The sequence below is a fragment of the Lepidochelys kempii genome, chromosome 10 (genome assembly GCF_965140285.1).
Source record: "Lepidochelys kempii isolate rLepKem1 chromosome 10, rLepKem1.hap1, whole genome shotgun sequence".
NCBI classification, from domain to species: domain Eukaryota; kingdom Metazoa; phylum Chordata; order Testudines; family Cheloniidae; genus Lepidochelys; species Lepidochelys kempii.
Genome location: NC_136389.1, coordinates 15,044,566 through 15,332,923, shown reverse-complemented (window position 1 = coordinate 15,332,923; position 288,358 = coordinate 15,044,566). Strand labels below are relative to the sequence as shown.

At 41.6% G+C, this 288,358-nt stretch overlaps 2 protein-coding genes across 22 annotated transcripts; one reads left to right on the top strand and one right to left on the bottom strand.

The window, feature by feature from the left end:
* Positions 1 to 64,802: 64,802 nt before the first annotated feature.
* Positions 64,803 to 87,784, bottom strand: TMEM130 (transmembrane protein 130). Of its 2 annotated transcripts, none has more exons than XM_073362126.2 (8): positions 85,633 to 87,776; positions 81,718 to 82,020; positions 78,497 to 78,668; positions 77,402 to 77,571; positions 75,867 to 75,951; positions 70,702 to 70,904; positions 68,919 to 69,031; positions 64,803 to 68,350 (listed from the first exon to the last, which is right to left on the bottom strand). In XM_073362126.2, the coding sequence occupies exons 1-8, from the start codon at positions 85,712 to 85,714 to the stop codon at positions 68,162 to 68,164; spliced, it is 1,317 nt and encodes a 438-aa protein (XP_073218227.1). In that variant the 5' UTR covers positions 85,715 to 87,776; the 3' UTR covers positions 64,803 to 68,161. The 2 variants fall into 2 exon arrangements, 1 of the variants encoding a protein (XP_073218227.1); XR_012161122.2 differs by having other exon boundaries at positions 68,263 to 68,350; positions 68,783 to 69,031; positions 85,633 to 87,784.
* TRRAP (transformation/transcription domain associated protein) lies at positions 87,391 to 242,091 on the top strand. Of its 20 annotated transcripts, none has more exons than XM_078854548.1 (74): positions 87,391 to 87,522; positions 88,515 to 88,611; positions 89,476 to 89,641; positions 90,008 to 90,057; positions 92,994 to 93,104; positions 93,761 to 93,865; positions 94,695 to 94,778; positions 95,891 to 95,947; positions 102,314 to 102,439; positions 103,625 to 103,702; positions 103,899 to 103,987; positions 105,618 to 105,714; positions 106,142 to 106,280; positions 107,978 to 108,056; positions 109,654 to 109,888; positions 111,597 to 111,918; positions 111,998 to 112,128; positions 112,785 to 112,979; positions 113,894 to 114,085; positions 115,512 to 115,677; positions 117,900 to 118,156; positions 119,124 to 119,324; positions 122,957 to 123,108; positions 125,967 to 126,166; positions 127,048 to 127,265; positions 127,403 to 127,600; positions 128,271 to 128,531; positions 130,553 to 130,714; positions 133,440 to 133,536; positions 135,226 to 135,347; positions 137,180 to 137,350; positions 138,937 to 139,005; positions 141,828 to 141,881; positions 142,021 to 142,041; positions 143,162 to 143,281; positions 143,605 to 143,724; positions 144,020 to 144,184; positions 145,719 to 145,900; positions 146,182 to 146,380; positions 147,042 to 147,170; positions 147,998 to 148,264; positions 149,058 to 149,264; positions 150,336 to 150,494; positions 150,575 to 150,709; positions 150,915 to 151,025; positions 151,927 to 152,073; positions 156,338 to 156,551; positions 157,204 to 157,329; positions 159,470 to 159,616; positions 162,217 to 162,419; positions 164,444 to 164,565; positions 166,116 to 166,329; positions 167,972 to 168,151; positions 168,608 to 168,754; positions 170,731 to 170,850; positions 171,160 to 171,447; positions 171,979 to 172,116; positions 172,585 to 172,697; positions 173,176 to 173,311; positions 181,546 to 181,737; positions 196,377 to 196,605; positions 196,891 to 197,156; positions 197,700 to 197,800; positions 201,540 to 201,741; positions 205,090 to 205,254; positions 207,930 to 208,020; positions 209,816 to 210,015; positions 211,089 to 211,350; positions 221,729 to 221,954; positions 222,690 to 222,907; positions 226,048 to 226,232; positions 228,621 to 228,824; positions 229,999 to 230,193; positions 240,700 to 242,091. In XM_078854548.1, exons 3-74 carry the CDS (start codon positions 89,542 to 89,544, stop codon positions 240,982 to 240,984), a joined length of 11,649 nt encoding a protein of 3,882 aa, XP_078710674.1. In that variant the 5' UTR covers positions 87,391 to 87,522; positions 88,515 to 88,611; positions 89,476 to 89,541; the 3' UTR covers positions 240,985 to 242,091. The 20 variants fall into 20 exon arrangements, with proteins under 20 accessions (XP_078710674.1, XP_078710673.1, XP_073218209.1 ...); XM_078854547.1 differs by having other exon boundaries at positions 87,391 to 87,532; XM_078854549.1 differs by lacking the exon at positions 87,391 to 87,522 and adding an exon at positions 87,802 to 87,970.
* The last annotated feature ends 46,267 nt before the right edge of the window (positions 242,092 to 288,358 follow it).

Here is a 288,358-nt window from a genome sequence, read left to right as displayed (position 1 = left end):
CATCTCCCTAGACACCTTTGAGGAACAGTGAGCACTGTCTGGGGTTTTCTGCTTGGTGTCTCCCTCAAGTTTCATGCTTATGACCCTGTGACCCTCACACCTGTTCCTAGGGTTGCCAATTTTGATTGGATGTATTCCTGGAGATTTCATCACATGACATAATCTTTAATTAAAGATTAATCTTTAATTCCTGAAGACTCCACACCAATCCTGGAGGGTTGGCAACCCTATCTGTTCCTGGTTTATCATTTGTTGTCCCCCCCAATTCATTTGAGCCCTGGGTTTAGTGGCTCCCCTCCTTAGGCTGGGGTACGGGCCTTCAGACGTGGGTGGGCTTGTGCCTGCTTGCTTCCCCAGAACTCAATAGGTGTTGCTTCTCAGTACTCTGTCAGAGGCCTGTATATACACCAACTACTACTGCAACTTTAGGACTGTCACAGTAGCATAGTACCTGTCTATTTGTGTGTTGTGGTCAGTGGACCTGTGCAGCTGCTGATCTTCTGGCCAGGTCCTTGGCTTCCTCTCTAATTATCACCTCTCACAGTGCCAGGTGGACAGGCCCCCTAGGGGAGTGCCAAGATAATGGGGTACCCCCTCTGTAGTCTTTTCTGGTCTAGTATAGCAACCTGGAAGAAGAGAATAATTTCAAGGAGGCACCAGGAAATCAGTGTGTGTGGATTGCTAGGAAGGCTGAGCTGCATTTGGGGCATCTCTATAAATTGGTGCATTAGTAAAGAGCCCACTTAGTTTAATAACAATGGATTCCTCCTGTGCTATTACCCAGTATGTGATCCATCAAGCATCTTGCACCACCCTGCAGAGTACCTGTGTATTTTGGGCTTGCTGTAATTGTAACCCTTCCTCAGGCTGGGCTGGAGGATTTGGTGCTGAGTAAGGATTCTAAGATTTGGCCCAGTAGAAATCAGCATGACTGCAAAAATGTGAGCCGTCATGCATCTGACTGACTACTGTTGAGCTGGACTGTGGCTTTGGGTAGAAAAGTTTTAGCTGAAGAGAGGCAGCACTAAACACACCTTTGCTGATATTTAATGCTTATACGGTGCCCTGTGCTGTTGCAAAATAGTAGTTAAGCAGGTGACTTAACCCAGGGCTGAAAGACAACAGGCCTTTTTCTGAAAGCACAAGGTGCCATCTGTTACTGGCCCCATCAGATAAATAATAAATGAAAAGTTAAAAGGTGATGCATAATTGCAGAAATATGGCTCCTAAAAGTCAGAGGTGAAAGGGATGACACATGAAGTGTTTGCTCACGTTGAAAGGAGCATGAATTGACGTGTGTAGCCCTGAGTAATACAGTAGCTCTTTCATGATTCTAGTGCACCCCTCCACTTTGTCAGAGTTTATATAGCTTGGAATCAATCCTTTCTCCACTCATCAAACACTCTGTGCTGATTTTAATAGGTAAGATGAAACGGAAGACGGCTCAGTATGGGTTGTAGATTGAGTCATGGTTATTGAATTTGTCCAGGGTACAAAGGTTCTGTTAGTAGCAAAATGAAATAAGTGACTTTAAAAAAACCAACCCTGCAAGAACAAAGAGATCGGAGAGTAACATTTGTCACACTCTCTGCAACCTTTTGCTTGTCTTGATGCTTCTGATGAGAAATGTATACAACATAAACCAAGGAAAGTTTAAAAACTACCCTGCAAACCTCCAAAAACTAAGTACAAGAATTGACTTGAAAATGAAGTTAAAAAAAACCCCCAAACTCAGCCACAACTTTATTTTTGCTTTACTAACAAATGTAAGGAGAGGCCGTCTTGTCCAATGGTTAGGTTACTGGCCTGTGATGTGGGAGACCCAGGTTCAATTCTTTCCTTTGCCATAAGTTTCCTGTGTGACTGTAAGCAAGTCACTTAGTGTCTCTGTGCCTCAGTTCTCCATGCGAAATGGGGATAATAGCACTTCCTTACTTCAGAAGGTAATATGAGAATAAATGCACCCATTAGGAGTTAAGAAAAAGGCAGCTCTTCATGCTCCAATCCTGCAGTACTACATATGAGCTTAATTTCAGGTCCCTGGATAATCCCATTAAGTGGGTTACATATGTGTCTGTAGGATCAGGGCCTAACGCCCCAATACAGTAAGGTCTTTTAGGTACATGAGTAGTCCCCCCTGAAGTCAATGGGATGCGTGCTTAAGTACCATGCTGAATGGGCACCCCTTCAGTTAAGCAACATTGCTATATGCATCTGCAAGTATATTTTTAATACCCCATTATTCTCTCATTATATTAACATTGGTTCCCCACCCCCAATGGAAGGGTTTAGAGGAAAGCTAGCAAAAGACAGGACAATTTGAGTGAGGGATGAGAGAGAAGCTCTGAATGAATAAAATATTAATTTTCAATTATACCCATAGACCTTGAACAAAATGAGCCTCCTTATGCCTATTTGCAGTGAGTGATGACAGCTGATGTGCTCCGTGCCTGTCTGGCCTCTTCTCTAATTGAAACGGAATTAATCTTTTTTTTTTTTTATGTTGTTGCATAAGACTTTTCTTCTTTTTGTTAATAATGGTGGCAACCTTAGGACCAATCCTGCAAAATGCTGAGCACCCTCAATTCCCATAGCACGGAGGGATTCCCCCAGGAAGTTATTGCAGCCAAGGCTAGCTTCTGCAGAGATTACCTACAGGGTTGGTAGAAAGTAGAAATTTATAATATACAAGCTAGCTCTCAGACCAATGATCCCTACGCATTTTGACTGAGGTGGCCCTCAACTGAGGGATTCTAGTGCTTCAGGTACAGCCCAGGACTCAGAAGACCTGCGTTCAAGTCCCCGCTCTACCACAGGCTTCCTGTATGACTGTGGGTAAGTCACTTAGTGTCTCTATGCCTCAGTTTGCCATCTGTAAAATAGCATTTCCCTACCTCATGAGGCTAAACCCATTAAAGCCTGAGAGTCTCAAATACTATGGTAATGGGAGGGGGCATATAAGTATTTTAAACAGATATGCAGCTCTCCTCTTGGGGTATGTCTACACTGCAATTAAAAACCCACTGCTGACCCATGCCGTCTGAGGTGAACTGCAGCCCCAGCCCAGAAGTCTATAGGGTGATGAAGCGGCTCTGCATCCCAAATCAGATGGTATGGGCCTGCCCCATAGGGGTGAAAGTGAGAGAAAATACCTAGCGGTAGGTGGGCCTGGCCCCAGGCCCCCAGAAGGGGCGGGACCTCAGGCAGAAGGGGCGGGGCTGGAGTCAGCCTCCCTCTGCCAGCCCTTCCAAGCTGCCTGGACCACACCACCTGGGGTGATTTAAAGGGCCACCAGAGCAGTCCCTAGCCATTTTGGCGCCTTAGGCACCCGCACCCACCCCCACGTGGGGGGGGCTGTGTGGGGCCCCGGGCCTCCGCGGGGGGGGGAAGCACTTGCTCCTCCCTCCCCCACCCTAGGGTCTGGGCTGCGCTCAAGGCCTGCGGGGGCTGGGAGGCAGGAGCTGGGGGGGGCGCTTTGGTGGGCTCCACAGGCCCGGGGGATTAGCGGGAAGGTTGGGGCCGGGCTGCTCCGCTGGTGAGTACGGCGCCGCTGGGGGAAGAGGTGAAATGGGGGCGGGCCGGGGGCGGAGCAGGGGGGAAGGGTAAGAGGTGGGGTGGAGGGAGTTGTCCTAGCCCCCCCATGGCCCTGCCCCTCACAGCTGCCTAGGGCACCATGACATTTGAGGCAATAGGCAGCTGCGTATTCTGTGTATGCCCTGGGACGGCCCTGCGGTCCACTTTCACTTCTGCCACCACAGGTTTTTAATTGCAGTGTAGACATACCCTTAGTGACCCAGACCACAATTTGTCCCTATGTTGCCTAATCTGTTGTTTTTTATCCCTCTTCACCTTTAATAAAAAGAAAAGGAGTACTTGTGGCACCTTAGAGACTAGCCAATTTATTTGAGCATAAGCTTTCGTGAGCTACAGCTCACTTCATCGGATGCATACTGTGGAAAGTATGCATCCACAGTATCCTTTCCACAGTATGCATCCGATGAAGTGAGCTGTAGCTCACGAAAGCTTATGCTCAAATAAATTGGTTAGTCTCTAAGGTGCCACAAGTACTCCTTTTCTTTTTGCGAATACAGACTAATATGGCTGTTACTCTGAAATCTTTAATAAAGTTTGTTTTCTTTTAATGACAGAAATCACACAAGAAGTACTTGGAGCTGAGGCAGATCTCTCAGCTTCAACTTAATATCTTTGTCCCCCTTTCTGTTTACAAATGTATAATAGGATAGTGTTACCAGTTAACTTTCCATGTCTTAGCTTTCCTTAGTTTGCTTCACAAAAGAAATCATACCTAATCGTATTTATTTGTTCCCTGTCTAATGACACACCATAGGAAAGAAGCTTTTGGGCAGGAATGTGTACTCCATAGTCAAGGTAATGTCTCAAAGTGACTCTTGAGTTTGTATTCCTCATGCATTGTGTCCCATAAATATGTGAGCCTGACAGTTATGTAGATTTCTCCTTTTGTTTCAATTGCTTCAACAAATCAACAGAAATGAATAAACTTTATCAGGAAGGCGTAGTAAAGAGAAAAGCCAGATGGAGCGAGATAAACTCTTTACCTCCTCTGTATCAACTCCTCAATGTGAAGCATTGTCGTCTTCCATTAAAGCACAGGCTGCCAGAGTGCCCTGTTGTTCCCAAACTCTGTTGCCAAGGACACAGAATCAGATCCTCTGGCTCTGACTAACAGAGCATGATTTGCGGTTTTCTCATAATTTAGAATAGGTTTGGTTCTCATTCCAGACACCTCAGTGGAATCCTAATCTTATCTAATCTTGCCATTTTCTCTGTATTTGACTGATCTTTTCTCACCTTAAATTGCCAACCTGCAGACACAGTAAACAGGCAGGTTTGTTCTTCATCTCCAGGTTCACTCAAGACTGGACTGGGCTCAGATTTTTCCTCAGTTGAGCGTCCTTGGCCAAAGAGCTTCCTCCTAAGGGGGGGTGGGGGTGATGCCATCTCTTGACAGTTGTTATTGGTAATGCTGAAATTTTGATTTTCGGTTGGCCCGCTGTTGGCCATTCATAGGCTCCCTCTTACTCATTTGATTTTGTATCTGTTACAGAGCTCACTTTCTTGATTCTTCCAGCTAGTTGAATACTGATCCTTTTTGGTGAAGTGCTAGCCTACACACACAGACATTTAACTCATTTTAATTCATACCTTTTGTTATTTCTGTATAAGTCTCTATGTGGACACTTATGTTGGAAGTGAAGTGTCCTATATTAATTTAGCTTAAGTAATTTTTTGACCAACTTAAGCTAAGGCCAGGTCTAGACAACAAAGTTTTGCCGGCATAGCTGTGTCTGTCAAAGGTGTGAAAAATTCCATACCCCTGACTGATTTAGCTACACTGGCAAACTTCCCCGCCCCGTGGATACAACTAAAACAGGAGACTCCTTTTGCTGGTATAGCTTCTGTTGTTTGGGGAGGTGGTTTAACTGTACCAGTACAAGATCCCCTTTTCCTGTGTAAGTGTCATCTCCTTTCTAGTGTAGACTAGCCATAAACAATTTTTCTCTAGCTTAAGCTGAACCAAAAGGGACACTTATTTCAAAATAAATGTCCACACACAAACTTGCAGCAAAATAACAAAAGGTGTGAATTAAGCCAATGGAGTTATTTCAGTTCAAGTTTGTGTGTAAACCAGCTTTACCTGTGTTGTATCTGGCTAGTCATATTGTCTTTAAATTTTCAGTATTACGTGTTTGGGGACGTAATACTGGTGTTACGTCAGATCTTCAGCTGGTGTTAATTGTCAGAGTTCCATTGATCCATTTAGACTTAACTCTATGGGACTCAATGAAAATTCTATAATTGCAACACTTGTTGTGTGTAGTCTTCTCTGTCCAGGAAATGCTTCTTACATGAGGGGGCCATTTTGCAATTGCTGTTTGCTGGTGAAACAGAATCAATGAAACAGTCCCAGTGTACATTGCCTGAGCTGTTGCTACCTAATGCAAATCAAAACTTGAAAAATGTAGGTAGTGTGTGTCTGCTGTTTGCATACACTTCTTAGACAAACCCCTCAAGAACAGCAAGTCAGGTCACAGTTGCAACGTATACTGCTGAAGCCTATCATTGTCCCCTGATAGGGGTCATGTGGGGTCCAGCTTTCTATGCCTTCATAGTCCTCATCATGCCGATATTGTAAACAAAAATGCAAAATTTTACCTCTAAACTTCATAAGACTGTTCTCCAGATCAGACTCTAAACTGGGGTTCCTAAGTACCACAAGTATAACTAGCAGGGATATCTCAGCTCACATGTACTAACTGAATTTTGAAGGGAAGAATAAGGATGGCGGGGGGGGGTGGGGGAAAGTGTAACATGATCATTCCTCCTCTTTCTCAGGTTACATAATGAACTCTTATGTTCTGTTCCCAGCACTGCCACTGACCACCTGTGTAGCCTTGGGAAAATCACTTAGTTTCTCTATCTCAGTTTTCTCTTCTGTAAACTAGGACAATGAAGAAAAAGGCACACATTTTAATATGTTCCTCAGACAGTCAGTATGTCAGCCCAGAGGCCTATAGTTACTAGTGGTGTAAGGCACTTTTAAATGAGAAACCCATAATCAGATGTTGAAACTGGTATTTCCCCTACTGGACAAAGAGATGATTGGGTCAAATTAACTGAGGGATAAGAAGTTATCTGTACAAAAAGTTTCCTCAATAAAATATGTGAATGAGTTGTGGTAAATATGAAATGAAAATACATTTTTGCAGCTCACGACTGAGACGCAGTATTTCTCTTGAGGTTTGGTAACTCTCTTGCTGTGGCTAGTTGGGGAGTGGATTTTTTATGGCTGTATTATGAAGTTAGTACGTCTATTACTCTTCAAAGATTTAATTTGCCATCTGGAACCATATTTCAGATTTGTGTGTATGTAATTACTTCTCAAAACAAATGAAGTTCCTAAGCAGCTTGAGTCTGAGCAACTTGTAACTCAGCTGGCAGCTTTCAAGACATTGACTTGCTGATGTGTGGAAATGTTTACCTACAACAGAAGCACTTTTTTTTCTGGAATACCAAGCTGTGAATTTCTGGAGGAGATTTACACGTTAGCAACTATTAGTAATAGTGTAAATTACTCTCCAGAGCTTTGTGTTTTTCTCACTCTTAATAATTAAAAAAAAGTATTGGGATCAAGTGGGTTTCATGGTATCCATTCCTTGTAAGATAAAAATCAGAAATAATGTCTCTTCCATGGAAACTTACTAGAAATCATCAATATAAATAAGATAAACTCCAGTTGTTTTTCAACATTTATTTGTTCTGAAGATAAAACTCTTTGCTCAAATTACCCTTTCAATGGATCTTATTTTATTACAGCTATAATTTTCTACATAGGGGAAACGGGCAGTTTTAGGTTCTGATACTGCAAACACTTACACACATGAGTAACTTTACACATATGAGAAGCCTCATGACTTCTTATGTGCATAAAATTACTCATCAATGTGTTGGCAGGACTGGGGTCTTAAGGTACATTTGGTGTTTCTATTATAAACTACTCCTAATATAACCATGCTAAACCACTCCTTGCTAACCCACTAACTCTATAATAGATACAATTGTTTGCATTTCACTTCTAAGCCATAACTTCATAGCAGACGCTCCCACAAAATCCTCCCTCCCCACCTCAGCGTTGATGTGGGGTGAATGTGGTTTGACAGTGAAGTATGATGGAGCGTATGCTCTGGCAGATCTTACCAATCCGAGAAGGTGTTGAGTTAGCATCCACGGTAGTAGGGAGCCTGACCATACCTCTATTACTCTAGGGCAACCTGGCCAAAGTGGAGGGGGTACCACAGCTACAGGGCCCAAGGGCTGGCATCCTGAATGCACTGCTGCAAAATTCTTCTGCCAAACAAGCCACACAAAGCAGAATAAACCAGGAAACTGAGCATAGACCATGCGTCGGCCTGACCAACACTCACAACCCAGGGTATCACAGGATGAAAAACGGAAAATGGCTAAAAGAACAGTGGAACTATTCATGCAAGTCACAAAACAAGAACATTATCATCTGATCTGTATGTCGATACTTACATTGAAGTCACAAAATCAATAAAAGCCAATGTCATCAGGATACGCACAACAAGAGGAACAAAACACCTCATTGCACAATGGAAAAGCGGAGAGCAAGTATTCCTAGGAAGACACTCTAGTGAAGTGTCCTACATTAAGATTTAATACAACATATAATACGATATATTGACTAGTATAATAGGAAGTATTATCATATTGTAAATAATTAAAGAAACCATAAACTGCAGTTGACAAATGAACAAAATGTTTTTGATGGGTTTTTTAATTGTGACTGTTTACTTATTAAACTTTTAATATTGGCAGGTAATTAGCAGTGGATCTCCCAAGCGTTAGGTGAATTAGTGAGGATCTGTTGTAATTAAGTTGTTTGTTTAAAATCACTTACAAAGTAGGAAGTGGGAAGGAGCACAAGCCAGAATAGAGAATGAACAATTAAATAATATTTAGACAAGTTTGATGTATTGAAGTCGGCAGGGCCTCATGGAATTTATCTTAGGGTACTTAAGGCACTAGCTGAAGCAGTCTTGGAACTATTAGCAATTATCTTTGAAAACTCATGAAGGATGGGTGAGGTCCCAGAGGACTGGAGAAGGGCAAACATATGACCTGTTTTTTAAAAGGGAAACAGCGAGGACCCAGGGAATTATAGATCAGTCAGCCTAACTTTGATACCTGGAAAGATACTGGAACAAATTATTAATCAAATTGGAAGCACTTAGAGGATAATAGGGTGATTAATAGATAACATAGATTCCTCAAGAATAAATAGATAACATAGATTTGCCAAACCAACATAATTTCCTTCTTTGGTGGGGTTACTGGCCTAGTGGATAGGAGGAAGCAGTAGATATGATGCATCTTGATTTTACTGAGGCTTTTGACACAACAAAAGTCCCACACAACAGTCTCATAAGCAAACAAGGGAAACATGGTCTTGGTGAAATTACTGTAAGGTACGTGTGTAACTGGATGAAAAACTGTACTCAAAGAGTAGTTATCAATGGTTTGCTAAGTTGGTCAGGCTTCGGCTTGAGCCCCAGATGGCTGGGTTCGGGGCCCTGGGCTTCAGCCCCACACAGTGGAGCTTCAGCTTGTTTCACTGGGCCCCAACAACACTAATATTGGCCCTGCTTGGCAGACCCTCTGAAACCTGCACGCAGCTCCCCAGGGGGCCCAGGTCCCCTGGTTGAGAACCACTGCTCCAGGCGGTATCCTTCTGGCTGCAACAGGTCTCTCCTCACTGGTAGAAGGATTTTGGTCTTTTGTCCCATCAGTGTCTGCACTGGACTGTTTTGGCACCCTGCGATGGGGTATGCTTGTGTGCCAAAAATGCTAAGAAGGTGTCTGAACCAGAAGAAACAGCCTTGTGTAGCAGTCTCTTTACCCATTTTCACAGCTGATTCCACCCTAGCATTACTCTGTGGATATTCTGGGGAGGAACTGTGGTGGCCAAACTCCCATTTGCGTGCAAATTCCTTATAGTCTTGTGAGGCAAATTGGGGTCTATTGTCGATTTAATACAGTGTCTGGAAAGTCATAGCTCACAAACTAGGCCTTCAGTTTGCCACTCACTGACTTGCCCTTTGTATCAGGCAATGACCTCTCAAAAATTTGAACAATAGTCCACTGTAATCAAATATTGCTTTTCACTGAAGGTAAATAAGTCGGTTCCCACCTTTTTCTTTGGTCACTTGGGCAGCTCATGTGGTCACAAAGTCTTTTTCTGCTGGTGGTTATCACATGACTGGCAGCTGTCACACCCTTCTATCAAGAAGTGGAGATATGTATTTATTCCTGGCCAGTAAACACACACTCAAGCCTGGCTAAGACAGCTGTCCATGCCGAGGTGTGGTTTTTTTGCATGACATCCCTGTGTAATAAGATGGGGTCAACCGCTCTGTCTTTGAAATATAATTCCATCCTGCACACTGAGCTCATTTTTAGTTTGAAAATATGGTTCTGCTCCTACTGCTGCTTGGCTTTTATCTTCTGGCCACCCTGCTATTATCCTTCTCTTGGCTGCCTGTAATCAGATGTCTTTTTCTGTAGTGTCTCTGTTTTCTATCAGCTTCGCTGTTGAAACTGGGAGATGGTGCAGCATGTTAATGGATTCAGTGTCATGATCCCCTTGCCCGCAACTCTCTGGGCAGATGTGCCCTGCTCAGGGTGACAGCATGCACCAGTAACCATTCTCGACAATATCTGAGTTCCACCTGGTAGTGCTGGATTTGCATCAACATGCCCTGCAATCTCTCTGGAGCACTGAGAAGGGGCTTTGCAGGATTGTCTCCAAAGGGTTGTGGTCTGATTGCACTAAACAGCCAGCACCATACAATTAGCCCTGCCTGCTGCCCCTGGGATGGTGTGTGGGGTTTAATTATTAGAACTAGTTGGGGATGGAGGAGCTGATTATCCTAGAAAGAGCAGCAGAACAAGAGAAGGCAGAGTACACAGTCTGCTGGGAAGGAGTAGGCTCCAGCAAGGAACCCTGAGCTTTCAGGGAAAAGGGCCTGGGCAAGCCTCAACAGGAAGATTGGGAGCATGGACTTGATGGGGATTTGAGCACTTATTTTGAATATTTTGTTACGTTAATAAATCCAGCCACAGTGCAGGTTGTTGCAAGGTACAGAGTTTAATAGACCTTGCACTCAGCTGCACTCTTTGCAAATGAAACTAGGTGGCAGGATCTAAGCAGAGAGTTCTCTGAAGTGCAGAGTTGGCAGCGTGGGCCATGGAACTTGGTCTGATGCTCCCCAGAGCTTTGGATTTTGCAGACACGTACCTAGCCCAGGGAAGGAGCAGGTGGAAGAAGGAATTCAAGCTGTTCGGATCTGGCCCTGCAGGAGGATGACAACAGCAGGAAAGTACAACTATTAGTTTACCTTATTGGTAAAGATCCCATTCTGTCAGGTCAGGGATTTTGTGACTGTTACGGACCTCCGCGACTTCTTTGGCTGACTCAGCCTGCTGCAGCAGCGAGGCTGGAGCAGCTGGCAGCCCCCGCCCAGGAGCAGTGTTGAGGCTGGAGTAGTGGCCCAGGGCTTGAGCAGTGGCAGCGGTCAGTCTCCACTGCCGGAACAACTGCTGGGTCCAGGTCAGCTCCTGGGCAGAGTGGCAGCCGCTGCCACAGGAACAGTGGCCCCTGGGGCTGGAGCATGAGCAACGGCCGGGGCTAGGTCAGCCTCCAAGGCTGGAACAGGGGCCATTGGAACAAGAGCTGTGGCCACCAGGACCAGAGCAGCGCCCTGGTAGAGTTACCACCTAGCCGGTATTTGACAGGGCTGTCTGTTTTTTGAATGGATTTGGCCAGTTGCCAGAAAAATAATTTAATCTGCCAGTTTTTCTTTTTATGTGGCATTTGCATTATTATCACAATACACTGGGATATCTAATGCAAAACGTTTTTGTGTCCCGCTAAAGATTCTGCAGTTTTCCCACTTCTGTAGTTTAAGCGATAACAGATCAAAACAGTTGAAAATACAGCAGCTGTGGGCCCACCAACATGCAATCGCACCGCGCGTGTGTGAGAGAGTGTCTGAGTCACATGAGAGTGAGGAGACGTGTGAGGCATATTAAAGAATGGAAGATCAGTGATCCTACTACACCCCCCTAAAAACTTGCATCAGAAACTGCACATTCAGTGACAACTGGCTAAATGAAACAGATTACAAAGACTGGCTGGCAAAGTGTGCTGATAAAACAAATGCTCATTTGTTGTCAATGATGTTATCAATCTTATGTGAATGTGTTATCTCTCTAGATACTATAAGTGGCTGTTGGGGGGAGGTTGCAGAGTTGCCTTGTGGTTGGGGTTTGAGGTTGCAGTGGGCTTGCCTTGTGGGGGAGGGATGGGAGCCTTCCCCACCCCCCCAAGAGGTGGTAACCCTAGCCCCCGGGGCTGGAGCCATGGCCACTGGGGCTGGCAGTCAGCCCCCAGGGCTTCTACAGCAGTACCTCTGGCCCCCTAGGGCTGGAGATCGAGCTGCGGTCTCCCCGGGGCTGGAGCAACAGCCAGGCTGAGTAGGCCCTTGGAAGGGCTCTGACTGTTAGCCTCCCCCGCACCCGCCCCCCCGCCCCAGGGGATTTTTAATAAAAGTCAAGGACAGGTTGTAAGCTTCTGTGATTTTTTGTTTATTGCCCGCATCATGCCCTTGACTTTTAATAAAAATATCTCTGACAAAATCTTCACCTTACTGATCGGAGAACAAGGCCGAGATGTTACCTGCAAAAATTTAGGGCACCCCGCCTATACTCTATCGAGGACTCAAGGCGTGACCCAATCAATGTCGGCACCCCTTCCCTTTCCTTTCTGAGGGCTCAGGGTGTAAGGCACCTACTTTTACCCATGGTTCAATGTTTTAAAAAATTTAAAATAAAATTGACAATTTCAAAATGAAAAGTTGATTTTGAATAAAAAAAATGAAGTTTCATTTCAGATTTTTTTTTTTTACCCAAATTGGTAAACCAACATGAGATTGCTGTATGTGTCAACGTGGCTGACTCTGCATTTTTTTACCCAAACAAACGCCACAAAAAACAGCTTTGGCCAAAGAATTTCACCCAGCTCTCCCCTGGGTTATACCTCCCTGGTTGCCAGCTATGACAGTGAGCCAGTTCCAGGGGCTTGGCTCCTGCAAGAGTGTCTCTTTGGGAGCTGGTGAACAGTAACAGTGTGCAGTGACATAGAAGCAGCTTCTTTAAAATAAAATATAGTTGATCTTTCTCGAAAGGTGCACAGCATTTGAGGAAATAGATTTCTGTTACTTTAAATCCATGTGCGTACTCTTTTTACCTACACTTGACCCTCCCCTCCAATCTCTAGGTAGATATGACCTAGCCTTGGTGCTTCCTGTTTTCTTGGGGTCTAAGTTACAATCTGCTAGCTACAGACCCCGACTCTGTCAGCCTATGTTATCCTGCAGCCCCTGACAACTCCCCCACCGCCCTCTAGCCCTCTACGTAGAGTATTTAAAAAATAACTGACTTTTGATCTCCAGATTCTGAGCCTTGGCAAACAGCATCATCACCAGGCTTGGGGCTGAGGAGACCCTCCTCAAGGCTATAAATCTGGCTATTCTGTTTGAAAGGATGTTCCTTATCTAGGCTATCATTCTACCTTTCCTGCCTGGTTTCTTTAACAATCCCTTTTGTTGCATTCAGACAGGGCACTATCACACAGATACACCAACACATTGATATGATATTTATTTAAAAAATACAAATATTTTCCAGTGCTCCACAGACTGACTTCAAAGATCCTTTGTTGTATGCAGTGATGCTGTAGCCATGTTGGTTCCAGGATATTAGAGACAAAAGGTGGGTGAGGTAATATCTTTTATGGGACCAACTTCTGTTGGTGAGAGAGACAATGGTCCCATAAAAGATATTACCTCACCCACCTTGTCTCTGAAATTATCTCTTTGCTTGATTTGACTCTGAGAATGAGGCCCAAATTAGCTCAAGTCGGTCATCCAAAATCACGGTTTGTGATAACATTGGGCACACCATCTCTGTGTTTCTGTAAATATGGACGATGCCTTCCTTTATAAAGTACTTTTAAACCCATTGATGAAAAGTGCTAAGTGGTGGTGGTGGTGTAGCAGTAACAAGCGCACTATATAAACCACAGTAGCAGTTCAATGCAATATCGGTGAGGGGTTGGGGTGGGATGACAGGGAGAGCAGAGGTTCCTTTACACAGCTGATCGAAGGACTCATGAATAATATTGGTTGTGAGTTATAGCATTCCAATAAGCATTTGTGAATAGAATGAATGTTTCCATTGGTTGGCCAGCTCTATTCCTTTTCTTGCACCAGATAGCTGTCAAATATGGTACAAATAAAATAAAAGTGAAGAGTTAGCAGTCAAGTTAGCAAAAGAGCAACTACAAAGGAGATTATATTTGTTTTCTCTCCTTTTTTCTGAAGGGAGAGCACCATAGCTTACAAAGAAGTATATTAAAGTAGAACGGTGAGCATTTAAAACATTTCTGTACAAGTTCTGAGTTTGCTAACCTCTAAGTTTAATCAATGGGAGAAATATTGAAAGGGATGGGGGAGTGCTCAAATTTTGATTCTGGACTCACCATCTCTCATCCTGATTGCTGTGATTCTCAGAGAAAACAAAACACCCAATGGCTTAACTACAGCTAGGTTTTGGCCTTTGGTGTCCAGTTACCAATAGATAAACTAAGAACTTTTGGTATTACTTTCTTTTGAATGGCTTGGATTGCAAGGTTGATCAGAATTCCCATTTCTGGTCACTGGTTCATTGCAGGCCCCTTTAATGCTAATTATATTACTGCAGAATGTACATTAAATTAATTCCTTATCTCTTTGTAAAGAGAAGAACCACATTGACATAGTATGGACCAGATCAGAAAGTTGACTAGAGATATATGACGGGAGAGGGGTTATTTTCTTAAGTGCCAGAATTCCCCAAACAGTGTGGCACCTTTAACAGGAGACTTACACTTTTTACCTCATGTTGTTAGCAGTCTTTCCTTTTCCTTTTTTGCCCAGCAGGATTCTCCATCAAAGATGAAAGGGTCTTTGGAGGTTGGCATGAAATGTTTTCCTTAGCTCTGTGGATGCTAATATTTTAATTAGGCAATTCATTGTGGTGTTAACTAGCTTTCCAATCAGCCGTTTTTATAAGTTTGCTCACCTTTGCTAATTATATTACTGTAATTCCTTATTGAAGAAATAAATCTCAACAGACAAGAATCCTTTTACAAAAAATCATTTAGCTTTCATGACATAATGGTGATTTCTTCCCCCTCAATTTTAGGCCTCTTAGCACTCTACAGAGAATCTGACCAGAAAGACAGCAAGTCACTGAGATGAAACATCAAGAATCAAGTTGCCCCTGAGCAGGGAACAGGAAACTGCCTAGATTTTTACTTGAGAGTTTCTAGCTGATTATTCTGTTAAGGGGAGTGGAACAAGAAAGAGGGTTCTGCAGCTGCACTGAGTTCAATCTACTTTTCATGGAAGATCATCAAAAAATAAAGTGAAGCACAGAAGTGAGCCCAAACAGCCAAATTCATTCCTGATCACTGGAGTCAAACATAAGGTAAAACTGGCCAAAGGGGATCCCCTGAAGATTATTTTCAGTTACACTTTATATTAAGTTTCCATTTGTAAATGGTTTATAAAGGGTTAATAAATAATGAATACACAATGATTACAACATGGGTAGTATGTGTTATTGGTGGTTATAAGTACAGCAGTAGTTGTAGGAGGATATAAGCCCTGGTTATAAGAAACCTGTTGGACACTCTAACTGATTTAACCATTTATTAAAACATCTATTAATCATTTAGTAATGTTGTATAAGCAGAACTTACATAAATCATATAATCTGTAACTCTTCCAGTTATGTCAAAGTAAACCTTTCTGGCTACATTGCTTCACTATAAATGTAAGAGTGTTAACTATTTTTTTTAAATGAAACTGAAGAACTTTTGTGTGGTTTCCTTTGATTCTGACCATTAAAGATATTTATGGAAATCTCAGCAGAAATTCAGTTAAAATCAGTTTTTCCCTTCCAGTTGTTGTTGTATTTAAGAAATTGTCCATTGGTGAGAAAAATCTCATAAAACAGACTGATGAATGATTGATTGTATTTCAATCAGTGTTTCAGATAGATAGAAGTGTAGAGATAATTTTAATAATTTTAGGGCCATATATATCCCTAGATCCATGGCTCTAACTCCCATTGATAGTAATTGGAGTCCAATTAATTCACTCCTCTCTCATTTTAATCTTGGGTTTCAAGTACCTTTTTAAAATGATGAAAAATGTAGCTCATGCATTAGATTAGTCTTCATGGGAAGACTGAGTGGCCCAGGGAGTTTATAATTGGATACAGAGAACTAGAGCTTGTTGAAAGTTTTTTTGACTAAACTGTTTTCCATAAGAAAATGCAGTTTCATCAAAACTGAAACATTTTGTAGAAATGCATTGATTTGGACAAAATTTTTGACAGGAAAACGTCAAAATGAATAGTTATGACTTTCTTGGTTCAATTAATTTCATTTAAATTTTTGTTCTGTATATCTAATATAGCATACTTAGTAGTTCATATTGTTTTGACATTGTGGAAACAGTTTGTTCAATGCTTTTGATTTTAAAAGTTTTTCAAATTTTTGTTCAGTGTGAAATTTTGAAATTACTGTTTTTGTTCTGATTTCAGAACAAAAGGAAATTTTGAAATATCATTGTGATAGGTGCATAGACCACACGTTAGCATTCACAAAATGGTTAATAGATGGAATAATCACCTTTCAGCTGTTACTAAGTGGCTGGTTGGTGACAGCTGGGATAAAAGGCTTACAGCCTAGGCAGAGAGGGAGGCTTGGAGTTACCTTGGAGAAACTTGAGAGAGAGATAATAAATACAGCTTGTGAAAGATGCCTGCAAGCAGGCAAGAGATAGGAAGTAGCCTGGGGAAGTAGAAGGGATCTTAAGAAGCAATTTTTAGTATGCAGAGTGGCTGGATTGGAACCAGAGGAGATGGTAGACCTGCATTCCCCTACAAGCCAGCACAGCAGGGGAGGTGCAAACTCCTGAGTGCACAGTAGAAAGGACATTTGGTTCCATTTGAGCTTCTTTGGTATCCTGGAGGGGGCAAGACTATGAGCAACCTGGCTAGCAGAATGAATCTCAAGAAGGGATAGAGTGTTGTGGGGCCTGGACTGCGTGTTGGCAGGAGGTGCCTGATGCAGAGGGAATGCCATGCTGTGCTCAGCCACAAGAGGGCACACTCACCAGTGAGTGGCCCTGCAAAAGTCAGAATGTCCTGTGGAGCAGAAATTCTGGTTCCCGATCAGCTCAACAAGAAACCTTCCACTTCTCATTGTTCAAATTAAATAATGACTGATAAGGTGTATGACCTATCAGTCACTATGTGATATGCATTAAAAGTGTTAGTATAGTCCCTAAGGGACTGGTCTCTGTATCACAAAAAATCTCTATTGCAATTGTTACTAATCAGGGGTGCGGGTGGAGACTCTCTCCATGAGATGGTCAAGTATATTTTATGTGAAACAATAAAGAGCAGGTAATAAGATGCTAACTTACAGGATGGGGGAATCTCTCTCTCTCTCTTTTTCTCTCTCGTATATGTTCAATGGGTTTCTAGAAAAGTGAATCTAAAGCAAGTCTATAACCATATCCCGATGTCGGAGACGGAATACAAACACTCCACCAATGGAAACTCAGGTGATGACTGTAAAATTAGAAAAAGGGGGCTCTGCCACCTCATTTATTATGGACAAGCCCTTTAGCCTAGAAGTGACTGGACCACATTCTCTTTCCGGAAGGGAAGTCTTTGTCTAATGCTACAATAAAATCAAAGTTCTAGGCTAAAATTAATTCAGCCAACCAGCTATCATTTCAGAAATTCTCTGTAGATTTCCAGTGATACAAGCTCATGTGGTCAGTGATGGAGAAAGCAATGTTACATATCTTCCACTAGGTAATAGGCTGCCCAAAGGTAGGAGTAAATCTAGCATACAAGACATGAAGGCAAGAGGATGTCTGAAATGGTGTCTGCGTGCACTACTTTCAGAACAGAAGACTTCCTCCTGATAACTCCTAGGCAGTGAGAGAATATACTTAAGAGGGTGACTTGAGTAATGCTGTGGATTCTCAAGATCCATTAACTACCCTTGGGGAGCATAAATGCTGACTCAGGCTGGCAATATAAGCTGATAGGTTGACTCAGCAGAAACAAAATAGACCCTCACCAGAAATCAAGACATGCTAATATTTGGAACCCCCTACTCACAAAAAAGAAGTAATGGAAACTCCCCCATCCCAGTGCAAACACACAAGGATCCCAATCCTTAAAAACCTTTGAGAACAGGTTAGAAAAACACCTGTCAAGGATGGTCTAGGTATACTTAATCCTGCCTCAGCACAGGGGATAGACTAGATGACCTATTTAGTTCCCTTCCAGATCTATATTTCTATGATTCTCAGGGGCAATCCCTGCCCCAAAGAGCTTACATTATAATTAGACAAGATGGAGAGGTGAAGTGACCAAGGTCACACAGCAAGTCAGAGGCAGAATCGGGAATAGACTCCGTCTCTCTTTAATCCCAGTGTAGTGCCCTATGTACGAGACTGGACTGCCATCTGGATCAGGAGCCTACCCTTCTACAAAAAGAAAAAGGAGTACTTGTGGCACGTTAGAAGCTAACAAATTTATTTGAGCATAAGCTTTCGCCACAAGTACTCCTTTTTCTTTTTGTGAATACAGACTAACACGGCTGCTACTCTGAAACATACCCTTCTACAGACAGTCTTCCCTTCCTTTATTTCAAACGACCAGTGTCTTTCCTTTGAGTGCTTGTACAAAGGGAAATTCTGATAAAATTAATCCCTGGCCTTTGGCCTGCATAGAATTATGTCTTTATCGTGTGAGGTGTCTAGATATCAGGAAACATTTTTTCCACCTTGTGCACAGCACTGTTTTGGTCGAGCTGTGTTGTGTCAGACTATATGAGGTTGTCTCCTAGTGACGAGGATTTTACTCAGAAGTACTATGGTATATGAGCATCTGGGGGTTCTGATAAAATGTTAAAATACATTTGAGGCCATCTCTTAGCTCTGAAAAGAGAAGATGCATATCTGTGCGAAATACATGAAGGGTAAACATCTCTAAAGAATGGGTGCGTGTCCCCAAACTGGTTCTTCAGGCTTTTGTAATCAATTCTCAAGGCTTCTCCCTACTTTAATGATGATAGCTCATGGAATATTGACTGTACCCAGTGCAGCTGAGGTTTGTAGCAACAGGAACCCAGTACTCATGGACAAAAGCATGGTAACATACTCCCTGAGCCATTTGCAAGTTTGAAAATGGCCCCACTGAAACGTGGGCCAGACTCTGATCTTGCTGTATGTAACTCTGGAGTAACTGTACTAGATTCAGTACAATCTTCATACCTGATTCTTCTCTCGGTCCATGGAGTTGCCCTTGGGTAGAGAGAGTGCTTATTAACATGGGGGAGTTGACTGGTGTGGCTAAAGAATAATAAACTATTTCTCTGTAGCAATTCCAGAGTAATATATTATGCTGTCTCTGTGCCGGTCAGTTCCCTGTGTAGACACGCCCTACGTCAGATCACAGAATCAGATCTTTAGTTTTTAAATGAACTTCCTTAGAAAAAGATTAGCCCTTTTTTGACCCAGACCTGTGTTGGGGGCAGCGTGGAGAGGTACCACAGGCATATGACCTCTCTGTACTGTAAGAACACACAAGCTGCTCTGCTCCTTTAAGTGATGCTGCATACTCTACCTTGGGTGGCCAGCTATGGGGGTGAGATTGAGCCATGGTTAGGACTCCATCCCACCTCACATGGGGCACTGTGAGGTAGTAGCCCTGTATGCCTCTGAATGCAGTGCCTGGAGTTCTGCACAGCACTTATTCCATCTGAAGAGAGGTGTGGGGAAAAAGAGGAGAGAGGAAACTCTGTTCTCCCTCAGAGAACACCGTCAGAAAGCAGTGGGTGCTCTGTTGTATTTTAAACAATCCTGTTGGTACCTGGTAGATTTCTGTAGCTCTGTTCTGACATGGAACTGGGGAGGGGGAGGGATGGCTGCTTGGTGCATGCATAAAGATGTAATGGCTATGAGAGAGTTACCATATATCACCACTGTATATAACCTGCAACACTGAAACATGATGGTGGCTATTTCCCTCTTATACAGTGATAACATTCCTATAATAGTTCTTTTCCTATCAACCTCTCATTTACAGTATATAAAAAAGAGAGTCATACACCAGGCTTTCCAAAGCAGAGCTGATGTACTGCAGTTTTGTCCAGGGGTATGTCTCCCGTAGCAGGTTTCTATTGCATATGGAAGAGATGATGATCTGTCAGTGACTCACGGAATTCTTTTCATTTTATCATGGTGAATAATCACAAAAAAATATCTACAGCTTAATGTCATAGGAGCTTCTGATTTAAAAAATAAGGAGCTTAGTACGTGCAGGGTCAGAGCACAGCAGCAAGAGCAGTAGGTTAGATACTCTTTCTGTTGTTGAAAAGGAGCATTGGGTAACCACACTTTAGGAGGGATTTATTATAGTAAAAGAACATCACCATTCCCTTCTACACCTCTTCTTTTTCCCCAAAAAGACTGATTGGAAACAAAGATGACACAAAGCTCCAACTTGAAAAGAAGCTGAGCCTTAGACGTCCGTGCTGTGTACAAATGGATGATTCACCTGAATCCATCTTTGTGGTTTTTAAGCTTGATTTCTGTTTGAACTATAAAGACATCAGACTTTGTACATATTACAGGTTCGGGTTCTATGCTAATCCCTGCTTTTATCAGGTAAAATGTCATGTGATGGCATGGAAGGGGCTGCCGGGATAAATGCTCCTCTCTGTGAGTAGTAGAGAAATAACCGCTGAATTCTCTCTCTTGCCACCTCCATAGATGGTTAAACTGGGCACTTTAGCTGAATCCATATAGGCATTTAACTGGGCCCTCTGCCCCAGAGCTGTGGTGGGGTGTGACCTATGTGCTCTTCTGATCCTGAACACACCCTGTGCTGATCTGGTTGTCTAACCTCGCCTAGAGCAGAGGTTCTCAAACTGTGGTCCGCGGACCACCAGTGGTCTGTAGCTCCATTGAGGTGGTCCATGGACAGTTCCCTCTAAGGTGCACGCCTGGGCAGCCGCACACAAGAGAATGAAGGGCCACCCACCGAATTAGTGGAGACAGGCAGGCGCGGCTCCACAAATTAGGTGCCTGGACCCTGGAGAAGACGCACATGTGAGGTGAGGTGGTGGCCTTGGGGAGATTAGGGGGTAGGTGGGAGGGGACGAGGAGGTGGGGGGAATTTGGGATGTGCACACCTACGGCGGCCAGAGAAAGAGGCGGCTGTCCCCAGCTCCAGGGCTGTGACTGCTGGGGAGAGACGGCCTTCCTTCCCTGCTGCCAACAATGCTAAGGGACTGATACCTCACCAGGGAGCATTGGGACATAAGGAAACCCCAGTCACCCCAGTCTATGCCAGCAGCATGGGAGAATAGAGTAGCAAGGAGCCTATATACAGGCCTTACACCAGAAGATCTTCCACCTCTAGCTACAGGTGGCTATGCCATCTTTAGGGATGAAGTTGGTGGAGCTTTACTGATTTTTGGCAGCTGATTACCTGGACCTAGATGTGCATGCACTGAGCGAGCCACATTCAATCACTATGTATTATATGGGCCAAGTTCATGTGTGGTGTAACTCCATTGATATTGCTGAAGTCAAATCAGGGAAGTAGTAGGAATGTACCCAGAGCTGGACGCCAGCCTACAAACTGAATACAAATAAAAGTTTGGGGGGCCTGTAAAGAGTGTGTGGTGCAAGCAAAACTGGAAGTCCTAAAAGCTGAAATAGAAGTGCTGCAAGACATCTACAACATCAGTACTGTGCATTTCTATAGTGCCTTGCTGCTGAAGGGAAAATATTAATTAAGCTTCACAACAGAGGGCTAAACTCAGGCACAGAGTTTAGCCCTCTAATTCTCCAGTGGGATTACATCACTAGTGTAAAACTGATGTGAGAGTAGAGACAGGGCTACAGGTGGAGTGTCGCTTGGCCCACTGGATAACGTACTGGCTCAGAACTTGGCTGTAGCCTTGACTCCGCCTTTGAACTATGTGACCATGGTCAAGTCACTCCCTGCCTCAATTTCCTCTACCACCTTTCCCCCTGTCTTCTTTCTATTTTGATTGTAAGCTTTATGGGGCAGGAACCATCTCTCCCTATAGGTATATAGAGTGCCTAGCAGAATGGGGCCCCAGTCCTAGTTGGTGCTAGTGTAATAAAAATGTCCATAAATCTGGAATAGCTTGATTCCTCTGCCATGGAGTTACTCTGGATTTACCCCAGTGTGAGCGAGAGCAGAATCTGGTTTTTCATATGCATAACTCCTCCTCTTGTTCCCATTTAGCCCTAACCTTGTGCTCATTCCAAAAGCATGACCTTGTACCTCTACTGAAGCAGCAACAAATCACATAGGCTTGCTTTCTGCAAAGTTTGCTAAGCAGCATCAGTGGGAAGTTGAGGGTAAATGGAGTGTACCCACTTCTCATTTGGGGAATATGGAGGTTAGGTTAGTTTACCTCCTTCTCCTCCCCTCCCCCGAAAGTGTGCCCTGTGGTGTTGTGAGTCTTCATTTCATTCATATTTGTGAGTTGTTAGCATGCTATATGTAGCCTGTCATTCTTTTGTACCATGTTTCCCTTTCAGCACTTTTTTTTTTTTTTTTTTATTACTGGCAAATAGAAAAAATGCTCCCAGCTCCTCAGCTAAAATCTTTTGCGGTCAGATGCCCTAGTACAAAGTTGCCCTGTCCTGGAGACTGAATAGTCCAAGGCCTGCAGCATCTGTCTCAAACTTGCGAAGTGTTATGTCTGATGTTGTTTGGACTCTTTCATCTTCAACACCAAAAATGCAGCATGTCTTTGTTTAAAGGGATTGAGAGTTAAAAAGAAAAACCCAAGGCACCAAACCCCATACACAGTGAATGCTCTGCCTCGTGCCTTCTGGGCTTAAAAACAAAAATAAAAACAAACAGCGACCAGGTGGGTGAGTTAATATCTCTCATTGGACCAACTTCTGTTGGTGAAAGAAGCAAGCCTTTGAGCTTACACAGAGCTACAAAAACACTGCAAAAAACAAACAAGCAAGCAAACAAAAAAATAGTGTGTGAGATTCTCATCTCATGACCTTGATTCTGAGACCATGATGCCCCTTACATTGATCTGCAGGGCAAAGTATGCTGCAAAAATAATTAAAAAATAAAATATAAATGACATTCTAGGAGACAGGTATCACCCAAAACCGCGCAGCAGAATGTTGCCCTAGCATAAACAATTTCAGACTGACTGGATTTTAGCTCAACCAAAAGTTGCCAGAAGCATTTCAGTATTTTTCCCTTTCTGCCAAAGCAAAAATGGCAAACTAGAGACACGGTATGGTCTCCTTGGGACTCATTAGCATGACACAGCTGTAGCTTCAGCAAGTGATAGAGTCAGCCACAGGGGAAAGTATCACACATGCAGCTAATGGCAACCTCCATGCAGGAACAAATCTATGAAGCAAAACTGGGGAGGGAGGGAGAGGAGGAGAGAATCATAGTTAATAATATGCAAATCGATGTAGCAGTTCACAAAGATTTGATTTGGGTTTCGAGGCAGCTGCTAAAAATGTTGTTTTAACCCCTCTTGGGATCATAAATGTATCCCATAGACATGGAGTAGGTAGAGGGTGATTAGGTTTTTTAATAATGTTAATTTTACAAGGCAGAGCAGTCCAAAGCAGTCATGTCTTTAATCCTTGGGCTCAATTTGCCAGGAAGACGTCTCTGTATAGGATACACGTATCAGTGTTAATATGATAGAACCATACCAGTCTGCGCCAAAAATGGCACTCTCTTAGAAATACACTGCAGCAGTTTTATTTATTTATTAATTACCCAGCTCTTATATAATGCTTTTTATCAGTTGATCTTAATGCACTTTACAACGGAGGTCGGCATCATTTAGTATTCCATGAAGTATTGCTGTGAATAATTAAACCTGCTATATAATGCACATATGTGATGCCTTCGCTTTTCTTTATTATTGTTTCAACACTGATGGTCCAATACTGTGTGGTGCTGAATGGGCTTAATGCCGGAGGTGTTGCAGACTGCTTGTTGCCTTGCTGGATCACGCCCTTTGCTTACTAATCTGCAAAATTCAGTTGCACAATGGCTCTCCTATTCCCTCGTGGAAACAAACTACTGGGGGTTTACTGCTACTCTGAAACCTGCATCTGTTAATGAGATCTCACACTTTCAGACATCAGGAATGGAAAGTCACTAGAGTTACATATGACAGAGGGCAGAATCTGGTTTAGTGGGGTTGCTTCATTGTGACACAGACATAAGAGAGAGCAATATTGTGGCCCAGTGTCTGTGCCGAGGAGAGAGCTGCTTTGTGACTAACTGGGTGCTTGGCAGGACTATGGGAGATCTATACTCAGAGACCTGAGCCCGAACTGCTGTGAAATTAATAAATTATCAGTACTCTCCATTTGTAGGAGTAGTTAGGAAGGATGTTGTTTCTGTAGTCTCCTACTATGCTAAGTAATTATTCAGAAACCAGAACGTTTGTTGGGCATGATCAGGCCATGTTTGTTTTGTTCTCTGGTATTCAGATGAACTGCTTATAGTCTCCTTCAGGAGATCACGTAGATAGCTGCACAGAATTATAATTCCTGTTTTTCACCTTTTTAATGTTATGTTATTTTCTTTGTATTGTGGTAGTGCCTAGAAGCCCCAGGAATGAACCAGGACCCCTTGGGGCAAGGTACTGCATAAACACAAAATAAAACCCCACAACGAGCCCACTCCAGATCTCTAGTTTGGTTGGAAGGACAGCTGTGGTCTCAACTAGAATGATGACACAAGAAGTAATTCTTCTGCTCTACTCTGTGCTGAATAGGCCTCAACTGGGGTATTGTGTCCAGTTCTGGCTGCCACATTTCAGGAAAGATGTGGACAAATTGGAGAAAGTCCAGAGGAGAGCAACCAAAATGATTCAAGGTCTAGAAAACATGACCTGTGAGGAAAGATTGAAAAAACTGGGTTTGTTTAGTTTGAAGAAGAGAAGTCTGAGAGGGGCTATGATAACAGTTCTCAAGTACATAAAAAGTTGTTTCAATGAGGAAGGAGAAAAATTGTTCTCATTAACCTCTGAGGATAGGACAAGAAGCAATGGGCTTAAACTGCAGTAAGGGAGGTTTAGTTTGGACATGAGGAAAAGCTTCCCAACTGTCAGGGTGGTTAAGCACTGGAATAAATTGCCTAGGGAGGTTGTGGAATCTCTGTCATTGGAGGTTTTTAAGAGCAGGTTAAACAAGCACCTGTCAGGGGTATACTTAGTTCTGCCATGAGTGTTGGGGACTGGACTCGAAGACCTCTCGGAGTCCCTTCCAGTCCTACAATTCTGTGATGTTGGGGCATTTTATCACACCGCAATAATCTCCTTGATGATAAACCTCTGACAGTGTGGGACTGGTCCAAGGCTTCAGTATAATTCAGGGACTCGGTTAACACACAGTGGATGTTAGGCAGGTGATGCAATGAAAATTCATAAAGTTAAGGCCAGATGGGACCATTAAATCATCTAGACTGACCTCATGTATCTCACAGGCCTTTAAATTTCACCTAGAAACCTCTACATTGAGACCAACAGCTTGAGTTTGCTTACAGCATGTCTTCCAGAAAGACATCCAGTCTTGATTTGAAGACAAAATGAGACAAAAAATCTACTATTGCCCTTAGTAATTTATTCCAGTGGTTAATCAACCTCACTGGTAAATATGTGTGCCTTATTTCTAATTTGCATTTGTTTGGCTTCAGCTTCCAGCCGTTCTTGTTATGCCTTTCTCTGCTAGACTACAGAGTCTTTTAGCACCGAGTATTTTCTCCCTGTCGAAGGTACTAAGACACTGTAATCATGTCACCGTCCAGTCTTTTTGGTAAAATACACGGATTGAGCTCTTTAAGTCTCTCATTGTAAGGGATTTTCTCCAGCCCTCAAATAATATTAGAAGATCTTTTTTGCACCCTATCCAATTTTTCAATATGCTTTTAAAATAGAGGACACCCGAACTGGATGCAGTATTCCAGTATCAGTTTCACCAAATCCATATACACAGGTAAAATCACCTCCCTGCTCCTCCTCATTACTCCCCTGTGTATATATCCCAAGATCGCATTAGCTCCTTTTTGCCACAGCATCACACTGGGAATTCTGTTGAGTTGCTTGTCCATTCTGACCCATAAACCTTTTCAGAGTCACTTCTTTCCAGGATAGAGTCCCCAATTTGTAGGCATGGCCCACATTTCTAGTTCCTAGATGTAGAACTTTGCATATGGCTGTCTTAAACTCGATGAAAATGAATGAAAGAATTTCCATGGTATACCAAGATCTATTAAAAATTAGCATCAGCAGGCCAGAGACCCTCTTGGTTAGCTCTTTCAGAACTCTTGGGTGCAAGTTATGTGGACCTTCTAAATTAAAAATGTTTATCCCTATTAGATGACATTTAATATCCTCCATCATCTTTATGTGATACAAGCTCATCATCCTGCTTCTTTCCAAATACAGAACAAAAATATTAACTGAACGCTTCTGCCTGTTCTGCATCATTAATAATTGTATCCTCTCCATTTAATAGTGGATCGCTAGGATTATTTTTGTTCCTAATATACTTAAATTCCTTCTTACTGTCCTGGGCCCTGCCAGCCATGAATTTTTCCCTTATGTCTTTAGCTTTTTTCTACACTTCATAACTTCTAATTGATATAAGTTACTGTCTATTTCCCCCTTTTCCCATTTGTCACATATTGTTTTTTTTGCTTTCACTTCACCACAGAACCAGGATGGGCTTTTAGCCAAAGTTTTCCTCTTTCTTGTTTGTGGAATTGTGGTTTTTTTGGGCATGAATAAACTCTTCTTAAAGAACTCCCAATTTTCATTCACATTTTTCTGTCTAAATTTTTCCTCCCAGTCCATTTTGCTCATTATTTTCCTCAGCTTTGGGAAATTAGCCATTTTGAATCACCAAGTGTATACTACTATAGGACTACTGCTTTATATCTATATCTAACATGTTCGTCTTGCTTTTCCCTTGTTCTCCCCATTCTGTTCTTATTTGTAGGGTTTTTCTGTTCAGCTTGTTGCATCTTATAATACTAGCCTGTGAACTGTTGTGCAGGGTCAGTCTTCTTTTCGTGTTTGACCAGCACGTAGAACAACAGGGCCCTGATCCTTCATTGTGGCCTTTAGGTGCTAACGTGATCCAAATAATCCGAACCTTCTGTCCCGAGGCACCCTCAGAAACGTTTCCCATGGTACACACAGCAGAACCATTCTCACTTTAACTTAGGATAGCATCTATGCATATGCTTCTTTTACCTTACACTGGGCACAACCCTAGGCAAAAGCCCGTCATGTCTGCCCTACTTCCGCCCCAGGGGTCCCCACTGGCCCTCTCCTGGACAGCTCCCCCATGCAGGTGCTCACTGCAGCTTGCGGTATTTGTAGCAGGTCTTGAGGCTGTCACTGAGTGAGTTCTGGGGGCAGAGCAGAAGGGACACAGGCTGTTGGGATTGGGGCAAAGCTGGGCAGGGCCCCGAGGGAGGGGAGCTCTGGTACAGTAGCCAGCCCCATAACACTGATGGGGAGCGGTGCTGTCCACCTCACTGCCCATTCAGGTTTGACCCTGCAAGCCAAAACTGAGTGAGTAGCATTGCAACCTGGTTTAGCCCTACAAACCCTCCATCATAATGCCAGGTCACACCACCACTTACACAATTTTGGCCTCATCCTCCCATCATGGCAGAGGGCTTGTGTGGTCAAACCTGAGTGGTACTGTGATCCCCGTGTGCCAGGTCGCAATACCATTCACTCAGTTTTGGCTCCCCCACCTCCTGTCATGATGCAGGGCCGTGGGGCCAAACCTGAGGGGCGGGGGCAGCCAGCGCTGCTGCTCCTTGCCACTGCTGTTGTGTGAGCATCTGTACGAGTACCTAAAGCAGACCAGCTGGAGCTCAGGTTGGGTGCTCCCACTAAATCTTCCCTAGGCACGTGCCTGGGCTGTCGATGCCTTAATCCAGCCTGCCAATGTGTCTAGAACACACGCAGGTGGTGCTGTTGTATCCCGTCTACTCTGCATGATAGCGCCCTGTTATAACCACCATGTCAGGAGATGACAACACTGAGCACGGTCCTCCCACACCAGGAATATGTTCTTGCAGTGTATCAGATGGGTAGCCGTGTTAGTCTGTATCCACAGAAACAATGAGTCTGGTGGCACCTTACAGACTAACAGATTTATTTGGGCATAAGCTTTCGTGGGTAAAAAACCCTCTTCTGCATCTGAAGAAGTGGGTTTTTGACCCACGAAAACTTATGCCCAAATAAATGTTAGTCTTTAAGGTGCCACCGGACTCCTCATTGTTCTGGCAGTGGTGACTCGGTAAGGGCTAACGGGGCCTCAAATAAATAGCTCCAAAACTGGAGGCTGCTGGTTTGGAATGGTGGCTTAAGAGACCTGCTGCTGTGAGAGACTAACAGAGTGGACGTAAAAGCAGTACATAGTGCAATGCCCATGTGCAGAGACACAGCTGTACCAATTGTTATGAAATAACCTCCTCCTGCTGTGACAGAAACTTTGGTTTGTATGTCTGAAGGTTGCTATTATATTACTGTGTGTCTGTCCAGTGAGCTATGCAAGGCTAAAGATCCAGTGTTTCGCAGGAACATAACTACGGTGCACTTTGCCCTCCTCATCAATCATTCTTTGAACCACCTCTCTGGCATGTCTAGATGATGGCTCTGAGTCCTCGACACTTAATTGATAATAGAAACATTGTTTTGTACAAACGTGTCTGGCAGCGTTCAGGAGGTCTGCTGCGTGATACCTAACCCCAGGTGGCAAACAGAGAACAAGCCTCATTTCAAATGGTTCAAGAGACATACAAACCTACTTTATTAAGTCCCACTGAGCTCAAGATACTGTGTGGGAGCTAGGTTGAGACAAGCCAAGCGCACGTGTGCAAGTGGGAGAAAAGGGTGCACTGGAGTTGAGCACAATACGAATGGGCAGAACTGGCATTAGCACCCAGAATGGGGCCCATGGCCCTGCATACCCTCCAGGCTTGACAGCGGCCCAGCCTGAGCACTCAGGGGATTGCATACTGCACGCTCAAGTGGTTGTAGAGTTTCTACTTCTTCATGGCCTCGATCTGAGCCTCGGGAGGGATTCTGACTGCATGAGGAAGCATTCCTGCTAGGGTTCTGCTATTCTCCTCTCCTTCCTTCCTACCCCACTGGTGAAGGCTAGGGCTTAAAGGGCAGTATCTGGCTCTAAGTGTCTTGCTGGTGCTGTCTTCTAATTGGCACTTGTGCAATGCCTTCTCTCCCTTCCTCCCTCTCTGATATGCGTCCCCAGATACCTAAACACATCCTACTGAGACTGTCTAGTGAGCACAGAGCATGCTGACTGCAAGCTGCTGAATTCAGCTGACAATCAGCTCCTAATGCCAGCAGCTATTTCTGTTTTTTATACTCTTCTTCCTTCAATCTGATGTCAACAGGGCCAAGTCCAGAAACTTTTAACAAAAGTTATTTTCTGGTTAACAGGCAACAAGATGAGCAACAGCTCCTGTTTTTATGTACACCAGTTACTGCTGTAAATACTTTTCTCTGTTGTCAGCTTTGTCTTCTAACGGCCTGGTAGTTCTGGAATGGTCAACACTGTCACACCCTGCAGGTCTATCTGCAAACGTTACTTATTTCTGTGTATTTGTCATGGTTCTGTTGCTATTTCAGTTGCACTCTGGGCCATATTCTATCATTAGATCCAGCTCCTCTGAGCTGCCTGAGGCTAGTGGGTGGGGGGGAAATGGGTTCAGAGGGGGCTAGGAATCAATTGTAACTGGCCTATGGAAAGCTCCCTTGTTGGAGTGGAGCTGGTGAAGGTGCGTTGGTTTCAGGCTCTGCATCTCAGACACCATACCTAGGGTTGCCAATTTTGGTTGGACATATTCCTGGAGGTTTCATCTCATGACATAATCTTTAATTCCTGGAGACTCCAGGGCAATCCGGGAGGGTTGGCAACAGACATGCCAAACCCATGGGAAAAACATAGAAATTGGGCTTGTTTCCAGCTTAATTGGCTTGTGAGTTGCTTGTTGGCTAGTTTTTGGCTTGTAGCTTGTTGATTCTTTTTTTTTTTTTTTTTTTTTGATTGGCTCCTGACAAGCAGTGGCAGGGGGTGGCAAGGAGGGGCAAGGGGGGAGAGAATCAGGGGTGCACAGCGGGCCCACCACAGTCTCAGACTGCACGCCAGAGGGATCTAGTCACATAGAGTGTTGGGGTTCTTAGGGACTGGCTTGTTTTGGCCTTGTTTTGAAATGGGATTAGCTTGATTTTTGGTTTATTGTGAAAGTCAGGGTGCTTATTTACCGTGTGAAAGTTGGCAACTGTGGTTGGCAACCCTACCCATATCCCTTATTTAGGAGTGTTTTGGGGGATCCTCCAGCTGTCCTGCACTGCCTCAAGATCCATTAAAATCCATTAAGGACCCAAAGCCAGTTGCACATCTGAAAGATATCTGACTTAGTAGCTGTACATTATGCAGGTGTATACTGAAAATGTGCACCATCCAGTACTTAAGATGTGTGTGTATGAAATCATAACCAGTACTAAGTACGATGCTTCATCACTGTGCTGACTTTGGATATTTTAATTTAATTAACACTATTGCCTATAATTTTAATGATTATGTGCCTTGATGTAGGGAGGGGTGTGTGTAAATACTCTGATATATAATAATGACATTTGTATCTTGTGTCTTGATGCATGTGGAATCTGACAACCTGATCCCAATCCCACTGAAGTCAACAGGAGTCTTTCCACTGTTGTCAGTGGGCTTTTGGATCAAGCCCTCAATGAAGAGTGGGTCTGGCTTTTGGGATCTGTAATGTTCATCTCTTTCTGTGGACTGTGCATGCCTGTAAAGAAGGCCTTGGTTGGCACTATTGTTTCATGATTGTACTGAAAGATGAGGCATTCTAGTTTCTGCTGTCATTGATGTGATGAAACTGTTTGTTATGGATAAATAAGGAAGCAACCAAACTTGCTGTTCTTTCTGAGGCATTGCTAAGGGTGCAGAGTTAAGACTTCTTAATGGAAAGTAATTTTAGTCTCATCCTTATAGCAGCATTTTGTATGCATTGGAATGAATAAGCACCATCAGCCGCACCAGAATGTCCCATTAATACTGGCCACTTATTATTACTTATGATATTTAGCTCTTAATATATAATTATTATTAGATACTGAACACAGTCTTGCACTAGAAAATCTGTCCTCTCTGTTTCTGCTGATGGTACAGAATTATTGTGATTTATACTCTTCATATTAGAAGCAATATGATTATTCAGTTAATCTATTATTCATTTCACTCATGATCTATTCTTTTCACATCCTTGCTCTGAGTCAATTTTCCCCTCCCTGCTATTTTAATAGAGTAGCATTTTAAATTGTGAGAACACCACATTAAACATGTATAAGATTTTATCTAATCTAAAATGCTTTCTTCTAGCAGGATATGCCTAATAAGCATAAAAACAATAATGCTCACAATGCTATGGCATATTAACATGACATAGTGTGAAGGATGCATTTTTCAAATAAAGCTAAGCACTAATTAATGAATATGTTAAAACTTTCTTGTATTTCCCCGAAGCTGCAGCATGATAGACACTGAAGAATTCTTTTGACAGAGTAGCACTGCATATAAGCTGCTTTGAAGTTTACAAACGCTGTTACTTGCTGTCTAATCTGACCTCTCTAAAATAACATGGATGTTCAGAGATGATCTGTCCCATTATTAATGTTAGGTTGATGCTGATGTATTGGTCAACAATTAATTTTGTAATTCAGCTGGCACTGGATGAGTATATGTAACCTACCGGTGAAGGTACGTTGTAAGTCCCTCTCCACCTACGCAGCCTGGTTTTTTATCTCAAGTTGTAGCAGCTCTTGCCTCTAGCTCTGGAGATCCCCAGTTCAGTCCCTGATGCATTGGTCAAGATGGTGCCATCACATATGCAATGCGGTAGTAAAAAGTTAAAGCCTGCAAAGACTTACATACGTGTTTAAAGTTAAGCCTGTGAGTTGTCCTACTGAGCTCAGTGATAGTACTCATGTGCTTAAAGTTAAGTGTTTAAATCTTTGCAGGACTGGGACCTAATTCTCCACCTTCTGTTAATTAGCACCATTACTAATTAGCATACATTGCTGTCCACTTAGTTTTAGATTTTCAGGAAATTCAGACAAGCAGTGGGAGTCCAATTTGTGCATGCAATTTCTTTGATTACTCATACATCGCAGGCAATTCCAAGCGCAAGTGGTCAAAATTAGCCATTCCCTGCCATAATTAGCCGGTTTTGTGTGCATAATCGCAATAACTGCACGCCATTGCACATCCACACGGTCTGAAAATCTGGGCTGAAATGGTGTACGAAGAAATTCAGATGGTCAGATAAAGAGCTCAGAAACTGCCATGTGTTTCTTTTCTAGACCATTTAGAAAAGTGACCGAGTATATCCACACTGCAAAAAAACCCATGCAGCAGCGAGCCTCAGAACCTGGGTCAACTGACTTGTGCTTCCGCTCCAGGGCTAAAAATAGCTTCCCCTCCTCACTGGTTTCAGAGTCCAAGTACCATCCTGAGCAGGGAGGTCTACACTGCTATTTTTAGCCCTGGAGTGTGAGTCCTGCAAGCCTGAGTCAGCTGACCTAGGCTCTGAGACTCATTGCCGCAGTGTATTTTTAGCTATGTAGACATACCCAGAAGTTCCAAATTACAAAATAAAATCTCTCATGAGGTCAAAGCATGTATTTTAAATGTGTCATTCCTTACGCAGGAATGACAAGGATTTGTGTTGGAGTAAGGAATTATGGTTATATTCAGCAAAGGACTTAAGCGTATGCTTGACCCCATAAAAGTCAATGCTTTTGGTTAGTTGTGGTAGTATTTTTATTCTCATTTTGGTAGAGCTTAGCAGCCTTGGATCAGGACACCATTATGCTAGGTGCTGTACAAACTCAGGAAAAAATACTGTCCCTCCACCAAACAGCTTAATAAGGATGGAGTTAAGCATTTGTTTTGCTTCACTGGAGATCGTATGAGGTAAACGTTAACAGGAAAACAGATGGGTTCTTGAACTTTTTTTAAAAAAGTTTTAGTAGAGTAAACGTATGTACAAGGTATTTTTTTTTAACCTAGAGGGTAATCTCCCTTTGAAATTCCCTGTCCCAGAAGAAATTTGCAGAATCCATATTGCAGGGATTCAAGAAACTCACCAATCAGTTTCTGGAGTGCTGATGATCTCTCAGGGTATCAAAGAGACGAGATCAGCACTGAGGTGATTCTTGCTGACATGTACAGACAGGGTTGAAATGATCGCCAGATTCAGACGTGAGAAGGAATTTTCTCCCAGGGAATATTGTCAGGGACTGGGAGTTACTCTTCCTTCCCCCATTACTCCCATCATTGCTGCACATGGTCAGTTTCCTGTGGATACAGGAGAGTGGCATGGCTGCACGGCTGGCTTAGGGGCAGGTGATCAGAGTGGCTGCCCAAGGTGCCAAATCCCCAGCGTTTCTTTGCTTGTGTCTTTTGGGTTGGAAGTGGCAACAAAAACATTTTCCACCTGGGTGACAAAACACCTATGGCTAGTCCTGCAAAGCTGGACCTCAGTGCTTCTGTTGTCTGCTGCTATATTTCAAGGCTATTTTGTGATTACATCCCTGCCTTTGTGACAGCGTGGATTATGGCAAGGTTGGATCATGGCAATGTGCTCTGCTTGGTACTACACTGGAAAACCATTCAAAGACTTCAGCTGGAGCAGTATGCCATTGCCTGGCTGCACAGAGAAACTTGTTACACAGAACCCATCACACCTGTGTAGCACTTACCTATGGTGCAACTAAAGGTGGTAGTTCTGATCTAGAAATTTCTAACTGTTTTGGGTCCTCAGCCCCAGATGTCTCAAGTTGGACAAGCAAACTCACTGGCTACTTTGTGCCTGCGGTCACACAAACAAGACATAACTTTCTGCACCTATCCAAGTGGTGATACTGTTTTTGTGAAGACTTATTTTGGTTTCAGCCTTCAGGAAATAACAGAGGAAAAAATGTCTTTGACAAATTTTGAAAGCTTAACTGAAAAAAGTTCTAGCTGGCTGCTATTTTTTCTGTGGGTATTTGGAAAAATCCTTGGAATGATTTTCAGTTGCCTGGTGAGATGAATATTACTATGGTAACAGATACAGAAATGTAACATAAAAGTTTCTCAATAGGTTTTTTTTTTAAAAATTCTGCCATAAAATCATATGACCACGTTACTGAGAAACTGGGTCAGACATGTCATAATTCTATCTTATGGGGTGGTTAGAAAAAAAGAAACAAACAAACAAACATGTTGAAATCTTAGTGTTCTGGATCCAAGTGTAGCCGCAGAAAGAAAAACTGAAGTAAATTAAGAAATAGGAAAAAGAATCCCAGCAAATAAAACACAAGAATCTTTTTTTATTTCAGTGATTTTTTTTTTATTACTTGTGGCACCTTAGAGACTAACCGTAGCTCACGAAAGCTTATGCTCAAATAAATTGGTTAGTCTCTAAGGTGCCACAAGTCCTCCTTTTCTTTTTGCGAATACAACTAACATGGCTGTTACTCTGAAACCTTTTTTATTACTGATGTTCCATCGATTGATGTGTCTGCATTCTCTAGAGCTCTCAATCTGCTATTTAATCACTGCGTAGTTGCTATTTGATCAGTCTGGCCCTCTGAAGTGCTAGCATTTCTCCAAAAGCACTGGCTACTGCAGTACAAGCTTCCCTGCACTATCAGCATCCCTCAGCCCTGCTTGAGAGGGATAACCTTGTGTAAATGAGATAGCAATTAAGAAAGGACCTGCCGAGAACAAAACTGCATTGGGAGGACAGAGACCTAGAAAGTCATCCAGTCCAGTGCTATTCAAAGTGGCGGTCCAGTCCGCGAGCCATCGGCTGCCGGTCTGCGCACACATTGGGGGGAAAAAAATTGCCAGTCCCCCACATCAGATAGCTTGAGCAGCACTGATCTAGTCCACTTTCTTCTCCGCTATTATCAATTAGTCAAATCCTGCAGTCCTTAGTCAGACAATACTTCCATCACTGGGAATCTTGACAGAATAAAGACTTGTGGCTTGACTTATTCCGCGTCTGAAATGTGGTCATGAGAGGAACCCTCCTGAAGTTCATTTGAACTTGATAAGAACAAAACTATTCCAGAATGTTGTGTAAAGGCACATTGGTCCATGCAAAATCCAGACCCACATAGGGATGGAGGCAGTAGTAGTCATGAATGGAAGGTCTGGAGGAAATGCTAGGCATAGATGGAAGGCCTGGAGACTGTGAAGACAATGTTCAATTTCTGCATTTTTATTTCCCTAAGTGGGTTAAGGAGAGATTCCACATGGACTCAGTTATCAGAACAATTTAAGAAATATGTGGGTGGTTTTTCCACACAAGGTCTTTCTTACTGGCTTGGTGATAGCAGAAGAATTTGGCGGATAAAAGAGCATTACACTGTGTGTGTCATCAAGACTCTCTAGCTGTTTACATGTGTAATTACACAGAACTCTAAAGTAAAGGTCAAACCTAAATCAAGGCCAGGAGTTCTCTCCAATGCTGCATTCATTGCTACAAATACTCATGAGAAAACAAAGAGTCCTGTTCATATTCCCTCCTCCCTCCAGGTCACTTGCAATAATTGTACATCAATGCTGTTGCTGGTACTTAGGCTTATACCTAAGCCCTTCATCTAAAAAGGTCTAGTGTGGGGATTTGGAAGCCAAATCTGGATGCAGATCCATGTGTTGCAGTTGGCCCCTGTCTTTGTAATGGACCCATCCAACCCCCCAGATTCAAGCACCCCCAGAGTTTGAAGGGTTCAAAATCTGGATAAAAGTTTTGCAGTTCAAGCCTACCTCTAGACTATATGTTGTTCCTACTAAGGCTGACTGTGCATTGAAGACAATTTGCCCTTCTGGTGTTCTCGCATTTCTCCATAATAATTATATATAGTTCAGCAGTTTTTTTCTTTATCTTTTTATGTTAATTATTTCCTTTTGTGCCTGAATGCCTGGAGGCAATATTAAATCCGAGAAACGAAAGGATAGGAGGAGGGAGAGGAAGGTAATCAAAGGCCTAATAGTCTTTTTTTTTTTAAAAAAAAGATGGAATGCAGCTATTACTCCTGCATTAACATTGACAGGATCCGAGCAATTACACAGCAGGCTGGGAGAGAGAATTCAGGAAAAACGGTGTGGTTTAGCAGACCACACTTCAGGTCCGAAACACGTATAGCTCCCATTTTGGCAGGGTTGATGCAGCCTTTCATATTTCCAACATAGACGCAGTGAGTTCCTTGCAATATACCCTGGAAGTAAGGGCCTGATCCTGAAGGCATTGGTGCAACAAGAGACCAGACAAGCTGATGAGAAGTTGTCATTTGATTGCCCTGTGGATCTGGGACCAACATTTTCATTCAACTTATTGGTCCAAATTGTCCACTCAATTTCTCTGGTCCAATTCTGTTGAAGTCATTTAAGTCTTCACTAGAGCAGTGGTTCTCAGCCAGGGGTACGTGTACCTCTAGGGGTACTCAGAGGATTTCCAGGGGGTACTCAACTCATATAGATCAGTGTTTCTCAACCTGCAGGTCGCAGCTCCCAGAGGGGTCACGAGACAGGTTCGGGGGTGGGGGGTGGTCGCAAGTGCAGGGCCAGCATTAGGGGTGGCAAGCAGGGCAACTGCCAGGGATTCCATACCACAGAAGACCTGGCAAAACTAAGTTGCATGCTTCAGCCCTGCCGCTTGCGGCTCGGGCTTCAGACAAGGCTCACAAATGCAAAACAGACTCAAGTAAAATATTTATATTTCAATTGATTTATTTTATAAGTATATCATAGAATCATAGAATATCACGGCTGTAAGGGACCTCATGAGGTCATCTAGTCCAACCCCCTGCTCAAAGCAGGACTGATCCTCAATTAAATGGTAAAAATGACAAAGTAAGCAATTTTTCAGTAGTAGTGTGCTGGGACTCCTCTGTATTTTTATGTCTAATTGTGTAAGCAAGTAGTTTTTAAATGAGGTGAAACTTGAGGTATGCAAGACAAATCAGACTCCTGAAAGGGGTACAGTAGTCTGGAAAGGTTGAGAACCACTGCAGAGGTGTAACAGGGAAGAGAATTTGGCCCAGTACTTTCATACATGAGTTCTTAATTTGAGGATTGGACCCCCCAGGTGGACTGTGGCAGGTCCAGGGGAGATCACTCTCATCCACCCTTTCTTTATGGATAGATGGGAGGAGGTTCCTGAAACTATGGTGATGTCTACACTACAAAATTAGGTCAAATTTATAGACGTTGGTTTTGTAGAAAGCGTCTTTATACAGTCAATTGTGTGTGTCCCCACACAAATGCTCTAAGTGCATTTAGTCGGCATTTAGTCAGCGGAGTGCGTCCACAATACCGAGGCAACCGTCAACTTCCGGAGTGTTGCACTGTGGGTAACTATCCCACAGTTCCCGCAGTCTCCGCTGCCCATTTGAATTCTGGGTAGAAATCCCAATGCCTGATGGGGTAAAAACATTGTCGTGAGTGGTTCTAGGTACATATCGTCAGGCACCCCCTTTCCTCCATTCCTCCCTCCCCCCCCATGAAAGCAACGGCAGACAATCGTTTCGCTCCTTTTTTCCTGGGTTACCCGTGTAGACACCATACGACGGCAAGCCTGGGGCCAGCTCAGCTCATCGTCACCATGTGTCTCCTGGGTGCTGGCAGACGCGGTACTGCATTGCTGTACAGCGGCAGCTCATTGCCTTTTGGCAGCAGACAGTGCAGTATGGCTGGTAGCCATTGTTGCCGTACTCCAGGGTGCTCTTTTAGCTGACCTCGGTGAGGTCAGTCAGGGGCGCCTGACTCAGCCAGGTCATTTGGGATTGACTCAGCCAGGTCATTTCCCTTTTAAATTTCGCCTCATAGCGATTCAGTCCTGCCAGCAGTCCTACTGCACCATCTTCTGCCAAGCACCCAGGAGATGATGATGGCCAGCAGTCGTACTGCACCGTCTGCTGCCAGCAAGATGTATAAAGATAGATGAAGTGGATCAAAACAAAAAATAGACCAGATTTGTTTTGTATTCATTTTCTCCTCCCTTCCTCCCTCCCTCCGTGAAATCAATGGCCTGCTAAACCCAGGGTTTTGAGTTCTATCCTGGAGGAGGCCATTCTGTTTCTTCTTGATGCAAAGCCACCCACTTTGTTGATTTTAATTCCCTGTAAGCCAGCCCTGTAAGCCATGTTGTCAGTCACCCCTCCCTCCGTCAGAGCAACGGCAGACAATCATTTCGTGCCTTTTTTCAGCGCAGTCGCCATAGCACTGGGAACATGGAGCCCGCTCAGATCACTGCAGTAATTATGAGCACTATAAACATCGCACACGTTTTGGGAGTACATCCAGGAGAGCTTTATGGAGATGTCCCTGGAGGATTTCCACTCCAACGCCAGACATGTTAACAGACTTTCCAGTAGCTGTACTGGCCGTGAATGCTAGGGCAAATTAATCATTAAACACACTTGCTTTTAAACCATGTATATTATTTAAAAAGGTACACTCACCAGAGGTCCCTTCTCTGCCTTCAGGGTCTGGGAGCCCACCTTGGGTGGGTTCAGGGGGTACTGGGTCCAGGTCCAGGGTGATAAACAGATCCTGGCTGTTGGGGAAACCAGTTTCTCCACTTCCTTGCTGTGATCTATCTACAACCTCCTTCTCATCATCATCTTCCTCACCCCCAAAACCCGCTTCCATGTTACCTCCCACTCCTTAGACGGAGTCAAAGCACAGGGTTGGGGTAGTGGTGGCTGCACCCCCTAGAATGGCATGCAGCTCATCATAGAAGCGGCATGTCTGGAGCTCTGAACGGGAGCGGCCGTTTGCCTCTCTGGTTTTTTGGTAGGCTTGCCTGAGTTCCTTAATTTTCACGTGGCATTGCTGCGGGTCCCTGTTATAGCCTCTGTTCTTCATGCCATTGGAGATGTTTTTTCAAATATTTTGGCATTTCGCCTTTTCGAACAGAGTTCTGCCAACATGGATTCGTCTCCCCATACAGCGATAGCTCCCGTACCTCCCGTTTGGTCCATGCTGGAGCTCTTCGGCGATTCTGGGACTGCATGGTCTCCTGTGATGATGAGCTCTGCCTGGTGAACTGTGCAGGTGAGCTCACCACGCTGGCCAAACAGGAAATGAGATTCAAAAGTTCGCGGGCCTTTTCCTGTCTACCTGGCCAGTGCATCGGAATTGAGAGCGCTGTCCAGAGCGGTCACAACTGAGCACTCTGGGATAGCTCCCAGAGGCCAATACCGTCGAATTGCATCCACAGTACTCCAAATTCGACCCGGCAAGGCCGATTTCAGCGCTAATCGCCTCGTTGGGGGTGGAGTAAAGAAATCGATTTTAAGAGCCCTTTAAGTCGAAAAAAGGGCTTTGTCTTGTGGACAGGTGCAGAGTTAAATCGAGATAACGCTGCTAAATTCAACCTAAACTTGTAGTGTAGACCAAGCCTATGAGAGTGGGCTTCTACAAACTCTTTTCTGCTCTAACACAGGGTCACAGTAGGGAAAAAGCTTAGAACTGCTGATAGTTCAGCTTCTATAGGCAGGGTCTAGAGCCTGATCCCCAGCAAGCATTTTTATGTCTTTTCAAAACTATAAAATCTCTTTTAATATGCCTTTGGAAACTAGCCTCTAAGTGGAGAGCCCATCATAGGAGCTACATGCCACTTAACTTTATTCTGAAATGTGTCATTTTAGGACTATTTTATTCAAAAGGACCCAGCAAGCAAATAGCAAACCATTGGATGCTGCTGTAATAGTAATCAATCATCATAATTAATAATGTAATGGAATTATATATTGGGTCCCTGGTCTTCCTGCAGTAACAGTAATGTTCTGGGTGTTGGTATGGAGATGGTTGGTTGGGGAGCAGAAGAGACAGTGATTCTAGCCACTGCTAATTTAGAAAAGGATTGAGGAGTGTTACACATGGAAAGTGAAAACCTGTGTAACCACGTAGGCAAAGGGAGACGGGAGCAGGGGTTGTAGTTGACTTAGGTGAGCTACACGTCATGTGGCTTGTATGTCAGCCTCTTCCACAGCTACACCTCAGCAAGCGCAACTGAAACACAATCCTGCTCTGAAGAGCATGTTGTGGCTATAACTGTTTCTCCAGATGGAGTTTTATATTTGTTCTGCAGTTATGAGGAAGTAGGTGCTCACACTGTGCTCAGCACCGCAGGAGCTAAGAACCTACATAGGACAGAATAGAAGTAGATGTGCAAGCTTGGGAAATGGATAGGAGGAAGATGAGCCTGGTTTGAACAGTAAGGCTCCACTCCTGCATGGTGCTGAGTACGCTCCCACTGTTTCTGGTGGGAGAGGAGTATGCTCGCTGGGGCAGAGTCACAGCTGGTGTAAATTGGCAATCATTCCACTGAAGCCAATGGAGCTCTGTTGATTTGCAGCAGCTGAGCATCTGGCCCACTTCCCAACAAGAACGAATGCTCGGCACCTTGCACAGTAGACCCTTAAAAGAGCTTATTACAATTTCAGTTCTCCTGGAGCAGCAGAGTCTGATCTAGATGCCAGGGCACGTACTGAATATTAAGAGTTAGTTTGAAGTGCTGCCTTTTCCATTGTACCTGAGAGAGACCATCAAATCAACCTTGAGGAAGTGGCACTGGAGCTTTCATTTTACATATTGGGCCTGATTCTGGTCTCACTTACACCACTGAATATCAGTATTAATTCCACTGAAGTCAGTGCTGCCATCCCTTGGGAAAAACAGATGAGGAGGTCAGAAACAAGCACTGTACTTTATGTATGTATGTGACCAACCCGAGCAGGAAGCAACTCAAGAGAAAAGCTGGAAAAGATCAGCTTTAACTGCATTTTTATACTTATTATTATTATTTTACTATACTTCATATCAATCCCGGACCTTAAAACCAAAGTAAAAGATCACATGCAGGGCTTTCATACATAATTTACTTACAGCTGACACCAGTCAAGAAGCCATAAAGCTGAAAGAGCGCTGTGTGTCTTTCAGGAGCTAACGCTGAATTTAAAACAAAAATACTGCTGCACTTTTTTCTCTGAGGTTGGATGAGGCTCAGGAGTTCTGAAAGATCTGGCTCAGGCCCCAGCCCATCAAATACCATTGGTGGTGCCTGGAAATGTACTCTCTGTTCATTCTCACCCTCCCACAGGAATAAATAGGCTGAGGGAAAGAATGATCTAGTGTTAATTCACCGGACTTTGACTCCTGAGATCTGGGTTTGATACCCTGCTTTAACACTGACTTCCTGAGTGATCTTGGCAAGTCACTTACTCTACCTGCGATAGATTTTTTTCAAGGGTTCATTTCCCATTTAGGCACCTAAATAAAGGCCAGATTTTCAAAACTGCTCGGTATCCCAGAGCTTCCATTGTGACAATTCTGGCCACATTTTACAAAGAGCATCCAATGTGCTTGCCTTTTTTTGAAAATATGGCCCTTACTCAAGGGCCTAAATGTGTGCTGAGTGCTTCTGAAAACCTGGCCCCCATTATGGGCGGTGAAGACATTTTGAATATTTGGCCCTCTTTATTCAGGTCCCCATCTGAAAAATGTCCTTTGTCTTGTCTATTTAGGTTGTAAGCTCTTTGGTGGAGCTGGCCAAAATTTTCCATCTGAAAAACTTTCCTTTTGAAAAATGCGCTTTTGTGGAAAACAATTTGTGCATGGGAAAATGTCACTTTGGATAATTATTTCATTTTAAATTGATATTTTTGTTCTTGTTGATTTTTCCCAATCAAGCAAATAAATAAATTTTTCATTTTTCTCCTTTTTGTGACTGAATGCAGTAGAGTGAATGTTGAAGTATTTTTCTCTGACTCCCCACAATTTGTTCTTTGCCAACTGGAACTGTTTAAAACGTATCCAACTTTGGAGATAGACTTTGAGAAGTCTTGAAAAGTTATACAGTAGCAGAAGAAAAAATGGGGAAAACTGAAAAAGTGAGGGGGGAGGAAAGAAAGAAAAGCCTGCACATTAGTCATCCATTTTATTGCACGTGGGGGTAAAAAAGAAAAAGGAGAAAGGAGAAAACTTAAATTCTGAACATTCAAAATTTAGAAATCTTGAGAATTTAAAATAAGAAACATGAAAAACTTGTATTTTTTTCCATTTCACATCATGGGAAAAGGAAACAACATCACATTTTCTAAATTTCTCACAAAACTGTTGTTCCATTTTTTTTTGCTGAGTTCTACTCTTCGAGGTAGGAGCGGTCTCTTGGTATGTGTTTGCACAGCACTTTGCACAGTGGGTCTTGGCTGAGGTCTCTAGGTACTACTGTAGTACAAAGAATTAATAATAGGCAAAGCCTGAAAGTTTGACTCTAAAGTTATCAGGTTCATCTCCTACCAAAGTAGCGGAGGTTGGGAGCAAATGTTGCAGAGAAGGGATGGAGAGAGAGGAAAATGCCAAAGAAAACAAGGTGAAAAATGGAATAGTGAGAAGGCAGAATGGAATAGAATTAGGAAGACACTGAGCAGAAGGAATAGAGAAAAAAAGTTTAATGGGGAAAATTAAATGTCCTATACCAGAGGGGGCCAAGCATCAGCATTTGGATCTGGTGCTGAACTACTTCACCAACTTGGCAATGCTTTGTACAGGCCAATATAAAGAGTGAAGCTTCGAAGCCTGGGTCTGAACTTGCCCAAAGCTTGAGACTGTTTGAGTCTAGCTCTTAGGGCACTTTACAAACCTCCGTCTTTGGGGAGAGTCCGGCTATTTGTAGTGTATAGCCCAGACTTCCCCTTCACTAGTCATACATGTGGCTGGATTATGGTTTTGTTTGTGGGTTGGTTTTTAATTGACATGCCTTGTTTTAAAACATGGATTTGAAGACCATGAACAAACATTCATAAGGAATGAATTGTTTCATTCCACGGAAGGAATGAAACAGATTTGCGGATGATACTAAACTGGGAGGAGTGGTAGATACGCTGGAGGGGAGGGATAGGATACAGAAGGACCTAGACCAATTGGAAGATTGGGCCAAAAGGAATCTGATGAGGTTCAATAAGGATAAGTGCAGGGTCCTGCACTTAGGACGGAAGAACCCAATGCACAGCTACAGACTAGGGACCGAATGGCTAGGCAGCAGTTCTGCAGAAAAGGACCTAGGGGTGACAGTGGACGAGAAGCTGGATATGAGTCAGCAGTGTGCCCTTGTTGCCAAGAAGGCCAATGGCATTTTGGGATGTATAAGTAGGGGCATAGCGAGCAGATCGAGGGACGTGATCGTTCCCCTCTATTCGACATTGGTGAGGCCTCATCTGGAGTACTGTGTCCAGTTTTGGGCCCCACACTTCAAGAAGGATGTGGATAAATTGGAGAGAGTCCAGCGAAGGGCAACAAAAATGATTAGGGGACTGGAACACATGAGTTATGAGGAGAGGCTGAGGGAGCTGGGATTGTTTAGCCTGCAGAAGAGAAGAATGAGGGGGGATTTGATAGCTGCTTTCAACTACCTGAAAGGGGGTTCCAAAGAGGATGGCTCTAGACTGTTCTCAAGGGTAGCAGATGACAGAACGAGGAGTAATGGTCTCAAGTTGCAGTGGGGGAGGTTTAGATTGGATATTAGGAAAAACTTTTTCACTAAGAGGGTGGTGAAACACTGGAATGCGTTACCTAGGGAGGTGGTAGAATCTCCTTCCTTAGAGGTTTTTAAGGTCAGGCTTGACAAAGCCCTGGCTGGGATGATTTAACTGGGAATTGGTCCTGCTTTGAGCAGGGGGTTGGACTAGATGACCTTCTGGGGTCCCTTCCAACCCTGATATTCTATGATTCTATGATTCTAAGTCTGAGTTAGTTATTTGAGTCCAAAAACTAGTGCACAATGTTCTCCAAACCTTTGACTCCACAATGAGGAAAATGGTTAGGGCACAAGCCTGGGACTTGGAAGTTGTGGGTGCCATCCCCTGTTCCTTCACAGACTTCCTGTGTGATCTTGGGCAAATCAGTCAGACAGGCAAGCTGGGCCTCAGTTCCCCATCTGTAAAACAGGCATAACAGCATTGCCCTGCCTCACATGGGTGCGGTGAGGTGCTGAGATACTATCGTGCTGGGGCTGTGTACGTGTATAGACAGAATGATATGCATCCCCCAAAAGTTCACAGCAAATATTTTTGAATGAGTGTTTTGCAAGTGTTTTCTCTCAGTAGACCATGTTACTGCTCCATCTTGCCCAAAGTTAGTTCTGGATCGTGCAGCAAATCTCCTAAAAGTTTCCTTCACTTAACAGAGGGAAAAAATAATTCTGCCAATGGCCTGGCGTCTGTACGTGCTTAGCACACAGCACAAGCTCTTTATAATTCATCAAAAAGGCCACACAGATAATGAGACAAGGTTTCTTACTGTAGCTGGATGTTCTTTCTGATGCCTCTTAAACATTAAAAGTAATGAAAACCTTGTTATGCTGGCAATTCACAATGAGTCACAGCGAGTTAGTAGTATGGAGAGGCATGCCTGTGCCTGTGGGCATTCATCATCCTACTTCAATGAGGTTCCAAACCAAACCATGAGCCTTCCCTTAGTGAATTTGCTGGCACTGAACATGGGTTGAAATGGCCAACTTTATGCTAAACTAGCTTCAAAGGCTCTCAGAGGTGCCTTTGTAGCCATAGAGGTTCCACTGCTGCCCCCTGCTGTCATTTTGCTCTCATTCTACGCGGGGACACCTTGTAGTGCAGTCAGACTTTATGCACTCAACCAGAGAACATGGCCATAAGAGAGAGAGAACATTATGGCCTTGAGCTTTTTTGTTTTGTTTTAGAACACACAGAAAACTGAAACTTCTTGAGGCCCTAGAGAAAGAAGGCCACGCCCAGGAAACCACTCCACCTTTTGGCACCAGCTCCAGGAGGAGTCAGTAAAGATTTCACCAAGCTTCCTTCCTGATGATCTACACTTTAGCCTTAAAAATGTAAAAAGGCACTTTCCTTCAGAGCTCTATGAAGCATGGCAGGGAGGGCTGCTCCTACAATTAGCTGTAACGAGTGCTATAAGGCTGCTCACAAGCACCAAACATACAAGACCAGCCAAGTGCACATCGGTGTTCACTGATATATCTTTTTGCACACACAGTGGGTTCAATTCTGCTCTCATATATGCAATTCCCTTTGACTTCAGTGGGAATTCCAGGGGTTTCTGTAAATTTGGAGTTGTCTCGCCATATCTATACAGTAAAATTCTCTGCATGCAGGCTAACTCCCTTTGCTCACTGTTAGTTATCCCTTCATCTCCCTTTAAATTCAAACCACAAACACTTTGACAAAGTAACTGAAAAGGGAAGCAGGTTTACTGTACTCTATTGAAAAGCTGTTTGGTAACTTCCTAGTCCTACATTAATCCTCTACAGTGAATCACAGCCAGTAATAATCATGGCATTGCAGAGAGAGGGGATTTTGCACGATGCAGCCTGAACGTGGGTAATGTTGTGAGCCGTGCTTCTATGCCAAGGGCTGGCTTCCTGCATGCTCCAGGGTGCATTTGGGCTCTACTAAAGAGATGGGATTTTGTGTGCTCCTATGTGTATATTTACAAAGTTTAAGGTTTACATGTTTGTTTTATTTCCTTCCTAATCCTAGAAGCAGCGTGAAAATTATTTCAAAGGAAAAAATGATTTTGTTTCACTCTGAATCTGTCAAAAGTAAGCAAGGGAAACTTGGAAAATATGAAATCCTCTCTATCCTCGCAGGATGTGAATCCAAAACTAAAAGTCCATGTAAAGCCAAAACCCAACATAGAAACGTCTCCAACCCCCATCTCTGTTACGAGTAGGTCCTGTATTTTGTATTGCAGATCGAAGTATGAGAGGTGACATTAGGAATTTCCCTGGAAATGGGCCAGGAGGGTTCATTAATAAGTATAATCAGAGGTCTCACTTCCTCCTCCCCCAAGATGACGTTTGAGTCATGTCCTAGATAAACTGCACATGATTGCCCTGACTACTCAACATATGTTTCTATGTCTTTTACGATCAACAGATCATGGTAATTCAACCAGGATCAACAGAGGTGACTAGTCATGACAATACCTGCATGTGATTCCAAAATGAAGTAAGCAACTAAGTTTAACTATCTATCCTCTAGGAATAGGAATTATTGTGGCAATAACCTGTTGAGTTGCTGGTTTTTATTGTACAATTATTTACGTTCAAATCTGATGGTGAAATAAAGTACAATGCTGAAGCACTGCAGAAAAAGACAATTTAATGCATAGAATACATGTCCACAAAGAGGAAATCCCTGCTGACTAAAATCTACAGCTTTTTTCCTACAGCTCTAGTTCATACATTTCTAAAAAAGATGGGTGAACCCCCACAGGTTCAGAGTTTGCATTCAATTCAGAAGAGTTTCCCAAAAGTTCAGCTACTTATCCAAAGCTTATGTCCTCTATCAGAATGTCATGAGTCTGCAAAGCTGGACTGGAAATCCAATGAGGATAAGCTGCTTTGTAATATTTCAGCATTTCCGGTTCCCACGGGAGCACAGAAGTGCAAAGGCATACAAACCTGAACCAATTCTGAACCTAAAAAAAAAAAGTCAGTTGACTACTAGAAATAGGCAAAAGTTCACGGCTCGAGAAGAGTCTGCCAACATTGGCTTTAAACAATAGAAAATTCATGTACCTCTGACTGGGGAGGTGTCTGCCAAATTGGGTCAGTATCTTGCAACCTGTAGACACACAATACTGTGTCATATTGCCACACCCTCATGAAAATATTATCCTGGGCAGGAGAGTGAGTTTGTGTGTGTATGGGGGTGGGGGGGATGTGAGAAAACCTTGATCTATGCAGGAAATAGCCCGACTTGATTATGTAAAGAGTTGTCACTTTGGATGGGCTAGCACCAGCAGGAGAGTGAATTTGTGTGGGGGGGTGGAGGGTGAGAAAACCTGGATTTGTGCTGGAAATGTCCCACCTGTTGATCACTTTAGATAAGCTATTACCAGCAGGACAGTGGGGTGGGAGGAGGTATTGTTTCATGATTTCTGTGTGTATATAAAGTCTGCTGCAGTTTCCACGGTAAACATCTGATGAAGTGAGCTGTAGCTCACGAAAGCTCATGCTCAAATAAATTGGTTAGTCTCTAAGGTGCCACAAGTACTCCTTTTCTTTTTGCGAATACAGACTAACACGGCTGTTCCTCTGAAACATGCTAATACAGTGTGGCTCTTTGTCCTCCTCCTGGTGGCTAAACTGCATATAAAGGTTTAAATCTGCTACTGCCTCCAAGCTGATGGACCCCATCCTTTAGTTCAAGCAGTCCCCCCCAAAGGTCTCAGCCACCAATGTAATTACTCTGAGAGGAGGCAGTAGACTTGACCAGTGGATATAATTTCAGCTGAAACTTTCTGTTCTTTAAAAACAAAACAACAAAACATCCCCCAGACCAACCAAACCCCTTGTTTTTCCCAGACAGTACAGTTAAGAAGGCTAGCCCCTATTCAACTTTGAGATATATTTTCTAGAGGTTGGCTCCTCTTCCCTTTGAAGTTAATGGGAGTTTTACAAATGACATCCATGGGAACACTGTGGAGCTCTAGCGCTTGTCTTTCTCACCAAGAGAAGTTGGTCCAGTAAAAGATATTGCCCCATCCCCCTTATCTCTCTAATATCCTGGGCCTGACACGGCTACAGCAACACTGCATACATCAGTGGGCAGAGCCGTCCCATCCATAGGATGGACCAGGGCAATTTGGGGGGCTCTGCGCTTCAGGACGCAAGGTCCAAGGCGGCCTGGGCGTTAGCAGAGGGCCTGGCACCAGCAATGAGCAACCCGGGCCCAGCCTGCCCCTGGCCCCTGGCATCACCTGGGGGAGGGGGCAGAAGCCAGAAAGAGATGGGGCGGGGACAGGAGCTTGGGGGAAGGGGTGGAATGGGGGTGGGGAGGGGTGAGCAGGGGCAGGAAGAGGCAGGGCAGAGGCTTGAGGGAAGTGGTGGAGTGGGGGCAGGGACTGGGCCGGAGCGGGGGGTGTCCCGGGACCCACACCCTCCTAGGGACAGCCCTGTCAGTGGGACTGTTATTTGGCCTCAGATATACATATCATTTATAGATAATGACCAGGATGGTTCAGGAGTGCAGAGTGCCTGTTCGGTGCCTAGAATCAATGTAAATTTTTTGGAGAAGGGTGGAAATTCTCTACTTGGAGAAAGAAGGAAAAAAGTTTTGTGCTTGGTGTTTTTAAAACAATGGTGATTGATTGAGGCTACTCAATGGTTTTGGAATATTAGAATCCAACCTGGAGAAGTAGAGCCTGGTGCATATGAGGTGGTCAGAGGTGTGTGATAAATGCAGTTCATCACATGGTTCCACAATTGTCATATGGGTATCATCACCAGGGGTGTGTGTTTATAGAGCTGATCAAACTAGCGGCTATGGAGTTTACCCTGCTTGCCTCTGAGCTTGTGATTCACCTGGAGTACAAGGAATATCTGAAAAGATTTGGTGTTCCAGAGTACCCTAGTGACCCCATTGGGTAGGGCTAATTTCAACAGAATTAATATTAAAGCCCCAACCAATCCCAGAGTTGGATAAACTGTACTGACATAGCTGAGAGCCTGGGTTATGTTCTGTATAAAAGCCATACTGATAAGCCAGAAATCACAGGGGAGATTCTCAAAGGCAAAAACAGGGGTGAAGCATCCAACTTTGAGATTCAGACATATCAATGCCCTTTTTACCTTTGAAAACTCCCCTGTGTGGACTACTGGCACACATTAGTGAGTAAAGACTATGTGCTTTCCTGCAATGTGAAAGTGTACTTTTTTCCCGGCTCACTAAAATAAAACCACATAGTTATTTTCCAATCAAATCACTGGCATGATGGCCCTTGTACAAGTGCTGACAATGAAAGGCATGTGGCATTAAACTCTGTACTGAGAAATTCAGTCAAGGCAGATATTGGAAAATTTAGCTATGGAAGCTTTAGCTTTAGAGGATGTTTTTGTTGTTTTGTTTTGAAGTCACATTGTGAAAATGTTTACAGGCAACTGTGCATTCGCTTAGCTGTTTAAACAGCAGGCTATTGATTCCTCCCGCACCCTCCCCGGCCCCTTCTCTCCAGAATCCAGGGAACAAAGTTCCTCCTTTTTGAACATAAAGCAAGAAAACTAAATAGCTGTAAGTAAACCTGGGCAGCTCTTTAATGCTGAATCCTTGCTATACTTTTGAAGGTTTTTGGATTGTAGTGTTTCCTCTCAGATGTAACATGATCCACTCTGTAGCATACTAAAACCACTCCATAGTTTACTCTCTCTGTCTCTGAAAGTAGGAAGCAGTTTAGAAACAAACCCTAACATAGCACATATATTTGGAGCATGTATAGAGTAGGAAAATAAGTCATGGTTAAAAATGTTTTGGCTAATATGGGTCTCCCCCCACACACCATAATGTGGAATTTCATTCCCCAAAGTACTCAGGCCCAATGTCCATGGCTTGCAAGATTCAGTCCTGGCCCAGTAAAATATCTCGATGGATAAAATGTCGCACTGCATGTTACTGGAGAAAAGATTCCTAGCTGCCCCCTCAGACTGAGTAGCCCATTTGTAGCCATGGAAAGGCCAGAGTTAGCAGACTTTAAAACTGTGGCATTTGCAGGCAAATAAAAGCTATGTTAGGTCATTTGTAGAGGTTTTTATGTTTCCGTCTGAGGCCTGCATAATTAGATGGATGGTAACTATTTGGCTTTACTCATGGAAGGATATGAAAAACCGTCCCAATTAAGAGAAAAAATAAAGGAAATCCTCTAAACATTCCTCGAACAGTTTCTCAACCTATGTAGTATGTACAGAATAGGATAACCTGCATGACCTCCTTATGCTATCCACCCACTCCATGTAATACATCCATTCCAAACTTACACTGATAAAATGTGTGTAGCACCCCATCATATATTTCCAGTTGACAGAAAGAGCGAGAGAGAGAGAGAGAGAGAGCGAGAGAGCGATCCAGCTGCTGTGAATTCATGCTACCTTTAAGGCATATATTAGGTGGAAGTTTTCCAGGTTTTTATTTTAAAACTTGAGGTGCTCAAGAGCATTGGCGCTAAATAGGCTCCATCTGTCTTAAAAATGTGCCCAGTACTGGCAACAAGCTCCAAGGACTCACTGGAAATTGGAAATCTTGGATAGGACACAGCAGTGCACCAGGTGAATTCTAAAGTAATGGGAGGATTTCCAAAAACTGTTCTTGTACCTCTCTTCTCAGTGCCACCGGGTGGATGCACTCAGCAGAAACAAGGGCTGCATGTCTGTGTGTAATGAACTAGACCTGAATGATGATGTTTTTCTAATGAAAGGGTTTCATTACAAACTTGAATCTGGCCCAAGTTAGCTGAAAGGTTCACAAACTCTTCCTTTTTACTTAAAAAAAAAGGGGGGGGAGGGGGTGGCACGATCTTGACCTAAATATAACCCCAGCCCTCAATCTATTGAATAATACCCAGGTCTGGAACCAAGATGCCCCATCCTGAAGTACTGGTACATAGGATTCAGAGTAACAGCCATGTTAGTCTGTATTCGCAAAAAGAAAAGGAGTACTTGTGGCACCTTAGAGACTAACCAATTTATTTGAGCATGAGCTTTCGTGAGCTACAGCTCAGAGCTGTAGCTCACGAAAGCTCATGCTCAAATAAATTGGTACATAGGAGGTACATAGGAGGTACCAGTGCTCAATGCTGTGCAGATGAGTTTGGTGCTGTCCAGATTGGGTCCTTGGTATCTTCCAGACTGTCCTGTAAAGGGCAGAAAAAGGACACCTCTTCCTGTAGGGTGATAGTACTGTCTCGCATTTGCTGACTGGCTCTTAACTGGTCACTTGTGTTTTTCCTTCTCAAGTTTTCCTCCTGTCTGACAAAACATCATGATATTGTAAAAAAAAATAAAAAAAAAAATTACCAAACAATCGGGGCAGGAGGCCACACATCTCCAGGGTTTGCAGATGACTGATGTATGCTCGGGCATGCACTGAAATGGTTCCATTTTGCCATACTCAGATCTGGATTTCTGCCAGTTTCAAGTTAGTGCTGCTCTGGGGACAGAAGGAAGAATGGAGGGAGCTTAACTTGTCTCAATGCAGTGATTAGTCTACTGCTCGTCACTGCCAATGAATTACTAAACCCTCTGTCTCCGATAGCTCCCTGTGATCTTGTGAATGTGCTTTGATTCCCATTGTCTTTTTCCTTGGCTCTCAAGAATGCATCTGAAGGAAGCAGCAGATGTTGCTCAGAGAATTCCAAAACCAAATGATCTTCCCCTAATCATGCATTCATGCTTCATTTTTTGACTGTTCCCTGAAGAGAGAATTCTTTCCACTCTGTTTTTTGCAGACAGTGCTTGTCTTTACAATATCCTTATATTGGTACTATTGTTTATTGACATGTTTATTGCTGAGTGGTTTCTCTTTCTGATAGTCCCTCTTAAAATGGTCTTGTTTATTTTAATACTTTCCAAGTATGTATTGTGCCAGGGTCAGGCCAGATGGCTATAGGAGAGTAATAGAAGGCAGATATATTAGCCCCAGGTTAAGTAGGTCCCTTTTCCCTAGGGAAGGTTCCAGAACAATCAGAAACCTTCTGGAGACAATTAAGACAGACAGGCTGATTAGAACACCTACAGCCGATCAAAAAGCTGCTAGAATCAATTAAGGCAGGCTAAGCAGGGGACCTGGGTTTAAAAAGGAGCTCACTTCAGTTTGTGGTGCGCGTGTGAGGAGCTGGGAGCAAGAGGTACTAGGAGCTGAGAGTGAGAACGCTGGAGGACTGAGGAGTACAAGCATTATCTGACACCAGGAGGAAGGCCTATGGTGAGAATAAAGAAGGTGTTGGGAGGAGGCCATGGGGAAGTAGCCCAGGGAGTTGTAGCAGTCGCACCACTGTTCCAGGAAGCACCCTGGGCTGGAACCCGGAGTAGAGGGCGGGCCCGGATTCCCCCCAAACCTCCCAACTCCTGGTCAGACACAGGAGGAGTTGACCTGGACTGTGGGTTCATGAAAACGGCCAAACTGAGGGCTACCGTGAAGCTCCAAGGCAAGCATATCCGCCAATAAGCACAAGACCCACCAAGGTAGAGGAGGAACTTTGTCACAGTATTCTTTCTGTTGTGTAAAAATCAGCTGGACCACAACTGTTAACAATAACAATGCGTCTCTGTAATCATCTCAACCTCTCAGAATATAGAGGAGATGAAGAATTCATGACCTCACGGGAACTCATATTCTTAAGCGCATGATGGGCAAACTACTACTTGATTGCTGTCACAGGGTGGACTGGGCCTTTAAGAGGGAACTGCTCCAGCCTACCTCTGCGTGTTAACAGCATTGACGGGGTCCAATGGAGGTCAGGTGTTTCCCAATCAAGACCAGAGAGGAACAAGAAACAGGGAAAGATGCTTCAGAAACTTCAGGGCATGGGAAGGAACTGGGCGAGAAAGAGAGTTCCAAATACTGTGGACTGTGATGTTCTCAAGGTGCCCTGAAGGGGTGAAAACAGAGGCAGGGTGCTGCAGAATGACCTCTGGCCATGAGGGGCTCTCAAGAAATAGTCAACTCTGTTTAAGTCATTTATTGTGCCTTTAATAAGCATTTTACAGGCTGGCAAATTCTGGGCATGGAGAACAGTTTCTTGTCACCCATCACTGAAGTGCAGCTACCTCTGAGATGGAGCCTGGCAACTTTTAAATAGTTCTGAATGGTTCTGAAAGAGGATCTTGAAAGTATGGCAGGGTTAGTTCCTGGACGCATTATGGAGGACATTTTACCTGTCGTTGAACAAAGAGGTTCATAATATGGGGATGCTCTTGGCTGTGAACCATTGGTTAAATCGCAGGTAACATCAGTGGCTCAGACCATTTTCTGGTGGGGGATTTGTAATCTTTCTTTTTGGATAAGGATCTCACTATTGCATTTGATGCCTTTTGTGACATCAGGGCTCGATTATTGCAAAGCACTCTACAGGAGCTACAGTTAAATCCACCTTCCATTTTGAGAGAGATCACCAGTCCCAATGACATTTCCCATTTTAAGCATAGGCAATATCTCAGACATCTTTAAAAAAGGGGTAGATGGAACATTACCTTTCAAAGCACTCATTGTTTTGGAACTTAGGACTTGCCATGCTGGATAGATGTCAGAAGAGCTGGTTGAAACTTAGCAAATTTTGAGATCTCAGAGAAAAAATTGAAGTTTGTAATTTAATTTTAAAATAGGGAATATTTTCCACAAAATCTCTGTAGTTTTTTCCTCTGTTTTTCAATCACTCATAGAGCTAGTTGAAATTCTTGCAATGATTTTTTTTTCCACTTTGGACCTCTACCTGCTCATTACTTCATCTTCTGTAGTCTTGCCTCTTCTAGAGGCACGTTTATTACAGCAATGGATCAAGTGGAAATTCTGTCAGTATTTCAATGTAAACCCTGATTTTCATGGTTAAATTAAATCAGATCATGCTGAGACTTCGGGAGTTGCAGTTATCAGCTCCAGACATTTTATATAATTTTAAAAAGTTCAAAGCTATTTTAGAGTTCCCGAGTGAATATCTTTCTAGCTAATTCTTCACCAAAATAGTTTTAATGATTTTTTTTTTTAGGAAACTAGAAGCTCTCTGGTGAGTTGCAAACATTTTATTATTGACCATACATTATAGTTAATTTTTTTTAAAATACAAACAAGCTTTTTACAATAAGGGCTGCAGAAACCTTGTGGTGAAATAGGACACATTTAGGGCCCCAATCATGAAAAACATAAACACTTAATAGTTCCATTAAGTCCAATGGGACTACTCACATGTGCAAAATTACTTTTGTGCCTAAGAGTTTGCTGACTCAAGGTCTTAACAAGTAATATTTTAGTTATATTAAAAGTAATATAGCCACTAGTTTGTGGGAAAATTAAGGCAACCTCTATTGCAAAGGTCACAAAACAGAATACACAGAGCACAAATCTTTACGTATAGGCATCCTGCTGGCAGCAATTGAGGTGTAGTAGCCTGTTGTTATCTCTCAGTTGTATGTGTCATTTGATCCCTAGGGTTGCATGTCATGGATGGCGTTTGCCTTCTGAGATCCCTGTACCTTTCCTCCTGTACTTTATTAGTAATGGCTGAGGGTCCTCCTGCCCATTAAAAAATGGACGCACTACTTACCTGATTTTTCTCATATTTTCCTTATGAAAAAGGACATGGCTCCTGAAGAATTTAAGTGAGTGCTCTTATGTTTCATTACAAGGGGCTCCTCTTGTGAATAGATTTCCCCCCTTGCTTCTCACCTGAGTGCAACCCAAAGGAGAGTAGAGACCTAGCTGGAGAAAAGGGAATGCAAAGAGAGAATTGTATGATCTAAGCCCTCTTCCCTTTAAATATCCCTCTCCATTTTCATGTGCCTGTTGCACTTTAAGAACATAAGAACGGCCATACTGGGTCAGACCAAAGGTCCATCCAGCCCAGCATCCTGTTCTCTGACGGTGGCCAACGCCAGGTATCCCCGGAGGGAACAAACAGAACAGGTAATCATCAAGTGATCTATACCCTGTGGGCCATTTCCAGCTTCTGGCAAATAGAGGCTAGGGACACCATCCCTGCCCATCCTGGCTAATAGCCATTGATGGACCTATCCTCCATTAACTTATCTAGTTCTTTTTTTGAACCCTGTTATAGTCTTGGCCTTCACAACGTCCTCTGGCGAGGAATTCCACAGGTTGACTGTGCATTTGTGTGAAAAAATACTTCCTTTTGTTTGTTTTAAACCTGCTGCCTATTAATTTAATTTGGTGACCCCTAGTTCTTGTGTTATGAGAAGGAGTAAATAACACTTCCTTATTTACTTTCTCCACACCGGTCATGATTTTACAGACCTGTATCATATCCCCCCTTAGCTGTCTCTTTTCCAAGCTGAAAAGTCCCAATCTTATTAATCTCTCCTCATATGGAAGCCATTCCATACCCCTCATCATTTTTGTTGCCCTTTTCTGAGCCTTTTACAGTTCCAATATATCTTTTTTTGAGATGGGGCGACCGCATGGGTATGCAAGACATGGGTGTACTATGGATTTATATAGAGGCAATATGATATCTTCTGTTTTATTATCTTTCCGTTTCTTAATGATTCCCAACATTCTGTTTACTTTTTTGACTGCCACTGCACATTGGGTGAATGTTTTCAGAGAATTATCCACGGTGACTCCAAGATCTCTTTCTTGAGTGGTAACAGCTAATTTACACCCCATCGGTTTATAAGTATAGTTGGGATTATGTTTTCCAATGTGCATTACTTTGCATTTATCAACATTGAATTTTATCTGCCATTTTGTTGCCCAGTCACCCAGTTTTGAGAGATCCTTTTGGAGCTCTTCGCAGACTGCTTGGGACTTAACTATCTTGAGTAGTTTTGTATCATCTGCAAATTTTGCCACCTCACTGTTTACCCCCTTTTCCAGATAATTTATGAATATATTGAATAGGATTGGTACCAGTATAGACCCCTGGTGGACACCACTATTTACTTCTCTCCATTCTGAAAACTGACCATTTATTCCTACCTTTTCCCCCCTATCTTTTAATCAGTTACCAGTTCATGAAAGGACCTTCCCTTTTATCCCATGACAGCTTACTTTGCTTAAGAGTCTTTGGTGAGGGACCTTATCAAAGGTTTTCTGAAAATCTAAGTACACTAGATCCACTGGATCCCCCTTGTCCAAATGCTTGTTGACCCACTCAGAGAATTATAATAGATTGGTGAGGCATGATTTCCCTTTTACAAAAAACCATGGTGACTTCCCCAACAAATTATGTTTATCTATGTGTCTGACAATTTTGTTCTTTACTATAGTTTCAACCAGTTTGCCCGGTACTGAAGTCAGGCTTACTGGCCTGTAATTGCCAAGATCGCCTCTGGAGCTCTTTTAAAAATTGGTGTCACAATAACTATTCTCCAGTCATTTTGTTCAGAAGCCTTTTTAAATGATCAGTTACAAACTAAAATAAGTAGTCCTGCAATTTCACATTTGAGTTCCTTCAGAACTCTTGGGTGAATACCATCTGGTCCTGGTGACTTATTACTGTTTAGTTTATCCATTTGTTCCAAAACCTCCTCTACCTCTGCCAAAACCTTCTTTGTTTCATTTGCAGTTCTAGATGCTCAATCCTGGGAGATGATGAGCACTTTCAACTCCCACTTAAGTCACTGGGGCAAATCTTCATCAGGACAATTTACATGCACTGAGGCTTTGCCTCAGTTGGACTACTCTTATGCTTATGCCCACACTTAAGTGCTTTGCTGGATTAGTGCCAAAATGTCTAGCTTTAGTGCTAGACTATTTTTATTGAATTAAGTGTGTTGTTTTCCCTGGGCATTGGGGTAAATCCTTTAGATTCAATACAGTTAACGTAGTGCTGGAAAATTGTCATAAATCATACATGTACAGGTGACTGCTCATGTACTGAAGTCATGCATCTTGTGTTATTTTGGAGACTTTGTTATATAATTTAAGATTAAAGAGTGCAAAAATTATATTATGCAGTTAGTAAGCTTGCCAGCTTTGTTAAATTTTAGTAAAAAATTATTTCTGTGTAATGTACATTTGGCTTTCACAAAAAAAATTAAAAGGATTCACATGTAATGAAAGAAAAATAGGTTAAGAAGAGTATATCGGAATAAGAATAACTTTAAAAACCCACAGCATAATTTTTACAGCACCACTAAATATGTGGTTTCAGAGTAGCAGCCGTGTTAGTCTGTATCCGTAAAAAGAAAAGGAATACTTGTGACACCCCAGACTAACAAATTTATTTATGCTCTAATAAATTAGTTAGTCTCTAAGGTGCCACAAGTGTTCCTTTTCTTTTTACTAAATATGTGCTATAGCTCTGCTAAAGAGGACATTGTGAGTCATGTTCACATTCTGTACTTAATTTCTAGATTAAAAAAAGAAAAAGAAAGAATAGCCCTAGAAGACTAAATGTAATAGATTTATATAACCAGGAAAGACACAGATGGTGCATCTGTGAAACTGTGGTATGAATATTTCTGATTTCTGTACTTCTACATTTCTAAGGGCTCTGCCCATTGAAGTCAATAGTGGTTCTTTGGCTGATTTTGACAGGCACTGAGTCCAGCCATTTTGTTCTCAGAGTGCTGCAGCATGTTAGAGGGGCCATATGATACTGCTGTCTCATGAGACTTCACTTGGGTTCTTTCTTGTTTTCCTTATTTTAAATTAAGTCATTTTAGACTGAAAGTAGACAGTTGCTCTTGTGTATGGAAAAACATAACACCTTAATTCAAAATAACAGGCTTACCCATGCAAACTTTCCTCACATAGCTTGTCTCACTGATTGTCTGCATGAGTAAGGGATTACAGGCCTGAACCCCATGGTTGTATTTAAATATATTTTGTAACCCAGAGCTCAGAAGCTTAGAGGGATGGAACTCTCTGGTCCCTCCAGAGGGAAAAGCCAACCCTGGCCACTCTCATTTACACAAATGGTAACGTTGCTGTTCCACGGTTCCCCATACTGTGTTTTGTTTTATTTGGAATCTATGTTCTAATTGTACAAATGATAATAGATTGTTAATGTAACTGTACTTAAGAAAGGGAATAGGAATTGTGCAAGATATGCACCCCTTCTTTAATATACACGGCACACGTCCTGGGAAAATGCACATTCCTTTTATAGTTTAACCTTCATAACATTATAATAGCCATATTAATTTTACACAAGGTGTAACTGCCTCCCCTGGGCCCACAGAGTTTTCATGCACCCCACCAAAGCGACAGTCCATCCCCAGAGGCACCCCAAGGCTCAATGTTCCCATTATTATTCCCTTTTTCCTGTGCGCGCACACAAAATTCTCTTTTGCCTAACATCCCTTGCACTGCGATTACTCTCTTTTTACACAACTGTACCCCGATTATACTCTCATCTTGTACAACCAGAGACAGCCAGGGGCAGCCAAGTTAAGTTTTAATAGAAACCCCTTACATTTCTTTAGTGATTTTGATTACATTACCCAATAGTCAAACAATTTTGATCAGATTCTCTCTCCGCCTGCTGGCTGCAGCAGTCCCTTATAGACCATTTTTGTGGGGAAAAGGGCCCATTTCCCCTTAGAATAGCTGTAAAAGCTTCTGGGGACAGAAGCATAGTGGTGGTAGTAGCCACTCTACCTGACCCCCTTGGATAATTTAATTACCAAGCTTCCATCCAATGTGACAGCACAGACTTGCAAATACAGTTACATTTATATAGCTGGGTTTTATCATTAAACCAAAATCTTCCTTTTTGTAACACTACAACTGTTACTCTTTAACATCTTTACAACTGTTACCTTTTACCATTTTACAACTTCCAAATGTTTACTTTTCTTCAAATGCTGTATTATTAATTTTTGCAAAAGCTATTTGTAACTTTTTACTTTTTAAAAATTACTTACTGCTACATATAGTTCTTTAAGGTAGTGCAATTTGTCTGTAACAACTTAGCCACCAAGTACAAATATTGCCACACAGCTGCCTTAACCTGTGTCTTTACCTTGAGACTGTCCAAAAAGGCAGTAAAACATTTGTCTTCATAGTTGCCCACAGATCTTTTACTTCAAAAAATTCCAGTGGAATACAGCAAACCTGCGTTATACTTTGTTCAAAATAACCATAAACATTTTATGTAAGTATCCAAGGTACCCTTCATTAAAACTTCAGAAAAACAAAATTGTGGAAAGGCAGGGAGGAGTGGAGGGGGAAGAGGTGGAAAGAAACCAATTAAGCCTGTTAGGTCAGTTCAAAGTACAGGCTACCAGCAACAAATTAAGTAAACTGAGAAAAGGAAGAAGGAAAAGAAGAAAAGGATATAGTTAGCTTTGAGCCAAGAGTAGGCTCCCTGTGTTGAAACAGTTGGGAATCCTTACCCCCCAGGCCCCAGGTTTTTATCCTGGCTCTGAGAGAAGAGAGGAGGTCATTACCTGCTCCTGCAAACCCTGCCATTTTTTACTTTGAAACTTTTTTTCTTCACTTCCCCAGGACCAAGTCCCAGCTCCTGTCTCTAAAGGTAGTCTGTTAACTCTGCTTTTGACTGTAAACCCTGTTGTGCCAAATTGTTTTTAACCACCCCTAACTAATTTACATCCTTTCAGCAGCACCAAACTTGAAAGATTCCTGACAGTTTCCCATAATGCTGTCCTTACTTCAAACCTCTCACAAGTGGACTGAAGTGCCTCCTTTCCCTGGAAGGCATTCAGTCCCAATGGTCAGGGATCTTCTTCCACTACCCATATACCAAAGGCGGGTGGGCTTCTCAGCCACCTCCCATCCCTCTGGCTTCCGTAACACTCCATTTCTTTTTTAATCTCATCCCAGGTTGACCCCTGCACCTGGTATGGTCCCTGGTTCTTCCTTATTCATTTATTCAAAATTTATTTTACCCCGGCTTGCCAGAACCCACAACTACCATCACAAGAGTTTGCTATACCCACTCCAAGCAGCTGCTCTGACTTTTGGGGAGGGGGACTTACAGGCTGCCAAGCACCTATCTGATGCGATGCATCCGAGTCATGGTGCCAAGATGTTAGAGGGCTTATTCCTTCACTCGCTTACTTCCTTGGTCCTTTTTGCATGAACAGAGAGCAACAATACCCAAAGTCTGCAGGTGCAAACAATTTGATGTTTATTGGGGTGAACTTCCAGCAAGCAATAATTTCAGTTTTCTTCCTTAGTGTCCCCCTTCCCAGCTCTTTGCCTGTGTCCCTGTTCCCATTTCCCCCCCTTAGCAAAACATGATTTCAATTCACCACCCTCATTCCCTGTTCCCATTCCCCCCCCTTACTTTCTGATTGACTGCAGACTATATCGTAAAACTTGAGTTCTGCTTAGCTATACCTTAACCAATTATTTTACTGAAATTTAACTAACCAATTCTAACATATTGTAACATGATTATTTAACCAATTATATCCCGCTACCTTAATTGGTTTACACCCAACAAAATTAATTATACAGCAGACAAAAACAGTCACAAAACCAGACAGAGATTATACAGAAAAACAATAGGGAAATTGAGACTATAGTGATAAAACAACAAAGAAATAAGAATTTCACATCCCAGCTATTGATAAGTAAGTTCTTGCAGACAGCATGCTATTAAACTAAGTTTTCTTTTACGTCTTCTAGACTCTTCCCTTTCTCTGGAGGTGATAGGCATTATCAGGACAGGATTGTATTCCTGACAGCCCAATAGCAGCTTATTTCAGTGTGACTAGTTTTAAAATGTAAGGATGTGACCATACACTTCCCAGCTTATGGCTGCCTCTGCTGCTTAGCCAGAGGCCTTAGCCTAAGACTAGGGCCTCAGACTGTCACAGTAAGAGAAGGCCCTTACGCCAGCAGACAGTAATTTTAATTCTTTCTTTTATACCTCTGTAATTAGCTAAGTGACAAGAATACACCTAAATTCTTAAAGTATAGGCCTTTGCAAACAGACCTAAAAAACTATATCCTAACAATATGACCTGGAGTAAGTGTGTCACCCTGAGGTTACTGGTAGTGGACTCTGGTTTGGGAACTGATTCAAGTTCAATAAGAGAAGGTAGAGGCGTTCTGCCATAGAGATCCAGGAACAAGAACTCTGTCTTGCTCTGGGTTCCCCACCTGGATATTCTGAACCATGTGTGGAATGATTCTATGGGACTAGACAGGAGCAGGCTGAACCCGTGATGGTGCAGAGCTGACCTCACAGCAAGACCCAACTGGACTGGCTGTGTAGAGATGACTTAATAGGTAGGCCCAGCAGCATATGGAGTGAGGGCTAGCTCAGTGGTTTGAGCATTGGCCTGCTAAACCCAGGGTTGTGAGTTCAATCCTTGATGGGGTCATTTAGAGATCTGGGGCAAAAATTGGGCATTGGTCCTGCTTTGAGCAAGGGGTTGGACTAGATGACCTCCTGAGGTCCTTTCCAACCCTGATATTCTATGATTCTATAATAGAGCTGATGGCCCAGAACTGGAGCAGGTAGCCGCACACTGCAGTGGGACCACATGGTGTGCACATCTCTAGACTGGAACAGACAGGTGGATGAGAGCCACCAGCTTATGTCCCCTGACTACGACTGGAGCTAACTGGACCTGTGGCAAGGATTGTTCTGTGACTAAATCTGGACCAGATCATTAATATCTGGAGCTATAGGGTTGGCCATAATCCTGATACACTGACTGGGTTTTATACATTTATTGTATTTAATTATGTAAGTGGTGTTAGGGTTCTGTTTGTTTGCCTTCCTTGGACCACCTATTCCTGTTCTGCTGCTGAGTAAGGGAGTCTAAAAGGTTGCAGTTCTCATGCCAAAGAGCTGGAACAAGGTGTAAATTAAAGTAGCCTTCATTCTATTTTAACATGCACCTTCTGACACCTTTCTTTAGTGCCTCGGCAGTAGTAGGTTACACCAACTTAAACTTCCATACACATCACTAGATTAATGGTTAGTTGCTCCAAGGGAATCTAACTACATGTAGGAGGGTCGACATACACTACCTGATACATCAGCTCTGAATGTGATTGCCTCCCTCTGCCTGTCATGGAGTCCCCAGGGGTGCTTCTGCTGAGAGCCCTTGGATGTGCAGGCTGGAGGTGAGGTGTTTCCCATGGAGTGTTCTTAGCTGTGAAACTTGCTCTGCCTGCTCATCCCCCATAGCCTGGGTTTACTACCTTTCAGAATGACGCACAAGGCACACCTCTTTTGAGTCAAGCACTTGTTTGGCTAGTGACTGTCAGAGTTATTTATCGTAATTGGTTGGGATGGTGCAGAAGCCGGGGCTGTTTGTACTGCGTATGGTGAGCATTTAAAATGGAATCTGGTGTTATATTTAGTTTAGATGCCATAGTGATGCATGCATAAACATAAATAGATCAATACTGGTCTGATAGCAACTCATGTCTTCTACCAGCTCAACTTGCTGGGGTAGATTCAGTGCAAACATTCTTATGCTTAGGGAGACATCTGCTGTGCAAACTGCTAACTACAAGCAGGATTTTCTTACAGCACACCACACATTCCCTCTAGGTCCTGCTCACAAGCTGGTGGATCCCCCCAAATCCATGTGGATCTCATGCTGCTGCCACGGGTGCAGAAACATCTCTATGGAGGCCCTGTGTTGCTGCAGCATCTCTGGGTTCCCTGCAGCTCTGCCCCATTCCCTGGCAGCGCATCTTCATCCAGACCTATTCTAAGGAAAGTATAATATAGCAAGAGGCTGCATTAACCATTCCACCCCCACCATGGTAATACTCTGCTGCTCAGTCCATGTGCTCTTTGTTGCTTTCCCACTTGAAGAAAGCTTGCTGGGTGCCCTTCGCTGCATCTGAGGGATGTGGAGAATGCTACTGTGGAGGCAATTGACTGCCCCTTTACACATGGATAGGAGAGCCCCCTCCATACGTAGGGATCACAAGCACACAAATTGGCCCCATTATCCTCTACCATCCTGGTTGGAAGACAAAACCAGGGAAAACAGGAAGGTGATTTATAACACTTGTTGATTTATGAGCAGGTGCAAACCACTCTCTGTTGGTTCATGAGACTGTGATATTGGAAAGGTCTTGGCCAATTTCCAGCTAACATGGACTTCACTTCATTTTCAAGCTGCAACCTTATTGGCTCTGAAAGCTGCAGAAATTATTTGGGGTTTGTTTTTGCTATCTTGGACTTCAAAAAAGTCTTATAAAATAGGCTTTAGATCCCTTCCTGGCTAGCAGTAGTACCAGCTGGGTGGGTTTCCTTTTATAATCACAGAGGTTGGGACTCAGCAGACAATAGAAAGTCCCTTAAATGGTTACACTTCTACATGGGGAAATGTGGTAGGGAAAGATGCTTAAGATGTTATCCCTGCTGTATTTATTCACATGTCAAACACTATGGCCTAGATACCTTTCAGACTTGTATTCAAAGAAGGTTGGCCCAGTGATTAGGACAACTCAGGTTCAGGCTCCACCATAAACTTCCTTCTCTCTGTGCCTCAGTTCATTATCTGTAAATTAGGGATGATACCACTGCACTATGTCACAGGAGTATGGTGAGGCTAAAGGGAGGTGCTCAGAGACTGTGGTGAGCTCTTTGGATGGAGCTGTGTGAGCACAATTTTCTCACCTGAAGAAGACTTCTGTGTACGCTCGAAAGCTCGTCTCTTTCATCAGCAAAAGTTGGTCCAGTAAAAGCTATTACCTCACCCACCTTGTCTCTGAAATATCCTGGGACCAACAGGGCTACAAATATCATTTTCTCACACAGTTCTGTCAGTTGTTTGTATATGCAATTACCATGGTTGCACATACACTCATTGTTTATGTGCATGAACTCAGTATTTCTGCTATCGGGTATTGTAATTATACATACCAGTGATATGCACATTTTACCGTTATGAAAATGGGGCCCTAGAAGATTCTGAAGCCCCTGGAATCCCCCAGTTGGTACTTTAAAAATCAGACCTTGTAGCGCTCAGTTAGTTGTCACAACTGAAATGTGCAGAATTTTAACAATTCAGCTGAATGTGCAGGGCCCACTTCGGTTTCCATGGAAACTGACATCGGCTCACCAAACTCAAGGCAAAGTGTTGGCTGATTATCTGATGATAGAGCTGAGAATTTAAATATACAGTGATTATTCTGAAGCCCTTCACCTTCCTCTTGCTGAACCAATTTCCAGTCTTATCGCATTCAGCAAAGTAGATAAAACTCTGGAAGTTTTGAGTTGGGGCCTCAGTCTGCTATCCAGTCAGGTCTCCAGAAGTGAAAGACAGATTAGTGTCTTGGCCCTTATATTGTGCTAAGAAAATGGGGTAACTGTTCCAAAATCTAGCAAGTAGTAACTGGGTTAATTGAATATGGTACAAACCTGAGGATAATGATTTATTTGCTTTTTAAAATTCAAAAATTTTGGATCTGAATATCTTTGTTTGTAACCCATCCTTATAAATTCTAGGGCCAGATTCTGCTCTTGGTACATTGGTGTAATTTTGGAGTAACTCCACTTTTACCTAGCTTTATAGTGGTATAACTGAGAGAAGAGTTTGGTCCATAGAGTGCTCTGGGGAAAAAAAGCTAAACAGTTAGGGAGGGAGGTTTAGAACATGGCTTTAACCCGGCTTGATATCAAAGGCTTGGTCAACGCTGCAGAGTTGGGGGGCAGTGACCAGTGTTGCAGTAGGACTGGGCCAGCTCCATCAGGGGTGCTGGAGCAGCTGATCAATGGATACTCACAATCTCTGAAAATCCAGCTGTTATCTTTCAGTTAATGTATAGGATGCAGAATTTAAACCCTCATTGTTTAATTTGATCAAAAGCAGCTTATTGACATATGCCATGGATGTGGAAGAAAAATGCAAGAAATATTTAGTTTTGGCTGCTCCTTTTTTTTGATCCGTTTTAACCAGCTCTGGCCCTGAATTTCATCTGAAGTGTGTTTAAACATAGTCTCAAACTGAGATAAATGGTCAGTGGTTAGAGACATGTCTTGAGAATGGATTCCACTCTTTCCAAACAGGTACCGAGTATTCCTTGAGAACTGAATGAATACAAGTGACAATATTGAGTTGAATTGTGGGTGTCCTACACCAGCACTTAAACTCTAATAAAATACATGATCCATCTCGATCCCTCCTGGATGCTGGAGTAGCATGGGGAGGTGCATCGGAAATTAAAATGGCTACTACCTTATGAATTACCAGGTATAACCAACATGACAATCCACTAGATCAGTGGTTCTCCAACTCTTCGATAGTGTGAGCCCATGTTACAACAGAAAAAAACACTATGAGACCCCCTCCCCTTTAACCAAAAAGGAGGGGAAGTGGTTGTCACCCACCTGGACCTGACCAGGGCCCCTAGGTTGAGAACTCATGCAGTAGACTAGAGGAAGTGACACACTCAGGAAATAAAAGAAGAAAATCTTAATGTATAACGGAAGCAGTTACATTTTTACACCTGGGTTTATTCAGTGTATTAGCTGTGTTCCAGTTTGTGATGCTGTTTGCTTGATATCCAGGATGCTGTGCCATGCAATTTGATATAATGTCCTTTCAATGTGTTTCTTTCGTTATTCTTGTTTTATTAAAAAAAACAAGTTCCCTCAGTTGCATAAACTTCTTATCTGTGTATACTCTTGCTTATCATCTGACCTTAACTGCTCTCCTGCTTTCCACGCTCTGCTCTCGGTTTTGGATCAGTGAATTTCATCATTTTGCTGAACACTTTTTTTCACCAGGTCACTGATTTAAAAGGTTAACAAAATGAGTCCTGCTGATTCTTGCTACGTTGCACTACTTGCCTCACTCTGTCCTGAACTGCTCAATTACCCTTTGTCTTCAATTTCCAGGGCATTTACTGAACCCATAAATTAGCTTTTTTGTGCAGGAAGTGGTCTCATACCATGTCCAAAAATGTATCAATGGGTGTATTCCTTTTATTTATAGCCCAGTTTGTTAGGGTTATTCAAATCTTCTATTACTGATTTGCCTTTTGACAAGCCCTTTTCGATTTCTGCAAACAATCATCCTGGTGCTACAAAAGCACAGCCAGTATATTTGGATTTCCTGCCACCAATTTACTCCCTTAATTATCTGTACTTTCAAGTAATAATGATAGTTCCCTACCCAAACTTCCTGCAAGAGCTATCTCTGTTACTCCCAAACCTTCCATTCTCTTCAATTTGTCCTAAGCGATTAGCATTTCCCAATATTTTTCAGCATTGACTTTCACTTTCCTACCCTTTGTGTTTAAGCTCTGAAATTATTTGGCTTCTTTGTCACCCTTCTTGTATTGTTCTAAAGAAAATGAGAACAGATTATTTCCTGGGGTTTGCCTTCTTTTTTGCAATTCTTTTTTCTTGATACCATTTTTTATTTCTCTCAGTAATTGATCTCTTTCATGCATAGGCCAGTCCTTCACCCTATCCATTTACTTATTCCTTTTCAACTCAGAGTAGCCCAGTTCCCACTTTTCTTTACATGATGGATTCCACACCCCAACCAGTGCTTGGTCTGATCACTTTCGTGGGGCTCAGTCATACCACTGTAGAGGCTGTGGTGTACTGGGGACAGTGAGGAGGTGCACAGCTGAAGCAGTGGTGCTAGCAGGCATATATCCCCAGAGTTGTTTGGGGGTGGATGGAGTATATCACAGGTGTACATAGTTCTACCCCAGCAAAGTCCTGCCTATACCTTCCCCCCATGTCCCTTTCTCTAGGGCATCTAGTGCTGCCAATCCTTCCTCCCCTATTACCTGCAGGCAAATTCTGGCCAACTCCAGTGGAAGTGTGATGGGGTAGGGGGAAGAGAGAGGCTCCCTATATCCACTCTCCCCCACTCACCGTGCCTGGGTTAGCATGCCCCACAATGTATTATGTAGGAAATAAATGAATATCAAACATCATCAGCTATCTTCATGATCTGAACTTCCCTCCTCACATAGCAATTGCTGAGGGCAGCACTGTTCTCTGAGGCCACCATGGAGCAGCTCAGTCATGCAAACCAAATGCCTCCTTTCCAAGGAACTGTGCAACCTTTTGTGGGGTATGTTAACAGCCAGGAACTAGTCCTGTACCTTCTGGCAATTTTCCAAATTGATATTATCTCAGGAATAAGCAGTATTATTCTTGCTTATAATTAGAACAAAATAAGTAGAGCCACCTTGTTAAGACTGACTGAAGATAAGATTTTGGCATTAGCACACCTAACAGGAACACAAAGGACACCTTTTGTAATTCAAAGGTTCCACAGTTCACTTGTAAATACACCATCAAAGCCTTTCTTTTAAAAAAACAAACAAACACAAACAAACAAACAAAAAAACGGGGGTGGGGTGGGGGGGTGAAAGTACCTGCTAAGAGAACTTGCATTGACTAGATCACTTTTAAGGGTCCTTGTCCTCACCTTAGAGGATCCCAACTCCCTTTATCAATATTAATTCAGTTAGCATCACAGCCCACCTGCTCTGAGTTAGGTATGAGCCCATGTACCGGTGGAGGCACTGAAGATCAGAGAGGTGAACTGACTTGCCTAAGGAAACGCTGCAAATTGGTGTCAGAAACAAGAAGAGAACCCAGGAATCCTAATTCTGGATCCCCTCCCCTTCAGCCATTACACAATATTTCCCATACTCCAGGTATAACAAAGTGCTTATGAAAAGAGTGAGCAAAGCAGCAGGTGAGAAGATGGAGAACAGAGGGAAAGAAATGGAACAGAATTTGATTTTATGTAAATCTTTCAAAGTACTTAAGGGCTCTAGTACAGTAGTAAGTTAAATGCTAGTAGTGCAGTGAATTGGAAGGCGGCAAAGACAGCAGCGAGTATGCACTAAGCAGTGAGTTTGCTTTGAGCTTTGAACGGCAGAACCTGCTCTGAGGGGCACTGACAGCCAGCCCTGGTTTTAGCCTATTCTTTACTTTGTCTCTGAAGAATGCCAGTGGAAACTTCGCTGACTATCTAGGAAGAAATTAAAAATGGGCAAAAAGGACCTTATTTTAATGCCTCATCTGAAAGATGGCACCTCTCCTGGACTAGAAGACGTTAGTACTGTACTGCGCCATCAACAATGTGTCGGGAACATAGCACCTGTTAAGTCATGTAATGTCCTCACACAGTACCTTGTATCTGTTGTTAGTATCTGCAGGTTTCCACCAGTGCAACATCAGCTATTATGTTCCTGGTGAATACTGTTTGCTAAAATTGAGGTCCTTTTAATGTAGCAACGTAATAATTATGGAGTCTGGTTCACTGAGCAGGGTATTGGAGTAAGAATGTTTCCAATCTGTTGAACAAATAGGTTTTCTTTTAAGTACTAATATGCATTAGAGTAACAGCATTTCACCTGGTTCAGTCTCCTGGTAAACTGAATGCTGTACAGCTGTGAAAAAAGAGAAAAGCACTTTTTTGTCTTGAGCATTTCCATCTTTGAAACAAACAGCATTGAGATGGGAGTGAAAGCCAGACAAATTACAAAGGAGAGTGGATTTGGCAAACATCTGCACATAAAATAATCCCTCATAGGAATAACATACTGCATTTAAATGATTTGGCAATGCTCTCTACTGTAAGATATACACTCGTGTAATTCAAATATGCGAAGCCACTTTTATTGTGGATCAGGCTCTTTCCTTTTAAATTACACTATGAAGTACTCTTTAGCATTGGGCCAAATAAGTAGTTAATCTCTCTATTACCAGCAAAAATAAACCATTCATGCAGCACTTGGCTTTTAACTCATCATAAGAGAAAAGTTAAGGTCAGCAGTTAACGTAACCAAATGAAGCTGTGTTCTTCACACTGTGTAAGTTTTGACTGGCTTGTACAAAGGATGGAGGAGTCTGTGGCTCTCCCTGACGGTCTCCCAATATTCTTGAGGTGGCTGAAGGAAACAGGACCTGCAGCATATTCGACCGCAACTTGACTCAGAATCAGGAGGAGAGGGATTTTTGTCAGACAGAGGAGAAAAATCAAAGTCAGCTACCTGGAAAGAACATCAAAGAAGGGAGGTCACTTCCAAATCTAGGACTACTCTAGCAAGTGAAAAATCAGAAATGGAGCCAGAGTCAGTTTCTCTCTTAACAGGCCTATTATTTATATTGTGGTACTGTCCAAAATGTTAGTTGCTTTCTAAATATCTAGGAATGGACCTAGCAGTCCCCTCTCTCAGCACAAGAAAATATTGGACAATATTAATGGAAATTCAATTTTAAATGGATTTCCTACTAGAATTTGCACTGCAGCCTGAATCAAATAAGGACAAAGAGCCATGCCATGTGACTTAAATGACCGCTTACAAAGATCAAATTTCTAATAGTGAATTCATGCAACAAACTGCTGTGGAATGAACTACAGACCGAGAATAATTTGGTGAAACTATTCAGTGAATAATTTCAAATATAGCTGAGAAAATCACCTTCTGTTTGTGGGCAATCTGCAACCAGGAAAAAGAGAAACAACAACAAAAAAAGTGGTGGTGGGGGGGAATAGAAATTCATCCAGTGACTTGTTCTGAATTATTTGCCCAGCGCAAAGCAACACGACCCCTGTACCTCCACAAGATCCTTCTGTTGTGAGCTGCTTCGGAAGGTCGTGTATATAACAAATCCCAGCATCACTGAAATCAGGGCAATACATGGCAGGGCGAAGAAAGCCGGGTGAATACCTGGGGAAAGAGCACAAGGGAATGTGTCCAGTATAATATAATGCACTGAGATCAGGCCATTCTAGGTGAAGAAACTTCAAGACTGTGTAGAATGAAAGAGCAACATGCCCTTGGGCACAGCTTATTCTTCCCAAAACACTATTTTTTTAAAAAGCAAATTGCACAGCTGTATCTGAATAGTTTGGTGTATGCTAGATTGTTTTCAATTCTTTGAAACCAGCCTTCACTTTGCCAAATATACTTCCTCTTCCTCCCTCTGCAACCATGTAGCATTTTAAGCATACTTGTGACTACACAGGGGATACAAAGAGTCCTTGAAGCTGCTCTAAAGTAGGCATCTGAAGACTTCCCAAGCTCTTCCCTGAACCTGCCCTAAGTTACGCCAAGAGTTGAATCAGTCCTTTGCTGACCGAAAAAGTGCAGAAACAGGAGACAGAAAAGTGAAATAAAGTTTCCCTGGGTCTCTCCTCACCTCCAGGTGTGCAGAGCATTGAGCCCAGAGAAGTGGAGGAAAAGAGAATACACAGGCTAATCAGAAAATCCATATGCTAAGGCAGGGAGAGATTCCACCGAGTAAGCCTGCTTTGTAAATATATTCTACCTATTCTGTCCCCTAGTGCATGAAGTAAAGCAGATGATATCAGAACAAACCTCACATGTGGCTGGTAAATCTTCTTAACGTGGTTGCCTGGATTCTGAACAGACCATGGGATTCTGCACCTTTAACCTCTAGGCCCCTGGTTCAAATCCAGCCTAAATTTTGTAGCAACCAAAAGTAATTCCCATCTGCTAGCTGTCCGGCAGCTTCAGTGAAATGAGGCGGTGGTCTAAGTCACAGGTCTATTCGACAGGTGCTCGCATCATTACAGCTGGCACTTTTGCTGGCTAGCTCAGGCCAGTGACTGAGGACCAGAATGGGGCCAGCCCTTATGAGAGAACAGGGTGGTGGCGTGGGAGGTTGTAAAGGTCCTTTTCTTCTCCCCTTGCATGGTCTGCACAAAGGCCAGGTGCATAGACAGCTCCTCAGTGTTTGTGTGTATGTTCTTGAGGTGAGCAGGAAAGAGGTGTGGCCAGGGCCCCTTTCACAAGCTTGGGGGATGGGTTGGCTTTGCAGCCCCCAGTGTGAGTCAGTGTCTTAAGGGCGATGGAAATTGAACTACCCTCTTACCCCTTCTCCTGAGAATTTTTAGGCATTCTCTCATCATTGCTCCAGCAGGCTGTCCTGGCCATGCTCTCTTCCCCACAGGGCACTGATCATTTGCTCAGTGCTGACCCCTTACAGATCTCTGAAAACTGGTTTCAGTTCTGGTTGCCCTGTCGCAAAAAGTGTATAACAGAGATTGAATGCATTTTGTACACAAGTCAGTTATCCTATGGAACTCACAAGGTACCACTGAGACTTAGTAGAATTTTAAAAAGGAGTTGAACATCAGTGTTCTGAGAGGAGATTTAAACACAAAAAAAGAACATATAACCTCCATGCTTCAGGGCATAAGCCAACTTCTAGGGCATAAACCAATTTAGGAAGAAACCATCTCTGGGCTGGTTATTCCATAATTGTCCACTAAGAAGCTTTTTGCACTGTCCTCTGAAGTTTTTGCTAGTGGCTACTGTCAAAGGCACATCTAATCTGAGCCAATACGGCAGTTCCTCTGTATCTCGAGTCTCACCTGTTGGCCACACTTTAATCGCATGGTACGTCTGCAACATGTTCACATCATTCTCCACTCTCACGCTGAGACAGTATTGTCCTGCATTACGAAAGATATGGCTCAAATTGTAGGAGGAGCCATTAATCACCACTAGATGGCACTTTTCCCCTTCAAGTGGAATACATTCAGCCTTTATGAGCCAACATAAGGTGAGTGGAGGGCTGAAATGACAAGGACAAAATTCAGCAGAGGCTTGTAAAAATTATTTGAAATAGGAATGCATGAATCATATAGATTAAATAGCACAGGAACTTTGAAAACATTGACGGTTGGTGTAAGTAGTAATATTACACTGAACTAATGCTATGACTAAGTAACTGTACACACATTTATCTACTGAACACTTAACATTTACATAGCCATGGATATTTTATATAGATCTGACCGCCAAATGCCTGACAGGCTAGTGGGGCAGACAGCTTTGTGTACACAACATGAATGACAGTTTCTGATTGCCTAGGCAAGAGCAGCAGGACTCACACACATCGCATCACAATTCAGCACTTACAATTGTAATGGCTCAGCCTACCTTTTGTTGGGAATAATGGACCAAAGTCTCAAGAGGCACAAATCAGTGTTCCTCCCTCGACTTCAGTGGAAAGATACTGATTTACACCATTTGAAAATGTCCTATTACTCACAATGACTTTTTCCCAGTTCTGTTAATACATTAACGAATCCTCATTTCTGCAATAACATGAATTATTCTTATGCCAAAACGTTGCGGGGAGTGGGGGGTGGGGATGAGGGAACGGGGGATGAACAGGGGCTGATGGAATAATTTTCAGCCTATGGGTTTTTGGCAAACATTGACTATTTGTCTTTTGTGCTGTGACACTGATCACCCAAATCATGTGGTATTGTTTTTGTGATGCTGGTAGACCAGGTGCCAGTTTTTGCCAAGTCTGTAGGCATCAGCTGAGCACTGACAGATTCAGAGCTGGAGACCAGACGTAGCTCACCTGTATGTTAGTGTTGTTGAAGACAGGTGTTAGACTTGTAAGGATGGGTTTAGTGTTTAGATTCTATAAAATGCTTGTAAGTTACTGCATGCATTAATGCAACTTGCAGTGTCTGCATCCCATGCTATAAAGGTAATCTATAAGTTTTGCTTTATAATTGTAAAGATGCCAGCTCTGAACTTGTAAACTCAGACAGGAGGAGTGATTCCCCTCCCACTCATGAAGGAGAACTATCAAGACTAAGGCTGTGAAAAAACACCCCCCTGAGCAACAAAAGTTTTAGTGCTGAAAAGCACCAGTATAGACAGCGTGATAAAGCTACCACTTCATTTGGGGTAGTAAAAATCAGAGATCTCCAAGGTCAACCTGGTTTAGCCCTAACAGACATTCAGTGGACAGATTACTACATCTCTGTCATCTTTGGAAACCACAGACTGTAACTCATTTATGTCTACATGTTGCCTGCTTTAACCTGTAAATAACTCATTTCTTTTTCTTACTTAATAAATCCTTAGTTAGTTTACTATAGGATTGGCTACAAATGTTGTCTTTGGTGTGAGCTCTGAGGTAGAAATTGACCTGGGGTAAGTGATTGATCACTTGCAACTGGGAGCAACTTGAATATTTTGTGACCTTTGGTGTAAGTGACCATTTATCCCTAAGTCCAGCTTGCCTGGGTGGCAAGATAGACTGGAGTGCCCAAGGGGCCTGCCTGTGTCTTCATGGTAAGACTGGTATAGTACTTCAGGAGTTCACATTTGTTACTAGATTGGTGAAATCTAATTATAGAACATACCACAAGTTTGGGGTGTCTGCCCTGCTTTTTGACAGTCTGCCCTGAGGCTGGCACTCATGATTGTGAATCATTCCACACAGAGTGACAGTTTTTGCTTGGTTGACTGTAAATTTTGAGACCGGATAATAAGTAAACTTCTGTTACTATTTTTTTGGATGAATAATCATTTGGGCTAAAATCTGTGAATTCACAAATGTTTTCCTGAATACCGGGTAGCTGTCTGAATGGACATGAATAATATGATACTATTATTAATAGAAAACTAAACTTTGATTCCTTTATTTCTTTATGAAAATTTGTTATGATCAGGTTGTTTTGTTTGTTTGTAAGTCAGTTCCACTTACCATTATGAAATGCTGTAAACATCTAAGAAATGTATTTTAAAAATTGAAAACCATTAGGACTCCTAAAGTATTTGGTGTTGGCCACATTCAGAGATGGGATACTGGACTAGAGTGACCTTGGGTGTGATCCAGTCTGGAAATTCCTATGTTCCTAACTTTTAGTCATAATTCAACCCTAGCAATGAGGTCAGAGAATAGAATTCATATGTAAACATCCTGCACACAAACAGAAGTGGATGTCTATTATCATTTTCATCACTTTCATGGTATGCTACATAATTAGCCTTTCCTTGATCATCATCATCATCACATTCCACAGCCAAGACTGAAAAGGAATCCCCTCTAGATACTGGAGGGGAAAAACTTGTTCCACAGCCTGAAGATATACCTTGGGGTCCATTCCTGCATTCCTTCTTATCCAAAACACCCATTCATTTTGGAAGCTTTGGGTCCTTTGGCCTGTTTGGTTTTATCGGAGCTTACAAACTAAGCAGGACCCAGAAGCACTCTGATAGGAAACCTTCAAAGGAAACCCAAGATGCTGCAAGAAGTGGTGCTGGCGATGCATAATAGGTGCATGTCTCCTTGAACAATGCGCCGGGGTACTGCCTTTTGGATTAAATGCGAAACTGAGGTCCTAACTGTCTGTGGCGATTAACGATCTCATGTGGTTTTTAACAAAAGTAGGAGTATTAATCGTAGAGCCCAGGCCAAATTGCACCTTGCTGGATTGCATTCTGCATACCTAGATGCTCCTGCAGTTTTATCTAGACAGAAACTGTCTTCATGTCACATAGGAAGTGAAAACTCTTACTGTCTCCAGATAAAACTGCAGGAGCAGCTAGGTATATAGAATGTAATCAGGTTCCAATCCTTTGTGCTCCAATCCTTTGAGGTGCTGAGTGCCCTCAACCACCACTGACTTGCACGGGATGGTTAGCACCTCACAGGATTAGGTCCTTTAACACCTGCTTCATTCCACCCCTCATGTATCTGGATTTCAGGGGCAAGTGAAAGGATCTTCACAAGGGTACATAGGAACTTTAGGAATAGTTGGCATGAAAGGTGCTGGAAAGGTAAAACGGTATTATAAAAAATGTGTGTCTCTATTTTTCATCCCTTCCTCAACTAAGGCAAGCAGAAATGGACTTCATTCCCAGAGGTCAGAAAATGTTATTTTTCTTGTTCCATGGACAATAAGAGAGGTCAATGTCTGTGATTCTGTGACACACCCAGGGTTTTCATGTGTGTTCTCTGCTCATAAAAAGACCATACAAGAGCAACAGATGAGCTCAACACAACTATTTGGATTAAAGGCTTGGCAAAGGTAATAAAGCTTGTAAATCACAGCATCGTCTTAAAGCAATGTCAGAAAGCTCTTTATTTGCTAGAAATACATCAACGTACACCACCATTTCCACAATGTTTTGGCCATACAGCTTTTTGCTGTGTTTTGCTTGTGCTCTTTATTTACATTTTTCAGACCTTTGCGCTACATGGTTCTGCAGAGGCTCATCTGCTGCTCTCTGGACTTCAATTCTGATGATAAACTTAGCCTTTCTTGATCCTTTTTATCAACATCCACTCCTCCAACCCTGCAGCACATTCATTGCTGAGTGAAGAAGTCAGTTTGTGCGTGGCTCACTTTGAATTCTGCTTCTGTCATAAAAATCCCATCCCTCAGGCCAGATTTTAACTAGACCAGTTTATTTATCATTCAGTGCTGCTTTATATCACCCATATTCTTTTGAACATGTTGGTGCTATTTCTTCCACTAGAGTTTAAAGTTTGATTGGGTTGTTCATTCTAAAACCCGGTTTCAGGGGTCTAAAATTCACCTACCAAACAATTTTTACAATTTATGTTAATTTACACGCAATGTAGGCCCTGCACCTGAAAATGTGTAAGCCCATGAATAGCTCAAGAGCAGTCCTGCTTGATTCAACAGAGGATGACTTATGTGCAGGCAAATTACCAGTGATGTCCTGGTGTCACAAAGTTTGGGCACCTGGCAGGAGCCTTACATACACCTGTACTCGTGCTACTGTCCTCCATTTGCAATGCACACAGCAAGGCTGTATCAACCCAGCCAGCTCTCACAGGCAGGCCTGGCAAGCCTCACTCACTGGGAGGAAGACTTATTGCTGTGGGATAAATTTTAAGCCAGCGTTTGTTCAGTATCTCTCTCTGCTGATGAAGGATTTTGTTACGTGTTTCAACAAGACATTTCAAAACTCCTTCCCTATCTGAAAAGACCTTCTTCACTCAGACTGTCACACAGCTTGACAGAGCATCTGCAAGGCTAAACTTGTGTGTGCCACTCTCGTGTTCCTATAGCCTTGAACCTTTAGTCCCAATGCACCACTAAATGCACCAAAGTGGTGCATTGGGAAGAGGGCCGAGACCAACCTCTGCACTGTAATCTTTCTCTCCCCCCCAGAACCAGCTGTCTTTGGCTAACTTCTTCACTACTATCCAGTACTTTCGCATGCAGATGACATTTTCACTCCTCCCCTTCTGGGTCTACTGCCGCTCAGACTCTTCTTGCCTGCTGCTGTTACCTGGCTGAAACAGCATCCTAAACTTACCACCCCCTAGTGTCAGCCCTGGTATGTCTATTGGTTAGTGTGCCCTACATGCGGTGTGCAGGTTTCTTAGTGATAGGGATCAACGAGAAAGAAAAGTCCAGAGCACAGTTTAAAAAGCCCCTTATTTTCCTTCCTTTTTTCTGCTCTCTGTTTCTCTTCTTATTGTCCTCTTTGATCTTCATTAACATTTGTGTTGTGTGTAAAGCACTTGGGGATTCGCTGCAGAGAAGTGCAGTTTATTAATATTCTACATTCCTGCAACCTATTGCAGTATGAGAGATTTTTAGAGTCACGAACAAGTAATGTGCAGTAATAACTTGTTCATAGAAAATATATCTTTCTAGGGATCAGTTCTGTAGCATGCACCCTGGGGAAATCAGAAGGAAAAAAACAACAATTTTTTTATAGCAAGGGATATTTGTGTGTTACTTACCTGCCATTGATATGTAGAGATAAACTTAAGTTTTCCATTACACGAGTCTCTCTGGAGCCTATGACATTTATACTTTTAACACCATCTGGAACGAACAGTGTGACAAAGTCATGAAACTGTGGCTTTAAAATCAAAAACAATTTCTTGTTTTACCATGAAAGTTTAATTTTTATGCACTTTTCTATGCTTTCTTATTTTAGTCACATCAGAGATATTTATTTATTATTATTATTTCTTTTGCTAATAAATAGAATAGCTTCAGGTCAACTGGTATGTTTTGTCAGTTATCTTTAAAAATTACAATTGATCATTTTTATTTTTAGGCTTGGAAAGATTAGATTTCTATCAGTAAATGTTGATTATACCATATACACATAAACCGACAGAAAATTTCCATCAATGATAATTAAAATTTACAGATAGGCAAAGTAAGAAAAGTGCTGCCTGAAAAAATATTAGAGTTTGATTTTAGGATATTTACTTTGTATATTTAGACAATGTGATGTTGACAATTTGTGTTTTAACCGTTACAAGCATTAGGTTTTTGAATCTCAACATCTACTGTCATTAAATAATTATGGTCCGACCCCACCATTGTCTGTACCTCCCCCCAATAATTTCCTGCATCTGTGAAAATGTAAATCTTTGAAATCTAAAAAAAATGCTTAACAATAAACATTGATATTATCTGCTGAAATTATCAAAAAATAAAAATAGAATTCTGCCAAGCCTAATTTCATGCATTTATGAATTGCCCTTTGCTATGGCCTCTGGGTGCCAAAGCAAACATAAACTAGCCTCATGTAGAGCTAATCAATATAATTAATGTAAATAGAGCCATTACACAATTTTTAAAATAATGATTACAAATACAAATTATTTTTGTAAGGTTTAAATTTTGCATATTTTTTTTAGCACAAAACGTATTTGAAAATTTTCATTTACTAAAAACCAGGTTTTTGATACATGAAAATCTTTAATAATGGTTATGATTAAAAATTGCAGATTAGAAACCTTATAAATAATTTAATTAAAAATGAAAGATTTAGAAAATGACAAGTTTTTCACTGAGTGTTTTCTTTTAAAAAGGGCTGTTTTGATAATAATAAAACTGGTCATTTGAAGAAAAACCTGAAAAGCTCTGTTAATAAACTATAGGTCTGATACAATGCTTTATAAAAGATCTCCATATTCTGTTTAATTATCATGCTCAATTTATGGTCTAGACTAGGGATCGGTTTGCCATCCCCGGCCAATAGGGGCTGCGGGAAGTGGCTGCCAGCACATCCCTTGGCCCGTGCCGCTTCCTGCAGCCCCTATTGACTGGGGACGGTGAACTGCGGCCAGTCGGAGCTGTGATCGGCCGAACCTGCGGACGCTGCAGGTAAACAAACCGTCCCGGCCCGCCAGTGGATTTCCCTGACGGGCCGCATGCCAAAGGTTGCCGATCCCTGGTCTAGACACTACATTATACTACAGCTTGTGCAACAATACAGGAAGTTCTATTTTGTGCATCCAACACCATTTATAATTACCCAGCAACTCCAACTCGGTGATGAAATCTCCCATTTTCTGCACAATCTTTCTTTCATGTGTAGCACTCTCAATTTGCTCCCATTCAGCTACAACTTTGAGATGTACCTTGCAATTCCCTGCCGTAGAATAATTATAGTAGACAAAGGGTTCTTCAGTTACCAGCTGAGTTCTATGGGTAGCATGAAAAGATTTAGAATCAGCATCACCTCTGTTTAGAAACTGTTTGCATCAGACATTTTAGATACATGAAGGTCTGAGTCTTTGTTACACTAATAAAAATCAGGACTAACTCCCCAGAAGTTCATGGAGTTATACTTATGTCAAACTGGTGAAAGTGATATCAGAATTAGGTCCACCAGTATGTTTTTCTTACTTTGTTTAAGTTTTTCAAGGAAAACAATGGCACAATCATCCCTAAATATCATTAATGGGTCAGAATTTGAAAGGGTGATAATGATCTAATATTTCTTTTATTACAGTCATTAAAGCAGGGGTGCCACCAGAAAACTAAATTTTTTAGTAAAAGAATATGGGCCACTATTTACAAAAATCAAACCTGAAATGTACGCTCACACACATTCATGCCAGAAGTGCTTATGCACTCATCCAATCAGAGAATAGAAACAGTACCATGTGACTATCTAAGGTATTTATAGATGACCAGTCATTGTCATATCTAGTTACTGTTCAATAACAACCAAGGAAAAGAATACAATTGAATGTTCAAATTTATTTAAAATGAGAAAATTTCAATCTGCTCATGGAGATTCTGTAAGCAGAAAAATATGCTCAAGTCATTAACTATATTATTTACTATGAATTATTCGTTCAGCTCTATGTATTTGCACTAGCATACCCTCTCTAACTAAACATGGACTTTAACCTAAAAACACCCCTGCGTTTTGGGGAAGCTCAGCATACATGAGCACCTGAGCATCACAATGAAACTTGGAGACAGATCCTCGGCCAAAGCTTATTTTTAACTGTTTGTGAGCTTCTAGACTCTCTGAAGATTGTGAGTGTAGGAGTGTGTTACACATCCTTACCAGAAGCATCCGGAGCCTTTGCATAAATAAACAAACAACTGGACATACCCATCTCCGAAATCCCAGTTGTAGATGAATGATGCTGACTTGAAATAATTACTCGGATCATGCAGAAAGAAAGAAATCAGGGTCAGAGTGTCTGTGGCAGAACTCGAACCTTGTTTGACAAATGTTCTGTTGTCTTCTATTTGTGCAATGGTAAGATTCCCTACTATAAACTCTGCAGGAGAAGATGATAAAGGAAGAACAATGAGACTATATTTCACTTTCATAGCATTACTTACAAATCTCAAAGCCCTGTTTAAACATTAATTATTTTAATCTCTCAACATCCCTGTGAGGGTGGGTAAGCATTTTTATATCTATTTCACAGATTGGTAAATTTAGGTAAAGAGATTACATGATTTACGCAAGGTCACACAGCCTGCAATACAATCCAAGGGGGAAAATCTTGGCCCCATATAAGTCCAGAAAAGTTTTGCCATTGACTTTAATGGGACAATGATTTCACTACAGAAGTCCTGACTCCCTGTCTCTTGACCTAACCAATACACACTCTCTCTAAAACAAAGTATAGGAAAAGAAAATTTTAACTATTGTGAATGACTGACATGCTATACACAATCCCATAATGATTTAAAATACAGTTATACAATGTCAAGTGATTCCGTGCAAACAGCATAGTGAAGTTCGAAATATCATGTCTCTCAGTGCTAATATCCTCATATTTGCTTGGTTTATAGGCTGAAAGATGTTCTAGGGCTATTTATACTGCATTTAAAAACCTGCCGCTGGCCTGTGCAAGCTGACTCATGCTGATAGGGCTCAGATTTGCGAAGCTGTTTAATTTCAGTGTAGACATTCGGGCTCGGACAGTGGCCTGAGCTCTGGGACCCTCCTAGGGTTGCCAATTTTGGTTGGATGTATTCATCACATGACATAATCTTTAATGAAAGATTAATCTTTATATCCTGGAGACTCCCGGCCAATCCTGGAGGGTTGGCAACCCTACTCCCACCTCACAGGGTCCTAGAGCTTGGCTCCCGCCTGAGCCCACATGTCTGCACTGCCATTAAGCAGTCCTGTGAACCTGAGTCATCTGGCATGGGCCAGCCACGGGTTTTTAACTGCAGTGCAACCTGTGATATAAGAAATTGGGCTGGAATCTCTCTAGATCATGCATAATCATGATGATCATATTCCAAGGGATAAGCTCATGATAGATAACGAGACAGATTAGACAGATCACCTGTAACATATTTTGCTATCCAGTGGCAGATTAGCCATTGGGACAATCGGGCAGTGTCCAGGGGCCCCGGCCAATTGGGGCGCTCCTAGGCTCCATGAACCCAGCGCTCTGAGAGGGGTTGGTATGTAGGGGCTTGCCCTGCTACCCCCACCCGCCTGGCACTCCTGTCAGGGAGCGGGGTTTGGGCCCCCACTTGCTCTGGCCCTAATCTGCCTCTGCTGCTATCTTGTTAACAATTCTCTTGATCGGCAAACAAAGTTAGAATGAAACTCACTCTTCCAGACTGGGACTGACTCTGCAGAACTAACCGGAGACAAAACTAATACAGACTTATTTTTTATTCTGGAGCTTTTCCTTGGGCTCTACAAAGCCAGTGCCTGAGGGCCTGCTTGCTTGGGGAAACTAGCAAGGTAAAGGCGAATCTTAGCTTTCATAGGTAAAAAAGTTTCTCCTCCTTTTCCTTGTGAAGATAGCCTTGAAAACATAAGCCAATGGAACCTGAGGACCGAGGTTGAAAGGAATAAGCAGATGGGCTCTGCTTTGGCAGTAAGAGAAAGGAGAGGACCGAAAGATCCTGTGCACGCATTCCAACGCATCGTGTAAGATGGCTTGGTTAAGTTTGAGGTATTTCTCAAAGAATGATCTCACTAACCCTCCCCAAAATGTTGTTCCCTGTGGCTAGTACTATGATCCTGATGGATGAGAATCGGTTATGTTTAGGGATGATGGAGAAAATCCTTTCACAGGCCCACCCAACAATCCTGAGGAGGGGTCCACTGGACAGTAAAATCAGATCATGTGACTCTAAATAGACACATGATCAGGTCTGTTGAGCGTGTAAGCTCTTTAGGGCAGGGACGTCGTCTGTTCTGTTTGTACGCTGCCTTGCATAATGGTCCATGACTGAGCTCTTGGGTGCTATGATAATCAGGGGTGAAAGTGGGCCAGTACGGTGTACCGGTAAAAAGTGGCTGCCGGTACTGGCCTGTACACAGCCGACGTTAAAGCTTAAGGACCCTGCTTAAAGCGCTGCTGCCTCAGCGCTTTAACATCGTTGCCCCTCCCCTCTCACCCCCGGGCTGCTGATGGTGGGGGCCAAAAGGAGCAGCTGCTGCGGGGCTGGCGATTTAAAAGGGCCCGGGGCTCTGGCTGCCGCTGCTGTAGCCCCAGGCCCTTAAAATCGCCGCTGGAACCCTGGGCGGTGTGGGCCAGACAGCGCGGAAGGGCTGGCTGGGGGACGCTGACCCGGGCCCCGCTCCTTCCGCCCGAGGCCCCGCCCCTTCCAGGGGCCTGGAGCCAGCCCCCATACCGGTAAGTGTTGAATGTTACTTTCACCCCTGACGATAATACAAATAATAACAGAAGTGATATTTTACATAGTCTCACTTGAGACTGTAGCCACGCCTTCAACTGTGATCCAGTGATAGTTATTCAAAATACTTTTATACAAAGTATAATAGCTCAACCACGCCAATGGCCTCATGTTATTCCTGCTTCAATCATGACTTGTGCATAACTTGGATGTGACTGATAAAAGGGGAAACTTGTAGATTGCTGCTGCTGGAGGTCAGCTGAAGTTTGGAACTAGATATGCTGAGCCAGTGTCACAGCAACAATCTGAATCTTCAGGAATCTAGATTTCACAGAATAAAAATGGCCGATCCATACCGGGCTCACTCTAGCTTTTGTGAGCTACAACTAGCAGAAACATGTGAAGTACAACTGCTCAAACATGAGGTTTCTAGCATGGTTTCCTTGAGCAGTGGGCACAGGGATTTTTTTTGTAAGGGAGCATGTTACTGATTTTCTGTCTTAGGTAGTATACAGCATGGTCTGGTGACCACAGCTCATGGCAAAAAATCTCTCTGTCCACCAGTCAAAGAAACTGTTCTAGAGCCCTGCTAGTAGAAGCCATGTTAAACATGGGTGTAGCTAGCACCATTCTGAATCCCAGAATACACAGCGCCTATCTCAGTGGAATGTGTGAAGACTTGAACAAACTGTTCTAAAGATATTTTACCTGTAATGTGAAGCATTGTGACGCTTTTGGCGATGGGCTGACATAACCAACAGTGTGTCTCAGTTGCCCAGACAGAAATGGGAAAGTCTCCAGAAAATTCACCAGTCACTGTAATCGTAGAGTTAAATCGCTGCTCTGATTTCTCAATCAAAGTCAGAGGGGTGAAAATCCAGTTAAAATGATAGGACTTTAGGTCACTAATGAATGCAACATCATCAGTCTTCATACTCAAGCTGGCCTGAATTGTAGCTTGAGCTCCCGTTGTGATGGGACCATTGTTGTTGATTTTCAGAACATACTGCACTGTAAAATCAGAAAACAAAAGTCGTTGTGTTTTTTATATATATATTCTCCCTCTGATCAAACATGTGAAAAAAGTATTAACATGCTGTAATTATGTGGTTCTAGTGCCCGATGGCACTAAACACAGTCAGGTCTCTGACCAGGCTCTGCACCTTGGTATTTAAAAATATATGTATAAACATGATTCTCCTCTCTCGCTCCATGACTAGTTACATGTTATTTAGAATTAAAATAATTAGCAATGAAAAACAAAAATTTTCATAGGAATGGGTCCTGGAAATGTTAAAAAATAGAGAGGGGCCCAAACCAAACTGCTAGATCAGAATACTCACAAAACTTTGGGGAAGTTTAGATCCAGATTTGGACCTTGCAGTTGGTTAAATAAAAGTGTATACACAGAAAAGGGGCCAAACGTATCTGTGAAGTAATAAAGCCTCCCCGGCTTTGTTTGACTTCTGAGATGTTAAAACAAATCCTTCCTGATAAGGGTCTGTTCCAAGATGTGCAAACTCCTTCCATTTTAGGATTATTTCTCTCTTTCTATGTCACCATGTACAAGCCTGAACACACTTTTTACACCAACTTTGTATGGTGGGGAGAAATAAACCTTTGTGTAGTTAAGAAAAAGATTCTGTGCAGAGGAAAATGCAGGCTTCAGAGATCAGCTGGGCCAAGCTCCCTTAAAGTAGTTTGTAATTTTAAAATATAGGGGCAAATTTAGTCCTGGTGGAAGCAGGCACAAACTTGGTCCAGATTTTTAAAGGTACTTGGGCGCCTAAAAATGCAGATAGGTGCCTAGAAGGAGTTTCAAAAGTGCCTACGTGGCTGACTCCCGCTGAAATCAATTGGAATTAGGCACCTAGGTGATTAGGAAAATTCCACTAGTTGCCTAAGTACCTCTGTACCTGCATTATAATTGTTGGTGTTTCAGCTTCTTATCACCAGGGCAGAATTTGTCTTATGGAAATGGGTGTGATGATTTGGTCTGGGGAAGTAATTACAGAGCCAGTCTCTGAATTTGAAACAAGACCAGTTTTACTTTAAGCCTATAAAAATAACAAGCATTATTCCATTGTGGCTTTTTCCGTGCAAGCCAAAAACTGAAGCATGCATGTTATATGGACATGCCAACTCTCACAAGTTTATTGTGAGAGAGGCGATCGCTACGTCAAATGAAGCCTCGCTCATGACCTTGTGATAGAACTCTCAAATCTCAGGATTGTTTTTCTACCCTGGCTGGGTGGGGCTCATTTTCAGCCTTGGGTGGCTGTTCCCCTAGCATTCTGGAAAGTGGGAGAGGGGACCCTACTGCAGCCCCCAGAGGCCTGGGAAGGGGGAAGAGGAGCAGAGGTGAGACTAGGAGGGCTACTATGGCCAGAGGGCAGCAGGAGGGCTGAAGTGAGGGGTGGTACGGTGGAGGTCTGTATTGATGGTAGGTTCTGAGCATATGGGGTGAGTGCTGGGAGGCTGAACTGAGGGTGCTGGGGGTCAATGGGGAAGGGGGCTGAACTGATGGGGTGGTGATAATGAGGACTGGGGAAGTGAACTGAGGGGGACTGAATTGTGGGGGTTGGGTGGGGAGAGAACCGATGGAGGACTGGGGGCGGGATTAAGTACTGGGTAGGTGATGGGCAGATGTGGGGGTGAGAGCTCCTGCAATAGGGGCCAAAATCACCTTATCCAGCACAGGTGGGAGAGTGGGCAATTGTTAAATGCACACACCCTGGGGATGGGCAAGGGGAGTTCAAAAACCAAGAGACTGACCTAAACAACACAATACCATCTTCTTTAAAATGTCACAATTTTGGTGGCCAATCTCATGATTTTTGAGGGTCCAACTCATAATTTTTTGTGTTTTGCAATTTGGCAATACTGTACAAGTTAATATCATAGTACTTCGCTCAGAGAATCCCTTTCCCCACCTGTATTCACTCTTCCTGCTAGTGTTGGGTCAGGCTTTTGTAGCCACAACTCCATTTCCTCCAACCACCTGCTTCATTTAAAAAAATAATAAATAAAAAGACCACAACTCCAATGCAAAGAATAAATTTTGTGTGAGCGGATCTGATGCTGTTCTGCAGACCTCATTTTTATAAATAGAGTCATTGCTAGCTACACCCTTCCCTTAATCAGTGTTTTCCTGAGCACAGTTTTGGCTTGAAGATGTGTCCATAAAACCAGGTACGTGTTACAGGTTTAATCCCCTTATTTCCTTATTAAACCCAAGAAAAATACAAGTTTTTCCTTTAGTCTTATGTGTATGAAGGAGAACATACTTTTTTGTTTTTGGTCCTCCATTACTAACCTTTCCTCTCTCTACTTCTCCCAGCCTGGGAAAGAACCAGTCTAGGGCCCTAATGTAAAGGAAACATCCACAACCTAAATTGCATACGCTAGTGAAGGTTGGCCCTGTATTCCAGGGCAATGAGAAAGTGGGGGGGGGGAAGGGAAACCCAAGCCCTTGTGGAATGGCTGGGAGTAGAAAGAAACGTGGTGGTGCAAAACTGGAAAAACTGAACTCCTTCCTGATGCAGGTGACCTTTTAAAAGCCTAAATGGAGAGATGTCTCCTATTTCTCTATGAAAATTAGACTTAGCTCACTGTCCATTTTGCTGAAGCACAAATGGAGGAAAATAGCAGAAATCAGGGGAGGATATCAAAAAGACACTGGGGAGGGATCTTATTGAAGTATGATAACTGAGCGAGAGGGGGGTTAAATGACCAGCTCAAGGTCATACAGTGCATAAGTGGCAGAGTGGAGTATTTAACCCCGCTCTCCCGACTCACTTCTCCTCATACCATTTGATGTAAGATGCAACACATCAATGTTAGGAAGGAGCAAAGGGAGAGGCAGGCTATCTTAGTCATTTGTGACTCACTGGGTGCAATAGCAGTGAGGGAGCAGAGATGCTTTACTGCATCCCAATTAGGAAGGAAATCTAGAAGGGGGCTGACAGACTCATTCTTGTCTGAGATCCCTTCCTCCCAGATTTGCCAAGCCGCACCCTGAAGAGGAGGTGGGAGCTGAATGAGGTTTATGGCTTAAAAAGGGCAGTAGTAGCTGCACCTCCCTCCCCCCTTCTGATCCGTGAGAGAACTTGCTCATTATTGCCAGCCCCACGGGGAAGGTGTCCCTTGTGGGTACAGCTCCCTTCACACCTGCTCCAGCCATTCAAGCAGGATGAATGATTACACAATCCACTGCAGAACAGGAAAACAAAAAGTCTTCCTTATAAATAACCAGTGTTCAAGCTAGGAGGTTTAAACACATCTCCTTCAGTTTCAGAGTAGGGTTTTATCACTCTTCAGGGAAACAGAAACCTAGCACTGCAGAAATTAGCAATGGGAAAAAGATCTCTCATCTAATCTGTTCCCCTGCAAATGCAGGACTGTTTCCGTATGTAGGATAAATATGACACTGCAAACCTTGCTGCAAATGCAGGTAGAGTATTTGTTTTCATGCAAACGCTAGGAATGCTAAGTTGCTTGGAGCTTGCCTGGAAATAAATGCTCATTCTGTGTTTACAGCAGCATAAGATTGCTTGTCAGGACTGCTTCTAATGACCCCTGGCTCATTAGCCCTGTATTGAGAAAGGAGCAGATCTACCTTACCTGCTGCTGACTTGAAATGGAAAAGGAACAGCACCATGCAAGTCACTTGGAGGATGCTCGAGGTGAAAAATGCCAGGGCCATTTGTAGTCAGTGTGCCAAGAGAAAGCTGCTGCTGTCTGTTCAGCTCCGATAGCCAGACTTCATCTTCCAAGTGGGCTCCAATTTGTCTTTATGCTGGGGAGGAGATGGGGAGCAAGCAGCCACTGCTGCTGTCCCCTAGAGGCAATGTAGGCGTACTGCATTGTCTAGTATTTTTTTTTTTTTTTTTTTTATTTTCTCTGTACATTGTTTACTTGGCAAATCCTGGCTACACCTAACCAATTTAGAAAAATTTTTATTAGGTTTTGTTACGGGCATTTGTTATTAGACACCTGTTTCAACCAACAGATTAGAAAAACGAGGCAGAGAAAATCCCTATCTGGGGTGCTAACGAAAAGCTCCTAGAGCTGCAAGAATTTTGAAAACAAAAATCAGTTTTCTGGTAATAGAATAAATGTATTGGTATGTTTGGCCATGTGTATCTTGCAGAATTTTGTATAAAACACTGTATAAAAATCTACAATAGACTGAAGCTGTGCAAGGCTTAATATCCCATTAGAAAACAGGTGAAGTACTCTGCCCATCTACTGTATCATATTCTTGATGGTAGAGGGAAAAAATGCCACCTTAAAAAATCTTCCCAAAACAGATGAGTGATGATTTTTTCTGAGTCATACAGCTAATAATACAATACAAAGCAATAACATTTCAGGACCCATTCCTGCAAGCCCATAACTCTTTGAATGTAAGTAGACTCATTGAACAGACTGGGACTACTCCCATGCATCGTTACAAACACATGGGCGTTTGCAGGATAGTACCTTATTTTGTATTAGCTCTTTCATACAAACTGGGTGACAATAGGGTTTTGGAGAATCATGGGAGGCTGGGTAAGATGAGTTACTTTTAATAAAAGATATTTTATTGTAAAATAGTCCAAAGCATAGATTGAGAGAGATGAGCTCAGTACAAAATATGATATCCCGTTTAGTATTAACTGATTGCTCCCTGCAGTACAGTTTGTTGCAAATCGAGTTTCTGAACTTGACTACTGCCTGGGAAATCTTCTCCGGCAACCCACCTTCCAATGTTTATACTCTATTCCCTTGTATTTTCTATTCTATACCCTGCTCATCACCATAGTAATCAAGAGCCACTGAATCAGCATAGCTGACTTTTCAAAAGAAACCATTGGGCAGAAACAAGTTTTGCCTCCTTAGCTAGGGTAGTTGCTGAAGATTTTGCTTTCATTCAAATCCAGTTATTTGGTCCAGTCCAGTTCTGTGGAAGACTATATACAGGTACCTCGCCTGTGGATCTCCAAGCACTTCACAGAAGGAGTGGGGTGGGATAAAACGTATTACCCACATTATAGACCAACAGGGTTTCACAGTAGTTGAGTTTCTGCGTGCTTAATTCAGCAGCAGGCTGTCAGCTTATCTACCATCTCCTTTCTGCTCACGTTTTTAGGGGGAAAGCGTATTGTTTCCGATCCTTTGAAGCATCTTTCTTCTACATGTAAGGGATTTAGAGCCGGGGAGAACACAGCGCCTTTCGTTTTTAACCTCCCCACTGTCCCCCTCTGTCACACAGTCTTGAGTCTGATGAAGTGGGTTTTAGCCCAGGAAAGCTTATGCCCAAATACAGGTGTTGGTCTCGAAGGTGCCACCAGGCCTCCTCGGCTGTTTTTGCGGATACAGACCAACAGGGCGACCGCTCCGGAGCCCGTCTTTGCTGGCAGAAGCTGTGGCTTTAACAGCAGGGCGGCTCCGCAGCGGGAGGGGCGGCTCTGGCCGGGAGGTCACGGTGGGCCTGCTGCTGGGAACTGACGGGCTCCGCAGCTTCCGAGGGTAAACGCCGGTGCGTGGGTAACCCACAAGCCCGGGCCCGAGCTGGAGGGGCTGCGGATGCCATCGGCCGCGCCGCCGCCACCAGCTTGTGGCCGGAGGGGCTGGGCTGGGCTGGGAGCCCTGCGCCGGGTTCTCGCCCGTCGCGCGGGGGTTGGGAGGCCGGAGCTCTTGGTGCCTGGCCGGGGGCATTGGGGCTGGGCAGCCCCGGGCCCCCCGCTGGCTGACTGGTTCGGGCGGGGCGGGGCCGGGTGGGGGGTGCTGGAGAGAGGCTGGGCAGCGATGCGCAGGGGGCGGCGGGGAGCGAAGCCGTTTGCAGGCGGCGGCGGCCGGAACTGAACTTCGGCAGCTTCCGTCGTGCGCTGGGTGCCCATGCGCCGCGCCCGGCTGCGGGCTCAGGCTGGAGGCGACAAAGGAGGGACTCGCGCGAGCCGGGGGCCGGGGCGGGCAGGTCGGGGCGGGGGCGGGCCGCGGCGGCGGCAGCAGCAGCCCGGGGGACAGACCAGACGCGGGGGAGGTAGGGCTCGGCCGGGGACTAGGCCCGGGGGGGGCGTGGTGCCGGGGTAGAGCCTGGGGCCGAGCAGTCACGTCCCGCAGAGGCCCTGTCGTGAGGGGGGTGGGGAGGCCCGGCCCGGCCGGCCTGTGTGAGGGGGAGGGGATCTGGCGCGGAGGGGAGACGACACCCTGCCCTAATGGTAGGGGGCAGGGGTCTGTCGCGGGGGGGAGAGTCCCTGCCTTGCTGGGGGGCAGGGATCTGGCAGTGGGGAGGCCCTACCCTGGTGGGGGGCAGGGATCTGAGGAGTGGGCGGTCCTAGCCCTGGTGGGGCTGTGGGATCTGAGGGAGGGTCAGGAGCTCAGGCCTGAAGGGTTAGGCAGATGGCACAGATGTCAAGGACTTGGACCTGAGAGGAAATGGGGCTTGGTAGAAGGAGCTGGATGCAATATCGCCTTTGTGCATGTTTTTAAAATCCGTAACAGGATTCACACAATTACAGGGCCAGAGCACTGGCTGGCATGGGGTCAGCATAGATGGAGTCCGATCAAAGAGAAAGTGCCCCCCTCAGTCAGGAGAGAGCCACCGAGACAGAGAAGGTAAGGGTAGAGAGAGGAGCTGAGACTTCTAGGTTGTATTTCCAGTGCTGTCATGAGCTTCCTCCCCCTTTGGGCAAATCAGAGAGCCTCTCTCTTCCCCTGGGGGCTCCCTTATCTGTAAAATGGGTAGACCAATTGTCACAAAACTTTACAGGAGTTTTGTGACATTTAATCAATATTTGCAAATATATTAAGATGAAAGACGCTGTAAAAGTGAGGTGTATTTTTATTGAAATGTAGATTGATCTGAAAGCTAAACCAAATTAAGATGTCAGATGTGACAGAAAGTAAGCATGGATTGTGAAATGAGTTCAGCAGTAAAGCTCTGTGACAGACAATGAAAACTAAAACCAACTGAAACTACTGCTTTCAAGTTTTATTACATATTGGAAACTCAGATCATGTTTGTGGAAAAGCTTGCTTCAGGTACTCTGAAACCTTGTTGAGAGATACTTAAAAGGACATTATCAACTTGAAATCTAGTCACGTTAAAGAATGCTGTTAAAAGAAGTTTATGTTGTGCTCCCACCTCTGAGTTCCCTTGCTAGTTTTTGTCTTTTCCACTGTATTTTCCTAATCTTTTAAAATGTTTCTCTCCCCTGTTGCCATTTGATAGATCCACACAAACAAGAGGGAAAACTGACTATATGCAATTCTGTAAAAGACTCAGTAACAATTTTTATCTGATTTTTTTTTCAGTTAGTTAGATGTTATGAGTTGTGGTTATAGGCTTAAATACATGTAAACAAATATGATTTTTAAATTAATGGTGCTCCTTTAAAATCATATGTCATAGGAATAAATCTGGATGAAGGTGTATCCACCAATAAGTAGTCCTACTTACAATGTTTTTTGTTTTTGTAGGTGGGCTGATTCCCCTCCTCCCCGCCCCCAGTTTTTTAATAAACTCTAATCTGGTCCAGAAGAAAAATGGCCTTTGTTTCGACACAAGGGCCCACTGTGGTTGACCAAACCACTTTGATGAAGAAATACCTGCAGTTTGTGGCTGCTCTAACAGATATTAATACACGTAAGTTTATTTTCCATTTATTAAGGAAATGTAATTCTTCTTTACTCATTTGCTTCAAGGAGTTCTGTAATATTGTCTACTGAGTTGGTTGGTAAACTTGCAGGGGGTTCGCTTTGCATTTTCTTTGATCCTTGATGTTTGAAGAAGCAAAATGATGAGCATTATTTACTTGAGCCTTAGAGAGAAGTGTGTGAGTGTGAAGTGTGAGTATGAAATTGTGTGATTGTGAGAAATGAGTACCTTACAACTGGGCAATGATAGCTAAACTGATAAGATCTGATTGCTTCTTTCACCTGTGAATGTTAATGGTATTTGTCTGGCTTTTTTTGCATATTTAATTATTCACTTGAATTTGCGATTTTTCAGCTGATGAAACAAAATTGAAAATGATGCAAGAAGTCAGTGAGAATTTTGAGGTAATTATAAAATTAGCGTACTTCTTGAATGATTTAAATGCAATATTTCTTGTTCTTGGTGTGTATGCAATCTGGATTTCTGGTCTTGTTTTGTTTGTTGTTTACTTAGATTCAAACATATACTAATTATTAACAGCCATTACTCATTGGTTTTGTGTTTAAGAAAAACCTTATTTCATTTTTAGAATGCATTACATGTCTCACTTGAAATTTATTAGCAGAGTTATTAGAGAATTGTAGGTTGTGTCCCTCCTGGGGTCCCCCCCCAAATAATTGTTTAAATAGAAAATCTTTGTTCAGTAAGTAAGTTTGATTAGTTTCTTTATTCAAAAATGTATTTGAATTTTACCTCTCCAGTGTTCACTGCGTAACCTGATAACTTTGTCTGTGGAATTGTTTCTTTAACTGAGTTCAGGTGTACATTTAGCTCTTTTGAAGTTTCGGGCTGTGTGGCTTTTTTGTATTGAGATATGCAATAGTTTAGAGGTGAGGATGAGTTGTCAAGTGGGGATTCCTTCCTTGAGGATTGCAATGAAGTGGAGGTGACAGCATTGACCCTTTTCAATTCCTGGAGGGCCACAGGATTCAGCTGGGCAGGAGAAAATAGTTTAGACATATTATTAAGAGGTACCAGGTAGAAATATTAGATGCTAGGTTTTGGGGGAGGGATAGCTCAGTGGTTTGAGCATTGGCCTGGTAAACCCAGGGTTGTGAGTTTTATCCTTGAGGGGGCCATTTAGGGATCTGGGGCAAGAATTGGGGATTGGTCCTGCTTTGAGCAGGGGGTTGGACAAGATGATTTCCTGAGGTCCCTTCCAACCCTGATATTCTATGATTGTTTGTTCAAGAAATGACACCATTACATTACACTAAAATCTGAATGGAATTCCCCCATTCTTATGTGTTGGGTTTTATTTAGAAGTACTGAATTCTAGGTACATTAGCCAAATAGAATTTAATCTGGGGCATTCGGGCAAGAATATCCACATTAATGAAAAATGCCACATGATGTTTAATGACCAGTGCTGAGGACCTCTGTTCTATGTCTTACACAAAGGTACATCCTACAGAATGGTAATCTCTGACATTGCTGTTGAATGAACTGCTGCACCACTTCCTGTTGCCCCGGGTTATCCATGGAGATCTCTCATCCAAGTACTGATGTGACCTAACGCTGCTTAAACTAGGGGCACACAACTCAAGCTAATATAGCTCCACCATAGAGAAGATAGTGTTAAATACAAAGTCAAATATTGAAAGAATGTAGGCAATACTTCTTTACCTGAATACATATATTTTTTTTTGCCTACGCAACTCTGTTGACATCTGTGGCAGTCTTTCATATCAGTCCCCATCCTCTGTTTTTGAGCCTGTCTCTCCTGAGTTGCTCCAGTGTCTGCCTCTGCTGCTACTCATCTCTTTTTGTGCAGTAGTGGGAGTCTGACATTGACTAGATTCTTGACAGCTTTGCCCTAAAAGGCCCTGAAGAGCAATTCTGAAATTGACCAGAGTCCTGTTAATTTCACTTTTCTGCTTCTTAGTGAAGATAGGTGGGAAGAAGTCTTTATAAAGCAGGAGCGAGACCTGTGGCTGTGTGGTAGCTTTTGCTTCTTGCACTGGTTGGTGCGGGCCAGAAAGCATCATGGATTTCATGCCTGTTAGAGGTGTTGAAGGGTGTCTTCTCTTCTCTGATCTCTTCAGTGTGCTGGGGGGAGCAGGGTTAGCCTGCACTCTCCCAGTTCTTCTGTAGGGCTGGGGAGTGAGAAACATAACCAGAAGGAGAGTTTGGTCAAAAAGGGAGAGACCGTAGGACAGAGGAGAAGAAGAGGTACCGGATGGGCAACTCCTTTCTTGGTTTTGGAAGGGAGCAGGGATAGGCCTGCAGTTCCTGCTTCTGCTGCTGAGTCTTGGCTGATAAGTGCCCTTTTAATTTTAACAAGTTTTAAACTGTTTCTCTGCAGTCCTCCTATTGTATCTACCTGCAGTCTTACACTTGCATTGTAAGCTCTTTGGGGCAGAGACTGTCTTTACACATATTGGGATCTTCCTGGTTTATGACTGGGGTCTCTAAGCTCTACCACAAATCAAATAATAAAATTGGTTGTATAACTTGCGCTCTCTCTCTCTCTCTCTCTCTCTCTGTGTGTGTGTGTGTGTGTGTGTGTAAAGGAGGGATGTGAATAAACAATTGACTTATTTAACTATAATAAAATATTGCATTCTTATTCATGCCTAACCTAAATATTTGTGTTAGAGGCATTCTGGTGTACTTTTGAAGTTTACCTAATACTATTGTTTTGTTGAATATAGCTAAGAGTTTCCAAGTAACTATTAGGATGGGTAAACTAGGCTTCTGAATTAAGTGCAGCACTTATAAATGGAGGCAGCTTGCTCCTCTGATACTGTTCCCAACTTCATAGCAAACAAAACAGAAGCATGAGATCAGTCCTCACAATAAAAAGAAGTAGAAATGTTTAATTCTAACTTTTGTGGTACATATGCCTGTATAAATAACTGTAATCTTTACTTAGTTGTGGGTGAGAAGGCTTGAATGTCATTGAACAAGTGAGTTCACTACATCCAGGAATTTAGTCAGCCCTTTCATTTGAAATGGTAACATTTACAGTATTTGAGCAGTTTTTCTAAATGTGAGTAAGGTGTTAGCCTTCCCTTTCTGGGGTATTTTTTCCTGTGTTCAATTTTATTCATTTTTAATGTCAGTTTTAACTTCCTTTCTGTCAGAGGATGGTTGATTGCTAATACTTTAAAGATTTGGGCTTTTTTTAAAAAAAAAAAAAAAAAGCTTTTTCAGTGGTTCTATATTTTGATGGCAGTCTGTGTAGCATGTGTATTACAAGTAACTTGGTTAAATTACACTTGAAATGAGAATATTCCTCCTCTGCTCAAAGAAAGTATTTTTTTCTTTTAATAACTAGAATGTAACATCATCCCCTCAGTATTCTACATTCCTGGAACACATCATCCCTCGATTTCTCACCTTTCTGCAGGATGGAGAGGTGCAGTTTCTTCAGGAAAAACCAGCACAGGTACTCTGTACAAAGCAACAGTTATCTTTTTGTGCAGTTTGAATTTACCAATTCAGAAATGTGTGAGATTAGAGAGAGTGCTGAGTGAGCAAATCTGTTTTTGAATATGTTTTTTATATATGTACACAAAGAGGCAGAATTGAAAAAGTCTGTGCTCCTCTCAGTAAGATACTTGTTAAATAAAGTTGGCTATTCTGTTTTTCAAACATGTACTTTAATACCCTCTCTTCTATCACTTAAAAGTAGTGTACATGTTACAGTTGGCTCTATTACTGAGAGGTGATCACAACTAAGTTTGCATTTCAGAGTTAAAGGCAAAAGTTGAAGCTTTACTGTCAAATAGTTACCAGAATATTTTTATCATTCTTTTAATTTAAATTGCAGCTTAAGAATGCAAATTAAATTTGTGCCATGCTTTATAGCCAAATAGTTGAACATTAGAAGAAATTACTATGTATACTTATATAGGCATTTAATCTATTTGAAGAAAAAAGTTTGTTTTTTTAAAAAAGCATGTTATTTGTCATTTTAGTGAATTAACACATTAAATATTTGACTTGAACAAGAAATCTTTTTTTTAAATGATTAAGGATTGTCCTTTCAAAGTTTTGCTTATTTAAGTTCTAATGGATATCTTTGTTCATTTTGTTTTCCAGCAATTGCGTAAACTAGTTCTTGAAATAATTCATAGAATACCAACAAATGAACATCTTCGTCCGCATACCAAAAATGTCTTGTCTGTGATGTTTAGATTTCTAGAGGTATTTTTATTTATTTCACTTTGTTAAAACTATGCTTCAGATTTGGAGAAAGATTTCTCTTTCTCCTCCTCCCCAAAAATATTAGGGTAGAATTCTGACTACACTGATGCTTGGGGTTAGATAATCTTTAGAGTCACTTTGGGATGGTGTTGTTCTATTGTTGCATTGTTTGAGCTGCTGGGACAGGAGGGGAGGGGCAGTTGATTAGTCTTCACTGTATGATGTTGGTTTGAGATGTAACATATCTGGGTTCTATTTTACCCTTATGTAGACTCTTGAAATGTTTGTTAGGATTTTACTGAGACACAGAACTGTTCTTGATAGCTTACTCAAGGTAAGATGTCATGAAAGAACATTTTTTCTAGACTAGCTCATTACATAAGTAAAGAGGAGAGGGCCAGTGGCCCATTTTAAATCCTTCAGATTCTTTCTTGCATAGAATTTAAATTATTGATAAGTGAGGCCCAGTGTAACCTGCTCTGTGTGAAAGGATCACTGTTCCTGTAAGGAGCCCTACTGACTTTGGTTAATCAATGGGGCTTTGCAAAGGGATCTGCTGAAGTAGAGCAGGTTGCAGGATTGAGGCCTGATCTTGCCAAATATACAGACTCAGTATTTCCATTGACATTTTAATGGGATAACCATAGACACAGATTGCAAGACTGGGCTCTGATAAGTAACCTGTCAAAAATGAGATGTTTTCCTTGTGGCAGTTTATCTTAGGCAGAAACTTTCTAGGTTGCCAAGATTAAATTAGAGCTATATAATATATATTTAATGAAGTTGTTTAAGAATACAACAATGGGCTAATTAAACAAATGTTTTCCAGACAGAGAATGAAGAAAATGTACTTATTTGTTTGAGAATAATTATTGAACTACACAAACAGTTCCGGCCACCAATCACCCAAGAAGTGAGTTGTATTTTATTATGTGATGTTGAAGAGTTACTCTACTTGATCTATTTCTGGCATATTTAATTGATGAATATGCCAGAAATATTCGTGCACTGCGCTCAGTGTTTTATAGGCATTAATATGCTGTGGGTATCCTGCATTTTAAAAATTCTCCTGAGAGTTAATGCTGTAGACAAGGATTGATCCAGGGTTTACAGGCTCAATGGTTTTACTCTGGAGCAGCATCAGTTTTGCTCCTTATGAGCCATCTGCCTAGATTTATTGCAGTGGAGTAACAACCTGCTGTTCTAACCAAATATGCAACTGACTAGCTGTGTCAGTTTCACTCTGATGATATTATTTCTGCTAGAATTCTGTGTGCGGAAACTGTGGTACCAGCATGACCTTGGGGAAAAGTCAGAAGGAAAATAAATACATAGAAAGGAGGTGGCAGTCCAAAACATTCCATATGAAAGATAAGGATTGAAAGGCAGAACAACATGGGATGGGGGACCAGAAGATTCTGGATGAGTGGGGGAAGGTGGAGGACCAACATTTCAGGATATGGAGGTGGACCACCAAAAAGAGGGAATCCATGAGAGGAGAAGAAAAATTGGGGGTATTTTGTTCTGAGAGAGGGGAAGAAAACCAGAATAGGAGCAAGAAGAAAGTCTGCAATCTATGTAAGTTCTTATACTGTACTCTGTTACTAGGGTTATGAGTATCTTACAAGAACTAGAAAACCAAAACTGTAGTATCTCTTCTTCCCGCATCCCACTATTGAGAGGATTTAATGGTTTTGGAATAATGTACTGGTGGTGTATCTGTGTTTGAATTATTATTGTGAGTGTCTTTCTACTGCTTTTCAAGTTTAATGTTGACAGTAAACTGGCTTAGTAGTCAAAAGAAACTCTCCAAAAGTATCTCCTCTATCCATTTTAAATTTTTGAGGATTCACCCGCATACTTAAGTGAAATTTAATCTGTTGACAGTAAGTAATTTGACAAAAGATTCTTGAGTACATTTTCCCCCCACACCCCAGTATTGATACAAGGATCTTAAAGTAATGAAATTGATTCCCCCTTCTTCTGCCTCATTCTCTAGTAAACTTAATGTTCTTTTCTTCCTAGATTCATCATTTTTTGGACTTTGTGAAACAGATTTACAAGGAACTTCCAAAAGTAGTGGTAAGTCTTATTCCCTGTGATTACACTGTGTCTGAAAGTGGTACTTCTTGTTTTAATTTGTGCTAATTATAAAATGACTTTTTTAAATTTAGTGACATGTAACTAATGCTGTTTAAAGAAAATAAACTATATAACAAATATTACATTTTAAAAAGGGAGAAATTAGCAGACTTCTATTGAGTTCTTACATTCTGATTAACCTCCATTTTAGAACACAATCTAACTAGCGTTAGAAAGTGAAGTCACTATTAGTTTGGTCAGGGATTCTTCATTTTTTTGACTTAGAGCCTAATTCTAGACTCAAACACACAAAGTATATTTTGAAGAAATCAGCTGCTATGCCTCGGACAATACCTAGTGTTTGGAGGCATGCATTTGTAAGTGCGCCCTGACTCAAATATCTGATTTGAGCCTTTTCTTAACTGCTTAATAACTAGAGTTGAACGTAGACAGACTACTATTTCAATCAATAGTGAGTAAAATGAGAGTATTAGTACTCTGTAGTTTAATCTTATGTTCAAGACTTAGTGTGATAAACACTTTGCTAGTAATAGGAAGTGTGAAACCTGTTTTTGGCATGTTCAATCACACAGTATTTTGATATTTGCCATCATGAAATAGATTGGTTTTTGTCGCTTTCAGTGTGTTGTAAGTCAGCCTTTCCACTAACATAGGAAGAGAGCAGCATCCGTGATGTGGGGTCTTAGAGATACTGCAGCTCAGGCATGGACTCCACAGATGCAGTTGCAGTAATGCTAGGCCCTATAACCCTATTAGTGGCCCTGTGTTTTAATAACATTGTTTAATCTACAGAATTTCAGCTTCTTTAAGTCTATGTCCACAAAGATCCCACTGTAGGTGTGAGTGCTTCGTGTGCGTGAGACTGGAATCTTCTAGACATCTGTTTCGTTCGGAGCTGCCCATGTGTCCTGTACGCTCTTATGCCACCTACAATAAGGGTATAAAAATGGAGCAACCCCATCCATCACTCGCTTACTGGCCAAGGTACTGAGTTGATGCACAATGTCTTTCTGCTTCCCTATAGCTCTTGGGGATAGGATTAGGGTTTTATAGTTAGTTTTGTGCCCCACCCCCTGCAGCCCCTGTAACTTTTTTCTTGTTTCATTTAAGCTGGTTGACTAACTCCTCTACCTCCTCCGAAAGACTCCTTGTTTTCTTTCCAAGTCTCAGGTCTGATAGCTGAGATCTGCCCTGCCTGCGAGACAGCTATGCCAATGAATGATACACATATAAAGTGCCTTTTTTGTTTAGGGGAATCTCCTACCTCAAACAACTATATTATTTATAACCCTCTTTTTGAAAACACACAAGGAACGTGATGACTGCTTGGTGCTGTTTTTGCTGGAAAAGATAAGATTTTGACTGTGAGATTCCTGCCCGAGAGCAGTCTGCTTCTGCTTATGAACTTGTTTCAGCTTGTGCTTTGGCTACAAAAGATGCAACTTGGGGGGCTAAGAGGTCTTTTGATTCTGGGAGTCCCTGAAACATTGAGCCTTCTATTTGCTCTTAAGTAAAAGAGAAATGATGTGAACAGGATTTCAGGCTTTTTGAAGAATCACAGTACCAATGTGACTTTGAAAAAGCAGAGATCTCTGGAGGCAGCTTGGCACCAATCTGTATCGCTGGTACTGGCCAAGAGGAAGGGTAAAAGTCTGCCTCTGAGTTGCCTAAGGCTATTCCTTCAAACTCGCATTGGTGCCATGATTCTGTGAAACCCTATTCTTTTGATGCAGGGTTGCAGCATATGTCTTTATTGATCAGGACTGTTTCTTAAGTACATTTGGCATTGGTGTACTGTATGCCACCAAATCACTGCATTGTGATAAGAAGATATCTGCCGAGGCAGCTGCACTGGAACCATTGGTCACAGTATCATTGACATCGGTACTACCTCCTCTTTCTTCCCAGGCTATTTTTAAATCTTCTGCAGATCTAGCTATCACCCTGGAACTGGAATCCCCTTTGCTGAATCTCTCTCTTTATCTGTGATATCTAAACCTCTGCTTGGAGTCCAGAGTACCGAAGATGAACCTGTCTGCATTGATCATCTATGGTAGTAGTGTCTACCTTTCATACCAAGGGGTTCTGAGTTTGTTTCTACACTGTTAAATATCTGCACCTCCTTTAGAAGGATTCTGCTTATCTTCATAAGGCAGAAGATGTTGGCAGCAGATGTTGTTCTCCTAGGAGATCTTCTCATTTCTCAGAGTGGTTCCTGAGAGAAACCTTTAAAAGGAGTCACGGATCTCATGCTTCTGTCATGTTCCTTGGTTCCCATCTCTTTGGCACCATATGCCTTTACCTTCTGGGACGCAGTGGCCTTAATGTTCTGTGTGGAGTCCTCAGCCATTCCCTGCTCTGTGCCATATACAGCTGCATCAAGATCTAGAATAAGGTTGTCGTCTTCCTAAAAAGCCACCCCTCCACAACAAAACAACCCCAAACAAACCCACACCCCATCTCAGTCATTGCTCCAAGAGCTTCTTCGTGGTTCTAAACAGAAACTGTATAGTGATGAGGAAGACCTTCTCAAGGAATATGAGGACCAATCTGGTCATATCGGCTTTGTTGCCTGATGAAGGTGTGACACCATCTACTATGTCAAAAATAGACCATTTTAAGGCCATGCAAGATAGAGATGTAAATATCTGTAAAAAGTTAATTGTTTAAATGATTAAAATTGTTTAATCGGTTAACTGATTAAAGGGAGAGGAGCCCAGGGCTGGGGGTCAGCCAGTCGGCCGGCCCGGGGCTGTGGATTAATGGTTAGGGTTGGTTAACCAGTAACACTAATACTTACCAGTTAACGGTTTAGTATTTTACATCACTAGTTCAAGATCTCCTTAGAAGAGTAGTGGACACTTGAGAGTTTCTGCTTGAGATCATTTTAAGAGAGCTCTCCTAAATTATTTGACATTTCCCAGGGTTGCTTAGCCGTCTCTATTAATAAAGACATTCTCAAGATAGCCAAGGGTCTGTGGCAGCCTGCACTTTCTAAAACAGCCACATCCAAGAGGGCTGACATAGATGCCCTGCTAGATAATCATCGAGATCAGGAGATGCATCACACCAGGTCACTAGGGATGTTCACACAGTTCTACAGTTGTTTTCCAGACAAGGCCTTAACATCAGTTGAGACATGTTTGATTTCACCCCTACTGAATCCACAACATTTATATGGGTGGTGCTGGACTTCACATTGGCAATAGCATACATTCCTAAACAAAGACTTCTTTTCACGAGTCACCTCATTTCATACCTTCGATCTCATCTGAGAACGTCAGTAAGATTCTGCCTCAGTTTACTGGGTCATATGGCAGCTTTACTTATGTGACTCCATAAGTCCTCTAGTCTTTTCAGAGTTGGTTAAGAACAGTTTATGAGCCAGTCAGATACAACATGGACTTGCCTCTAGGAGTGCGACCAAAAGTGCTAACATCTCTGCTTTGGTGGATAGACCCTTAAAAATCTGCCAGGGAATTATGTTTCATACACCACCCCCTTAAACTCTTGTGATGGATGCATTCAAACGATGCTGGGGTGCGCATGTGGACTTCCTCCGAATACAAGGCAAGTGATCCTAAGCAGAGCCTGTTACACATAAATGTACTGGAGCTGAGGGCCATTCATCTAGCCTGGAAGGCATTTCTGCTTCTCCTTCTGGGCACCACCACTCAAAGCTGTTGCATTGTCCATCAAGATATTTGTTGTATGAAGAGTCCAGCGGGAGTGAGATCATGCCACTTCTGTCAGGAAGTGATACATCTATGAGAATGCTGCATCCTACATAAGATCATCCTAGTAGCTCTCCGTCTGTCAGGTACCCAGAAGTATTTGGCAGATCATCTAAGCAGAAAGAGCTCTGTCACGATTCACATGTGAGTGGGAGCTGAAAGACTGTTCTAAATCAAGTGTTGCTAAATAGAGAGTTCCCTGTTTGTTGGACCTGTTTGCTACCAGTGTGAACACAAAGTCTTCAATGTTCTCTTCCCAAAGAGGAGTGAGTTCAGGATCTATGGTAGTTGTATTTCTGATTTGGTGGGAGAAGAACCTGCTAAAGTGTTTCTCTATTTCATTAATTCCCAAAGTCCTTAGATATATCAGGACAAAGCCCAGGTGGGAATGATAGCTCCAGCCTGGGTGGATCAGTTCTGGTATTCTGACATGATACATCTATCAATCGGGCCACTTCTGCTACTAAACCTCCCAGATGTCATTCTGCAGAAACAAGGCCTGGTGCTGCACACCGACCTGGCGTCTCTACATGTGACCAGCTGACTAAGGTCTTTAGATAGTGGCTGTACAAGAGCTTTTGATCCAGAGCAAAAAGGCCTCTGAGAAGTGTGTTTCAAGCTAAAAAGTTGTTTCTTGTTGTGGTCCATTGAGACACATTCAGCCCTTCTATTCCAGCTCTTTTGGACTATTTGCCTTTGAAACACTTGGGACTGTAGATTAACTCTGAGTCATGCGACCACTTTATCAGCATATCACCCATCTGTTGAGGGTCATTAAAAAGTGGTTTCAGATTTTCGTATAAAGTAGTTTATACACTTAACTGTAGTTTTTCCTAAATACCCTGTACAGGAAAGTCAGGAGAACCTCCACACACTTATAACTCTGTAGTATAGACCAGGTCTGCCTACCGAAGTTGCCTTACATCTACCTAATTATGTCAGTGTCTACGCTACAGCCTTGCTCCGCCGATGTAAGTGCCATACTACAGCGACATAACTCCACCTTCACGAGAGGCTTAAGTTGGTGGTGTTAGGGCGACGCAGTGTCTGTGTAGACACTGCATTACATACATGGGCTGTTGGCTGTCTTGTCAGTTTCATGGTAGGAGAGCTGGGTGGCTGTACCCCATTCCTGGCTGGGAACCTTGGCTGTCTTGTAAATTTCAGGGCTCCTTCCTGGAGCCCTGAAATGGACAAGGCTGCCTGGCTCCTGGCAGGGAGTGGGCTGGGAGGAGAAGCTGGGTCAGCTGGACCCTGCTCCCCAGGGGTGAGGAGCCCCAGGCGGCTTCCCCACCACTCCGGGCGGGGAATGGGGAGCAGACAGGGGAGGCAGCCAGCTGGGGCTCAGTTCCCCACACTACCGCTCCTAGATCAGTGCAAGCGTTCCTAGTGTAAGTCAATATAATATAGGTCAGCTTCGTTTCTAGTGTAGACGTACCATTAGATAGTCTTAGGGCTGTGTCCTTTTATCTTTCCAGAACAAAGCCATTTCTGAAATCATCCAGACTTTTTGTGGCTTTTGGTGATAAGTCTACAGTGCAGGTTGTTTTCTCTGAAAGACTCTTAAGTGGGTTACAGTCTGCATTTAGATTTCCTATACATTAAACAAACAACCTCTTTCTTCTCAAGGTAGAAGTGCTCCACTAGTTCTCAGTCAACTTCTGTTTCTTGTTTCAGGGGAGACTATTTCTGAGATTTATAAGATTGCTAAATGTATGCACAGAACTCCAATTAGCTGTCATTGCTCCTTTGTGGCAGTTTCAAGATCAGATGCTCAGTTTGGTAGGGCTCTCCTACAGTCACTTTTAGGTAGGGCTCCTCTCACCCACCTCCTTAAGAGGTAACTGCTACTTAATCACCTGTTGTGGGATCTGTATGGACAAATGCATGAAGAAAAAAGAGAGGTTACTTGCCTCACAATAACTGGAGTCTTTGAAGATGGTTTTTGTCCACATGGATCTCATCATCTTTCCTCCTTCCCACTCATGTGGAGTCCTTACCTGCTTATTCTGTATTAGTGAAAGAACTTAGTGGGGCTGCTCCATTATTTATATTCTTTGGGGAATGCAAAGGTGTATCCAGCAAATGTTCAGTCCCAGTGGACACTGGTGGTTCAGAGTTTGTGGGCTCACAGCTACAATGGGATCCATATGCACAAAAGCACCCCGAAGAACTCCAGAAACGAAAGTAAGCTCTTTTCTGAAGAATTTAGTAGTATTACAAAATACTTTCCTCATGGACAACCTACCTAATTCTCAATTACTGAGGGACAATATCCACTCATTATATTTTGCTTTCCACAACCAAATCTCTGTACAGCTTTTCATGAGTGATGTACCCGAGTATTCGGATTCTAATATCTAAACTGTATTGTTAAATCTATTCACCTAAATTTGGGTTATTGCTGATTATGTACTCTATGTATCATATAACTTTAAAAACAAACCTGTATTTGTGGATAGTCTAAGCACTATACCCAGATGTACAGACACTTTTCTCAACCTAAGTATTATATCATTTTGTTAACATTAGCTTTAATACATTTTTTAAATCTGTTTTTCTTCTTTAAAATTTCTGCCTTGTGTGTGTGTGTGTATGTGTGTGTGTGTAGAATCGATACTTTGAGAATCCTCAGGTGATCCCAGAGAATACTGTTCCTTCCCCAGAAATGGTTGGTATGATCACAACAATTGCGGTGAAAGTAAATCCTGAACGGGATGACAGTGAAACAAGAACAGTGAGTATTTTGACCAGGTGACCTCAAAAACTGAGTACCTGTAAAATTGTCTATATGTTAAAGATAAAATCTTACTGAAAACAACTAAACAGATAAAATGCATTCAAACTTATTAGTCATAGAGGTAGGAACAGAAGATACTCCTTTTACAATGGGCACATTGCATAATTTGCCTGCAGCCAACTCCCAATGAAGTTAACAGAAAAACTCCTATTGACTTGATGTGGAGTTGGATCAGGCCCTGTGTAAGTTGTGACCTCACATGATGGAGAAAATTAAAAAAAAAAAAAAAAAAGCCTATTAGCGCATATAGTCTCTCTGTGGTAGGGTGTACCTGGTCTGGCTTTGGACCCTGCTGCTACCCTAAGTTTCCCTTTCCTCCCCAGTCAGTCATACTTCACACTGTTAGTGTTTTCTCAAAAATTCTCCCCTTGTGGGAGAATTTTATTACCACAAAGTTCAAAACAGCCCACACCTTTCACCCAGCCTACATAGCTGGCTCTTGCTCCTAACAGGCTTCTTTACTGGGCCTTCTACATGGAGTTCTAGAGAGTTACTCAGTCTCTGCCACCTCACTGACCCTTTCCAGATAGTGCTCTCTGTTCTTTGATGGAGTGGTTCCTCCAGAGTTTGTTCTCCCTGAATGGTCACCAGCTGCTCTTATGTTTCCTAGCAGGCCTGATTCTTAGTCACATGCTCTGTCACATGACTATTGTATTCACTCCCTCCACCCCGGAGATTGGCTAAGCCTAGCCCAGGTGCAATTGAGCTCCAACCCTCTTAAAGGGATAGTTCGCAGGTGGCACCATCTCTAATGGCTATGATTCTATGTCTTGAATTACCCAAAAGTAGCAGGTATATTGAAAAATATTCTGTTAAAAATGTGTGTGTGACTCATTCTTCTTGCTGTTGGGAGTTGTACTTATCAAAGCTGCATTTAAAATGCAAATGTAGTTGCAGATCAAGAAAAGTCTGCATAGAATTTTTGTTTGGCCAAAGAATAAAGCTTCCATATAATATCATGCTCTCTGAAATTAAATATTGTTTAACCCTGAATGTTTAATTATTAAAAGGAATGATAAATAATGTGCATGTTTTTATGAAGGGATTAATTATCAGGTTTTTTTGGTACTTTTTTCTTTTGAAAAGGAATGAAAATTTTAAAAATATTTTTACCTCTTTCAGCATTCTATAATTCCCAGAGGGTCTCTCTCCTTGAAAGTGTTGGCTGAGCTTCCCATTATTGTTGTTCTAATGTATCAGGTTAGTACAATATCTTGCATGTGAATATTTTATTATTGCTTATTCAGATTGTTAGTTAAAATGGATGTAAGATCTTGTGGCAAAAGCCACCATGATGATGATGATCCATTCTGATGTGCTCTCAAATAATTTGCTGAGCACAAATGTGAAAAATGTAGGTATTTGATTTTGTTTTCAAGTTGTTATTTCTTTTTAGCTCTACAAACTGAACATTCATAATGTGGTGGCTGAATTTGTGCCCTTGATCATGAACACTATTATAATACAGGTATCCTCGCAAGCAAGGTAAGACTATCTTAACAAACAATTTCAGTTGAATCTGGGTCATATTGGTGATAGATCTAAGTATGACTCATGCTCTGTAGTGTAGTGCGGTGTGTGTGTGGGGGGATTCTTTTCTTCCTTGACTTAGAAGTAACACAAGAACCAGAGGTAACCCAATGAAATAAATAGGCAGCAGGTTTAAAGCAAACTTAAAGTACTTTTTTCACACCATGCACAGTCAACCTGTGGAACTCATTGCCAGAGGCTGCTGAGAAGGCCAAAAGTTTAACTGCGTTCAAAAAAGAATTGGCCCTATCCTTCAGAACTTTTCTATCAGTGGCTATTGGCCAAGATGGTCAGGGATGTAACCCTATGCTCTCGGCTTTCCTAAACCTGACTGCCGGAAGCTGGGACTGAACAATAGGTAATAGTTCACTTGATAAATTGCCCTGTTCTGTTCATTGCCTCTGAAGCGTCTGGACCAGCCACTGTAAGAAGACAGGATACTGGGCTAGCTGGACCATTGGTCTGATCCAGTATGGCCATTCTTATGTTCGTAGTTTACTAATAGCTAAATTTGCCATTTAAAAATGATCCAAAATCTTAAAAGGTAAATTTCTCTCAAAGCACATCTGCTTGCGTTTGGTTGCTTGCAACTACAATAAATGTCGGCTACTTTTGATTTAAAACTGTTCTATAATAAAATTATCCTGGCTCTCAGGAAATTAAGAGTCTTGGAATATTTCCATTCCAGGTCACTGGCCTGAATCTGTCCCAGGTCACTAGTGACCTAGACTGTCATCAGAACTGTCTCAGTTTGTTTTTAAGTGGACATCTAACAACATCACAATAATTGCTATTGCAGTGGGCAGTGTTTGCCAGGCCCCATATTTACACTCATGGAATCTCTGTCCTGCCACAAAACTAGTATTCTTGCTCTTCTTGGACCCATGAGAGCCTCCTGTCTCGGCAGAGCATTGAGATTCTGCCTATTGGTTACTACTGTCTGCTTTAGAGAGACAGAGTGCCTGATAAGCAGCCAGTGGTTCTCTAAGGGGAAGGTGGAAGAGGCAGTCTATCCCAATCTTCCCAATTCTTTGAAGTGAGAGATTGCTTGAATGGCAAAAAGGTAGGGAGAGCATTCTTGACCTGAGGGAAAGTGGAGGTGACCCCTGGAGGAGGAGGTACGGAGTCATGTATTCCATGTTGGTGTACCATCTTGGAATTCTGTAGAAAGTCAAACTGCCTGGTGGGCTGAAACGCATTAGAAAGCGCTCATATGCTGAGGGCTTTTTCAATATTAATTGCTCATTTTAATAAGTTAAAACCTTCAAATGCCTATCAACCTATTACAGAATTTCCGGTGTGCCACAGTGTATGCAGGGCCCTGATTATTTAACCCCTTTCTGCCTGAGGCTAAGCATCGAATGGGCAAGGAGCTGGAAATGTTAATGGTGGGTCTTCCCCTACTAGGTTTAGGCCCCTTTAGGGCAAAGAAGGGAAGGTTTGAGAGCCCAAGTATGCTCTACATTGGGTAAATTAACCATACAGCAAACTGAAGACCTTTCTGGCACTATTCATGAGCTCTAAACTCATTTCAAAAAGAGAGGAAGAACAAAATAAGCATAATACTTGTTCAATTCAATTTCAGGCAACACAAACTTTACAATAAGGAGCTGTATGCTGACTTTATTGCTGCCCAGATTAAAACATTATCCTTTTTGGCCTACATTATAAGAATATACCAGGTAGGTTATGCTAAAGATTATCCCTGTTATAGGTAATGTGAGTTCTGTTGCAGGGAAGCAGCCAGAGGAGAAGGAGTGGCACAGCATGCATCTGGGACTAGGGAGGGAGGAGACTTGTGCAGCAAATTTGGAGTTACAGGTTTCTTCTATTAGTGAGAGGTGTTTAGTTGTTTGTTTATTTTTTTTAAATACAGAGGATCAGGTTCAAGTTTGCAGACAAACCTTCCAGCTGAAGAAAAGGTGTATAGAACAGTTGCCTACTGAACTTCATTTTAATTTTTTTACAGGCAGAATTTTTAAAGAAAAAAAGTAGTGAATTTCTGCCAGATGGGACTATAGATAACTACGAATACAGAAAACTGAAAACAAAACAATTGTTTAAAACAACCTACATTGCAAATATAACTTGAGCATATTTACTTTACAGGATTTGGTGGCTAAGTATTCTCAGCAAATGGTAAAAGGAATGTTGCAGTTACTGTCCAATTGTCCAGCTGAAACGGCACATCTCCGAAAGGAGCTTCTGATAGCTGCTAAGCACATTCTTACCACAGACTTGAGGAGCCGTATGTTTTTTTTTTTTTTTTAACGTGTGTAGAAACTGTAAATATCTCAAATCCATTCTGTTTGCTTGATACTTTGGGTTTCCTTTTTTTAAACCATTCGTAGTGATTTTAAAATTGCTTAAATTGGGCTGTATTGGATTGAGTTCTTTGGGTGGGGGTTACTGGGACAATTGTGAACAAAGTTGTTCCTTGACATCTTTCTTTTGTCCCAGGCAAGGGAGCTTGTCCTATGTCCTAGAGTGGGACGGAGAACTGAGCAGGGTGCCCTGACAGCTCGTTCTTTTTTTTTTTTTTTTTTTAAACCTGTGCATTGCCAAGTTGCTACTATACAGTGATACACACCTAAACCCTAATCCTGCAACCACTGATGCATGCTTGACAAAAAGCACATGAGTAATTCAGTGACATCAGTGGGAATAGTCACTCACCTAAAAAGTGATCTTGCTTGGCTAATTGGGCTCGGTTCTTTTCTCCAGACAGAAGACCTCTTTCAGTCTGAACTAATGTAGGTTCTTTGGTAGATTTGTTCTTCATTCTTTTCTTTTGGCAGGATTGTCAAGTTTTAGACTTCTCAGAGTTTCAACTTTTATTTTTCCATCTTTGCTGTCTTGTTGGGAGGAGAAGAAAAAAAAAAAACAGTCCGTGCGGATGGGTGGATTAGCTCACTGTGTGTGCTAACAAGGGTCTGCTGGTTCAGGTGCTAGAGCTGGGCTAGGGAGGTACAGAGGAATTACAGAATGTTTTCCTTAGGTTGTCCAAGCTTTTGAGTTCAGTATTGTAGTCATACATAAAACTGTTTTATTTTGGATGCCACATGTTTGCGAGGGATTCCTTATGCTTAAAATGGGGCCTAACGTGGGAACCAGTAATATATCTGAGTGGAAGAAATTTTCAAAGTGTAACCCCTACGCTGATTGACAGATCATATAGTACTTGTCATTATGGTTCTTCCCCCCCTTTCCGGCCCCCCCCTTTTTTTTTTTTTTGGAGCTCAGTCTTCTGAGGGGTGGGCAGGGGAGAGAAAAGATGTCCTCAGCCAGCCTGGCACCTGGTCCTCCCTCTCGATGCAAGAGCTGAACTTCTCTGCTCTGCTGCTTGTCTTATAGAGGGCCCTTCTGGCCCCAGATTGGCTGCTCCATCAGCCTCCCAATTGGCCGCTCCTCTGTAGCCACCCTAGGCTGCCCGGAGGACCTCGCTCTGCTCTATTCTGGGGCAGGGTAATGCAGGGCCACGAGGCTGCCAGCAGGGGGCCTCCAGACCTAGTCCACCCGGTCACAAATAGGTTTTAGGAAAACTTAGTAAGAGCTTTTGGCCTTAATATAAGTTGATAGCATCTCTTATATATATTACAAAATTATTTTTGAGGGATTCACCCCTCACGCTTAAGGTTACTTTATTTTTTTGTTATATAGAACTGGATTTTTTTTTTTTAATTTATACCAATTTTGTGGCTTTGAGTACATGCTAAAGTATACCATCTAGGGAGAAAATTAGTGCAAAATTCTTAAAGTTAAGTAAACAGACCTTTTTTCATTATGATATTGCTTTTTGTGTGCTTGAAAAATGACTTGCACAATAAATTCACTGTAGTCTGGCAGTGGTTAAGTACATTTGTTACTTGATGCAATGCTTAATTAGTTTTTGATTTGTTTACTTATTTTCTTGGTGATATATGTCGTGGTTTTTTTGTATTATAGAATTTATTCCATGCATGGACAAGCTATTTGACGAATCTATTCTAATTGGCTCTGGATACACAGCTCGAGAGACACTGAGGTATGAGATTAAATTTGTGGTATCTGTCTGATTGCTTGTCACTGGTGGGTTTTAGTGGTATTTCTTTAGTGTTTTCTGAATATACAAAGTTCTAAATCATTCACTCCATTATACTTGGGTATTGCGTGTGCTTAAGAAAAGACTTGTAAGTGTATTTAATACTGTGTGGTATCTAAACATAACTGGATGAGTTAAAGGCAAAATGGGAGCTTTTGGTGAGAATTGTCTTACTGTTTGGACTTGCTGTCCTAATACTGTTTAAATCAGGGCTTTACAGATGCACTAGTTGTGAGATGGAAACTTTGTGATGAGTGGAGGGGGATCTTCTCTACAAGTTTTTACAGAATATATGTACAGTATCTGAAACTGCAGAGAATCTGAAACAATAAAGAGCAACAAACTGCATAAACTCCAAATCCTGGCCTCAGTACAAAGTTTAAGATTTTAAATCACCAGCTGAACATGTGAGCTTAAAATTCTCAATAAGTAACTGTAAAAATAAATGGAATGTGTGTAGCTACTAGGATCTCAGATGAGAGACATGTCTGGTTTTTAGGACTTCTTACTGGACAATCAGAGAGCTGGATTTTAGGTTCTGTTAAGTAAGCAAGAAGAATTAACTTTAAAATATTGTTTTTAAATTCAGTTATTAAGATGGACACGTTTCTTCAATGACTTAAGCTCATAAACAGTTTTTAAATGATTTTAAAAGCATTTCATTTTTCTAAAATGTATCAGATTTTTTAGTCATCCAAGTTTTTAATTTTTTTTATAAGTTAGTGTATTAGTATTAGTACTTTAATCTGAGTAAATCTTTCTGCATATGTACAGTAGGATACACAGAGAGTCCAATTGCCAGATGACGAGCATGATTTTTCAAATGGGGCTGCAACCCCTGCTTTTATTAAAATTCAAGCTTATATTTGCATATTTAATGGCATTTTGCATGTACAAATGGAGATTTTATTGCCACAGCAGATGTTTGGTAAATTTTTCCTAGCATGGTCATTGTGTGCTGCCTTAAATGTGTCCCCACGTGCTAATGGTGTATAGAATAAAAATATGCATTTTCTTAAAATTTTTGAGCCCATGAATTACAAAAGTTTCTGAAACAGCTAACCAGGAACACTTTAAAAGTTATATTCTGTTACCTTAAAACAAGCTAACATTAAACCAAGCTATTTGTTGTGGAAGAGGGCATGTGCTTAGGACATCCTGGGAGAGGAGGAAGAAAAACTGGGGAGGGAATATTAGGGTTTAACAAGTTGTGTTGGCCTATTAGTGCTCCTATATTGAGGTACAAAGGAAATGTATAATCATTTATATACAGGAAAGAATCAAATACATCATTATGCTGAGAGCTAAATGTGAATGCACAAATAAAGCTATTACAATTTGAATTTTAATATTTAATAGTTATTAATGTAGTAACAATGAATGATATCCGAGGAGCAACATACTATAACTGTATAATCAATAAGAAAAGGAGTATTTGTGGCACCTTAGAGACTAACCAATTTATTTGAGCATAAGCTTTCGTGAGCTACAGCTCACTTCATCGAATGTGATGTCTTTTTATTCCTTTTTTTATCCATAGGCCACTTGCATATAGTACACTGGCAGATCTGGTACATCATGTCCGTCAGCATTTACCACTCAATGATCTCTCCCTTGCTGTCCAGTTATTTGCCAAGAACATTGATGATGAGTCATTACCTAGCAGTATCCAGACTATGTCTTGCAAGCTTCTTCTAAACTTGGTAGACTGTATCCGTTCCAAAAGTGAACAAGAAAATGGAAATGGCAGAGATATTCTTATGAGGATGTTAGAGGTATTGATTTGGATGAGAAGTTTAATATTGGAATGATATATAAATGATCATCCAATCTCTTAATCTTTATTAATATATTGACAAATGCTTCTTGATACTCTCTCACATCCACCCCCCTGGGAAGGAGAACATACAGGAGTAGCAGGACTGATATACACCACCTAGTCTTTATTGCGTTGAGCAGTGTACAGTTCCAGATAATTCAGAGGAAGGATTTTAAAACTTGTGCAGTATCTTAACCTGAAGGGACATTCCTTTTTGTCAGCTTATGTTTGACAGCTGGAAAATTGAATTGCGATTTAGTTGGAGGTCCTCCGCATCCCTTTTTAGAATACTGGGTGTGTCCCCATTCCTTTCTGTTTAATAAATACCTTCTTTAGGTTCCCTTGTTATAATGCCCATCTTTCCAGCTGAATATTGGATGGGAGTTCCTAAAGAACCTGTCTTCACAACTCCTTTATATACTGGGAGTTTTGCTGTGCTAAATTGAGCATCCATTACCTTTCAAGGGTGAAGCATACTTCCTCTGTAGAACCTTGTTTACATTGAGGTTTGTGTGGCTATCTCCCACTGCTGTGTTAGTGTCCGTGAAGCTCTAACTGCTAGTTGCAGTCAGGGTGTTAAAGTAGAAAGGCCTCCAGTGCTTCTACCGGCATATGATCTGGACGTTCTCTGAGCAATATTTTATACAACATGGTTAGTTTAACAGCTGGAGACTTTTACAAAGACCTCCAGGTGAACATGGCCTTGGTCTTGAGGTATGAGAGCAGCCCTGGGAATCAAAGGCAGGTCAGTCTCATAGCAGTTCAAGGCTGTGGCATCATAGTCTTTGTCTCCTGGGCAGGCAGGCCCAGAGATATTGTGATCCCCGGAGATTTTGGTTTTTCTCCCTTCCCTGTCTTCTCTCTAATCTGTTTATAATGACAGCTTATATCATGGCTCAAGCTGCCTGGGGAGGGAGGGGGGTGATGAAGGGTGGGGTGGGGGCTGGGTTGTGGACATGGCTGCTTTGAAATTTAGTCAGCACCACTCCTGAACTATGTCATAGCAGAGTAACAGGAATTACTGCTTAGGCTAGGCTTGGCTAGGTTTTTAGTCTACAGTTGGCAGTTTTTCATGGATTGTAAGGCATGCTTTCACTCAAAACACAAAGTAGATCTGACCCTATATATGAAGATTCTTTAATATTAGATGGTATTGAGTAGTGTAGTGGACTGGCAGTGTCTGTGTTCCAGTTATCTATGATTTTGCCCATTTATCAAACTGGAAGTTAAAATTTAGAAAAATAATCAATTAATTAAATAGTGAAAGCTAGGAGCTCTACAGGTATTACTCTAGGATTATGTATGACTGTTCTAATTTTTGTTTGAAAAATATTGTTCTCTGATGTCAGACAGATCAGGCAAATAACCATAATGAGCTCAGATCTCAGTTGGGGGACTTAATTAGTCTTCAAGTATTATTACTTTTGGAATGTGTTAAGGTAAATCAAATATCATCAATCCATTTTTAGAAGAGAATTTGAACAGTGATCACTTGAATTATTATGAGGCTATTTGATATTTCTGAGATCTTGAGTATAATTTTTATTAACCCAGCAGTCTTGGTCTGAAGCGGTTTAACCCTAACGTTGATATACTAGAAACAATCTTCAAAATTAATTCATTCCCTCCCCCCCCCCCTTTTTTTTTCTTCTTTCCTGCCGCAGGTTTTTGTTCTGAAATTTCATACTATAGCACGGTACCAGCTTTCTGTCATTTTTAAAAAGTGTAAGCCACAGTCTGAACTTGGTGCAGCTGAAGCAGCTTTACCTGGAGTACCGACAGGAGCAAATGCAGCTCCTGTTCCATCCCTTGCCCCTGCCACTCCTGTGGCCCCAGCACCAGCACCTGTGTTTGAAAAACAAGGGGAAAAAGAGAAAGAAGATAAGCAGACGTTCCAGGTCACAGATTGCAGAAGCTTGGTAAAAACTTTGGTCTGTGGTGTCAAGACAATTACATGGGGCATAACATCATGCAAAGCACCTGGTGGTAATACTACACAATATTTAATTACATCCACTTTTAATTTTGCACTTTATAACATAAAATCAAACTATCTTTGTAATAGAGATAAACTTTGCTTATTCTTTCCTTCATCCAGAAGCACAGTTCATCCCTAACAAACAATTGCAGCCAAAGGAGACACAGATCTATATAAAGTTGGTGAAATATGCAATGCAAGCTTTGGATATTTATCAGGTATGTAGTCTGGCCAGGGCATAATTGTCACGTTTATATACAAAAGCTCTGTATACTGTGTTTTTAATGCAGAATATTTTTGATCCATGTATGAAAATGAAGTCCATGGGGCTATATTTATTTACCTACGTTTTGGGGTTTTTTGTTTTTGTAGGTGTGGAATTTATGATGTTTGAAATGCTTCTGCTATAGAATTTCATTAATTTAAAGACTCACAAAGTGCTTGGTGGTCTGTGAGGAAAAATGTGTATTTTGTCAAGAAATATTCTATGGTCCGTGTTATGTTGGAGGTCACTGTAGAATCTATGAAATAAATACAATCCTCCCTTCAAAAATTCATGAAGGGATTCACTTACCATATGTCTAACTGAAATCTGTAGTTTAAAGGCAGACTTAGTATGAAATTATGTAATTGCCCAAATATAATGTGATGTTATCTTTGTCTCCTCCCCATTCCACTCTTGACTTGGTGATTTTTAATTTTATAATTGTGCTTAAAGTATTTTCTGAAAGCTTCCCAGGGCTGGGGCATTGTTGTCTTGCATGTAAGGCACTGTGTACCAACTGGCTTTCTATATAGATATTTTGAGAATAATAGGGAAATTGTTCATGTTGTGACAGCATTACTTAACTATGTGCTAACTTTGCTGCATTAGGTCCAAATAGCAGGAAATGGCCAGACGTATATTCGAGTTGCGAATTGTCAGACAGTCAGGATGAAAGAGGAAAAGGAGGTCCTGGAACATTTTGCTGGTGTCTTCACAATGATGAATCCTTTAACTTTTAAAGAAATCTTTCAAACTACTGTTCCTTATCTGGTGGAAAGAATCTCAAAAAACTATGCCCTTCAGGTAAATGGCTTTACTTTATACAACGGTGAGGCATAGCCGTTTTTGCTCTAAATCAGACTTCATTTTTGGTTTTAATTCAGATCATTGAAATTAACTTTTAAGGTATTTCTACAATTGAAGAAACAATATAAATATTCTGCAAAGATGGATTTTATTTTCTACAGTTATTGCTGTGTAGGTAAAATTTAAACCATGTAACTTAAATTTAAGCATTTCAAGTTAACAGTGAAAGTATCAGTGGACTGTATTATTCAAGTGCTGAATGTAGTGGGTTTTTGAGTTGTGCAGAAAGTAGTAACCTAGAGCAGTGGTTCTCAACCAGGGGCCCACCAAGCAGGGTCAGCATTAGACTTGCTGGGCCCAGGGCAGAAAGCCGAAGCCCCACCGCGTAGGTCTGAAGCCCATGACCCTGAGCCCCACCACATGAGGCTGAAGCCTGAGCAATGGAGCTTCGCGGGGGGGTCCTGTGGCATAGGGCCCTGGGCATTGCCCTGCTTGCTGCCTCCTAACTCTGGCCCTGGCTTTTATGTGCCAAAAACCAGTTGTTGTGGCATAGGTAGACTGTGGAGTTTTTATAGCATGGAGGGGGGGCCTCAGAAACAACAAGGTTGAGAACCCCTAACCTAGAGCTCTCATCTACTGTCCTTCAGTATTAATTCCCTTAGACTGCAATGTGATATTAACACTTGTGCCATAACTATTGGAGCTGGGCCAGTTAAGTGAAAAGTTTGCTGTGTTGCACAGGGAACAGGATAACTTATCCTTTGTGGATAATGTAAACTGAGTCACTGGTGGTGGAACAGCAACAGCAGGGACTACTTGTGTTTTTTTTTTTTTTAAATGGGAGCAAGTTGACTTTCCCTATGTTGCTTTCATAATGCAATTACTATTGCCCTATTTGCTGCTTTTGACAGATTGTTGCTAATTCCTTTTTGGCAAACCTTACCACCTCTGCCCTTTTTGCTACAATTCTGGTGGAGTATCTTCTAGATCGGCTGCCAGAAATGGGCTCGAATGTGGAGCTGTCCAATCTGTATCTCAAGCTGTTCAAGCTGGTCTTTGGCTCCGTTTCACTATTTGCAGCTGAAAATGAGCAAATGCTGAAGGTAAAGTTCATTTTGACCAAGGGAGGGAAAATATTCCAATTTGTGTTTGCATTTTTCTAAACTGTTTTTAGCAATAAAATGCCTTTCCTGAAATGACCATTTTAACATTTGAAAAATGTTCTATGTTTTCAACTCCCCCTCCCCCCAGCAACAAAAAACCCTTCCATTAATGACAGTTTGCGGGATCACTATAAAAGGACTGGTTGAGTGCTGTCTAGATAGAGCAGTTTAGTCTTACTTATGGATTACTAATTTTACTTGCTTCTTTGTAAGGCAACAGTAATCCGAAACAATATGCATGTAATGTGCTATGTTTCCCCTCACCTGTCATCAAAATCAAGGTCACTTAGATTTTATAAACTGCAAATCCAATTTAAATGGTATGATTTACTGCCTTCACAGTTCCATGCTTCTGTTATATTTTTGTTTCAACAGAATTGATGATGTGGCCTTGAGTAGACAATTTAATTGAATGATGAAAGCTATTCACAGCAGTTGTGTAGCAGAGTACAGGGCTTTCAGATGTTAATAAAACCTATAATTATTTCACTATTCATACCTGGGATGAGACAGTCCTGATATCTCCTTGCAATTTTTAACAAGTTTCCACAAGCTATTAGTGCCCTACATTCTAAGACGACCGTAACCAGAATTGCAATTTTCTAATTGCAGAGAGATTAAAAAAAATATGGATTGCTTTTAAAAAATTAGTGAATGCAGTGCTCATGAAAGTGAAGGCTTTAATGATAGAGCTAGACCTAGAGCAAGAGGATGCTGTAGAAGTTCTCTGCTAATTTACCTTTGATATTTCTGCTAGTCCATCCTTAAGGTTCTTTGGAGCACAGACTGCCAATTATGTCAGATTTAGTGTTTTGTTTTGTGCTTAGTAGCAGGATAAGTGAGCAAACTCTCTCTTTCATTTGTGACTAATGTGAACCCATGTTTCCAGTGGTTGAGAATGATACATTTCTTAACTCTAATTCAGATAATCTCTTTCTATATTTTTAATGTTTAACCTTTAGCAGCCTCTCTGTTAAGCTTGTGTTTCTGCTGCTCACCTATATCAAAAGTATTTGGGGTAATCAATGAAGGTTATTTCATTTAGAACAGTGGTTCTTGAACTTTTGTAGTGGTGACCCCTTTCATACAGCAAGCCTCTGAGTATGACCCCTCCCCCCCCCTTATAAATTAAAAACACCTTTTTTATTTTTAACACTACTATAAATGCAGGAGGCAAAGCAGGGTTTGGGGTGGAGGCTGACAGCTCGCAACCCTCCCACGTAATAACCTCATGATCCCCTGAGGGGTCACGACCCCTAATCTTACTATCTAGAAGATTGACAAGCAAATAACTTTGTATCCTGTTGAACTTTTAAACAGTGGTGATGAAATGGATGCTTTAATCTTGAAGCTTTTCTTTTTATAGCCGCATTTGCACAAGATAGTGAACAGCTCTATGGAACTTGCACAGACTGCCAAGGAGCCATACAACTATTTCCTTCTACTTCGAGCACTGTTCAGATCTATTGGAGGAGGCAGTCATGATCTCCTGTATCAAGAGTTCTTGCCACTGTTACCAAACTTATTGCAAGGTCAGAACAAATACCTTTCCCTATTTCCAAATAGGTGTTGAAAATACATTTCTATTACTGGGTAAAAGTGTTTTATAGATATCACACATAGTGACTCTTGGCAGTTGACATGTTTTTTAAATATCTGAGGCCTGGTCTACACTGGGGGCAGGGGAGATTGATGTAAGTTAAGCAACTTCAGCTATGTGAATAACGTAGTCGAAGTCAATGTACTTAGATCTACTCACTGCGGTGTCTTTACTGAGGTGTGTCGACTGCTGACGCTCCCCTGTTGACTCTGCCTGGAGTACCGGAGTCAATGGGAGAGCGCTTGAGGGTCTATTTATCTCCTCTAGACTAGACACGATAAATCGACTCCTGCTGGATCAATCGCTGCCCGCCAATCCGACAGGTAGTATAGGTATACCCTGAATCTACCTTATTTCCTCTTGCTATTCACTACCTCCATCTCCAGGGTTCTGGCTACCTTAGCTCCTGATATTCATTCTTTCTGCCTCCTGTTGTGAATTCTGCTATGCTTGTTCTTGTTAGCATGTAGTACTGAGGAATAAGAGTGGGGTAGGAGAAGCAATGTGTCCAGAACCAATGCAATTTGGGTAGATGGCTGCAAAGAAAAACTGCCTTTTCTCAGATTTAAAAAAATAATGGTGACGGTGTCTTAAGACAAACTAATTTAATAAAATTAGATTGGCTAAAAGGGTCTGCATGACTGAAAAGATAGCAGCCAGAAGTATTAATGCTGAGCAGGGGAGCAAGCAGAACCACTGAGATTTGGAAAGAGGTAATCAACATCAGGAAAGTGAAATCCTGTGATACCCATTTTCATCTAGGAAATGTTATTTTCCATTTAGTTAACAAATATATGTAAGCTACATATAACCAGTCTGTACATAAAGTGCATTGGGGAAAATATATATATCCAAATAGAGTTACTACTTGGGGCTTATGGAATATATGCCAGAAAAGTGGGGTTTGGTTTTTTTGGTTGTTGTTGTTGTAGAGGGAGGAGCTAGAGGTAGGGCTCGTGTACATATTTATTTTGTGGACACAACAGAAGTTCTTGAAAATATTTACTGTATTTTTTAGTTTATCTTTACTGGCAGCCCAAACTCTTAAATTAAACCACTCAGGTTAGCATGTGCTCCTTTTATATTTAAAAAAACAAAAAAAACACCTTACTGAACATATGAATTCTTCCAGCATCCTCATTGTCCGAAGGCTAGAATTAATCAAATTAGGCCAGTGTACTAAAAGGTTATTTCATTATGTTAAATGTGCATTTTACTGTGTTTGCGTACACAATGTACACTCTTTTCATAGTATTTGCAGTCTGTTTTCTATTACATAATAGTTACCTTTGGACCTTCATATGTATAGGAATAACAGACTTATAGTTAGGGAATAGATTTGGAGAAGCAGCTGTACCAAATGTATTAAATGTAGAAACCTTAAGGCACACTGAATGTGATTTGAAAAATACTGGTTGTTTTAGACCGGGGTGGGCAAACTTTTTGGCCCAAGGGCCACATCTGGGTATGGAAATTATATGGCGGGCCATGAATGCTCCCAAAATTGAGGGTTGGGGTGCAGGAGGGGGTGAGGGCTTGCTGGGGGTGCAGACTCTATGGTGGGGCTGGGGATGAAGGGTTGGGGGTGCAGGAGGGTGCTCTGGACTGGGACCAAAGGTTATGGAGGGCAGGAGGGGGATCAGGGCTGGGGTTGGGATGCGGGAGCGGGGCAGAGGTGCAGGCTCCAGGTGGTGCTTACCTCAAGCAGCTCCCAGAAGCAGCGGCATGTGCCCTCTCCAGCTCCTACGCAGAGGCGTGGGCAGGCAGCTCTGCGTGCTGCCCCGTCTGCAGACGCTGCCCCTGGAGCTCCCATTGGCTGCGGTTCCTGACCAATGGGAGTTGCGGGGGCAGTGCTTGGTGCAGCGGCAGCATGCAGAGACCCCTGACCGCCCCATGCGTAGGAACCAGAGTGGGAACATGCAGCTGCTTCCAGGAGCCATGTAGAGCGGGACAAGCCCCTGACCCCACTTCCCGACTGGAGCGCCAGAGCAGGGCAAGCTCCAGACCCCGCTCCCTGGCGGGAACTCGAGAGTCAGATTAAAACTTCTGGAGGGTCAGATGTAGTCCCTGGGCCATAGTTTGCCCACTCCTGTTTTAGACCATATTATTATAGTGTCTGTTTTTGAAAACATGTAACTTCCTACTATTTTTCAGGACTTAATATGTTGCAAAGTGGCCTGCACAAGCAGCATATGAAAGATCTGTTTGTAGAACTCTGTCTCACTGTACCAGTTCGATTGAGCTCCCTCCTTCCTTATCTGCCAATGTTGATGGATCCTTTGGTGTCAGCTCTAAATGGATCTCAGACCCTGGTTAGCCAAGGTTTGAGAACTCTTGAATTGTGTGTGGATAATTTACAGCCAGACTTCCTGTATGATCATATTCAGCCAGTTAGAGCGGAGCTTATGCAGGTAAATATGTAGTTTTTACTAAAACCACAAGGGGTCATTGATCACTTAAATATCCCTAAACCTTTGCTTTGAAATTTAGGATTGCTGAATCTCAGGGTGGTCTGTGTTTTTGAGAACCATTCCCATTAGGTACAAAGTAGAGGCAGAGGGTGATGCTTTACATTAAACTAGGCCAGGACATAATATTTTGGTAGGTCTTCCCCCTATATTTGTTCTTAGAAAAAACATTTGAAAGCTAAGAATTCAGATTTGGTATCAAGGTGGCAAGTACAATAAGATAATAGATACAGAAGATGATGAAGTTTAGGTAATTGACTGGAAAATAACTCATTACTTTTGTGTTATCTGCTCTTTTTAAACCATGTGGTATGTAGATTTGAGCCATGATTTATTTCTTAAAGGGGGTTTGGATGATGTCAGGGTTTTCATATTTTTAGATGGAGGATTATCTTGAAATGCTACATTATGTTTAAACTTGGCCATTTCCTCTAAAATGCGATGTTCTTCATCACATGCAGAAAAAGCTGAATATACCTTGCATTCCAAACATAGCATTTACTTTTCAAGCCCTGTGTATATGGCACTTCCTTATTAAGTAGCACATTAATTTAAATTTACTTCAGCATCTGTGAGTCCTTATATTTTGTATATCATGCTTCCTTTCCAGTGTTAGCCATGAAATCTAAATTGTAATTGAGCACTGTACCGTTTCTTTGTTATATTGAGAAAAGCTAATACTGCTTTTCAGAACCAGAAGTAAAAGACCAGCTGCTTAAATACAACATAATGGAAACATTTGATTTTTCAAAAAGAGGAAATTCTTGTAATGTCTGGTAAGCTATTGGAGGGAGAGAGAGAGAGAGAGAAATAAATTTATCTTATATAGAAATGTGCAGGTTTAATTATTAATATTTTGAAGCAACACTTCTCTAAATATAGCACACTTAAACATTTAAATTATCTGTAGGCTTTATGGCGTACATTACGCAATCCTGCTGACAGCATTTCTCATGTGGCTTATCGTGTCCTTGGTAAATTTGGTGGAAGTAACAGGAAGATGTTAAAGGAATCCCAGAAACTACAATACATAGTTACGGAAATTCAAGGACCCAGTATTACAGTAGAGTTTTCAGACTGTAAAGCCTCTATTCAGCTTCCAATGGAAAAGGTAAGCTGACACTTTTTTCCTCGTCAGTTTCCTTCCAGTAAAGTTTCTGCACTGTTAATATTTGCTTATGAAAGATCCTCATTAAAACTCCTAGTACATAGGACATCAGTGATGAATTGCTGATGTCCTTAAACACATTTTTATTGAATTTATTATATAAGTGGCATAATGGATTCCTGATGCATTTAGCAGGGTTTATATTTTTTTCAAACGCAAGGAAAACAATGAAAGGATTATTTTAATTTATACCATTGTATCTGGCCAAAGAGTTCATACTTAAATTATTATTTCTTGGCCCATAAATCAGTTCTTCATTAGCAAATAAAAATCAATTCAGGTGTTTTTGGGACACTTCCTGACTTTCATTGCCTTCTGATACATAAAATTGCACAGGGAAAAAAAAGCCAATAAGTAATAAGTTTGCAATAAGTAATTAAGAGAGAGAGCTGTTGGTATTTTGCCTAAGATTCACTGGAATTCCCTTACAATTGGGGGTGATCCAGCGTTGCTGGAGTTGGACAATTTGTTGAACTTCTTGTACCATTCTTTTGGCATGCAAAACTAGTTCAAGTTTGGCAACTGTTTTTTAGTTCCCTTCTAATTTTGAACCCTATTTTACCCCAAAGGAGAGTCAAAAAAACCAAACAACTTGTTAGTATAAGTCTGTATTAGATTTTGAAGACAGGAAAATGCCCGAAGCTTGGTTGGCACAAGTGGGGTGCCCTCTCTATGTGTATACTGTGCGGTTTTTTCCTTATTATTTTTCTCTCCCAATTCTCATAGTTTTGTATGGTTGGCTCAGGAGCTGAGAACTGGAACCTTCTGGTTTCTTTTCCTGCTGTTTTTTTAAATAGTAGAACCACACTAATATTAATGTAACTGCTTGAGATTTGAATGTGTACCAACCTCACTAATGCTGATTTCTGTCTGGCTTTCTAGAAAGCTGAATTTGCATGGTATCTAAAGGCTTTCATGTTTCACAGCTGTTTCTTCAATTACATGGAGCACTGGTCAACTTCTTAGAGTTGACCAGGAAACAAAACCATTTACAGTACGCTTAACTGGTGCTGAAAGTTAATGCCGAATTTTAGAAAATTTTGGAATGAGCTGAAAACATAAGAAATCCATCTTTCCTTTTAGTGCCCTGATGAGAAAAGTTCCACTTCAGTGGTCTGTGATAACTCATTGTTCTTTTGATTGAGACCTTGATAAGATTGCTTAAAAGATGACAGAGCAGCTAGTTAAATTCAGTAGATGAAAAGATGATTTTCCTTAGAAAGAATCAAAATATCCCTTTGTATGTAGCAAAAGGTCTCCAAAGGTCATTTTTATCTACCTAATCTCATATTAACTGTTTAAGCATGGATGATTAGGTTTCATTTTACAATCAGTTAAGCAATGAAATTTCTTATTTCATGCCCCCCAAATGAATTTTCCACATAGGTCACATTTGATGCATGTCTGTCTTATATTTGGGTGTGCTTTTCCATTTCAGGGGAGGATGTAATGTAATGTATGTGCACTTGTAAAGATTTAACTATAAAATATATAAGGCCTGGTCTTAAGAGACAACTTCAAGTATCCTCAAATGTCTTGTGTACAGTTCTTCTTTTGGCGGAAGACAGATCGCCATTAAATAAATAGTGTTTGGATCTGTTAGCAGTTGCTTAATGCAGGTTTTATAATGTATGATGTAAAAACTTTTTGTATTGGGTGGAAAAAGGAACAAATCCTCTATGAAGAGAGACACATCACCTTCATATTAGTGTACATAACAAAATTCATGTGGTGGGGGTGGGGCTTAGGTGTTCGGAGTGTGGGAGGGGACAGAGGGTTGGGTGCAGGGGTTTGAGGGCTCCAGTTGGGGGTGTGGGCTCTGGGGTGAGGCTGGGGATGAGGGGCTCAGGTTTGGGGCGTAGGGGTGTGAGGGGCTCCGGGGTGGGGCCAGGGATGAGGGGTTTGGGGTGCAGGAAGGTGCTCTGGGGCTACGGCGGGGAGAGAGGACCCCCACCAGCCCTCTCTCCCCGCAGCAGCACCTGGGCTGAGGGGGAGAGGCACCTCTCCCTGCTGCGGGATCTCTGGGGCTGCAGGATAGCCGCCCCTCCCCCAGCCGGTGGGGAGATCTGCCCCAGCTGCTCCTGGGGCTGGGCCAAGGTTGGGCCGGGCTGCGCCTGGGGCTGGGGCTGCCCCGGCTGTGGCGGGATCCAGGCTGATCTGGCTGCAGCTGAGTCCAGGTTGCTTGGGCTGCGTGCCCTCCCCCACAAGCAGGTACAGGGTTGGGGTGCAGGGGTCTGAGGGCTCCAGCTGGGGGTGCAGGCTCCCGTGTGGGATCGTGGATGGAGGGGCTGGGGGTGTGGACTCTGGGGTGGGGCAGGGGATGTGGTGCAGGAGGGTGCTCTGGGACTATGGTGGGGAGAGAGGACTCCCCGCAGCAGCACCTGGGCTGGGGGGAGAGGCACCACTCCCTGCCACGGGATCTCTGGGGCTGCAGGATAGCTGCCCCAGCCCCAGCAGGTGGGGAGATCTGTCCCATTTGAGCCTGGGTACAGGCCAGTCTGGCTGGGCGTGGGGCTTGGCCAGCGTCGGGCCGGGCTACGCTGACCCAGGCCACAATGCCCAGACACAGCGGGATCCAGGCTGATGTGGCTGGGGCTGGGTCGCTCGGGCTGAGCCCCTCCCGGCAGGTGTGGGCCGCAGGTGAGTTGGGTCTAGGGGTGGGGTACCCAGACCGCGGCAGGTTGGGAGTCTGGAGAGGGGTGCCCCTCCCTTGGCCGCGGCAGGTCCCTGGGCGGGTTCCCTGAGTGCCTGCGCTGCAGTGAATAGGCTGCTGCGCAGCCATGCAGCTTATAGGGAATTATCACGCACATTCACACTCACTCACACTGTATATCCAGCATATGTGGGAATTATGTGCAGTAAGTACGGCTGGAGGGAAGAGACAAAGTGTTTACATGGGGGAGTTGGGGAAGGAAGGAATAAATCTTGCATGAGTTTGGCCATGGTGTAGAGCCCTGCAAATCTGTGCATATCTGCATCTGTGGATGTGGTTGTATTAATAGACTCACAGAAGATTAGGGTTGAAAGAGACCTCAGGAGGTCATCTAGTACAACCCCCTGCTCAAAGTAGGACCAACGCCAACTAAATCATCCCACCCAGGGCTTTGTGAAGCTGGGCCTTAAAAACCTCTAAGGATGGAGATTCCAGCACCTTCCTAGGTAACCATCTTTTTACCACCTTGCATATCAGGTGCAGATCCAAATTTTTACATTTGCACAGGGATCTAACAGTAAGATAGGCTGTTGGTGCAGGTGCACATGCCGATTCTATATAGTAGGTGGAATGCAGATCGCAGGTAATTGTTGTGGTTGTGGATTACATGTTTGTATCCGTGCAGAGCTCTACCACGATGTACTCAGAGCTTCCCATTCACATGAAACCAGGATAAACATAACAATTTCAAGTTCAGTCAAGCCTATGTACATTATGCAAAATTTGACATTTGTAATGTGAAGAGGTTTAAAGAGAAGCAGAAGTAGTATTTAAATGACTTAGGTACCCTTACAAGCTTATTTATTATAAGGCAACATGATTAACCAGTGCTCAGTTGATGATGTCTTATTTTTCGTTGCAGGCAATTGAGACTGCTCTGGACTGCTTGAAGAGTGCTAACACAGAGCCATATTATCGGAGGCAGGCTTGGGAAGTGATCAAGTGTTTCTTGGTAGCCATGATGAGCCTGGATGATAATAAACATGCTTTATACCAGCTCCTTGCACATCCCAAGTATGATGATCCTTTAAAGCATTTATATTTATGTAAAATGTGAACTGTCCGTAGAATAGTGTAATTTTGAGGCAAAAATTAATTGAGTCTATACAATACATGTCCACTGTGGGATTGTTACCTGCAGTTTGCTTTCTGATACTTAATCCTGTTATTGTTTTAAATGTCCAAAGCCAGGGGCCTACCTTCTCTTGAGGGACAGTTCTAGAATTTTGCTTTATTTACCATAGATGATGGATGTTAGTTTCTTGACACTTCTTCCTTACCCAAAGCCAAAGCCCCCCCCCCAAAAAAAAAAGGCAGGGTGGGGGGGAGACTGGAGGATCAGTTTAGTAAGTTAGGAGATGATTTAAGACAATACATGTGTCCTATCGGTGAATTGTTGGTTGGAATATTCCAGAATTTTGAGATTCAGAATTCTAGATAATGGTCAAAGCACTATAGAGAATTTATCTGTTCCTTCTAATATCCTTTCTTAGTGATTAAGCATTTTAAAGTGATTTTCGTACAATAATATCTTAAACTGTCAACACTTTGCCACACAGAAGAGTTATTCTTTTCAGAAAGCTGGGTAAATTTTTGGTGCTATGTAAATTCTTTAATATGGAAACAGATTTTTGTTCTGGTTTCAATATAACAGGTCTTTCTGGCAGTCCAGAAACCTCTCTTCTTGCACCTTGCCTAATCTCTGCCTCCATGTGGCAGCTTGCATGCTCATACCCTTCTCCCTTCCCTCTCCTCCCCACTCTTCTCCTCCCACATCCAATTTCTGTCCAAGATAGCCATGTACTTGGAACCCAGAACAGAGATGGCTGATTCTGAGTTCATGTTTAAGGTAGAGGAGGATACTAGAGGTTGACATAGATCTGTCTACACCTGTAATAGTATGTAGGGTACCTGTAACTACACACCACAATGAGGGGCAGGCTGCGTCCACTCTCACTGTGGTGTGTAGATACATGTGGCAGTGAAAGTCTGGCAGGCATGGGAGGAAGTTGGTGGGAAGGCTCCGGCAGGGGGGAGCTGCCAAAGCCTTTCCCTGCTGCCTTCCTTCTCCCAGAGACTTTCACTATGACGAGGAAAGGCTGTGCTGGTGGGGAGGTGCAGGAGCCTTTTCTCAGTGAAGTAAAAAGCTCCAGCAGCTGCCCTCTAGCAAAGCCTTCGCTCACCTCGGTGAAAGGCTCTAGGAGGAGGGAGGCAGCAGGACACTACACTGCTAAAAATAGCAGAGTAGGCATGGGAGTTATAGCTCTCTATATGCCCAAGCCATGTAGGGTGTATGTACTCTAAGGCAGTGGTTCTCAAACTAGGGCTGCCGCCTGTTCAGGGAAAGCCCCTGGCGGGCCGGGCCGGTTTGTTTACCTTCCGCGTCCGCAGATTCGGCCGATCGCGGCTCCCACTGGCTGTGGTTTGCCGCTCCAGGCCAATGGGGGCTGCAGGAAGGGTGGCTAGCACATCCCTCGGCCCGTGCCGCTTCCCGCAGCCCCCATTGGCCTGGAGTGGTGAACCGCGGCCAGTGGGAGCTGCGATTGGCCGAACCTGCAGACGCGGCAGGTAAACAAACCGGCCCGGCCTGCCAGGGGCTTTCTCTGAACAAGCAGCGGCCCGAGTTTGAGAACAACTGCTCTGAGGTTCAGGTGTGAAGGTCACTCTGCTTTACTCTTTGTGTCTAAGTTCTGCCTCAGCATCTACACTGCTGTTTATATCCATCCTGGCCTGGTGCTGTTTCTGTACTCCACGTGCGGCTGCAAATGTAGACATACCAACGGGGTAGATGATGGAAGGTGAATCAGATGATAGCTAGGAATGGGGCCAGAGTCCTCAAACAATCTCCTACCTAGTAATCTGTATGCTAAGACAATCCCTTCCCCATTATGTGTGCCCACTTTCTGCACCTCCTGGGAAAAGTTTCCTCCTAGCTGCGTCAGATTTGCCCTTCTTCTTTCTTCTCCATAGTTGCCAAACAAAACCCTGATGTTTGCTTTCTTTTCTCTTCCCTTAGGAGTCCTAATGGAAGGTTTCCTATTAGGGGGCTGCTTAACTCTTATTTAATATTTTTCTATGCAATTTAAAAATAAAACGGTTTTTGTCCTGGACACAAGCCTGAGTGGAAAAAGCAGTGTAGTTAGACATTCAATCAGTGTGTTCCATGGAAATATAAAACCTTTTTAAAGTTGATCTTGGAAAATACTAGGTATTTGCCTGAGCTAGGATTTGTTAAATTAAGCAGTTGCTTTTCTAGGTTTTAAACCTAAACTACTTTAACTAATCATGGATAATAAAATCGTTGCATTAAAGTTACTTTTGCCATCTGTGTGCATATTGTATATGTTACATTGATTCCCTCAGCAAATAATAAGTAGCTAAAAACCACGATTTTTTATTTTTATAATGATGTAATACATTCATGTCAAATCTAAAATATAACTTTTAAAAAGTCTATTTGGACTTTGAAGCAAATAGGTTTTATTGGGCAGTGAATTAATAGATAAATAACATTTCAGACCTTAAAGATCAAAATCAAATGTCATCTTACTTAATAAAATAAGTGAAAATATCAGAAATGCCATTCTGTAATTGAATTCCAGTATGATGCCTGTATACATATTATTTGGAATGCGTGTGGCCTCTTCTCAACCACTGGCTTTAAATGTTCATGATGAAATTGAGCCATCCATCATGTTGCCAGTGGTTGCCAAAATTAAAATGGATTAAATAAACTGATCTAGCTTTATCAGAATGGTGGAGTGGGGGTTATAAGTCAGAAACAAACTGTAAATGAAGTCCTTGATGGTCATGGTTGAACTGTTGGTATGGTAGTTTAGGGTTATAATATAGATATAATTTTGTCTTTTCAGCTTTACTGAGAAGTCCATACCCAATGTAATTATTTCACATCGGTACAAAGCACAGGATACTCCTGCCCGTAAAACATTTGAACAGGCATTGACAGGTGCATTCATGTCAGCAGTCATCAAAGATCTGCGACCTAGTGCTCTGCCTTTTGTAGCCAGCCTGATTCGCCATTACACAATGGTGGCAGTAGCTCAGCAATGTGGTGAGTAAATACAGAATAGAAATTGCATGAACTGCCAGGGGATAGGACAAGAAGGTTTTTAGTCTTTTGCAATAAATTATTGCATAAAAAAGGCATAAAATTGAAGTTTGGTACATTAAGTTCTTAGTTTGGTTTCTTAATTATATTATTGTTACAACACCTATTTGAATATGCTTACTCTTTCTCTTCTGTTACTTAACTGTTTCAGTTTTTAAAAAATAGTTTTGTAAGCCATACTTACAAAGTTGTACCTTAATTATATTTTTAAAATCAAACACTGTGAAATGTGCACAAGTTATAACTAAACAGACCACTTTTGAAAACTATGAGCTATATATATCTCTGATATCAACGGATGTAGAATGCATTTATAACCTTAAATGCAAAATTTTTGTTATAGGCTTTCCACCTCCTCCCTCCCCCCATGTTGGGATTTGGGAACATTTTCTTTTGTTTTCTTTTAATTTTTGAAGGACCAGAAAAGGAATTGTGTAAATAACGAAGAGTAATTTTTCACTTATAAAATGTAACTTAATAATCTTGGTTTGTGCTTTTTTATATAGTTCAAGTGATTGGAAAAAAAAATTCTGTAAGCATATATCTCTTCAAGATACTTAAATGTAATTTTATTTTAATATTCTTAGTTTTAGTTTACTTTCATAGTGAAGTACATAGTCAATTAAAGGCAAGAGAACATTTCAATTTTTTTCTTTTAAAAACTAAAAAAAACTGACAATCCATTTACATGCAAATAGCCAGAATTTTCACTAGTTTTGCGATGCACTGATCAGAGAAGATAGGAAGATCTAATTTAAAGACTGTTAATGCTGACGGATCCATTTCTCTCCTTCTCTACCACCCTTCCCCCCCATAAATTGTAGGCCCTTTTTTGCTGCAGTGCTATCAGGTTGGAAGCCAGCCCAGCACAGCCATGTTTCACAGTGAAGAAAACGGATCAAAAGGAATGGATCCTTTGGTACTTATTGATGCCATAGCCATCTGTATGGCATATGAGGAGAAGGAGCTCTGCAAGATAGGGGAAGTGGCTCTGGCTGTGATATTCGATGTTGCAAGCATTATTCTGGGTTCAAAGGAAAGGGTAATATAATCTTTAATTGTTTAGTTTTAGCCCGTTTAATAGTGCTATTGAACTCTTTAAAATTGGGAATAGGATGTGTTGATTGAATTAAATAATAAATCATTGACAGGTCTCTCTTTTTTTATTATTATTTTTAGGCTTGTCAGCTTCCTTTGTTTTCATACATTGTGGAGCGTTTATGTGCTTGCTGTTACGAACAAGCTTGGTATGCTAAACTAGGTGGTGTGGTGTCAATTAAATTCCTCATGGAACGATTGCCTCTCATTTGGGTCCTCCAGAACCAGCAGACTTTCCTCAAGGCACTGCTATTTGTCATGATGGACCTAACTGGAGAGGTATTTAATGTATGGATGATTTCAATGAGTGTTTGGGAAATTGTGGAACTTCATATATTAAATTTATACAAACTAAACTCTTGCTAATCTGAGTTTTATTACTTCACAGTTTAGTATACCTGTAACAGTTGTTGAGAATGTGTTCGTCTTTTTATTTGAACCTAGTGAAGATCTCAAGCACATTGGGTCAAATTTAGCCCTGGTTTTATTGGTTACAACTCCACTGAAGTTGTTGGAATTGCACCTCCTTACCTCTGAGTTAAATTTGACCTATAGACTTTTAATCAACAAAATAAATTAAATATGCTGTGGACAAACATTATTTTTCTTTATTTTAAACTCTACTTCTGGTAAAATGTGTATCTTGCTACCGATCAGTTTTAATGTAGTTCTTGTTTAGTAGTAGATGCTTAGAGAATAGAGTTCTTGACCCTTTTTGAAACCTAAATTGTTCACTAGCCAAGCTATCAGGGTGTTCTTGCTTTAGGATTTCATTTATGAAATTGCATAGCACTCTACTTTGCTATCTTTGGATGAAAGGTGGAAAAGGTTAAAAAGGTGTGTTAACTTTTTAAATTTCTAGCAGAACAGCCATTCATAACTGAACATAGTGTTTGTAAAGGTCTCTAATCTGCATAACAGCAGCACTAACAAATCCATGACTTCTTAGGTTTCCAATGGAGCTGTTGCTATGGCAAAGACCACACTAGAACAGCTTTTGATTAGATGTGCCACTCCTTTAAAAGATGAAGAAAAAACAGAAGAAATCCTAGCAGCACAGGAAAAGTCTTTCCATCATGTGACACATGACCTGGTTCGAGAAGTAACCTCTCCAAACTCCACTGTAAGAAAGCAAGCCATGCATTCATTGCAAGTGCTTGCACAGGTCACTGGGAAAAGCGTTACTGTGATTATGGAGCCACATAAAGAGGTGAGGTTATCACTAAGGGGATTCATTGAGACACCAGAGTATGTTAAAATAACTTAAGGTTTTTGTTTTGCAAAATGTTTTTTAGAAGGGTTTTCACACTATTAAAACAAGCTCTAAAGTACTATTAATTCTGGATGTTTTTCATAAGGCTTTCACAGTAACAGTCCAGGGTAATAGCTTTCCACCTACTAATGTTTCAGTGGTGCAATGAGTCATTGAAGCTAACTTTCACTGAAGCCTACTTTTCAGGCTGTTTTTTTCCCCAGCTTATCTTCTGACATATCTTATGCAAGGAGGTGAGTTTTTAAGGGGTTGTCACTCCCCATAGGAAGGTGATAGCTGGTTTGCACAGTGTTTTGTGGTCTAATTTACAGTTCTAAAACTTCATGATTAAACTGAATATTTTAGTGCATTTTAAAAGCCTTTAATGCTGATCTGTGGTAACCAAAGAGGCAACCAGGCTGTGTAGGCTCACTGCTTGCGCCTACTTGGGGCTTGGCATAGCATGGCAGCTTGCTCTCTGCTGGGGTTTGCTGCTGCTGGCTGCCCCACTCTCTGGTGACTTGCTTCTTCCTCTGACTTAGCCTGCCGGCCAGGGTCACTTCAAATTCTCTCCCCTTTCAGGGTAGTCCATAAACAAAAAGCAAGGGGAATTAACACAAATAAACTGAGTTAGTAAGAGAGAGCAGGGAACAACTCCCTCTTAGGGTGTACCAGGATCAGGCAGTCTCTTTCCTCAGTGAGGGTTCTTCAAGCAGTGGTTGTTGGAAGTTCTTGCTGTCAATTGCCCTTTCCTGTTTTCTTCCCTGCTCTGCTGGTCTGCCCCCAAGTAGGCTGTTCTGCTTCTCTTTTAACTCCTCCAGCCTGTGCATGTGTGGAAGGGTGGAACTGGTTGAGCCCAGAGCAGGTCCTTAACCCTTTGTTCTCCAGTGTGGTTTGTATAGCCCATCACACAAGCCCAACCTAGCTTTGTTAGGTTTTATTGGTCTAAGCACATTTCAGAGTTGGACTGTTACTTGCATTTGTGTATATATAGTGTCTGGCTGTTAAGGCAGAATCAGTGAAATATATTTTACTCTGGATAATTTAGTTCCTGAAATTGTAGCATAGACCTTGTCTCATCCTTCTGGTACAAGTTGAAGACTGGATCTCATGTTACCCTCCCCACATATTCCAAACAGACTTTGCTGTACCTTTCCCTATCCACCCTCTCAGTGTTAAATTCTACAAAGTTTACATGCAGGCACAAATCACCTTTTTTGCCACTTAGCAGATAATGACATAGGATCCCTCAAAAATCTTGTAAAGTGGGCTTTCGATAGGCCAAAAGGATCTGCACAGGATCTCCTCTTACAACAAGAGACGTTCATATTGTAATTCAGACATGTAACTGGTACGACATTTAATAATGGCAATTTGTCAGAATTTCACAGGTAGATGGGGGTAGATAAGTGAGAATAAGAGGTTGATGTAATAATCCACCAGTAAATGAGTATTTCTATACTTTAACATTTTAGGATCTGACAGTATTGTATTTTGCGTGACCTAAAACATGTTTTATCCTTAAATCTTTGAGTTTTCTGTGACTTTCAGACATCTTTTTTTAAATATCTTCAGGGTTCTAGTAATGTTTTAAAAGAAAATAGTGATCCATTTACAGCCTTTACTATCTTGACAGTTTTTTGTCTAGGGTTGCGTTTTTAATGTTTACAGTTTTGTGTAGATCTTTTGTCTTTTCATATGAAACATGTAACAGTTACTGTTACTCATTTGGTCAGAAATAGTCATGATGACAAAAAGCTAATCGTTCCATAAAAAACAAGAAAATATTAGTTAAAAATAGGACTATGTAATGGCATGTTAAGCAAATTATTATGAATGACATTGGCTCAAGGAAATCTTTTTCAACTCAGTGATTTCTAAACAGGTATTGTGAGAGAGCCATAATGAGATGGATATCCTCTTAATAGACTATTTATATAATCATGTATGCCTATAATCAAGACACTGTTATTTTGCAGGTTCTCCAAGACATGGTTCCTCCTAAAAAGCACTTACTTAGGCATCAGCCTGCAAATGCCCAGATTGGGCTCATGGAGGGGAACACATTTTGCACAACTCTGCAGCCCCGACTGTTTACAATGGATCTAAATGTTGTGGAACACAAGGTTTTCTACACAGAGGTACTTCCCTTTTTGTACATTCTGATATTTCAAACAGAAGGCATTTATATTATATCCTATAGCAATGATCTAAGCACTGACCATATAAGTAGGGACAATGGAAATAAACGTTCAGCATCTCTGTGTGTGCTGTATGTTGAGGCTAACCCTGCCATTTGTGGGTATCAGTATTTTCTGCTGAATTTAAGATTTCATTAAAAAAAACAAAAAACTTTTTGGTTCTCAATGAGAATATAACCTTTGAAATGTGAACTGGTGAAGGGCTGTCCGCCTGCATCTGCAAATTAAAACAATAGCTTTGAGAAGTGTGGAGTGTTCTTAATGTCAGTGAGGTAGCAGTTTAACTGTCTCAGGCCTTGTTTACACACACTGTTCACATTGATTAACAAAATTGGTGCAACCCTCTAGCATATATGCAGTTATATTAATTTTAAAGTGTTTATTGGTTTAGTTTATATTGGTAACTGCTTTAACTGAATTGGTTATACATTTGTGTGTAGATCAGCCTTCAGTACTGCTTTCTGCTTTAGAAACATCCGGCTAATTTGCTTAGAGTGTAGCTGGATATTTTTTAAAAGGATGTTCCACTGAAATAAATTTGCAAGTTTAAAAATAAAGATAACTGAATGTTCTTGCGGAACTATGAGACCGTCCAGAAAACTGGGGACTTTCTCAATATCTCAGGACTTACCTTAGTTTCAATATAATTGTCTAGCTGCCTGGTGATCCATTTCTTGCTCTGCAATGCCCCAATACACTTCTTGCTTGTGAAAGGTCCCCAACACCAAACTTGCACCACCAGCCTGCCTCTGTATTGTGTGTCTAGACAGATGTGGCCCATATTTCCTCTTTACGATAGGGAGGAGAATTCAGGGCCTCTCTGCAGTGGAATAGAGGAGGCTAAAAAGCCAAGTATAGTAAGTGGCACCCTTTTCCTCCTCTAGGTATTAAGTACTATCCTCTCACCTCCTTAGACCCTGCTTCGCTCAAGGACAAAACCCTCAGCCACCAAAAATATTTTCTGCTTTCTGAGTTTAACCTCTTTCCTCAGTCTGCAAAAACTCACTTGCATCTCCACAGTGGATTTTTTTTTTTTTTTCCTTTGGCTTGAAGGACTTTTTGGAGACCATTAACCTACCTTGCTTTAGAGGTTGTTTCAGGTCATTGTGATTATCTACCTCTATAACCAGGGCTTATAGACAAACTCAGCAGTACACCTCTACCCTGATATAACACGGTCCTCAGGAGACAAAAAAAAATCTCACCGCGTTATAGGTGAGACCGCGTTATATTGAACTTGCTTTGGCCTCCCCCCCGGTTCCTTGTTCCCTGACCACCCCCTCCAGAGACCCCCAGAACCCCACCCGCTACCCAACCCCCCTGCTTCCTGTCCCCTGACTGCTCCGGCCCCTATCCACACACCCTGCCCCTTGACAGGCACTCACCGGCAGCGGCAGGAAGTGGTGCGACGCGGCCCCAGCCTGCTCCATTCCGCCACCTCCGAGCTGCGGCGCTCCACTTCCTGCCGCCGGTGAATGTGGGGAGGTTGGGGAAGGGACGCCCTCCACGCTCACTGGTGGCGGGAAGCGGAGCGATGCGGCCCCAGCCCGCTCCGCTTTCCTTGCCCCGGCCCCATCCGTGTCGCTCGGGGGGCCTGGGGAAAGGTCCCGCACTCATCTGTGGTGGCAAGTGGAGCGCCGCGGCTGGGAGCTGGTGGAATGGAGTGGGCTGGGGCTGGGCTGCTCCGCTTCTGCTGGTGAGTGCAGGGGAGATCCCCTCCCCCGAGCGATACGGCTGGGGCCGGGGCGAGGGAAGCGGAGTGGGCTGCTCCCAGCCCCCCGCTAATCCCCTGGGCCACTCTGGGACTGCGGGGCCCCCAAAAGTGCCCCCCCACAGCTACTGCCTCCCAGACCCTGGGGAGTGGGGGAGGGAGCCCCTGACCGCCCCCGAGACTCTCTGCCCCTTATCCAACCCCTCGTTCCCGGCCCGGCACCCTTAACACGCTGCTCAGAGCAGCATGTCAGAGCTTTACCACGTTGTATGTGAACCCACGTTATATCGGGTCGCCTTATATCGGGGTAGAGGTGTATCTCTACATCCTCCTGGTTTTGAGCATGAGACTCAGTCTAGGGAATGGAACATGATCTATTGATAAAGGTTGTCTCCTGGGAAAGAGCTAGGTAATGACCTAGTTCTTGTTCCTAGTTGAAAAAAATGATGCAGAGAGCAGGTCATATAAACCAGGTAGAGGAGTCATCATAATAATACCTAGCTGTTATATAGTGCTTTTCATCAGTAGAGCTCAAAGCATTTACAAAGGTTGTTAGTATCATTTATCACCATTTTACAGATAAGAAAACTGAGGCACAAAGTGGCGAAGCAGCTTGCTCACGATCACCTCAACAAGAGAGCCAGAAATAAAGCCCAAGTCTTCTGAATCCCAGTCCAGTAAACTAGTAAATTTAAAGCACTGAACCTATCCAGGGTTCTTAGAAATTGTGCAGGCTGACACTTTCAAGTATGGAATTGTGTACATCTTGTATTTTCACCCTCTTGTATGAAACTAATTGTTTGTCTGAAAATAACTTAAAGTAGCTAATGGCGAGAGCAGAGCTGTGTAGAGAGAATTATTGTCATGCTGAAAATGTGACTGGAAAGATTATTTCACAATAATCACTGGGCTAACCTCTCTTCCTTTTTTTTTTTTTTTTTTTTAAACTTTCAGCTGTTGAATTTGTGTGAGGCTGAAGATGCTGCCTTAATGAAATTACCCTGTTACAAAAGTCTTCCATCACTAGTACCTCTTCGAATTGCAGCCTTAAGTAAGTTAAAGCATGAAAATTTAGCTTGTGGTAGACAGACACTCTCCTTAAATAGCAGCAGGTGCTTTTGTAGATAATCTCAGCAGACTGAAGCCCTTGGAAGTTGTTCTTTCCAGATCATAGTTTGGGAGATAATGGTGGGGACAGCACATGGGAGCTCGTATTTCCATTGCTGTACCTGCTCTCTGGATGAACAGGGTTTAGTTTTCAAAGCTGTGAATCAGATAATTGTCACAAGTAGGGTTGCCGATTGTCTAATCACACAAAAGCAAAGACCCTTGCTATGCCCCTTCCTCAAGGTTCCGTCCCTTCCCCACCCCTTCTCCAAGGCCCTGCTCCCCCCCCTCCTCTCTGCATTGCTAGCTCTCTCCAACTCTCACTCAGTTTCACCGGACTGGAGAAGAGGTTTGGGGTGTGGGAGGGGATGTGGGCTCTGGGTTGGGGCCGAGGAGTTCAGAATGTGGGAGGGGGCTCCGGGCTGAGCCTGGGGCGGGGGGTTGGGGTGCAGGAGGGGTTGTGGGGAGCAGGCTCTGGAAGGGAGTTTGGGTGCAGGATGGGGCTCAGGGATGGCTCAAGGGGTTGAGGCATGGGAGGGGGTTTGGGGTGCTGGCTGCAGCCGGGCAGCGCTTACCTCAGGCGGCTCCCGGTCAGTGGTGCAGTGGGGCTAAGGCAGGCTCCCTACCTGCCCTGGCTCTGTGCTGCTCTTGAAAGTGGCCGGTATGTCCCTGTGGCCTCTGGGTGGAGGTTGGGGAGGCTCCATGTGCTGCTTTTGCCTGCAGGCACCGACCCCTCAGCTCCCATTGGCTGCAGTTCCTGGCCAATGGGAGCTTCAAAGTCCATGCTCGGGGCGGAGGCAGCGTGCGGAAACCCTCTGTCCGCCACCTCCTCCCCTCCCGCCCCCTCCAAGGGCTGCAGGGACCTGCTGGCCGCTTTTGAGAGGGGCATGGAGCGAGGGCAGGTAGGGAGCCTGCCTTACCTCAGTTGCACCACTGGATTTTTAGTAGCTTAAAATCTCCTGTTTTGGCTTCAGTAGCCTCCTGGAGATGGAGCCCGATTCTAGGAGACTCCCGGCTAAACCGGGAGGGTTGGCAACCCTAGTCACAAGCAATAAATGACATACATTCCAATGAGAGAGAGAACATGAAAATATGAAGCAAGCCAGGAGCTTCTATAGGCAGTAATGATCTCGAAAGTCTTTAATTCATGTGTGGCTTTATTGCCAGAATTAAAAGAGAGAAAATATACAAATGATCTGAAAATGAGGAACTATATGTTATATCCAACAATGTTACATTCTCACTCTGGATTAAAAAGAAATTATTAACAAGAAAGGAAAATACTGCTCTCTGTTAACATACTTATAACCTTATTGAAGTCAGTGTGATTGCATGTGTTGGAGAGCAAAAGTTGGCTGACCGCTTATTCCAGTGACAATATTCCTCAGTTCAGTTAATTACAGTAATGATTTTTAGTTCCTAAGGATTAGAATGACTTCCTTGAATAGCACTCAGAAAATTTAAAATACTGTTAATAGTAACACCAGTCTTTTGTTCTTCTTGCAATGTCTGTTGCTTGTGGCAAAAATGTTAAAGCTGTAGCTGTCAGTAATTTCAGAATAAATAAAACAAATGGCCTTTCCTTTTGTATTTCAAGTTAACAAGAAACACAAAAATATTTTGATTTTTGCAGATGCTTTAGCTGCCTGTAATTACTTACCTCAGTCTAGAGAGAAAATCATTGCTGCACTTTTCAAGGCACTTAACTCAACAAATAATGAACTGCAGGAGGCGGGAGAGGCGTGTATGAGAAAGGTTAGTGATATTAAAACAATGCTGCTTTGTGTGGGTAATTCTTTATGCTTTTCCCAAGAAGCAGTGTAACAAGGAAGCATTATTTCTAGTGGGATTAATGGCTGCTTGGTTTTTGTTAGGGCGGCAGCACTATAATTAAGTTACTTTCATTGTTTCTATGAAGTATTTTTGGGGAGGATTTGAACTTGCCCATAAAAATTTCCTCTGGTGGAAACCAGGCATACAGGCTCTTAGCCAGGAAGCATATTTTTCTTTTGGACTAAATATATTCAGCTTGGTTATTTCAAAGTTTTATGGATGAGTCAAACTGCTCCCAATCAAAAAAATCAGCATTATGCTTCCCTTGTGCTGATATATTTCTAACATAGCTTTAATTAATAAAAAGATATGTAATTATTAATATTTAGTAAGTGTTTACTATTCATAGTCCGTATCTACTTCATAATGAGGAGCAGGCATTCGTAGCATATTGCACAAGATAAATATTCACACCAATAATGTCAATGATCCACAGATTTGTAGGTTATGTGTATACTATGGATCAGATTCCTTCCTATGACAGTCTTTCTGTGGTGATGCCAGAGTTGGTTAAATATAGCTCCCTGATTGTGAGGGCTGGCCTGGCAACAGTTAGAGCAGCTAAGAGGCTTAAATAACTTTTGCCATTGGTAGAGGATCATCTCCTCACCTGTTCTAAAGCCCTTTCTCTCTTCCCCTGTGGCGGGAGTGTGGCAGGAGTGTGGGGGTAGTTGGTGCAGGAGCTGCCTTCACCAGCTTCATGCTAGCAAGGTTTTCAGTTACACCAAAGGAAAGCTCTACTAGCCAACTGTGGCCAGATTCCAAGCCCTTTTCACTGTTGGGGAAGTGCAAAATGACCTTGGGATTTCAGCAGAGAATCTGGCCCTACAGCTTTAACTGAGTTTTTAACCAGTTACTGATATGGCTGGCTCTAAATATAGGTTCTTCACAGTCCTTTCTTCAGTGGACTATGGCAGCTTGCAGTATTTTGCCCTTGCCTGTGGCATAAGAGAGCACACAGCTGTCTTCCTGTAAACTGTTGTGCATACCATTTTTTAATATAGGCAAAACCTCCAAACAGTGCTTGTGGATCTGATTTGGATGATTTTTTCCATCCTCAAGTTCCCTTTGCAGTAGGATATCCTAAAGAGTACTTCTGGTGCCCCTCTGTGTATCTTTTCTCTTATTGCTATCACCTGCTAAGGCCTTATAGATTTGCAGCCCAAATTTTCCTGTAAAGCTCCTTTGAAATGCAGTTAGGCAACATGGATAGGTGGAGACACACACTGATGCTTGGTTTGTTGTGAAAAAAGCTGCTGTGTGTAAAAAAAACTTAGCTGTGTTTATTATGACCAGGGTCCCAAACATGGGATTTTGCTTGTAACATAGTGCCTGCATGTCTCTTACCTCTCAGTTAAGATCTTTTTCTTTTGCATTTTTAAAACTGCTGGTTAAATGAGAAGGAAATTAAATGATTATATACTTCTTCCCCAGTCAGAATTTTATAACTCCACAGTTAACAGTAGTATTCTAGGAATAAAATCCTGTTAACTGAATCTCTTGTTTGCAGCACATTCCGTAAACTGAGCAATGTATCCGGATTAAACATTTTCTTCACGAGTCTCCATCCTGCCACCAAAAGCATTTTTTAAAACCAAACATTTGTTGAACCATTTGTTATTGTACAGCCATTTTATTGTGAACTTTAAAAATATGAAACCAGTTCTGCAGAGTTACTTTTTGTAAGTGTCTGTACAGAAGTAACTGAATTTTCTTTTATTTCTGTTGTGATTCCATGCTTTATTTCTTTGCAGTTCTTGGAAGGAGCTACAATAGAAGTAGATCAAATTCACACGCACATGAGACCATTGCTCATGATGTTGGGAGATTATCGAAGCTTGACATTGAATGTTGTGAACCGCCTGACTTCTGTCACTAGACTTTTTCCAAACTCCTTTAATGACAAGTTCTGTGATCAGATGATGGTAAGCCCAATCCTTTTATTTTTTTTTAAACCTTCCTAGAAGAACTCTCCTTTTAACTGACATCCATAAAAATTGAAGATTAAAAGAGCAGTTTAATAGTCATTTAATGAATAGATTTGTACAAAAGGTTTCCATGCTTTACAATTCATGTATATTAATTTGTGTTTTGAAACGTTTGCATGATTAGAATTTGATGAAAACCATCATTTCGAAAGAGGCTTAGTTAAGTGAAAAGGAAAACAACAAACAACTCTTTTTCTTCTAATGAAGTCAAACTTAATTATACTGAAATCTCCTTGGACAGCTTTCTCTCTAAACGAGGGGTTGCCAGGATACTATGGTAAACATTGTCTTGGAAACTTGCTTTTTCCTTTTCAGTGGATAACATTTTGTGGGCAGGCTGGCCAAATGCTTTGAATGCTAAAATGATGGTGGTCTTGCCTTTATCTTCTGTATTTCGATTTCTAAAAAATTTGCCTCTATCCTTCTGCCAGGGGCTCTAATACTCAGGAGGTGAGTGATCATACTTGGTCATTGGTTTATATGATTTGTACATTTGACCAAATATGAACACCCATTCCCCTTTGCCTATCAGACTTAATAAATATCTTCCCCTTCAACCAACATACACACTTTCATATTCATCCCTTTTTTGAAAATTGGGGAAAACGTACCTTGCAGAAGGCCTTAACGGTCAGTCGATTGGGGCTCTGTTGGATGAAGTGGTGACGGTAGTTCCAGAGTTGGGGGCTTTTAACACTCTCAGGTGACCTCAGCTGCTGGGATACCAGATGAGGAATGAAATGGCAGCCGTTAGATTTTGCTGTGCCTGTGTAATCCACTCCCTGTGGAAAGAACCTCTAAGAAAGGAGACCTGCTGCATTTTTCACTAGCTAAAATTCCCTAATGGACTTCAGATGTAGCCCCTTGTAGGGTGTATTAGTACTCCAATCTAGAAGTGACAAAGGTATGGGTAATTGTGGTAAGGTTAAAAGATAAGCTTCCAACCTTCCAATCACGCACAGGTTTAAAAGCTCTCTTGGCCTCTGTAAGTACCTGGGCAGTTTAGAAGCAGGTGAATGTCTTCCAAGACCGGTAGGTTGCAAACCAGTGGGTCGCAAACAGCAAGCGAACGTCTCCAATCAAGGGAGCTGAACTAAGTACTTGCAGCTGTTTTGTTTGATTCCCTCAAAAATCAGGCTGTACGTCCACTTTATTTCGTATAAAATCTTGATGTGGCTTTCATAACTGGAACTGTAAAATTAGAGTAATCCTACTGATGTTTCAGAGTAGCAGCTGTGTTAGTCTGTATCCGCAAAAAGAACAGGAGGACTTGTGGCACCTTAGAGACTAACCAATTTATTTGAGCATAAGCTTTCGTGGGCTAAAACCCACTTCATCGGATGCATGCAGTGGAAAATACAGTAGGAAGATATATATACACACAGAGAACATGAAACAATGGGTGTTATACACACTATAAGGAGAGTGATCAGTTAAGGTGAGCTATACCAGCAGGAGGGGGGGAACAAACAAACAAAAAAAACCTTTCGTAGTGATGATCAAGATGTTGGATTTCCCCACAGCAACACCTGCGTAAATGGATGGAAGTGGTAGTAATTACACACAAAGGAGGACAGAGGAGTGATGGAAATGTAAGTTAATGGTTCCTTTTATGGGGGAGGGAGAAGCAGAAGTAAACAATATAAACTTTTATAAAATACAGAAATCATACAACCATAAATGTTACCATAACTGGGTATCCACTGTAGTTTGTTTTTACAAGGCTGTGTAAAATTACTTTTTTGAAATATTTGTGACAAATCTTAATACGGAAAGCTTTTGCGTCGCATTTTAAATTTGTATTTACAGTGACTGAAATTCACCTGGCAAAGATAGTGCCTGTACAAGTGTCTCAGCACTTTTGCTCTGAAGTTGAAATGGTGTGGAGGATCTTTGGTGGGATCCTGTGTAGTGAGGTGAATTTCATCCAGTGTGCGCAGTTTCCTAGTCCCTAATCCTGCATTGAGGTCTGTATGGGCAGAAGGACTTCAGAGGGATCTGCCTATATGGTCCAGATTACATGATCAGTGCCATAATTTCTCAATAGTCCGTTTTTTAAAATAATTCAGCTTGGTTTTATAGTTTAGTTTTTAGTTAATATGCTGGATGTTCATGTCATATTTTGTCAGCAAATTTATACTACATATAACATTCCCCCTTCCATCTTAAATATGATTTTTGAAAGCTACATTTTAAAATTTTCCTTAATAATTAAGGTCAGTTTGTTGGTTTATTGTGGGAAGTGATAGTTTGTTGAAATGTGGGAATTAAGTTTTCCTTGCAAACTGGAAATTGCATCGTTTAAAGGCAAAGTGTGTTCTATAATATTATACTTGTAGGAATAATGATCACATTCAGTGCTATAGTTTGTATTGTGTTTGCAGTTCTATTAGGAACTATACCAGTAATTTCTACTAGGGGTAAAGATTTATCACTGTCTCAAAACTTCTAAACTAGGAAGGAATCTGTTTTGTTTTTTGTTTTGTTTCAGATTAGAACTAAATTGGGCTGTCTGTTTTTGTTTCAAGAAATCAGTAGATTGAAATGATTTTGTTAACTACGTTTTCCCATCCCATCAAAAAGCTAACTTCAAATCTAAATTGGTCAACGCTTCTGAAGTGACGTTAGATATTTTGTAATTAGATTGGGTTAATTTCTTCTTTGCATTCAGACTTAAAAGTAGGCTACTGTGCATGCATGTTTGCCAAAATACTAATATTTATTAATTCCAGTGCACTGCTATGGCTTTCTATAGACTTCTTTTTGGATCCATTTTTTCCCACTCCCAATGATTATAGATATAATTGAGTCTTTCATAGTAGTCTTTCAGTCCACAGTGGGGCACCACTGTAACAGTTTTGTCTCGTTCTCCCTACATATTAGACCTATTTCACTCAGCTGTGAGTTCTTTTGCTTTTAATGTTTTCTGTCACAATCTTTTGTCTATGTATTTTTTGTGTTTTAAATACCCCTCCCCCCAACAAAAAAATTTGTGGTGGAGAAAAAGCTATTTCAAACAAAGTTGTGAATGTTTGACACATGTTCAACATTTTCAAATAGTGTTTTTCTGACACTTAAATTAAAAAAGATTTGATTTAAAAAAAGATAATTCAGTCTTAAATTTTACTCTTTTATTAGATGTTCATCTCAAAAGACTCCTTAATACTACAAATATTAGTAAATTGAAGCAAATGAACTTTGACACTGATCTTCACACAGTTTAGACAGCAGATGTTATTCATGCATCCATATATGAGATGTCTTTGTAACTTCATCTCCTAAGAGAGAGAAACGGGGGCGAGGTTAAGTAGTCAGGGGGATTAATTGTAGTTGGCATTAATACTTGTTTTTTCTTGGGGTTTGTGGACTCCAAAATTTCACTGGTTCACATTAAAAGCAAATTTCTGAGTGTGAAGTGCCATGTATTATACAAACTGATTGTGAATGCTAGCTTCAGGAGGAGATCATAACTTCAGTGGAGATTTACAGGCTGAGAAAAAGAAGCACATCTGCTGCTAGGTGAGAGGATACAAGGGTGGTATGAGGAACTATACCTTTAAAAAAAAAAAAAAAAAAAAGACCTTCAGCAATTTTTATCCTTCTCTCTCCATCAATAAATTGGGATGAGGTGGTGAATAGGACTCCATGCTCTTTTTGAGCATGCTTGTTTTGATACCCAGGTTGTCATGCAGTTCTCAGAATTCTGAACACTCTGATTAGCTGACAAGACATTAATCATTTTGCCTCCTAATAAAGTATTTCACTGCAAAATTCCACAAGGCCTGCATTTTTCAAGGAAAACAAATGACACTTGTAAACTAAAAAGGCTGAAAATCTCAGTTAAAAACTGATTTATAATGATGTAAGGTCTGTCAAGGTAAACTTCAGGTATAAAGTAAGGGAGCCAGAATTATTCAGCTTTTTTGATCATTCATCCTTGCCACTTAAAACAGCCCTTTTGTAGCCTAATATAGCCCTGATTATGTGTGACTTGCTGTAAAAAATTGCATTCCAAGTGGAAATGAATTTTTAATTAATGGATCTGAGGTTTAAAAGCTTCATTAAAAAAGCTAGTCTTTCCTTACTGCATATGAAATATATAAAGTAACTTTTCTGATCAAGCAGGTTGCAACAAATTTTTCCCCCTTCATCAACAATGCTGCTTAAGTGAAAATTTGATTTTTTGTTTTGGGGGAGGGCTGAAGTCCATTTAAAAGGACTTGTTTGTTTGATATTTTAAGCATTGAAGGTTTTTGTTGTCTCCGTGGGCAATACTTGTCTCTGAAGATATCTGAATATTGTTTCCACTGTCTTGTTCATCCCTAATATTTTTATTGTGCACAAGTATATGGGAAATTATATGTAAATGATGTACAAATAGAAAAAAAAAGATGCTTTTCCTCCCCATCCTCAGGAGAGCATTTCAGAGTGCGGGAGATGTTCGTTGTCTCCATTCTGTCAGTTTGAGGTGAGAACATAACCCTATTAAAGTCAGTTTCTGACTGCAATCTGAAGAATAGCATATACTTTTTTTACATTTTTGTGTTTCTTTTTTTTTCTTTTTCTTTTTTTTTTTTTTTCATGCTGTAATTTTTGTTTTGGTTCAGCCTGCCGTGGAAGGGGTAGAGGTGAGAAATTCAGTGGAGGCCCCAGGAGGTTCTTTGTTGTTGTGTTTTGGTTTTTGCTGTGATATGTTAGCTGTATTGTAATGTAATGGGCAGAGTGCATTGTGCCTTTGAGTGCAGTGCTGTGACTTGTCCTATGTTTGTCTGTGGCAGAGTTGTTTTAGTAACAGTGCTGTGAAGGATGTTCAGCATGTTTTGTACTAGGAAGTTTGGAGCAGAACTTTTAAGTGCTTTCCAAGGGATCTAATATTTCAATGATTTTATAAATTTAAGCCCCAGTCTGGCAGCGTGCTCTGTCTGGGCAGCCGCAAGGACCTCCTTGTGCCGATCAGATCACAGGATTGGGGCCTTAATGCTTTGTATTTAATTTCAGTTTAAAAAACACCAATAATATCCCACTATAAACAGGGTGCATAGTGTCTGTTAGAAATGGATTTTCCCCCCCCCCCCCCCCTTCATGTGGTTCCTTGAATACTATTCATTAAGTAATGCTCCCACTCTGAATAGAAAGCACAGTTCAATGCCCTAGGAAAATATAAAACAAATTTAAACTACACAATTTTAAAAAGAAATCCTGAAATTTGGTCAGACATTTAGAAGAATAAATATTTGATGGGAGAGCAAAGCTGTTTTTAAAAATAGCCAGCCATATGCAACATGCATTGAACAGTGATGGGAGGGTTCTTTTCTTTCATTCCTATTCTGCTGTTGTAGAATGCATATGGGAAGTTGTTTTGAGCTGCTAGTTTGGGTTTTTGAAGTGTGAACTACTCAGTATAGTGCCGCGATGAGTCCTCATAGCTCCCCTCATCACCATTCTCATTACACACAGTTTAGCTTTAATATTAAAATATCACTAAAGAGACAAAGTAAATAAATAAAATATGCCTACAAAAACATGATACCAAAATGGGGAAAAAAAAAATATTTCCCCAGGACAGATTCCTTCCATGTACTGGGGTAAGTAGTTGCTGCTTATATGTTAACTCCTTGCTTTTGTTTGCCAGCTGTGCTAATATATAGATAGAGAAATGTAGTCATGGTAAGATCTGTGGTAATATATGTTTGTATGTTTAGTTAGGAAGTGTTAGTTTATTTTGATAATGTTTATTTTTATCTGTAGGAAATGAAGATTTGTTCAGCAATCATAAACCTATTTCATCTGATCCCAGCTGCTCCTCAGACTCTGGTTAAACCTTTGCTGGAAGTTGTGATGAAAACAGAACGGGCTATGTTGATAGAGGTAAAAGTGGAGTTTAATTTTGCTAATTGCATCTTTTATTGCTTTTATAATATTCCCATTTTAAGTGGTTTTTTTTAATTGTTCCAGCCACCTGCGTAGGATTATTTGGTATAAAAATTGATTTGTAACAAATTATCTCCTCTTTTAAGAATGATAATACTTGATTGTTTTAAGGCCTTGGGGCGGTTGTGGTTGCTAACAAATCCATTTTACATCAGTACACATGCTAAGTTCAGTGCCCTATTCTTTGCCAGATAATATGAGAGGAATGGATAAATTGAATAAAGGGAAATAATTTAATTAAAACATTATGAATGTTTCAGGCGGGCAGTCCATTCAGAGAACCACTGATAAAGTTTCTGACACGTCATCCATCCCAGACTGTTGAGCTGTTCATGATGGAAGCGACTTTAAATGATCCACAGTGGAGCAGAATGTTCATGGTAATCTCTGCGAACAATAGTCCAATTTTGATAAATTGGAAGTTATTCATGTACCTTTTTACCATTATTCTTACTGTATAGTATCTGCTGTGTCAGATAAAATAACAGACTTCAGTCCTGAGGACAGATGATTTGGCACTTTTTTATAAGTATTAAATTCAGGCACAAAATTAAAATGCATTAAGGCTGAGTGGTATAGGTAAACTAAACGTTTGTATACAACTGTATGATGATACAACCTGCGGTATGTTTTCTTTAAAATTTATTCCTATAATGGTTGGTTGCCCTTCTCCAGAGTTTTTTAAAACACAAAGATGCGAAGCCTTTACGAGATGTCCTGGCAGCTAATCCAAATCGATTTATCACTTTACTGTTACCTGGTGGCACCCAAGCTGCTGTTAGGCCTGGATCACCAAGCACCAGCACAATGCGTCTTGATCTTCAGTTTCAGGCTATCAAGGTATTTATTTGCTGTTTTTTCAAACGTTGTCATGGATAGTTCATATCTGTTTAGAGGGACACTCGCTATAGATACATTGAGTAATGTCACATACATATTGGTAGATTCGTAAAAAAAAAAAAAAAAAGTTTTTTAAAAAATTGAATTTCTCTTTCACCTGCCAGTTTACTTGTTGCATTTTACGTGTCTTAAAGCAAATAGACAGTCAGTTTGACTCTTCTGTTTCTCATTTACTAGCATAACACTGCCAATGCTGAATAGGAATGTTTTTAAAAAAATTTAAATATATCTGTCATTGGAGTTAAAAAGAAAATGAATTAATAATTAATGAATTGTTTCTATGGACAATTTTTGTAGAACCATATTTAGTCCTAAATCAATCTGAAATGTGTCCCTGTATATCAAGATTGCTATTATGGAGTGTTGCTGTAGCTGTGTTAGTCCCAGGATATTAGAGAGACAGTATGGGTGAGGTAATATCTTTTATTGGACTAACCTTTGTTGATGAGAGAGACAAGCTTTTGAGCTTACACAGAGCTCTCCTTCAGGTCTAGGAAGCATACTCCGTGTCACAGCTAAATGCAAAGTGGAGCAGATTGTTTAGCATAAGTAGTTAACACGTATTTCATATTTTTAGTGTCTAGCAAAGTTATAAATTTAAGATCCAAGGCACCTTCAAGCTTGGGAGCTTAAATGCATAACTTTTGCTAAACACTAAAAATCATGGACTTAATAGAGGCACTGGATTTATGGCTTATTACAACAACCTATAACGCACTAAACCTCCCCACAGTTTTCCCCTACCCCACCCCCTTTTTCCCACCCCACTCCCGGTGATTGGAGAGGTGGTAATGGGCCACTTCACCTTTAGTGGTCCCTTGAAATATATGTGAACCACTTGTGCTAAACAGTCTGTTCCACCTTGTATTCGAGAGACAAGGTGAGTGAGGTAATATCTTTTACTGGACCATCTTCTGTTGGTGAGACAGATAAGCTTTCAAGTTACATAGAGCTCTTCCTCTGGTCTGGGAAAGGTACGAAGAGTGTCAGTTAAAAACAAGGTCAACAAATAGCATATGTGCTAACTACTTATGCTAAGCTAAGGCAGAGGTTCTAAACTGGGGGGCTGGGGGCACAGAATGTATCCGGGGGGGAGCATGAGAAGTTGGTCTGCCTTCAGAGCTGGGCGCCTGGCCAGCAGCTGCTGCTCTCCATGCTGCCTTCAGAGCTGGGTGGTGGTTTATGTACTTGAGGGGAAGGGAGCGTAAAGGGCTACAGATAAAAAGAAGGTGGGGTGGAGGGCACAATCAAATAAATTTGACAACCACTGTTCTAAGGGACCATTCAAGGTGAAGTGGCCCGTTAACACCTTGTTTCCCAGACTAGAAGAAGTGCTCTGCGTAAGTTTGAAACAGTGTCTTTCACCAACAGAAGTTGGTCTAATAAAATATATTAACTAACCCACCTTGTCTCTCTGATTGCTGCTATTAGATATAGGTCTAATAGATGTATTTGTCTTGTTTGTTTTTGGCAGATCATAAGTATTATAGTTAAGAATGATGAATGTTGGTTGGCAAATCAACATTCCTTAGTGAGTCAGTTAAGACGTGTGTGGGTAAGCGAAGCTTTTCAAGAAAGACATCGTAAGGAGAATATGGCTGCAACAAACTGGAAAGAACCTAAACTACTGGCATACTGCTTATTGAATTACTGCAAGTATGTAGAACTATTTATTGATCAAATCAGTTTTTTTTCCATTTGTGTATATTTTTTCTGTACTTTCAAAATAAAACTGCTACATAATGCTGTGTGGAAGAAAAGGCTGAAAGTTGCTCCTTAGTGCTGCCGTTGGAGCCAAAACCAAGGCTACTTTCAATGACTCCTGGGATTTTTTAACTGTGCATGTTTAAAAGCAATGATGACTCCTCCCCCAAGTTATCAAACAAAATAGTCTGATACTAGTTTCTCACAAGAGATTTTAATTGTTTCCTTTCCAGAAGGAATTATGGTGATATAGAGTTGCTCTTCCAGCTGCTTCGAGCTTTTACAGGCCGTTTTCTCTGCAATATGACTTTCTTAAAGGAGTACATGGAAGAAGAAATCCCAAAAAACTATAGTATTTCCCAAAAACGGGCTCTGTTCTTCCGGTTTGTAGACTTCAATGACCCAAACTTTGGAGATGAGCTGAAAGCCAAGGTAAGTAAAGCAATTAAATCAAAATAGGCTGATATTTAGGTTTAATTCTCATCTTGGGAACTAGGGCAACAAACCTTGCTTGCTTAAATGTCAAAAAGAGTTCAGTAATTGGCAGAGCCAATTATGTGAAATACCATATACGTGGAAGACCAATAATACATGGAGTCAGCAATTCCTCTGACTTTCAAAGTTGAGCATTTCTTAGGTTATGCCTATGTGGCCCTGCAGTTTGGACTATGGGGTGTAAATTACAGAGTGCACTTGCGTGCTGTGCTCTAACTCCCATGTGTGGTACACAGCTGGTGTGAACTAAAAGGTAGATACAGCACAGCATGCTAGTGCATTCTGTAGTCCATACCCAAAGTCCAGACGCAGGCTGTGTAGACAAATCCTTAATCTGCCCTTTCTAGGAAACCAATTTTTGTGTTGTGTGTGTTTTTTCTCTCCTCCTCCTCCACCCCACCCCCCAATTATCTGTCTGTTCAGGCTTTTTTACATGGGATCTCTCTAAGTTTGAAAGAGAGAACGTCAAGAGGTTCTGAAGCTGCAGTGCATTGGTTTGGTCAGTAATCGGGAATAATCCATATAGCTTTTTTAAGTAATTGTTTTATTTAGAGAACTTAATAGCATAGTATTAACTTCTTCCATTTCTGGTTTGTAGGTTCTGCAGCATATCTTGAATCCTGCATTCTTATATAGTTTTGAAAAGGCAGAAGGAGAACAACTTCTGGGACCACCCAACCCAGAAGGAGATAATCCAGAAAGTATCACCAGTGTTTTTATAACAAAGGTATCAATCCCTGCTAGCTTTAAAGAATTGAAAAGCGAAAAATAAAATAAATGTACCTGAGTTGATTGACATTTCAATCCTGATCTGAATTATTCTTGCTACTTCTGGCCAGGGCCTTCTCTAAACATAAGTGATCAATTATACTGCCTCATATAATAATTTTGAATTGTGGAGAAATATCCACCAGGAGCTAGAATGAGATTACAAATACTCAAGTTACTTGTGACTTGACTAGGATTTCAACATATTTTTTACAAATGAAGGCTTGCTGTGGCAACCCCCTGTATCACCTATCTCTTGGTAAGAAGAGTCTCTACAGACTCCTAGAAATGACTTGTGCCTCATTATTATACCGGTCGGCAAAGATAAGATAGTCACTGTTGAAGATATTTTAAAGGCCAGATCTTCAGAAGTGCTCAGCTCCCCTTTTTATAAAAATGTGCTCACTTCATTTAGTTGCCAGAGTGGGAGCTGATCTCTTATGAAAATCTGGCGTCCGTTGTGTGTGCTGAAGACTTTTGAAAACCTGGCCCTAAATGTAGATGTATGTGCATACAGTGTAATCAAAGATCATTTGGGCAATAGAGGAGAAATGGACAGTAGCCCATTTCTTTGGAGAGTGCTGATAGCTGGTGATAAAATTACATTGTTCTAAAAGTCATCTCATCTGTTGCTGTAGATTCCAACCTGTAAAAGTATGTGTTTTTTTTATAGACTTAGTGAACTATATTTGTCTTTGTAGTTGGTAATGTGTGTGTAGAGCTTACAAAGATATTTCTTTTTTTCTCTCTCTTCTCATCTTGCTACCCCTCCACTCTTGGGTATAGGTACTTGACCCAGAAAAGCAGGCAGACATGCTGGATTCACTCAGAATTTATCTCTTGCAATTTGCAACACTTCTTGTGGAACATGCCCCACATCACATTCATGACAATAACAAGAATCGGAACAGCAAACTACGACGCCTGATGACCTTTGCCTGGCCCTGTCTCTTGTCTAAGGCATGCGTGGACCCAGCGTGCAAGTACAGTGGACATTTGCTTTTAGCACACATCATTGCAAAATTTGCCATACATAAGAAGATAGTGTTGCAGGTAGTGTTTACAAATTTGCACTAATATGCTAAAAGGATGCTGATAAGTACTGTTTCTGGTGTACGCTTTCTTTAATCCATTATTTTGTTCTGTAATGGAGGGCCTGTCATGGAGGATGAAGATGTAGTTTTGAATAATTATTATACATGTGATAACTAAAACCGCAAGAGCAGATAAAATCACACAGGGAGCAAGTATAGAAGGAGCAGGCCAAAGACCAGCACCTTGTGGAGTATCTACAAGAAGGGAACTAGTGAAGGTAGTAGGTGAGAGAGGAGAGTCACCTGGGAAGCTCAGCAGGAAGAGGGGCTTGTTCCTGGTAAAGATGGCAGCAAAAAGATCATGAAAAATGAGAATTGGACTTAATGTGGAGAAGATCATTGGTAACTTTAGGGAAGTTTTAGAATATGGAGAAGGTAAAAGGTAACTGACAGGTATAAAGGAGAGGGATGAAGGCACTTCAAGATCGTGGGCGTAGATGACACTTTCAAAGAGCTTAGAGATGGGGGAATAAGGGAGATGAGGCAGTGAAGAAGCAGATAATATTTAGAGGTCTTTTAAAATCAGGGCATTAGTGGTATCATTTGAAAGAAAGGTGTTTGAGAAAGAGGTCAAGGGATTCATGGGGGAGAGAATATAAGAAAACAGCATCAGACACTGGGGAAAAACAGGATAGCAGGTAGGACAAGGGAGTGAAACTACCGTTTATTCAAGGAAAAAGCTCTTAAAGAGCTGTATTATTCTTTAGAAGAAGAGGTTTGTATCATGTTTAAGAGGATCACTCCTTTTTTAGGTTTTTCACAGTCTTCTAAAAGCTCATGCAATGGAGGCTCGAGCAATTGTCAGGCAGGCAATGGCTATTCTAACTCCAGCTGTGCCTGCTCGAATGGAGGATGGACATCAGATGCTGACTCACTGGACACGAAAAATCATTGTAGAAGAGGGCCATACAGTTCCACAACTGGTCCATATTTTGCATTTAATAGTACAACATTTCAAGGTATGTATACAGTGACCAGCCGAACAATTGGACAAATTATCCTAGATGCCTAGGAGATATAATACAGATTAAATAAAAATTAGTGAGATTCAAATTATACAGCAGAGAACAAATATTTAAAGGAGATAGTTCTCTACGCACATGTGCGTACTACAGACATTTAAAGCTGAAAATGTCTGCTGTTAATGTACCAATATATCTGGCCAATTCTGAAATGCCTCTGTCTCTTTGAACTTTTGCTTTTACATTGTTTCATCTTTCCCTTTTCTACTAACATGTCCTCTGTATTTTTTGTTTGTTAAAGCCTCCTCCACCCATATATGGTCATTTAAAGAGTCATGTTCCCAAAAGCGCACAAATGCCTGAAATACCAATTTAACTTAAACAAAGGGTCAGTTTGGTCTTGGTCCATAAGCACTTTTAAAATTAGCTTGCACACGGTATGAAATAGCGTAAATAGGGAGCCAACTGAAGAGCTAGTAAAACATTTGAAAGCAACAATGAAAGTGAAGTTTGGAGTGGTTTGTTTCCAAAATGAAACACTAGATAGGTATGATTCTTAGGCTATGTCTGTATTGCAGCTTATGTCGGCATAACTTATGTCAGTCAGGGGGGTGAATAAAATACACCCCTGAGTGACATAAGTTACACTGACATAAGCACTGGTGTGGACAGCGCTATGTTGGCAGGGGAGCTTCTCCCACTGACGTAGCTACCGCTGCTTGCGAGAGAGGAGTAGTTAAGCTGACGGGAGAACTCTCTCCTGTTGGCTTGAGCAGCTACATTAGAGCTTAGAGCAGCTACATTAGCAGCTGTACTGCTGTACGCTCTCTCTAGTGTAGCCATAGCCTTAGTCTGGTTTACCTGTGGGTCAGGGAAAATCTGGTCAGAAATGTCTGTTTTACCAAAGAACCAGCTTCTTGTCTTAATTCTAGAGGGATGAGCATGGTACAGATATAACCAACTCTGGGCTTAAATGCAATTAATTTACCATCCTGTTTTCTGTGTAGTAGGGAATATGTAGAATATAATTAGTTTACATGTAACATATTTATGAATCCATTTCTACAGGTTTATTACCCTGTAAGACACCATTTGGTGCAACATATGGTTAGTGCCATGCAGAGGTTGGGTTTCACTCCTAGTGTTACAATTGAACAAAGAAAACTGGCTGTGGACCTTGCTGAAGTAGTCATCAAATGGGAATTGCAGAGAATTAAAGATCAACAGGTAGGAATAGTAACAGTCTTGATGAACCTCAAAATGTTGTCATGAATTTTTTTTAAATGTGTGTATCGCTGATATTTCAGCCAGATTCAGATATGGATCCAAGTACAAGTGGAGAAGGAGCAAGTTCTGCCTCATCTTCTGTTAAAAGAGGATTGTCTCTTGATTCTGGTCAAGAGGTGAAACGATTCAGGACAGCTACTGGGGCAATAAGTGCAGTAAGAAATATTCAGTTTCCTTTTGTTCTTATAACCAGCAGTTTTAAGATTAAGTAACCTTTATGTTCATTTTCCTTCATAATTTTGTAGCCTGCTCACTGTTAAACTACGATTAATTCATAGTTGTGCTTTATATTATTATTTAAGCACAATTTATTATGTACCATTACCCCTCTTTTTTATTGAACAAAAATTGTGTGCACAGGTATTTGGACGTACTCAGTCGTTGCCAGGAGCTGATGCACTTCTTTCCAAGCCAATCGACAAGCAGCATACAGATACTGTGGTCAACTTCCTCATTAGAATTGCTTGCCAGGTACTGTGTGATTCTGAAATGCATGTACCAATGCTTCATTAGTGTTCAAAAATGCAAATAACCTTTTATTATACACTCTGGGATAAAAGTATAAACTTCAACGATGGCTGTCGTCTTCTGAAAAGTTTGGAAATTGGTATGAAAAGTTCATATGAAAAACATAGGGTTGTGCTGATTTTTATGTAAATTTTTATTAAAAGTATTCATGTTCCATATCTTTGTAGTTATACTCCGAGATGTCTGGATAGCTGATGAGACATTTAGATGTAAAGAACTTTAAGACATTGACTTGTTTCTGAGATACAAAAATATATTTTGGAACAAAACTAGAGCAGTTATTACTTAGGTTTCTACATGCCGAAATCACATGATCAGTGGGTGAGAAAACTATGTCCTACTGACTTGCACTGAGATGTAGTCTCTTAAGTGCCTAAGTAACATTGGAAAATGTGGCTTAGACTCCTAAGCCACTGAGATGCTTTTGAAAATTTTACCCACAGAATAATTTTAAATGTGAATAAATTAAAGAACTTTAAACTGCTCATTGGCAAATTGTGAGCATGAACAATTAAATTAGTCAAAATAGTTCCTGTGAATTGTTTGCTCAGCTGTATTCTTCGCATAATACATTTTAAAATATTGTTGCAACCTGACATTCCTTTGAGAATTTTTTCAGAGACTAGGTAAATCCGTTAACATTTTAAAAACAGTTTGTATATAAACACAATACTAGCCTTTTGTGTAATACAGTATCGTGACTGTGTTGGTATAGTTACTTTAGCTAAGCCTTTCCAAAACTAGACAATGATATGCATATGTAGGATGTATAAAAAATTAATGAGTTATAAAGATCGTGGTTATAAATGGTTGTCATTCTGCAGTAATTTTGATTAATTGCTAGGTAAATGACAACTCAAACACTGCTGGATCTCCTGGAGAATTGCTGTCTCGACGCTGCGTTAACCTTTTGAAGACAGCTTTACGACCAGATATGTGGCCAAAATCAGAACTCAAACTGCAGTGGTTTGATAAACTGCTAATGACTGTGGTAAGTTACATTCCAGCCCTATAGAGCTTTAAGATTCAGTAACACAGGACATAATTGAGTACTGGCTTAATAAGATATTGAAGGTCTTTAACAATTTACCTATTTCTTGATAAGTCAGTATCCAAGAGATCTATTTTATTTATAATATGCAGATCTTAGGTTTAGACTATATATTGAAGATAGTAGCACAACATTGATGTAGAGAATTTTAAATTAAATGTTGTCCATTTAATTACTAGTTTAATCACTGTCATTACTAGAACTAATGAAATTGATTTATAGGTTTTTTGAGTAATTATTCTTGTCATTTTTCTTGACAAGAGGATTTAGGTAAAAGTCAACATTTGGGAATGGAAGTGCACGTTAATAAATGTTAGAATCTTTCTGTCAAGCATTTGTAGCAATGCTAGTATTGTTAAATAATTTTAGTTTCTTTGTAGAGTCATTAAAACTGATTTTTGGTCTAACATGTAATGTAAATACTACATATAAAATCGATAGAAACAAAATAAAGGAAACAAATAAGCTTATGGATCTGTTTGCACATGCTCAGCAGAGACTTATAAAAGTTTGGCAAGTAAAGTCGCTGAAGATTCTATCCGTGCTGGACATGCTCCAGCCTAGGGCGGCAGGACTGTCTCTACAATTGCCCCTCTTGGCAGCTGGGAACCGCTGAGACACCCGGCACCAGAATTAAGAGCATGGAGGCAGTTCCTTCATTGTTCTCAGTGCTTCCTTTGCTGATGCCCAAGCAGGATGAAGGAGAAGGGAGGAGGCTGTCTGACTGGAATGCAGAGTGTTGAGGAATCGGGTCTGGGGATGGCGAGTAGGGAAACTGGGACAAAGGTTGGTGGAGAAATGACTGGTGCAAGGAGTTGGTGGTGGTACAGACCTGAAGAAGAGCTCTTTGTAGCGCAAAAGCTTGTCTCTCTCACCAACAGAAGTTGATCTAATAAAAGATAACACCTACCTTGTCTTAGTGAAAGGTTGGCATTCTATACTTAACAGTGAAGTTTTTAATTATGGCATAGTTAAAGCATGCTATTAACGTAAAACAAATTAACTGGGTTAAAAAAAAAAGTCGTGATAAATTGCAGTTTTAATTACACTATTAAATAATAATAGAATACCAATTTAAATTTATGATTAATATGTAGAACACTTAAATGTATTTTTGTTTTGTTTTTGAGTGTTATATGAAAAAAAAATATGTAAAACTTTAGAGCCTACAAGTACAAGCATGAAAAGGCATACAAATGTTTAGCATATCTGGCATGTAAATTTCTTGCAGGGCTGGCTACAACAGTGCCATTCGAATGCCTGTTCTCACTTTCAGGTGACATAAATAAGAAGCAGGCAGGTAAATGTAAACAAACTCATTTGTCTTAACGATTGGCTCAACAAGAAGTAGGACTGAGTGGACTTGTAGGCTCTGAAGTTCTACATTATTTTGTTTTTGAGTGCAGTTATGTTAAAAGAAATTCTGCATTTGTAAGTTGCACTTTCAAGATAAAGCAATTGCACTACAGTACTTGTATGAGATGAATTGAAACATACTATTTATTTATCTCTCTTTGTAATATATAGTAGATAGATATAATATATTTGTAATAAAAATAATATAAAGTGAGCACTTTACACTTTTCAGTTACAACACAGAATACAATCAATATATCTGAAAATGTAGAAAAACTACCAAAATATTTATAGTCAATTTAAATTGGTATTGTATTGTTGTTTAACAGTGCCATTAAAACAGCAATTAATCGTGACAGTTTTTTAAATCTTGTGATTAATTGATCTTTTTTAGTCATTTGATATCCCTATTTTTAATACATTACATGACAGTATGCCATATAATATGCCATTACAATACTATAAACTAAGTTATTTGTACCATACTACTACTATAAGTAGTATGAACTTTCTTATTGTGGTAAATATGTTGGGATCACTTTTTGGTTTCCCACTGTGGAATAAAGCAGTGGCAAAGCCTACTTCGCTGCAATAGTAAATGAATTTAAGATTTTTAAAGAGTACTTTTACCATGATTCCTTTTTCCAAATGTTTAGAAACTGTACATTACTGGTGTGAAGATAGTTGCTTTTGTAATCTTATTTTTAAAAGGTAGTCACTTAATAATTTTTTCCTCCTACCATTGGGGCTGGTTTAGTTCACCTCTGTTTAAAGGTGGTGAATGCTGTTATTTTTATATACCCTTGTACATTTGGCTTTCAACCTCTGTAGTTGATGATGCTTCATCATTATTCATTACTCAAAACTCTACGTATGCTTCTCAAAAATACTGTACAACTTAACTAATGAGAACTCCCATTAACATTCAGCACTTCAGGAGCAAATGTTATCCACGCTGAATACATGCACAATTACTTAACCGCAATTCAGCACATCATTTTCTCTTCAGTCCTACAAATTAAACACTGTACCTATTCAGCTTTTTGTCAGAATTATCTCCCACCCACCTTTCTTGGTCTCAGTAATGCCAATGCAAATATATTATCTGAGTGCAGGCCTTACAAGGTATTGGTGGCTGAGCAGAAATAACAGGACTTGGGTAAAACAAGACCGCACTTGAATATTTCTGTGAATAGAAGATGCAGGGGCTTGTACTTAGGAATAAAGCTGGGCCAAGTTTTATAGCTGTAACTTTTTTCACTGAAAAATGCAATTTTGGGACAATTTTAGTGAATTGTTTGTTGAAACAAATAAAAAAGAACGTTCAGAAATCTCTGAACAAAGTTTAACATTGATGATGCGTCTTGTTTCAATTTTTCAGGCTATATTCACAAGGGGGATTTTAAGCACAAAAACTGGAGGAGGAGCAAGAGAAATAGGTGATGGTAGTGGTGGTGCCCCCTTATAACATTTAGGCTGGTGGTTAGGTCACTCACCTGGGATGTGGGAGGTCCAGATTTGAATTGCTGTTCCGGAGCAGGAACCTTGAACCACTGTTCCTCCCCTCTTCCCCATGTGAGTGCCTAACCTCCAGGGTATTCTGGGGATGGGGCTCTCTTAATTTCTCCTGTTGTTGAAGCTGTTCCATTTTTTACAAAATACTTAAATATTCAGTGAAGTAGACCTAGGAACCAAGTATGTCCTCCTCCCAGATGAGGTAAGTCCTCTGAACACTGGGCTATAGAATCATCCTCTGTTTCTGGCCCAATGATTGCTCAAGTATTTTATACGAAGATTCATCAGGAAAGGTGAGACCCCCGTCTCAGAATATCCTATAGCCTGGCAGTTAGGGTACTCACTGGCAGCGGGGCGACCTGCATTCAAGTCCTTGCTCAGGAGTGGAGTCCTGGAGATTGTTACCCTTTTCCAGATAAATATAAGAACATAGAGTAATGGTGAGGATGGCAAATTTACTTGCATGAGCAATTGAGAGAACCAGGTTGTCTGGGACTTCCAGTTGTTGAACTGTAGTCTGTCCTAACTCCCTCCAGTGCTCTGGAGAAGAAGTCTTCCAGTTTGTCATCTCTTGCAAATCTTCTACTTTCTTATTGTGGTCCTGTAGGCATCACAGAGTTGGAAAAGGCAGAGCTCGCTGCATCCAGCAGCTAGTAGGCCAAAAAAAACAACAAAAAAAACAGGCAGGAAGGTGGGTGGCCCTAGTGCTTATATAACATTTAAATGGTAAGCTAGCATTAGGGCTCCTAGGCACTACAGTAATCCAAATAATGAATAATATCCTTCTGCTTTCTGTTAGGTGAAGTCATACAGCCTAATTCAGTGTAACAGTGGTTATATTTTAGGATGGGAGACAGACAAGGCTAGCAAAATCTTTTAGTTTCCACTCATTCAGTTGGTTTAGTTTCAAACATCCTGTTTCTTGGCTTGAAGCACCCATTTCTCATAAGCGCTTCTTTTAAAGGTCCATCAGAATAAGCTGTTTTATACCTGCTTTTCAATATCTTTTTCTTTAAGGTATTTCCACAGGCAAATATAGTGCAGCCCATTGTTCCAAGCAGTGTCTAGCTAGCCATTTTCTTTGCTTCTTTCACCACTCCTGTAATGTTAAAACGATGCAAATAGGTAAATTTCTGCTATGCAGTTAGTGGCTTCCAGTATCTCATATTTTGCAGATCTGGAAAACATGGCTGTTTATAAGAAAATGGAATTGAAACTCTTGTAATATGGAAGCCTGGAATCATATTGTTGTAGATTTTACACAGGTTTATGTGAGCTAACAAGTCTAATACTCTTTTGTTTGTTGTTTTTTCCCGTATATGTGTTCTTCTAGGAACAGCCCAATCAGGCCAACTTTGCCAACATTTGCACTGGGCTAGAGGTCCTAAGTTTCCTATTAACTGTACTGCAGTCTCCAGCTATCCTTAGCAGCTTCAAACCTCTGCAACGAGGAGTAGCAGCTTGTATGACATGTGGAAACACCAAGGTTTTGAGGGCTGTCCACAGTCTACTCTCTCGCTTAATGAGTATATTCCCTACAGAACCAAGTATGTGGTATTTTCCTCCTCCTTTTTCTTTTATCACTGCATAACTTAAGTGGTTTGGGGGAGGGGGGGCAGGGAGAGATTTCTGAATATGCTAATCTTCTGTTTTATGTGTTCTGCATTTTATGATCCATTTTAGCTTGCACTTTCAACCTCTGTTAAAAAAAAAAAAAAGTTGCAATAAGTAATCATGTGGAATACATCATTATCCATTGACATAAAAACTTAATAACCTGTGGCAGTCATTACTTTGACTCAAGAAATGCCTGCTATAAATTTAATGTCTTTTGCAATTACCATTTTTCTGCTTTGAAAAATGCTGTTTTTCAGTAGTTGAACATCACTGTTTTACTAAGACAAGAAAGAGAAATTGGGTGTAAAGAGAGGCTTTAGGTAACATGGAACACTTGACAAGGATAAGCACTACTTAGTCATAGCACTACTAAATTAATCGAGACCATCTTATTACTAGGAAAATTTTAGTGAGCATACTGGGGAAGTGATACCCAACACAGAGGCCACAGTGGTTGTATAATAGATACAGGGTTTTTTTTACATGCAAGTATGGAAGGTTCAGAGAGAGCCCCTTGTACTGTTTTAATAACTGTAATATTATAAAACTTATTTGGTTTTTATGTTGTCAACTCTGTCTCAGGTACTTCAAGTGTAGCATCAAAATACGAAGAGCTGGAATGCCTATATGCTGCAGTCGGAAAGGTTATCTATGAAGGACTTACTAATTATGAAAAAGCCACTAATGCTAATCCTTCCCAACTCTTTGGTGAGTTTCTCGTTCTTCTCGGACATGTCTATAAATTGGCTCGCTAATTAGTGTGTTCTCTGTCATTAGGTTTTATTTTATTTTCTGTAAGGGGGTTGATAGCCATGTAGATAGTGTTGTGTGCCGCCCTGGGAAATCTGGATGTAGACATGACCTTGGGAAGAAGGCTGACAGCCTTGAGGAATAAGACTACAGGGCTCATTGCATTCTATCATTCCCAAGCAGCTGGCTTGAAGATAAGTGTTGAAAATGGATACTGATGGCTGGATAGGTGCCTTAGTTACTAAGGGCACATAGGAAGGAGAAAAGGCATTTAAACTAACAATGATGTAAAGTAAAAGCTATTGGAAATTTCAGCTGGAGCAGCCAAAATCCTCCAGTTACTATTTTTTGGGGCATAAGATCATGGGTATTTTAAAAAATGAAGTAAATACACATAAATGTTTTTTGTCCAGTATTTTTCATTTGAATACAAGCACCAGTTTGTTGAAAGCATCAAATGTTAGCTGATTTAAATCACATAAGAGTCTTCTTTAGAACTTGGATTCTGAATAAGTGAAGAATCCCAGATACAGTACACTCTCTTTTCAAAAGGTAACATTTCTGAATGTATTTTTATTAAGCACATTTTTGAAAAGCTGAAACACATTCCTAGTTCACTATTTATTTACACTGATTAAACTACCAGGGAACTAATCTCCCTTTAGTTCTTGTCTGAATGCTTGACTACAACTGAGATATGTTGGAATGATTAGACAGTTTGGCTGGTCATAGCAAGTTTGGCACAGAATTGGTTCTGTCAATAATGCAAACTTGAAATTGCACGAGTTAGAAAAGCTTGCTGCTTTAAATGGCAAATGTCCTTCAGTATCCTAGTTTGTGATCTGTGTAGACAGGTGTAATTTCACTTAGGGAATTGCCTATTTGTCAGGTGTCAGGATGTGCTATACAACACACTAACCAAGAAAGAGACTTTTTATCATTTGTCCAAAGCACACTCCAAGGTTAGATTCTACTGTTTTCCCTGAGTCAGTCTATATCTTATCGATTATAAAAAAGCGGTCCAGACTCTTAACAGAAGATACCAGAGTATTTGTGAGGGGTGGAAAAGGAGGGACAAAATAAAGTAAAGCAGTCATTCTGTCTGTTAATAAAACACTTAAACTCTAAATATTGTTTTGGGTTATTTGATGAATTATGAAGTTGCAGAAAAGTAGGAAATGGTTGTTACTGCCAGAATAGGGTTTCTAGTCTATCTGTATACTGTGTGAGGACAGGTGTTGCTATATATCTTGTAAAATCAGCTGCCATACGTGAACACCAACATACTTCAGAGGAGCATCAATCTCTACATTTATATCCAATATATGTGCACAGGCATTGTTAACAAATATACAGTTTGAGGGGGAAAATACATATTTGTTCTAATACAGACACTTAGGAAGCGTCTTTAATACTAAATGACAGCTCCTGCATAGCTCGAGTATGTACCCTTTTAATTATGATGATTTCTTACCTACTTAGTAACTGATATATGAAACTAATTAATTACATTCTGGGAGGATTACATCTGTATCCAACAAGTATGATGCTTTATTTTCATATTATGGGATTTAAGAACTGACATGTTCCAAGGCATGAAAAAAGCCATTTAACAAGGCAAGAGTCAACTATTAGATATATTTGGGGTATTTCTATTGCAAAACTGAGCTTTTGACTGAGTAGAAAGGAATGCTTTGAGAGAGATAAATAGCGAAATATTGCCATTAATCTTGGTTTGCTAACCTTTTCCATCATGCATCTGCATAGATTTCCTGTCTTTGTAACAGGGATAGCTGCATATCCAAGGTAGGACACAACTGTCCAAAAGTAGAGCACTGCGCCTGTCCTTTCATAGGACGAGTACAGAATTATTTAGTTTACTCAAAACAGGGCATGGTGTCCCTAGCCTCTGTTTGCCAGAAGCTGGGAATGGGCAACACGGGATGGATCACTTGATGATGACCTGTTCGGAAGACAGGATACTGGGATAGATGGACCTTTGTTCTGACCCAGTATGGCCATTCTTATGTTCATCTGGTTACCCAAATTATGAATGATGATTTTAGTTGTCTTTAAAGAATTTTTATTTATATCTTAGGTACTTTAATGATTTTGAAGTCTGCATGCAGTAACAATCCAAGCTACATAGACAGACTGATTTCAGTCTTCATGCGATCCCTACAGAAAATGGTCAGGGAACATTTGAATCCACAGGCTGCATCAGGAACAGCAGAAGCAACCACAGGTAATAATGCAGGTTAATAAAGATTTTAAGTAATGTAGTGCATCCCATCATAATGCAGAGATTTAGAGTGGTTTTAGCTGCTTGTGTATTTAAGGTTGTGAATTCCATAGTGCGTTGAATGATTTGAAAATAATCCAGTAAAAAGTGAGAAATCTTGTTGAAAGTATCGACTGGAAAAAAGTAACATTTTGTGTGTTCTTAATACCTGCTGAACAAAACTCTAACATAATATTGAGTCAAACATCACTTGGTTAGTAAATGTTTGAAATGCAGTATATTTAAAAATTATTGGATTCTTCAGGAGTGTAGATTGACAGTTCTCTGCTTTCAGGGACTCTTAAAATAAGAGGTGTAAGCTAATAGTAGTGAAGCAGTTGTTTGTGAAATCCGTTTGCTCCGAGTTGGTGCCCTTGTTATCTTCTTACAATGGTGACTTTATCAGTAGATGGAGTTTTGTCTGTCATCAAATGACCCAAATCATGTGTCAATAAAAAATGTTGCTAAAGAAATACAGTGATATTAAAGAACAAAATATTTCAATTAATGGTGAATTTGCTGAGGAAAATAGTTTGGAAGAAGTACTTCCAATATTAGATTTCTAACTCGCATTCTAATTACACAAAAAAAGAACCTTGTGAATTGAGACTAATCCGTGAGTAACTCATTGCAAATTATTAAATTTGGCAGATAAGCAAGTCAGGAAATTAACAGAATAAGAATACTGCCTCACAAAATATTGTTTTCATTTTGACAAGTTTAGCTTCAATTATTTATACCTCATGATTTATTGGTATACTGTAATATTTGTCAAAGTATTATTAAAATGAGGCCTCACCATACCTTTCCAACTGAATTATTTTCACATGGACATGACCAAAGGGGAAGGCTCTCCTGAAGAGCACTGTGGGCCATTGTTTTGGGTATGGTACATAGACAGACTGTTTTCAAAGTGATTATAAGGATTTGTATCCATGGTAACATTTTCTGTTAATTTGTTGTTATTTTAATAGTTTTCCCTAGAATTTTCCATAAAGTTGCACCCATAAAGAGTCCTTTAACCATGTTATCCTTAATTGCAGGATGGATTGATTTAAATCAAGGCAATTTAAATCACCACATGGAAAGCCTCCATTTAAATAATTGATTTAATCAACTTTTCCACTTGTATTTCAGTTATTTTCTGAAGAATTCTCATTGGTTGATATAACTAGTAAAACATGTTGATTTACAACTAAATAGAACCTTTATTCTAGATTTGGTAAATCTTTTTGCTACCTAGCAAACTATATACATTTATTTAAGCAATTATATAGCTTAGTATTTTCTGATGCTTATTAATTGTACATTTTCAGTAGGTTAGAAAATGTTGAATGATATATTTACTAGAAAATTAAGTTTTTTATTCATGATTTGTCATGCTGCATTAGGATGGTAACTGGAATTTAATTAAACACAAAACCACATATAACATTTATTTTTATTAAGCAAAACCTGAAATGTTTTGGATATATAAACTTCTCTTATCAAAACATGTTTCACGTTGACAACTAAATTATAATTAGGCCTTAACATATTTTGTGTTACGTTTATTTTTAAAAATAAACCTTTTCAAATGAAAGCTATTATAGTTTAAATAATAAATAAAAAACCCTATTTTTAATTTTTTTATTTAAAAAAATCATTGATTACCCACCCTGCTTAACTGGGTAGGTGGTAGTACTGCTGAAAAGGATCTGGGGGTTATAGTGGATCACAAATTGAATATAATTCAACAATGTGATGAAGTTGCAAAAAAAAAAGCTAATATTCTGGGTGTATTAATTTGAATGTTATATATAAGACACTGCAGGCAATTGTCCTGCTCTCCTCAGCACTGGTGAGGTCTTAGCTGGGTACTGTGTCCATTTCTGGATGCCACAACTTTGGAAAGATGTGGACAACTTGGGGAAAGTCCAGAGAGATCAACAAAAATGATAAAAGGTTTAGAGAACCTGACCTATGAGGAAAGGTTAAAAAAACTAGACATGTTCAGTCTGGAGAAAAGAAAACTGAGGGGGAACCTGATGAGTCTTCAAATATGTTAAGGGCTGTTACAAAGAGGAGTGTGATCAATTGTTCTCCATGTTCACTGGAAGTAGGACAAAAAGTAATCCACTAAAGCTGCAGCAAGGGAGATTTAGGTTACATATTAGGAAAATCTTTCTAACTAATAAGGATAGTTAAGTACTGGAGCAGACTTCCAAGGGAGGTTCTGAAATCCCTGTCATTGGAAGTTTTTAAAGAACAGGTTGGACAAATACCTGTGAGCGATGGTCTAGGTTTACGTGGTCCTACCTCAGCTCAGGGGACTGGACTAGATTAGATTACCTTTTGAGATCATTTCCAGCCCTGTATTTCTGTGATTCTGTGTTTCTTGTGTAATGTGTTCATTAGCTTACCTATCTGTTGCCTGAGAGAAGGGGTGATATTTAGCAGTTATCAGCTTCACAGATTGTTAGCAAAGTTAGAACTCAAAGGTTCTACTGTGCAGTTCACACTGAAACCATTTTTTCTGGCATATGAAATGACTGATTTATAAAATTATGCACTTCTATCCATAGCAGGTACAAGTGAACTGGTAATGCTGAGCTTGGATCTTGTGAAAACTCGTCTTGCTGTGATGAGCATGGAGATGAGGAAAAATTTTATCCAAGCTATTCTAACATCTCTGATTGAAAAATCTTCTGATGCTAAAATTCTTCGTGCAGTGGTAAAAATAGTGGAAGAGTGGGTGAAAAACAATTCTCCAATGGCAGCCAATCAGGTAAATTGAAAAGTTAAATCAGGTGAAAATCCTTATTCCAGTCAAAAACTAATGAAAACCTCTAACTTGCATTTTCTGTTCAGTGTTTGACAAAGGGTTCTGTAAGGACCTAAGTCTGCATATTTTTAAGTGCGATCTATAAGTTGTGAACACTCTGGGCTCCCAAGGAAGAAATGGAGTTAAGAATACTCAGTACATTGTAAGCTACATTTTCCCTTTCATGTGAAATAGTGCTTTGGTAAGAGAACTTTTTTTTTTAAAGCCAAAGGTTCAAGTGTCCAAAAGCCAGTATTATAGAGCCATGTAAAGTTGCTTCAGTTAAAGTAAGATGACCGAATATTTGTAGGTGAAGCTCTATCTTACCAATTATATCACTTTCCATAACATCATGCAGTATCCTTACCTACATCTTATTTCTGAAAGAATTTGGCAGTGAATAAGGTCCAAAATGTTGCGAGTTCAAGCTAAGATCCTGATTCAAGTTTTTAAATTTACAGACTGAAAATTTTAGACTATTGAAAATCTTCTTTCTTTGGTGTGATGAGTACATATTTTTATGCCTGTGGGTGTGTGTGTATTGTGGGGCTGTGCTGCTTTGACTTGGTGTGCCCTGGTGTGTAGGGAGCTTGCTTCTGATGATGAGCTTGGAGAGGTTGCGACGTAGTTTGATGGCCAGAAGTAGGAGTTCAGGAAAGATTTGTTTCAGGATGGGGTCCCCATCAAGTATGCGTTGTACGTGTTTGATATCCCATATGGATTCCAGTGTCGGGTGGTTAGGTGACAACTAGGGGTGTGTGGACAGAGCGTTTTATTTTTGGATTGAAGCATATTATCTTGGGGTATTTGGATGGCCCTTACAATATGTGCTAACTACTTATGTTAAATAGTCTCTTCCACATTGCATGTTGCTGTGATGCTGGGAGTACCTTTCCCAGACCTGAAGAAGAGCTCTGTGTGGCTTGAAAGCTGATCTCTCCCACCAACAGAAGTTGGTCCAACAAACAATATTGCCTCACCCACCATGTGTCTCTAGTATGGTTCAATGGCAGTGTAGCCAAAAATTTTTTTTACACCTTTCTGGACCACTGGTTGGTCACAGTATTTATAGTCACAAGAATGTCCATACGAGGTCAGACCAGTGGTCCATCTAACCTAGTATCTTGTCTTCCAATAGTGGCTGGTCTCAGATGCTTCAGAAAAAATGAGCAGAACAGGGCAATTTATTGAATGTTCCATGCCCTGTCATCCATTTACAGCTTCTGGTAGTCAGAGGTTTAGGGATACCCAGAGTATATGGTTGCATCCCTGACCATTTTGGCTAATAGCCATTGGTGGACCTTTCCTCCATGAACATATAATTCTTTTTTGAACCCAGTTTCCACAGGTTGACTGCTGGAGTGTTAGTAAGTATTTCCTTATGTTTGATGTAAACCTGTCATTGGGTGACCCCTGGTTCTTGTGTTAGATGAAGGGGTAAGATACGCTTATTCACTTTCTCTACACCATTCATGATTTAGACCTCCATCATATCCCCCCTTAGTCATCTCTTTATTTCCTAATATGAACTGTCCCAGCCTTTTTAATCTCTCCTCATGTGGGAGCTGTTCCAAACCCCTAATCATTTTTGTTGCCCTTCTTCCAATTCTAATATGTTTTTGAGATGGGGTGACCAGAACTGCATGCAGTATTCAAGGTGTGGGTGTACCATAGATTTATATAGTGGCACTAGCTATTAAACAATTAAACTTTTATCTTTTTTAATGATTTTAAGCATCCATAGCTTTATTTATTTATCCATAGCATCCATTTATATTTCCAGCATAGTATCTATTCTAGAACTATAAATACTTTAGAGTTTTTGGGTTTTATACTTTTAGAAAGCATGACCTTGTGTAAAGCCATTTTTCAGTAGCGTAGGAGTGAAAAAAATGGTGTAGAGGATGGCTAAATTGTACTTTGAACATGCCATTTCTCCTTGTGTTTTAAGATGAATTGAGAAAATTAATCATGTCTCATTTTAACAGACACCTACTCTCCGGGAGAAGTCCATTTTGCTAGTGAAAATGATGACCTACATTGAAAAGCGTTTTCCAGAAGACCTTGAATTAAATGCCCAGTTCTTAGACCTTGTTAACTATGTCTATAGGTAATTATAGCAATTAATCAAGTATTACAGCTTATTGGTTCATAATTTGTACCATACATGACCTTTATAACATGCTATCCATCTTTTAGGGCTATAGTAGATTTGTTGTAAAATGCACAATCAGTTTATTTCACTGAGACTGGAGTGAACATATTTACATATTCACATTAGATCTTCAGATACAAAATCTTTTTGCAGCCCTTGCTCCAAGCAAAAAGAAAAGGGGCTGTGGCATCTTCATAGTTGATCATGTTGCAGAGATAGAATTGACTGCTAGTGCAGTGTCCCTCCTTTCCCCTTTGTATGAAGCTTTTCTCCTGGAAACTTATTGTAATGCATATTTTTCTAGTTACTAAGGGCTTGGCTACACTTACATTTTATAGCGCTCTGTATGAAAAATCACCCCCCTGAGTGCACCAAGTCAGAGTGCTTTAAAGTACTTGTGTAAACAGGCTCCGAGAGGTGAATTACCAGGAGCACTGGGAGAGCTCTCGCACGACCACACTTGCACTTCAAAGCACTGCCACGGGAGCACTTTGAAGTTTCCAGTGTAGCCATGCTCTTAGATAGCCACACTTGAGTCTTCTAGCCCTGTATAGAAAAACATTTTACAGTAATTGCCTCACCACAAGATCGTGTGTGCACTTCTAGTAAGTTATAATGGCCACTAAGGAATTTTGTACTTTAAACATATGCCTTGTTTTCAGCCATTCATAGCCAGCTAGCAGAGTAGCAACAATGGTGCAAACCCTTAGTTGTAGACAAAGCAAGCCTCAGTTTGCATCAGTGGAGCTTACCTGGGTATTTCAAGCAGAAATAACCTCCACCAGTGCAAATCAAAGATTGCCTTATCCAAAATAGAAGTGTGCACTTATGCGGCTATGCTCATGACTGAAATCAGGGCTACTTCCCAGTAAAGACAAAGCTTGACACTTAACCAGGAATTTTCTGCGGATTGCAGGGGAGTTTTGTGTCATGTACTAATATATTCTTAAATGTTCTTCTCAAACGTCTGCCCCTGCATGTATGGCACCTGGCTAACAATTATTGTCTATAGTGATTAGCATTGTATACACATGAACTTCTAGTTTGAGTGTGAGATGTTCTAAAAGCAGTTTGCATAACTGCGTGGTGCAGGGGTGATTCCACCACCCAAAATTCCAGCTTGCCCAATCTGGACAATGGACTCATATTGAAACCACTGAAACATTGCATTACTAATTTGAGCCCTATAACATTAAGCTTGTAGGAAGGTTTGTTGGAGAGCTAATCCAGAGAGATAAATAGTGACTTCCATTGGACATGGTGGGTCTCTTGGCCATTGTGGTATTTGTTCTTGTGATCTGACTCCATGTGAGATGTTCTGAAGGGACTTTTTGATATGTCACAGAAACTTATGCTTTTTTTGGCAGTAGATAAAGCCACACTTGACTCTAGATATTAACATCTTCCAGAAATTGGAAGAACAAAAGAAAATATCCTCCGGCTAAATAAATAGGTTACGCTTTCACAGGCCTGTGTATTATCAATTGCTTATGTTTTCTTCCTAGGGATGAGAATCTTTCTGGAAGCGAGCTCACTGCTAAACTTGAACCTGCATTCCTTTCGGGGCTGCGTTGTGCTCAGCCGCTCATCCGAGCCAAATTTTTTGAGGTCTTTGACAATTCTATGAAGCGTCGTGTCTATGAACGCCTACTTTATGTAACTTGTTCTCAAAACTGGGAAGCAATGGGAAACCACTTTTGGATTAAGCAATGCATTGAGGTAGGAAAACCATTTTTTATGAGAACCGTGAATGTAATTTTATAAATGATATTTGCTCCTCCTTTCCCTTATGAATGTGTAGCTGTATTGTGTATCTTGAAAAGTGATATAGCCCTGTAAAACTCCGCATATCAAGGGTGCCATTTTAGAGGCTCAGAACATTTTAAAATAAGTACTAAGCTTTTAAATATTGGAAAGCTGATGTCTGGGAAATCTCTGCAACCATGTTCTTGAATCCAGTTGACAGTGACTCCAGTGACTTTTAAAGCTTTAAGGCTTCAGTTTATCTGAGAAAAGCCTAGTCAGTGCTCAGATTTTCTTTAAGCAAAAAATGACTTGCAAACAAAAAATGACTGGAGGAGGAATCTTTTTGGCAGATTGAATCCGAAAAGACAGATCAGAATGGAGTGTCAGAACTGTTGCTGAGAGAGATTTTAAAGGGGGATCGCTGTGGTGTGAAACCTGGTTTCTGATCACTTTATCTAAAACAAAACATAACTAAATCACCAATTTCTTTGAAATGACCTGTATTTCAAAATTTGAGTATAAAATAACCAAGCACAAAGCAGTCATTTTATTAACTTCTTCATCATCTGAGAAAAATCAGAGCAGCTTTCAGTGTGACAAGGAACAGGAGGAATCTTCTACATCTCTATTTAGGTAAGCCATGTATTTTAGTGGAAAATTGTATATATTATGTAGATTTAGACACTAATTAAAAAAAATTCCATGAAAATATGATGCTTAAATGCAGAAGACTCCTGTTCCCTATGTGTCCTTATGGGGTCTCTAATCTTACTGTCCTAACGTATGGCAATACATTTTCTGTTGGAGCTATAATCAAATGGCAACCCCAAAGGCACAATGACCTACCACATATCAGTGACAGAAGGTGATTAGCTGAAGATGGAAGTACACTTTGTTCTCTGAATATGTGTGGCATGAACAGCAGGACTTCAAGCTTCTCCCCTATTGATAAACCTCAGCTCTGACCAAAAGGGGAACATCTAGCAAAGACAAGATACTCCATGCCCATTCAATCTTTGGCCCTTCTGATACTGCCAGCAGAGGTGCAGATTAATGGCCAAATGTCCATGTCCTAGACTCTCACTATCCAGTTTTCTCCAACTGCTCGGCAACTTCAGTTGCCATCTTAACTTCCTTATTGACCCTTTTGTGCTTGAACATATACAGCAGAGAATGTAATTGCATTTCCTTTCTGTTGTTCTGTTCAGTCTAAATCTTTGTTCTTTTAAGATGTGTTTGAATTTGTGCCTATTTCAGAAACACAGGGAGAGTGAGGGATATGTCAAACACAACAATGGTTTTTAATAAAAAAAAATTAAGAAACTAGTTGGTCCTTGGCTTCTGCGCATGAACCAGTTGGTAGAAATAATTGCTCTGATGAAAAGTAGATAAAATTCTGACTCATTCAGGCCAGCCTGACATCCAAACTCAATTACTAAAGGGAAGTTCAAGCTGCTGAACGTTGTCCTCCCGCCATTCACGGTGGATTTGAGAAGGACAGAGTCCTCTTATGTCTAGGAAAAAAGGTGTAATAAAAAATAAATCAAGGGCATGTGTGCTTAAATACATCACACACACTGGGTTAAAATCTTTGCCTTGTTTTTTAATTTCTTAGCTCCTGTTGGCAGTGTGTGAAAGAAATACTACAATTGGCACAAGCTGTCAGGGAGCCATGCTTCCATCTATCACTAATGTAATCAACCTTGCTGACAGTCACGATCGGGCAGCATTTGCTATGGTAACCCATGTCAAACAAGAGCCTCGAGAAAGAGAAAACAGCGAATCCAAAGAAGAGGTAACATTTTATTTTTATTTTACAGGAGATGATGATGTCTCACCAAGCACAGTTTATGGGACACATCCTCATGCTAGTCTGAATTGCTATACACGTGTGTAAAGTAATGTGCAGTGACACCTAGTGTAAACGAATAATGAAGTTAAGTAGATGTAGTTGTAATTAAATTTGAAACAATGGTTTACTACCATTGGACTTACTAGCTCTGTGAACCCATGTTAATTCATCTTTTTTTTTTTTAATCTTCCGTCTATTCTAGATGACTGTTTGGCCCTTTCTTTCTCCCTTAACAGTGGGAATTAAATTTTCAAATCCTAAAAAAAATGACAATAATAGGTAACAAGGGCTGAAATAATGAGTAGAACACTTTTTTTTTTTATATTTGTACAGAAATGGAGCGGTGATAATTACTTACTTGAAAGTATCAGCATTCTAATTGGCCTTACTTTTGTGTAGGATGTGGAGATTGACATTGAATTGGCTCCAGGAGATCAGACGAGTACGCCTAAAACCAAAGAACTTTCTGAGAAAGACATAGGCAACCAACTGCACATGTTGACCAACAGGCATGACAAGTTCCTTGACTCTCTTCGAGAAGTGAAGGTTGGTATAAGTTATCGGTCGTATAGCATGAAAACCATTGCTGCAGTATTGAAATCCCCAAACTGTGATGCGCACAAATGAATTCTTTTTTGTTTCTTTGGTTCCACTGTTCATTTTATTTTATGCTAATACTGTATATTTCATAAGTCTTTTGAAAACTAGAGCCTACTAACTTTTACATTTGGCTTTCTCCTGGTCCTCTCCCCCAGCATCTAACTCCATTCTATACCTATGCCATCATATTTCTCTCCTCCATTTGGAAGAAAAAGCATAGTCTTCACTTTGCCCAAGTTCTGAAAACAATAGGGCTCAGAGATTCAAGAGGTGTAATCTCTGCAGCCTGTTTTACCTGGTCCTGTCCCGCCGCTAATACACCTCTACCCCGATGTAACGCGGTCCTCTGGAACCAAAAAATCTTACCATCTTATAGGTGAGACCACGTTATATCAGGGTAGGGAGAGGAATCACTCCTCGCCCCAGCTTACCTCCGCTCTGCCTCCGCCTCTCCCCCTGAGCGTGCCGCTGCCACTCTGCTCCCCCCCAACCCCCTCAGCTGATTGGCGCTGGAAGGAAGGAAGGAAGTGGAGGTCGCTCAGGGGAGGAGGCGGAGCGAAGGTGAGTTGGGGAAGGGAGCGGTTCTTCTGCGCCCCCGGTTACTTGCTGCGGCCCTCACTGCGCCCCCGCCGCCCCAGCTTACCTCCGCCTCCTCCCCTGAGTGCTCCACCACCGCTCCACTTCTCCACCCTCCCTGTCTCCCTCCCAGGCTTGCCGTGCCAAACAGCTGACTCGTGGCAAGCCTGGGAGGGAGGGGGGAGAAGCGGAGCAACGGCACGCTCGTGGAAGGAGGCAGAGGTGAGCTGGGGCGGGGGAGGGGCTCAGCAAGTGGGCGGGGGGCGTAGAGGAACTGCTTGTGGTAACATGAATTCGGATATAATGAGGTAAAGCAGCCTTGCTCCCCGGAGCGCTGCTTTACCGCATTATATCCAGATTCACGTTATATTGGGGTAGAGGTGTATATTTTATGTCACTTTCCTGGCTGCCACTGCTGCTCCTGTGGTACTTGTGGTGCTGATTGCTTTGGCCACCTCAACAGTCTTGAGCTTTTGCAAGCAATAATAAGGGCCTAATTTATCTCCAAAACCTTGAGGTTAAGCAAGCTTGAGTGAGTGTCTTCATTAAGGAATAAAGTGAGAACTGCTTAGTTCTACTGACAATTTGAAAAGTTGCTAATTGTATTTCCAGTTACTTTTGTTAGTGGAAATTATGTACTATCATGCTGGTACTCAGTCTGAAGGGCCACATGTGGGTAAACAGGGCATCTGGAAAACCCTGCCTTTGAGTGGGTGAAATCAGGTGATTTGGGCTCCTAACCTCAGTACACATCAATAAAGGTTTTGCCAGATACACCTATTGCATTTAGAATTGAACAAAATATCTGTTGCATTTAGATAAGAAAACTAGTGCCATGAAAACACAAGAAAGGATTAAATCAATTAGTAAAGCGTGGTAACAGATTATAAACAGCACTGTCTTTTAATAATTCATAAGAAGCTAATTGTTAGATGACCGCTATTTTGTGGTACTCTGATCATATCAGTAGATCTAGCCAATTAGCCCGCTTGTTTTGTCTTACCACCAAATAGAGAGCAACCCCATTGGTCACCCTTTTCTCTTCTCTTCCATGAGAGCTTCTTGCTTTTTTATTTGTAGCTGTTATAGTCATGAGTTGTTGTTTTAATAAACATTGGAATATGATTACATTTATTTCACAATAGTTTTCTCTTTCCACCAAAGGGAAATTTTGAAAAATTGTATTGGTTATGGAACACTTGGTAAAGCAAGTAATGTAACTGCTTGCACACATCTTGGGGAAGCTTAGCTGCTGGACTGTATTATACAGTAACTCTTTCATGGTGCAAATTCATTGAAAGGTCTTTTTTTTTCTTTTGCATCCCTAATTGTTTCTCTATTTCTAGACTGGAGCGTTATTAAGTGCCTTTGTTCAGTTGTGTCATATCTCTACACCATTAGCAGAGAAGACTTGGATCCAGCTTTTCTCCCGATTGTGGAAAATTTTATCTGATAGACAGCAGCATGTGAGAATCATTTTTGTGTCTTTTTGGTAGTAGCTGGTGTTTCAGTAGATTGTAATTTTCTGCCATAATTACTTGTTCCCTCACTTTAAAAAAATCCATTTCTAGTGTTTCCTCCAGCTATATGTCTTAATACTGGTTGCTTTTGAAAGAAATTGGTCTCTTCAGATTTCAAAGGGAATTAATCTTTTCATGTTTTAACTACTATATGAAAATTCCCTGATCTGTATATCATTAGTAAGACTTTAAATATGTCCTAAGTGTTGGAATCGTCTGAATGAAATAGTCACTGTTTCTGTTGTTTAATTCCAGGCTCTTGCAGGTGAAATAAGCCCTTTCTTATGCAGTGGTAGCCACCAAGTGCAGCGAGACTGCCAACCGAGTGCACTAAATTGTTTTGTGGAAGCAATGTCACAGTGTGTTCCTCCCATTCCCATCAGGCCCTGTGTGCTTAAGTACTTGGGTAAAACTCACAACCTATGGTTCCGTTCCACATTGATGCTGGAACATCAAGCCTTTGAAAAAGGATTGAGTCTTCAGATTAAACCTAAGCAGACAACAGAATTTTATGAGCAGGAAAGCATAACCCCTCCTCAACAGGTAAGGAATAACATTAATTCACTTATGATAGCCTACTAAAAGCAGAGAAGACCTAGGGTGACCATAACCAGCTGACATAAAAAGTTAAACATGAAAGTATCTGTCCAAACTGAGTGCTAAAGTGTGTAGCTATCATGTTAATTACCATAAAAAGACCTAATATGACAAGCCAGGTCAACAGGTGAGCAAGTTTTGAGAGCAGTTGAATTATAATATGGTGCATTGTTAATTTTTTATATATCAGGTGATAACAGACCACTTACTTCCTGGGTTTTTAAAGAGTGATTATACAGTGGAGAGCTATACATAAAATTAAAAAATATCATATTTAGAACTTAATTGTTGTTTTCACGTCTTTCTTTCTTACAGTATGTTGTGTGGTGTTTTTATCATACACTTTACTTTAAAATACGCCAACTAACATACTTTAATGTGTAAGGCATTTACTTAATAAAAAAATTGATCACAAAAATCCAGCAACGTTTTGACCTTAGAAGAATGTGCTTGGTTATTTGCTGTGGTTTTTTTTAGGAAATACTGGATTCCCTAGCTGAGCTGTACTCTCTGTTACAAGAGGAGGATATGTGGGCTGGACTATGGCAAAAGCGCTGTAAATTTCCAGAGACAGCAACTGCTATTGCTTATGAACAACATGGCTTTTTTGAACAGGTAGTATTTGCACAATACAAGTACATTGTTAAACTTTGCTTTATATAGATTAACTATCAGGTATAAGCATACTAAAAGCCCACAAAATGTGTACTTTATTATTAATAAGAACAAATAGAAAATTCATTTGAGTTGAGGATAATGTCTCAAATAAAACTTCTTCTGTTTGAAGTATTAGTTTAAGACTCCATGGTACCTTGATAAGAGATGTTTGAATATAGCTAAAATTAGTTTCTTGCAGTACATCATTAATTTGACTAAGAAGCATAAAATTGTAAATAGGAAAATAAGTTAATGCTCCTAATCTCCTAATTTATTATAGGACCTGATAATAGAGGTATTTAAAGAGCGTTTTTAAATCATGTATGTGTCTTCAAAAAACATCTTAATGACATGCAATCAGATATATGTTTAGAGCAGATACAAAACTAAAATGAAGTGCCTTTTATTTTATTTTATTTTTTTAAGGCACAAGAAACATACGAAAAAGCAATGGAAAAAGCCAAAAAGGAACATGAACGAAATAATGCCTCCCCTGCTATCTTCCCTGAGTATCAACTCTGGGAAGACCATTGGATTCGGTAAGATTTTAAAATTGGAGCAAAACGATGTTACAAAGCAATACAAAAGACTTATTCTAGTAGTTTAAAACATCGGTTACTAAAGTAAACTAAGCCCAGCACATTTAAGATACAGAGAAATTTAGGGGAATAAAATATTATATTGCTACTCCTTTAACAGACTTCAGAACTGCTATACATAAATCATTGCAAAAGTATTAATTTGCTGTTTGTGGAAACAGACTTCACATGGAATTTATTTTTCCATTTAATATTGAGGTCTGGGTCACATGAAAGTGCAGTTTCCCCCTCTTCATACACTTCTATATTATGGTTGGTTTTGTTGCTGTTTGTTTTTAATCCTGCAGTCTATTTACAGCCATTGCAATGCCTTCTAAGCATTTTTCAAACATACACGAATGCAGATGGTCTCCTGATATGAAATGCTTAAAGTCACTTTTAAGTAAGTCTTGCTAACACCGTGTTTTCATTTTCGTAGCTGCTCAAAAGAGTTGAACCAGTGGGAACCTTTGACAGAGTATGGCCAGTCAAAGGGCCATATAAATCCCTATCTGGTACTCGAATGTGCATGGAGAGTCTCAAACTGGACTGCTATGAAGGAGGCACTGGTGCAGGTGAATATTTTTCTTTGAGAATGTGCAGAGAGAATGTGTTATTTCATTGTTCATTGTGCTGATTTGTGTTTCTTCAAAGTCAGCATTACAACTCATTTCACAGAAGCAGTAAACCCCTCTTAGGGGATTTTCTTCTATGTAGTACATAGCTGGGTATTTTAGCAACCAGAGCATATTGTTTCAACAGAGCAACTTGGGTCTCTCTTTTTACTTTTTCCCCATCTTTGCTACCCTGTTATGAAATATCAATTCTGAATCATAAGGAAGCTTTGTAATCACCAGAGTGCGTGAAGGTTGGGACATGGTGTCAAAATATTAAAAAGCACCTAGTGGCTAAATGGTGAACATGCTGGTGCTAGTAGTGATTTATAGGGAAGCTTGCAGAAGCATTTACAGTGCTGCATAAAAAACATATCTGGGGGGGGGGGGGGAAATCCTAAACATCAAACCAAAACTTGTGGGTTTGTGTGGTATGGGGATAAATTAAACCTAAAAATAGGTGTAAGATGGTAGGGGCAAGATAGGGATGGGGAAAATAGATTTTGTTTATCTCTTTATGGTTGGTTGTTCCAGGAAACAAGGGATGGTGATGTGAAAATCAAACTGTTGTACCTTCTGTGGATGGATAGATTGTAACTAAACTCCCAGTTTTTAAATGGAAAAGCCCTCTGTCTGCAGTGTTAATGTAAATTTAGATGCTATGATTTTCATAGAATCATAGAATATCAGGGTTGGAAGGGACCTCAGGAGGTCATCTAGTCCAACCCCCTTCTCAAAGCAGGACCAATCACCAATTAAATCATCCCAGCCAGGGCTTTGTCAAGCCTGACCTTAAAAACTTCTAAGGAAGAAGATTCTACCACCTCCCTAGGTAATGCATTCCAGTGTTTCACCACCCTCCTAGTGAAAAAGTTTTTCCTAATATCCAATCTAAACCTCCCCCACTGCAACTTGAGACCATTACTCCTTGTCCTGTTCTCTTCTACCACTGAGAATAGTCTAGAACCATCCTCTCTGGAACCACCTCTCAGGTAGTTGAAAGCAGCTATCAAATCCCCCCTCATTCTTCTCTTCTGCAGACTAAACAATCCCAGTTCCCTCAGCCTCTCCTCATAAGTCCTGTATTCCAGACCCCTAATCATTTTTGTTGCCCTTCGCCAGACTCTCTCCAATTTATCCACATCCTTCTTGTAGTGTGGGGCCCAAAACTGGACACAGTACTCCAGATGAGGCCTCACCAATGTCAAATAGAGGGGGACGATCACGTCCCTCGATCTGCTGGCTATGCCCCTACTTATACATCCCAAAATGCCATTGGCCTTCTTGGCAACAAGGGCACACTGCTGACTCATATCCAGCTTCTCGTCCACTGTCACCCCTAGGTCCTTTTCCGCAGAACAGAATTTAACAGAATTTTAAGTGATAGAGGATGAGAACACATTGCCCTTTCCTTCAGAGTCTTATAATAAACATTACTGCTTCCACAACCATCTACTGTGTATAGTTTTGCAAGGCTGTTAGGGTGTGCAAAGGCCGAGATTGATATCTACATAGGAAAACCTGCATACACCAGGAAACTGTCTGGATAAATTTTGGTTTCCCTTAATTGACCCTTTGTAGGGAGGGGGATGCTTGTTTCCATTTGTTCTGATATTCCAAGATTGCAAGAGACATAGTTAAATTCCAGGATATCCAGAGAGGGCTGGAGTTTTTTTCATAGAAGTCCAGTGCCTGCCTTCATTCTGCTAAAATATGAGATTGTGGAAGGGAAAATGAGATCATGGAAAGTAAGCATCCCCTGGTTTTACCTGGACTTGTTTCCTTCCCACAGCTGTGGCGCTCGAGCCCTGTGGAATTGTGGTGCAAGGTTTTTGGGTGATTTGGGGAAATGGGGTGCATGCCACAGAACTGCAGTATTTTTTCCCTCACCCAGATCCACCCTGTTAAGCTTGCAGCAGTAGAATTGAAAAGCAACCTCAGGGCATAATGCTGAAAACCTAAAACTTGATCTATTTTAATGTAGACCACATTATTTCAAATAAAACTACATTAATTATTAGTAATGCACAAGCTACTTCAACAAAAGAAACATCCCTCTGCCTCCGTTTGTCATTAATATGCTGATAGGTAGGATTGGCAGACTAGTGCTAGGTCTATGAAAGAGAGAATGGAGTAAGCCACACATGAAATTTTATTTGCTAGGTTTAAATACAGAATGCCTGAGATTTGGAGTGTACTTGCTGTTGTCATAGCTCTTGATAATGCCAGCAGATATTATTTTAGTGAAACAAATATTGCAAACTGGGGCTGCAGGCTGTTTATATGCTGTGACTGACACATGGCAATTACATGCTTGGCAAATACCTGTTCTAATTTTTCTTCAATTTTATTGCTCTGCTCTGCAATGCCATAATAGTATATTTGTTTTGCTTTCAGAAGGGATATTTATACTGTGTGACCTATTGGAGGAGGACTGTTTCCCACGTTAATATTCTTCCACTTTCTGTTTAAATTATAAAAGACCTCTGAAGTAACTGTTGGGTTTCGCCTTTTTTTGTGTCTACTTAATTTTATTTCAAAATGAGTCTCAAATAACAGCAAATCCACTCAACTTTAAACTTTAAAACTACATTTTAAATAACCATATTATTGGCAGGGCTGCTAGCACCACCTATTATTAAGGTTGCCCGACACTTCCCATTATAAGACCCTGTTTTCAGTTGTTTATTACTTTGCCAATCTTTAACCATTTAGGGTATAATTTTCCATGCTGGGTGTCTGCCTCAAGGTGATTTTTAATTTCCTCCTAAAAAGGTTCAGCTGTTTCTGAGACCAGGGCTAGGGGAAAAAAAAGAAATATTGTTTTGCCTGTGTTGAACTTTTGAGACATCTTCTTTGAAATGCTCTAGTATCCCCATACTTCAGAACAGGGACTTCAGATTTGATGGGGGGGGGGGGGTGCCCTTTGTGTCAGGGATGTGCCTTTTTTCAGCCTTGTAAAAATCCCTCCAAATGTGGCCAAGTTATATTACAGTTTGCATGTGCTTCGTAGAGACTTGCTAGTGCATTACAGTTAAAATATCTGAAGATTCCACGCTCACTGAATATGCCCCAACCTCTCCCAGCTCCTAGCACTGGCCAGACTGCACATGTGCCGTGCCCAGATGGTGACTAAGCTACTTCAGCCCAGGGCTCCAGGAATGAAGATGATTGTCCCTCTAATGCAGTGATACCCAGACTGAGGCTCGCAAGCTGCAAGTGGCTCTTAAATGGGTCTTCTGCAGCTCTGTGCAGCACATATTAAGAGTGTGTGATTTAATTATTAATTAATCAGGAAGCGTTTACTATGTTAACCAGTTGTAGTTGATAAAATTATTATTTATTATTTTATTTTTATATATAAGACTTTTTTGGGTAATGTTGATTGCTAATTTGGCTCCTGAACCAGTGAGGTCTGAATATCGCTGCTCTCATCTACTCCGGGCTGGAGTGGGGTTGGGCACTGGAACTGAGACCAGGGAGCCTATCCTGTGCTCTCAGTGAACCCCCTGCTGGCACCCAGACAGCATGAAGGAGAAAGCCATCTGATTCAAATGCAGAGGGGACAAAAGCCAGACCAAGTGGGGTGTCAAAGAAGTATATATTAGCACAAGGAGTCTGGTGAGACTGGGACTGGATGGGCATGGAGGATAGGACTATGAGTCATGGGTGGATGAGGAAGATGGGAAATGTCATAGGGGGAGAGTGGGAGCAGTTGGTTGGGGAAGGTAATGAGATTTGAATGAGAAGCTGTGGGGATAGGGGGAAGACCTTGGACTGGCTGGACAAAGACTGTGACCACGAACCAGTGTGGTGGGGAATGGGTGGATGGGCAACTGATCAGGCAAGGAGCTAGGGTATTGGGGGAGAACTTGGACTGGCTAAGCAAAGAGACTGGGACAAGGAGCCAGGCATTAGGGGAGAGACTGAGTTTTGCTGAGAGGTCTGGGGAGCTGGTGAGAGGAGAGAAAGAATGGATGAGGAGCTTGGAAGGGTGAACTGGACTGGCTGGGCAAGGAGACTGGAGGCAAGGAGTTGAGGTGGGAAGGGGGTAATAGTTGCGTGGGGAAATAGCAGAATGTCTGAACAATTTTTTTTCAGATTTTTTTTAAATCATTCCTATCCGGAGACTTGTAGTTTTGTCCTGGAAGCAATTATCACCAATTGACAAACTTCTAGTAATAAGAACCTGGGGTAGAAAGCGTGGTATGACTTTGTCAAGTTAGTATTACTGATCTGAGCTACTGTAATGAGCTCATCTTATACCTTTCGGATGTCACTGCAGATAAGCTTCAAATTGTCTGATGTGCCAAGATTTTTAAATCAAACAAATCTTCAGGCTGCAGGTTCAAAATGTGTTTAATGCATTGGAGATAACAGGTTTCGAATCAGCTCTTGTAGTTTAATGTGAGGCTTATTTTAAATGTGACCTTTAGAAGCCTATAGTGCCATATATACTACCTCCTCCCCTCAGATTTTCTAAATTCATTAAGTGACACAGATACTGTGTTTCTTTATTTGAGATGAGGAACCGGGTATGTAAGGAGAGTGCATTGGTCTTAGTTTTCACTTAGTAATTTGTAAAATGTATGGTTTGTAGCTGCCTACTATTGACCTTCCTGATTCATTAGAGTTCATTATTGTGTTCTGGTTATAATTCATTCTGCTGAACAACATGCACTTGAAGACCACTTAACCTTCCTCTTGTCCTTTTCTAGGTTCCACTCAAGAGATTATGTGGTCTTTGCTATCCATATGCTTGATTAATGAATACTTTGTAAAGTTTTGACTGTTGTAGAGCAGTCAAAAGGCAGGAGGAATGTTGTATATAGCAAACCTATTTAAAGAAGTGTTGTTTTTTCAAGGCATTCAGAAGTCAGCAATATAGAGATTTTGACCAATTTTATACAACTAAATGGCTACTAGACTTTTTTTTTTTTTTAAAAAGTGACTCCTCTGTGAAGACATAGTGCAAAAGTAGTTAGATACTTTCACTTGAGACAAAACTTTGAGGAATTTTTAAACACTCTTTGTGTCCTAATATAAAAAGTGAAGTACGTTGAAGCATGTACAAGAAATCACCCTTATTAGGCAACCTCTGGTCTTAAAGCTACATTCCTAAGGCTCCTAGTATATGCTAAATGCCACCTTTTATTACAAGTCCATCTGTGTTATGCAACAGATGGATGGAGTTCCTTGTAAGGTTACTTAAAAATTTCAGCGTATACAGACTTAGACCACCTGGAAAGAATTACAGAATTGATGTGGCTACACAAGTACATTTTTCTGGTATAGTTGTACACATGCATTTCTGTAATACTTATTGAATCCTTTTTACTTTGAATTTGAAATACTGTTCACATATTTTATAAAATAAATTGAAAGTCTTTTCTTTTTCAGAAAAAGAATTCTGTAATGCTAAGCAGATTTGTTTCGCTTAAGACTTTGCTGGTATGGGACATTAAGCCAGATGTTGTACCCAGATCATTAGGGTGAGAAGCTAGTGCATTAAGTCATGAATAGAAAGGAGTTTGCTGGTCTACATCGCACACAGTCACTATATAGTGTGACTTGATTGTTTCTCTTTGCATAAGAGACCGGACAGGAATAGCAGATGTTATTGCATTTCAAGATTCAGTGGCGTTGGGAGAGTCCCATGAAGAAGCTTGCACAGCACCTTCTTATACCATATATGGATTTAGAAAAACAATTAGTCCCTCACTTCCATAAATAGAAACAAGGTGGGTGAGGTAATATCTTTTATTGGGCTAACTTCTGATAGTGAGAGAGAGAGAGACAAGCTTTCAAGCTTGGACAAGAAGACCTGTGCGTAAGCTTGTCTCTCTCACCAACAGAAGTTAGTCCAATAAAAGATATTACTTCACCCGCCTTGTCTCCATTATCTTGGGACAAACACTATTACAACAACACTGCATACTTACATAAATACTAATTCTGAAAAATCTTCTGTTTCTGAACCCAGCACACGCTAACTAGAAACTATTTACTATCTGCAAATAGTTCATGCACGTAGTGACTTTATTTCTCTAAAAGTCCAAATATTTGCAAAAGATGAACCTGTTTCTTCAAGTTGCTGAATATCCTTAACTCCAGTTAACTTCAGTATCTTGCAGGAGCAGTGTCCTGTATCCCAAATCCCTCCTTCATGGTGACTATTTATTCTTGGATGATAAATACACTACATTATATGTTTCTTAATATATACAAAATCTATCTGAATTCTACATCAATTTTTGGGAAAAAATACAGTTTCTCAAGGTTTTCTTAGTGTAGAACACCTGTTAATTCTTCAATAATTCTTTTTCCTCACTCAGCCGTAGAAGAGGGAGATGCAAAATTGAGCTTGTCAGGCTGCATCGGTGTGAGAAATTGAAATTTCTGGTGTTAACATTACTGATGACTAGAATTGAATATTTGGCTTAAATAGCAGTTTTGTCACTTAGTGATAAACAGTTATCTGTCCAAAAAGAGCAAATTATGGGTGTTCAACATAAATTAAAATTACATATTTGTTTTTTATTGCTATTTTTAAATCAATAATGTATTCCACCCTATTCAAGTATGCACAAATTCTTGAATAATTACACAGAACTTCTAAGAACACTTTTGAGGTAAGCTTTCTACAGCTACAAAATAACAAAAATGTTGTAGGGTAGATTTTAAGCCTTGAGTTGTAGCTGAGTGAATTGATCATGTCTGACAGGTTCTACTTCTGATGGCTTTCAGTTTAAGTAGAAGTGACAACCACCAGCAACTGCAGATATGTTTTAGCTGGAGCTGTGTGAATGAGATATTTTCAGTAATGGGGCATTTACTAATGGACTAAAGAGAACATACTGAAGCTATAAATTGAGTTTCTGTGGCTTTAGACAGATCCATGTAATAGTGTCAGGAAACGTATTCATAAATAGCTGGATGTGAAAAAATAATTACTTGTCTGCTGATAGACTTACTGGTTTCATTTTATTGATACTCTTTTATGCTGATGTTTCTGAATCTGACTTTGAACAGCTTATATTAATGTATTATTTTATGCAATTTCACTCTTGATCCATAGGGAGCGATCAGAAAAGATGGCAGCTATATATCAGTTTTCCTAAATCTTTGTGAAACCGTTTTAATAATCTACCTATTAAAGTTGAGGTATTAAAATAACAAGTGGCCCTTGGTATAGGACCCAAGACTCATTTCCATTTGCTCACATTGCCGTTGTGTTTAATGATCCAGCGTATCATGTAATAAAAAAAAAAAGATGATTTTCATTCTATAAGTGTAGGGTTGCTACCTGACGGTTTCTCTTTACAAGCTCAGTCTTAAAAGCTAGTTGAAGATAAACTGAATCAACATTTAAAGTAATTGATACATTACTTTAGCAAATGAAAGTGATTCCTTTGATATTTTTAAGCTAATGAAAATAGAACAAAGCTTATGTAGCTGGAATTTCTATGTAGTACATGAATACAAAGGGAGCTGCACTGGGAGTATTGAGTGTTCAGGGTATACAGAATCAGGCCTTTACTCTCTGCTCTGAACACTAATGGGTGTTTGCAAATATTTGTGAGCTAATTTAAATGTACACTCTTTAGTCAGATCTTCTCAAATGTGTGCAGTAATCAACCTTTCAGTGCATTTGTTGCAAAACATTTACATACTATGTAAATTGTGCTTTGATTCTTCTAGATGTCCTATTTCTGCCACTTCTGTGTCTCGGGAAGTCTCTGAAAATAGTTTAATATTTATTCCTCGGTCATTTTAAGTAACAGTCACTTTTTGACTGAGTCCCTGTATGCAGATACTATTTTGACATAAACATATAATTTAGTGCTAAATCATTTTAAAAAATTGTCAACTACTTATTGTCCTAAAAACGTAATGATGTACAGGACCAGCTAGGCAGTCTAGTATCTGTGCAATATGTTGACATGTAAGGTCAATTTATGTTGCTGATAAAACATGAATATCAACAGGCGAACAGAAAATCCCACAGATTAGAGATTTTAGTTTCAGGAAATACTATTTAAAGCATTCTCTTTCAGAAACTGTAATTTCTAGAAATTAGTCAATTAAAAAAAACATCAAGTCATATGTCCATTTAAGGTTTCTTTTTGCTTTCAGATTTTCTTGTGTTTATGCAAAAGAGGTGTTTCGTAGCTAATTTTCTGTTTTACCATTAGGTGGAGCTGAGTTGTCCAAAAGAGATGGCATGGAAAGTCAACATGTACAGAGGATATCTAGCCATCTGCCATCCTGAGGAACAGCAGCTTAACTTCATTGAGCGCTTGGTAGAAATGGCCAGCAGTTTAGCCATTCGAGAATGGCGAAGGCTCCCTCATGTAGTGTCACATGTTCACACTCCCCTTCTGCAGGTGAGATTAAGAACATAAGAACAGCCATACTGGGTCAGACCCATGGTACATCTAGCCCAGTATTCTGTCTTCTGACAGTGGCCAATTCTAAGTGCTTCAGAGGGAATGAATAGAACATGTAATCATTGAGTGATCCATCCCCTGTCCTCCATTTCCAGTTTCTTGCAGTTAGAGGCTAGGGACACGAGGAGCCAGGAGTTGCATCCCTGACCATATTGGCTAATATCCATTGATGGACCTGTTCTCCATGAACATATCTAATACTTTTTTGAACCTCGGTGAGGTTTTTGCCTTCACAACATCTCCCTGGCAACAAGTTCCATAGGTTGACTGTGCATTGTGTGAAGAAGTACTTTTGTTTGTTTTTTCATTGGGTGACCCTGGTTCTTGTGTTATGTGAAGGAGTAAATACATACTTCGTTATTCACTTTCTCCACACCATTCATATTTTATAGACCTGAATTATATCTCCCTCCCCGCTCCCTCTCCCCCCGTTTGTAGTCTCTTCTCCAAATTGATCGGTCCCAGGCTTTTTACTCCCTCTTTATATGGAAACTGTTCCTTCTTCGAATAGTGTCCCTGTGGGTGCTTCACTGTAGGTGTTTGCGTCCCTACACTTCTGATTGGAGAAGTTTGGTAGCAGTGTCTGTTAAGCCCGCACACATGCTGTCTCTCTTTGTGCTGTGCCTCAAGGAGGCTAGCCAAGGCATGTGGGCTAACAGTCCTCAGTTCCTTCTGAACCGCCCCGGCTAGAGACGGAGCCCTTAGTTGTCCATTATTGGATCATTAACTCTACTTTTCAGTTGTTAATCTTTAGCTTTTAGAAACCCTTAGCCTTTTGTTGACTTTTATTTGGCCGTCTTAAAAACCAAACAAACAAAAAAAACTGCAACAAAATGAAGAAAGAAAACACTTTGTTCTTCTGTCAACCTCTGGTGGAGGGAGACCCCTGGACAAGAGTATGACCAGCTCTCCAGGTTTCAAGAAATGTCACACTTGCAGTGAGGTGATCCTGGTCCTGGACAAGCACTCCCAGTGCATTGTTATGTGGGCCGCATCCACACAATATATATAATAGAGCTGGAAGGGACCTTGAAAGGTCAGAGTCCAGTCCCCTGTTTTCACAGCAGGACCAAGTACTGTTCCTTATTTTTGCCCCAGATCCCTAAATGGTCCCTTCAAGAGTTGAACTCACAACCCTAGGTTTAGCAGGCCAGTGGTCAAACCACTGAGCTATCCGTCCCCCATGTATTACCTGTATGGCCCTCAGGGCTGCAGCTATGTGCTGATTACCTAGGTGTTAGGAGAGCTCTTGCATTCTACCTCAATAGGACAAAAGCCTTCAGGAAGTCCCCTAAACTATTTCTCTCTGCGGTGGAAAGATCTAAGGGCTCAGCTATATCAGCCCAAAGATTATCCAAATGGGTCTCAGATTGCATCAGGCAGTATTACCAAATTCATAACATGACCCCTCCAGTCTCAATCCATACACATTTCATGAGATCAGTCTCATTTGTCTCCTTCCTCAAGGATGGCCCCGTCTCCGAGATCTGCAGAGCAGCAACGTGGGTGTTAGTCCACACCTTTGCAGAACATTACGTGATCACTAGGGACTCTGCCTCTGATGCCAACTGAAAACTGACCGTTTATTCCTACCCTTTGTTTCTGATCCATTTGGTGCACATCCCAACAAACCTCTCCAGTGTCAGCAACTCTTCCTTATAGTCTGGACCTTCCCTCTTATCCCATGACTGCTTAAAATCCCTTCATTAAAAAATGATTTTTCAAGTAACAAGTTTCAGTATTTTAGTAATCATAAGAAAAAGATTTTGATGAAACATAGTTGATATTTCTTGGAGGTTAGGAAGGGCTAGGGGAAGATTCTCAAGTAATTTTATAGCAAGAAAGAGTTCTTTTGTTACACAGTACTCATAAGTGAAAGGTTATTCCTGGTGATATTTTTAAATTAAAATTGCAACATTTATATTTTGGTTGGAATTCCTTTATAAAGGTTAGTGTTGCCATGGGAGGTAAACTAAGCTTTGAAAAAGTTGGCCCTGTGGCTCAACCTTTTCTTTTAAGGGACTTTGGACTAGCTTATAAGTCATTGGAAGGGCTCCCATGCACTTCAGTGGCCTTTGGAATCAGGCCCATTGTGAGGATGTGATGCTATTGCTTTATGATAACACCTGTGGAAATGTAGAATGGATCTGTAAAATTATTTTCTTTTCTGTTCAACACATTGTAAATACAGTACAGGTTTCAGAAGCCTCAAATCTATAGGTTACTTTGAGTCTTAGCTGGACTTCTTCAGTCGAGCCAACTGTTTGAAGTCAGTGCCATTAAAAGAAAAATGTGTGTTCAGGAATGCTGGCATTGCTATCATAGGAGTAGAGTTCTGAACACTAAAGTTATGTCTACACAGCTGTAAAATACCCGCAGCTGGCTCTTGTCAGGTGACTTTGGCTCACTGTGCTTGGAAATTGCAGTATAGACGTCTGGACTTGGCTCAGGCTCTGGGACCCTCTCCTCTCCTCTCCTCTCCTCTCACCCTGTCTACTCTGCAGTTTTATAGCCCTACAGCCTGAGCCCTATGAGCCTGAGTCAGCTGACCCAGGCTAGCCACAGCTGTGCCACAACTTTTATTGTAGTGTAGACATCCCCTTGGCTCAAGGCTTGGGGTCAAAGAAGAACTTGTTTTCTAAAACTCTGGCATTAGTGAAAGACTGTCTTTTCCAAAGCGTAATAGTGCTCAGCTGAAAACTACTGCAGACTCTGGGCACCTAAAGCTTGATGAGCATGTGTAGTCTGTTGAAATGAAAGAGGAAATGGTTCAAAATTATAACTCTTTAACCAGCACAAGGGACTTGCGTCTGTGCAGAAACCAAAAGCAAGACTTGCCTCAGAGGCTGGTTTTTCATGCCCCTTTGTACATCTCTTGAAGATTCCCTCTTGTACAGCGACTTCCTGTCCACTGAGACATATCATACAGTTAGGAGACTAGGTGCCTTCTCACTCCATTGCAGCCCTCCTTCCTCTTCCCCTCCTCTCCTGCACAATCTGACTATGAAAATCAGGATCAGAACACTGAGGAAGGGTTCTTTCCACCAGACTTTTTGGAAGACTATGTAGGGAAATAATTGCGAAATTACTTCTTCTGTAGGCAGAATGTGTTTCTTCTTACTGTAGCGAGGCGATGACTCACCAGCGCGGCACCTCCTGCTGGTCGTCTTGGGAATTAGCTCTTTCCAGCCCGGAGTGCCCTCTGCAGGCCGGTGTTAGCAGGCTGGAGTTCCGTAGCACTACTCTACTCAGGTACCCTGCTCAGCTCCCAGGCAGCCAGGTCCTTCTCTCTCTACGGCTGGAGAGAGACTGCCCCAGCTGCTGGTTCACAGCCCTTTTACAGGGCCAGCTGTCTCCTAATTGAGCGTGGCTCCAGCTGTGGCTGCCTTCCCAATCAGCCTTTTCTTAGTGGCTCTCAGCCTCAGCCCTCTCCAAGGTCTGGCTTTTAGCCCTTTCAGGGCCGGAGCAGGGTGATTCCCCCGCTACACTCACCACTATGGCTGATTCAGATCCACTGGGTGCTCAAGGTGATCAACAAGAATAGTGCTGCCTACTTACTTCATGCTTCGTACTTGAAACTTCGTTTTGGTGACCTGCATGAAAGGGAGCAGGAGGCGCCAGCTCACATCCTAGTTTAGTAGCTCTGTGATGTGCCTGGATGAACGGGGACATCCTGTTCAAAGATGAATCCTTCAGAGAATTTCCCCTAATGCTGCAGAGGAGGCCAAGGACGGGCAGATGGAAGACCTCTGTATTTGAGAGTATGTCTGCACTACAGCCACTAGAATGGGACAACTCTAGCAGTGTAGCGTAGATGTGCTGACGCTGGTTACATCAATTTATCCCTTGTGCTGATGTAAGGAGGGAGGCTCAGTTAGGTGCTATCCCATCGTGTATCCTGGAGACTAAGGTGCATGCTTGTATCCTGCACAAAGGTGATCTCAGCTGTTCCCCAGATACAGTATAGAGTGGATAATGCCAGCAGCATGAAAGGTAGAACAATCCCACTTCAGACTGGGTATCACAATACTCCAGGTCTTGAGAGTAAGTTGCCTTTACTGCAGAAAAAAAGTCAGCTACCCCCTGCTGGATAAAAGGAAGCATGGAGCTGGAGGCAGACTGCTCCTGAAATGGGGTGTTTCTGGACCTAAAATTCCAGCAGTGTAGCATTCCACTGACTTGTGCAGAGAGAGAAGTGAGGAGCAATTCATTAATTCCGGACTGCAGGAACCTCCAGCAGGAAAATAAACAACTAATTCAATACCACCTACATCAACTGACATAACTCTTCTGGCAAATGTCAAGATGTCATTTAAATGTAGGAAGAAAATGTTTATAGCATAAGACTTTCCTATTTTTTTGTGGAACTGCAGTACACTGTACATAGCATGTGCATAATTTCTTAAGACTATCTCATGTATGCGTGCCAATCCTTGACTTCTGTGTACAGAAACAAGTACCGTTTCAACTGGAAAACCAAGCATATAGCACACAGAGACTCGGCCAAACTGTCATTTCTGTGCTGTTTTGCTACTTAGTACATACTACCTTTTATCTCTTCTATTTCCTATTTTTAGATTAGAGCTGAACTCACTGCCAACTCTTGAATTGTTTTTAACAGAAGTTATTTTGACTTCAGAAGCAGGCATGCGATTATCTGCATTTTTGCAAACAAAGTGTATTTTCTTTGGAATAATAGAAGTAAAAAGCTGGGTTTTTTCTCCATTGTTAAACAGGACTTCAAGCTTTGGGTGTTTGTTTAAAGGCTCAGTGTTTAAAATTTGTTAGTCCTTTTTCTTGTCATCTTTAATGACCTTCTCCAGAACCTGCTGCAGGGTTTGACAGCACTTAGGGCTAGATTTTCTGGGGTGTATGTGATATGGTGTGTGGAGCTTTTCTGTTTTGTTTTGTTTCCTTATGTAAACCTAGTTTTATTGGTATTTCAGATTATGAAGAACTACAGGCATTATTTAAAACCAGTATTTTTAATCTTTCTCCTTGGCATACACCTTACTCAAAAATAAGATCCACATGAAAAATTAGGGGAAAGAGTTTCTTCTTCTTCTTCGAGTGATTGCTCATGTGTATTGCACAATAGGTGTGCATGCTCGCCACGTACATTGGTGCTGAAAATTTTTCCCCTAGCAGTACCCGTAGGGGGGGGCGCCCCCCCCCACAACCCCTGGAGCAGCACCTGCCTGGCGCGGTATAAGGGGGGCTGTGCTCCGCCCACCCTCAGTTCCTTCTTGCCACCAGTGAAGGTGCGTCGGAACTTCTCAGCTCCAGCTTTGCTGCGGCTTGTCCCCAGAACTCTTCGTTTGTTCAGTAGTACCTGTATTCAGTTAGCTAATTCAGTTAGTTTAGATAGTCATTGAGCCTGGGCTGGGGCATGACCCGCACCCCAGGCTTTAAGTCGTGCGGCTCTTGTAGGCGCTCTATGCCAAAGAGTGACCTGCATGCAGATTGTCTGCGCTGCTTGGGAGAAACCCATATCAGCGAAAGGTGCAAGATCTGCAAGTCTTTCAAGCCCTGGACTAAAAAAGAAAGGGACATCAGACTCTGGGCCATCCTGATGGAGTCGTCGCTGACCCCGACCCTGGCATGCCGCTCCGAACCAGCACCCGGCACCGCGGCATCAGTACGCGGAGGCCCTCCGGTACCATTGTCCAGTCGGCACCGCTCCCCGTCCATGGGGCATGCCAAGAGGACCGGAAGGCACCGAGGGAAGGCAACGGCACCGAGGGAAGTCTGGGACAGAGGCTAGGCCAGTGTCGTGTAGTTCTCGATCCCCCTCGGTCCCTAAACCTCTGACTCGCGTTGAGTGGAGTAGCCCGGCCCCTTCGGAGCAGGCCTCTCTGGATGTCCGGATGCCATCTGCGCCCGAAGCCCTCCAAGCAGCCAGGAACATCATGTCCATGTCGGTTCCCAGAGCTCTGCCGATGTCGTCCCCACGCTCCAGAGGCAAGCCGCTGCCTGGATCACTGCAGTTGCCACTGGCCCGGTACTGGTCTTGGTCGAGGGAACGTTCCCGTCATCGCCCAGCGACCGTTCAGGGCTCAGTCCATGTAGATCGCCCTTGACACAGGCCAGACTGTCCAGATGAGTGCCGTCCAACCAGGACTCCCAGCACTGCTCGTCTTCGCGAAGCAAATATCGATGGGACCGTGGCGGATGTCGCCAACGGTCCTCGTGTCGCAGGAGATACCGCAGTCGGTCGTGGCACAATCGTCGATACCTTTCCCACTCGTACTCCCGTTCCAAGTCTCCACCAAGGCACCGTAGCCCCGGGTGTCGATTGCTGGCGTCTCACCGATGCGGGTCCACCCGTCGAGACCGTTTGTGGAGCAACTACTACCGTTGGTGCTGCTCCTCCACTTCGAGATTGTGGTCCCGTGGCCGACGTAGATCCCGGCACCGCCGATACTCCCGGTCCAGGGGCAGCTGTGGATCATACTCCAGCCCGGCCTCCCCTCACAGATGCCCGTCTACAGGCCAAGCTAGCCAGCCCAAACAGCAGGCTCTGCCGGTACCTCAGCAAGCACGATGGCACCAAGCATCGTGGCTGGCCCAGTGGTACCAGTGGGCACGGTGGCCTCCAGCACAGCCCCCGATGGGGGCTCACTTGGTGGCCGGGGCCTCAGAAGCACCGTTGGCGTCCATCTTTAGACTGCCAGAAAAAAGGTTGGTGGGACCTGTGTCCTCAGTACCGTGCATGGAGTCCGATCAGGTGGTGGATCCTCTGGTGCCGGACGACACCCAAAGCACTGCACGGGCTTCACCCGGTCGAGAGGAGCTGATTGTGGCCCCACCCCCTCTGTCCCACAGGAGAACTACCGGATCCACCAAAACCTCCTAAAAAGGGTGGCAGGGAGTCTCCATCTCCAGGCGGAGGAGATGGAAGAGCCCTCAGACTCCCTGTTCAATGTGCTGTCCTCTTCAGCACCGGGCAGGGTGGCCTTGCCCCTCCATGAAGGGGTGCAAGAATTTCAAATGCCCTGTGGCAAACACCAGCCTCGTTGGCACCCATCTCTATAAAGGCGGCACGCAAGTACTTTGTACCCATGAAGGGACACGAGTATCTGTATACCCACCCGGCGCCCAACTCCTTGGTAGTCGAGTCCGTCAACCACAGGGAGCGGCAGGGGCAACCAGCTCCGACCCCCAAAAACAAAGACTCTTGGAGGCTGGATACTTGTGGGAGAAAAGTTTATTCATCGTCAAGCTTTCAGCTGTGAGTAGCAAACCATCAGGCTCTCCTAGGTCGCTAAGAGTTTAACCTCTGGGAATCCCTCCAAGTTTGAGGACTCATTCTGGGAGCGAGATAAGAAGTTTAAGGCACTCGTGGAGGAAGGGGTGGCGGCCGCAAGGGCATCCCTGCAGGCCACTTCGGATGCAGCTGACACAGCTGTACGGTCCATGGACTCAGCGGTGTCCGTGAGACAGGCGCCATGACTTCTGGGCTCTCCAGCGAAGCGCAGTCGTCAATGCAGGATCTCCCTTTCGACGGGAAGGCTCTGTTTGCTGAGGAAACAGACACAAGGCTGCATGGCATGAAAGACTCCTACACGACCCTCCAGACCTTGGGCCTCTATGTCAAAGGGGGGCTCAGGCCCATCATGGACCTGCGAGGCCTGAACCACTACATGGTGAAATTCAAGTTCCGCATGGTTTCTCTGGCCTCCATCATCCCCTCCCTGGATCCTGGGGAATGGTATGCTGCCCTCGATCTATAGGACACACACTTCCATATCCGCATATTCGAGGGGCACAGACGCTTCCTCTGTTTCGTGGTGGGAGAGTCACTACCAATTCATGGTCCTACTGTTTGGTCTGTCCACTGCCCCCAGGGTCTTTACAAAGTGTATGGAGGTGGTAACGGCCTACCTCAGACACCAGAGGGTCCAAATACTTCCATATCTGGACGACTGACTAGTCAAAGGCACCTCCTGGTCACAGGTGAGGGATCATGTAGCGCTCCTCTTGTCCACATGTACTGCCCCGGGCCTGTTTATAAACAATGCCAAGTCCATGTTAGTCCCAGTCCAACACATAGACTTTATTGGGGCGCTACTGGACGCAACGTCAGCTAGGGCCTCTCTCCCACCAGACAGGTTTGAGACCCTGAAAGGGCTCATCGACTTGGTCACAAGGTTCCCGGTGACGACAGCCAGGGCTTGCGTGCAACTGCTGGGTCACATGTTTGCGTGCACATATGTGGTCCGTCACGCCAGACTCAGAATGAGGCCCCTCCAGCTCTGGCTGGCCTCGCAGTTCTCCCAGGCCACAGACAGAATGGACAAAGTCGTCACTGTGCCGAACTCTGTGATTTGCCTCCCTGCGGTGGTGGTCCGCCCCAAACAACATGCTCCAAGGGGTCCCATTCAGAGACAGGGCCCTGTCGTTGGAGCTGGTGTCCGACGCGTCAGACCTGGGTTGGGGGGCCCATGTGGGGAACTTTCAGACCCAAGGCCTGTGGTCGCTACAAGACCTACCCCTTCATATAAACGTCAAGGAACTTAGGGCGGTGCAAATGGCGTGTATGGCCTTCTGTTCGCACCTGGAGGGCAAGGTAGTCAGGGTCCTCACGGACAACATGACCTCGATATTCTATATCAGCAGACAAGGCAGGGCCTGATTCTCTGCCCTCTGCTGCAAAGCCCTCAGTCTCTGGGACTTCTGTATAGCCCACGACATCTACCTAAAAGCCTTCCACCTGCCGGGTGCCCAGAATGTGAAGGCGGATTGCTTGAGCAGGGATTTTTTCCTCTCCGCACGAGTGGTCTCTACACCCGGAGGTGGCTCACCAGCTCTTCCGAAGGTGGGGTACTCCCCAGGTGGACCTATTTGCGACCCGGAAGAACCGATGATGCCACCGGTTCTGCTCTGGGGGGGGGGGGGCTAGGGAGGGGTGCTATCTTGCTATCTCCGATGCCTTTACCCTGTCCTGGTCAGGCCAGCTCCTCTACACCTTTCCCCCGTTCCCGCTGATCAGCAGGGCCCTGTAGAAAATAAAGACAAAGCCAGGGTCCTCCTCTTTGCCCTGGCATGGCCCAGGCAGCACTGGTAAAGGACCCTCTCGGGACTAGCTGTAGCTCGCCATGGCAGTTGCCGCTCCGCCCGGACCTGCGCTCTCAGGACCAGGGCCGCCTCCGCCATCCCAACCTATCAACGCTTCACCTCTCGGCGTGGCTACGTGGTGAGGAAAGGACATGCTCGGAATAGGTTCAGTGCATCCTCCTCGAAAGTAGACTGCCCTCCACTCGCCAATCCTCTGTGGCGAAGTGGTCTCGTTTTTCGAGGTGGGTGGCAGGCCAGGCTGTTTTCTCGGTGGCCGCCCCAATCCAGCTTATCCTTGATTACCTCCTCCACCTGAGGGCCCAGGGACTGGCGCCCTCGTCAGTCAGGGTACACTTGGTGGCCATATCGGCCTTTCATCCCCCAGTGCAAGGGCACACGGTGTTTTCCCATGCTATGACTGCCCGGTTCCTTAAGGGTTTGGACCATCTCTACCCATATTCCAAGCCCCTGGTTCCACTGTGGGACCTAAATCTGGTGCTGACTCGTCTCATGGGGGACCCACTTGAACCACTGGCCATGTGTTCCTGGATTCACCTCTCATGGAAGGTGGCCTTCCTGGTAGCTATCACGTCAGCCAGGTGGGTCTCAGAGATCAGGGCCCTAACCTCCGAACTGCCGTAAACAGTTTTTCATATGGACAAGGTCTAGCTCTGCCCACACCCCGCATTCCTCCCGAAGGTGGTCTCCGCCAATCACATGGGTCAGGATATTTTACTGCCAGTCCTCTGCCTCAAGCCTCATGTGACTAGTGAGGAATGCCGTCTTCACACGCTCGACGTGAGATGAGCTCTGGCTTTCTACCTCGAGCGGACCAAGCCATTCAGAGTCTTCGCAACTGTTTGTCGCCTCGGCTGAGTGCGCGAAGGGTCAGCTGATTTTCCACTCAGCGGCTTTCTACGCCCATCACTTCGCGCATCCGTTCCTGTTATGAGCTGGCGGGTGTTCCCCCACCGCCCATTGTGAGGGCACGCTTGACTCGGGCGCAGGCCTCATCAGCTGCCTTCGTGGTCCACGTCCCCATCCAGGACATTTGTAGGGCTGCCACGTGGTCTTAGGTTCACATGTTCACTTTGCACTATGTGATAGTCTCCTAGGCCAGGGATGATGCTGGGTTTGGCAGGGCGGTACTCCGTCCTGAGAACTTGTGAACTCCTACCCACTTCTAACAGATATACTTTGGAATCACCTATTGTGGAATACACATGAGCAATCACTCAAAGAAGAAAAGACAGTTCCTGTTTCCGTAACTGGTGTTCTTCGAGATGTGTTGCTCATGTCTATTCCACATCCCACCCTCCTTCCCCTCTGTCGGAGTTGTCTGGCAAGAAGGAACTGAGGGTGGGGGGAGCTCATCCCCCCTTATGCCAAGCCAGGCAGGCGCCGCTCTGGGGGTCGCAGGAGGGCTCTCCCCGCTACGGATATTGCTCGGGGAAAAACTTCCTGCACCGGTGCACGTGGCACCTATTGTGGAATAGACATGAGCAACACGTCTTGAAGAACACCAGTTATGGAAAAGGTAACTGTTTGTCTTTCTTGTCATATCCTGAAAGGGTTGTGAAAACCTTTTGAGAAGATTTCTTTTAAGCACTTAGAAATGTCTTTGTGAGGCATTTTGCACAAATTTAAAAAGTCTCTCCCATGAAGAGTGGGCAATATAAGTTCAACATGACACAGCAAGTATGAGTCATAATAGCCTGAGTGGGGGGGAAAGAGAGGAATGATAGCTGCTGGTGATATTATATGTAACTCAGTAAGGAATGGCACATCTTGAAGGTTGAAAAGCTAAGCTTCTAATTAGACAGAAGGCTACTGGTGTGGTGGCTGACTCTCCCACAATTTGCATAGATGCTGCACTATAGCCAAAAAGGACTCCCACCTCACAGCTTGCAGTATAAAATATCAAAACCTGATACATTTTTCAGATGATTTTAGCTGCCTGTATAAATATTTTAGAACTTCAACAGATGCTTCTTTTTTTTTTTTTTTTTAATGAATCAGTACCACTGCCAAGGAGGGGAACTTTTTAGCTGTCAAAATGTTTTTTTGAATTATTGATCTGTTTTTCCTGACTCTGTTATGGAAAAACCACAAAGACAGAAATAATGACATTGAACATCCATATGCCAAATAATTACCTTTTTAAGGAAAAAGCTGCAAAGGACAGAACTTAGAGTTCTGTTAGTATCAGAATATCTTTTTCACTTTGTTAAAAATTGAACGTCTTTCAACTGCCATTGAAAATATTTATGCCCCATCTATACCAGCCAGCATGAGCAACAAAATTGTGTTTTCTAGCTTAATCACACTCTTGAGTACATGGCACACTTCCAAAGCCTGAAGTGTAAAAGATTTGAATGCCTTTGGGTCACAGAATAACCTGGGAAGCCAAGATTCTGGGAAGTTTTAAGAAGTGGGATTTGGAAGAGGCTGTCAGAACTTTTGGGTTTGCCATTATCATTGAAAAGGATAAGTCTTAGGAAGGGGGTTAATTTAGGGCGGACCTGTGAAGATTTGGTTTGGGTTTTCTTGTAGTTTACTCACTTGCCATTTAATATCTTAAGTTCTAAGCTGCCTAAAAAGTGAGTGTATGATCTGTAGGTAATTATTGTCTGTGGCTAAAATTTTCAAAAGTGCCTAAGTGACTTAGGCCCTTAGGACTCTGTCTCATTGGCTTTGAGGATCCTTCATGCTTAAAGTCACTTAATAAAATTTGACGTAGGCTCCTGACGCTTCTGAAAATTTTACCTTGTGCCCTTATTTTTGTGTTGTACAGAGTCTACTAGTTACTAAAAATTGGCTCGTGTTACTATTTTGAAAGTTTAACTTTTCACATCTAGGCTACTGTTTCAACCACAGCCCTGTGCAGTAGTGATGGAAAGATAGCACCAACTGTTAATTTCTTAATGGACAAATCCTCATGTCATTAAAACCCACCGTTACCTTTGTCGGCAATTTTAGTAAAAAATCCTAAATTGGTTGGGCTTGGGAGCTACCTTGACACACAGACATAGTGCATCCAAAAGAGGGTAAGATATGTTGCCAGGACAATGGCAAGAAGCTTGCAGGGTTGCTACCCGTGGTGTACCTGTTTTACACATAAATTGGACTTAGTTTTTATACTAAGAATCTGACCCCTTACATAAGCAATACATTCATGTATAAAGCCCTCTCTTGATCATTTTTAGTGAATGTGCTTTATGAAGTTTCCCTTACGATCTATGGCTTTTGCAAGAGTTAAGATAGGTCTCTCTTCCTTATTCTTAGTACTGGATATGATCCATAAATAGCAAAATCTTAAATCTGAAAGATCTATAATACATAACTGAAATCCTTATGCTTGTGTGGACATGTCCTACACAGTAGCCTGTTTCCCTGAATTTTCCTAATCGTTCATGCTGCATTAGATGGATAGTGAATGAATACATAAGGTTTCTACATCTTAAATAATGAGTGTCAGAGTACAGTTTTGATAAATAATAGCAGAACACTTAATTTCTTTGAAATGTTGCATCTGGAGGATGGCTTGATTGAATTAACTCCTTGCTACCAAGAGTTGGGAATTTATTTAGCTTTTTTCAGGGCTGGCAATGGAAGTGCCCAGAGCCTCCAGCATGAAGGATTAATGTTGCTAAATAAAATATTTAAAAGGTTCCACATGTGACATCAGTTAAACTTAGTATTTTTAAATAATCTTTTTATATATATCCCCAGTGTAGAAATGATAAAATAGGCAGTGATTGATGAAGGTACAAACCAAACAATGAATTTGCACTGCAGTAATTACTTTTTTATATCAGATAGTGTGTGATTAAATACCTGCAAGAAAATTAAATTTACGTGATGAATGGAAGTAGTTAAGCTATTGTGTGAGCTGATACTGAGATGATTGTGGGAAAATATTACTTTCCTTAATGTATTTTGTTTCAAGAGATTTGACTTTGTAAATGTGGAATGATTTTTGAACAGTTATTTTATTGAGTTGATTAACAGTGAATGCAAATGTTATCTTTTGAGAAGTAGCTTAGAGGATAGTATATTGGTTTAATTGCACTATAGATGATTAAATTCCAGTAGAGAGCGTGGGTCTTTTCTGTAGATTGTTGAAGTTCAACAAAATGTCTGCTCTTCCTTGTAGGTGTGAGTCTGCTGCCATCTTCTGTTTGTTCCTTTCCTTGATTTGGGCGTGCTGGATGGCTGTAAAAGTCACTTTTAAACTGGTTAAATACTATGAATGTTCACATTTTTGAAATGTCTTCTTAGTTTTAAGCAAGCATAGACCGTATTTTATGCAGTTATGCTTTCATTGTGGAGTTCAGGAAGGACCAGTAACTATTTTTACAGGTTCTATGAAAAGTTTGCATTCCGTTGATTTAGGATCAGTACTTTTATTCCAACCTGCTACTTTATCATAAACTGGGTGCTCTCTACTATTTTCTGATTGTCTAAAGTTGATATAAATTCAGATTGTATTTGAGAAGGCTTCCAGTCAGAATTACTTTGTTTGTTTTCAAGCAGTAATAATAATTGAATCATATGAAAATCTAAATAAACTTTGAAGGTTTTCTTTCTGGTGATTAGAGTGGCAGCTAGCTAGCCAGCCAGCCATTGTTGTCATTTGGATTAGGGATGTATGGAAAAAAATACTCACTGTTGCAAAATAAAACTTGGAGAAGATGCAAAAAATTGCAGGTTCACCACCTCTACTGTTTCTGGTTTTTATGAAAAATGAGTATTTACAGGCACAAATTTTATATGCAAGACTTGTTGAAAGGGTTTTAGACAAAATAAAATAAATATAAGTTCTATTGTTAGTTCTGCCCTATGTGAGAAGCCATGCTAATTGGTTACCTGAACTTTTAGGTTGGTCCCAGTTTTTTTCCCCCAAAGATATTGGTAAACACATACTATTATAGAGGAAAATAGCTACAGTCAGTAATGTCCACTCAGAATGTACATGGTGTTAATGGTTAGGTCTCCTCAGAAAGACAGGAGTGCACAGAGTGAAGTGCTTGTTACTTGATTTGCCTGTCTGGAAAAGATGAACATCTGAACCATCTTACTGGAATTTTGAACTGAAGAGTGTAGGGAAGCACTTTAAACCTTTTTTTAAGACATCACCTCTGGCATGAACTGAGTCTCTAGACTGGTGATTCAGGGTGGTGATTCAGGGTGTCAGTGATCTTACATTTATTGAAATTCTTATCTCAAAATGCTAATTCTACCTTTTGGCTTAATAATTAAATTGGTTATTGACTGTGTGTCTTCACTAGAGGTTATGAAATCCTCTATCTCATCAATAACCAGTTTGGCAAAATAAGAATATAAATAGCTCAGCTGTGTACTAAGTGACTTAATCAAATTATTGGTGGATATCTTCATCTGATAAAACAGTGTGGACAGCTCCTTATACGTCTGTATTGCTGCAGTCTTAAGATGGACTTCCTTGTTTAGTGACCAAGATTTTATGTCTTGTAATTCATATTCCTTAATCCTTCTAGGCAGCACAGCAAATCATAGAACTTCAGGAAGCAGCACAAATAAATGCAGGGTTGCAGCCAACTAATCTAGGGAGGAATAACAGCCTGCATGATATGAAGACTGTCGTAAAGACTTGGAGGAACAGGTTACCTATTGTGTCAGATGACTTATCCCATTGGAGCAGCATTTTCATGTGGAGACAGCATCATTACCAGGGTAAAACTGCCTGGTCCAGCATGCATTCATCATGTAATTTTCCAGACCACCCACTGTTTTAAAAATATTTATTTTTGTAAATGTATGTCCATTCTCTAGTTTCAAGCACTCAAGAATATAATTGATTTTGATATTTAAATGATCAATTTGAAATAGAACTTAGTTTTAAAATGTTGCATATTTTGCATCTAAAACATACATTATCAAAGCTAAAAAAAAAAGTTCGAGTATCTTAAATTTCCATAAGTCATTTGTTCATGTGTATTTTCTCTGTATAATGTTTGTTTTATAGTAACTTTTTACTTTCTGTCTCTCTAGCCATTGTAACTGCCTATGAAAATAGTTCTCAGCATGATCCCAGTTCCAATAATGCTATGTTGGGAGTTCATGCTTCCGCTTCAGCAATTATCCAGTATGGAAAGATAGCTCGGAAACAAGGACTGGTCAATGTAGCGCTGGACATATTGAGTCGTATTCATACTATCCCTACTGTGCCTATTGTGGATTGTTTTCAGAAGATTCGGCAGCAAGTCAAATGCTACCTTCAGCTGGCAGGAGTCATGGGCAAAAATGAGTGTATGCAGGTATGTTTGTATTATCTGTGTCAAGACATGTTGCTGGGGACTTTGAGGGTTTGATCTGCCATCAGGTGTGCAGAGGGGGGAAAAAGACTCACAGGATTAAGTGAAGATTTAAACTAAGTTTTGAGTGACTTATTATATATGTGATGAATAGTCACACATTAAATATTAAAGTCAGGATATTAAAGTGAAACTGAGTGAGTTAAATGGGTAAGAAAAATGGAATGTGATGGTAAGCAAAAGAAACTGACATACAGTATTAGGTTTAGTGAAATTTAAAAGTGGAAAAGGCAGTTCATGGCCTACCAAGTGCAAGGGATAGGACCCAATAAAGAATTTAGCATAAAAGCCAAGAAAAGTTGAAAAAAATTCTGCATCTGTTTAGATTTTTAGAAAGCATTTTTTTATTTATTTAAGAATTCGAACAGATTGTTGCTTATTAAACGTCAAGAGAATTTCTATTTTGGCAGCTTTTTAGGAAGCTTTTTCCTTTTATTGATACAGAATTCTTTGTACCAGACTCTTTCATAAAAATTTGTTTAATAGGGCCTTGAGGTTATTGAATCTACTAATCTGAAGTATTTCACCAAGGAGATGACGGCTGAGTTCTATGCACTGAAGGGAATGTTCTTGGCTCAGATTAACAAGTAAGTATGTTGGTTGGATGAGATACCAGCATGCATCTGGGAGAAGTGCAACATAAATATTTCAACAAAATGTTTAAGCAGCTAAGTTGTTCAAATGTTAAACCAGTATAAAATCAGGATAAAAATGAATATACACACTGATACTTAGCTTCTGTGTGGTTTTTAATAGTAATACACGTCCCTTTACCTTTTCAAAATATTGTGGAAAAATTAGGTCAAGTAATCCTTGCACTGCTTCTATTAGAGAAGTTTTACATATTGAGAAAAAGTAAAGTTAACTGACTTGTACAAGGCTCCACAGTGAGGTTAGGACTCAGAAGTTCTCTGCCTAGTGTGTTTTGTATGACAAATATAATATCATAATAAGATGGGAGCTGCCAAAAAAGGAGACATTAATATGATTAAGTTTTTGGGTCAAGAATTACTTTGAGAAAACAGTTCACTTATGAAAAAATTCTGTTCAACCCATAAAATCAGAGCTGTCTGCTGAGCAAAAGTGGTATGCTTTTGTTCACTGTACATCCCTTTCTTAAATAATAGCTATTAAAGGAATAAGAAACAATGGTGACGAGATACAGCAAATTGTCTAAGTAGTCTGAATCACACAATATGGCAGTGCCATATAATAAACTCCTTTCAAATAATCATATTGAAAGCTTGATATGCACTGCAAAGGTCTTGCCTGTAGCAGATTAAAAACATTAAATTCTAAGGCTTCCTTTTAAACAGATACCTGCCACCTGTTTTTCACCCTCCATGTTAATAAGTGTTTTATTACTGTTGGGAAAGATACGGCACTTTTAATCCAGAAGGCAAACTAATTTACAAGCTATAGGTCAAATTTTATCCCGTGGCACCTATGCAGTTTCAGTACAATTCAGCAGGAATTTGCATACCCATTTAAAAAGGCATTATTCTTGCATGCTTTATGTAGGGGAATCACTTCACTTATCAGTACAATGTAGCCACTCCTTGAGTGAAATTCATCAGCTTTTAAACTGTACACTGCAACACTACATAACAGATCAGGGCAGGAAATGATGACTATCTTCTCCGATGGAAACTACAGGGAATTTTAAACAGGGCAGAATGTAATTACTTTGATGGGAAGTGAAAGAGGATCTTTAATGGCCACAAATGGGCTTTAGTTGTACACTTCATCTGAAAGCTAGGCAGTTTAAATTTTTAATGGGGGCAGATGAAATAAATAATTAATGATGTCTGTCTAGAATCCAAGCAGATTTATGGGGTAGAATAGTAAGTTTTTAAATGCAATTATAAGATATTTACTCTTCTCCCTTTTCTGCAAAAGTATACTAAATTAAGTATAGAATTTCAGTAATGTATTTGTCTCCTACAATTAGCAAAATGAAAGTGGCAGTTTTGCATGGCACGCCTCAGTGAATGAGTGAATTCTTTGCTGCCTATAAACTGAACTGGAAGTTAAGTCACCTGTGGGTGTACCATCCCCCCTTTGCCGCCCACTCTGTGAACAAGGTGATAAAGGTAGTATAAAGAGTCATCGGTGGTGTCAGAGTGATAGATAATACAGGAAAGAGGAGAGAAAGGGAAGACTAGGGACAAAACCTGTCGGTAGAAATGGAAAATAGTGATAAAGAGAGTCATTTATCAGACTGCTCTCATAGTAATCTGTTCCAAGACTGCACAACTTAGGACATGGAAAGCTATTGGAGGAAAATAAGTGGCTGGGTAATATTGAGAGTAATTAGTTTTTAATAAGCTATTTGACAGGCAAGGTTATTTTCATTTACATCGTGATTTTTTCCCTAATGCTGGTCACTTAGGTTTTGTATTGCTACAGATAATTACAAGTTGGGTAGTCTTCTGAATTGAATATTCATATTTTTGTATTAAAATGAGATTTTTAAGGTTCACTGTTAATAGAGAAACACAAGCAATACTTAACTATAGCACTGTTTATTCCAGTACTTATCTAGTAAGAGGAATGTATTTATCTTCGAGCACTTCTATATCAAAGAAGCCCAAAATGCTTTGAAAGATTCCTCATTTCAGTGTTGCAGTACATATGTGAGAGGGATAAAAATTGATGCCGAAGTGAGGTCTTTCATCTCTTATTTATTAATGTACTTGAAATGTATTTAGTGTGTGCACCATATTATACAGATTCAAGAGTTTAATTTATATTGGGGTAATTGGCATATGCACAACCTTCTGTATTTGGGGAAGAAATCAGAATGGGAAATATTTAAGGTCTTAAGATTATCAATGTTAGGGGGAGTTCTGTGACCTGTGTTACACTACACAGGGAGTCTGTTACACTATACAAGTAGTTTTCAGACATCACAGTGGTTCCTTCAGGTTTTCGAATCTATGACTCTGTGAATTCAATACAGTTTTAGTTGCCAAAACCTTCACTTTTCCCCTCTCCTAAAATTAAAGTATATGTCAGAGATCTGTGATCCTCCTCAATCCCCGGAAAGCCACATGTTCTGGCTGTGAAGAGATGGAAGGAGTCACTTTCCGATCACGTTGATTTGGTGGCTTTATTCATTTCAGTATGGGAATTCCACACTCTTCCCCTCATTCTTCTGCAAAAATCTCTCTCACATTTGTTTGTGAGTTTCATTTCCAAGTCCTCAATGTGCTGGACAAGGAGTTTGGATGTGGTATCAATACATTACCAATCCGACTTCTCCCCTTCACATCCTCCCAATCTCCCCCCGCCCCCCCCCCCCATTGCCTTTCTGTTCATCATGGAGAAATATTTCTGGCTGCTCCTTCCTCCACCCTTCCTATGTTATTTCCCCACCTTTTCTTTCCGCCAGTATTGCAAACGAGTGTTGCTTGTTTGCCTTGCAACAGTAGTGAAAGTGATTTTGCTCCTAATCCATTTCCCCTGCTTCTGAGACACAGCAGAATTGCTCTGCAGGTGCAACACGGGAGCAAGTCTCAATTTTGACTGAAGTGCTTTTTGGGGGAAATGTTAATGTGGGAAACTAGCTTTTGCTTCTCTTTTCCCCCAACTAAAGATCATGCCTGGACAAAATGCTTTCCCTGTGGCCTAGCTAAATGAAATCAACTAGGGTTGGGTCAGTTTTATACCACTCCTGCTGCTCGGTAAACAAGCGTGAGAGAGAATTTTGCCGAAAAATGAGGGGAGGCATGTGGAATTCCCAGAAGGAAATTAAACACAAGGGACATACTGTGCACGTGTGATAAACAGTGAATTGTCATTATTTTCCTCTTTGTAGTCGGAGACTAATTCAAACATTGTTTGAAGATCATTAGGAGATAGATGATCATGACTTCAAGGGATGAGAGGATAAGTGGCAGGATCAGATGAATTCTAAAGAAAGGCTGTTATATTTAATTCCCTATTCATTATTTGCTAGGAGAGTTTGCTTGAAAATACAGGCTGTTTGGCTGGTTGTTGGTTTTTTTAATAGGAAGATTTTTTTCAGTTTTTCAAGTGGTGGTAAATATAGACCTTTTAACAGTATCTCGGTGTTCCTATTATGAAACTTTTATTTTAATAAACATTCAGCTTTGCATAAGAAAGCTCATGGAAAGCTAGCAATGTGGGGGAGGGGGAACCTCATTACTAGAGAACTGAATAATAAAAATGCAGTTCAGTATTAAGAAAATAACCAGGTTGAGTGCCATGTTTTGTGATTACTGTGTTACTACTTATTACGCAGCTTAGTTTTTATTAAGGTAAAATAAATATTCAAATTAGTCACATACTATAATCCTGCAGGTCTGAAGAAGCAAATAAAGCTTTTTCTGCAGCTGTGCAGATGCACGATGTGTTAGTGAAGGCTTGGGCAATGTGGGGTGACTACTTGGAGAATATCTTTGTGAAAGAACGTCAGCTGCACCTAGGAGTATCTGCCATTACTTGCTACCTGCATGCATGTCGCCATCAGAATGAGAGCAAATCAAGAAAATACTTAGCAAAGGTAAGACCTAGAAAATGTATTTTTTAAGAAATGGTTATGGTACAGCTGCATAATAAGAGCCAAGTTGTTCCTTGGGACATCAGCATAGAGGAGGACAGCACAGATGAATAACACACGTTTGGTTTGGTTTACACATTATGCTACAACTTTAACTGCTCAATAAGCCTCAGAAAGTAAGTAATACTGCCTGGCAATATTTCAGTCTAATGCAGTATGCATCAGTGATTGTATAGGTCCCAGACCTCCCAGCATAAAGGAGCTATTCTTGGCCCCTCTTCCAGTCAGAGCCACGAGAGTCCAGATGAAGGGCACTTCCTGTTGTATAAGATCTTAAAATCAACCTCCCCAATCTGCATAGTTCTTGCTACTACTGCTGTTGAGGCACAGGGCAACTACATCAATAATCTTGGACTCCAGCTCTCCAAAATCCATCCTATACTGCAGGAGTGTTGTAGGGACTAAACTTAGCTCCTCCAGCTGCATTTCCAGTCCACTATGCAAAGAGAAATCTGCATCGGAGATGTCTTGCCCTTGAAAATCATCTTGAATTTACATTTGTCCATATTATATTGTTCAGTGACAATTATAAGGGTTTGGGGTTTTTTTACAACAGTTATTGAATTAAAACTAGTCAATAAGAGAGAATATTTCTGTATGAGCTCTCCTCCTTTTTATTTATTTGTGTATGTATGTATTGGCGTTTATAACATGGCAGCCAGCTCTCACTGTGCATGTATGTCTTCACCGTTAAGTGTTCACTTTTTAACAACCCTCATGGAAAAATCTGAAACTGATGACATTCTTTGCTGGGAAATATTCTCCCTTTGTATGCAAAAGTGCAGAAAATATCCCGTATGAATAATGATGACACATCCGGTGCTTTAGAGGATGTTACTGTTCTCCCAATCCAGTTCTACAATATAAGACAAAGATTTTTAGCAAGAACTTTGAGTTCTGCTTTTTAATTTAGCTGGATATTTAACAAATGAAAACAGTATTAACAATACTGAAGATTTTCTCTCTTGAATTTCAACTTCTACACCAACACCTCTTTCTTTTACTTAATTGTAGGGGAACGGCCCTTCTGATTCCACCAGAGGTGCTAACAATATCACTGCTTCCATAATCGAAACTGTGGTTGAACTTTATTTGTATTATCTAAAAGATTTAAAAACACAATTAACACATCCTTTTCTGCAATTTCTTGGGCTTTGTTTTTTATTTTAAGTTCATCAGACAAATATATTTACTATCTTTGTGCTCTGCTGTTAACTGGCAGTGTTATGTTGCCAAATCACCAAATTTTACTTCAGATATCTTTTCTCATGAAATAACTGGCACTTTGGGGTGAGTGTTTTTTTTTTGTTTTTTTTTAATTCAAATACAAACAACAATGTAGCATTAAGGTTACATAGTTAAAATCAGAAAAATGCAGAAAATATAAACATTCAGATTCCAGCATCAAAGTTAGCTTAGCTGTATAGCTCATTGTCTACATTATGAATGGACATGGATAGTCAGAAAAAAACCCAGAAAATGTGTGCAATACAGCCAAAGTAAAATTGCTGTTGTAGTCTTAACTTTTGCATTACCTGCTTTGCAATTTTAACTGCACAAGCTTAGTATTACATTTACTTATATATTTTGCATTTAATTTCCTTTTAAGAAAAAGGTGAATTTGCCCATCCCTAATAATATTAACCCTTAAGTTCCAAATTAGGCTTTGAGACTTTCACCATAAGTAGATGAATGAAATAAGATACCATCTCTGCTGAGACTCTTTGACCGGAGACCATTTTCTATGGGCTTATGTTGTTAAAGCTGTATTTTTGCAATGGTAAAAGCTGATTGTTTTCCAAGAGCGCTGAAAAATGTACGCAGTGTGATAAAAGGCAGCAAAATAGGGATGTTGCTTTCTTTTTTCACCCCCCTCCGCCCCACCCGACTTCACCTGTACTTTATGTTAAGGTCGTTCATTTCCTTTATTCAGAGTGTCTCTTGTTGTTTCATTGAGTTGCTTCTAGTTTCTCTCAAGTAAATTCTCTCAGCACAATTCCAGCACAAGCCTACTGGTGAAACCAAGCTGAGGTAATATCTAGTGATGTCAAAGGGTTCTTCACAGGAGCTGTACTCCTCATAAAGGACCGAGGAGCAAGCTTTTCCTTGTTCTCAAAGCTACAGGGTACATTAGTGCACCTTGTTACGTGAGCTTTGGGCTCTCCTCCAAAATTAAACGAAGGAGAGGCATGTCACTGATCATCTAGAATTAGTTATACAAACTGAATGGTTCCAAGTTTAAAGTATTATCATATGACAGTGAAACAAATATAAAGCAAAATTCACATGTGAAGACTTGCTGATGGCTGAGAGGCTTGTTTCTAAATGCTGGAAATGTGAACAACCTCAAACTGCCAAAGATTGGTTGGTTGACACCTACACGGTTTTTTTCCTTCTGAAAAAGCTACATATAAAATCAAATGAAAACTGAGCATTTTGATTCAATTTAAATCTCTTACTCACAAAGATTTAGCTGAAGGTTAGACTCTCTAACAGTGATATAAAAAGTGAAATAAATTAAAAGATTAAAATAACTGTATATTATTTATCACAAATAATGTAAAAATATATTAAATATTTTACTTTTCCATATAAACAGAGTGTGTAGTTGTTTCAGAAGACAAATGGGAGAGGAGTTGATTTCATGCAGTTGTGGAGGGGAGGTAGTTTGCAAGATGATCTCTTGAGGATGCAGTTGCCACTATGGATAGTTTAACAGATCCATAAGTAAATATGCTTCTATTCAATTAATGCTCTTAGCATGTATTTGCATAAATAAAATCCACTAATTGATGATTTGGCAGAATGTGCCTCCATCTCCTATCTTTATTCTACAGTTGAAGGATTTTTCTGAGGATGTATCATTTTGAAGTTCTTTCTTTCGAAGTTCTTTGTTCTCTAATATAAAATACAATAGATGTTTTTCTTTAATGATTGTATGGATTCCACAGACTGTGCAGATTCACTTTTGTAAATAAAAGTTTGATAATTTTTTTCATTTACTGTAGTTTGTCTTGTGTAATATGGTTGGCTATGCAGGGCTTTCTTCTGCTGCAACATTTTTTGGTTAATATTTAGAAACCTAAACATTTATGGGTGAGCTTATGCTCAAATAAATTGGTTAGTCTCTAAGGTGCCACAAGTACTCCTTTTCTTTATGGGTGAAATATGTAACTTACTAGTGACCAGATTCCATACGTCACCTTCTGAAAATACTTAATGTCAGAAAGATACAAGTTCAGATATCCTCTTGAAGCTGCTTCTTTTTTTTTTTTTTTTTTTTGCTTTTAGGTTCTCTGGCTTCTGAGTTTTGATGATGATAAGAACACACTAGCAGATGCAGTAGACAAGTACTGTATTGGTGTCCCACCTATCCAGTGGCTTGCTTGGATTCCACAGTTGTTAACATGTTTGGTTGGCTCAGAGGGCAAGCTTCTTCTGAACCTCATTAGTCAGGTAGGGTGGATGTTCGGTACAGATGATCGTTTCTACTTCTTTGTTATTCATATTGTGTTTTTGTAAGATTAGGTACTGTAAGTATTTTTAAAGCAAAATGAAGGAAGTGTTAAGATTTCAAAATTTTACTGAGTGTACAATTATGAACATGTTTCTCCATTTTTTCCATGTAAACAGGATGTGTTAATTTCAAAGTGAATTTTTGATGAAACAAGATTAAATAAACTACTATTGTATACCAGGTCTGCAACAAAACATTACAACTTTCCCTCTGGTGTTGTACTTCATATTGCATTGTTGTGAACATAATTGCCCATGTTTGAAGATGCACGGTTAAATTATGCATATAATGCAGGATTAGGAATTGGAGAATTGTTCTGGTTTTGCCTTAAAGTAATTTTAAAAAAAACCCCGATATTGTTTTGCTGGGTTTTGTGTTTTGTTTTTTGGGTTTTTTTGTGGGGGAGTAGAAGGGGCTTGAGATGTCAGTTAAAAATTTAAAAATACCTAGCCCTGCGAGAATAATAAGCAAAGCCTATGTGGAATTTTATTCAGAGATGGCATTGCCAAATAATTAGAGAAATGACAATGAGATTTGAGGGGTTTAAACTAATAATCTAAACTCATGGGTTCAGCCCTTTCAGTGATTTGCTATATAATCTTGGACAAAGCACTTAAATCCCCGGGCCTCAGTTTACCAATCTGTAAAATGGGTGCCAAGGGATCTTTTTTTCCTTGTAGTCTGTCCAGCAATCTTCACAAGAGGGTTGCATCCATTCTTGTGGCCCTGGATGGAGAACTGAGCCATCATAGTGCTACCTCAGCCTTAATTCCCGCCATAGGAAATTGGCGAAAGCTGTTACTGACACTAGGATCCTGTTTAGACTAGGAAAAAAAGTGGTTGGGGGGAGGATGGGTTTTTTTTGTTTGTTTGTTTTGTTTTTGGTAAATGTGTTAACATGTTTTAGATTTTGATGGTTTAGTGTTTGAAAATGAGTTAGCACTTAGTATAGAGCAGTTTAAAATATGTTAGCTGTTCATGGTCAAGCATAGGCTCTTACCCACCTAGGCCCTGTCTCAATGGTCAAAAAGGGTGATGTGTGTTAACTTGATTGAGCTAGCACAATTGTATCTTAACATGATTGAAAACCCCTTTTAAGGTGCAGGCTAATGTATGAAGTCATGATAGCTGGCTGTGTTGTAGCCTAGGCTGCTCCAGGCTACAATGTCCCCTCAGTCCCCTGGATGCTGACAAAAGGGAAAAATCATCCCTTTTCTCATGACTTCCCTTTCCATTTTTACAGTGCTCCCACTTTCTGTATGTTTGCCGTTGCCCCTACCTTTTTTAGGGTCCTAAGAGAGAATTACTGTGTTTTAAAAAGAAATATAAGATAACAGAATTACAATAAAATGGAGATTTTGAAAAGAGAGAGACTCCCCTGCAGCCTTGAGGAAGCAGAACATTTTGGGGCATGCTTCCTGATTTCATTGTATCTTGGTGTTGTGTCTTTCAAAACAAGAGTTCAGCTGTCTACTGAGGATTGATGCATGTACTTCTTGCATTAGAATAAAAACTGTTTCACCAACTTGTTGAGGCTCAGTATTTATAAAGCTCTTTTTAGTAAAATTTTCAAAAGTGCTAGGTGATTTAAGGCCTCAAGTCCCATTGAGAGTCATTGGGCTTAGGTCCATAAGTCCCTTAAATGCTTTCGAAAAAATTTCCTTTTTTGATAATAGGATGAAAGCAGGGTGTTATAAAAGTTTTATGTATTATTAATTTGGGGCCTTAAGGCTGCAGAAGAAATTAAAAAATGAACTTTATTGGAAATGAGATTTTTACCAGATAAACTTCTCATAAAATCATTTATTCCTGGTTTGACTCCATGGAAAGTATATACATCATGTCAGTAATCTCTGTTCAGTTACATTTGGACACTCTAAGATTATTTGTACATATCTTGCTCATTTAAATGTAAGGACAGTATATTTTTAAGAAAAAATATGGCTAGAAAAACTTTTTTGCCATATCTTATGCTTGCCTACATCATATGGCCAAGTTAAGTACATTGTTCCACTCATTTAATGGACACTGAGATTTATAGATTTAAAGGCAAAAGTTGTATGTTAATGTGTACTCAGCTTTTTTCTGTAGGAGCCATAAAACCTTTGTTTGGTGAAAGTGGTATCCCTTTACATTAAGTGACTATTTTTCACATTCAGTGCAGCAATTATGTGGAGTAAGGTTACTCTCTAATGGGCCTAGCTATCACGTGACATTGGGTTCATTGGGAATTGTGGCCTAATTTAAAGACTAACTGGTGTTATGTCTGTTTTTCTTCTATTATGTGCATGAGTAAGATCTTTGAGCTGGTCAGGTACTCTTGCATTGTGCTGTTTCCAGATTTATTAGGCAATACAATAGTGGGAATCCTAATTAGATATCCCTTACTACAGTGTGCAGAGATGCACCATGTCATTTCTATGACTCTACCCTCTTTTTCTTTGGATTTTTTTGTTGCTGAAATGAACTTTAATGATAGATTCTAAATAAATCAGTGAATTCTTGAAATGCACTTGTTTAGTATATACTCGAGCTCTTGTGTATTCTTTATAGATTCCCTTTGTAAACCAACAAAATAGTGACGATAATTTCCTATGTGTTTATATTCAAATAGGTGGGAAGAGTCTATCCCCAGGCTGTCTACTTTCCTATCAGGACCCTCTATTTGACACTGAAGATAGAACAACGAGAGCGCTACAAAAGTGGTGAGTTGTTAGTCTTAAAATTCACTGTGCTCAATTGGCAGTTGCAACTTCGTCTCTCCAATGGGGATTCCCTGACTTCCTGGTAAATCAAGTTCACTAGGAAGGATAGCTACTTATCAAGGCTTAGAGCTTAAGGGAATAATTAATGGTAAACTTGTTTGGGTTTAGCATATCTGTCTGCAAATATCTATGAATACTTCACAATTTTGTTGAATATATTCATTATATTAAGTTCTATATACTTATGTGCCCGCATTACTGTAATATCGGAGAGCTGCACAATCATTCATGGGTTTTTATGCTCATAAAGCCCTTGTGAGTTACAGAAGTGCTGTTATCCTGAGTTTGCAGATGGGGAACTGAGGCATAGAGATTGAGTCATCTAAAATCATGCAGGATGTCTGTCAGAATAATAGCGGAACCCAGTCTCCAGAGTCCCAGTCCACAATATTAGCCAGGAAGCTGTCCTTCCTTTTGGTTAGTTTTGATTGGATGCATAGGTCACATGGCATTCTATTCACTGTTGGATGAACGTAGCTCTTTAGAATCAGCTTTCAGTGCACATGTCAGTGTTTAAGATAAACTTCTTGCCATATATGTTCTCTAAATTTTTACCTTGAATTAAACTTCCTCTGTAAATGCTCTCTAAAATTCACTGTCACGCTGTATTTTCAAGGACACTAACCACACGAGTGCAAACAAAATAGAAGCAATTCTGGGTTTTGATCTATTGGGGTGGGGGGCGAATGAAGGATATGTCCAGCTATTTTCAGGAACAAATCCCTGTGAAGCATCAAGCAATTCCACAGCACCTACTTATTCTTTTGGCCCATGTAGTCTCTCAAGAATAGCTCCCAAGAAAACTATTTGAACAACATAAATATTTCCTTTTGTTCTAGTTGTTTTGTTTTGTTGTTTTTGGTTACAAGTGCATTGTTTAGGTAATCGCCTGTTTCACTTGTGAATCAGTGTATTTTCTGCATACATTCTAAAGGGCACTATTTAAGTAACCTCCTATTTCCTAGGTGTATTGCTCTACAGAGGGAAAAATGTTCACATACAATAATACTAAAATTACATTGTATTTCTTGATATTAGTTGTATATTGCCTTTTTGTTGGTTTTCATTACATTAATTTCCAGAAATGGATGTTCTGCATGCAAAATTCTGCCTTAATAATGATATCACTGCATGTATAATAGATAGCTGATCATTTTTCTCTAGACTCTACCTCATACTTTGTAACTCCTAAACATTGCTCTTAAGTCATATGGTATCATTTGAAACAGCCTCTCATCATTTAGTAAGTTGCAAGCTCATACCCTGAAATTGACCTGTTAATTATATCATTCATAAGACCATTCAGTGGTCTTTGTATAATAAATTAGTTTTAGTAAGAGATGTTCCTTAGGATAAATTTCATACCTGTTGATACTAGATCACCTGTTGTCCCAGTTATGTTATGAGGTTTCATGAAAGCAGAAAGAAATTGAATATCTTAACTTTTGCCTTTTACTTTAAGAGGAAATGTATTGCGCAAACCAATGCAAAAAGATTAAAGGTACAAGTCTTCACTCATTTTAAAAAAAAGTATGTTTTGCTCTTACCTTTATGAAACAATGAAATTATATTTTAAACAATTTTGATTTAATCTTTTATTTTCCACTGAATTATAGAAAACTAACTTCAGTTTCCTTTGGAAGCAGATTCAGACAGTATATTTTTTTGAATATCATGCTATCATCTCTTTCATAGTTCTCTGAAAGTTAACTATGCTGTTTGGGTTTTGTCCCAGATTCTGGACAGCAGCAGCCAAGTTCAGTAGGAAATCAATCTCATTCTGCATCAGATCCTGGGCCAATAAGAGCCACTGCACCTATGTGGCGCTGCAGCCGAATTATGCATATGCAGCGAGAACTGCATCCGACACTTTTGTCCTCACTGGAAGGAATTGTAGATCAAATGGTCTGGTTCAGAGAGAATTGGCATGAAGAGGTATTTGGGCTTAATATAACTATTCAGAATTACTTTACATGCATAAAATCCAAATCAAATTTAGATGTATAATATGTATAAAATAGACTGTTTATTTTTCATATCTGACAGTATTTTCTATAGATTTTGTTTAGTAAACTGTTGCACAATAAACTGGTCTGTTTAAAAAATAACCCTAACAATTCTGCCTTCAGATGTAGCAACTTTTAATTTTTCTATAGTCTTAAAAGTGATGTAGATGCTGTGGAAAAAATCTCTCCGAAATAATTAGTGTGATAAATATTTCTTCTAATCATAGAATTCCAGCTGAATCTTGTATTGCAAGGGACACTTTAAATTCTTGCATTATGTTTCTTTGTGTTTCTCTTTAGATGTGGTGGTTTGTGAAGTAGAATTGGGAGCTACTGCACAAAGTCTAAATTAAATTTGATCTGTGTGTTTTGGAAAGTAAATACAGCACATTTAATACTCTGGAATCTTGCTTGACCAGATTATCCACTTTAGCGTTTGCCTCCCAAAATAATTGTTTCTTACCCCTACTCAGAAGAGATTTAATACCATAGGCTTTAATAAGGTCTCATATTACTAACACTTTGTTATTTTATGAAAACCTCCTCATGTTTATTAATGTACTCCAGAATACTGAGAATTTAAATTAGAGCTGTCAAATGAACAAAGTACATTTTGTGATGCACTTTATTTGTTACATCTGTGTAATTTGCTAATTTTCAGTGGTAAGACTCAATGCTTCAACTCTCAGTAGTAGGCCCTTATTGAATATCTGATGATTCTTTTGCTAAATAGCATCTCAGGCGCTACTACAAATAAAGTTCTTCTGTATTTTGACTTAAGGGCCAGCTATTGCTTCCAGTGACTGCAATGGAAGCAGAAAGAGGCCTTACATAAATAAGATTCATAATCTAGATTTAAGTAAAGGATAATTTTACTATTAGAAAATGTATTCTGGTTTTGCTGTATTCTAGTACCGCATTGGATGGTAGTAGTAGTGTATATTTGTTGTCAAATCAAAAGACCTAACAATATACTTGTTTTTTCTTTTATTCTTTTATTAGGTTCTTAGACAGCTGCAGCAAGGCCTGGCAAAGTGCTATTCAGTTGCCTTTGAGAAAAGTGGAGCTGTTTCAGATGCCAAAATCACTCCCCATACACTAAATTTTGTCAAGAAGTTGGTCAGTACCTTTGGAGTGGGACTGGAGAATGTGTCAAATGTCTCCACTATGTTTTCCAGTGCAGCTTCAGAGTCGTTGGCTAGAAGAGCACAGGCTACAGCTCAAGACCCTGTATTTCAGAAATTAAAAGGGCAGTTTACAACAGGTGAGATCTTACAACATATGTTCAAGTGGCAAAGAGTCCTATGGCACCGTATAGACTAACAGATGTATTGGAGCATAAGCTTCCGTGGGTGAATAACAATCTGCAATTAAAATATTGTTTGTCCAATGTTCAGATCCGAAAATGGTCTTTACTCTTCCTTTCTGAGGAGGAAAAATGACTATAGAACAAACCAAATTTTTATCATTTGAAAAATTTACAATGGTCTAGTGCCTGTCCATTCCTATACTCTTTGGAGTAGTAAAAAATGCATGCAAGAAAATTAGACCACAACACCGGAGAAAGAACGTTTGTAGTATAGTATGTAGTTTTTCCATTCTTGCCATATCTGTAGTCAAATTACTCCTGTTTACAAAAATAAGTACATTACAGCACTTCAACAAAGGATTAGCACATTTTGACTGCTTGCATGGTGAATGACAAATCTATCTGGCAGATTAAAACTATTAATAGCTCGATAGTCCTTATTTATACTAAAAGCACACAATGTAAGTCACTTAAAATGTAATCACAATTTTCATCACAAAAGTCCAACAAACAGTATTATGTACAGTTTTCCAAAATTATCAACATCTGATAGGTAATATTGATTTTGGATAGCTAGATTATAAAATTCTCTACACATTCACATAATTGTGTTAGATAAATCCATAACAATAGGCAGGTCTAATAAAAGGATTCTTTTGGGAAGTAGCTTATTAGGTATTTCATACTTTTATTTGCCAGCAGAATTATAATATTTTATGTGTCTCTGGTGTTGAATTGAAAGTGAGTCACTTACCTAAGAAAAGCCTACAAAGCAGTTTTAATGTAACAAACACTCAGAAGTATCAAGGCCACTCAGACATTGTCTATATATGAGATACAGAAGCTTAACATTTTATGGGAGGGGATTTCATGGTTTCCTTGGTCATGGAAATTTGCTTCTGTTGCAGCAATACTTCCTTGGCTTATCCTGAAAAAAGACTAAAAATCAGAGAAAATGGAATAGTAGACTATAAACTCTTTCAAACAGAAAAATATGAAACCTCTGAATTGGAAAGGCATATTTTAATGTAGAGCTACGTTTTCAACTGTTTTTCTAAAGCCTATTTTGATAAATTCATTTTAAAATTTTAGACGTTAGTGTTCATAAGTAATTATGGAACTTAACTGTATTCAGTATTCAAGGTCAGGACTATTACTGAGTACTTTATTGAGTTAGAGTTATAGTGTTTTTTCAAGCATCTTACCGACTATGATGTGAAAATAAGTGATCTGTTGAGATTCTTGTGAAAGTAGCTCCCAGTCACAGATATGACCTACATATCTTGTGCACATTATGTATTGCATGATGTACTCTTTGTAACACAGCAGTTGCATGACAGTAGATAATAGAAGTCCTGAACCATATGATTAAATTTAATGGATAAAGGCTACAAGGGAGGGAAAGAGTAGTTGAAGCATTTCACATATCCCCAATTGTCTGAAAATTACAGAGAATCAAAATACAGTTTAATGTAGATAAGGATTTCTTATTTTTGAAAACCTTTTATTATTTACATATTGCAATATCAGGACACATTTAGTCACTGAAGATAATTGTTTTTATAGTGTTTTTTATGTTATCTTAGTCCTTATTAATTTCTCTTGATGCTTTGTTTCCTTCCAGATACAACTTCTGGGAGATCTTAATTTTTGTAGGCTTTAGAGGACAATAATTATGAAGTTAGACTTGGAATTCTAAGAGGAACATAGAAGGGAGTAGTTACTTTTTAAAAACAAAACAAAAACCCCCGCAACCTCCTAGGAAAAGTATTGTAAGACTTAAGATTAATTATTTTGTAGTGTCCAACTTTGGTATGAAAATAGCTTATACTGATAACATTTTCATTTTATTCTGTATGGTATTTTCTTTGCACAATTTCAAAATTTATAAGTGGCATATTTAAAGTTTCTAGCTTTGTTATCCTGTCAGACTTTTACAAAAATTATATGCATCAGTGTTTAAACAAACCTAAAGGGGGAAGTTTTTTCTGGAGCTATTTAATAAAATAACATTTTAAAGTAATCAAGATACAAAGTGTTTCCCTTAAATTTCAGTTTAAGAATAAGGAATTTGTCTGATTATTTTTTTTTTGCAGACTTCAAAATTTATTTTTCAATTATGATTAAGAGTGAGTGGTTACAGGATTAAAATAGTTATTTTAGTTAGTGTTAGATTAGATTAGGCTTTAATCTATTAAATTTGGGGTTTAATTCAAAATTGAAGTGTGAAAAAATAGATGAAATTAAATTGGTGAATATGCTTGCTTTGTGGAGTCTTCTATAATTTAATTTATTATGCAGAAAATGAAATTAGGTTTGTGATTAATTTGCAGTAGAAGTAGAAACTACATTATCAAATTAATAGAAACTTAATTACTGGATTTAGCAAATGTATTAACAATTTTGGACAACTATTAGTAGTAGATCATGCCTACATTTCCTTATGTGCTTTGGGCCTGTTCATTCTGAGTCAATGGGGTCTGCATTCTGTTACACTTAGAAGTGACCATGTTTGTATTTATAGTTTTCAACATCTTTTGTATTTACTTGATGTGTGGATATTTACATCTGGTTTCCAAGTCTTCTATGACATGTGTATATTAGTTAAGAATCTATCTAAAGGTAAACTGTGTTCCCTGCAGTTATTCTTAGGTTACTGTTGACAGATAGATATATTTTCAAAAGACATATGCAAATAATGTATTGTGGTTCCATAACCTCTTCTTCCAACAGTTGAGATCTTTCTTTCTTCCTACAAATACAAAAAGGAGATCAGATACCTCCAGGAGGCTCCAGGGATTGGCCATACCCTTTCCATCCTCATTCTAAAATCTCTATCTACAGCCAAGCAAATGGAGTTCAGCTTGTTTTCTCTCTTATCTGTTACCATCCCAGCTTTTAAAGCCAAGTTTAAGTTCCAATAGTTTCCCGCTCTATAATTTTGCCAGAATTTTTGATGGGATGGTTCTATAAACAGGACCATTTGCCAAGTTCTGTGCCTTCTCTCTCCCAACATAGTACAGTCGGCTAAATAGAGCCAAGGCAAGGAGCTAGCCCGTCTTTGAAGAAATCTCTCCACTGTCATAGAAAGAAAGAATTGTTGCAATTATTCCTGGCGTAGGCGGATGGATGTTGAGCCTGGAACAATCCTATTAAATACGAGCTGATGGTGAATGACATCTCTCACCTTCTGGTTAATAGGAGTAGTAGAACTAGTTCCCCCAGAAAAAAGCTGCTTCTTCTAGTATATATCCCGGTGGGTGCTCCACTATAGGATGTGCGTGTACCTGAACACATGCAGTTGGAAATTTGACTCAGCAGTGTGTGTGGGTCTGTGCCTGGACGCTCTACTACCTTGTGTTCCAAAGCAAGAGTATAAAGGAAGGAGAAGATCTGCTGTTGCTCCAGTTTCTTCTCAGTGCTTGCTGCTCAAGACAGAGTGACTGTATCCGCTGCTTCCTAGAAGACTTTGCCATTAGTTGGTGTATTTTCTTTTCTCAGTATTTAGTTTCCTTTTCCTTCCACAAGTTTGTGTGTTAGGGGGATTCCTACCCAGGACTGATTCCTTGGCCTTCCTCTTCTGCCAAACTTCTGGGGTATGCTGAAGGTCCCAGGATTCAAATCGTGCTAGACCTGCAACATATTTTTCTCCTGGAGTGATGGGCATTCTAGCTGTTTCCAGTGTCTCAGAGACTCTCATTCCATCCAAGTGCAAAATTTGTATGGGGTTTAAGAGGAAGTCCTTACTCCTTTGATTTGGCATCTAGATTTGATGCCCAGCTTGGAAGAGTAGTGTTGAAGTTGCTTTAATATTTCTCAATCTCTCTCACCTGGTGGGTCATTGTGGTTTGCCAGAGGAGGGGATGCATATAGGTAATTCTCAAAAGAGAAAGTTAGTTATTGTAGTAATTGGTTTGTTGAGATAATTGTCTGTATAAGTCCGTACACTGCACCCACCGTCCCCACTTCTTCACATTAGTTGGTTAAGGATTTTTGAATTACTGGAAAGAACAAAAGTGGGTTCAGGATTACACCCTGATTTATATCTTCGGATTCTGTTATGAGTAATGATAAGATTTTGTCACAGAGATCACAGACTGTGTCTTTCAGAGACCTATGTGACATTTTCCCTTCAGCTTTAGCCACGTGCCCTGAGTGGCGGGGCCGGCGCCTTGGAGCCCCAGCCACTGCGGGGTCCCCGAGGTGTCAGGTACTGTGGGTGGCAGGGGCCCCGAAGAGCCGAGTTGCCGGCCCCAGAGTCTTCAGCTGCCACGGGCGGTGGGGGCCCCGGATGTTTGAGCTGTGGGCGGTGGAGGCCCCAGATGTCTGAGCTGTGGGCAGTGTGGGCCCTGGACTCTCAGCTGTTGCAGGTGTTAGACACATCCTCGTCCCCCATCCACCTCCCAGCGGGGCTCGGGTTTTAGTCATCCCCCCCATCAGTTCCACCCCCATTATTTTTAGTAAAAGTCAGACAGGTGGTCACGGGCTTCTGTGAATTTTAGTTTATTGCCCATGACCTGTGTGTGACTTTTACTAAAAATAATTGTGACAAAATCTTAACCTTAGTTATGAGAAAAGAGGTTGTATGGATAAGTCCTTCTTATGGCTGCATGCCGTGGGATTCTGACGTATGTGTAATTGTGGTAACCTGTTATTTTTATCATAGTAATTATAAAAACAATGTTTGCTCTGATAAGTAAATGTGTTGGTGTTATCTATGGGTAATTCCACATTTGTCAGTATTTTCCCAATATTTTCTACACTTTACATTTGACTGTGATTTCTTCATTGCCTTGGTAAATCTTGAACTAATTCAAGGAGCAAGACTTAGCTTTTAGTAGTGGTTGAAATAGATAAATAAAACATTATCTGTCTAAATTAAGCTGTCTGCAAAGCAAAGTACAAAAGTCTTTCACCAGAGTGAAGCGAGTGATATTTCTTCTCCCCTTCTTACGGCTGAAGTTACTTATTTTCTTCTCAGATGGGCTCTGTGTGGAGCCCATGTGACATGAATGAAAAAGATTAATTAATTGAGCTCACTCTCTGTCATTCCTATCTGCCATTGAGAAACAAAGCAAAAAATATCTAAAATAGGCATTTTCACCAAACTGGAGTAATTCCTATAGTGAAATGAATGACTTGGTGTAAAAATAAATTAACATGGTAGCATATTTCTACCACGTTGGATATTTGCATGTCATTAGAATACTGTAGTTGTAATTTGGGGACATTTTGCTGCACTTCATGGAGTTACAGAAAGAAATAATGCAGTCCTATTGTCACTTTTTTGTAAAGTGATTTACTCATATTGCTCACTAGAGGGTAGACTTGGAATTATAATCAGATATCTTTATTATAATATTTGTAGTTATCAGAGTTGTGCTGCGCATAGTGTATAAAAGCAGAACAGGGACTGTCAGTTAACTACAGTAATAGTTCTTAGACTCTAACAAAATTATTCTTCATGTCTCTAACCTGGAAACTGCACGTGTCCTTTATGAGTTTTTCTTATGTTTTGAAAGAAATTGAAATTAATATGTAAGTCTAATATAGGACAGTCTCACACTAAATATTTTGGCGTGAGAATCAGCATTGTTGTGGCTACCAATGGTGCTCTGAACATTTTTTTAGAGCAGCTGCTGCTATGAAACCAGCAGAGTGTAAAACACCATTATATGTTGATACAAAGAAAATAAATTTCTTTTAAATTAATTTGATTTTTTTAAATCAGAATAGAAAAAGATAAAGAAATCCTGTCATGATTTAAAAAAACTCTCTAAAAGTTAGCAGCATCATAAGGAATTCATTAAATTGATATCGTCCGTGTGTGTGTGTGTGTGAGAGAGAGAGAGAGAGAGAGAGAGAGAAGTATGCTATGTATATAATGTGTGAGTATATAGTGGTTACCCTTTAAAAACCTAAGAGATTTATGGCAACTGTCAGGTTTTTAGGAGGTGATTATTTGTGCATGCATGTATGCATTTCCTTCTCTCTGTCTCTCTCTCGCTCTCTCTCTCACACACACTGAATTGTGGCTAATAGTGTATAGGGCCAGTTTTTTTTATTTTGCATTCAAAAAGTACACCCACAAAAACATGGTGTATTGAGGTTCTGTAAAATTTGTTTGTAGAGGGAGTTACCAGATTTGTGGACAAAATGCATCTTTTTGTGACCCCTGTTTTTGTGGTTGTGGTTGAAAATTTGGCCCCAGTGTGTTTGTAATTATTTCATTGTTAGTGCACTGTAAATGGATGTTCATGGCAGATGTTTGTCTAATATGATCCAATTTCTCTTTCCTCTCAGGTTTTACACTCACAATTATTTTAACTTATTTCTCTCAAATGCTTAATAGTTATATTGGAGACCTAGAAAATATTTTACATATGTAACAGACTGCACAGTAGTTTGTGTTCTAAATGTACTGTGTCATCTCTGAGATTAACAGATAATTTTCCCTAGCATTCTAGTTGTATTAAGCCATATTGGAGATTTCACATGCAGAAATTGTTCTACTATAAGGGTATGTCTTCACTACCCGCCGATTGGCGGGCAGCGATCGAGCCAGCGGGGATCGATTATCATGTCTAGTCTAGACGCGATAAATCGACCCCCGAGCACTCTCCTGTACTCCAGCGCTGGGAGAGGCATAGGCAGAGTCGAAGGGGGAGCGGCAGCAGTCGACTAACCGTGGTGAAGACACCACAGGAAGTCGATCTAAGTACGTCGACTTCAGCTACATTATTCACATAGCTGAAGTTGCGTAACTTAGATCGATCCCCCCAGTGTAAACCAGGGCTAACTGTGAATCTTGTACAGGCTGTGAGGAAATGTGTAGTGCGTTTCTAACACAGTAAAGCTAAAGAAGACCTTGCTTGTTTTGACAAATTGATCAATGGTAAATATTATGCAATTTTCAGAGTTTAATATGCAGTAACTGGGATTTACACTATTGTCAGTTTCTATCTTGTAAATTCTGTTCTGTTTGGGCTCTTATCCCATGTTCTCCACTGTGGTACCTAAGCACCTACCAATAGTTTGCAGTAGCCATTTTGGTCCTAGGATATGAGAGAGACAAGATAGCAGATAAGGTAATATCTTGTATTGAACCAACTTCTGTTGGTACAAAGCACAAGCTTTCAAGGCACACAGAACTCTTCTTCAGTTCTGGGGAAAGAAAAAGACTGAGGTAAATACAAGCTGGGACAGATTGTTAAGCATAAGACAGAGGTGTTAACAGACCTCTCTTCCTTTAATAGTCCCTATGTGCTAACTACTTAGGCTAAACAATCGCCACTTTGCATTTAGCGGTGATGCTCGGAGTACTTTTCCCAGACCTGAAGAAGATCTCTGTGTGGCTCGAAATTTTGTGTCTCTCACCAACAGAAGTTTGTCCAATAAAAGATACTACCTCACCCATGTTGTCTGTCTCCTATCCTGGGATTGACATGGCTACAATTACACAGGCCAGATAACGAGTGATCACTTTGTGAAAGTTGTTCGCACATGGGTGATAGGGTGTTTTTGTCTTTTATCATTTTTGTGTGTGAGTTCATTAAAGAGTTTAGTATTTGTCTGGTTTCACCCACATAGTTGTTGTTGGGGCAGTGGATGAAGTACATTCACCACATGTTGTGATAAGCACATGTAGGACCCATGGATCTTGAAAGCTGTGTTGTGTGTGATATGTCTGCAGGTTCTGCATCTCTTGTTCTGGCAGGGTCTAGTGCCCCTTTGACTTGATGTATCCTGGTCTGTGGGGAGCTTGCTTCTGATGATGCGGTTGTGGGGTTGTTTGAAGGTTGGTGTTAACACACTACATTTGCCTGCTACTCTTAAATGCATATTTTCAAATCCCTTATGCATAACGGCTGACCCTCAATTGCCCACTTCATTTTTAGTGACCGCTTATAACGTGTTACCTCTTACGCTTAACAATCTGTTCTGACTTGTATTTAGCTCAGACAAGGTTGATGAGGCAATATCTTTTATTGGACCAGCTTCTTTTTGGTGAGAGAAACTTGAGCTTTTTTGTGTTTAGCTTGGACATTCTGATTCCCTTCCCCAGAACTGAAGAAGAGCTCTGTGTAGCACAAAAGCTTGTACCTTCCACCAACAGAAGTTGGTCCAATAAAAAATGTTACCTCCCCTACCTTATGTCTCACTTACCAGTAATGCATGTGGCGCATGGTTCTGTCTTTCTTCCTCTCTGCAGGGGGAAAATTCTGTGTGGATTTAAACTATTTTTATTTTCACTTTAATTTTTTAAAGATATTTTTATTTAAGCTGTGCTGTGTGTTCTTATTAGTGAGAGCAAAGTCGAGATGAGTGCGTTGCACTCAGAACAGGAAGTGCTAGGATTTATGGTGGTTCTTAGATCTTGCAGGATTTTGTTCTACAGTCTCAGACCAACTCTCGATAAAGCATTATCTCCTGCACAACCACACTTTATCCCTGTAGTACATGGTTCCAGTTGTTGACCCCAGTTCTCATCCTGGAGCTGTGGGCAACTGTTCAGATGTCCCGGCACAGATTATTAAGTATCCTGAAGATATGGATGGAGATCGTGAATTTGATATGATATTCAGTGGAGTACTACTATAGCAAGCAGAGGACAAGTTTGATATTCTAGCGGTAACCTGAGTTGTTAAGAAGAGCTGCTTTGTTTTGTACTAACTGGAGTTTCCTGAGCATTGATTGTGCCCAAGTAGACTGTATTGTGGTAATCCAATCAGGATGTAACAAAGGCATGTACTATTGAGGCCACGTCCCACTTAGGATGGAACACTTATCTAGCCAGCCATAGGTAGCAGAATGCATTGTTTGCATATGTGAGAGTATAACATCAGTGAGAATCCAAAACCATTCCCAAATTGCAGAGTCATTTGACTAATTGTGGGATATGTATCTTCAACTAGAGGAGACAGCATGTAGCTGCAAATTCTCTTTAAACTGGAACAATCTCTCTGCTGTTTGGATTCAGCTTCAACCAGCTATTCATGCTTGGTCTGATCTTGGACAAACAGTAGGCTAGCTTGGAGACGCTGGAGTTGTGAAGGATGAACAGAGCTGTTTGTTTGCATGTTGTTGGCATTTCTATTCAGGATGTCTTATCCATTCTCCTAGTTGTTTCATACAAATATTGAACACTGAAAAGAGTAAAAAGAAATGTATTTTTCTGTTCTGAGCCGTAAGAAATAAAAATAATTGTTTTGAATAGCAGACAGCAATTTTACTACTTTGTTTTGGAATTACTTCTGACTTTCGAGATTACTCCCCAGTTGGTGCTCTTTCATCTCATTTTTTAAAAAAGGTATCTATACCCAGATACAGAATAAAATAGAGCTAAGATCTCTTTTGTACTATCTAATACCACTTAATTTCATTTTAAGTCAAAAGGAAGCTCACATTAGTAGATTGGAAAATAAGCTTCAGCCATTCTTCCTCTGCTGTATGATTTGATCTAATCCAGCCTACTCCATACCACACGCATTCCATGATATCTGAATTGGTGAACTACATAAAACCAAATAAAGATGGTTAATCATGTATAGTTACAGTATTCAGAGGTTTCACAGTGTTATTTCTAATGTCCCCATGACCATGAAGCAGTAAGGTATTAGGAGAATCTATATAGGCAAAAGAGCTGGGAAAACAAATGGATTTGTCTAGAGCTTTGTGCAGGAGAAGGAAGCAACAGAGAGCCTGGTGGATTAAGTCATCTAGTGTACAGTTTATTACAAATTGGTTGTAATTATCAGATTCCAAAATGAAACTTCATACAGAGATGAAATACCCAACAGAACCTGTGCAACTAAATGTAGCAAACCTGTATGCACCATGGAATTATTTTTGTTTGTACTGCTGTAGCACTTAGATTCCTAGCCCAGTAGTGCTATGTACTCTACTCATATGTAACAAAGATGGTCTGATCCCTTTCACGAGTAGTTTCATCTCCCATTCTGTGTCCTCAAAATTAATCTGAACATATTAGCTTTTTTCTTTTTGTGTTTGGTATTCATCATTTGCTTTTAGTAACCACTCACATGTTTTATACACTGACTTTCTTGGTAATGTTTTTTGTGTTCAAAATGCTAATTGTAGTAGTTACTTTTCCAGTGTATGTAATAACCATTTTTAGCATTTTTCTCCATATTACCACTGTAGATCTATTTTAATGCATAATGGTGTGCTGTACATGGTGCACCTAAAAATGTTTTGCTTGAGGGCACAAAGATGAAAGAACAACTTTTAAAATGCCAACTTCAAATATCTGATAGTTAAATATACCATACGGCATTCAGAATGATACATTTTTTAAAAAAATTTCTTTTAGACTTTGACTTCAGCGTACCAGGCTCCATGAAACTTCACAATCTTATTTCTAAACTGAAGAAGTGGATCAAAATCCTAGAGGCGAAAACTAAGCAGCTTCCAAAGTTTTTCCTCATAGAGGAGAAGTGTCGTTTTCTAAGTAATTTCTCAGCTCAAACTGCAGAAGTGGAGATTCCTGGAGAGTTCCTTATGCCAAAGCCAACACATTATTACATCAAAATTGCAAGGTAAACTACCACTGGGTAAAAGGTAGATGTAACTGAAAAAGTAAAGGTTTAAAAAAACAAATCCCCTTCCCCCACTTCTTGTGATGCAGTATCAATCCCAGTTACAGAAATGCACTTTATTTGTGTCTCTGTATTGAAATGACTTAATGGAATATCTAATGGCATGTTACATTCTTATGTCTTAACATAATACAGTTCTAATTTTAGATTCATATGGTAGTTTTACAGGGTCTTACTGGGAAATTAGGGAGGAGGAGAATATTTTTAAGCTCATTGTAATCTCCTTTACATTAGTGTAAATCCAGAGTATTTCTGCTAACTACTAGAGTCAGTAGAGGTATTCTGGTTTTTCATCAGTGTTGTGGTTATCAGAATCTGGTCAAGAGAATAGCTTGAATTAAAAGCTTCATTCTTAAATGTAGAAAAGACAAAGACGAAAACTTTCTTCATAACCATGTTCTTTTTTTTCTTTAAACAGAATACAAATCTTTGCTGAGCTCTTAGTAGAAGTGTAGCTTATAATACAATAATATAATCTCATTTTAAAGAAGTCACAGTTGAGCGTTGGTTTTGCAGAAGCTCAGGAGCTAACAAGGTGTTTCTTTGTACCTCTAAATACGACATTTCTATTTTATTTTATTTTTTTTAAAAAGTCTTGCTTTGATCTCAGAGGACAGAAATAAAGCTTTAGGCTTTGAAAGCTCAGGTGCTTTTATCTGTTCCTTTTCTTGATAGATTTATGCCCAGAGTGGAGATAGTACAGAAGCACAACACTGCAGCCAGAAGACTCTATATCCGCGGCCATAATGGAAAGATTTACCCATATCTAGTAATGAATGATGCTTGCCTGACAGAGTCTCGCAGAGAAGAGCGAGTATTACAGCTCCTTCGCCTTTTGAACCCCTGCTTAGAGAAAAGAAAAGAAACCACTAAGCGGCATTTATTTTTCACAGGTACAGTAAGAGCAGGTTTTAGATAATCCTTTGTGTCTAAGAAAATCATGTTCCTTAAAGTGATGTAAGAAGATCTAATTATTTAAACTAAAATTTGAAATATGTGTGACATCAAATTAAATTGATGTAAATCCTGCCTCTATCCTGGTGATCACAGAGGCTTCCCAGGCACTGTGACTCCACTGTCCGAGGGGAAAGGGGAATGTGCGGTATTTCGGGACATTTTTAGAAGAGGTTACAAATACTGTGTGGAGCAAAGTCATCTGTGAATGATTGGCCATACCTCTGCACTATGTCCCAAAGGATCCATTGCTGCGGCAATATGCAGATCCACCTGATGACATTTACCGGACAGTTTTATTTTAAATTAGTGATGTGTGAATACCAGACTACCCCCACCCACTTCTAGATAATCCAAAAGCAATGGGAAGGTGTTAAGCATCTGGAAGACAACCGCTCATGTAAAACTTTGAATTTGGCATCATTTCCATATTCTACCTATGAGGCCATTACTCATTAATTCTTAGGCTTAAAATAAAAGGCTTCATCGGCACTGCATAACATTTACTGCTAAACAATTACTAAACTAATGTGAGTTCAGTAATTCAGATATCTTTAATATAGACCTCTTTGTGTGCATATATTTATGCATAATTTTGGTCTTGAAAGAGCTAACTTGGAGGCTGTCTCCATGCTCACACTACAGCCTGGCAATGTTTGGGAACAACAGTGAACAAAACAGTAGCTGTCTTGCCTCTGTTTCCTCAGTTAGACCTCTCCCTCACACTGTAATTTTTTATATTAATTGCAAAAATCTTCATTCATGCAGTATCTTTATGCATGCAATATTAAAGTTCAGAGACAAAGTGGGTGTGGTAATATCTTTTATTGGACAACTACAACAACACTGCATATAGTAAGGTTGAAAGTTAAGTATGTAAAAGACAGGAACTGACAGTTAAGATGGAAGGTACTGTCAATTCTTCCCCTGTGTACGTGCATTTTGATTATTTTGTGTCTTGCTAATAAATAATACGGTCGTCATGGTGAAGTTGTGAAACACTCCTTACTGAGAGTATTTGATTCTTCACAGTACACTTGGTCTGCCTGTGACTTGAACACTAATACAAATATAATGTCTTTGTTCAATTAAATTGTTGGCAAGTTCCAGCTGCCAGCCAACTAATACATTATATAGTAATATAAATACCCATCATCTTGGAAGATTGTGAAGCACTTAGAAGTTCTGTATACAACACCACTGTAATGCAATCAGAGGTGGAGGGCAGAAACCAACTGTCTCACAATTGAGGGTAAGGGAAATTTGTAGTCAAGGACAGTGGGGCAGACTTGCTGTTTTAGCGTGGGTCCTCGAGTTTTTTGAGCCAGATTTTTGTGTCAGTCTCTCTTTGCACCCACAGTTGCTGTTATGTACTTGATACAGATGCAATCATGAACTTAGATGACTGACTGACATAAATTACAACTGCTAATAATTACAAGTGCAAAAAAGACCTAGCTTCAAAAATGTGACCCTTAATGTCCACACAGAGAAGAATCCCCCTGAAAATTCCCAGCCAAAGGAATTCTTATCAAAACGGCATAATATGTGTGTGTGTGTCTATAGATAGATAGATAGATAGCTCGATCATTGTATAGACATATGTAGGAAATATGCATTCTCCAAACCATTGATATAACCTATCACAGAACAGGCAAAATAACTTGTGCAGTGTCTTAACTTCTTAGGGGGTTATTTAGTTCATATATGTGGGAAGACAACTGTATGTCATGCTCAGTACTAATGACAAATAAAAAGACAGGATAAACCCCCTTGAAAGATTACTTAATGGATACAGAAGCTGACTCTTAAATGTAGCATATATAATAACATAAATGCTATGGTGGATATGCAAAGAACCTAATTTTAAACTACAATCTCTTTTTTAAAAAAATAAATAAAAAATCAAAATCAGTACATCCTCTTGTTGTGTTATTACACATTTTTGTCAGCGCCTACAAGTGAAGAAGGCTAAGTTTCTCCTCCGAGGGTTAAATGGAAGCAAAACAGAAGACCCAGCTCATTAATGACAATTCTGCATGTAACACAAATTATATTGGGTGTTTTTTTTCAAGTTACTGAAGAAACCACATTGAACTGTTGAAATAAGGATTTGGGGGTGAGGGGGGAAAACTCGTTGTTACAAGTAAGCTGAGATCAATTATTTCAACACTTTCATTGCTTGCAATGAAACAATCTACCTGGTGACCAAAAGATCAAGATTGCCAAACAAACTAAATTAATATCATCCATGTAAAACTAGCTACAAAAGAGCTCTAGTCTGATTCTTTCTTAAAAGAAGTGCAGAATGCAAATAGCAGACATAGTGTTGCGTGTGTTTAGAAAAAACTAGTTAGGCTCAGTTCTGCAAATCATCCAACTGGACTGTAGGCAAAATTTCAAAAGTATCTACGTCTCTAGGCTCCTAAATCACTTAGGTGCTTTTGAAAATGTTAACTATTTATACTTAGTTGAAGAGAGACACAATCTTATCATGTGAAGGTCTGTTCTTCACAGATTTTTGCAATGTTCTTTCTCTCCAGTTGTGGGTTCACCTCAATGTTCTATTAATTTTTTTTGTTGTTCTTTAGAGTTTTTTTTTATATATGTATTGGAGTGAGACCAGAATGATTTAATCAGATACTGAAAACGTGTGTTCGCAGTAGGTAGATTAGTATCTGAAACAAAAATTCTCCTCTTTCCTACAAATAAGAGACCCAGGATGAACTGTGAATCACTAGATTTTTACTAACATAGTTTAGCTGAAGGAAATTCAACCATCCCTTTCAGTGTGATACAGAAATGTTTTTCCCACTCAGAAATTCCTTTGCATGGTATGACATGGAGTGAAAAAGAAAATGCCTCTCTTTTATTAAGCTTTTTTTTTTTTTGTTTAACCAAGTAGTTGAATGTGCTATGAGGAATAAAAATCTCCACTTGACATACATCAGTTGATTATCACAGCAATGTTTAAGGGCTGATATCTGCATGCTGATTCTCCCATTTCTTAGTGTTTTGATTATGTATTAACAAGTTTCTTCCTGTCTTTTTTTTTTCCTGTTCCAAAATTTATTTCTAGTCCCCCGTGTTGTAGCAGTCTCTCCACAGATGCGCTTGGTTGAAGACAATCCCTCTTCTCTCTCCCTCGTGGAGATCTATAAGCAACGCTGTGCCAAGAAAGGCATTGAGCATGACAACCCTATTTCTCGTTACTATGACAGATTGGCAACAGTCCAAGCACGAGGGACACAAGCCAGCCATCAGGTATTGAATCTTTGTTTACTATTATTCAAACTCACTTCTTAGGGGCTTTGTGACATTATACTTTGCTTTCCTTTCTCGTGTTTGCTACATACATTGTATGTGTGGTGGTGGTGGTGGTGTTTTTTACCTGATATCTCATTAGTCCCATTATCTCATCAGTATTCTGAAGAATCTCAGGAAACTTACGCCCTCAAAAAAGCCTCACTACCTAATCTACTTTATTAACTACATAAGTGTAATTCTAACTAGTGTAGAGAAAAACATGGTGTTTATATTATTTTCTAGTCCAATGTCTAGTACTTCTGAAAGGTGTCAGTTGAGAGCATCAGAAGCAGAACTCCTGGCGCCACAAAAACAGATACAGTATTGGTAGATGTGGTGTAAGCTTCCCCATGCTGGTTTGCTATGGTATCTGAGTCAGGTTTATCTTTTTGCATGAGGCTGCAAACATGTCATTCATGAGGCCAGGTTTTGGAAAGTGGACGTCTCTTCACTAAAAGCTGAACTGAGCCCATGGATTTATTTCACCAAAGTCAGATACAAAGTATAGTCAGTCACCACTAACTTGAACCTAATTCATATTTGTGCCCTGCTGAGTACAGGGCTCCATATCCTCTTGTAACTCCCAGGAGCCATCCAGTGCTGATAAAATAAGGTTATTAAAGGTTTTCCTTTTTTATATAAATATATATGTCTTTCACCATGCCAGTCCAGTTTCAGATTAGTTGTGGAAATACACAATATGTTTATCTGCTGAATGTGTTGTTGCAAGAAAGTCTTTCAGCCTTTCTGTGTTACAAAACAAAATGATGTGTTACGTAACATCTGTTTCTGTTTTGAGGCTGATTCCTTCAGGTTATCAAACTTCATCGTGAACAGTCATTTAATTGAAGCCAGTATGATGATGATTCTCTTTTGAATGTAATGGAACAGATTCTAGCTTTATTTCTTTTTCTAATTAATTAGGCTAGTATATGCTACAGTAATTAAATATGGTAGTAGTTTGCAGATGTTTACATCCAGGGGAGAACTCTGCTGCACAGTGTGAAATTACAGAAATAGTTGAAAGCCTTTCTTTAGTTTTACTATTGAGAGGGCACCCAGATTGTGCTAAGCACTGTCCAAACATACATCTTTGCTCCAAAGATCTTGTGTTCTGTGTTTTTTCTCCCAGTTCCACTTACTTGTGAAAATGCCCTTCATTTCCTCCTACAAACCCCTAACCAAAAAGATAAAACAGTTTTTGTAGGTCTGTGCCTGTAATGTCCCAGATGCAATTTCATACCTTTTTCCTTGTAGCCCTTTATGTGTGGAACACCATTCTGCAAAAATCTGTCCTCTTCATATCATAATGGCTAATGAGCTGAGACTATTGCGATTGATCTGTTCAGAGCTAGTTTATGACAAATATGCTCATACCACTGTTATCCTGTCCATCCTTCTTCCTTGGTGATTTGTTAGTCTCAGCAACCGGTTAACCTGCGTCTTAAGTCAAGGGCCTAATTTAAAACCCATTGAAGTCAATGTGGGAGTCTTTCCATTGATTTCAGTGAATTTAGGATAACGCTCCAAGAGTAAAGTTTTTGGGTCAGGGACTGTTTGATCACATCTGTACAGTGCCTAGTATGGTGGGTCCCCACCGGGGTCCAGAGCCTCTGGAAATAACTAATACAACTACAAAATAATATAAATATCAAGTCCTGAAGGGAGGATTTGAGTTCACTGCGAAGTGCTTCTTCAGCTTGGAGTGAAACTGTCCATCCCAATTTGTCTTCTTTGCCTCTTTCACAGAGTGGAAAGAAACACTTTGTCTTTCCTGATTGTGGGGTATGGGATATTTGGTAGGAGTGAATTGATGCTGGTTATATTAATGAAGGTACAGCAAGAAAATTTGCTTTTGAAGATGAAGAGTTAAGTACTTCTCTATCAGTCTGTTATGCAAGTGCAGCAGCAGGGTGTATTGAATGTCCTTCGGATCACTCCTGATTTTTCTTGAGATGTTGAATAGAAGGTATAATAACTGTTTGGTCTTCCGGCTTCTGTTAGATCTATAAGCAGCTTTCTGATGTCCTTATGGTAATAATTCATCTGACATTCTCAAGGCAAAGAAACATCTCTTGTCATAATCTGAAATGACCTTGAAACCATTCAGGATATACACTTTCAAAATTTCTCATATGTTTATAGAAGAGTTAGAAAAAATACTGGAATGAATGCATCTGTTTTAGAATCATGATTCCACCTTAAAATGGAACAGTTGAGGGAAGAAGAGGGGTAGGTTAGTAAAGTTAGCTCTGATATTTCATTAGTACATTTTTATATTGACCGATCAGTAGATAGTAGTGGTTTAAAAATCACTTGTCTTAACTAAATTTGCTTTGCTTTTAGGTTCTTCGGGATATACTTAAAGAAGTGCAGAGTAACATGGTGCCACGCAGTATGCTTAAGGAATGGGCTTTACATACATTCCCAAATGCCACAGATTACTGGACGTTTCGAAAGATGTTCACAATTCAGTTGGCATTAATTGGCTTTGCAGAATTTGTCTTTCATTTAAATAGACTCAACCCTGAGATGTTACAGATTGCCCAGGTATATTGCATTCACTGAAGATGCACATTTTCTTCTTTGATAAACTGAAATTTTGTAATTTAACTTTTGAAATGACTATATGTTTACTATACACTGTACACTGATTTGATTTTTTTTTGCATGCGTTTATGCACCCCGTGTGTAATCAACAGAGCATTTCAGTAGGCCTCTCTCTTCACTACATGATTATACAAAATATATGCAATAATAAAAAATGCCATCAGTGGACACACACATTACCCTCTAAATTCTCAGCTTTTGGAAGGACAACTCCTGTTCATCAAAAAGGGTCTCAAAAACAACATAAAAACTCTCAAATGCTCATGTAGATGTGTGTACAGTCTCAGATTCCCTTTTCCCCATTCTTCACAAGCACTATCTTGACTATTTTCCTGTGTCAAATATCAAGTGGTTTTAGAGCTTCATATTCTTATGGGAAATATTCATTTTCTAATTCCATTCTCTCTCCCCTCCCTCCCCTTTGGCACTGGTATCATGTCGAACTGCAGCTTCCATTGCCAGTGTTTTCTGCTTTAACATAAGCATCTAACATGAGACTTGCCAACTTAGTAGAGCAAAGATGGTATATCTTAATGTAATTTTAATGCTTGGAGAGCTATACTCTATACAACAATTAAAAGATTAATGAATCCCCGCCACTCAGACATGGCTTTCAGGTGCATACCCAGCGTGAACAATGCAGTCCTTTGCTGAGATGCAAACAGAATGAAGACTTATCTTTCTTCCCCTACTCGCTCACCTACCACAACCACAAAAGAACCTGTTCTTTATGGCTGATATTCTGATCCCATATATTTAATATGGTTCTTACTTTTCTTCTGTCTACACATGATTTGTAAGAGAATAGTATGTTTGAAATTCTAGATACCCATTGTTCAAGTATTGCTTGATCAAGAGAGCAAGGCGGTATTTGAACAAAGGAAATTCAGTGGTTTTTTTTATTCTTCCATGTTTAACTTCCATCTTTGTTGCAACACTTTATGCTAGGGAAATGGAAATAATTTCACTGATGCACATGGATTAAACTTACCACTCTGCTCTGAGTATTGCCAGTAAAAAAAAAAAAAAAAAAAAAGTCTATTAGTGATTTTTATACGTTGATTTTCCTTTCCTTTTATAAAGATTCATGCCTGTGTCTCATTTTAAAATCTAGGATACTGGCAAGCTCAACGTGGCATACTTCCGATTTGATATTAATGATGCTACTGGTGATTTGGATGCCAATCGTCCTGTCCCATTCCGTCTTACACCAAACATTTCTGAATTCCTTACAACCATTGGCGTGTCTGGTCCATTGACTGCATCAATGATTGCAGTAGCTCGCTGTTTTGCACAGCCAAACTTTAAGGTATGTACAGTATTTACCTTTAAATAGTGTTTTACAGGCATATCACACTTGCACTATAATGGACACCTCATAGGTCAGTGTGCTTGATATGCAGGAGTTCTGAGTCTACTCCGTCTTGGAATGCACCACCAGAGTTGGTGGCATCCTCGCATTGGAGGAAACCGGAGAGAAGTCACCATTCTCCATCTCCAGTACCACCCAAGCAGCAGAAAAAGTCAAACTAGGGTGACCAGACAGCAAATGTGAAAAAATGGGACAGGGTGTGGGGGGTAATAGGAGCCTATGTAAGAAAAAGACCCCAAAATAGGACTGTCCCTATAAAATCGGGACATCTGGTAACCCTAAGTCAAACACTTTTGCATCTTCTAGCCAGAAAAAAGGCCCCCTTCATTTCTGAGGGCTAGGTCTCTGACAGAATCAGCCACAAGTTAGAGCTAAGCCAGCTCTGACTAGATGCTCCCCAGTACCACATTCATCATCTAGCATTGTAAATTTGTGGTCTCCAGCACCACTTCCTCCTAATCCCTGGAGGAGGCCAGTGTCTCTGAATTTTCCTCTATGGTTTCTGACAATAAGATGTACCAGGAACTTAATGAAAAGAATAGCCATCTCCTGTGTACAGAGCTGGAACCAGTCCAAGACTATGCATATAAGTTAGAAGACGTTTTGCAGGCCCTGCTAGCTTGGCTTTACCTGTAATTGAGGTCATCTTAGGTCCTACCAAAATCCTTTAGCAAATTTCCTCTCCTTTGACACCCCCTGCCAAAAGGACAGGGAAGAGTTACGAAGTTTCTTCTCCGGGTCATTAGTATTTTTATTCACGCCCAACCCCAAGATCTTTGGTAGTAACAGCTGTGAATGAAAAGGCAAGACAAATCTAGCCCCAAAGACACAAAGAAATTAGATTTGTTTGGGAGAAAAGTTTATTCATCATCAGGATTGCAGTTTAGAATTGCTCACTATAACCACTTTTATTGGGATTAAGTGTTGAAATTTGTGGACAAGTTGCCAGATCATGCCAAAGAGGAATACAGAGCACTTGTGACTGAGGGCCACATGGTGGCAAGAACATCCTTATAGGCTGCCTTAGATGAGGCAGATTTAGCAGCTTGAATAATGGCAATAGTGGTCACTATGCATCATGCTTATTGGCTGCAAACAGCTGGCATTCCAACCAAAGTCCAACAGACAATTGAGGATTTGCCTTTCGAAGGCATAGATTTATTTTTCAGAGAAGACAAAGCTCTGCATTGTCTTGAAGATTCTAGGGCAATTCTGAAGTTTTTGGGCATTTGCATCCAAGCCCTAAGAGAAAGCAGTTCTGTCTCCAGGTCCAGTAAAAGTACCTGTTCTATCCTTCAAGTCAGCTGGACCAAACCTAGGAGGTGCCAAAAGACTCAAAGAGGACCACAACCTCCTCCGCCACCGCTAACAACATCTGCTATCTTTAAACAATCTTATAGCATTTAAGCAGTCTGATTCCTTAGATGAGGCCAGCATACCACTCACTCTGATTTTCCCCTCTCTTTGGCAGCATGTTGTTCCACTCATCAGTGGGTACTAAGCACATTGGAACTGGGATAAACCCTGCACTTTTCCTCTGTTTTCCATTCTCTTTCCTCCCCGCCGCATCCCTTGTCAGGAACTTTTTTCGCAAGACTTCTAATTCAAGAAGTTCAACCTCTGTTACAATTCGGGGCCCCAGAAGAAAAGGTTCTATTCCCATTATTTTCTCATTCCAAAGGCCAAGAGAGGCCTTAGACCTGCAAAAACTCAACAAATACATTTTTAAAGAAGTTTTGTGTGGTTACCCAAGCATCTATTATCTCATCCCTAGATCCCAGTGACTAGTTTGCTGCCCTCTACTTAAAGGATGCCTACTTCCATGTGGCCATTCACCAGAGTCACAGGAGCTTTTTAAGGTTTATTGTAGCAGATAGTTATCAGTTTACAGACCTTGCCTTTGGCCTGTCTTCAGCCCCTCAAGTCTCCACAAAGTGCATGGCAGTCATTGCAGCACATCTCAAGAAACTAGGTGTCCAGGTGTGCCCATGTTTGGTTGGTTTGAGGTCAGTCAAGGGAGCAAGTGGAGGTAGCCATCAAAAAGCTCCAGTCCTCTACAGTCTGTGGTGGTTGCCTTTGTTCGTTGGGCCTGTTGGTCAGCAAGGGCACATCAGTTGTTCTGCCTCTGCAGAGAATCGAATTCATAGTAGCAGTTCTTGATTCTATGACTGCAAGAGCATATTTACTTCAGGCCTGGCTTCAAGGAATATTGAACCTTTGCAGGGGCTTCAAGGTGTATCCTTGTACAGCAGTAAGGAATTTTCTGAGACTTCTAGGTCACATGGCAGCTTGTACATAAGTAAAGTCTGGCATGCTGAGTCACTTAAGAGTTATTCAGAGCTGGTCTGTCATTCCTTTTTGTTAGCTGTATGTACTAATTCATGTTCCTGCAAATGTCTTCTTGTCCCTGGATTAGTGGGTTAGACCCCACCAGGGTTTGGAAGGCGGGTTTCTTTTTTCCACAACTCTTCCCTCCATGCCCCTGGTCATAGATGTTTTGTGTCTCAGATGGGGAGTTCATGTAGGGGACCTCCAGACTCAGGGACTCTGGTCAAATAAAGATCTGTCTCTGCACATCAGTGCTGAAGAACTTTGAGCTATCCACCTGGTCTGTCAGGTTTTTCTCCCTCACATCAGAGGTGATACTGTGCAGGTAGTCATGGATGACACTGCTGTTCCATTTGAACAAGCCGGGAGGTGCCAGATTATTCCCCCTTTGCCAAGAGGAAATGAACCTATAGACTGTCTACATTCACGCAATTACACTCAAAGCATCTCATCTCCCGAGGGGGTTCAAAAATATCTTGCACACCATTTCAGCACAACATTCAGCAGAGATCATAATTAGTTCTTCGGATCTGACATGGCAAAGTCCATTTTCAGCCTTGGGGAATGCCAGAAATAGATCTCTTCATCACCCGACAACAGGAAGTGTCACTTGTTCTGTTCAAGGGCAAGTCACAGTGCAAGGTCTTTGTCAGACATTTTCCTGTTGTCCTGGATGGGGGGAAATTCTGTATGCTTTTCCTTCCAGTCCCAATGGTACTAAGAGTTTTGTGCAAACTCAAGCAGAATCACACTAATTTTAATCTAGTCTAATTTTAATAGCATCAGCCCAGCTTTGACATCATTGGTTCTCTGACTTGTTGAGTCTTTCAGTTCGAGATCCCACATCTCTCCCTCAGTCTTGTATATAGTTTCACGGAACCACAGCCAGTCACTGCATCTCAACTCTCAGAGCCTACATCTAACGGCTTGGATATTTGGTGGCTAACTGTTCCTTTGTGGTTCAAAACATTTTCTTAAATAGTGGGAATTCTTCCACAAGGTATATTTACCTCAGGAAATGGCAGAGATTCTCCATGTGATTCCAGCAGAAAGGTACTTCTCCTTTTTAGGCTCCCATACATTTTATTCTGGGTTTCTTGCTTCACCTAGAGGTAAAACGACTCTCTATTAATTCCCTGAGTTTTTATGTGGCAGCTATCTCCTCATTCCATCCTATAGACGGAAGATTTTTTTCCCTACCCTATGACTATTGGATTTTTGAAAGGATTGTACAGACTCTTCCCTACTGTAATTGATCCCACACTATCATGTCATTTAAATTTGGTTCTATCAATTTTAATAGGACCCCCTTTTGAGCCTGTATGTGCCCCCTTTCTCATCTCAATGGGGATAGCATTCCTATCAATAACATTACTTCTGCCAGGAGGGTAGGAGAACTACAGACTTTGGTTGCTGATCCTCCTTATTTGGTTTCTTTTATAAAGATAAAGTTAGTTTACGTCTGCACCCTAAATGTCTCACTAAAGTAGTATTGGATTTTCATCTGAATCAGCCTACATATTTAACTACCTTTTTTCTGAAACCTCACTCTCTCATAAAGACAAGGAAACACTCTATAATTTGGATGTCCATAGGCTAAGACTTTTACCTGGAGTGGAAAAAACAGTTTAATGTTTCTGCAATTATTTAATTCCTTTGATGACCAGGTGAAGAGTCAGTGGGTCTCTTTGCAGAAGATCTCCTCCTGTATTATCTTTGCTATGATATTGATAAGGTCCAACCACCTCAGAGTTTTAGCACATACTGCAAGAGCTCAGGAAGCGTTGAGTGCTTTCTTAGGTCAAACATCAGTGACATTTACAGGTCTGCGACTTGGTCATCTGTTCATACCGTCACCACTCATTATGCTGTCTCCCAGGCCTTAAGAGATGGTGCTAGATTTGGGAGAGTGGTGTTGTGTAGTCCTTGTTTAGGGAGACTCTGATACCTTCCTCCTGGATCTGCTTGAGAGTCACCTGAGGTGGAATGGACATGTGCAAGCACTCAAAGAAAAAATGGTTACATACCTGTTTCATAACTGTTGCTCTTCAAGATGTGTTGCACATGTCCTATCCTCTTTCCCCTCTACATTTGAGTACAAGAAAATATAGGCCTCCAGTGTGAAAGAACTGTGGGGAGCGGTTGGCTCTGCCCCTTTATACCCTCAGCTATCAGCACGAACGTGTGGTGGATGCAAGCACCACCCATCAGGTATCACTGTGGGGAAAAAGATCTCAAGCTTTGGTGAAATGACATGCAAACACCTGAAATGGAATGGACATGTACAACACATCCAAAAAAAAACCAACAAAAAAAAATCAGTTACTGAGCAGGTATGTAACCATTTTTCAGAGATTCTGAGAACGCCACAATAGCTTCTTAAATATTACATCAGCACCAATACAAAGGCCAGTTGAAATCTCTGTAGTTTTAGTCAGAATACGTAAGGTTGGAATAATTTCACTCTAAATTCACTGTTTGCTCAATCAAATTAATATGAACCAGTTGTTTTTATCATCCTAGCTTTGTAAGTCCTTGAAAATCTAAAAATGACAAATATAGCATCATTTAGATCCTTAAGAGTATATTGTGAATAGAAAAACATCGTGACACCTCATTAGCAGAGTAGGATGTTGAAAATACATTGTTGCTTTGATGGACTTTGGCTCTTGACTAAAGAAATTGGCTTAATTCCTTTTAAATTCTAATGCTTTACAAAAATGAGACATCTTGCAGTTAGGCAGCAATTTGCACCAAACAGCATTGCACAAAACACATTGTAGTTACTTTTTTTTTTTAGCAATTAGGCATTCTCATACAGTGTGTGTTGGTTACCTTTAAAATTCAAATGGGTAAAGGTGAGTTCCTGATGTGAAATTTTCCATCTTTGTAGAACAGAAAGCAGGTGCAGTGTGTTTTTCCATAATTAAGCCACTTACAGGTTGACTTTACATATGTTTTAGGCCATGTTTATACATGCAGACAAATTTTCAGATGTGGCCTTCAATGTGTGTGTGTCTCAATTTTTGCATGTACAACTGGAAACACCATAAGCCTGACTTTCATGGGTGCTGAGCACCCACAACTCCCCTTGACTTTATTTGGAGGTATGGAAGCACAGCACTTGTAACACTGAAATCGAGCACCTAGTAACATTGACTACTTTTGAAAATGTGGCTTGGCTTTTAACCTTAGTAAGCTGAATTCCTTTAATTCTTTTTCTTCAAAATACTGTTTTGATTAGAGATACCTGGGATGCCTAGAAAGACTTGGTTTTATAAACTATAACTCTTAGCATCAAAAGCTCAGACTGCTGGCATTTATACCTTACTATCAAGAAATGAGCTGCTAAGGGATGAGGGAAAATAGAAAACTGTGTTTTTGTGTATTTCCTCTCAGTAACAACAGGGTGTCCGTAGGATGCCAGTTAGTTGAAATTTTAAAAATTCAGTTCAGAAATCCACAGTTAAAACAAGTCAAAACAAGAAATTACAACTTGTGGGACAATAACTACTAATTACGTTCAGCTGAAATATGCTGCATTTACGTAGGTGGGTAGGATGTGGGACCAGAATTTCCTTTCCAGACTTTAGTGGTAAGAGTCATATCTGATATCATTCAGCTAGTTATTTCTATTCCAGAACAATATTTTTCCTGAAATAAACCTTCATGTTCTTGTTGGGCAAAAATGTGTGTGATGCATACAAAATAGTGTGTGTGTAAAAATGTATTTGGTTTTGTAGTTCAGCTATGAGAAATAATTTGTAGGGGAAACTTCATAGCTTTTTATAAATTCTTTTTGAAAAAAAAATCTCTCTTAGAGAACAAAATAATTTGTTAAACAACACTTAAAGCTTACTGAAAGTCTTAGGGTACGTCTGCAGTACGAAATTATTTCGAAATTCTATTGGAATTTTCGGAAGCTATTTTATACATTCGGTCTTCTGCGTTCCCACTAAAGCGTGTGAATTCGGCAGAGTGTGTCCACAGTACCAAGGCTGGCATCGAATGTCAGAGCGGTGCACTGTGGGTAGCGTTCCCGCAGTCCCCGCCGCCCATTGGAATTCTGGGTTAAGCTCCCAGTGCATGATGGGGCAGAAACATTCTCGCAGGTGTTTCTCGGTGTGTGTTGTCAGTCGCTCCTCCCTTCGTGAAAGCTACGGCAGACAATCGTTTCGCGCCTATTTGGCGTGCAGATGCCATACTGCTTTCAGCAGATGGTGCACCGCTGCTCTCCTGCTACTATGAATCCACCTCTCATTTCCTCTTATCTTCCTATGTAATCTCTACTATCTATTCTTTCTCTTCCTCATCGAACGCTTCCGCTGCCAACTCTGCTCAGCCATTGTGAACCAAGAAACACAGCTTCCGCTGCCAACTCTGCTCTCCTGCTATTGCCACACTTCTGAGCTTCTCCATGTCGTCTGTCCTGGGCTCCCACCTCCATGAAAACTACAGAAGACAACCATTTCCCACTTCTTTTGGCTATCATGAACCAAACAGCACCTCTTCCGCTGCCACTCTGCTCTCCTACGTTTCACACCCTTTTTCTAGGATTATCCATGCAGGCGCCATAGCCATGGAGCCCACTCAGATGTCCGCTGCAGTTTTGACCATTGTAAATACCTCGTGCATTATCCAGCAGTATGTGCAGTACCTGCAAAACCGGGCAAGGAAGCAACGACAGCGCAATTATGACCGTGATAAGGACATGGACACAGACGTTCCTAGAAGCACAGCATGTGGCGATTGGGAGATCATGGTGGTGTTGGGCCAGGTTCATGCCGTGGAACACCGATTCTGGGCCTGGGAAACAAGCACAGACTGGTGGGACCACATAGTGTTGCAGGTGTGGGATGATTCCCAGTGGCTGAGTGGCTGAGAAACTTTCGTATGCGAAGGGCCACTTTCATGGAACTTTGTGACTTGCTGTCCCCTGCCCTGAAGCGCAAAGACACCAAAATGAGAACAGCCCTCACAGTTGAGAAGCGAGTGGCCATAGCCCTGTGGAAGCTTGCAACACCCGACAGCTACCGGTCAGTTGGGAATCAGTTTGGAGTGGGGAAATCTACTGTGGGGGCTGCTGTGCTGCAAGTAGCCAACGCTATCATTGACCAGCTGCTGTCAAGGGTATTGATTTTGGGAAATGTGCAGGCCATTGTGGATGGCTTTAATGTGCTGGGGTTTCCTAACTGTGGCGGGGCGATAGACAGAATGAATATCCCTATCTTGGCCCCAGAACACCGGGGTGGCCAGTACATAAACCGCAAGGGGTACTTTTCCATGGTGCTGCAAGCACTGGTGGATCACAAGGGACATTTCACCGACATCAGTGTGGGATGGCCGGGAAAGGTGCATGACGCTCGCATCTTCAGGAACTCTGGTCTGTTTGAACAGCTGCAGGAAGGAACTTACTCCCCAGACCAGAAAATTACTGTTGGGGATTTTGAAATGCCTATAGTTATCCTCGGGGAGCCAGCCTACCCCTTAAAGCAATGGCTCATGAAGCCGTACGCAGGCAGCTTGGACAGTAGTAAGGAGCAGTTCAACTATAGGCTGAGCAAGTGCAGAATGGTGGTAGAATGTGCATTTGGACGTTTGAAAGCGCGCTGGCGCAGTTTACTGACTCAGTTAAATCTCAGCAAATCCAATATTCCAATTGTAATTGCTGCTGGTTGTGTGCTCCACAATATCTGTGAGGAAAAAGGGGGAGACATTTATGGCGGGGTGGGAAGTTGAGGCAACTCGCCTGGCGGCCAGTTTCACACCACCAGACAATAGGGCAATTAGAAGAGCGCAGCAGGGCGCGCTGCACATCAGAGAAGCTTTGAAAGCCAATTTCATGACTGGCCAGGGTACGGTGTGACAGTTGTTTGTTTCTCTTAAAGTTACCCGCCCCCTATATATATGAAAGGAAATAAAGTCACAGTTGTTTAAAAAACGTTCTTTATTATTTGGTGCACAAAACATTGAGAAAAATCAGAAGCTAGATGGGGGAGGGGGGATATTGGGTTGGGGGGTGGAGGAGGAGGGAAGGACAAGTCCAGAAACTAAATCAAAATTTAGGATATGCCAGTTTTCTGCTGCTTGTGCAATCCTCTGGGGTTGACTGTGTGGATCCCTTTTGCCTCCCACCCCGTGTTCTTGGGCGTCTGGGTGAGGAGGCTATGAAACTTGGGGAGGAGGGAGAACGGTTATACAGGGGCTGCAGCGGCAGTCTGTGGTCTTGCTGCCTTTCCCGCATTAGATCCACCATACAGCGGAGCATGTCAGTTTGCTCCCCCATGAGCTTGACCATAGCATCCTGCCTGCTCTCATTGTGCACGTCCCTCCTCTCTTCGTATTCATGTAACGCTTTACGCGACTCTGCAATTGCTTGCCTCCACACATTCAGCTGGGCCCTATCAGTGCGGGAGGACTGCATAAGCTCGGCAGACATGTCGTCCTGAGTTCGTTTTTTCCGCCTTCTAATCTGGACCAGCCTCTGGGGCAGAGTAGATAGGGGCCACGTTGAAACATTTGCACCTGCTGCGGAAGGAGAAAAAGGGAGGGTAGTATTTTAAAAGATACATTTTAGAGAACAAAAGGGGACACTCTTTCTCAGTGAAACAGGCAATTCATAGTACACAGCACATGTTCTTTCTGTACAAGGTCGCATTTTGCCTCTTATACTGAAGTACCTGCCATTTTGGTGTGAGTAAGCCATCTCGTGCGGCCGGGCAACAGAATTCAGCTTGCAGGCAGCTATGGTAAGCCCTAGGGGCATGTGGGATTCAGCTTCTTCCGCATTCATTTCAAAGCTTTCAAACTGCTGGGCGCCGTTTCCCATAGGAAGCAATGCCTGGTGGGTTTTTCATATAAAAGGAGGGCCTGTTGGCTCTCTGGGATGATCGCTTCACACAACACCCTTCCTTCCGCCCCCCGCCCACTGCATGGCTACGATGAGGCTCTGAGCAGGGATGAGCCCTTTAAAGCGAACAGCCCAGCACGGCTGGGTTTCTCTCACCACGTGGCTCCGATCAGGCTCTCACTCACCAGAAGTGCCTTCTCCAGGGTCATGGTCCAGGAGCATTCCTTGGGAGTGGGGGGAGGCTATTGGCTCCAGCGTTAAGAATAGTTCCTGGCTGGGGGGGGGAAACGGATTCCCCACTTGCTGCCTGTGCACTGTCCTCCTCCTCCTCTTCATCCTCCAAAAACTCATCCTCCTTGCTCCGTGCTACTCCCCCCTTGCAGGTGTCCATGGATAGTGGTGGGGTAATGGTGGCGTCACCCCCCATAATTGCATGCAGCTCACAGTAGAAGTGGCATGTATGGGGCTGTGACCCAGAGCGCCCGTTCGCCTACCTGGCTTTTTGGTACACTTGCCTGAGCTCCTTGATTTTTGTACGACACTGCTCTGTGTCCCTGGAGTAGTCTCTTTCCGTCATGGCCCTGGAGACTTTAGCGTACGTCTTTGCATTTTTTTTTTTTTGGACTTAATTCTGCCATAACAGATTTGTCTCCCCAACATGCGATGAGACTCGGTACCTCCCATTCGGACCATGCTGGAGCTTGTCTGCGAATCCGGGACTGCATGGTCTCTTGTGATGGTGGACTCTGCATGATCGCCTGTGATGGTGGACTGTGCTGATGGTGACCAAACAGGAAATTCAAAAGTTCCTGGGGCTTTTACTGACTACCTGGCTAGTGCATCGGAGTTAAGAGTGTTGTCCAGAGCGGTCACAAGGAAGCATTCTGGGATGGCTCCCAGAGGCCAATAACGTTGAATTCCATCCACAGTACCTGTAACCCGGAACTGCGATCTTGATTTTAGCGCTACTCCATTTGCCGAGGTGGAGTACAGAAATCTGATTAAAGAGCCCTTTTTAAATCGAAAAAACTGGTTTGGTCATGTGGACGGAATCAGTTTTATTTCGAAGTAACTCGGTTAATTCCGAAATAACCGTGTTTTGTAGACCAGGCCTTAGTCCTCTGAAGCAACCAGCCCCTAAAGGGTTAAGATTACAAAGAGACCAAAATGTCAAGATGTAATTTATTACAATTTAGTTAAAAAACTATAGTCTCTTGACACTTCTTCTAGTTAAACATAATTATCTAATTTTCTCCTTCATGCAGGTTGATGGCATCCTGAAAACTGTGCTACGGGATGAAATAATTGCTTGGCACAAGAAAACACAAGAGGATACTTCCTCTCCACTCTCAGCAGCCGGGCAACCTGAAAACATGGACAGTCAGCAGCTGGTTTCACTAGTTCAAAAAGCTGTTACTGCTATCATGACTCGACTACATAATCTTGCTCAGTTTGAAGGAGGAGAAAGCAAAGTCAACACTCTTGTAGCAGCTGCAAATAGCTTGGATAATCTCTGTCGTATGGATCCTGCCTGGCACCCTTGGCTGTAACTTGAAATTTAGATCTCTCTTTTGCTGCTCTTGTGTTGTGAGCCATGTATCCTGGTAAGAAGAAAATGTGAAGAATTCATTTCAAACCATGGCTTACCCGTCACTGCCTTTTTCATCAGTCTTCATTTTAATCATGTTTACAGAAATACTACAATTTTAGTGTTTTAAGTTAATTTCATGACAGCGGTATTTCATGTACAAAGAAATGTGCTGATTTATTATTCAAAGACAACTTCCACAAATAGCTTAAAACGAGGGGGCGAGACTTAAAATGTGTACAGACGAATTTGATAACAAGTGCTGTAATACTGGCACTGTTAGATTTTTAGTAATGGCATATCCTAAATCTGCAGCATGTAAACTTTTTATACACTTTAAGAAACCAGTATTCCCAGATCTTTGATTTTACTTGGTGAAATTTTACTAAATTTTCCTTCATTATACTACTATGAAGGGACATGTGAACTGTTTAAATACTATCCGTTTTAATCCTTTCAGAAATTTACATCAGCTAAGTTGGTTTGTACAGAGATTTTTGTAACAAAAATGTATAGCAATGACTTTTTTTGGTTAGGCACTCAGAAAAATGATGAAAAATTTGCTGGCTTTTCTTGGAGCCCAAGTTATGTACAGTGAAAGTGTAAGCAATTTTGGATATTTAGTTAAATGTTTGACTATGTATAAAAGGAAGTTTATAAAGAGGAGGGGAAAGTCATCCATTGATACATGTATGTGATGTAAATGGTATAAAGAAAAGCAAAAGGAGCTATAAAATGAACCAGTCTGATACTTTTGATTAGACTTCTATAGATACTGTAGCTTCCTCAGAAAGAACCTGTTTCAATTTCTTCGTAATTTCAAAAACATCAGTTTAATGTTTTATTTGAGTCTTTCTGTTCTGTTAGCATTTTTATAAACCTGCAGTGTTGAGAATGTTATGCTTAAATTTGTACAGGGTGATTTTTCAAAATAAATATTTTGTAAAATGGTTCTATGGTACTTATGTCAATGTAGTGTATTTTTAGGGAAAAGGAAAATGAAATAAGTGGAAAAGGACCCACATCATGGGTAATACTATAAATGAAGTAAAAATTGCCTGCATCTGAACATAGGTAATTGTATTATTGGGAGTTGTATATAACTAGTTCTTGTTTGAGTGATTGTATTGTATTCCACTGAGTATTATGCACCAAGAGCCAGAGCTTTTCAAAGTAGCATTGCTCGGCAGTCCACACGTGTCATTGTACAGTAGAACACTAGAGTTACGAACTGACCAGTCAACCACACACCACATTTGGAACCGAAAGTACACAATCAGGCAGGAGCAGAGACAGCCTCCCCACCCCAAAAAAAAAGCAAGTGCAGTACAGTGTAAAACGTAAACTGCTAAATAAAATAAAGGGAAAGCAACATTTTTCTTCCTAGGGCAATGGCGATGTACACGTCATACCCTTCGCCTGCTTGCACCTTTGCTGTCTACAGCTATGACTGCAAAGAGTCTGTTGTCCTATGCATCAATCCATGGGCACCATACTCAACGTTCCATTGGAGGTTCTCTCTCCTCTTTGGTGGTGGACAGACCCACTACAAATCTGCTCTGGGATGCCCTTCCTCCCATCCTTACCGACCATTATAGTCATAACAGATGCATCACTCAGGCTAGGGCACGCACACTGGAGATCACATGACATAAGGCACCTGGACCATGTGAGAGACCAGGATGCACATAAACATACTCTAACTTCTGACAATATGCAAACCATGCCACTTGTTTTTACCGGTTATCCGCTATCGTCACGTCCTCGTCATGTTATATACCACCACCGCCACCACATTATACTATATAAACAAGGGGGCACAAGGTACAGTGCTGTGTATGGAGGTGATTCGCCTCTGGGAATGGTGCATCGCACAATGTTTTGTCAGCAACCTACCTGCCCGACACCCAGAATGTGATCGCAGATTCAACAAGGAACTTTGCAACTGACCACAAATGGGAGTTGCACAGCACGATAATCACAGACATCTTTTGTTACTGGGGTACATGAATCAGAGACCTTTCTGCATCACACATCAACACCAGGTGCACCCAATATTGCTTCAGAGGAGGACTCTGTCCACTTACTGGGTGATGTGCTGGTCGTTGATTGGGCGAACTACACCTCTCCTCCCCCCACACACGCATTCCTACTCTATCCTCCACAAACTCCAGCAGGTCGCTCTGTTCTGGCCTCGCCAATTCTGTTTCCTCTTCTCTGCATGTCAAAACAACCTAGAAATGTCTGGAGCAGGAGTGGAGAACTGCTGACACAACGCAACGGCAGACTTAGCATCCATGGATCTGGATGACTACTCCTGATGCATGGTTTGGATGGATACCTCCATTAGTATGAGAATGCTCATTGGCAGTGCAAGATGTCCTCTCCAGTAGCCAAAAGGACTCCACATTGTGATTCTGTCAGGCTAAATGGGCACGCTTCACCTCCTGGGCCCAACAGCAAGGTCTTGCCTCTGAAGCTGTGGGCATCCCCATGCTCTTAGATTATTTCCTCTATCTGAAAACCTCGAAACTCACTCTCAGCTCCGTCAGACTGCGTGCAGCTGCAATTAGTGATTTCAGTTCTACAGTGGAAGGGCATTTGATTTTTACCCACCCCTTGACCACCCGATTCTGAAAGCTGTAAATATCTGCCCATTCAGCCTATCACTCCCCAATGGGATCTTAATCTAGGCCTTACCTCTTTAATGAACTTTCCCTTTGAATTGCTGGCCTCCTGTCCTCTCTCTCACCTCTCCATGAAGGTCGCTTTCCTTGTTGCCATTATCTCAGTGAGGAGGGTTGGTGAGCTGGGAGTCATGATGGCAACCCCCCTTTCACCACATTCCATAAGGATAAGGTCTCTTTGAAACTGCATCCCATGTTTCTGCCAAATGTGGTCTCCCAATTCCACCTCAGCCAACCCAAGCATCTGTACCTTCTTTCCAAAATCACATGCCTCAGACAAGGAATGGTGGCATCATTCCTTCAATGTGCGTAGGGCCCTGGTTTTTTACCTGTAAAGGACAAAGCCTTCCAGAAGTCTCCCAGGCTATTTGTCCACAAAGCCGAGAGAATTAAAGGACAGGCCATTTCCACCCAGATAATCTCTAAGTGGATCTTAGGGTGCATTGTGAACTGCCATCACTTGTCAGGGCACTCCCCACCAGATGGGATATGAATCCATTCCACGAGAGCGAAAGCATCAACCACAGCCATGCTCAACGACATGCCCATTGTGGACATATGTAATGCAGCCACATGGAGTTTGGTGCACACCTTTTCCCCTCACTAAGCTCTGGTACATGACTCTGCGATGGGCATCTCATTTGGTGCAGCGGTGTTTTGTTCTATGGTTCCGCCATCGTCCTCACACCCTCCTCCTATCTAGGTACTGCTTGTCAGTCACCCTCAGTGGAATACAATAGGGACCATCATTCAAAGAAGAAGAGGAGGTTACTTACCTGTAACTGGATGTTCTTTGAGATGTGTAGTCCCTATCTGTATTCCAATCTCACCCTCCTTCCCCTCTGCTGATGGCTCTGTAAGTTTGTGGTAGAGAAGGAACTTCAGACACAGTCGGTCCGCCCCACCCTTTATTGCCTCCAGCCAAACCACAAGGCAATACAAGGGTACATGCGCAGACCGTCGAGCGATACTACTTTGAAAAGCTCCAACTCTGACTGCATGCACATAACCCTCAGTGGAATACAGATAGCAACCATACATCTCGAAGAACCTCCAGTTACAGGTAAGTAACTTCCTCTTATTTACTCCTGAAATTGTTGAGCTGTGTATTGGACTTGCAAATAGTAAATGTATTCATGGGAAAAAAACACCTTGTAAGTATGTAGATAGTCCTTGCCAGCTTGGGGATCAACTAATTTGTTAGCCATCTGTCTCCCAAAATATGGTTTTAAATGAGACTTGAACCATTTCATGTTAACTATAAAATTAACTTTTGAGTGATTGTTTCATAGGTCAAGATTATAGCTGAAGATGACTTGTGGCAGGGGATTTACAGTTCTCAGACTAATTTCTAGTCAGTTTTCCTGAAAAGTCATAATGATGCCATCCTGGTGCACTGCAGTACTCATTCCGATGCTGCATATTTGGGGAACTTGTGTTCAAATGCAACCCCTGGCTCTGATGTTTGTGCACACCTTCCTCATGTGTTGCAATCCTGGCTTTTACAGTTGATTTTAGGGGCAGTAGCAAGCAAAATTATCTTTCCTCACTCTTCCTTTTGCCGAAGGGCTTCAAATTTCAGAGACTTAATTCCATGAATGGGAGCACCCACTGAAATCCTCTTCTTTGTTTTGTTCCTCCCCTCCCTGATTGTCATGGCAAAGTGTGTCAAATGGAGCAAGCTGAAGCAGAAGAGCTTCTTCATCTGTGTGCGGAGACACTTTCAGCAGCAGCAGCAGCAGAAAGTGTCAGTTATTCTTACTCTGAGTTACTCTGAGCCCACAGATCCTTACTCAGCCAAGGGGAGGGTGTTAGAATTCAGATGCCTTGTTGGGGCCTCTGCATCTCCAGACACTTCTCCATTGACACTTCTGCAGGGGGTAAGTTGGCCCTCTTCAGCTGTTGGTCTGGCTTGCTGAGTCCTAGCCTCACCAAAGATTTCAGACTCAAGTCCAAAATACTCCATGAATCTCCTTGTCCAATCCACCTCAAAGGAGAAAATCACCAAGTCTTTAATTGAGTAAATGTGCAAGGAATCCAGCATCTTCTGGACTGTTCTTCCCAAGAGGAAGATCCCAAATCTCTTAGGCTATATCTACACTGGTGAACATTCTCAGGTTCTGGACCGTATACCTGCTTATGCATGCTCTCCATACCCACACCAAGTGTCCACATATCCTGTGCTGGACACAAGTACAGGGAGTCCTCGGACTTATGACACCCAAATTATGTCGGACGCCACTTACGACACTTTTCGATTGACTGCTCATTTCGCCCCTACAATGCTTGTTTCGCCCTTACGACACTTGCTTGAAGTCACTTCCTGGTTGTGTTATAGTGGTATGGAGCTGGAAGGGGTCGCTTCTGATTGGCTTCGAGGCAGTAGGATAGCTTGTTGCCGGGTAGGGTTGCTGCTTGCTTTTGATTGGCTGAGCCCAGGGCTGGGAGCCAATCAGAAAGCTGGCACAGTGATTGGCTGAGGTTCAGCATGCGTGCTGTTCTCCCTGGCTTTCTGAGCCTGTGTTGCAGGCATTCAGAGCAGCATATGTGAGTTTATATGTTTATTTGAATGCTGTTTACAAAATACAGTGTACAGTAAATACGTTGATGTTGCAACATTAGTCATCTATAACTCACTTAGTACAAAGAAAAGGAGGACTTGTGGCACCTTAGAGGTGAACAAGTTTATTTGCGCATAAGCTTTCGTGAGCTACAGCTCACTTCATAGGATGCATTCAGTGGAAAATGCAGTATATAAACAGAGAACATGAAACAATGGGTGTTACCATACACACTGTAAGGAGAGCGATCAGGTAAGGTGAGCTATTACCAGCAGGAGAGCGGGGGCTGGGTCGGGGGGGAGAAACCTTTTGTCGTGATAATCAAGGTGGGCCATTTTCAGCAGTTGACAAGAACGTCTGAGGAACAGCGGGGCGGGGCGGGAATAAACTTGGGGAAATAGTTGTACTTTGTGTAATGACCCATCCACTCCCAGTCTTTATTCAAGCCTAAGTTAATTGTATCCAGTTTGCAAATTAATTCCAATTCAGCAGTCTCTCGCTGGAGTCTGTTTTTTGAAGTTTTTTTGTTGAAGAATTGCCACTTTTAGGTCTGTAATCGAGTGACCAAAGAGATTGAAGTGTTCTCTGACTGGTTTTTGAATGTTATAATTCTTGATGTTTGATTTGTGTCCATTTATTCTTTTACTTAGAGACTTTCCAGTTTGGCCAATGTACATGGCAGAGGGGCATTGCTGGCACATGATGGCACATATCACATCTGTAGATGTGCAGGTGAACAAGCCTCTGATAGTGTGGCTGATGTGATTAGGCCCTATGATGGTGTCCCCTGAATAGATATGTCCACATATCTATTCAGGGGACACCATCATAGGGCCTAATCACATCAGCCACAATTAACTTAGGCTTGAATAAAGACTGGGAGTGGATGGGTCATTACACCAAGTACAACTATTTCCCCAAGTTTATTCTCCCCCCCCCCCTCGCTGTTCCTCAGACGTTCTTGTCAACTGCTGGAAATGGCCCACCTTGATTATCACTACAAAAGGTTCCCCCCGCCCGCTCTCCTGCTGGTAATAGCTCACCTTACCTGATCACTCTTGTTACAGTGTGTATGGTAACATACAGTGTGTATGGCTATTATTTCATGTTCTCTGTGTATATAAATCTCCCCACTGTATTTTCCACTGAATGCATCCGATGAAGTGAGCTGTAGTTCACGAAAGCTTATGCTCAAATAAATTTGTTAGTCTCTAAGGTGCCACAAGTCCTCCTTTTCTTTTTGCGGATACAGACTAACACGGCTGCTACTCTGAAACCTGTAATTTAGTACAGAAATCTGGGTTATTAGGGTGAAAATAGTGTATCAAGCCTTGGTTCAGGAACCAAACCCCCCTTCATACCATTGATTCGTATGGGAAAAGTGGTTTCCACTTGCCTTTCAACATTTCAATGCAATTCTGAGGAACAAATTGTGTCAGAAGTCCGAGGACTCCCTGTATGGTGCTGTGTAAATGTGTATACCTGCGTCCATGCTGCCTCTGTTACTCAACGTTAGCGTACCGTTTTAGGGGCAGTATCTCAGAGTTCTGTGCAGAGAAGGAGATGCTCTAGGAACCGCTTTACTGTGTGTTGTTGGTACTGACCCCACCGCTTTCATGTATTTGGCTATGCAGTCCCTGATCACATCTCTCCTCACTGTTATTTGCTGCCAAACTGGGTGGAAGACATAGAAGCAATGGGATGACAATATGGTTCTACTCCAGCTCGGTATTGTGGGACAAATGGATTAGGTGATTGGTGAGATGCTGGATGGAATTTGGGTAGAACTTTCTGACATATTGAAGATGGCTGACCTTGAGGGTGAATGGCAGTTCATTCAACTCACATGGTACATGTGATGAATGCCAGTATTGCCATGGATGGACCGTCACTTCTGGTGCAGGAGAACCAGCACGGTATGGTGGGAATGCATCTTTCTGGAACTCTGGAATGAGCAACAGTGGCTGCAGAGCTTCTGAATGCGGAAACAGACCTTCATGGAGCTGTGTGAAGAGCTTGCTCCAAACCTCCAGTGCCAGAGCACTCAATTCAGACCAGCCATATTGGTCCAGAAGTGAGTGACTATTGCTGTTTGGAAGCTGGCACCCCAGATAGCTATAGGTCCATAGCAAACCACTTTGGGGTTGGAAAGTCCACTTGGAGGCACTGATTGTGCAGCTGTGCAAGGCAGTTAACTATCTATAAGAAAAGTTCCAGACTTGAGAGGAGGGGGTTTCCAGGCTGTACAGGGGCCATCGTATCCCACTACAAGGGGCAAGTGAGTGTGTGAACCAAAAGGTTACTTACTGTTCACTTGTTCGGCTAGCCTCAGTGGACCACAGAGGCAGATTCATGAATACCAATGTGGGAAACAAATTGGAAAGGTTCATAATGTCAGGGTGCTGAGGAGATCAGGATTGTACTTGAAGAGGAAAGTAAAGATTTTATTCCCCAGAAATGATAATGTTCTGTATGATCTGTCTGTGATATCCGTTATTTTGAGACCCCACATACCTACTCCCAAGTTGGTTCATGAAACTATACCCCAATGTCAATGACTCTGGAAAAAGGGAATTTAGTTACAAGCTCACTAGCTGCAGAATGATCGTGGAGTGAGTGTTCGGTCGACTGAAACCTCATTGGCACTCCCTGTGCACCCATCTAGATGCCAGTGTGGCTGACATTGTATAATCGTTGCCTGTTATGAGCTCCTTCCCATTTGTGTGAGTAATGGGGAGAGCGTCTGTCCCAAGTGGGCTCAAGACATGTCTGGTTGACAAATTTTGCACAGTCAGCCAGCTCCCACCCGGTTCACAGTTCCTGGTTTACAGCGAGTGTGGAAAAGCAGGGATGTCATTTATCTGCCTGTGCTGTGGGACACCTTCACAGCCCGTACAGCTGCTGGAAAATCACATACTCATGGTTTTGTTTCCCTGTAGATGAAGATCATTAGCCATTCATTCCAGTGAAAATTCTCACATTAAAGACCTTTATAACAGGGCACCTCCACTGGGTTAAAACCTTAGCGTTCGGTTTGTGCGGTGGAGGGTGGCAGTTGAGTTGTAATGCAATCATTGTGCAATGCTTTTGTCTTCTCTAGTCACAGCTGTTTACAAACCTGTGTTATTGGGAGCACTCCTCAGTCTTAATGCCCTGATAATATTTGCTTGGGGGAAAGGGGGTGCGCAAATTCTTTTCTCAAACTATTCCTTGCCTGCAGTGCTAACTGTACTTAGCAGCTGTTATGGAGCAGTAATTGCTTCTAAGATTGAAACCGGGCAGGGTTTGGGGGCATGGGTGGGAGAGAGACCATTGAATTACTGGCCAATGCCTCTTTCATTACTTGAATTACTTACTTACTTACTTGAGTTGTGTTCCGATTTTCTGCATGTGAACTTAGCTGTAACAACATTTATCTACCTATTTTCTGTGCAGTAGCTTTCTGCTGCATTGAGAACTAGGACTGCTTTCTGTATGCACAAAGCACTAACTTTCCCCATCCCTCCCATGTATTCTTGGGACTTCAGATATTTCTGAGGCTGGGGGAAGGAGGGGAACAGACAGAAATGACGGCACCACACGGTTACAACATTCCATTTCTTGTGCTGTGAATCACCCAATCCCAAACCTGAAAACATCTTGTGTCCCTCATGCTTAGCAAAGGGGGTCCATGCACAAGGCAAGGAAGCTATAACATTTATTAAAAGTACTATAGGAAATATGTAATAAAAATGTTTAAAAAGAAATTTAAAACATAACAGGTCTGAATCTGAATAATTGCCAAATGTTAATATCTTTGTAGCCATATCCTTGACCCTTCCCTACCAGTGGGGGAACAGCAGGGGAAAATTGTTCTTGGGGAGATCTCCTGCATGGGATTTTGGAAGGCAAGCACTTAGTGGGGTTCAGCGACTCCTGCAGGCTGATCATTCTCCTCCTGGATGCAAAGGCGGGGCCCTGTGCTAGGGGTTTCAAATACTGGTGGAGGATGTGGTCCTGGGAGTCTCGCAGGTTCCACGTTCTCCCGGTCACCCGATTGTGTTTTGATTCTCCGGCTCAGCAGCACCCTGGGTGGCATCTGGAGGAGGATGGTAGTTCATAGACAGGTGCAGCAGCCACCTAGGTAAACCTGTTGCTATCCAGTCAAAATAAGGGCAAGGCTGCTATTCACTAGGGAAGCTGATCAAAGATAATAAGGAACAGTTGCTTTTGGATCAGAGAAGGCTAAATCGGCTTCTGTGTGTGTTTCTCCTCTGCTACTAGGACGAGTGCATCAGCAGATTTTAAAAGGGGGAATCTATGTCACACTAAATTAGCCAAGAAGGCCATGGTTTTCAGACGTAGCAGAACTGTTGCTCGTGTCTCTACTCCATCTTCTGAGCAGGCAGGAGAGTTTGTCTGAGTGTGTATTCCTTCATCCCAATCTAAACTGCTTGAACCTGGCATCTTGAATATTGAGCAGCAAGTCCAAAACAAGATGGAGACTATTCTAGTATTTTGTAAGGCTTCTGCATGCTCAGCCTATGTAAGAGTTTCTTACTGGGGTGGGGTTAAGATAGAAATATGAACTCTAGGAAACTAGGCATTCAGTTTTAATTTCCTTCCAAAGTGGCCTTGGTCTGTACCTCCTACCATTTGCATCTTGGTTTACTAAGACCACCTTATCTATCCAAATTAGGTTAGGTTTAGCTGCCCATAGTGTTTACGGACTCTTGTGACCTGTCCAATTGAACTGATGACGCACAATTCCCTATGGGCCCCCTCACTTCTGAAGTTCCACAAGGATCCATTCTCTCTGTTTCTCCTCGCTATGTACATGTACATCCACTAGGGTCAGGCAACACGGACTCAAGTGCCAGCAATATGCAGATGATAACTCTAGCTCTTCTTCACTGCAGGCAACCACACCACTACCACCAAGATGGCCCAATGCTTGGAAGAGATCATCTCATGGATGAAGAACAGCTGGCTAACAGCAAACCTGAGCAAGTTTAATGTAATGCTGGTGGGCAGAGGGAAGCATTCTGAAGAGGTCACAGCCACGATGCAGTTTTCTTTTGGTTGAAGGTACATACCCACAAATGGACAGTTAGAGTCAAGGAGTACTTTTGCATTCCTCACTACTGCTAAGTCCCACATAGCAGTATCCATGAGTAACATCTCTTATCTTTGGTATCTTCCTATCCTGGAAACCTAGCTTTAGTTATCCATGGTTTTGTCATCTCTCAGCTGGAGCACAGCAATGTAATGTGCATGGGCATGAAGCCTTCACCTCTTAGGGAACTCTAGCTAGTACACAATGCTGCAGTACATCTCTTCAGCAATCCACGCTCCTGTGTGCACATCACACCTGTCCTCCACTCTGTACATTGACTTCCCATAGAATATCAAACCAAGTTCAAGGTCTCGGTCCTTATTGTCAAGATGGTCCAGGGCCTGGGCCCAGGATATCTAAAAGACCACCTGAAGACCACAGTAAAGACCATGGTTAAGAACTTTGCTGCTCTGGCACAATGGAAAACTCTACAATAATTGCAAGTTGCTACAATTGGTGCAGGAGAAAGAACTTTCTCAGGGAGCTGGCCCAAGACTGGGGAATGAAATAAAGAGCATCACAAATCTTATCACCTTCTGCTCCAAGTGCCAGGCTCATTTCTTTGCCTTCTCTAACACAAACACATAGCAACATGTATATTTTTTTAAAAAAAATCCCTGTCAGAACAAGACACTGCATATGCTTCTTGTCCTAGGGAGATGAGAGAAGAAACGTGTGACAGATGCTAGTCATGTTGCTTAATGCACTAGTGGGAGGTGCTCAGGTACTACTGAGATGAGCCTGGTATAAGAACCTTTATAGAATAGAAAGTATCATTTTGATGAAGATGCTGCTTTGTCAAAATCATGCCAGCAAGTGAAATTTCTCTTCTTATAAAACCCAAGCCTTCCTGTATTTTCTATGATTTCCGTCATACTCCAGTCATTCATAACTAAGATTAGTTATGAATACCTAACAGGAAATTGCTTCCTTTTACCCAGGACTTCAGCATCTGAAAGAGAATATGGTATATGCTACATATGAGCAGAGCAATAAAAATGTATCTTAATAGATATGACCAATTCAGGAAAACATCTTTTTCTTACTCATTTGTTTGTCTCAATGTATCTGCCTCAGGGAGAGATCATTCCTAGAAAGGAACTAATCAGATAACCTATATTTCATTCAGAATAAAACAGAATGAATGACAGGAAAGTGGAGGTAAAACATTTCTACAGGCACATACCGGCAAACTTGCGATAAAAGGGGGAAGCTGTCTGGCCTGATTCTGACTCTCCCAAGGGCCATGACTGAACTTCCATACAGGCATCTTACTACAGGAACCTTAGAAGGACGTTCCAGGAGAGGACCCAGGTGCCTTTTTATATTTTCATACAGCCTGTGACACAGCTACGGTATGTTGTGGTGCTGTCTGGAGAGGAAGGTGACCTGTCTACACCAGTATGGTCACCGCTGTTGCAAAATCGTGGTAAACCTTGTACAAAGTATGCCTTGCAAGGTATCATTTGAACAGTTGCAATCTGCTGAGTATTATTATATTGTTATAATGTGTGTAACGCCATTGTGGGTGGAGTTATGAAATTTTGCTATATGTTTGTAATGTCAACATGTTGTGAGACTGAGAAACACCCACAGGTTAGCGTCTCAGAAATAACAAAGGAGCTGTGAACAAGGGCCTCTCCATGTCATCTGCGAAGACACTGCAAAGGACACGTGCATAAAAGGTGTGAACTAGAATTTGCAATTCATATGAAGAACTGATGGTGAAGCATGTATGCTGTCAAGGTTCCTTCCCCACTCTGAACTCTAGGGTACAGATGTGGGACCTGCATGAAAACCCCCTAAGCTTATTTTTACCAGCTTAGGTTAAAACTTCCCCAAAGTACAAACTATTTTACCTTTTGCCCTTAGACTTTATTGTTGCCACCATCAAGCGTCTAACAAATATATAACAGGGAAAGAGCCCGCTTGGAAACTTCTTTCCCCCCAAAATCCTCCCCAAACCCTACACCCCCTTTCCTGGGGAAGACTTGATAAAAATCCTCACCAGTTTGCATAGGTGAACACAGACCCAAACCCTTGGATCTTAAGAACAATGAAAAAGCAATCAGGTTCTTAGAAGAAGAATTTTAATTGAAGAAAAAAATAAAAGTATCACCTCTGTGCAATCAGGATGGTAAATACCTTACAGGGTAATCAGATTCAAAACATAGAGAACCCCTCTAGGCAAAACCTTAAGTTACAAAAAAGACACAAAAACAGGAATATACATTCCATTCAGCACAGCTTATTTTATCAGCCATTTAAACAAAACAGAATCTAACGCATATCTAGCTAGATTACTTACTAAGTTCTAAGACTCCATTCCTTTTCTGTTCCCAGTCAAAGCATCACACAGACAGAGAGAACCTTTGTTTCTCCCCCCACTCCAGCTTTGAAAGTATCTTGTCTCCTCATTGGTCATTTTGGTCAGGTGCCAGCGAGGTTATCCTAGCTTCTTAACCCTTTATAGGTGAAAGGGTTTTTTTCCTCTGGCCAGGAGGGATTTTAAAGGTGTTTACCCTTCCCTTTATATTTATGATATATGCCATGGAATTGCTTGACCCCATGACACAGCAAGAATTCTTCCAGCAAAAAAGGGTCAAGATATAAAAAAGGAGACCAAAGGCCCCTGACTATCTCTTTCCTACCCCATCTCTGGACTGGTGAATTCTAAGAGGGGAAGTTTTGAACAAAAGGACTGAGGTCCCCAAAACTATTTAGGCAACCTAGAGAGACTCCTAGAAAACTAGCAGAGTGGACATCCTTGTGATCATTTTGGACTACATACTCTAATTCACCTGTAATGTATTTTGTCTGCTTTTAACCTTGCTGTAACTCTCATTATTTTTTCTTAATTGATAAATCTTTAGGTTTAGTTTACTAAATGATTGGCTACAGCATTGTATTTGGTGAAATCTGGAATATATTTTGACCTAGGGAAAGTGACAGGCCTTTTGGGGCTGGAAGTATCCTAATGTGTGATGAATTCTGGTTTTAATAACCTTCCATCAAAAAGTCCAGTTTGTCCGGATGGCAAAGAGAAGCTGGGGAGCCTAAGGGTGAACGTGATTCCCTGGTAAGGCTACTGCAGTTATTCAGGAATGCACTTTTGTTACTGGTTTGATGAAATCTAATTGTAGAATATACCACCAGGTTGGGATGTCTGCCCTTTTTCTGACAGTCTGACTTGAGTTGGGCACTCCTAGCTGTGAGCTACTCCAGGCACCATGACGTACGTATACACAGATTATTTATGCTCCTGAAAGGAAATATTTTTTGGGGTGGGGAAAAGGGAGAGGCATTTCAGAGATATTCCTGGGAGTCAGAATGTGAGCAGATTAAGTGCTTAGATTTTTTTTTCATGCTTTTGTAACATGAGTTTCCACCATTGTGAGTGGTGTATACCCAGTCATGAGCTGCCAAAATCTTAACGGGTTCCCTCCTCACCCCATGAGGGGGTCGTTGCCCACCCCTGTCCCCCCGGGACTCCTGCCCCATCCAACCCCCCAGTGTTCCTTGATGCCCCCCCTGACCCCTGCCCCATCCATCTGCTTCCCCTGTCCCCTGACTGCCCCCAGAACTGGGAGGTGGGTCTTGTAGGCCATCATAGTGGGTGCCCATCCCACCCCTAAGAGCCAGAGGTACCTGCCGGGGGGTGAGGTGGGGAGTCCCAGAGGTGCTTACCTGGGGCAGCTCCCAGGAAGCATCCAGCAGGTCCCTCTGGTTCCTAGGGACGGGGGAGCGTAGCTGGGGGGGAGCGACCGCTCCCCCACTGGTCACATCAAAAGTGGCGCCTTAGGTGCTGACTCCCTGGGTGCTCTGGGGCTGGAGCACCCACGGGGAAAATTGGTGGGTGCAGAGCACCCACTGGCAGCTCCCCACCCTGCGCCTGGCCCCAGATCACCTCCGCTCCGCCTCCTCCCCTGAAAGCACCGCCCCACTCTGCTTCTCCGCGCCCCCCTCCCCCCCCTCCTCGCGGCCCCCCATCCCAGCTCACCTGCGCATCCCTGGGCCTGAGCGGGAAGCTGTGGCCTGCTTCTCAGCCTGCCCTGGCTTCCTACTCGAATCAGCTGTTCGGCGGGAAGCCGGGGGCGGGGGGAGGGGGAAGAGAAGCAGGCGGCGGCTTCATACTCAGGCCAAGGGTGGCGGAGGTGGGGTGGGGCGGGGAGCTGCCGGTGGGTGCTCTGCACCCACCAAATTTTCCCCTTGGGTGCTCCAGGGCTGAAGCACCCGTGGAGGTGGTGCCTAAGGTGCCACTTTTGGCCGGTTAAATTTAGAATCCCTTTCAGAACTGGTTGGACCTCATGGAACAACCGGTTCCAAAAGGACTTCTAAATTTAACAACCGGTTCTAGCGAACCGGTGCGAACCGGCTCCAGCTCACCACTGTGTATACCATTTTCACTAGTGCTGGCCCCAAAGCAGTAAATTAAAAAAATTCTGTCACAATTGATGTGCATTTTATAAATGACTGTTCCTGAGGGAGAGATTCTTAAGCCGGAAGTCTTTTTCTATCTTGTGTGATCAGTAATTGTCTTAGCAGGTAACTTTATGTATGGCATTGTACAATAAATGAAGTTCCTGATTATCATTAAGAACAAGTTACATGATTGTCTATTATCAGTGCATCTCATTTTCCATGATTGTAGTTAGAGGTTATCTGTGCAGCTATGCTTGAGATATCTATAAGCAATGCTCATGCTGCTGAGCAGATACTTAGAAGTCAAATACATCAACTGTAGATAATCTCTGAAGGCATGTTACTGCCTTTAAAGTTTCTTCTCTGATAAATCACACCTGCATCATTATATCTGTCTATATCTATTGTGACAAAGTTCCTCCTCTACCTTGGTGGGTCTTGCGCTTATTGGCGGATTAGCTCACCTTGGAGCTTCACGGCAGCCCTCAGCTTGGCTGTTTTTCTGAACCCACAGTCCAGGTCGACTCCTCCTGTGTCTGACCAGGAATTGGGAGGATTTGGAGGGAACCCGGGCCCGCCCTCTACTCCGGGTTCCAGCCCAGGGTGCCTCCTGGAACAGCGGTGCGACAGCTACAACTCCCTGGGCTACTTCCCCATGGCCTCCTCCCAACACCTTCTATATCCTCACCACCTTCCTTCCTCTTGGTGTCTGATAATGCTCGTCCACCTCAGTCCTCCAACAGTCCGCGTTCTTACTTTCAGCTCCTAGTGCCTCTTGCTCCCAGCTCCTCACGTGCACACCACAAACTGAAGTTAGCTCCTGATTAGCCTGCCCTGATTAGCCTGCCTTAATTGATTCTAGCAGCTTCTTGATTGGAACACCTGCAGCCAATCAGCCTGTCTGTCTTAATTGTCTCCAGAAGGTTCCTGATTGTTCTGGAACCTTCCCTGTTACCTTACCCAGGGAAAAGGGATCTACTTAGCTTGGGGCTAATATATCTGCCTTCTATTACTCTCCTATAGCCATCTGGCCTGACCCTGTCACACTATATAGAGATCAATAAAATAAAATGATGCACGTGATACAGTGTTTTGCTTGTGTCTTTACACAATTTGAGCTGCAATTAAGCCATTTATTACTCTAACCTACTTTGAAAGTAGATGATCAGAGTTAATTTGCTTAAGTAAATTATACTCCAAAATGAAATCATTTGCCATTAGTTGGTTGTTTCTATCCACCCTCCAAACCTATTATGTTGTTTTCCTCCCCTGTAATTGGGCTGTCTGTGAATTGTCAGATACAAAGAGAAAGAGATTAGTTATTATTGGAAGAAGACTCAAAGCATCTCAGCAGCAGACAAGAAAAGCTCTGTTTTGTAATGGCAGTGGAATACAGTTTCTTTTAGAACTGTGACCTGTTTCAAATGTGATGCTTAAAAGGTTCTTTTATGGTGTAGGAACCTATTCAGACAGCAAAATCCCAGTATGAAAAATGTTACTTACACTTTCACAAATGGTATTTAAATTAGGTCAATAAGGGTGCATTTTGAAAGAGCACTCGTAAAGCCATGCTACATGTGATTGATTATTATTCACTCAGTGTGCCATATACATGTGCAAGATTTTCAGCAAACAGCCAGGGTAAAATGGTAGCTGGCCCTGTGAGAGTACTTTGAAAATAAGGTGAAATCCCAAAAACTAGGCATTTCATTCACTGTAAATCAGTGTAGCATTTATCTGGAGATTTTAAGAAATGATGGGGGGATAAATCTTGCCAGCATACCAACTGCATTGCATTCTTCCTTCACTTCTGTATCTTTGTTCCAAACATGATCAACCAGAGGGGACTAAAGAAATCTTTAATATATGTCTACTTCCAGTTATGCCTTGGGGAGCAACATCTACATATACATTCTAACATATTTCTTCAGACATAAGATCTTGGGTTCTGATTAGAGCAGCTCTCATAAACTATGCACTTTTAAGATGTTGGCTTGGAAGTCCACCAAAGGAAATTCGGAAGTCCACCAAGGGAAATTTGGGTGCTGCCGAGAGTAACATTGGTTATTCAGTAGGTGTCACTCTTCCCTCTGAGGGTACATCTACACTGCAGTTGGGAGGTGTGATTGCAGTATGTGTAGGTGCCACCAATCTAGTTTTGATCAAACTAGCTTCCTAAAAATAGTCAGTGAAGCCAGGGCAGCATGGGCTACCCTCCTGAATACATACCCAGGATCTTGTACTCAGGCTGTGGCTTCACCACTACTTTTAGTGGGCAAGCCTGATCAAAGCTAGGTGGGGTACGTCTACATGTACTGCAATCACATCTCTCAGTTGCGTGAAGTGTGCTGCTGGAAATTCCATTTTTTGAATTAGATATAAAATTTTCTCCTGACCTTGTATAGCCCTGGAAGAGCGCATCATACTGTTTGTAAAAGTTGTGGTCATGGTTAAACTCCAGTTGCATCATTACATTCTTCCTTGCTAAATTCTACTGTTTCATTTGGTATTGTCTTCCATTCTTGTTGTTAAGAGCTGTGCTGTGTTGCCGGGCCCTGTCAAACAGCTGCTCTGCTGCTGCATATCCAAGTTAGAAGTGATCACTAGTATACGTGTCCCGTCCTGTATTCCTGCAATGTAGTCATTTGGCTTTATAAGTGCCTCTGGGCAGAGACTCTATTTCTTGTCGTGTTCAACAACGTGAACATCTTTAGCACTTTGTGCAAATACATAACTTGCTTCTTAATCCATGTCAGCGGGATACCTCTGTTTCATCCAGCATTAGGAAATCAGATGTCAGAGCCTCTTTTTTCCACCCATCTAATTTTTGTGTTCTTAAATGTGATGTGGATTTGTTTGTTTGTTTGTTTGTTTGTTTTTAGAGGTGAAATTTGCTGTGGCTTTTAGAATTGGTGAGCTCCAAGCTTTAATGGCCAGGCCTCACTCACTGGCTGATGTTCTTTTTTTAAAATGGTTTAAAAGATATAAGTTTTATCCAGAGTCACTAAGCTGTTGTCAGAATTCCGCCTTGATCAATCAGTCATGGCTAACCCTCATTCCAGCCACAATAAGCCATTCTTCACAAGTTATATTAAGGAAGGTCTCTCAGTCTGTTATCTGGAAAGGACAGAGACCTTTGCAGGCTCTTCATTTCTCTTGATGCTAACACATTAATTATTGCCTCCATCCATTTTCCAGTGTTATTTGTGAGATGTTGCCATTAAAGAATGAAATCCGCTTATTCAGCAAGAGTTCTGTAGCAGTTCAAAAAGCCACTTTAGAGTGGGTCAGACATGTGCTTAAGCATCATATGCAGCAATACACAGTTGCATAGAGCTTTTAATTGAGGACTGGCTGTGTCATGAATGTGGTAAGCCTCTGTCGGTGTATATAATAATAACTTCCCCCTGCTTTCTTTAATAAGCACTGCAATTATCACATAAAGACGGGGTTGAAAATGATGGATGCTGCATTAAAATGGTGTAAATTGTGTGGGTGTATTACTTTTAAAATAGCTTGTATAATGAATGTTATATTGTTTCATTTTCTCAGCTCAAGCAGGAGTGGAGAGAGAATTGTCTGTCTTCAAGTGGTTCAAGCAAAGGACCCACAGTCAGAACTCCTGGATTCTATCTCTGGATCTATCAGTAGATTTTCTCTTTGATTTGTGGTAAGTGAGTCAATCCCAGCGGATTTCCCTATCTGTAAATAGGGGCATTAGTTAGCGAACATGGGTGTTGATGCTGTAAAATGATTTGAGATCCTCAGGTGAAAGGCACTACAGTCTTGCTAGTCTTAAGAGTTCTGCTCGCTCTGTTGCTCTTATTCTGGAGATATATCACTCTTGTTTTTAGTCTTTGAGCCTTCTGGGGTGGACACTGAAAGCTCTTGACATTAAGAGCAATCTTTTTGGGGGGAGTGCTGACTGCCTATGAAAGGATGTGTCCTCGCTCTTTCTGCCCGTGTCTCTCTGGGGGAATATCCCATGGTTGTTCGTGCTGAGATGCTCTACGATTTCCCCCCACCCCCCCACCCATTAATTATGTCAGTGAAAGAACATGCCTGTCCTTTCAGAGGAAGGGCATTGGAGGGCAACCAGCGCTTCAGTGATTTTGCCTGCATTCTTGCTGCAAAGTAGGTGGGTTTCAGCCCAAATTAAAGTGGAGTCCAGGCTCTAAACAATACCCCCAACCACGTAAGATAGCCAAGGCTTAAAGCACCTCCAAACCCCAGTCAGAGGTTTTTCTGTGTGGATCGTAGGATGTTTGGGCTAAAACTCAGGTAAGAGCCCAGGTTAACTGCAGTGAAGACATTCCCTCTGGGTTTGTTTCACAGAAGAGTTAACTCGACTTACTACTTAAGTGTTGCCCCGAACTTGAGTCCTGTCCACATACACAAACCCTGTCCTCAAGAGGGGTGGTGCTTGTAACTTGATCTGGCCAGCCTGAGAGGGGGTTTAGGGTAAAGCTCAGGTGAACACTTTGTCAGCTACTAACACCACTACCCTGTGCAGACTGAGTCTTAGTTTGCAGTGGGCTGCTCTCACTTGAGGTAGGTTACCCCGAGAGGAGTTAACACGAGTGCAGCTACCTCAAGTTAACTCTGCAGTGAGGACGTAGTCTTAGTGTGGTCTGGATTTGAACCAGTAACCTTGCAGTAAAAGCCTGTAGCCAATTACCAATTCCTCTGAGCCACTCCTTCCTTCACAAACAGTTTAAAAGTAAGCTAGGAGAAAAGAGCTGACTAGTTTGTCACTTTCCATTAAAGAATGCTCAGAAGTGCTTATTTAATTAATCATGAAATATTTGTTACTCCTGGTGCTGTGGGTCTAGAAAAATAAACTCATAAATTCAATATTCAGCTTTTGAGACAGCACATCATTCATCCAGGGAAGAATATTCAAAAAGTCCAGTTTAGTTTTATGTTGCTGTTTTCATTCAGACCAGTTTGGCAGGTGACATGTATGCTACCTGACTCGTTGTAATTCTCATCTCCGTGTTGAATTAAATCATTAGGATGAAACATCACTGCTCTCACAGACACAAAACTCTGTTTGTCAGATTGTCTAAGGAGATTCAGCCCAGAGAGGAATCTCAGCATTAGTGATGATTGTGCATTTTACCAAAAATGGCAGCTTTAAGATTTTCCTTTTCCGTTCAACACCCTTGTGGATCAGTGAAACGTGTTCTCTCTTTCCTAGCTCTAGAAGGGAATCAGTTTTAAGTGTGAAAACCAATTTATTAACTACATTTTATCACCAAAATGCATTAATAGATGCTCATGTGAAGAAAATCATTTTTAGATGATTGCTCAATCAGGCTTAATGCTGGGTTATGAAGTGTCTGTTTCTGTAACCCTTTGTATTCATCACAGCAGGATGGAGCTGTGCTTGTAAAGTAAGAGAACCATAAATTTAAGTATTTTTGCTCAGAGCCATTCATATATCTTATCAGTGAATGTCCTAACCCTTCGTTCTGGAGTGCAGTGAGCCAAAGCATCAACCCATCTATTTGAATTGAAGATTATCCTTAATTTGTCACTGCCAAATGACATTTAAGCAAAGAACAACATTGCATTTACTGAAGAACACTGCAACTTTGTCGGCTCTCAACCCTTGCATTTCCATTTGCTCATGCTCAATTTAGATTAAATGGAGCCCTACTTAAAAGGTGGCATGAAAATGGCAAGTTAATTAGGAATGGAACTAAGTGAATTGTAAATGAATTCCCCAAGAGTAGACACTTGTGGTATGTGAGAGGCAGTGAGATCCAGTGGGAAGAGCATGTGCTTGAGGTGCTGGAGACCTGAGTTCTCTTCTTGGTTCTTCCACCTGTCTGCTTGTGACCCGGGGCAAGTCACAGCCCCTCTCTGTGCTTCTGTTTCCCCTCCCACCCATTGTCTTGTCTTTTTAACCAATAAGCTCTTCAAGGCAGGGACTCTCGTCCTATAGTCTCTACAGTGTCTCGCACAATGGGGCCCCAATCTCAAATGACGCCTCTATGCACTACTGTAATGCTGCTAATAATAATAGGTTTATGTTCAGTATCTGCCATCGTGGGAAAGGAACCACACAAATACATGGGAAAAGTGCCATCCCTGGTACATTCACTATAATTCTTTCCATTTTATTTCTTTAGGTGAGTTAAGGTGGCAGAATTTTCTCAACAAAGAACAACCACCATGAACTAATTGCTTTTGCCCCCATATCTTTCCTAGTACGTCCATGCCAGCACACCTATAGGATTTAGATAACAATTTATCTCCATGTTTTTCCTCAGTCACTGGATAGGAACCACATATTTAGAGTGGCACAATTCACCTCTATACATGCCTTTAAAATATTATTGCGAAGTAGCAAGGATAAATACTGACAGTCAGTGCACTAGATTATAAAGCAGGAGTGAATGAATCGGCGATAAAAGCGTGCAAATGGACCTGACATCAGTGGTGTAGCTGAAACATAATTTTGTGATCTCTCATCAGGATTTGCGATATCTGTCCCCCAATCTTTAATAGGTAGGTATTCATGAAATACAATTTCAGTCGAGAAGCAGCATGCCAGTGGGAGGAAGCATATGAACATAAATTACGTAATTATTATTCTGTCTGCTTTTATGCATTTAATCACAAAAGAGCAGAAGATGGAGGTATGAAATAAACCTTAAAGGCATCATAATCCTAAACAACAACAGAAACAAACCCACGCAGACCGCCGCCAAACAGCATTATAATATGAAATGACAAGAAAAACAGAGGGCCAGGGACATTTTGTTGTTTTTTATTTTTGCCTCACTCATGTTCATTAGGCAATAACACAAACCGGTATACCATAATATTTTTGCTTATCAATATTTCCCAAAGTGAGGGGTGCACCCGTAGCTGGGCCCAAAGAGCTAATCAGGGGAGAAAGAAGGGGCATGGACAGACCTCTCAGTTGAGCTCCTTCTGTGGGGCAGAGAGAAAAAGAAACTTTTAGCTATTGAGACCTTTTGAAATGTGACCTGAGGGTAACTGATGCAGCGATATCTGCCTGAATTTGCAGACAGCCTGAAATAATAGCTCTGAAGTGAGAATTGCCTCGTGTATTCCAACTGGGTGCTACTTCAGGTCATACTTTAAATGTCAACATTGTGAACTATTTCATTGTTTATCAAAACATGTAAGGATGAAGAGGAAGACTCATATGAGGGCGATCTATACTAATGTTTTCCAAAGTGTGGGGCATGTCCCTAAGGATGCGCAGGGGAGTGGTGGTGTGGAAGATAGGATTTAGAAAATGTATACATTTAGAAGATGTATAAAATAAGATGATTGTATCACACAGATAGCATAATCATAACCAGCAAACCATAACCTTGTCTTAGACAACTTATTTGACCCCCTTTATACAAGATTTGGTGCCACTACAGGACCATGGTTACAACCATGATCTATATGGTCACAGTTCATATCAATAACATCACATCTGGAAAGTTGATTTCAACACAAATTGGTATACAATGTAATCTCTATGCTACTTTGCTATTGCTGGGAACAGGTTTTCCCCCTCCCCATGCCCTGATCTCACCTAAATCCTACTACAATGGACATGTGCCGGTACAGGCACATGGCAGAGGCTTTCCATTCTACCCCTTTGAAAGAAAGAAGGAAATTGTGGTTATGAGACACATTGAATGTCAGCAAAACTGGTTGCCGAATTCAATTCAATGGAGGGAAAAAAAGATGGGATCTTGAATGTATTACTTGGACTCTGTACCCATCCCCAAAAGCCTGAACAAAAACACCACATCATGCAGGAAAAAATAGCAGATCCATATACTGTGTCAATGATATGAAGATTAAGGGCTGCTAAATATTATGCTGCAGCACAATATACTGGACAAAGTACTCAGAGACCGTTAAATCCTTTAATCCACAAATACACACACAGGAAATAAAACAAATGGTTCTGATGGGAAACACAATTACTTTGATTACAGCAGCTGAGGGAAATACTGTTTTCTATTGTTTTATGCAGGATAAATGGGGAAAAGACTGACAGAATTGTCCTTAAAAATGCATCCTCTTTATCTCCTTCGGCAGACTCCTCCCTTGAGTAATCCTACTGAAGTCAGTGGGCTCACACCATGGCGAGTTTTGGTTCCTTGTCTTTCAACTTTAATCCCTGATCCCTTGAGTATGATGGGTGTCCTCCACATCCTCTGTCTTGTTATTGATGATGGAGGATAGAGTCTTTCCTGACTCCAGTGGTGGATTTAGACTCAGTGGGGCCCTGTGCTCAGCTTCATTTCTGGGGCCCCTCCTCGGGACCCAGCCAAGAAAAAGAACATTCTCTGATCTCCCCCCCCCGCCCCCGTTTTTCATTGTTTTTTTTCTTCATGCTCCTCCTATAGGTAATAGGAAGTCAATGAAAATAAAGTGAGGTACATTGATTGTTTTTGTAGTCTAACTTATTTTTCCACAGACCACTTGAAAATCACTGAGGGTCTCGGTGGACCACTTAATGATCTTTCCAAATATTGTTTGTACCGTTAGCTAACTATTGTAAAGTGCTTTGGAGAAGGGTGCTTTATTGAAAAAAAAGGGGGGGGTCCTGGCCAGGACTTAGGGTGCGGGAGGGGGCTCGGAGCTGGGGATGCAGAGTCTGGGAGGAAGTTAGGGTGCAGGAGCAGGCTGGGGGTTGGGGTGCAGGGAGGCCAGAAGTGAGAGGGCTCAGGGCTGGGGCAGTGGGTTGGGGTGTGGAGCGCGGAGTGCTTACCTGGGGCAGCTCCCGTTTGGTGCGAGGGGTGCAGGTGTGTGTGTGTGTTTTGCAGGAGTCAAGGTGGGCAGAGGGCTGGAGGTGTGTGTGGGGGGTTCCAGGAGTCAGGGAAGGCAGGTGGCTGGAGGTGTGTGAGGGGGGTGTAGGAGTCAGAGCTGGGGGTGCAGGGGCTGGGTGGGAGTTGGGGTGCAGGAGCGGGCTGGGGTTTGGGGTGCAGGGTCTGGCCAGGAGTTAGGATGCAGGAGGGGGCTCAGGGTTGGGGCAGGAGGTTGGGTGTGGAGTGCTAACCTGGGGCAGCTCCCATTTTGTGCAAGGGGGTGGAATTGGGGCAGGGCGGAGGGAGGGAATGTGTGGGGATGCAGGAGTCTGTGTGGCCTGGAGTTGTGGGGGGTGAATCATAGAATATCAGGGTTGCAAGAGACCTCAGGAGGTCATCTAGTCCAACCCCTGCTCAAAGCAGGACCAATCCCCAACTAAATCATCCCAGCCAGGGCTTTGTCAAGCTTGACCTTAAAAACTTTTAAGGAAGGAGATTCCACCACCTCCCTAGGTAATGCATTCCAGTGTTTCACCACTCTCCTACTGAAAAAGTTTTTCCTAATATCCAACCTAAACCTCCCCCACTGCAACTTGAGACCATTACTCCTTGTTCTGTCACCTGCTACCACTGAGAACAGTTCAGATCCATCCTCTTTGGAACCCCCTTTCAGGTAATTGAAAGCAGCTATCAAATCCCCCCTCATTCTTCTCTTCTGCAGACTAAACAATCCCAGTTCCCTCAGCCTCTCCTCATAAGTCATGTGCTCCAGTCCCCTAATCATTTTTGTTGCCCTCCGCTGGACTCTTTCCAATTTTTCTACATCCTTCTTGTAGTGTGGGGCCCAAAACTGGACACAGTACTCCAGATGAGGCCTCACCATTGTCGAACAGAGGGGAACGATCACATCCCTCGATCTGCTGGCAATGCCCCGTACACATCCCAAAATGCCATTGGCCTTCTTGGCAACAAGGGCACACTGCTGACTCATATCCAGCTTCTCGTCCACTGTCACCCCTAGGTCCTTTTCTGCAGAACTGCTGCCTAGCCATTCAGTCCCTAGTCTGTAGTTGTTCATGGGATTCTTCTGTCCTAAATGTAGGACTCTGCACTTGTCCTTGTTGAACCTCATCAGATTTCTTTTGGCCCAATCCTCTAATTTGTCTAGGGCCCTCTGTATCCTATCCCTACCCTCCAGCGTATCTACCTCTCCTCCCAGTTTAGTGTCATCCGCAAACTTGTTGAGGGTGCAATCCACAGCATCCTCCAGATCATTAATGAAGATATTGAACAAAACCGGCCCCAAGACCGACCCTTGGGGCACTCCACTTGATACCGGCTGCCAACTAGACATGGAGCCATTGATCACTACCTGTTGAGCCCGACAAGCTAGCCAGCTTTCTATCCACCTTATAGTCCATTCATCCAGCCCATACTTCTTTAACTTACTGGCAAGAATACTGTGGGAGACTGTCAAAAGCTTTGCTAAAGTCAAGGAACAAGATGTCCACTGCTTTTCCCTCATCCACAGAGCCAGTTATCTTGTCATAGAAGGCAATTAGATTAGTCAGGCACGACTTGCCCTTGGTGAATCCATGCTGGCTGTTCCTGATCACTTTCCTCTCCTCTAAGTGCTTCAGAATTGATTCCTTGATAACCTGCTCCATGATTTTTTCAGGGACTGAGGTGAGGCTGACTGGCCTTTAGTTCCCAGGATCCTCCTTCTTCCCTTTTTAAAAGATGGGCACTACATAAGCGTTTTTCCAGTCGTCCGGAACCTCTCCCGATTGCCATGAGTTTTCAAAGATAATGGCCAATGGCTCTGCAATCACATCCGCCAACTCCTTTAGCACTCTTGGATGCAGTGCATCCAGCCCCATGAACTTGTGCACGTCCAGCTTTTCTAAATAGTCCCAAACCACTTCTTTCTCCACAGAGGGCTGGTCACCTCCTCCCCATGCTGTGCTGCCCAGTGCAGCAGTCTGGGAGCTGACCTTGTTCGTGAAGACAGAGGCAAAAAAAGCATTGAGTACATTAGCTTTTTCCACATCCTCTGTCACTAGGTTGCCTCCCTCATTTAGTAAGGGGCCCACACTTTCCTTGCCTTTCTTCTTGTTGCTAACATACCTGAAGAAATCCTTCTTGTTACTCTTAACATCTCTTGCTAGCTGCAACTTGAGGTGTGATTTGGCCTTCCTGATTTCACTCCTGCATGCTTGAGTCCAATATTTTTAGACTCCTCCCTGGTCATTTGTCCAGTCTTCCACTTCTTGTAAGCTTCTTTTTTGTGTTTAAGATCAGCAAGGATTTCACTGTTAAGGCAAGCTGGTCGCCTGCCATATTTACTATTCTTTCTACACATTGGGATGGTTTGTCCCTGTAACCTCAATAAGGATTCTTTAAAATACAGCCAACTCTCCTGGATTCCTTTCCCCCTCAAGTTATTCTCCCAGGGGATCCTGCCCATCAGTTCCCTGAGGTCGTCAAAGTCTGCTTTTCTGAAGTCTAGGGTCCATATTCTGCTGCTTTCCTTTCTTCCCTGTGTCAGGATCCTGAACTCGACCATCTCATGGTCACTACCTCCCAGGTTCCCAGCCACTTTACCTTCCCCTACTAATTTTTCCCGGTTTGTGAGCAGCAGGTCAAGAAGAGCTCTGCCCCTAGTTGATTTCTCCAGCACTTGCACCAGGAAATTGTCCCCTACCCTTTCCAAAAACTTCCTGGATTGTCTGTGCACCGCTGTATTGCTTTCCCAGCAGATATCAGGGTGATTGAAGTCTCCCATAAGAACCAGGGCCTGTGATCTAGTAACTTCCGTTAGTTGCCGGAAGAAAGCCTCATTCACCTCATCCCCCTGGTCTGGTGGTCTATAGCAGACTCCCACCACGACATCACCCTCGTTGCTCACGCTTCTAAACTTAATCCAGAGACATTCAGGGTGTTTCCTGAGCAGCTCACGGCAGGGGGTTGGGGGGTATGTGTAGGGGAAATGAGGGGAGTGGGGGCCCTGTCTTTGCTTCGCCCTGCCCCAATTTTACCCCTTTCCCCAAGGACCCGCCCCGCCTCTGCTCTGTTTTCTCCCTTGAGCGGGCTGCGGCCACACTCCTCCCCCTCCCTCCCTCCTGGAGCAAACAGCTGTTTGGTGGTAGGGGGAGGGCCGCAGTGCACTTGGGGAAGGAGGGGGGGAACGGGGAGCTTGGCTGCTGGTGTGTGCGGAGCCTGCAGCAGGAGCCCCAGGAGTCGGCAGGACCAAGCTTTTGCCCCCGCAGCTGCCCTGCCCTGGGGAACCCCATGCCAGGGCACCCTATGTTTTACTGTAAATCCGCCTCTGCTTGACTCCTTACTCTTTAACTTGGTCTCTATATTCTCCTTTGTCAGGCTTGAAGGCTACAATCCTATTCATGCAGATGTTTTTTAGGTTCTTCGTTGTTTCCATTGCCTCAGTGGAGAGACCCAGAATTCAGGTTTGTCTCCAAAGAAGCATCACATTCTCCAGGAGGCAATGAGCCCCCTAAACAGAAGAACCTATTAGTAGCGGTTAAGATAGTCGGACAAGCTGTTGGTAAAATTGTGTAACACTGGATCAGTCAAGGTGCTGGCTGTTTTTTATTTATAACTGTGATGGTTGTTCTGGAAATCTAAAGCAGAACATGGTGGATGGGAAGCAGTACATGCTGGTGTTCCCAATGAAACACTACATGGTAACTTGAACCTGCAGTGACTACAGATGAGCAGAAACACAATGGTGTTAAAGATAAAAAAGGGATTATATTGATAATATGAATTTGTGGTAGATCAGAGATTGTCTGATCCAAAGAAACATCTTAGTGAGGATACAGTGACAGAAAGTTAAAGGGTTTGTCCAAAGAGTAAGGGATCTCAGTTATCCGTGACTTAAAACACACTGAGTGAAGGGAACGTATGGAGCAATAAGCATGTAGAATGGGCATTGGGACAGTTTACTTTCTATATAAAATTATGGAGAAGGGAGTAGTTTGTGACAATCGGGCCAATCCCCAAAGTTCGTGAATTAAGGGCTTCAGAATTATTATTGTTGTTAATGATTTGTATTGCAGTAGTATCTGGAGTTCCTAGCAAAGACAGAGCCCCATAGTGGTAGGCGGTGTACCTGATTGATCCTGTGAAAAACTCTGGGGATATGAGTAAACATTCAAAAGTGGAGGAAAATGCAAGCAAAATGGATATAATAATCTAGTAAAGTTAATAGTTATAACTAAATTGAGACCCAAATGGGAAAGCCTTTGAATATCAGGTGAGCAAATATTGGCAGGATTTAGGAAACGTTGGGTGTAGTTCACATTTCTGAATTCTCTTTTGCTTTTTCCTCTATTTTATGTCGGCAATTTGACTCCTTCAGAACTCTTGCTCCTCCCTCAAGCTTTCACACTATTATCCCAAAGAGTGCATTTCTGAAGCATCACAGCCATTTTCAATCTGCAGCAGTCCAGCCTCCTGGACCCTCCAGCAGTTACCTGCTGCTGCATTTGACTTTCATCATAGTTTTGCAAATCCAAACCCTGGACTTTGAGATTCCCCAGGCATTTTTCCTGACCATGTTTGAATCCAGATTGAGTTCCCCAGAGGCTCAAGTGATTACCACCCCATCTGAACAGCACCTTCTCCTGACCAAACAAAAACGTCACATATCCAAAATTCACTGCCTTGCCTGGTCATTAGGTCCCACTGTTCCTTTTCAGAATATTTCTTCTTCTGGTGCCCATCTTTGCATCTGCTGGATTTGAAAGAACTTTGCCCTGAACTTTTCATTAATTCACAGCAAAACTCCTTGGAAACTCCCAAGTAATAATTTGGGATTTGTATCAATGTCGACTCCTCATCCCTCCAGGAACAATTTCCTTGCTTCCTCTGTCCTTGACATCCCCTGTTGTGTCCCAGTCTAACCCAGTTGCCTGCAATGATTTTTTTTAAAACTTGTGTCAAAGTTCCTCCCCCACTCTGAATGCTAGGGTGGGGACCTGCATGAAAACCTCCTAAGCTTATCTTTACCAGCTTAGGTCAAAAACTTCCCCAAGGTACAAAATATTCCACCCTTTGTCCTTGGATTGGCCGCTACCACCACCAAACAAATACTGGTTACTGGGGAAGAGCTGTTTGTATAGACAGACAGAGACCCTCTGTTTCTTTCCCTCCTCCCAGCTTTTGAAAGTATCTTGTCTCCTCATTGGTCATTTTGGTCAGGTGCCAGCAAGGTTACCTTCAGCTTCTTAACCCTTTACAGGTTAGAGGAGTTTTCCTCTGGCCAGGAGGGATTTTAAAGGGGTTTACCCTTCCCTTTATATTTATGACACGCCCCCCAAATCTCAGCTAGGGTGAAACACTGGCTGGGATTTCTTCCGGGAGCTCTAGGAAAAACAGCGTTAATAAGACACATGCATCTCTAAATATACTACCAAGTACATAAAGACTAACAATATTTTCCATATCTCAAGGACGATTTTAACCAGTTGATTCTGGGAAACTTTCATGGGAGAGTGCATCAGCCACTTTGTTAGAAGCTCCTGAGATGTGTTGGATGTCGAAATCAAAATCTTGGAGAGCTAAACTCCACCAAAGAAGTTTTTTGTTATTTTCTTTGACGGTGTGAAGCCACTTCAGTGCAGCATGGTCGGTTTGCATGTGGAAATGCCGTCCCCAAACATAGGGGCGTAGCTTTTCCAGAGCGTAGACAATGGCGTAACATTCTTTTTCACCGACTGACCAGTTGCTTTCCCTCTCAGACAGTTTTTTGCTGAGAAACACTACAGGGTGGAATTCTTGATCAGGTCCTTTCTGCATTAAAACTGCTCCAACACCACGCTCGGACGCATCTGTGGTTACTAGGAACGGTTTGTCAAAGTCTGGGGCCCTTAGTACAGGGTCAGACATGAGTGTCGCTTTAAGCTTGTAGGCCTTCTGACACTTTTCGGTCCACTGAACAGCATTTGGCTCTTTCTTTTTGGTTAGGTCTGTCAGTGGGGCGGCGATTTGGCTGTATTGCGGTACAAATCGTCTGTAATAACCGGCCAAGCCTAAGAAGGATTGAACCTGTTTCTTTGACTTTGGGACAGGCCATTTTTGGATAGCATCCACTTTGGCCTGTAGGGGGCTGATAGTTCCTTGACCCACCTGGTGTCCAAGGTAAGTCACTCTGTTTAGGCCTATTTGACACTTCTTAGCCTTAACAGTTAGTCCTGCCTCCCTTATGCGCTCAAGGACTTTTTGTAGATGTTCCAGGTGGTCTGCCCAGGAATCCGAAAATATGGCCACATCGTCAAGGTAGGCGACTGCATATTCTCCTAATCCCACTAGGAGACCATCTACAAGTCTTTGGAAGGTGGCAGGTGCATTTCGCAGCCCGAAAGGGAGTACATTAAATTCATACAGCCCGAGATGTGTGGTGAAGGCTGACCTTTCCTTGGCAGATTCATCTACCAGTACCTGTCAGTACCCCTTGGTTAAGTCCAAGGTAGAGATGAACTGGGTCTGTCCCAGTTTCTCTAATAGTTCATCCGTGCATGGCATTGGATAGTTGTCTGGGCGAGTTACAGCATTTAGCTTACGGTAGTCCACACAAAAACGTATTTCCCCATCTGGTTTGGGAACTAAAACCACTGGAGATGCCCATGCACTTCCAGAGGGGCGGATTACACCCATCTGTAACATATCCTGGATCTCCTGTTCTATAGCAGTTTTAGCTTGAGGAGACACCCGGTAAAGTTGGACTCTAATTGGGTGAGCATTACCTGTGTCAATGGAGTGGTATGCCCGTTCAGTCAGTCCTGGGGTGGCTGAGAACGTTGGCGCGTACCTAGTGCACAGCTCCTTGATCTGCTGTCGCTGCATATGCCCAAGGGTCATGGAGAGGTTCACCTCTTCCACACCACCAGCACTTTTCCCTTCATAGTAGACACCTTCAGGCCACTCCTCCCTGGGCTGTAAACTGACAAACCTTTAATTCTCTGGAATAAAAGGGCTTTAGAGAATTAATATGGTAAACCTTAGGCTTTCGGTTGGAGGTGGGGAATGCTATGAGATAATTAACAGCTCCCAGGCGCTCCTGGACTGTGAATGGCCCTTCCCACAATGCTTCCATTTTATGGGCCTGGAGCGCCTTTAAGACCATGACCTGGTCTCCTACTTTGAAGGAACACTCTCTGGCATGTTTATCATACCAGGCTTTTTGCTCTTTTTGAGCATCCTGTAAGTTTTCTCTAGCAAGGGCTAAAGAGGTTCGGAGGGTGTTTTGTAGGTTGGTTACAAAGTCCAGAATGTTAGTTCCTGGAGAAGGTGTAAATCCCTCCCATTGCTGCTTCACCAACTGTAATGGCCCCTTAACCTCACGGCCATATACAAGTTCAAATGGGGAAAACCCTAAACTGGGGTGTGGTACAGCTCTGTAGGCAAAGAGCAACTGCTGCAACACTAGGTCCCAATCATTGGAGTGCTCATTTACGAATTTACGTATCATGGCCCCCAACATTCCATTAAACTTCTCCACCATGCCATTTGTTTGATGGTGGTAAGAAGTGGCAACCAAATGATTTACCCCATGAGCTTCCCAAAGGTTTTCCATAGTTCCTGCCAGGAAATTAGTCCCTGCATCTGTGAGGATGTCGGAGGGCCAACCTACCCTGGCAAAAATGTCTGCTAGTGCCTGGCACACACTTTTAGCCCTGGTGTTGCTTAGAGCTACTGCTTCCGGCCATCGGGTGGCAAAATCCATGAAAGTCAGTATGTACTGCTTTCCTCTGGGTGTCTTTTTCGGGAAAGGACCCAGAATATCCACAGCTACTCGCTGAAATGGAACCTCAATGATGGGGAGTGGCTGGAGAGGGGCTTTGACCTGGTCTTGGGGTTTCCCCACTCTTTGGCATACCTCACAAGACCGGACATAGGTAGAAACATCCTTGCCCATTCCCTCCCAGTGGAATGACCCCCTGAAACGGTCTTTGGTCCTGTTCACCCCAGCATGGCCACTAGGGTGATCATGGGCTAAGCTCAAGAGCTTGGCCCGGTATTTAGTTGGAACTACCAACTGTCTCTGAGGATGCCAGTCTTCCTGGTGTCCACCGGAAAGAGTTTCCTTGTATAAAAGTCCTCTTTCTACAACAAACCTGGATCAATTAGAAGAGCTGAGAGGCAGTGGGTTGCTCCGTGCCGCCATCCAAGCTCTCTGGAGGCTTTCATTTGCTTCCTGTTCGGTCTGGAACTGTTTCCTTGAGGCTGTAGACATCAGTTCCTTATTGGATTGTGAACCTATGCTTGGTCCCTCTGGAAGTGATGTAGGGGATGGGGCTGTTTCCGTTGACTGTGAACCGCTTTCCGCTGGTGCACTATGTTGGGATTCAGGCTCCGGCTGAGCCTCTTGTGTAGGGTTATCGGCTGCTGCCAGTTCAGGTTCGGTGGGGCCCTCTGGTGCTGAGGTTGCAAGTACTGGATTCAGTGCTGGCAATGGGTCTGGTGTTGGTTGTTCGGCTGGTTCCAGTTCTGGGACTGGTTCCGTCTGGGTCTCTGGGACTGGATCCACTACTGCTGTTGCAGACATTGGCCTGGGGTCCGGGTCCATCACCTCTGACTGGGTCCTGATAGAAGTTTCCGGAACAGAGCTAGGCCTTACGGCTTGTTTAGCCTGGCTACGGATGACTATTCCCACCCTCTTGGCCCGCTTCAAATGATTGGCCAAGTCTTCCCCCAACAGCATGGGGATGGGATAATCATCATAGACTGCAAAAGTCCACGTTCCTGACCAGCCCTGGTACTGGACAGGCAACTTGGCTGTAGGCAAATTGAATGAGTTGGACCTGAAGAGTTGAATTGTCACTTGGATCTCTGGGTTGATTAAATTGGGGTCCACTAAGGAAGCATGGATAGCTGACACTTGTGCTCCGGTGTCCCTCCATGCGGTGACCTTCTTCCCGCCCACACTCACAGTTTCCCTCTGCTCCAAGGGTATCTGGGAGGTATCTGGGCCTGTGGACCTCTGGTGTGATCCCGGTGCAATGAACTGTAATCTGTTGGGGTTCTTGGGGCAGTTGGCCTTTACATGCCCCAGCTCATTACATTTAAAACATCGTCCAGCTGACGGGTCACTGGGACGAGGTGGGTTGCTGGAGAACAGGGTGGTGGGACGATAAGGGGTCTGGATGGTTCTTTGGGAGGTATGTGGCGCTTTGGGCAGCCCCCGGTGATAGGGTGTGGTCTGGGGTTGTCCCTTCTGGTCTCCGCTCCCGCTCCCACTGCGACCAGTTTTCTTCTTCTCGGCCACCTCCACCCATCTGGCTCCAATCTCTCCTGCCTCGATTACAGTTTTGGGCTTCCCATCTAGGATGTATCTTTCTATTTCCTCAGGAACACCCTCTAAGAATTGTTCCATTTGCATTAGGAAGGGCAAATTTACTGGAGATTCAACACTTGCTCCTGATATCCAGGCATCCCAATGTTTCACAATGTGGTAGGCATGTCAGGTAAATGACACGTCTGGTTTCCACCTTAGGACTCTGAACCTCCGACGAGACTGCTCGGGTGTTATCCCCATTCTGACTCTCGCCTTGGATTTAAACAGTTCATACTTGTTCATGTGTTCTTTAGGCATTTCAGCTGCCACCTCAGCTAAGGGTCCACTGAGCTGCGGCCTCAGCTCTACCATGTATTGGTCAGTAGAGATGTTGTACCCAAGGCAGGCCCTTTCGAAGTTTTCTAGGAAGGCCTCAGTATCATCGCCTGCCTTGTAGGTGGGGAACTTTCTGGGATGGGGAGTGGTACCTGGAGAAGGATTGCTAGGGTTTGTTGGTATATTCTGCTGAGCCTTTATCTTCTCCATCTCCTCCACATGCTTCCTCTCTTTTTCCTTCTCCTCCATTTCTTTGGCCCTTGCTTCCATTGCTCTCCTGTGAGCAGCCGCTTGGTGGTGTTCTGCCTCTTTCGCTGCCTCCCTTTCTTTTTCCTTCTCCTCAGTTTTCTTACAAGAAGACTTTTAATAGAAATAGGAGTAAATAGAAGTAAAGAAATCCCCTCTGTAAAATCAGGATGGTAGATACCTTACAGGGTAATTAGATTCAAAACACAGAGAATCCCTCTAGGCAAAACCTTAAGTTACAAAAAAGATACACAGACAGAAATAGTTATTCTATTCAGCACAATTCTTTTCTCAGCCATTTAAAAAAATCATAATCTAACGCATACCTAGCTAGATTACTTACTAAAAGTTCTATGACTCCATTCCTGGTCTATCCCCGACAAAAGCAGCATATAGACAGACAGAGACCCTCTGTTTTTCTCCCTCCTCCCAGCTTTTGAAAGTATCTTGTCTCCTCATTGGTCATTTTGGTCAGGTGCCAGCGAGGTTACCTTTAGCTTCTTAACCCTTTAAGTGGTGAGAGGATTTTTCCTCTGGCCAGGAGGGATTTTAAAGGGGTTTACCCTTCCCTTTATATTTATGACAACTTGTGATTATGGACATTCTATCCACCAATTTTTTTTCTGAAAAATAATTGAAATTCATGTCAATTATGTGTCGATCGATTTTATTTTATATATATATTTAATTCTCATTTTATTTTGCGTTATTTTTCATGTAATCTAAAAGTGATATTCTAATTGTAGATCATAAGTTCTTCAGTGAAGGGACCATGTCTTTCACTGTGTTTGTACAGCACCTAGCACAATGGGGCTGACGGCTGGCTGTTCCTCGGTTCTACCGCAATAGAAATAATAATGCAATGATGCATGTTTCTCAAAAATCACCAGGGGATAAGTTTTCCATTTTTAAAAAAGAAAAGGACAGTACATTTTGGTTAAAATTGAAAACTTTAAGGTGGATTTCCCACACTCCATTCTATCAATCACACTTGTCTGTGGATATGGATAGAAGCCTATGGACTGATTGTTTGAACTGCTATCATGGGAAAACAATGCTCTCTCACTATAGTTGGCTCCCTTAGGAAATTACAGAGCTATCTCAGTATATGGGAGTTTTAAAACTGTCAGTGTCTGGTAAAAATGAGCAATAGCAATTCCAGGTGTTCTCAGCCTTGAGTTTTGAAATTGTTTTCACCTCTCGATGCAAATGTCCCTTTCAAGGTGAGAAATGTCACACCAGAAAGGCAGAAAAGGTTCCAAATAATTACATTGCTGAATGCCTTTCTATGGATTGTTGATAACTTCTAAATAGCCTCTTTTTAATAAATAAAAAAGACAAGAGCCTTTCATAATTTATATACAGGTTGGCTGCACTGGGGGAAAAAATAAGCTGTTGAATAAATCTGTAAAGCTATTTCCTGATTGTTGAAATCTATAATTGGTTTATTTATCAGCATTCAGCCAAGCTTTCCAATATAGTGCCCTTGCTACTCAGGCTGTCAGGTGATGCAGAATGACTTAATCTAATCTCAGTGGGTGACACACCAAGTCCCAGATTTGATCTTAGAGTGCAAAACCATCATAATAGCCAGAAGCCCAGGCCCAGGTCACCTCTCATTTGTTGAAGAGGTGGACACACTAAACCAATGCAGGAAATAATATGCAACTTCACATTTATAATATCCATCTGTAGCTTTCTCTGCCATAGCACATAGCTTCTTGAGATAGTTTTTCCATGTGATTGGATTGTGATAAATGCCAGGGAAACCAGGTCACTTATTCAACTGATAGAAAACATTACACCCATCTTTATTTTTTTTTGAAGAGTTTGGGTAGAAGGATGAGGATTTAAAGTACATGGGAAGATGATGGTTAGCTATGTGGCAGCTGTTATGATTGTGATGGCTGTGATGAATAAGCATCAATATTTCAAAGGTGAAGGATACATTTTTCATATATTTGATTATTTTTATGCCTTGCCCACTTTTTTTTAGAAGTCTGGAGAACATTGGATGGCTGAATGAAATGTATTTATTTATTTGGATTTTTTCAAAGACCTGCACAATGATCCTGTGACATGTGTTCTCTATTTTACACATGAGGAATTTGAGGCACGGCTCTTAAATGACTTGTCCAAGGCTACACAATGAGTCAGTGTCAGAGATAAGCTTAGAACTCTGCAGTTCCTTATTATACAATCTCTTGAACTATCCACTAGACAGAGCTTAATGCTGGGTATCAAGGAATGCAAGGGTTCTAATCCCAACTCTGCTGTTGAGTCACAGTGTAGTCTTGGACAAATCACTTAACCTCTAGGAGTGAAATGAGGCTTAGGATATGTCTGCACTGCAATAAATGACCCACAGCATGGCTGTGGCTGGCCCGAGTCAGCTGACTTGGGCTCATGGGGTTTGGTCTGAGGGGCTATAAAATTGCAGTGTAGATGTTCGAGCTCAGGCTGGAGTCTCGGCTCTGAGACTCTGCTGGGGGAGGGTCTCGGAGGCTAGGGTATAGCTTGAGTCCGAACGTCCACATTGCTATTTTTATCCCTGCAACCTGAGCCCAAGTCAGTTGATCAGGACTTTGAGACTAGTGCCGCAGGTTTTCTATTGCAGTGAAGACATCCCTGTAGAGGAAATGTGCAAGGTGTGTATGCCCCTGCCTCTCTGAGTGGAACATAGTGATGGGTTTTCTGCAAACATGCTTGCAGTATTCTGATGTGAAAAAGACGAAAAAATCACAATACATGAAAATGTGAGATTGCTTCCCGGAAGCCACTGTTTGCACTCACTTTGAAAAATGGCCCCATAAGTCACAGTTTGGTAAATTCCCTTAAGTGAAAGTTGTTCCAACAATCATTTTATTATTTAATGCTTCTTTGAGTTTTAAACAACTTGTTTTCAAAAAACAATGCAAGCTGGATTGCAGTATTCTTGCCTTTCGTTTACCTTTGGGGAGCTAATGCATTGTGTGTGTGTCTGGAGAGACCAGAGAGCCTACTTAGCATCCTCCCTAGTGGGGGCACTGAAAGAATAGAGAATGTTTTGTTAAGTGGTACACAAATGGCAGAAATAAATCAGGGGGCCATTCAGTACCGAGGGTACAGTATTAGCCTAAATGGTTAGAGTCAAATATTTCTGTAAGATGTGAGCGGGTGATCAGCCACTCATAGAGGCGTATAAGGAAAAGAACGGGAGACAAAAGGCTGAAATAAATTAGCCTGAAAGTAAAGCAAGTGAAGGAAATACACAATTGAAACCTGGGTAATTGGAGAGAGGTCCTTTGAATCGTCTGCTACTGGCTATTCTCAGAGACATGGTGCCACTCTATTATTATTTGTGTCTCGCACTCTGTAGTCCCAGTCTAGCACAACACTTACTCACATATTTAATCCCATCAACTTCCAAAGGGCTGTACGCAAGCCCAGGAAGTTGCCTGCATGTATGAGCTTGCAAGATCAGGATGTAGGTTTGTGTCTAAACTCATGCGATTGCTACTGCGCACTTGGCTGTTTTGGGCCTGAACACCCATTCCGTCTATGTTCTAAGCATCCCTGGAAGTTAATGGGAGTTCGGGCCAGTCAAGTAGGGCACAATGGACTCCATTCTGAGCAGTCTCATGATAGCAGTTGTATTTCTTTTGAGGGGGTATCTCAAAGTTGAGAATGTGCCTTTCCCTTTTCTAACTCCAGCCAGGAGAAAGTAACATCTGGGAGACTTTCACACACCTTCTTGAGCAGGAGCCTTGGCTGGGCCTGGGGGGATTTATCTTGCCAATCTTATTCTCTTCAGTAGGGCAGCAGGCGAGGCCTGAGCTGCTTGCAGCGCCAGTTGAGACAATGCTGCCAGACAGACGAGCCTCATGCTTGAGCTCAGCTATTTATCAGGGCTAGGTTGAAATTCTGGTGTGATATTTATACTCCAGTACCAGTCATGTGCAGTGTGAGCTGCTTTGTGCAGGGGTAGAATGCCCTGTCAAGATGCCCCTGTCTCTATCCTAGTCTGGCTGGGATATGTCATATCGTTCCCCTCCTCCTGTTTACAGCTAACCTCCCTCCGCTGTGTTCCCAGCTGAGCATCTTCCACCAAACGCACACTAGTCTGGACATGCTCCATCTTCTCGCCTCATGTAGCGTGGCAGAACAGTCTGGGGAAGTGGATGAGGGATGGCTCACATTACAGAGAAGGCTAATTAAGAGTGGTTGTGCAGGGGGCTCTCAGTTTTCTTGACCTGGCCTTAGTTGTATTACAAACACCCAGCGATTTCAGCGATGATTCTCACCTTTAGGAGTCTATGCCCTGGACAGAGCTGAAAGCTTTTTCCATTACATCATATCAGAAGAGTAAATTTGTCTTGTTCTAGGACACATTTTCAGTTTGATCTTAATAAAAAGTGCAGTTAAAAATGAACAACTGTTTTCCAAAGAAAAATTCTTCCGTTCAGTTTGACATCCACTTGAAATGCAGCCCCCACCTCATGCTTGTCATTCCTTACCTACCAATTATATAGAGTCATTTAGGCAAAACCCTAAAATGAATAGATCAACTCTGTACATCTATGAAACAGTCCATTGATATGGACATAATTAGATTTTTATCCGTTTCAGCTAGGTGCAACCATTTCATTATAACTGACCTGGATTAGTTTCTATGTGTCTCCCTCATTAAAATCTACAGCACCTGTGCTAATGGGTTTTGTTTCTATCAAGATATCGTAAGGCCTGGCATAGCGGCATATTCTCCAAGTGAACTGAGAACAGAGACAAATACTCCATTTTATTACCATCTGACAGAGACATAATGATTGCTGAGAAACTCATTACCAATGTATTATGCAATGATTTCACTTGAAATCCTTGCCATGCTGCAGCCCAGCAACAGTAGGCTTCTTGGGAGTGTTTGAGTTTATTTGTTTGAACAGAGAGATTAGCCCCTTCATACCAGTTCTGTGCTCAATATAAATTCTATTTGTTGTTCTGATTAGGCATTGTCCTTGCTTTTGCAAGGTATCTGACTGCCTGAGGGTGCATTTCATAGTGGGATCATGCAATTTATATAGCCAGCCTTATATATCACTGATGTTTATTCACACACATGTACCCCTTGCAAGGATGTGCAAAAAGCACGGGGGTAAAAATGGTCAGAATTATTATCTTTCTCTGTACATTTTCTTCACCATCAAATTCTCCTCCCAACCCAGTGTGCCACTTAGCCTACATCTCCACTGGTGGGTGAGAGGGGCAGCATGTTCTTAACTCGGGTTAAAATAGCAATGAAGAGATGGTAACTTGCCTTTTAACTCAGGCTGTCAGCTCAAGTTCATTGCCAAGGGTCGCCCTGTACTTGACCTGCTAACCCAAGTTAAAAGCCTTGTCTTCACTGCTGGTTTAACCCGAGTTAAGAACACACCTTTTTTTTTTTTTTTTGCAGTGAAGACAAACCCGTGTTTTTTTCCAAATCCCACCTCAGAACTGACTCAGAGCCCAGAGACATCAATTCCTTTCAATGCAAACCACCATGGCTGAAATGAATAAAAAGAGGTTTTCAACTGGTAGGCTGTTTCACCAGCCCAGGAAGAGAAGCAAATATCATACCCAAGAACTTTTAAGGCACACAAATACATAACTAACGTAAACAAAGCAATTCCACTGACAACTGGGGGACGCGGAAAAGAGGACACACCTTTCCTCTCTGCACTTTGGGTCCAGCTTCCATTTCCTTATATATCACTAACCCTTACCAAGATGATGCTTCTCCTAATCACAGACACCCTAATGTAGGATATTCCATCCTTAGTGTCTGTGTGTGTGGCGAGAGAGATTCTGCAGCTCTTACTCCTGTGAAGTAGTATTTACTCACATGAGTAACCAACATTATTTTCAGCTGTGGGCTCCTCTTGGCCTGTGGGAAATGAGTTTGATGGTCTCCGTGGAGAAACATCCATATCACATAGACCATTTGTTTTCACTAATGGCACCTAAGCATTTTCAAAACCTTAAATTAACATCAAGCTTGTTTCAATGCAGTTGTGATCTAGAAATGAGAGCTGTGAAAATCTCTACCAGCTCCATCTTCAAACGAGGGGATGCAAATGTTTGTCAGCATTTTTCCAGGTGGGAAAATGATAATGAGCAATTGATAAAATAACCGACGTGTGCCTGAAAACAAGCATGAAGCTTTTTCAGTGTTCAGTGGTTGATCATGTAAGTAATTTAGACTTATTGTGTCACGGAGTTGTAAACATATTTCACATAGGAAAGCTCCTAGTATACAGAGCAGACTTGAGCCATATGGCGCATATGTCAAAAAGAGAAAAGGAGGTAAACCGCTCAATATGTAGAGTTAACAGATTTACTTCTAATTAAGATCAGATGGTCCCTACAATGAATCAAATACCCTAGAAGCCTATTATAAGTTGCCTAATCTTGGGTATAAAGTTGCTATATAGCCAGATTTCTCCACTAGCTCACGGTCAGTGGGGTTTCACTGATGTGAATGAATGCTGAATTTATCCCTTCGTTGACAGTGGGTGAAAGGTTTGGGGATAGGATGCAAATCTATCTAGTGTTCTGAACATTATGGTTTTGAACTTGGCAGGCTCAAATGTGATGAGGTCTCAGTGAAATGGCTTTTATACTGTGATATCACTCTGGCAAAGCTTTGCTGGCACTCAGAAAAGACTCAGCGTGCCAGCCAAAGATGCTGGCATTTTGGAGATTGGCTCCCTGGAGCATGCAAGGCAAGAAAGGGCCAGGAAGAGCTTTGTGTTGTAGGAGCCAGTTCTGAGTACAGAAAAGGTCCTCACCTGGCTGCTCCGCTCTTGCCATATGCTCTCCATCCCAGGGTTGGAGGTTCTAGCAGGCAGTGTGGCATTTCAGCCTAGTACAGACTGCTTAGTGTCTACTCTAATTGCTCTGGAAAGTGTTGTATATTGCTTTAAAAAGAGGTGTCTTGTGACTAAGTCAGTGGTGGTCTGCAGAATAAGATACTGGGAGACCCAGGCAGTGGTAGGTCAGGGAGATGGGGCCAAAAGAGTATTATTCCCTTACAAAAGGGCTTGTAGGAGAACCACTGGACTAAAAAGATGTAACTATTGATTATTATCCCCAATAATTCTCACACATAAAAGAAACATTATGTTGATCATGTTGACTAGAAAGAAATAAGGTCACTGCACAAAGAGGCTTTGGAGCATAGCTCAGTGGTTGATGTTGCAGAGGATTATGCTTTAAATAAGTCCAGGGATCATTGTGGCAAAAAATATTCCACACCATTCACTTTTAGGTAAACATTCTGCTGTAACTCAGTTTAATAGGAGGGGATGTCTCTCTTCAAAACCCTTCTTATACATTGTTGCATACTAACAATAGTTCCTGCTATTTATTTCTATCCCACGGAGTGATTGAAAATGAGACAGTTAATCCCAGAAGCTTTCTGCGGTATAATTATTAAATACAATACATCAAACCCCAAACTGAGTAGCCACATAGAATCTTATTTTGGAAACATTTTCTGTGTGTTTGATGCTTCCTTATGGAGTAGGAGGTGGGAACTAAAACTTTTTAACATTATAAAAGGGAAAAAGAATAAGAATCCATGTGGTAGAAGGATGTCCAGGGAAGAGAAGTGAGAATAACTAGATGTGTTGCAAGCTATATAAACATAGGAATTGTTTGCCAGATCAGAGCAAGTATCCATCTTCTTCATCCTGTCCCTGATAGTGGCCAATACTAGATGCTTCAGAGGAAGGAGCAAGAAACCAAACAGAGGATAATTATGGAATTAACATACCCTTAGAAGAAGTCTTTTTCCAGCATCATGAGTTAGGGGGTGGTCTATGCCCTAAAGCATATAGTGCTTATGCCCTAAAGCAAGAGTGCTTCTTGAAAAAAATGAAGCAAAAATAACTTTCCTATCAAATGTGATTATGGATGTCCTCATTATCCATAGATATATCTAAGCTTTTTAATGGAACCCTCTATATCCTTGGCCTCAGTGATATCTTGGGGTGATGTGTTTCACAAGTTAATTATGTTTTGGGTAAAAGTACTTCCTCTGATCAATTTTAATTTTGTTGTCTTTTAATCTAAGTGGCTGTTCCCTTGTTTTAGTATAATGAGTTTTTGTATCTCCTTCTCAGTGAGTACCTATATTGGGGAATCTCTGATACAATATACCGATAACCTGAAAAGGTGAGGACCGTGTACACAGTGAAACATGAGCTTGATTCAGTGATGTCAATGGCTTCAGTTGGCTTTGGAACTGTGAAAAATTTGTAATAAGATGAAGCTGGTTTGGGGCCTTCAGAATGAAAGGCAATATATCCAGTATTACTATTGTGCAATGATATGACATTGCAATTCGGTTTATTATTATAGTGCAGGTGGCCATACGTTATAGAACATATTTCCTTTTGAGGCTAACGGATCTTTCAAAAATGCCATAAGAATTCTTCAGTGGGTTTCCACTAGTTTCTGTTGGGTCCTACTGCTGTGTTTTAGTAATCCTAGGGACCAGTAGACTATTAGACTTTTTGCTCAGTTCCAAAACCAAGCTGCCAACCTTAAATAGCAGGAACCATTTGCAAATTTTCAATGGGAATTTCCACCAGGGATAACTGTACAAATAAGGTGTTCCTTTTATGTTCCAAAAGACACTATTCTGTACAACATTATTGTGTGTGTGTGTGTTTGTTTAAAAGATCTCTCCATAGTTTATAATATGCTTTTAGGGACTCCAAAAAATAAAATCTCCCTCCCACCATGCTTTGTCCATCTGTCAGTTTCCCTCATGTTTCTAACTGAGCTGGAAATGAATGTGGCTTTCTGTGCTCACTCCTTTGTTTGCATTCCATTATCTGTGATGTTGGTACAGCTCTGAAAATAGTGTTTGATAGTTAATTTCTGCTGCAGAGCCATCAGACGGAGCACAAGAGTAAACAGTGTTCAGATGCATAGTGCAATATACTGTGCATAAACATTGGCTATAACTAGGCTTTTTACCAGAGTTTTCAGCGATCACATAATTTAAAAAAAGGTACTTTCTCCCTGTGTCTCCTCTCTTTTGTCTCCTTTGTATAGGGGTTGTGAAAAGTGCCGGACTGACCGAGAATTATGTCCTCCACCCCACAGCACAGGTAGGGATAATGCAAACTCCCCCTTTGCCAATGTGCCTTACCTCTGAACTGGTCAAATCACTTCTAAAGGCCAGAGGACAGGTTCAGTCACCATGCGTATTCAGGTCCTTGTCTTCTCAACTGCGGCAGCCGCCAAGTGATGTCATTTGTGGTGGCTGGCTTTAGTGATGTGGACACTTCTGCAATTGGAAGTAATGGGTATGTCTACACTGCAGTTGGGGTTTGTGATTGCAGCACCTATAGATGTGCCCACGCTAGTTTTGATCCAGTTAGATAAAAATACCACAGAGGTGTTTCCATCTCCAGGTCTGTCTCCACCAGATTCTAAAAAAATATAAACTGGGTCAAATGTTGGCTGTCATCAAACTGAACCTCTACACTATTCCGCTGAAGTAAGACCCTGATATTTTGGTTTGTTTATGTTGTAAATGTACACAGTATTGCAAGGCCCAAACATTCACAAATCATGAATCAGGCCCCACAAACGTGAGATTGGCTTAAAAGATTTTCAGAAGATACATGCTGGTCATATTTTTCAAGCTTATCTCCATAACTGTGAGGGCTGGAGGTTTATTTTTCTTTAAGAATGAGAGCTAAAGTTCTCATATTCACATGACTCCAAGAGCTGGCACTTTAAGAAAAACACCTAATGTTCAAAATAAAATCTTGGGAACTGGCCACACTACACCTGTCAAAATACCAAAGCATAAATATCTCCACAAGATATATTATTTTTATTATATAATATTATCATTATTACTTTATAATTTCTGAAGGCTACCACAATATGCTAGGTGAAATACACAAGTAATGGCACTTCACGCTTACACATTCACAAAACAGCAGTTTGGCATTAGAAACCTTAATAACTGGAATAAAAACAAGCAAACATTTAATTACATTTTTCTCAGCGTGACCTGCGTGATAAACTGTGTTAAATTAACTAAGCAACATGGTCAAGTCAATGTGAGAGTAAATTTATTGTGTGTTCCAGGCTTCTAAGACAACTAATTTGGGAACGAAATAGAGTGTTTTGCCTTAATACAATATGTTGTTCAACATCAAAAGACGCCAGAGTGGAGATGGTAATAAAAAAAAAAAATCCCATTTATGTGTAGCATAGCAAAGCTGTTCACTAAATTTAATGCAGCGCTTATGTCGTCATTTTCATCTCCCCATCAATCTTCTTCAATCTTTCTCTGTCCATTGCTATTGCTAGATATATGCCTCATCGTGTCTTACTAGTTTGTTTGTATCCAAAGTTATCTCTAGCCATGATTTGTAAGGACTTGTCTTCACACAAAAGTTGCAGTGGTTTGACTAAAATCACTTTTAAAATTGGTTTAAACTCATGCAAGCTAGGACACTCTTAAATTTGTTGAAGCCTGGCTTGTATCTTACGTTGTCAAGGAAAAGTGGTATAAGTCAGGTTTAGGCTGAATAAAGAGTGTCTACACGGAGGATTACGCTGGTTTAACTACATCACAATTAAAAACACACTCTAAAACCCCACGAAAACCCTGGTGCAATTCGGTGTCTATCAGGTCCAAGTCCTTTACTATTGGATTGAAAAACTCAGTATTTTGACTCCCATCATGTTGACTTCAGTTTTTGAGGTAGAAACTGGCCTTGATATAGAAGTACCACCAGTCGGTGAAATTGTGCTTTTTACTTTTTGTTGGGCACTAGACTCACTGGTGAAATGTACTCCCTCTTGTTTCGGAAGACAGTTTGGTTCTAGTGTGTAAGTAATGGTGCTTATGTGTCAGGTAGACAATAAGGATTTTTGGGGTGTAATCCAAAGCACTTTTAAGTCAGTTGAAAGGCTCCCATTCACTTCAGCGGACATTGGATTGAGCCCCAAATCCTTTTCTCTGTCCTGTAGTCGTAAAGGACCCGAGACAAGCTGAAGAAGTGTGTGTCTCCTGTGCAAAAGGTGAGGAACGGAAGATGGAAAGTAGTGCCCACAATTCCTCTGTGCTGTCTAGCTCTGTTATATGGGTTGGTGCATCTGTGACTTTCTGGATCCATGGGCCATTCTCTGCTACGAGAAGAATGCAATAGCTGCTGGAGATAGTGCAGAGCTAAGGCTGCTGTAGGAGTGAGTCAGCTGCTTAGGTGGAAAGACTCCTTGTCTGGTCTGCACTCTCAGAGATCCCCAGACAGACTGGCCACTTGGACTGGGAAGTGTAGTCTAAGACGGGGCCCTATGATGTTATAGCAGTTGCTGATAGTGAAAGCTATAGGCCCCTATTCTGCAATTGCATCAGCACAGACCGCCTTGTGGGGGCTTGCGTGGAGCCCACTCACACAGATCCAGCTGTAGGATCAAGGTGATAGTTAGCTGTGTTCAATCTTCCACTACAAAGCCATCTCACATTTGTGTAGACTCTGTTACTGTGGATTTTAGACACACACACAAACACACACACACTCTCATTCTGCAAGGAAAAGTAGTTTGTATTAAGTGTGAACCCAAGGAAACACCTTTATGATTTACTACAGTTCTGCTTAAAGTTTCATTTTAGCCTTGAAGAAACTGACCCCAGGATTTAACCTGTGCAAGAGCCTGGAGCTTCAGGAGCAGTTTTCATGGAGTGAGCTGATCCAGGCTGAGGTTCATTAACTCAGTGGGCTTGAATATTCAGGACAAGATGGTCTTGGCTGAACATCAGGCATTTCTGTAACAATACTATGAATTTCCCAACTGATACCAAGTTACCCACAAAAAAGAACAAGGAGAAAAGGTTATTTCACGTTCTATTCTTTCATCTTCCAAGTGCCTAAGCCGTGTCATCAATTATCAAGTGTTTTATCCCTGCACAGAGCTGCGGTGGAAGTAGTTTTGACTTTTACTGTCAGATGGACTCACTTATCTCCAGCTAGGGATTAAAAAGGGTTAGAACATTTCTGTGGGCCCAGGAAACTAGTGTGTGGGATGAGGAGGAGATTGCTGGAAGGAAAACACTAAAACCAGCTAGGGCTGGGGAGAAAGATTCTGTTTGGTTGTCATTTCAGTTACCAACAGAGCCAGTCCCCAGAAAGGGGATACATTTGGCCTATCAAAGTGGGACTCAATCCTTAGCCCTGGGATGGAGAGAAATCTGTGGGAAGAGTAAACATGGTGTAGCCAGTTCTACACTGCTGCTCTCACTGCATATGGTGTGGAGAGAGATGGGACTGGAGTGCATTACATATTGCCCAATCCTCTACCAATGCAGCGATCCCTATTGGACTGCTGCAGCCAGTGTAGCATAGAGCAGCCTAAGGTCTGCTCTAAATTATACTGGAGACAGTTTTTCTCCTCCATGGCCCCAGGATCTGGATGAAGCAGAAAGATAGCTTACAGCCACCTCACCTAGTCGCCTTAGCTATGCTGACCAACTGGCCCAGAGCATGGATGCTTTATGAGGAGGAGGATGGGAACTCCATCTGTTTACAGCAATAGGGTCCCTATTGTGCCAAAATTGAGGCATGGAGAGTTAAGTGATGTGCACAGTAAGCCTGTAACCGAGTTAGGATTAGAACTTGAACCTTCTTGGTTTGTCCTCCTGTGCTCACTGCATTATTAGCTTTTGTAAAAGGGACCTGCTCATTCTTATGCAGGGCCATCTTCACTCCATCTCACCAGTAACGTCACTGCAACTTGGGTTTAAGTGGCCAATTTCTTAAAAGCTGCTACAGTCTTTAGGCTCCTAATGATGCCTAAAACATGAAGTGAATTCCTATTCGGTGAGATTGAAACAAAAATAAAAGAAGATGGAACAGAAAATATATCAAAGCTTTCTCCAGACTGTTTTTCTTGTCTTTTCATGGGTGAATTACTATCAAGAAAGCTATGTATCCATGGAGATATGCACTATTATTATGATAACTGGAGGGGGCTTCCTGGTGAGGAGCTAATAACCGTATCCTATGTTGATTAGACTCCCAGGTTGAAAGCTCTCTCTCCATCCCCCAGCCCTGTGATGCTCACCCTCCACAGGAGCTCTGCCAATTACTGGGGTGGGAGGGCTTGGAGGAAAAGGGAGATCTTGCTTTCCACAGCACCATCCCCTGCAGTGTGTCTGGATTTCCAAGTGGAAATCCACATCGGAGATAATAGAGCTGGGATCAGTGTTTACCTCCCACCTGGTTCCATCTGCTGCAGCTACTCAGTGTAACCTTGCCAATGACAACCTGGCTCCTGCTGCAGCTGCACTGCCCAGGTGATAGAGAGGGGGCAATGGAGCAGAGGCCATACCTGCATGATGGCTCCTGGCTCCATATGGAACGGATGTCCTCTTCAGGTAGCTCCCCATGATCTATGAGGTTTGGAGAGGCATAGCCTCCAAAAATAGCAGTCACTGTAGCTCCTTCCACCATTAGGGACTGTGTAGAGAAAATACCAAGAGTGAAACGTGTGAGAACTTTCCCTCCCCTTCACCCGTGCTATGAGAGGGGGAAATCTGACCCACAATTGCCCTGGGAACAAGAGCCTGGCTGGCTTGTGCATGTGGACGGGCAAATGGAGGAGGAGGCAGGTTGGACGCCCAGTAGAAGCATGTTCAATTCTTGTAGATCACTTCTTTATTCAACAGACCCAATGTCCTGCCCTGTTGGGGGAGCTTTTAAAATTCCCTCATGTGTTTTGGTGTTTTTTGGGATTTGCTGAAGGGCGTCAAGGCTGATATGGCATTTTTGTTGGTGGCAACCCCTTAAACATTTCCGAGTACAGGAGCTCATAAATGCAAATTTATGATTTCGGCCAATCAGAGAAGAG

Excerpts from the sequence above, each read along its gene's own strand:
- TRRAP (XM_073362108.2), top strand. The coding sequence starts at position 89,542 with ATGGCCTTTGTTTCGACACAAGGGCCCACTGTGGTTGACCAAACCACT. Across the intron at positions 112,980-113,893 it reads CAAAAAACTATGCCCTTCAG|ATTGTTGCTAATTCCTTTTT; the intron begins GTAAATGGCTTT and ends TGCTTTTGACAG. Across the intron at positions 168,755-170,730 it reads ACTCTCTTCGAGAAGTGAAG|ACTGGAGCGTTATTAAGTGC; the intron begins GTTGGTATAAGT and ends CTCTATTTCTAG.
- TMEM130 (XM_073362126.2), bottom strand. The coding sequence starts at position 85,714 with ATGGCCCTGGCATTTTTCACCTCGAGCATCCTCCAAGTGACTTGCATG. Across the intron at positions 70,905-75,866 it reads TCTCTACATATCAATGGCAG|CCCTCCACTCACCTTATGTT; the intron begins GTAAGTAACACA and ends TTGTCATTTCAG. Across the intron at positions 68,351-68,918 it reads AACAGAAGGATCTTGTGGAG|GTAGCTGACTTTGATTTTTC; the intron begins GTACAGGGGTCG and ends TGTTCTTTCCAG.